The following is a 275431-nucleotide window of genomic DNA, read 5'->3' as shown; positions in this document are numbered from 1 at the left end:
TGGATGTTATTGTACGAGTAAGTTATCTTCATTTTGCAAAATCTTAGCTACCATTTCATCATCACTTCCTTTGTAGACAAAACGGTAAATTTCCACTTATCCATATTATAAAACTAAAAACTGCTACTAATTAGCTTTAACTAAATAAATACTATTATCTTTATCTTATCGTAAGACAAGTATTTTTATCTCGCTGACAAGGAAGAAGTAAGGAGACACAGCATCTTAGACGAGTAGCTATTGAAGAAGCTTTGATCTTCCTGTCCTTTTAATATATCTTAAAATACTCAAGAAATAAATTGTCAAAAAAGACGGCTAAGCCTGAGACGATTCCGAGGCCGAATTGTACCGTACTACCTAAAAGAAAAAAAGACTGTCGTGTGAGAGAAAATTATATTAAATGAATAAACATAAATTTTATTGCGAATGATATGAATGGGGAAGGAATGGGGGTATAAAAATAGATGTTGTCCGATTTTCAAATATACCACAAAAAAAATCATGACAATCGGTTGAGCCGTTTCAGAGGAACTCAATTACGTACACCATGACACGAGAATAAAATATATTTGATTGTTATAGTTTTTTTTTATTTCTTGTAACAATTCTTGAACAGATTAGCAGTTAGAGGAGTCTCAGTAATAAGATCGCGTTTTACATTTTGGGTGCTGAACCCCAAAAACCTTGTTTACTTTTAATTGGTCGTGAGTGAAGAGTCTGTTCTTGACCTACTGGCAAGCCTTTGTGCTAGGTATATACCTAGATATCTGTATGGTCGCGATACCAAACTGCAGTTAAAGAACTTCGTTATGGCTTTAGATTTCTATGGAGATTGCTTTCTGGCTGTTTTTGAAGGTGGGATTATAAAAGACCATGTAAATAAAACTAAAATTCAAAAAGAAACTGCCTACAACATTTTTATTATGTCATCAATATTCAATCTTCTTCTCTGAGAGCTATATTGGTTGGGCTCGCAGTACGTCTAGATTTGATTTTGCATAAATCATTTTTAATGGTGTTAGGACTTTCTGACCTCAATAATATTACCAGAGGAAGCTCATCGGGTTATCTGAGTACTGACAAAAAATATTGCTCTTTTTGTGGATCAAAAATATGTCTCAAACCATCTTTATTTTTATTTATAGAGCTTTAGCTGTCCCGGTAAACTTTGTTTTGCCAAATACATAATATTTATGTGCAGAACAAAACTAAACTACTCTTAAGACAAATAAAAAATCTGTGTTAAGAGTATGAAAAAATTTTATAGTCCTCATAAGTTCTGGGAGTCGGCTATAACCTATCATTTTTCATACTTATCTAATATGAAATAGAATTTTCATTAAAATCAGTCAAGCCGTTTCGTAACTAAGTTGGGTAACAAATTTTTGACTTGAGAAGATTTTCTTTCAAACATCACTATCAGCATATACTCCATCGACATTGCATACATTTTGAATCAGAATTACAGTCAAAGCCGTCGTAGGAACTCAGTCAAAACTAATTCCGCACCAATTTAAGCATTTCCAGCAACATTACTCGTCACTCACACTAACAACACTATAAACTAACTCACACATGCAAACGACCTTCAATTGAACACACACATACTTGTACCTGCCTTGTACGTATACACAGGATTACTCACACAGCTATCGATTTCCTCAGTTCGGTCGTCCGTGGGGCGAATCGTGGGCGTTGCACCACTGAATTTAACTACGATTAAGTTTTTAATTTTTTTTTAATCTTATTTATTTATACTTTATTGCACATAAATACACACAGTTAGACATTATGTTCTTGGAAAGTTCATGTACAAAGGCGAGCTTAACCCTACTTACTGCACGGTATTTAATTTAGTTTTTTTGGTCTTCGTGCTTGTGCTTGCTAGGGCTACCTGTTTAATTGTGCATAATTTGCACCTTCTAATACAATTTGGGATAATTTTTCGTTTCCTCCATAAACTGGTAAGATGGCAGTCTCGACTCGAAATAGACTTAACATCATTTTTCGAGTCTATTCTTTTAACCTTTTCAATCAGAAACAGAACAACCTTCTTACTCAAAACACTGAGGGTTCCATACAAAAAGGACAAAGAAAAATAATCATAATTTGTCACTCATCAATTGTATGATATTAAAAGACGTTACATCACCTAGGTTTTTATTTTGAAGATTTGCTGTTATATAGAGAACAGATGAGTGGCTCTTACTGTTCTTGAGATACAGCCTGGTGACAGGCGGACTCACAGCGGTGTCTTATTTAGGGTTCTTCTCTGCTCTGGGTACGGGAGATAAAAAAAGTTAAACAAAATGTAATGTTCCGGAACTGGTTCAAATTTAAACCGTGGTTTAACCGCAGTCCAAAGCACTCGCCTGGAAGTCTATGAGTATTATCATTATGTATGCCGCTACAAACGCAGTTAGCTTGCCTGTGTGACGTCAGCCTGTCGACTGACGTCACCGGCATGGCGCATAACTACACATCTATCTTGATTATAAATCGGTTCATATGTAGCGGAATCAGTGGAAATTATGCTCTCCTGAAATAAATCTAGGGGATTTAAATGATCTTTTCCATGTCAATATCTTAGCTAGGTATATTGTTAATTTAATGATTTAGTTTATTTATTTATAGTTTTATTTTCGTGGTATACTAACTTTTTTTTGCCGCTTCAACATAAAAAGAACCCAAGTAACGGTTGTTACGGACAAAAATCTGATGGAAGACAAAATTAACCCCTTTTTATGAATCCATGAATTTCGCGGATCATATTTGCAATTGACAGGCTTTTAGTACGTATCATGTAAAGTTGGAACAACGCAAAAATCTCATTGCACTGATTGTATAGTCACTGGGCAGAGACATGATGCTAATGAATTAATTATTCTTATATTGACCTCCTAGCGATGAGCGAATCCAAAGCTGATAATAATCAATACAGCAAGAAAATTTAAACCTTTTACTTCTAATATTCAAGTACACATATCTTGACGACACATTGTGAGGGTACCGACAGATTTACGGGGTCTTCATTGAAATAGTCACGTTCAAGCTATATCGTCTCCTCATTGTGACGCCAAACGCTTGCATATCTCTGTGTTATGGGGATTCTCATGGTGTGACGTCATCTCATTAGAAATTTGTCTCTTAGAAGATATCTGATAACAATGTAATATGGGAATGCTCTTTTAATTTCAATGTTCATTTTTAACCTAAAAGCGATGGAAATAACATTAGCCTACTTAACTGATATTTAAGTATTGAGTCATTTGATTTCTAAATCTTCCTGAACGTCTTTGTGCAAGTGATTTGTATGTTTGCGAAATTACCCGCGGCAGAAGGAATTTCTTAATGTGGGAGTCAATTATTTAAAAATGTCTATAAAACAGGCCATGTGTACTCGATACGCTAAAGTGATTGAATGTGTCTTTAAAAATGCAAACTTGGCAATTAGCTGCCGTTTACACCATTTAATACGTGATCATATTTTCATTAACTATATGTCACAACAGCTGCACTGAAAAAGAAACAAAATTCTTCAGAAACCTTTAAATATTTCACTCAATCAAAGTTCAAAAATAGAACCAAATCTATTTCAAAGAAAGTCTTTATACCTAACCCTGAAACTGTCTCAGGTCAGAGGGCATTACCACAGCCTTACAAATCAAGACGAATCGATTCATTAATGCTTAATAATTTAGCAGGCCGCCCCTCTGCCCCAGTCCGCCATAGCTGACACAATTCATAGAGAATTTATTAATTTATAGAGTAGGGACATAGAGTAAAGACAAATCTACCGACCTAGTTTTGTGTATTATTTATTTATCCCCATCATTGATTTTCGTGGTGATTTTGGGTTGTGATTTCATGTTTCGATAAATTGATCGGGGCTTGGGATACCAGGTGCAGTTCTATATAAAGAAGTTTAGGTCGAGTCCATCCGTGAAGAGGAGAGGAGGAGAAGAGGTCTCTGTTTGTTGGTCAAAGTATTTTCATTCAAAGTGGAATTGTTCCCGGCCCTCAGGCCAAGTTTCTTGCCTTTGACAGAGATGAGGATATATTTTATGAAATACTTAATAACTGTCTTAGTTTATAAAATATACTTTAGATTGACTTGTTTTATACCTGCTGCGTGCACAGTGTCAGTTATCAATCCAAAAAAATAGCTTAGTCCTTCCTTGGCTATAAGCTATCCATTTATACCCAAACTGGTTAACCGGTTCCCCAATATCACGGCCAAAAGTAATATTACCTAATTAAAAACTGTGCTCGTCATTTTTGACAGCAAGACAAGTCACAGTAGCCATTCATTTCACAAGTTACATAATAGGCCAGCGTGTAAACATCAGAACTAAACTTCATCTTCTTCCACACACTTTGTGCGCTGTGTTCTAGTCAATAGCTATCGACAAGTATTGTTCTACTCTACTCGGTGACATCTATCGATTGTTCCATGGGATTTGTTCAGCTGTTTGTCTGGTCTTGTCTTTTGTATCGATTTGACACTAAATCGTACTTGTAACAAGGATTACTCAAAGTAAATGGATGAAGGGGTGATGGTGTTGGCTGGAATTCGGGAAGTGTCTAGGAGTTGATGATTGAACTTGGTGGTGTTACGTGAGAGATGCTACGTCTAGCAGTAGGTCGATGGGCTGATCGTGGCGATGAAGCTATGCAGGTTGATTATACTATGAAGAAAATGGAAAAATTCTGTGGAGAGAATACTACTGAAAGGCAGCTGAACAATTTCAACTTATATCATTTTTAGAAAGGTTTTAACACAACATACAGAGATACACAGAGTATACATATAAAGTTATGATAGGCACAAAGGTACAGCATATTTCTTAAGGATAATAATAGTGAGCTACTAAAAATTAACAGTAAAAACAAATTGTTAACTGAAAGACAGCTACCTAACTGTCTCGTCTCTACTAAGAGCGAAAGAAAAGTCGAATTCCACATTCAAATGTATCGAAAGAAAGAAAAAACGAGCCAGAAAATTGTTAAAAACCTATACACATGGTGACAGTTCTTGAAAAATATGGAAGAATACGTACGTCGTGTAGTACCGTACATGTTTCTTACAAGCCACCCCCAGACACACCCGTAATTGATTTTCACCCCTCGCAGGAATGCGACCCATCCTATGTAATGGGGCGATTCAAAAACTCATCTTCTATACATACTAGGGTGGGGCTAGATAGTTTTTAGTCGATTTTTAGTCTAGATATTTATTATGTTTTTTTTTTGTGATTTTGAATTACAGCAAATTTTCTACAAGTTATTCCTTTTTGTATAAACCCTAGCGTTTAAATAATTATATAGCTGTTGCATTTGTTTTGTAACTAAAAAGTTTTTCAGGAAGGTTAAAAACTTCCGTGAGGTGGATTCATAATTATTTACCCACTTAATAATCCCTATAATAATGGCAATCATTATTATAGGGATAGCTCGACTAGTTTTGGACCAAACCAGAGACCTTAATTATCAGATGAAGCAGCGGTGGGCGAGTCAAACTCTCAACATAGAAATTAATTTTGGATGGACAAACTGAAATATTGTTCCTCTGACAAACCCAAAAAATCTAGATTAAAGATAAGAAACTACAGAACCTGAAAACATTTTATTTTTAGTGAGCTAAAATATACATATAATATATAATATATAAAAAAACAAAACATCTCCCACCCGACAGCTAAAAGGTTTTGACCGGAAAGATTGAAACACGAAAGGTCGAAGAACAATATTAGTTTTCCTTTTAAGGAAAAACATTCAACGAATATTTCGGATACTTCGGATAAAAATTGTCCAACTCTATCTAGTCGGTATAGCGCATCTCTAATACTACCTACTTCTAAAGTTTCAGTAGCTTTCGACAGCTTTCAGGTGTGCAACATTTTTTTCAAATCTGTTTTATGTCTTGACTAAAATAGTTAAGATTTCAGATTTTTTTTATTAAAAGTTATCATTTTTGCAGCTACGTCATCGTGTATAAAACTGTAGACCCTACAAAAGGTACCTGCATGCCTAATTCTACCAAATTTTGTGTAGGCATTCAAGCGTGCAAAAGCAACAAACATTCACAAATTTTTCCTCCGAATTATTAACGTATTAATAAAAATTTACATCTTCAAACGACATTTTTCAAATAGTTTCGGATACTCGCCTCGGATACAAAGTGTTTTTTTATTCACCTTTAGTCGATAATTCATTGCACATCTCTAGTTCTCACATCGCGAGTACAAAACGTTTAGTGATATAATTTCATTTGTAACAACCAGAGGTGTATCTCTATTTTATAGCATTTCACTTTTATTATCAAAAACTCGTTTATCATTTGATGTTGATGTGAATTGTTTTATTGCAGTTTATATTTGTTGATGTGTGTCTTTATGCAGTAAACTGTTATTATGACGTTTAATAAAATAATTAATACGCATGTTTGTCATAAAGCATTTTTTATTAAAATTGTGAATAAGAAATTAATAGAAGCAATAGATTGAACTAAAAAATATTTTAAAGAAGCTTCAGTTGAAAGTAAATTAGAAGAGTTAGAAATGAGGGGGATAAAACTAAGAAGATTAATTTCTAATCCAATTCAACAACCAAATCATGAATTAGAAGAAATAGAAATTAATGCACTAAAAAATAAAACAAATAAAAAAAATATTTTATTAGAATTAATTGTAAAAAAAAATTAAAATAATAAATAAATTTATAAGAAGAATTTTAAGTTCATTAAGTTATATTTTAGTGTAAGATGCACAATAATTTTTGATATTATTAGATATAGTTTAATTCTATAAAATATAATAAAGGTAAAAATAATTTACTTAATTTATCCTATCAGAATAATCCTTTAATCAGGCACTTTATTGTCAATGAATGACATCTAGGTAGAAGGTAAAAGTTTTCCGGTTATCAGTAGAGGATGTCGTGTTTTTGAAGTTCCTTGCACGAGGAGTAAAAATGGAAACATACTAATAAGGTTCTGTTGTCAGCCAAACTATCTGTCAGATACGAGGTCAATTGGTTCGGTCAATGATGGGTGACCAAGATTTCAGCAAATATATTTTTCTAAAGCCTATTTGTACGGAACCCTCAGTATCAGGAGCCCCGGGAGTCTGACTCTCACTTCACCGGTTTTAGATTTTACTATTTTTTTATTTTAGGTGTGTAAGAGAGATGACGCTCTACGTCTTGCAATGCGCTGTCACTTTTCTACAACTTCAATAATAATAATCTAACAGGTCCTAACAACACAGACGGAAATTGAGTATTCCACAACTTTCACACAACGCCATCTAGTCTCAAACTAAGCAAAGCTTGTAAAGCGACTACAAGACAACTGATAAGCATACTTATATACTTCTAAATACATACATATTATTGATAAATTAGACCCAGATATAGAACTGTTATGCGGAGGAATGAAAATCATGTGGTAAGGAAGGCGTTAAGCATGGATGTGGATGGATATAGGGGAAGAGGACGACCAAAGAAACGATGGATGGATTGTGTGAAAGACGATATGGCTGTAAAGTGTGTTTCTTGTGAGATGACGGCCGATAGGAAGGTATGGAAGAAGATGACATGTTGCGCCGACCCCAAATAAAATAATTGGGATAAGGGCAGGGGAATGATGATGGGAATGATGATAGAACAAATGACCGTGCTCATCACACAAATATTTGTCCTGGATGGGAATCGAACCCACGACCTCCGGTGCAGCAGTCACTGTCACTAACCATTAGACCAACACTGGGTCAAATAAACGTTATGACAAATGTCCAAAACTGATCAAATATAATATCTTTACCAACAGACATATCTACATATTCAGTTGGTTACTACCAGCGGCTGTTGACTTACCGTGGTGTGGCGCGGCTAGACGATGCGCACGCGCACGCGTCGAGCACACGTGCGCAACATCTGTGATGTGTAAACATTGATACAGGGGTGGTGAACATTAGGTTGTGTTTGAATTTAAAGATTTGATGACGCATTAAATTTTTCTGTTAAAAGATGGTCATGTCGATATTTTTATTGGTTGCAGGTATTGTTTTGTTACTGCTATTAGTTTTATTATTCTGAAATAATTTCTTACTGTGTTTTTAGTAGTCCAATTTCTTATTGACGATGCTGGAAATTGTAACTCGCTCAAAGAATCACAATTAACCTTTCTTTTTGATATGACTCAAATTACATTAGGAAGCATTTTATTACAATATCAATTATGTTTTTATTACACATAATAGGTATAGCACATAAAATAAAATAAAAAATACAAATCAACCAAAAGTTCTCCACGCCTGTCACCGTCTGTCAGGAATGATAATATAAACAGAGCCACTGATTGTACCCCCTCTCCCCCTCCCTACGGGAAATAGTACATGTTTGCCTATCATCTGGATAGTTTGTTTCAATCCGAAGATGATAGACTAATGACCCATGGAAACAGAAGAAAGTTTTATTAAAATAATATTTGAAACAACAAAGATGGCTGCGGTTATGACAGTGATTTATTGATATTGTGTGAAATGTATTAATATTGGTACTTTTTGTTAGTTGCTACTTGTTAGAGATAGATACCAGTTGCTGGTAATATACCATCATTTATTGGAACCTACTCAATCTTCTCCATAAGAATGTCGCTTTGGAACCGTGCAACTAGAGTAAACTAAAAACTAAAAATTGACGACTTCCGTGGTCGAGTGGCGTACACACCGGTTTCAAGGTGTCGCTAGCTCTGAGGTCCCGGGTTCGATCCCCGGTCGAGTCAATGTAAAAGTTCACATTTCTACATTGTCTCGGGTCTGGGTATTTGTGGCACCGTCGTTGTATCTGAATTCCATAACACAAGTGCTTAAGCAACTTACTTTGGGTTCAGAACAATGTATGTGATGTTGTCCGCATTTATTTATTTAAATCTTTTGATTTTGATTAAAGTGGCATTTATAATAATAATAGTTTTTTGGAATTTTATCCTTGTGTGGTGAGAGGTTCCACAAACATTCAAGTCACATGCACAAAGCTTAGATTCAGGACAAGCGTTCGTGGATCGAGCCCGTGACACGTCGCACTCAGTGTTCATCGTGGTGCAATCAAATTACAAAATCGTTCGTTCCTTATTATTTTATTTTTCATATAATCATGCTTTTGCCAATCCGATGCCAGCTTAAGATGCAGCCATGTACGTATGTTCGCGAAAATCCGGACATGAAACTGATAGTTAAAACTTGGATATGCTGAAGTGTTAGCCCTGCTTAATAGCGGGCCCAGGGGGAGGGGGGGTCTCAACTCCTATACAAACCTCTCAAACTAATTGTAGTAAATCTTAAAGTATATTTTCGACCTACCTTATCAACCGAAATTATCATTATCAAAAAACGTTACATTTCCTTAATTTATCATTCACCAAAGATTGTTATGCGAACATATTAATATGTTCTCACGTATAACAACAAAACACAAAGGGACGGCGCATCACAAAGACAATATACAGACATACATATAGACAATAGTAACATGTGTATATATACAGTATGTGCAGAGATTAGCGGCAATGCAAGGCCGTTTTAATTAGAACTCTAGGGATTATGGAGTCTATTGTTTGGTAAAGTCGGAGGTGGATGGAGCGGTTTGAACGCAGCGTTTAGAAAGCGACGTTTTTCCTCATAAAGTATCGATCAAGTACAAGTAGTCCCTCGCGACACTCCTGACAGACTTGTTCAAATCGGGCAGAGAAAAAATTGGTCACCCATCAAATTGATTATATTTTTTTCTTTAGGCGGGGGAATCCTCATGGTCATGCGCACCCTCGGGGGAGGGCAAAGGTAGTGTTAGTCTCTAACCGACTGAACCTAACCGCCGGATGACTTCAGCTGCGTTTTGATGCCATAACGTGGAAACGCATATCATTGCTACGTATGTCATCAAATTTAAGACCTTTTTTTGGTAACGTAGGGGAATCCTCATGGTCACCCACTCCTTCGGAGAAGGAAATGGGTAGTGACTCTTACTGACTAAACCTGAACCGCCGTGCTGTAAGACCCAACCGACGGTTTATAAACCTTGATTGATACTTTTAGTATGTGTTATTACAGCCCCTTCCTTGCAGCACAGTTTCTCCTTATACCTAGGACTACGAAACCATAAAGATAAATCCTGATTGACTTCACCCGTTTTGGGGAAGGTAATAGGGTACGCCGTACTTCTACCGGAGACTTCTCTGTTCCTTAGGTTCAAAGACAGCTTTGGAAACTACAGTCATAAGTATATTTGTTTGGTTAAACCTGTTTAAACAGCTAAATGAGGCTGCAGCCTAATCGTAAATAGCTACAACTAAAACAATACAATGTTAAGTAACGCATATAATATCAATAGGATCATTATTGTTTCTAGGTATAGGACTAGGTTTCTGTATATAGAACTAATCTATAGATATAGATTTAAGGATAGGCTGGTTTAGCCTAGTTAGTGGTCTGATACTAGTTAGTTGACCAGAATCCAAAAGTTTTGAAAGAGTACTTTTGGAAATTTTACTTTTTTTTTTATTCTACTTAATTCTTAGGCGTGCTGCTTTCTTACGATAATTTTTTCACTGTTTCAGTTATCATCACCTGTTCAAAAGTGATAATAACTTAGCTATACACACATGAATTCGAAAACACATTAGTGCCTGCCGTGATTAAACCTAAGACTCTTGACTTTTCTGTCCAGCAGGAGTCCTTGATTCTCTCATAATTTAATAGCTCTAAATGTTGTTTCCTCATATTTTTTACTACCAGTTTCAAACTCTCCAATTCTCACATAGCAATTGATCTTAACAAGTGTCTAGTCAATGAGGCGATTTAAATTGCCTTTTAATCGCTACTGTCTTTTGTCATACAAACGACCCTTGATTGATAATGACAGATCTTTATCTTAACAATGATGTGTACATTCATACATTAATATATAGGTATACGGCGTCCATTTTGTATGAATATGCAACGAACAGATCCGCATACGGTCAGCAAATTAGATGTTAATGGATTGTATAATATATTTTTTGGTTTATCATTTTCATTTGTGCTGTATTACATTATGGATTTCAGTGCTTTCAGGATACCTAGTTGCTTTATTGGTAGATGAGTGGTTTCGAAAACAAAATAAAATCGCTTTTGAAATTTTTCTTCCTTTATCTTTAGACAATATTCTTTACAAGAAAAGTAAATAAAATAGCACTAAGTTCAATGTCGAAACTCCAAAATTCAAAATCTATGTTGCTCCAATAACAATTAGAGATGTATTAAAAACTTATAAATCAGCTGTGCCATTAAATTTAAAAGCAGACTCCCAATACCCTTTGATCTTCGCCGCAGTCCTGTAAAAAGTCGACCACCAACCAATGCAACTTTAAAACCCAAGTAGAAATAAAAAGTACACAGGATACAAGTTCCAGTTAACATGCTGTCGGTACATTACAACAATGCATCTGCTAACCACCTGTTGAGGAAGGTCGATTAGTCACTCTGGCTACAACCCGCCTTGTGTAATCACTGGGGTAGGTAATACTCCAGGAATTATGAAATAGGTCCTAGGCTGAGTTGATTATATTTCTCCAAGCGCTAACGCTGAAGAACTGATGAGATTTATTATGATTCCTATTTACGGAATGATTTTATGGGTAGAGTCCCTTTAAAAGGAGTGCATGGGGATACAGGTCGAAAATGCAGAGGTCTTGTTGAGACCTTTAATCTAAAATGTGATGGGATGTCTGGCAGGGATTTTTCATCCCCGTTGTGTTGAATTTAAAGTAAAGGCGAAAATATTGCATACTATTTGTGTAAAGTAATTAGGTTATTGTACTTCATGTTGGCTAGTTAAGGCTAAAATCCCCGTAAAGAGTGACTCCCTGGGGTATTCAGGTGCCGCTGTGTCGGTATTCACAAATAACTCGCCATAATCTGTCCTGCGTTAATATTATGATTTCCTAGAATGTATCACTGCTGGGCAGAGGCCTCCTGACTCTTCTTGCCGCTCTAGATGCGAGAATTAAAAAAATGACATCAATAGCAAAATTTTCCAAAATAAGTTCTAAAAGTTTATCTAAATTCTTTTCTACCTGGTCCTTAAAAACATACCTATAAGTCCCAAAAACGATACTTTCGTAACTACTTAAACATGAATGTTAAACCTTTCCAAAAAGTTCTTAATCCCTAAAATCTTAATTTCAAATTAGAAGTATAATTTGCTTACCAGGATAACTCTTAAAAATCATTTTATCCAGTTTCGTTGGAAATTGTAACTTTTGTTCGCTTGCAAACGCCTTTAACTGTGAAAATAGGTGGACTCGGGATTGAATTATTCATTTATCTAATATCAAAGTACAAAATTACTGTGATGTACTGTTTGTTTGTTCGTATATTTTTTTCAGTTGAATATTACTTTGTAGGCTACATTGTGAAGTAAATTTTTAGGACTCTTTGGGATATAAACTTTTGTCAAGTTTTTTTTGGAGAAATGACCTTTGCACACGCTTGATTACAGTAATATGTTAAAAGTGCTTGAAAAGGAGAAATATAAACATAGAGTTTAAGTAGACTTAAATCTTCTAAGTTGTACCTAATCTTTTTAATTTTATAAGCCTTCATTTATTACCTTATCCGATCAGAATTCCTGCAGTAACTTCTGGACAAAAAAGTACATAGTTACAAAAAGTAAGTACATTGGCAATAAGTAAATATGATTAATAACCCATTAATCAATAATAATAAATGCAAAGAAAACCCTGTATTAAAACTACAACCTGTCACTTGGCGTCACAAAGATGGCCGCCATCCCCAACTCGCCGCCATTTGCATTTCGTCAGCTGTTTTAAATATTAATTGTTTCTGCTTTATGGTGGTCGCTTGTTTTATAGATCTAGCAATGATGTCGCCTTAGGACCGAGATTCTGAAATGTTTGTTTGATATAAGTGGACGTTATTTGTGTTATTAGATCTTTAAATGTAACATCGATTTAAGTTTGACAAAGTTATGACATTTGAGCTGTGAAAGGACTTATAAGGATGCGTTTTGAAGTCTAAACTTTATAATTTTATAGACATAGGTTATGGACACAAAAACATTGAAGTTTGGTTTCTTACAGAAGGTCCAAAAGATAACATATCCATCAAAACTAATATGAAAGATCAAATAAAGTAACTCCGTTTCCTGTTTTTAAATATGAACGAAAGCTAATTATAGGTATACACACAGACAATACCATTAATGTTTATTTCGATAATTAAAAGAACATAAGTAATTGTACACAAACACAACAAATGTGGTATTATGATGAATGTATTTAATATTTTATAGCTTATACAATTTTTGGCGAGCCAAATAAATAAAATAAAACAGTGAAACTGCCATGCACCATTTAAAAATAATAAGTAGTTTCCTTTACTTATGTAGTTTAATTTTATTTTGTTGGAATTTTATAATAAACACAGTAGCATTACAGTATTCATTTGTCGATACTAAATTATTCTACCAATTTATACATAATTTTAATGCTGTTCTAGCAAAGTAATGAAGCTAAATTATTCCGTTGCATAAACAACGAATGAAAAACAACAGAATAATGATGTCAAGCGGAAATCCATCTGCATAAGGTGATAATATCTTGGGAACTTAATTCTCTAAAGGTTTGTGTTGAAAATCATTTTGTTTTACCTTCATAAAATACTAGGACTAGCTTATAATGTTTTTAGATACAAATTAATAAATGAAAAATTGCACAAGAATACAGCAATTTTCTAAGTAGGAGCTTGTGGCTAATCTAACCATAATAACGCACAAATTGATCGATTACAGGTCAAGCTACACTTAATACGGTCGGTTCGTAGATGGGTGGCCATCTTTGTCATAACGAGTTCCTCCGTGTTTGGAAGGCACGTTTAATTGTGAGCCGCGGCTGTTAACTTATTTTTGACAGTCGTTAATGTTAGGAACAAGGTCTAACCAAGGGGTATCGTGTTGCCCAGGTGCTAGGACGATGACGATGAGTTCCACGATAGCGTAAACCTTTGCGATATTGTTGTGAAATAACTGTGACATTGCTAACTTTAGATGTCGCGTAGGAATTTTTGAATAAAATCCATGGCAGAGGAATTACATAACTTGTATTCTGAACATTATTTGATGTAAACTAAGGTCCTCAAACGTCTAACAAAGTATTCTAGTCGTAAATATAACAATTAGTATTAAGATTTTGAATTTACAAATTATAACGTATAGTAATAAATGCTTTTTGGTACCTAGTATTTTAAATAAAGGTTCTCATTAAAAAATAAGTTTTGCTCAAACAGCTGTCGACTAAGTGGAAGTAGACCGGATATGTCAGATGAAGTTATGAGCTAAATTAGATGCATCGAGAATGGAAGGGGTGGAGCAGTTTGCAAATTATTTATATTATAGTTAAATACTATTATATTACGTAATTTGTAAATAGTTAGGTTAAAGGCTTTTTGTAACAACGCATTTTTTCTGAGTTGCTAAGTCTTAATTAACCTCTTTCTATTAAATAAAAAATATGTTCGTCGTATTTATTTTGATTTACAGTTTCTTTTAAACTATCGCCAAATGATTATTTTTAATAATGATATTGCATATATTAAAAAAAAAACAACCACTTTTTTTGTACACTTGAATGCAAAACTACAATTAAAAGTCATACTTAACTATTATAAATTTAACAATAACCGTATCAATTCATCAATTGTTAAAAACGATCTCACCCAAAAAAAATGTAAGTATAAAACAAAACTACCGATGAATGAGCGAGCGGTGAGTGGCGCGTGCGCAGGAACAGATGTCCAGAGTTCGATGAACGGTTTCGGTGCGCCCGCGCATCTTTATTGGGGGGCCCAGATACAGGGTGGAGGGAACACTTGGAACATTTATTTAATTAATTTGTTACTAAATTATTTAAGGTTTTGTGTAGTTTTTTTTTTCTTGGAACTAAGGGTAAACACTTGGAATATTTGTGGGTTCAATTAATTGGTAACTAAATTATTTTATTTTTAAGTGTTAATTTTTACTTGGGTTTGAAAGCGGTTTGTTTTCTTTATTTTAATATTTTGTCAACATGTTCTAGAGGATTTGTGCTCAGTCGTTAAAATAATATCAAACAATTGAATCAAATCGTCGAAGTCTGATAACAGATTATTTCTTTCAGGATAATTAATTAGGATTATATCTAGGGACCCTTTGTTAGTGTTCTTCGGTCTTACGATATTTTTCTATATGAAAATGCTTATTTTTTTCCGGTCATGCGCAAAACATTACTCCTATATTATAGCTGACTTTGTCTTTCAAGATTGGAAAAAAGAACAAAATATTTAACACGAAATAACCTATATTGTGTTTTCTATTTGGACAAAGACTTGGGTTTTGAAAGATTGGATAGAATATAATTTGGATGACGGTATTGAACCAACATCTGCTTACCCATTTAAAACACAATCGTAATGATACAAATAAAGGTATGAACAAATGATACGATAAAGGTGATGCTCACAGGGTGTACAACGGGAGACAGTGTGCTGCGCGTGCGCAGAACAGATGTGCGGAGTTCGATGAACGATTTCGATGCGTCGGCGCAGCTAACGCGGGTTTATTGGGGGCCTGAGGGATACAGGATGTTTCTTTTTTGTTTGAAGTAAAATGGTAAATGTAAGAGTGATGAAATTATTTGTATAAACAATTCTGTTTTGAGTTTATGTAGGTAATTAATGTAAATATTTTAGTAAATGTCGTTTGGAAGGCCCTAAAAATATTTAGTTATTACAATCCAAATCATTACGATCAGCTATTAAGTATTTTTTTTACTTACAGTTGATTGATGATAAATTTAATTGCGTTATAAACTAAGATTTTTTTTAACATAGCAAATCACATGCAAACAAAAAGTGGTTTCCAATAGCAAGTATCTTTTAAAATCTTACACACAACTTTCTAAGTGTCCTTAAACACTTGATAATTATACAGTACAGCAACACCTTATTTCCAATGGTGGTAAAAATCCTAAAACTGAAACTTATCTAAAATAACTCGATCCAAACATCAGCTGATAGCAACACAAACGCTCAGACAGATTGTAAACCGATCGACTACAAGTAAGTGCGACCCTTCGGAGGAACCCTTATCCCTCACGTGACCTTTACAAGCATTCACACAGAAATACCCAATCGAGAATAAATATGTTGAATTGAAATGTATATTCTTATGTAACGAGATATTTGCATGTGAAGGGAAACCTCTATATTTGCGTTTTAGTTTAAAAACTAGTGTATTTTAGTATTTAATATTAGTACTGCAATGAAAACACCGTAAAGCATTATATTTTTTTTTTGTTTAAACTGCATAGAAATGTAGTCCAATAGACTTTGTCGATGTTGAATTGCCGACTTTTAGCCAAATAGAATGTGTATAAGTAGGAGTTGTGGTGGGATTCTTAGGCACGGGGAAGCAATATCAAGCCTGAAGTTTTTATATTAGGTAAGCTTGTCTATTACTCCTTATCTTTCAATTTATATGATTTTTAGTGCCAAAGAGTAAAAATAGAAGCCTATTACCGTGGATTCGCTGTCCACCTATCTGTCTATCTGTCACCAGGCTATATCTCATGAAGCGTTACAGCTAAACAGGTGAAATTATCACACATGATGTATCTCTATGACAACGAATACTAAAAATAAAAACCGGGTTAAGTTACGAATCACCAAGTACGAAGTAACACACAGCTATTATACAGTATATCATCGCAATAATATCACAATTTACAACACGGTAACAAGTTCCGTTTATGAAAATTACCTAACAAATCATTAATGGGAGAACATTCGCGAGTTCAAAGTTATAATGGGTCATAAATAATGATGGCTGATTTGTTAATGAGAAGCAAAACTGTTTATTATCACGCCTATTTCCCTTGAGGTGAAACTGTAGCAGTTTTTGACAATTTGACGAGATTGTTTTGTAGTCATTTTAAATGTTGAGATTGTTGTGTGGTCATTTTAAATGGCTACAAAACAATTTCGACAACATGGTTTGAAAAACGCAATAGGAATAGGGTGAACAGCTTTTTTAGAAATTGTAATATCAGATCGTCTCGCAGCGACATAATTTAATTCATATATTTTTGAAATTGTATTTACAAAAGATTTCACCAGTATTGCGCCGCTTTTAATCATTCAAGATAATGTCTTACAATTTTCTAGACCTTCATAGGACTCTTAAGATGGATTGTCATTCGTAAAACAAATCGAAAAATTTTATGTAGGAAATCAAAGTAAAAAAAAACCTCAATACATCATCTCGGTTTAGAAAAAAAAAAATTTTTATTTTTTACTTTCCAGTATAATTATGTCACCATGGTTGACAGTCTCAAATAATTATGACATCTACCAGGTCTCAAACTGATAATAAAACCAGAACTCTAACTATAAGGAAACAGCGCGCTTCTGTAATAATAATATATCCTAATACTTATAAATCTTTTGTGGTTTACGTTGAATGCTAGGGATAAGGGCCCGGGTGAAATGTGTGAGGGTTCGAGAACTTACTTATTTCCAGTCTGGGTGCCATGCAGGGTTTATTACGAGAGAGAGATGGAATATAAAGAGAGAGAAAATATTTAGCGATGTTGTATAGACCTTGAACTGATTATAAGGATTGTTTATTTATTTGGAAATTATCTGGTACATTCTTTCTGACGCAGTCGGGTCGAAAATAAAAAGGAAGGCAGTGTGAATTTTCTTATTAAAGAAATTTTAACTATTGATTCAGCAACTGATAGCCAGTGTTTAAAATAATGATTCTTAATAAGTGAGTTAAGAAAGGTTTCGACCGGGTTTGTTACTCTAAACTTATCCTGTGATTATATAAAGATACATAATAATAACGGCCTTGACATCCTACTCTTCGGCAAAAACGTCTTTTTGCAGAGAAGAAAGTAGCACCTATCAACAATATCTAGGAACGAAACCCTAAAAATGGAAAGAATCTAAAATAAAACTTGACAAAAAAGCATCACCCGATTTTATTACCGATTTTATTTTTACTTTCTTGATGAAGCTAATTCTTTTGTTCTTTGATGTAGCACCGTTTATACAACACATGGCCAGTACTCGATGTAAAAATAAAAAAAACGGTCAAGTGCGAGTCGCACCTGCGATTTGTCTGTCTACATGAAGTCAGGCGGAACTTAAACATTGAGAATGGCTGAAATAATTCGGATTTAGTTCTAGGTGCTTCTTCTCGGAGGAACTTGTGGTAGAGCTATAACTGTGTAAGTGGATCGATCACAGGTAAAGCTACGCTTGACGTGGTTTTTACGTAGATGGGTGACGTAGATCTTTATCATAACGAGTTCCTCCCTGTTTCGGAAGGCACGTTAAATTGTGGGTCCCAGCTGTTATTCATACATCTTTGACAGTCATTACTGGTAGTCAGAATCAGTCTTAAAATCTCTCTCTTCATAAAATCTCAAGTGTACTGGTTTACTACTCTTTGATCTTAGCCAATAGGCCGAGAAGCAACATTGTCCGAAGGTGTTACCGTGGCCCCTCTACACGAAGGGCAAAGGAAGGAACTTGGGTGGATATAAGTCAGTAGAAGTCTGATATTCTAAAGCCTAAGGAGTCATTTAATTTAGTTATTTCTTGCAATTAACAGTGACTTGGAAACGCGCATATGAATTTAAGGAGTAATTGAACGTGCTTCGAACGAGATTCGAACCTGCGATTAGACTTCGCAATACAACGGTCGTACCACTGAACTATCACTGCTAAGCTTCCTTACCAACATATTGTATTAACCGAATCATTGGCATGCAATGCAAATACAAAGTACCAATATCCATTTTGATAATAACTATTACGCTTTCATCGCTGAAATGAGCTAGCAATATGATTCGAAGTTGGTTAACTGAATATATGTGTATATTGTTAGGTGATTTTGTAAAGAAACATGTATCAACAGTCAATCCTACTTATATTATAGGTACCTAAACGTGAAAGTTTGCATATAGGTATGGATGTTTGATCCTTTTTACGCAAAACCCACTAAACTGATTTAGTCCAAACTTGGTACACAGATAGTTTATAACCAGGATTAACAAAGGATAGTTTTAGCCCAATTTAACGTTCCTGTGGGATCACTTTCGAATATACCCCCTTTTTTCGTCAAGGGTTCATCAAATCAGACTCCGTTCTAAAAAGATTTTGAAGCAAGACATCCGTATAGCTTTGTCTCGTTTTCTCTTATTCCAGAGATTAATACGAACCAAAAAAAAATTTTTTTCCAGAGCTTTATTATAATATAGAGTTATACATTTATACACACGTCATCCAAAAAATCATGAGTCCGCATACCGGTATTAAAATAAACAATGATTCAGCGGTCAAACTATTTAATATGAAAACAATTCGCTTGTCTGTCAATTCATTATCGGTACAGTAAGCAACGCAACCGTACTTGAGATTGTTTTGAATATGGGATTTGACAATAAGCTATAAGTTTTGATGTCGGTGCATAGCAATGAAATTCTTTATGAAGCTAATAAAAATAATTACAAAGGTACAATTTAATTGCGGAGCTCAAAAATAAAAGGCGACTGAAAACAAATGTAAAATTGTAAAGATTACCAGATCAAATATAACACAGAAATAAATTTGTCTATCATTTATGAACTTAATATTAATTTGTTCGTTATTATACCAAGACTTAGATTCTCTATTATAAGATTGTACCTTTTTTTAAGTACCTAAAGAAATGGAGTTTTCGATCAACAGATTTCTGTAATTTCCGAATGTCACTTGTCCCTAACGTTTAAACTCCAGTTATCATGGATTTGTGGAGTCCATTAAGGCTGATGCATACCGTTCCAGAGAGATTGTCCGAAAGGGTTACCGTGGTCCCAGTACACAAAGGGCATAGGAAGGAAAAGGGTGGGTTTTAGTCTGTAGAAGTCTGACACTCCCTTCCGCTCAACCCAAAGTATAGAGAATCTTCAAAATACTCAAGCATTATCACCTAATAGGGATGATGACAATTTTTCTTTGCAGTGCCCGTCTTGTAGTTTTTTGTATAATAATGGACACGTATTTTTTAATTTGTCCCGCAAACATAAATTGACCAAATTACAGTGAATGAAACTTACGCGTGACGTCACGATTGACTATAAATTTTACTCTATCGTTACGTCACAAGCCCCCTCTCCTAAACTTTAAAGCAGTTAATCTTTGTCAATTCTAGTTTTTCTGAAAAAGGAAAAAATACGTGTCTCATACTTTTCAATTATCTAACTGAGGGATTACTGAGATTTTTTCTTTTTATACCCAGTCATCATCCCTATTCCCCAAGACGTAGTATTTCACAAGCATATTTTACAATTTCAACAAAGAAACTAAATATGAAATAGGTATACAGTGAAGTTTCCCGAACAAATTTCCATACATTACTGTCCATTAACATAATTTCCAAATTTTATGTACATATCAAAACGTATGAATAATACAAAGGTTTTTCTTTGTTCTCATTGATATATCTTCCCGAATATGTGTCAATATATACAAATGATTTCGGAACTAGGTGCAGGTGAGTGAACTTTAGATACACCTGCACGTCTATAAAGTTTCATAATATTTTTTGATGTTTTTGAGACAGTATTTTGGTAATTATTATTGTTGGTAAAATACTTAAGATTTGTTTTATCGCTCCTTCCTATTTGCTTTTCTTGTCAAAGCGGGACCTCTGATGACGTTATTATAGAAAAAGGAAAGGGGGATGGGGGGGGGGAGGTGATATTATATTGCCTGCAAAATGTGATGCAAAAGAATCATAGTAGGTTTTGAAAACACAATGCCAAATGTAACTGTCTATGAAGTTACTTAAATTAATTAATTTAATTCATTCAATTTCTATGTTACTTCTTGCAAAATTATTACGGTTTTTTAGTCTGACAGCGGAACAAGTATAACATAACTTGTCTCATTTGTAATTAATAGCGATAATTGTATTACTAATGCCGCCTTAGCAATTTATTAGATATCGTATCATACTTATTGCGATACCTAAAATTCACATTTATTTATCACAATTTTAGGCTTTCAATAATAACACGATTTTGGCATTGCTTTTGCTGGATGATAAAATAATATTTTTGCCTTATTCCACACTTAGTCTTACTTAAAGCTGTTAAAATGAAAAACGGATTTCAGGTTTACCTTAATCTACAGAGACTAAATAAATTCACTGTTTTATTTCAATCAATTTAATCTTTGTCTAACTTAATGATTGAATACGACTAATGATCATCTTGCAAATGATTCACGAGTATTTTGCTTATAACAATACGACCGGCCCCTTTCTGGAGGGCCCCTAATAAACTCGGTGTTATGCTAAAACTTAGTAATAAATAACGGTGAAAAACAATAGGCAGTGTATGTTAAACATACGGGATGATATTTGGGACAGGCGCGTTGGGGAAAATTAGTTGAAATATACGTGTATTTCTACTCTAGACTAGTAACTATACAGGCAAATTAAAATGTTTGTATATATTTGATTATTAATTACACTATTTTAAATTCTAGTTTGTTAACAACACTTTGTCATAAAACCTTGATTATATTAGCCATAGCTATTCCAGTGCTTATATTAAATACTTAACAATAGTCAATACTACCTCTTCGCCTCTCCTAAATTTTTGCGTGGACCATATGGACCCAACAGGGTCTATATTGATCTTTATCTGTTATTTTTTTGTACCATCTCTGTAATACATGGAATGCAATAATTGATTGAGTATTGAGTATTAAAGTGCAAGTTCAAAACAATCTCCCGTATATTTCAAACGCAAGGAATCGGCAACTTGGGGTGACTATCGGACCATACAGCGATTTAATCAGCGTCCGAAATGTCGAGACCTAACATTTGCACTGACATTTCATACCCTGCTTTAATACTGACATTCTAAATACAAACGTCAACAGATTTCTTTTTAATTCCATAGGGAAATGTTGACATTACAGGCTGACATTTTAGTATCTTTATTGCAGCAAGAAGGTTGTCTATTGTGGCCAAAAGGGTAACTAGATCATAGAGTTTGTAAGGGATTTTGTAATGTCATGTTAACACATTTGGATGATAAAATGGTGAAAGGGGAGTTTTGATAATGTTTGTGACCTTCAGTTGTTTTCTAATATGCCTGGTTTATTCGTTTTCTGATAAAGTGCTAGTGAGGATACACTGCGAAACATAAGTCTGGTAGGATTTTTTTTTTGGCTTTTTTCACAAGCTAAATATTCTTGAATGGTTTTCCCAGAATTCCTTATTCCTTCCATCCTGCTCTTTAACACTACCTTTACCTTATATTATCTAGTTGTAAATCTTTTAATGATTTTGTTTTTGATACTATCGTTTTCAGCACATTTTAAGAATGGTAACTGAATATTATACAGGGTGTTTGGCAGAACGTTGAACATACGAAAATGGTGGATAGGTGGGGTCATCTGCTACTTACTCAGCCCTAATTTATTTGGCCCTGGCCCGCTTTCACCACTTTCTTAACTTTATAGTGTAATTTTTATTAAAAATGGGTAAAACAGGAAATATTAAGTTATTTTTTAATCTTTTATACTTATACACTTTAAAGTTAAGAAAGTGTTGAAACAAGAAGAAAGAAAAAAAAAATATTTAAAAATATCCAGTGGGCCAGGGCCAAATAAATTAGGGCTGAGTAAGTAGTAGATGACCCCACCTATCCACCATTTTCGTATGTTCAACGTTCTGCCAAACACCCTGTATACATACTAGGGTTTAATGATAGCTAATGACGCAGATCTATACATTGGTTACCTAATACACATTTATCTTAAAAGAAACAAAATATGAATCCTCATTATCCCTCACAAATTCAGAATTATGAATAAAATAATAGGTATTACAGGGAGACCTAAAATATTATTCATTGTATTTTTTAATGAGGCGTAGCGAGGAGTGTTGTGGGGTGACGCGCAAAGGTGCCAAAATTTAGGGGAACGTTTAATTTGACGACTTTCAGAGAATTTCAAATTTGCATGTAAATTCTTTAAGATGTTCGCGCACACACCTTTTCCGGCTTTTGTTTAAGACTAAATTGCTTTAATAAAATTGTTAGCACTAATTTCATGTGCCTTTTGTTCTAATTATTTGTAAAATCTCACTTGAAGTATAAAGCTACTCATTCGAATCGTTCGTTAAACATTTCAGTGTATAAAATCTTCTTGATTCGTTTGCTCCAAATAATGTAATCACATTTCCCCAGAATCGTACCATTTCATCAAGAATTCCCACAAAATTAATAGCCAACAAACAGACTATTAAAAATAACGACTGCGGTCCGCCATTTTCTTCGTTTTCGCGCCCTTTTTGACATCAGACCGCCATCTTGCGATAAAGCGATGCCAACATGGCGGGTTTTATGTGTATCGTAAACCACGCCAAAATTAACAAAAGGTTTGGCAACTGGTCCGATTTTAAATATAAAATTATGATGGGATTGACCGACATCTTGAAGTATTGAAAATCGTGCTATTTATACTTTTAATGCTCCAGTTTTAGACTTCCCTGTTGTGCAATTTGTTGGTTACTCAAACTAGTATTTATTGAAACGGAACTGTTTGAATATTCTAGTTTTATATTTAAATATGTTGAAGAGGCGAATAGTACAACACTAGTGCTGCATTCCTTGAACTAAATAGAAAGTAGAAAGATATATTTTTTTGTGTGGTGAGTACTCAATCTTTTATTGCATTCTATAAAGCATTATAATGGCCTAAAAACAATTACGGACCTTGTTGGACATGACGAAAATGTTGAAGAGGACAAAGCAGTATACTTATATCGTTTATCATTTCTTTGTAGATATTATGTGTTTATGAGTTGAGTATGAGTTGTACTCAGTAAAAAGTAGCAAATAGTAGTAGATTAAGCTTCAGCTACCCAAATACAAAATTTCAGCAAAATCGTCACATCAATTTCGGGCTACATTTATTCCACACATCCACAAACTTACGTTTGTATGTGATTAGTGTAATTTAAAAATTAAATTATTAATAAAAATAAAAGACAGAAAAACCCGTCAAGTGCGAGTCGGATTCGCGAAAGTAAGGGTCCAGTACAAAGAAAAAACACATTCAAGTTGATGATTATTTTAATTATGTATTGTTACTTCGGAGCTTTAGCAACAGGATTTAGTTTCACTTTTTGTCGAGCGGATTTTCAAAAATCCACTTTAAAATCCAAAAACAATAAGCATTGTTCATTCCGAGAAATCTATTAATCAAAACAACCCATAGACAAATCCATACCTTTTATAATAATCATCATTGATATTATAGTTATTACAATCCATGGGTCATAATTGGCGACCAAGCCATTGTATCATTAAATTCTAATTCCCCATTGGTTATGGTATTCGAGAATCCATGTAGACCACCATGAAAGTAAGTGTATACATATATTATCTATACTCTATACTAATATATAAAGATGAAGAGTTTGTTTGTTTGTTTGAACGCGCTAATCTCAGGAACTACAGACCATTCATCGAGGAAGGTTTTAGGCTATAAACCATCACGCTGCGACTAATAGGAGCGAAGATACAATGGAAAATGTGGAAAAAAACAGGGCAGGTATAAATCATAACTTATATCTCCTAACCACGAGGACGAAGTCGCGGGCAACAGCTAGTGTATATTATTATTGTTAGAACACTCTTTGAATTATTTGTTAAAAGTGTGGAATGCATACTAAGTTTGTAATATGTGATGTGTGTGTGCGAATGAATGTGTGATTTTGAATTATATTTATAAGTTGATTTCTTTCATGGCAGTTAATAGTTTAAGTCTAATTTATATAACTCTCGTGTCACGATGTTTCGAAACGGCTTGACCGATTTTTATGAAATTTTATAGGCTTGTTTAGTAGGTCTGAGAATTGGATTGCATTTATTTTTATACCCCTTAGTGATAAAGGCTGTCCTACTTTAAATGAATTCTTTTGTTCCATTTTTGTTACGATATTATTTTTTTTAAAATAGACAATTTAGGCAAAAATATATTTATTTTCCCATACATTATCTTTCTTATTAATACATGCTCTATATAAAAGAAAAAGAAAAAACAGTTTCGAAAAGTTATAACACAAAAACCGCGCGCAAAACGAAGATTGACAAAAATCATTATGTTTAAAGGTCTAAATTGATTCTGTTTTAGCAGACTGCCCGTTATACATCAGAAAGAGGTTACGATATAAATATCTAATAGTACATACAACCACATGACCCCATGGCCGGGCCACCGACCTCACCGCTAGCCATTGTTCGATCTATTTAAACCTTCTATGGTATCCGGTAAATTAAAACAATGCTTTTTGTTTTTCGATACTCTGGACATAAGGTAAGTGAAAGTGGGTTTTTTGGGTTCCGCAGAAACAATATTACTGTTTGTCTGTACGTCTGTCATTAACTTGTATCTTATTGAATGATCCCGAATATGTTACCGAATCTGTTGCTACTATAACAAAAAATATGAAAGTAAATTAATATTGAGGTTAATCATCGTTTGCTACGGTCATGAATATGATGGGTGCTCGATTTTATCTATTTTTTTTCTTTAGTCCCTTTGTACGGAACCCTCATTGTAGATTCGTCTCGCACTTGAACTTTTTTAAAGTCGAAATACTGCAGTCTTCATTTGTAAGTTAGACAATGGGCTTTGTTGTTTTAAAGATTTTTAGCTATAAAAATTGACTTTCTATACTGTATATCGTAATAGGCGATAACCGTTTTTGGTAAAAAATGCAATAGTCGATTCTAAAAACAAACAACATCAGATGTTGATTTTTTTTTGATTATATACTCGCATTATACTTACTTATAAGTGCTCGTGGCTAAGCTATATCCACTAAGTCCAACGCTCACAAGTTAAGCTATGCTTGACGCTTTTGGTCCGTAGATGGGTGACCATCTGTGTCATAGCCAGTACCTCCGTGTTTCGGAAGGCACGTTAAATTGTGGGTCCCGGCTGTTGTTCCTACATCTTTGACAGTCGTTACAGGTAGTCAGAAGCTTGAAAAGTCTGACAACCAGTCTAACCAAGGGGTATCGTGTTGCTCAGGTAACTGGGTTGAGGAGGTCGGATAGGCAGTCGCTCCTTGTAAAACACTGGTACTCAGCTGAAACCGGTTAGACTGATAGCCGTCAATTCTGGCCCTTTAAATATTTTACTTTAATAACCGAGGACTTAAATCTTTTGATCATATAGTTAATTGATATGATTGAATTGTAGTTTCTTTTATTATTATTTAATACATTAATTGTTCTATTTTATTTATAAGTCCCAATGAACCCAATGTCTCAGAACCTAGAACTATAAATAAAAAAAAAACATGCTAGTGTACTTACAAATGGACAAAGAGTAGACAGCTGACTGAAAAGTCGTGAGTTCGAGCCCCGCCCGATGCAATCCTGACGTCTCTCTCAAGATTGACGTAAACCCGCGTTCAGTCTAGACGTAATTACTAGTTTTTTAGATGAACAATCTAGACTAGATTATATGGCTTTTGATCTAGAATGTTTTGTTTCTGGGGTTAGTATTAAATGAGGTGATAGTATTAATTCGTCGACTAACTCAAGGATTTAGGTGTGTGTATCATTTTTTTATAATTCTCAAGCATATCCTTAATAGATTCACGAATTACAAATCATCGTCTATTCTTGAATAACAGGAGTCACACGGAGACAATAAAGATACAATGATTCTATCGAAAACACATAATTTGTCTAAAAAACTTTATCCAAATTCAAAGTCACTGTAATTATTGGAAAGATTACTTTTCGAATACTTTCTTTAAATAATATTGTCCAATATCTATTAATTACTGTATAAGACGACTGTTTGAACAAAGAAGTTTTTAAAATACACAGTTTAATATTCAACTGAATTACATATACAATGACGCCTAAAAGCCCACGTTTAACAATCATTGATCCGACAGAACTCCATGTACTAGCCCCGAGTGGAATGACCCAGTAAACTTGAATCTAGTCGTGAGATCCAAAGCCATATAGTATCAGTAATCAATAACGAACATATAAACGAAATTAAAACCTATAATTGTGACGATAAGGTTGAAAATCTTGTGTCACGTGTCGCACCTCACTCAAAACAATGAGTTCCTTTTGTAATATGCTCTTCTACTCCAATAATACAGGCCTTATTTAAAATATAAGAAAATTTAAATATTCTATTGAAATTTAAACTTTATTCCTTCGAAAAATAATGTACGTTTTTCTTTATTTTTCCTTTTTCTTTACGACGAACGACAGACTTGCAACTGCGATACATGAATATGTACCTTGTTGTAAGAGTTTAAAGTTGTTTTTTCCTTGTGTAGAGGTTGCGGGCTCTCATGTCAAGGGCTTGAATCCCCCAGCCCTAAGCAAAGCTTGTTAAAAATCAGCTTTTTGTTGAAAACGCGAATTACTTTTGCATTTTTTTCTGTTTAAGTAAGAAATACGTTGAACCTGTGAAGTTACCGAGCTAGGCAATTTCTGTTGCGTTTAATTTTCTTTACTGTAGATTTTGAATGTTATTATATTGTAAGGAACTTGGAATTAATGTAGAAGATTTTTCTTTGTATTTTCTAACTAAGATGTTTTTGGGCTCAAATTATGTTGTAATTAGAAAAGAATGGGTACTATAAACGTCATATAGAATAGGCACTATAGATAAAATACTTTGGACTGTGGTGCAATTGCTACTATGGAAAAATATTGTAACAATATAGTCACAACTGTTTTCTATTAGGTGTTTAAAGAAAAAAAAACGTCTTCCTCGCTAAGAAATTGAAATTTTGTTTCACCGGGCGTTTCATAAACATTCCAGTACGATACACTTTTTGATCAAATAAATTAAACTTTCAGCTTAAAGTCAGAACAATACAACCTACAAAATTGTTACTTGTCTAGGACTCAACTGTAAAATAGAGCTATTTCACCATCTACCAGCAAACAACCTCTTACAACATCAAAAGAGAGGAACAACACATAAATGTCGACACAATCACTTCAAAAACTTCCTTTCAAAAACAAATTTATTTACATTTCGCAGCACAAAGAGATTGGGAATCATTACGCGTCCCCTCGAATTTAAATACGTTGCATTACGTAAACCGTCTGGGTTCTAGTCTGAAACACGTGGCCCTGTCCCGTTTTCCCAATCCCACCTACTCTTAAAAAGATGAGTCTTGAATTTATACCTGAAACAGGAATATTTAACACAACAATCAATTTTAAACTTTGAGCACACTAGTTAAGGTTGATTTTGCTTTGGCAGTGTAGTGTCGGTTACGTTGTTTGTGTGAAAGGGGATGTGTGTATAAATCAATCGATTGGTGTGTGAGCGATCGGCGCGTGCGCAGCGCCTGCTGGCGATCAAACGCTGCTATTTCGAGGTATGTGTTAAGGGGGGAACCGTTTTAGAAAGAAATTATTGTATATGGAAATTTTTGGTTTTATGTTAATTGTTTTCGACAAAAGTCGAAAGTTTTAGAACTAAATTGAATATTTTAGGAGACTTTCAAGCCTACGATCATGACTTAAAGTTATATTATAGAATTAGTAGAAGCTTGACAGCGCACGACATAGCGTAGAGGGCGTTTCTTTTCCGTAACTGTAAATGGAGCGCTATATAAGTCGCTAGGTTTGAAAGTAGCTGAAAGTCAGTCGAATATATAATATACTGCGTGAAAACATCAGAAAATGACGTTACCTTGTTAATAGTCAGATAAACCACTTGAATCAGTTCATTTAAATTTATTGAATAAAGGAAAAAGTAAGGAGAATATAAAAAAACAGTTTTGAAATTGTAAATAAGCTTCCTCTTAACTCGGTATTAAGGCTGGCCACTTTACGCTATGGAAAACGGCTGGAATATTTATAAAAATAGCACAAAAAATCATCGCAGACGCCCGTGCGCCTAGCCACCAATATTCGTGAAGAATATAATAAAATGTATGTACATGGAAAGGTACAGTCGATGTATACAGGACAAACCAACAGAACATTTATTTTTTAACAAAATTCAATTTTGCAGTTTCATACGTACTTGTATTCATTGATGTCTTATTTACTTGTGTAGGAGAGTTGTCAGGATCTGGATTCATAAAGTCAGGTCCTATGTTGTAGCTTTGGAAGAGTAGCATGCCCAGAAGTGGACTGTCATTGTGGTGTGTACTGTACTGGGGACTGTATCTTTTGTATAGTCTCCATGGTATTAAGAGTCTTCTAGAGGTACTAAATTCAGCTCTACGCCATTTTGCGTAAACCGCAGAACGACTTTTGGCCGTAAACCAGGTAACTAGGTAAATCCGTAACTGCTCAGTAATTTAATAAGAGACTGGTGCAAGTGTGACTTTTGTAACTAGACAATTGTTACCAATGGGTCTCAATGAATACTTGCAACAGTCATGCATCTGCGGACCTCCCGAGACGATTTTGGCTTGGAGTAAACTATAAGCATCTCCACGATTACATTTTGTTCGCTCTTCTATATCAACATCTTTCAACAATTGCTTCAAGATTTTCCCAAGTAGTATGAAGAGGAACGAGTCTTGACGTCGATTGTACATAGTTTTAGCAAGAATTATTTATATTCAGGGTCAATTGTAATAGGTCACATTTTTGAGGAGTTACATGAGTAAGAATTCATAAATGAAAATAGATTAAAACAGTAACGTGCTGATGCTTTTAGTTATGATTCTATATTTAGATTATCTTCAATTAAATGTCTGCTCTATTCAGATGAACGAAGAAGGAAAAGAGTGTCAGGAACTAGACAATATTTCTACATGAGTTATAGATTAGACCAACTGTTGAAACAGGATGATAAATCTTTACAAATTAAGTCATATCGACACATCATGAAGTGGTATGAGGAAAGAAAGGCATCAGAACATCATTAATTTAAGTAAATAGTATCCAAAAATTTACAATATTGAGCGAAAACAACCAACGTAACAAAACTACGATCCTATATCCTATAACATTATAAACCTGAAACTTTGTCTCAGCAAATCAATGTTTGGAAGTACCTACACAGCTAGTTTACAACCTGGATTAACACATGGAGTATACATTTTTATCCCGATTTTATGGAATCTATCTCTTAAATGGGATCATTTTCGATTCATAGCTGGCCTCATGATAAAATAATCTGTTATCTACATACTTCCTTATAGGAAAGGCAAGAAAACAGATGAAACGACTAACAAAAGTCGTCGTAATTGGAATGTTTGACGCCCGATGGCGTAATTAAGGCCTAATGACTCATGCTCGTTGGAACGACGAACTGGAAGCATTAGGTCAAGGACAGGATATGAGGCAGTAATAGGAAATTATAATGGAGTAACTGAAACTAATCGGGCTTTATGTAACGTACAATAGTGTAAAAATTGTAGGAACCTTCTTTATTTCGGATAGAGTTTGGTAATATAATTATCAGCATGAATTAATATTCATAGGAGGATTCAGAGGATATAAAAAGGACAATTGAGCCGTTAGTGGTAACTCATGGTTGGTCTTCTGCTTTACGTAAAGTTGAAGTACTGGTGTCTGAGTTTTACAAACTAGCCTCTGATGTGCCTTGACTAACTGTTAAAAATATTCGGGGTTGGTAAGAACAATGCATATACGAATACAACTCGAATGCGATGTTCATTTGCTTTAGGTACTTTACGTAAGTTTAAAACTAAGGCAGGAAAGAAAATCGAAACTTTCTAGAAAAGGAAATTCAAAACTCATTTTCCGATTTTCCTATAAAATTAGTTCGTTGACCTTCGAAGTCACTGAGACTCCATATCCCATTACCATTTTATCTTGACCTCCTCTTTTCAACAATTCCTAACACTTAATCCGACTCTTGAGGCAAGAAATGTAAAAGATAGGGGTCTTTGAAAACCAGATACCTTATCCAGCATAAGTTGAACTCCAGCTATAATGAATTCTGTGAACAAGATAGGTCTGGTTATATTGGATTTGAATACAGTTGAAAATACACCGGTTGGGAGAAAGAGGCTTATTCAAAGTAATTTGCACCATTTCAATGAATTGGAGCGAAGTATAGGAAATGCTTGGATTTTCAATACCGTTTGTATGATATTGTGTGAGTTTGATCAGGTATTGGTGGTTTATGTACATTGTCCGATTGAAGAAGATATAGAAAAATATTTTTATTTGAAGAATAATTGGAGAATGTTTTTTAAATTTCATGAAATGATAGGCAACAGAGTAGATATCAGAATAGATAAGGAAACCAGAAAAGCCAATCAAATCAATAGGGATGTTCACCAAAATAATCATTATTCAAATATAAAAACAATTGTTTCCAATAACATTTCTTTGGGATTCGAAGATATGTGGGCGAAACATATGTTCATCTAAAAATACATATTACTAGAAACGTTCGCAATAGTGTTTTTGGACTTGTAACTTTTCAAACAGTACATGTTGAACAACCTTTCAGTAATTAATCACTCGCTCAAGCTATTTAGGAAGTGGAAAATACTAGCTATATAATATATTTCCTATAATTTACTCTGCTTAGTTTGAGACTAGATGGCGTTGTGTCAAATTTATTAGTTCCCAAATAGGTTGAAATAAATATTATTTTGTTCCATATAAATAGGTTAATTAAAACCACATTAAAAAAGGTATTGGTCACACATCAAGTTTTTGAAGGCACGTCAATATTTGAAATACATCGTCTGGGAATTGTGACATCTAAAGTGTAACAAATGATTTCTATTTCTAGCTAATACTAGGTACTTATTTTGCTATGCTTGACGCGGTTGGTCCGTAGATGGGTGACCATCTTTGTCATAACGGGTTCCTCCGTGTTTCGGAAGGCACGTTAAATTGTGGGGCCCGGGCAATTCCTGCATCATTGACAGTCGTTACAGGAAGTCAGAAGCTTGAAAAGTCTGACAACCAGTCTAACCAAGGGGTATCGTGTTGCCCAGGTAACTGGGTTGAGGAGGTCAGATAGGCAGTCGCTCCTTGTAAAACACTGGTACTTAGCTGAAACCGGTTGAACTGGTAGCCGACCTCAACATAGTTGGGAAAAGGCTAGGCCGATGATGACTAGGTACTTATTTTTTTATTTTTTTAGCCCACTGTGGAGCAAAGACCTCTCCATTCTCCTTCCGTCTCATATTAATTTTTGTTCAAATTAACTTTCTACATAAAGCAAAACCTTGTTATTCTAATGACTAGAAAAATATATGTTTACCTCCTCAACCAAGAATACAACTGAAAAATTGTTGAAATTAAGGTTTAAAATAGAGTAAACTGTTGCAACGCTTGTTATACCTAGACTTGTTAAATCCTTTGTCTGGAATCTGTAGACAACCTGAGATTTAGCGTAGGTATAAGAGTGATGTGATTACATTTACAGAGAGACTGAAAAATTTATATGTGTATACTTGTGTGTATATGTTCAAAACACACACACACACACACCTTGTTTACGTAGTTTTTAGCTCGCTTAGAAAGTACACGAGTATTATAGTTTTTTTCCTAAAGTGACTGATTTATGACTTTATGATGGCTTAAGACTTGATTTTACACCGTAGTCATTTAGAAGAAATTCCCGCTTGAAAATAGATTAATAAATGCATTGATTACTAGTCTGACTACATGACGAACACATGTAAAGATTATAATAAAGATTTAGCTCAAGTTTTATGTCTACCTGACGCTGGCACTCTACAGAAATACGGGTCTAGGAGGTGTATGTCCCCTATCATTCCCAAATGAGAATAAAATTGCAGACGTAACATCAAAAATTTATTCAATATCATAATATAAGGTCCGACCTCACAAAATATATAGAATATTTTTCTATCATCCTCGTAACCCAATACTTTTTGCCAACAAGCCATATCCATTTATGCTAGTGTAAATATTTATGTGTGCGTTGACTGATCTTTGTGTGGGTAGTGACGTTCAACAGGTCATATTATCGAACCGTGTTGAGTTTGTGTGAGTGCTGTGCGACCATTGAACTTTGAACTTTGAAATGTAGAGCGCAGGGTTGCAAGTGGTTTGGTAGGGTTATTTCCGTGTGGGATCCCTGCCGATGGAATTTCAACTTTGAGGGATGGAGATTCGGTTTAAATTAGGATGTTTTGTCGCTAGAGAAGCTAGCCTTCGTTTGTCGTGGTCGATAGTGCGACAGTCGCTTACAAATTCAACGTTTTGTAGCCAAGTCTAACCTATTATTTGTGGACTACATATTTTCTTGAAAACAGCAACGGGGCTCCGTTGTGAACAATATTATTCTTTTATAAGAATATGTATTATTGTATGAAAGACACGAGACCAGTGAGTGGAACAGAATGGGGAATATTGCGATTTTAAATTCAGACGAATATTGTATTAAATTTGGCTTGAGTTTGAAGATTCTTTAATATATAGTGAAATGGTTCAGTATATTTACTATCTCAAAGTCTCCGTCAAATTGATTGTTTAACATTTTAACGCTTTTGCCTTTGAGCATTTTAATTTTTGATTCACGTGACTTTTTGACCAGATAACATTGCTCGATGTCATTGTAGGTCCAAAAAATCTTTCGTGAAAACAGTACTTAATCAAAAACAAAAATACTATTGACTTCATTAGTTTTATCCTTAACTTTAAAAATATTTAGTTAAACTTTTTAATGGAGGCAAATGTAAGGACCTAGACATAACATAAAAATGATACTACAGCTACAGATCTTGCCAAAAAAAACTGTGCCTGCAATTTATCATCATTCACAGACTCGAAAAACATAACACTTTTCGTACAGTCGGTTAACAAACCACTTTAGCACACGAGCATACGTGTTCCGTAACGAGGTCATGAAGTACCATCACGGCGACGAGCTCGGGGGTAAGTAGGATACATCCGTCGAGTGCTGTCTTCAGCTGCAGAACGAAATTGTGACGTCATAGTTTTCAACTGCTCATCATTCTTGGTTTCCTTCCAGCTTTTGTGAGAAATTTGGAACATAATAGATTTTCTTTTGTTTGTTTCGGATTTTTTTAAGTATATATTAAAGCATATTTCAAATGCGTGTATTATTACTTTAATGCATGTGAATCAAAGAATTAAACTTCTGATTGCGGAAATAAATATTATTATAATAACACCCTCAAAGACCTTAAACCTATATAATGCAGATTTTAAGCATTCAATATTTCAGAGTATAAGATTTCAGATTTCAATATTTGGAATCCATTATTCCTGACGCTCGACTCTACACTTGCATACAAACGCAACCGCGCGATTTACATTTTCAAAATATAATACAAAATACAATACAAAATCATAATTTTACGCTAACGTCAACAGTTTCCCACTTGCAATATTCCCTGTTTTCCTCATTGCTCTTCTATTTAATGGAGTACGAAGCACCTGACAATCTACTGAGTCATCAACTCGGAAATTAACCCTACATACCCAGATACAATTGTCAACCAACATACAAGTTGTTGAGAAAGTCTAGTCGGTACAGTCAATTAATTTAGTTTACATAAAAGAGAAGAATACTAAATGAAAAAACGAAAATGTCATTGATTTTGGGTTGAATGATAAGTTTTTATTTTGACAACTTCATGAGACTAAAAGGACGTAAATTTTTGTGTGAAGTTTCCTTATTATGACTAGATATTGTTTTAAAAAGTTTATTGATGCAGAAAAGAATTTTATTAATACTGTTGAAAATACAAAATTAATATAGGGTAATGTTGAAAATAAAAATGAAAGACATAGTGAAGTATATTTTAGAATTGATAAATATCAATTTATTTCATAGTAGGTAAATTAAATTTTCCGAAGTTCCAAAGTGAATCTTCTGTAATTTTAATGTGTTGTTGCTATCGAGGTCGCATCATATTTACAAAAGTGACGCGCGTTAAACGGATTAACTCGTCGGTTTAAACCGACTAGTTTTAGGCAAGACCGACCTTTTTGTGACTAAGCTTAACTATTTCAATGCGACCTCCATTTTGAATGTAAATATTGTATCTGTCAAAACGAAATTGGGACAAGTAAACATCCTAGATTATGAAAACATTATTTATTAAATTATTTTGTGAAAGAAGTTCCGATTTTGTTGTGGTTTGAGTAAATCAACCATTTTTTTTCGGAAAATGGAAATTGTAGTTTGTAGACCATTCTAAACTGTGTGACGACTGCTGAGATTACGAACGGTAGGTAGTGATCATGAAAGCAGAAAATTTCCATTGGTTTGACCAACATAAAACTGGGTGGAATAAAGTTTAATATTGTCTATTCTGTATTCTTTGTTCGTTCGGGAAGAGCGAATAGAGCGTCATAGTCAACCTATTTTCCAAATCCGTATTGTTTATATCATATTTTACATTATCTTCCTCTTAACTCCTTCAATTACCAAACTTTAAACATAATTTTAATGCATTTCTAAGATTTTGCATTCTTATCTGACTTCGGCAATCTAAGTGGGAAGATTATATTATTGATTTTGGAAAAGTATCGAGGATGTATGGTGAGTATTATTATGAATTGTATATTTTAGTACACACAACATACAAGAAGACAACACAATACATATTATAAAGGTTTTTGGGACTGGGAGTGTGTTGAGCCGTTTCTTCACTCGCAGGAAAAGCATCAGGAAACATCTGTCCAGTGTAATTTAACCTTCAAAAAGTGTTACTTAGTAGCCTAATTTAAATAAGTGACTTTAAACTTTATAACTACAAAAGATACTGCTTTTTTTCTAAAGAAATTTATATTTCTTGTAACCAAAAAAAGTGATAAAAATAATCCAAGTTTCAACTTTTCTTAGCAGTTTCGTGCTCATCAGTACACCGGTCACGGATCTCATTATAGAGGTCAATTCGAACAATTGTGTGCATCGCCTACAACGAAGTGGTATCTACCACTAAATACTCCTAACAATGTCAATTATTCACGGCTTCAGCCATGACAGGTAACAAGGTTGTTAGACGGACCGAAACGGTCTGGTTTGAGACGTAATTTTATTAAGAAACTTTTTTAAATGTCTTTTGCAAATGGTCTTTGAGGAATTGTTAGTTATTAACAGCCTTTAAAGCATGCTTATTAAAGAGTATTTTTAAGATTTTTTTTGGTTAAGCGAACAAAGACAGAAAAATTTCCTTTAAATAACTGGGGAGTCCAGAATCTTGAGGCTTTTCTATAGTGCTGTAAATAAGGGAAAGCTAAGAAACGATGTCAAGTTGATTTTGAGTAATTCAAGTGATTTTCAATGACAAAATGTGAAATCGATGTGGGTGATATGGCATAAATATAATCAGAACTATTTCATATATTAGGAAGCCCGGAAAACAGGAAAGTTGGAAGTCTTTTTGTAATATATTTAGGTGACACTGATAGCTTTGTAAGTAGAAACAGCAATTTAAATCGTACATGGAGTTAAAATGTATGATCCTTTTGGCCTAACAATCTATACATACATACAAATATATACATCAAATTGGATATGGTCTGTTAGTGATATAAAATAATACTTCATGCAAAAAAATAAAATATACCTGTGGATACACCAAAATTTCATTTTCTTACAATATTGTTTGTCTACTATGCATAATCTCTAAAATGGCTAGACCGATTTAAATGCAACTTTTATTTATAGATAGCTGTAAAATGAGTAATTAATTTTAATTTCTGTTCAGTTATTTTCCACATGAATGAAATAGCAGGTTAAGCCACTGCTAGCCACAATTATATTTCAATGGCTGCTGCAACAAGCTGAACTATTACCACACCAACTTGATCAGGACTCTATGTCTGTGATCCCCTGAGAGCAATATGAAGGCCCGGCCATTGCTGACGCTGCGGGCGTCAAGGGACTCACAGCTATGTTAATAGACACATTAATTTAAGGAATGGTCGCTTTTGGAGTGCTTCTTCTTAATGGTAAAGAAATAAGCTTTATGGAGGCCAGAAGTAAAATGTTTCATTATTGAAATGATGATGAGTAGTTAAACTACCCCGGATTTTTCATGAATGCATATCTCCCATGAATTTTTGGATTTTCGTGCCTGAAAAGTAAAAACGGAGTCCCAGTTCAGGCTCTGATGTCTGTTATTCGTCCGTCTATCACCCGACTTTATCTCATGAACCGTTTAAGCAAGACACATTTAATTTTCACATTTCACGTACCTCTGTTGCTGCTAAAAATGGATGCAATAACATTTATCAGAAACGGAGGTAAAGCTCAAATTTTTTTTCATAGCTGCAAAAATAAAATGGTACCCCATCAGGTAAAAAAAATCTACAGTCTGGATATCAGGGTTTGGGAGATATAGCCTGTAGAAGATGGACGGACACAATGCTATAGTAATAGGGTTCTATTTTTGACCTTTGTTTAATAATTGTAACAAAATCTGTCTTTACAAACAAAACTGAACCTTTTACAGAATTATAATACTTTTAATCTGAAAGCTGCAATCGGTAGTAGTTTCTCATCGCATCAGTATTGCCGCCGGCATCAGTATTACGTTACATAAGACATTTAATCTTCATCCTTAGTTGGATTGCTATTGAAATAAAACCCATATTAGGGTTACGTACTCAAAATTTAAAAACCCCTATTACTTACGCTCCGCTGTCTGTCCGTCTGTCACTAGGCTGAATTATGAACCGTGATATTTAGAGAATTGAATTCTTGAAATTTTTTTTGATGTATTTCTGCACCGTGTTACGAGAAATCAGAAAATCAAAATCTAGTTTAGTACGAGTACAGACGTAAGTGGGTGGCCATAATCTTTGAAAATTTGATTTTTTAAGAAGAACTGTCAGGTTTGAGAATTTCGGTTTGTCAATAACATATCTGTATATAAATATTTTTGTCGCTATAGCTGAGATTTACTTAACTGAATACGCGGACAAAAGGTCGTATAAACTCCACCTGTTCATTTGTTAGACTTTGACTTATAAACTGCTGCACCTATATTAACGAAACTCAGTATTAAAGCAGCTTAATCCGTAGAAAACAAAATAAACTATTTATTTAATCTCGGAAAATAACATTCACGATGTCAGAGCCACAAGCAACCAAGCCTACGTAAAATACTTCCTACGGTCCACCAAGTGGTGGTCAATAAATCGAATAACACAAATAAAAGCCAGCAATTTTTGCAAGTTGTACATCATAATCGCGGGGTATTAGCTCCGGTTATTAGCTTGACTGTGATAGGAGGAAGGAAACCGCTCAGGAAACATTTCCCCTCTGCGTTTGATGGATGAGCAGAGATGGGGCCCGACGAGGTCGATGCTAACTGGAGTTAATGTGGACACGATAATACTATTTGAAGATAGCTAGGTAGATAGGTTAACAGACAATAAGTTAGGAATACAAAATTTAAAAGAGAGAGCTGAGATTTGTCTTTTTTACTCAAATGCCCAAAACAAAGGCAGGTAATTTTGAGGACCATCTTTTTGTTTTTGGTTTTAGGTATGTATCACTAAGATGGTATGGTATGGACTCGCGATCCCACCGCGTCTGCTCATGATTAAGGACTCCGGTTGGGTCCGAAACTATTCGGGCTACCCCGATAAATACGCGTGAGTGCACCGTTACATCATTTAATAATGTATCACTTAGAGTTATGTCAAGACTAAGTATACAGCTAACTTAAAAAAATACATGTAAAAGTGATGACGTGTATCTTATTTTATCATAAATGATTTTATTTCGTTTAATTTCATTACATAGAAATCAATCACGGCATTCAGAAGTTATGTCAGTTTAATGATACTTATAATATGATAACTGAAATGAATGATACTTATGATACTTATACAAACATTCATACAAATCCAGATGAAGGAAAAAGGTTCTAAAAACTACTCTTAATTTTTAGGCTATGGTGCAAAAGGAGATAAAAATTAGGAAAACCATAAAAAAGAAACACATATTTATTTGCATAGAACACAGATGCAGATTTAACAAAGGAGTATAGTCCAAGCTACATTCTGCCTGTTATTAGATATGCGAAGTATCATTTTCTCATGACATTTCGTTATTATTAGATCAAAAGCCACGTCCAAAACCTCAAAGATATATATAAATACAGCCATAAACATTAAAACCTTGTTTCCTCATCGCTGAATCCCTATAAATTACTTTCACCGACTTTTAAACACAAAAATCATCGCAAACATACACCACATCACAAATGCGAGAACAAAAAAGAGAAAAGAAAAAAAATCCGCGATTGCACCCATTCAAACGTAAGTACTGACAAGCTGACACGAGAGAGGGATGGCAATACGAGTTTGTAGGTGTTAGAGAAGGATGGATAGATCGTTACGAAGGCATTGGGGTCATCAGTCGTGGGACAAGGGCAGTCGCTCTTGACCCGATATCAAGGAAGGTTTGAAAGACGTTTCGGTCCGTTCTGGAGTATTTTTGGTTTGTTACATTTGACATGTATATTTTTTTAAGTTATATTTATATATTTCTTTTTGATGTTACGATAACACTACTACTAACTTGATATGAGGTTGCTTTTGTTTAAATATAGGTCGTTCGTTAGTAGCATGAAGGGAAGTATTTTTATTGGGTTCTAAGACATGATCACATTGTTGTATTCTTGCCATAATTTCTTAACTTTAAGTATGCTGTCAAGGCTCGCTGCAAACATTTAAGAGCCGAGGAAGGATTGTCAAATAACTTTGATATGTGCAATTGAAAACCAATATTTGTTTTATAATATGTATATATCATTTTTTATTATGAAAGACTTCAAAATATTTTTAAAAGATGAAATGGTTTTATTTCATTTCAAATAGAAAACATTTCATTAAAAAAAACCACTCACAGGACCTCAAACTGTCCCAAGTATTAAATAACATTGTGTACCTAAAAAACTTAATTTTAAACTCTATTCGCTTGAGATACGGTCAAAATTCAATTGTTTGCGGTCAGCAACGTCAGACGTCCGTTCCCTATGACGACTGTTCTGCAAGTGACATCTGACAGACGCCATATTTGATCGTCTGCGGCAGACAACACGTGACCGTAGACTTTGCTATATTTGTCGACGTGGTTTTGTCTGTAATAATGTAAAATATTTTTGGCGAGTCTTGTTTTTTTAGTTTTTCGTGAAGAGGCTTTTTCTTTCCGGTTAGTTTAAATGTGTTACAAAACGTTCTGAAGATATTTGCCCGCGTGGATGCCAACAACAACACCCTCTTTTACCAAGTCGTATAAATGTCTATTTGTTAATCCAAGGTATCAGTTAACTAGGTATTACCTACTTCTTCAGTGATAACAATTCAAATACAATACAACATATGTTTTGACCTTATCATAAAATTTTAACTGCAAATCCCTATCAAATCAAAAACTAGCTCCAGAATCCAAACAAAGCCTTAAAAAACTAATTTTCCTAAAACTTCCAACCCCTATTTAATTAAACAACAAAACGTGAAAACAAAATCGAATATTCTACTTCTACAGAACAATATCTACCTATCAATAGATATCGCCTATCGCTATAATAGCAACTCTACAATCTACGTATAAAAGCCCCGTTATCACTCTTATCAGTGATCTGATGGTTACTCGACAGAACATTGTTATCTATTCGTTAGGTGCTGGACAGTTTGACATTGTAAGTGGAAACTTAATCCATTAACCGTGTAGTTATTTAATCATTTCAATATGAAAAGGTGATTGTTTTATAACGATATTCACATGTTCCGATATTGCAAACTAGAATTAGAAGTTTTCTGAATTTTCTGATTTGAAATTTTCTGTAGTTTTATCACACCCTGTATTTTAGATTATTTTTGGGCTTTAATAGATGCGCCTGCATATAGTCTAAAATGTTCAGTGAAAATAGGCAGAAATTATTAAATCATAGTCAACAAATATATTCCAGTTTTCAACATTACCACATCTCGTAAATGACTGAACCGATATTGACAATCGATTGCTCGATTCATCAAAAATGTTTCACCTTATCTGATATCTATGTTTAAATAATTCAAAACGAAATCACTAATCAATTCGAATCCTCCCAAAACATCGTTCAAAAAGAAGTGTTATATTCACCCCCTTTGCCCCCTCTCACACCCATAGGGGGTCAGGGGATGGTGCGATAGTCATTTATCACAATTGAGGCGACGTTGGAAGCCCTTCATAACCTAATCTAGCCAATCAGGGGGACGTAATAATTGACATTATGATTCAAGTCCGTTCAAAAAAAGTCGCTTTTATTTTGTGTTTTGTATTGTTTTATTTATATCTCTATTTTTGGTTGTTTATTTGTAGATTTTGGTGAGTGTGGGATATTTTGTAGGACTTCATTGGATTTTGGCTTTCAGAGCGTTTAGAATAGATTAGATGAATTAAAAAATCCTATTCAATACATGCGACTAGAAGTCGTCGTACAAAATACCTACATAATTATATATACATACGTTTTTTCTATCTTGGGGACAGAAAGTTATGGTAAAACAATACGTAATATTTGTTGCTTTGCAGGGTCAGATTGTAGTATGTTTCAGAGTCGAACCTTAACTGTGATTCTGTATTAGCCAATAAAAAAAGAGTAATTCGATTGTGACAAGCGTAGTACAAGAAGAATAAGCTTGGTTTCCCAAAGAATCTAGGTAGACTTATTTACTAGGTAGTATTTTGAACTACTTATGAAGGTACGATTCGTTCTACTGGAGGCTCTCATCTAACTCCCCTTGTTCGGTATTAAGGCCATCCGACGATTATTCTCCAAGGAAATATAAACAGTGCCAGTTTCAGCGGTGACGTATGTGGGTGACGTCATCATTATTACGTCATGCCGCAGTTCCGCATGTGCTTTTGAATTGTTATTGATTTGCTAAGAAGAGACTGAAGAATCGTTGGTTTTGAGGTAATAAGACTGTTTGGTAATCTCGCCTTAAAAGTTTATTCTGTTATTATTGGAGAGAGAGTCTAGTGGTTAATTAATTAGTAGACTCTAGTTTGCCTTGTCAACACTTTAATACCAATCCTTATAATATTGCACGTGAAAGTTTGCTTGAATAGATGGATGTTTGTTCCTCTTTCACGCAAAAAAACTGGACCGATTTTGATAAAGTTTTGGTTAAAAACAAATTTATAAAAGAATCTTGTAAAAAAATTACAAGTTTCTTTTATAGTCTGAATGATGATGAAGTAAATAGAGGTATAAGTTTTTTTTTCATTAATTATACATAAACATTAATTAGATATATTATCATCAACACTATGTCAAGGACGTTGCCGATTGCAATTTTTCTAGACCGGGTCTGAAAAGCAACTCATATTCCGAGAGCTAAAGATGATCACATCACTCAAATTTTGCCAAAAGGAATGCCCATTCCATACACTTGAAGTTTTTCATACGTGACGTCGCTAATAAGATGTTACATTGTCTCGACCCTCGGGTCTCCTTGCATTGTTTTCATTTAACGTTCGTCAGTAATGCTTAAGTACAATTAAAAAAGTACTAACGTAGTAAGAGCCATACAAATGGAAACAGGTCTGGCCACTAAAACTTTAAGTTAAATTGGTTCAGGAAAGCCTTTGTTCTTCGTGACTTTACTGATACTCGGAAACACTTGGGTACACATAAAACTATTCAAGTATTTCGTCACTGGAATGAAAGCAGTCAAGTGTGAATTATGTTTTGAGAAGATTTTCTTTTTTTTTCTGAGGTCTAACCTCTGAAAAATATAATGTATATATGAGATATTTATAGGATGAGAATAAAGTATTTTTTCTAAAATCAGTCAAGTTGGAGTTGGACTCGAACTGGTTATCGTTCAAATAGGCTAAAGAGGTAAAATGCAAATAGGCAAATTGTGTTTGGCAAATGAATTTGTAGTTTGAACACAAGCTACAATCAATTTTTCAAAGTCCTTTGAATATCTTTTGAACTTTGATCTTTATTTTTAATCTTTTTGTTGTAGTGGCAACAGTAATACATCCTCTGTTAAAATATCAACCATCTATCTATCACGGTTCAGGAGATACAGACTGGTGACGAACGGACAGACGAATTCGTCGCACAGCAGAACTTCAGCGATACGGAACTCTAAAAACCACTTAATCTCATCCATCATATTAACATAATGACAAAATGGTCTTCACAAAGAACCCTGAAAATAATTAAAGTCCACGCCATCGCGGGTTCGTCTGGGAGCGCCATAATACATTAAGGTGTGTTCACCGGAAACTAGACGGAAGCACTTTGCATTGTGACTGGTTTGGTTTTCACGCTACGTTTGTGCATTTGTTGTATTGTTGAAGGAAGAGTAAGGAAAAGGATTTTTTTTCGATTTTTTTAACTTGGTATTTTATAAAAGGAGGTATTAAATTAATTAGGAGATCGGGGTAAGGGAAGAAAGAAAGCTAGGCGACTAATAGGCTATATAAAAGCCTTAACAATCGTTGCTTGAATCTGATTTTGATTTTCTATTGTTACAGTGGCTACAGAAATACTAATTTACCTATAATTTACGAGTTAAGGTCATTGATCTGTCGAAAATAAAATATATTTCTTTAAGTTCGAAGTCTTCAGAATTCGCATTAGAATTTAATATTATTTACAAGAGACACGTCGCCTGTCGAAAATTAAATCATTCCTTTAAGTTCGAAGTCTTCTTAATTAATGCTATGTATCATTATTTCACACAATACAGGGTGAAATTATTGTTAAAAACCAATTCACACGATATTTTCACCCTGACACAGAACAAATGATCGTGCTCATCACACACAATTGTCCTGGGTGAGAATCGAACCACGACCTTCGGTACAGCAGTCAGTTCTACTAACCTCCAGATCAAAAGGCCAATCGAATATGACAAGATTACTAAAATTTAAGCCAACTTAAAAATGAAACATGAGAATATTCGCCGCTGTGTGACACGTTTATAAAGTATTTGTAATCGTGAAAGGAAATTAGTAGTTAAACCTACATGCCTATAGGTCATAGCCGATTAATACTAAATTAGCACCGACCACGCAAACTCACGAAATCACGATCGTGTACGATGCAGCAAAGTATGCAATAAATTCTGGAATACTTTTGTACCTAAAGGTTATTGCGGACAAACTAACCTATGTTGAGTTTTAAAAGCTTTGCAAGTAATGTTTTATATTTGACAGACCGTTTTAAAAATTGTGGAGAACATTTTCTTAAAAGTTAGGAGACGGATGTGGGGCAAATGAATTTTAAACGTCACACTGTGTACCTATAATGGTCATTAATGTAAAATTTGCTACTTGGGAATATTTAAAACCAAATTTTAGAGAAGGCTTAGCCCTAAAGTGAAACAGTTCGGGTTATTCAATTGAATAACCCGAAAGTGCCCTGAATTCGCAGAACGAACCCTGATTCAAAGTGGCAAGTGCGAGGGAACGGAATTAGTCACTCATCTTTCTGACCAAAATAATTAAGTTAGTAATAAAGTAACAACCGTTGCTTAACTTCATTATTTTTCTTTAGTATTTGTTTGGATAGCGGCAACAGTAATACAACAACTGTGACAAAAGCAGCTGTCTAGCTATCACGGTTCATGAAGTCCTGGTGACAGACGGTTTGACCGTTTACCAAGATGCACATGGCTTGAAACCACCAATTTCAATATCGACTCTAAATCTCATACGAACAACCAACAAAAATTTAGCTAGCCCACTGTGTCTCACTGCTGGGCAAAGGCCTCCTCCAAATGCTTCCACTATTCTCTATTCTGGGCCGCATGGAACCGCACACTACCTTAACAAAATAATTTTACTTTCCTTCATTTTCTTTCATTAAAACTTAAGCTTAAACCATATATTACGGTGATGGCATTGTAAACACGGTCTAATAGGAAGTGAGGGAGTGGCTCCGGGTGGGGCGACCTATATTCAGGTCTAGATGAACCCGTTTGACCCTGTTAGCTAAACGGTATTAGTTTAACTGAACATCACGCTATAGCTAAGGGGATACGGTAGACAGCTGATGGGAAAAACGATAATGGAGATATGAGGTGGTTTGAAAGGTTGTAATTAAAGTTGTGTTGAAGGATAATGGAAGCAATGAAGAGTTAAATATTATTGCAAGAGAAAACAAGCAAACATGGTTTTTATCTACGAGATTTTTGCCGAAACATAAATCAGTCGCAAACTCTTTTTGAAAAATTTGAACATTTTCGGCTGTCATTTTGAAAATTGATAAATCAATATCACTACGTAAATAAAACTTCATATGCCAAAATGTGTTCAGCATTTACGCTGCAAGGTATACCTTAGAAATGGATATGGATACATTGAGTCGAAAACCAGAATCTGTTTCTGAAGCAGTTTGGAAAGATATATTTTTAAAATGTTCCCTTCTTGTACCATTCGAATGCATGTAACAGAGTTTAAATTACAGCCATTAGTTAGCAACAGAAATTGAGAACAATAGCTATTAAACAAAATCGTGAGTTTACATAAACCTAAGTAAAGTTATTGCCATAACAAATAACATGTGATAACGCGTGGGTGCGGCTGTAGGCGTGACGGGCCTAGATTCGATGCCCGACTCATTAATTTTACGCTTGTCCCCTATCCTACTGTTACTCATGAGTTCTGTTGAATCATTCGAAGTTAATTTGTTACTTAATTATAATTGTTAAAATGTTTAACGAGGTCAGAGTGTAATTTAACTATGTTGCTCTGAAGATGGTTGGAATTACAAGATTCTGTTTCGTAGATGCACTGTTATTGTAATAATATTGAAACTCCAGTATGTTGGTCTAGTTTCTCTCTCCGTCTAGTGTTGGATATTGTGTTACTAGAACTATCATAATATTCTCCTCTATATGAGAAGTCTTTGGTCAGCTGTGAAATATTTTAAAGCTGCTTTCTACATTATTATTATTGTATTAATAAGGGAGCCTAGTGGCCTTTGAAAGTCGAATCCCAAGCATCAATGTTTTCGAAAGTATGTTTCCATTATAAAGCAATTATCACTTGATAAAAAAGTAAAGGAAATCGATGTAAGGAATTCGGCACAAATAAAATATTTCAAGAAAAGTGTGTAAAGCACGTCAGAGGACTAACTAAGGGTGACTTAAAATTTGACAAAATGTGTATCAACAAAAAGATTAGAAATCTATAATCACATGTCCAAATTGATGCCTTCCATCCTATATCTTAGAGGTAGGCCGTTACTAATTTAGCGCTTTCATAAATTTCTATCACCTAGTCCTACTTTGCAAGTTAATTACCTGCCCTTGATACCTTAAAGTTTCTCATTCTCATAAAACCCTCTCCTCCTCGCCTCCCCTGACTCCCCAGCCAAAACTTTCTCGCAATCAAATAATTAAAGTAACCGATAAACTTCCATCATTTATTGGTAATTAAAAGCTGTTCAATTTATTAAGAAAAACCCATTAACAAAGTGTAAAGTCTTACCGAAATCGTTTTGGGAACCTTGTTTGAGGAGTTGAGAAACTTTCGGTATTCTTGTTAAGCATCTTTCCATCCTTTTTCAGTCTTTGCTTGTAAACAAGAATGTCTCCAACGTCGTCTGGGAATGATTAATCTATTTTCCCCCTCCCCACATATTTGCCTTGAGGGTGGGGTACTATTAATTAAAGTATATAGGGTTAGGGGTGATCCATTTGAGCTGAACTGCGTTTATTTTTGGTTTTAACTCGGTTTCTTGTTTAGTTTTGGTAATGGTTGACTATCTGGCTGGGTTGTATTGACCCCTTGTTTGATTGAGTCGTTTATTGGGTGCTTTTAGAGCTTTGGTCAGCTGAGCAAAGTCGTTTTGAAATAAATTTAAATGATTATTAGTAAGCATCGAAAACGAGTTGATGGGTTGACAAGCCGATTATAACATTGATGCTTTTACTTTAGGGTTACTAGTGAAAATTATGAGATAGTCAGAGAGGTAGTCTTTTTGTGTGAAATTCACATAAGTATGGGATATGAAAATACATGTACGGGTAAAGGTAAAGGTACTGCATTTCTATAAGAAACCTCTTCCAACAGACCTGCGAAAGGAGAAAAAAATTAGAAATATAGACATAGCTGCACAAATTTGCAAGAGAGAGGTTTTAGGAATCGCTGGATCATCTCAATCAATAGCTTTGGGCAATATTATTCTGGACAAGCCTTATTGGTCGCCTAGTCTTTATAAATGTCACGAACTTATTCCAGCTTCCTTTATAACAACAGATCTCAACTATTCCAAGACAGCTACCGTTTCCATCACCGGCCGAAAGTTACGAAATAATAACTCAATCATTTTAATATCTCCATCCATACCTTCCAGTTACAACCGTGTCTCCAAGACATTAACCTGGAATGCCCCAGCATCACACGATTCAGCATGTCGATGTAAGTTCCAATCACCCGTGGACGCATCCGCATCGGATCAGGTATGCGTGAAATATGTGCCGAATGTTATATTTAGTTAGTTTACTGCTTTCTGATTCACTATGGGTGTTCGTACTGTGCCTATGAGTAATGGGGCGGTTTGGATTTTTGGAACAGGTTCTTGATTTCGATTGAAAAACGTGTTAGCGTTTTATTTCTGATTTGAGACCATCGTACCTACTGCCCTTCATGTTTTCTCTACAATGGGGTAATGGGTAAATAAAACACCTATAATTCTTTTTACATACTTTTTTTTTAAACACGTCTTCCGTAATAAGTAACTTAATCCATGTATCTATCGCAGGGTGCTTCACAAACATTCAAGTCACATGCACAAAGACACCCAGACTTACTCGTAAAACATGCATTCGAGGATCGTACAAACGCCTGTCCTACCACCTGAACCTGCTATTCGTCACTCACAGTAGATTTGGCATGGCACCATGAACCACTCGCCTATCCATGCAGTCAAAAACATCCCATAACCTGCTACTTCAATGTTGCGTATAAGCGTAAGGTTTATCGTTACATTAAAAGTACCACATTTTGGTGCCCAACTGCCGACACCTATGCGGGTCATAAACAAGTTTAATGATCAATAATATTTTAAGCACGTCCTCGAACAAAAATTCGGCCCAACAACGGTACTAAAATATTCCACTATTAAAATCACGTGTTTATTAAATATCTGTGCCTCAATGCGTAGAATATTTATAGTTTTTTACGTGTGCTTGCGATAATCTTCGGACCAAACATCAGTTATGTTTCAGAATATATCAAGAACTAGCTGTTGCCCGCAACCTTCGTCTCCGTGGGTAGAAGATGTAAGTTATGATTTATACCTGCCCTGTTTTTTTCACATTTTCCATTGTAGCTTCGCTCCTATTAGTCGCAGTGTGATGGTTTATAGCCTAAAGCCTTCCTCGATGCATGGTCTATTCAACACAAAAATAATTTTACAATTTTGACCAGTAGTTTCTGAGATTACCGCGTTCAAACAAACAAACTCTTCAGCTTTATATATTAGTATAGATATAGATTTAATTTTGAACACATATCAGTGAAATTCTGTCACAACCTAGAATAATGAAACAAATTGTTGAAAGGCCAACTTATACCAACTTTTATACTTAATCAGCATTGCACTAATAAGCCAATCTAACTTTGTTTTTCTATAGCATATTTGTACAATAGCCTCAGAGCATCAGTTTCAAAACATAATCTCGGGAAAATCGAAAACGATGGTAACCACAGCACCTCCATTTTATGTCAGCAGTTAGAATTTTATTGTATCATCGTCATTGTTACAGCAGTAACCGCACGTTTACCGCGCGAGTACCGCGCATTTACCGCGCTTACCGCTGTGGGTGGGGGCGTCATTGTATTAATTTATATCGATTTTATTATATGATCTGTTCTTTTATTGTTGTACCTACTTATTGAGATACAAGGTTGATTGTTTAGTTACCCGTGGATTGATATTACTAAATGCATTAATATTGAACAACAGCTCAGTAGGAGCTTGTGGCTAAGCTAGATCTGCATAAGTGTATCGATCACATTTTAAGCTACGCTTGACGCGGTTAGTCCGTATATGCGTGACTATCTTTGTCCTAACGAGTTTCTGGGTGTTTCGGAAGGCACGTTAAATAGGGATCAAACATACGAGTAAATTGACCAAATTACAGTGAATGAAAATTACGCGTGACATCACGATTGAGTATAAATTTTAACATATCGTTGCGTCACAAGCCCCCTCTCCTATACTTTAAAGCAGATAATCCTTGTCAATTCTAGTTTTTCTGAAAAAGGAAAAAATACGTGTCTCATACTTTTCAATTATCTAACTGAGGGACTAATGCGATTTTTTCTTTCTATACCCAGTCATCATCCCTATTGTGGATCCTGGCTGTTCATACATATTTGACGGACGTTACAGGTAGTCAAAAGCTAGAAAGTTAATATATTTAAGGATAACTAACTCTTAAACAGTCATACCTACATTTCATGTACGACTATTTCATAGTCCTATTTGTACCGAACCATCCATGTCCCCAATCTGACTCCCACTTGACCAGTTTTCAATTAATTCATATTTGCGATAAAATAAAACAATTTTTGCTTGCCACACATATAAAAAGCAGTATTCCAGCTACCACATATTTAGATCAAACCGCGTGCTGACTCTACTTCCATCAATCACAGCGTCGTTGACAGGCGGAACAAAAAACGGTACTACCGACCTGATAGTCATTAGCAGTAATTAAACGAAAAGTACAGAAATAGTGTTGCCTCTCACAAAAATGCGAGAGCGCTTTTTGAACTTTATGCTCTCATGTTTATGGGTGAAAATTGTTTTTGTGTTGGCAACACTGTTTTGTAATTTGATAGGGCTGGCGGTTTTGCGTTTTGGAATTGATTTTTATTGCTTGCTATATACAGTGTGTTAAAAATATATATTTGTGTATTAAGCTTATCAGCTTTTGATTTGTCCGAGTTTTATAATATTTTTTTCCGGATTCGGATGCTTTTGATGCATTTAAGCAATATCTATAAAATGACCTGCGCTGTTCTTATAAGTAATAAAGTCGCTGTCATCCCGTAACTGGGATATTATCATAGTTTGGTTCGAATCGCTGAAAAATTGTCCTAACACATGATTCGACTCTTATTCAGACAAATACGAGTAGAAGAATAAAATTCAGGAAAACCGGCTCTATAGACACAAGTAAACCTTAGTAATAAATCTTTACTGAAGTAGTACGAACATTTCATTCATTAGAATTAAATATAGCAAACGAACTTAGATAGATAGAATATTTATTGCACCCATCATAATTACACAATTGGATTCAAAATGGTCTAAAACCATTTTTCAACCGACTCGAAAAAAGGAAGGGGAAATTATATCGCTGACTATCGTAGACCTTACTCAACGGGTAGATATCCCTAAAATATATTTCGTCCTTCAAAGTATCAACTTGTGAAAATAAAATGTTATTTTCTCGAAGAGCTATGATGCTTTTATCTTCTCACAACGGCTACGAAAAAGTAACCCAAACTCATAAATTCTAATAGACTTTGGTTGTTTGCTGGGACTTGAACATGTAGCTCTTAAAAACTTATATACTTACCTACAATATATATATATATATATGTAATAGATATGTAGAGGCATGGGCCATGTCTTGAAATTACATATTAAGTATGTAATTTCTATTGTGGTTGGTTGAAAGAAGAAGCTTTAGGTGACAAGCATGATATTGTCTGGGCGTACTTGTGGTTCTATTTTTTGGATAGATGGATTTGTATGAGAGGTGCAGGTTCGATCTCAAATGCAGGTAGAGTATCTATGAGACGTTTTCAGAGTTTTAATTGTTTTCTTAATTATTGAAAGACAGTGACAGGTTTTGAAGGAAGACATCGTTAGGAAAGCAAATATTGGAGTCTGAAATCAAGATCATCTTCATCTGATAAATATAAAAATGATTTACAGTTGCACCCAGCAAAAACTGCCCTACTACATAAAAGTGTGATATGTATGGCACCCGCAATATATAATAAAATTCCAGAATATATTAAAGAAATCTATCAAACTAAGCTGTTTAAAAAGGAACTTAAAAAGTTCCTGATTGAAAAATGTTTTTATAGTGTTAGAGATTTTTTAATGTAGAACATAAGTATAGTAAGTAGTTATAGAATAATATTTTTAAAATATGTATGTTCAATTAATACCGTTCTAATTTGTTATTTTATTTTAAAAAAGTTATGTTTGTTAAATTTTTGTATGCTAAACTGTGGCAAAACATGTCTGGACTTAAGGGTTATGTCTGTCATTCCCAATTTTTTTCTATGTTATGTTACACATGTTTATACAAATAAATATATCTTTATCTTTATCTTTATCTGATTGTATTTTAAGTAGAACGCATGTATTTAAACTTTGAGGAATAAAAAGGCGTTTCTTTATCGGATTTTTTGCAATTGGATTTCGATTAGCAATAAACAAAGCATTTATAAAATCTAGACAAATAAAAATTCATAAATTTTAACCCTATATTCAATTCATTAATCGGCGCACATATTTATTTAATGACTCAAAAAGTTTCATGCATACCCTATATCCATCATCACATTCAGCCATTGATGCCATCCCTAGCCGCGATACCAACGATCACTCGCCACCCCTGATTGGCCGTCGAGTCCCGCCAAAAACGCTGTCATGATGAATGACAGCTGTCAGCCTAACCTCAACAATTTGTTAGGTGACATGTTTGGAGAGCAAATTATTATTAATATAAGTCGTTTACATTACCCGCGATGTGAAGAATGAATGTTTGCTTAGGATAATATTCTTGGTAATCGCTTTGTTAAAATGTTGCTTGCCTTAGTGGGACTGGAGTGGATTGGATTCTTTTAAACACTTGAATGGTTTGGTCATTGAGATCAGTAGATTTAGATATTAATAAGTAACTTCTTCCGGGCGACTGTAATTGAGACAATTATACATGTTTGCCTGAATAATCACTACGTTAGGTGATATATAAAATATCATCAATCGACAGTTGAACACATGTGAGACAAACCTTTTTGTTTTGTTGTAGGGCCTCGAATAGCTTTCAAAAGTAATGAATTCCTTTTACTACAGCTAACTATGCCAATAGTTCTTCTGTATGGAAAAAATCCTCTGGGGAGAATTTTTAAGTTATACCTCTTGATAAATTCTTGTATTGAGATTGTTTATTGTTCACAAACGTACAAAAATTGAAAAATTATATTTTTGGTTTCAGCACTGTTTGTTGATCAGGCAGCAAGCATTCTTTTGAAACGTTCGTACTGATATTGAAATCAGTTACGTAATCATTTCACAACAGAAACCAACCCCTAAAACTTTAATTACAACATAACCAAATTAAAATTTACGTAACTAGATTGGCGAGATTACGTTAGCAACTTGAAATCGAGAGAAAAGATTATTAGCTAAAATATTTCTCTTAGTTTCACTCATTCACATTTTGCTGAAGGACCATAGTTACGCGCAACTAGAGTCATCATTGTATCGTTTGAAAGTGCCTGGAAAACGGCCTACTTGAAATAAAAACCTTTTGATTTTGATTTTCGTACTCCAAAAATATCTACCCGTCTTAAAAAAAACTTTCGAACAAATTAACAAGCTATACCTACAACATAGTAACATTTCTATTTCTGTCACACCCCGGTACCACGTCATTTTGTTTTTAACATTTCACTATGACGCGATACTGATTACACCATGGGGTGGCTATGGCTTGCTTGTCACGCGTGTTCTATTCAATTAGAAGCCGCTAAGCGATCGAGGCACGAACCAATCAGATGGTACGGGTAGGATGGCTGTGGGTTTCAGTTTTATGGGATTTGTGTCCTGAAAAAATGAAATCTAAATGTATGGACTTCGTCCACGAGGAAAGATATTGTGTAGCGCAGATATTTCTTGGAAGAACCTATGACCACCAGTTAACTAGTAGGCAGTTGAATGCAGTAAAACTGGTAGCTGACCTCCTCCTCATTACATCTTGGGTAAAGTGGTATGAGGACGTAAATAAAGTCATTGAATGAGGCTACACATATTTGTAGGTCGCCTCTTGTGTTGTTAAGCCCTCTTTTGTCCCTATTTTTTGCTCTAGCTCTGCATGTGCTATAAGTCAATGTACGTCATGTGACGCCTTTCTTTTTATCTTTTGCGACACCCTTGAAAACCGTTGGTCAAAGCAAAAGGGAATTAAAAGTTGAAAAAGTCGTGCGTAAATAATTAGGCAATATTCACATAAATAACTTGAATTAAAAATTCCCTAGATATATTCGAAAGTACTTCTAGATCGGAACACGTTATAAGTTTTACCGTATAACTTATATTCAGGTTTTATAGCATAAGCGTACAGAAGGGTGTGCCAAAGACCGAAATAACGACTTCCGAACTAAGAAGTCGGCCTTAAAGTCGTTCAACAACCTCGTTAGCAGTTAGCAACCTTGAGACAGGGGTGGGTTACATAATTATACATTCCAAGTATCCCGACACACAATAGCTATAATCTCATAATCCTCATTATGAATTAGGAAAAGTACATTTTAAAAATGTCATTTGGATTTAATTAAAGAAAGGGGAGTGTTCTAAATGAGGCAATTTCGTGTTGACTGCAAATAAATGGGCTCTGCTATTCCTGTTTACGTAATTTTCTTAAATTCCTTATGGGAGTATGTTGGGTTTGTTTCGATGTAAGTTATTTTTGGGAATGTTTTCGGTTGTGACGATGAAATGAATTGGGCTAATAATTTTGTTGGAAAAATGTGTTGAATATGGATCACTCGATCCTGGTCATTTCGACGAATCAGTTCTAAAGGATTTTGTGACTAATAAAACCAACAAAATTACTATAATCTTATATTTGTATCAATCAAGTTTTTTGTACTTTTAAAGCCCAATGTGCGCGGACTTTTATTTCATCATCATCATAATTATCATCTGCCATTAATAACCCACTGCTGCACACAAGCCTTTCTTTATTTTTATTATTCTCCTCTGTCTCCTACCCTCCGCTTCCATTCCCTCTAGTATCTATCTGTATCGACTGCCCTTCTCTCAGTACACCAGGATGCATCCTCCAATTTTGGTCACTATTCAATTATAAATTGACTCCACTCGCCATATAATCACCTTTTGTTAAGCAGATTAAAGTTTTAATTTTATACAATTAAGCTACAAGTAATTTTCTACATCATAATGGCTTTACAAAAATTACTTCTACTCCATTTTGCCGTGGTGTCAATTTAGCTCTTAGTAGTAAACTTCCAAGATCTCTTCAACAAAGCTAGCCGTACCCACCTTCATCAATCAGGCTGCCCCCAAATCTGATTACGGACATCTTAAATCAAATCTTTTATCTCCGATCTATGAGTTTAAGACCTTAAGTGTTTTCTGATAGGTTATCGTGGCAGAAAAAATGGAAAGGTTATAATTTATAACAGTATTAAGCAAAAATCTAGAGAAGAGGATAGACATATCTTTATTTTGCGAACGATAGAAAATTCAGAAGGGATTTATCAATAAATTGTTTAAAATTAGATACGTTATCAAAATATGGTCACCATTTTTAAATACAAGATAAGGTTTTTTTTTATTCAACCCACTATACTTAACAAATTTCACAAAGCTTATAACCCAATGGCATTTAAACTTCAAATAAATTATAGCAGGAATATCCGAAATTTCCTCAAAACCATGGCCACTACCCACCGTTCGGTACCAATCAAGAAACCCGACAATTTTGACGAATATTAATTCATCAAAGTTGTTTTCGAGTTGAGATTGCATGCTTAATCAATGGACGGACGGACAGACTGGTCTACTTGCTATTGTCTTCCAATCCACGATAGATTGAATCTTTGTTCATACGAAACTCTACCCAATTGGATCACACGTAGAGTTACTTATTGCCTGCCTCATATATAACACATTAATTTCGTTGGCAATCAGAATTGTTTATTGTTTTATTCCCGTAATTAAATTATGTGTTTGTCTAGAATTGTTTCTGTTTATGTATTTCTTGGTTATGTGATTTTTGTTGCCTATTTTTGGAGCGGTTTCTGTGAAATAGGCAGGATGTTTATCGCCTGTTTTCTGCATCACGTAACAGTGTATCTAATTTATCATTATGATTGGCTAATTAGGTCTAATAAGAATACACTAATTGAAAATTACATGTATAACAAAAAGGACGGTTTTTTTCAATCCCTACTAATATTATAAATGCGAAAGTAACTCTGTCTGACTGACTGACTGAACCACTGAACTGATTTTAATGAAATTTGGTAAGAATTGATTTTGAGAAAGAACATAGGATAGTTTTTATCCCGGACTTTTGAAGAGTTTTCTTGGAAACGCGATATAACCGACCTCGACGCGGGCGAAGCCGCGGGCGAAAAGCTAGTTTACTTTAATTTTTGCAACTGCCCAAAAGTAGATGAATCACCAAATATGTACGTGGATTATTCTGAGGTAAGAGTCTTTACATGGTATATCAAAGAGAATTAGTAAAAGCATTCAAGTTACTAAGGTTTAGCATAGTGACGCGAATCCAGTAACACAACAATATTTTCAATTGTCTGTTAGTTTATTAATTTATATAAAAACTAAGTTAGGCAGAACCCAACAGGGATAACAAGTCACTTAATTAAATAACAGTTATATCGGCGATCCCCAATGCGTTAATAATAGATGAATTGCTTTTAAATTGTTTTCGATTGGCTTATCTTTTGTTATTTATGTAATAGAGAACATTAATTAACTTTAGTAATTGATTGGTAGGTGGTAAAAGAAGGTATTGTGATCATTTTTAGAATTCCGTACCAAAAGTGTAAATACAAAACGCTATTACTAAGGATCCTTTAGAACAAGAAATATACGTATCTATTATTTAGAATTTTTGTATCACTGTGTACGAAATTGAACTCCTCTGAAACGGGTCGACCGATTCTCATGAATTTTTTTATGCATTTTGGGTAGGTTTGAGAATTGGCAAGATCTATTTTTCATGGCCCAATTTTTTTTTATTTTAATGCACAACAACTTTTGCTTCGACAGCTAATGAAAAATAGAAAATATAATGCTAAGCAACGATTTGTAAGGTTATAAATTTGACGGGACTCCAATATTTTCCTTTTGAACGGAACTCTCAATGTTGCAAGTCCAATTCGCACTTGATCAGGCTTTTTGCTATTATTTGAGACTGATATAAGGACTAATATAATAACATTTGTGAGGCGAATTTATAATTAATGATTCTTCTAAACGTGTCGATCAAAAGAATTGAATATCATTTATTTTACAGAAGTACTAACGCTGACAGCTTGAGGAGCTCGTGGCTAAGCTATAACCGCATAATTGAATCGATCACTAACCTGAGCTATGCTTGACGCGGTTGGTCTGTAGATGGGTGACCATCTTTGTCATAACGAGTTCCTCCGTGTTTCGGAAGGCACGTTAAATTGTGGGTCCCGGCTGTTATTCCTACATCTTTGTCAGTCGTTACAGGTAGTCAGAAGCTTGAAAAAAGTCTGACAACCAGTCTAACCAAGGGGTATCGTGTTGCCCAGGTAACTGGGTTGAGGAGGTCAGATAGGCAGTCGCTCCTTGTAAAACACTGGTACTTAGCTGAAACCGGTTAGACTGGTAGCCGACCCCAACATAGTTGGGAAAAGGCTAGGCCAATGATGATAATGCTGACAGCTTTTACCTCCTAGGTTGGAGGAATACCATACCTCTTAAGATGAGTTTTTAGGTGTTGTGAAAGAGTGGCGAATCTCTTTCACGGCTAACTAACCCCGACATGTCACGAGTTCGATCCTCGCATAGGATAAGCATAATTTGTGTGATGCAAAAATGTTTTATATGAGTCTGGGTGTCTTCGGCCATGTGACTAGAATATTTCTATAACCCTTCGCACACAGATTAAAATCTTGAATGTGGGCGTCGTTTTCTAAAAGATAATAAAGAAAGTAGAAAATAACACAATGTAAAGCATACCTAATAGAAAAATTACTCACATTCACTATTGCTCTTATAGTATCTTAAAATTATATGACTTGCTGACAAAAACCTCCTTTAACGCATACGGATAAAGTGTAGCCTATACTTATACTTGTACATTAATCCGAGGTATCAGTCGCTTAAATGCCAAATTTCATCGAAACTGATCCAGCTGTTTGAGGGTGAAGAGATAACAAATACATACATACTTTCGGATTTATAATATTAGTTTTGTAGTAACTACTTAGAAGACTAGATGTCCATTTAAAAAAGATTAGCATATGTACACCTTGCTTATATGTACATTGGATATACATTCCTAGGGGAAATTAACAAAATAGTAATTATACCTTAAAAATATATTTAAAACAATAAGCGTATAATGTTCGCAATTAACCAAAACGAATTCCGCGTTCAGTGGATCAAGTTGCGAGTAGAAACTACTAACTAAATTGCCCACATCCAATTAAAAATGAACACTAATTATGAGAGAGAGGAAAACGTATGCATTAACTAATTAAATTTTAATTTTGTAACAAATTTTCGTGTTTTCCTTCGCATGTGAAATGTTGTGTTTTTTTTATTTAAGTGAGTTAATAATTTGGAACATTTTGTTAAGGGATTTGGAAGTTCAGAGCTTATGCCTTTTCTAGGAATCCAATCTTTACTCTTTACGAAGTTTTGTGAAAATCGGTTTAGGAATTTTGCGTGAAGTATTGATAAAAGGGTCTCTGATTTTATCGCGGTTTAATTTTAGATTTTAGTTCCCGACGTTTCGAAACCTTTGCAGGTATCATGGTCACGGGCAGACTGAGATGGCGTTCGTCTTGACAGGAGATGTTGCTCGTTCTACCTTCATATTTTAATTAATTATTTGTGGTCCGACCTACGCAGTATGAGCTCACTGTGTCTTGATGTCTTGCAGCGCTGCTCTTGGGTTTGGCCTTGAGTTTATTTATTATTGGATCCCAAGTAGGTGATATCTTCCAGCCATCTTCTCTATTGAAATTAGGGTGTTTTTTAATCTCAATAGCCTCGCGAAACATCCTAGGTAGGAATTTGGATTCTTTAGCGAGGATCTGTGGTTGGTCAAATCTAATATAATGGCTGGAACCTTCAGCATGTTCGGCGACTGCAGACTTCGTTGAGCGGCGGTGTTTCACGTCAGCTATGTGTTCTTTAACGCGGGTCCCTATGCTTCGTTTGGTTTGACCGATGTAAGAGAGGCCGCAGTCACAATCTAGTTTGTATACTCCTGCATCTTGTAGAGGTATGTGACACTTGACGGATGGTAAGGACTGGCTAATCTTCTTGGGCGGCTTGAAGTATGTTTTAATTGAAGCTCGCTTCAGGATGTAACCAATCTTGTCAGTGACTCCTCTGACGTATGGTAGTACAGCAGGCAAACGATCAACAGTGGCTGGCTTCACTCGGTTTCTGTGACGGGGCCGTGGAACTTGGAGCTTGTTGTCTCGCAGTACTTGCTTGACGTGTTGAAGCTCAGCGGCAAGGTGTCTGTCATCACAGAGTCCGTGTGCTCTCTGAAACAAAGATTTCCCCACGGTAGCTAACTGTTTAGGGTGGTGGTGAGATTCACCGTTTAAGTACCTATCTGTGTGGGTCTTCTTTCGATACACGGTGTGACTTATGGTCTGATCAGGATTTCTTTTAACTAATATGTCTAAGAAGGCAAGAGATTTATTATCCTCTAACTCCATAGTGAATTGAATTTTGTTATTAATGGAGTTGAGATGTTTTAAAACACGGAGCACACGGACTCTGTGATGACAGACACCTTGCCGCTGAGCTTCAACACGTCAAGCAAGTACTGCGAGACAACAAGCTCCAAGTTCCACGGCCCCGTCACAGAAACCGAGTGAAGCCAGCCACTGTTGATCGTTTGCCTGCTGTACTACCATACGTCAGAGGAGTCACTGACAAGATTGGTTACATCCTGAAGCGAGCTTCAATTAAAACATACTTCAAGCCGCCCAAGAAGATTAGCCAGTCCTTACCATCCGTCAAGTGTCACATACCTCTACAAGATGCAGGAGTATACAAACTAGATTGTGACTGCGGCCTCTCTTACATCGGTCAAACCAAACGAAGCATAGGGACCCGCGTTAAAGAACACATAGCTGACGTGAAACACCGCCGCTCAACGAAGTCTGCAGTCGCCGAACATGCTGAAGGTTCCAGCCATTATATTAGATTTGACCAACCACAGATCCTCGCTAAAGAATCCAAATTCCTACCTAGGATGTTTCGCGAGGCTATTGAGATTAAAAAACACCCTAATTTCAATAGAGAAGATGGCTGGAAGATATCACCTACTTGGGATCCAATAATAAATAAACTCAAGGCCAAACCCAAGAGCAGCGCTGCAAGACATCAAGACACAGTGAGCTCATACTGCGTAGGTCGGACCACAAATAATTAATTAAAATATGAAGGTAGAACGAGCAACATCTCCTGTCAAGACGAACGCCATCTCAGTCTGCCCGTGACCATGATACCTGCAAAGGTTTCGAAACGTCGGGAACTAAAATCTAAAATTAAACCGCGATAAAATCCGTAAAAGTAGTTTCATTTCAATGTCTAATATTCGCGTAAACCTAAGAAACCACTAAAAGGGTCTCTTATAACGGCATTTAGTTTTTTTAAGTAAAGATGATAGATATTCAAGCAGACAGTGGTAATTTCAATACCTGTCACTGTTATTAAAAACGCTTTTAATTTTCAAAAATATAAAATATTCCACAGATTTCATACCAGACCAATCTCCCGCGTGACGTCACTTCTTTGTATGAGTTTTGCAAAGTCGTTACGTCACAAACCCTCCTAAACTTTAAAGCAGTTTATAACATATTTTATAACATATCTTGTTTAGATAAAGTCCAATATTTTCCATTATCATTTTTAACGGACTAAAAACAATCACTTTTTATACCCAATCGTCATCCTACATCCCTATTCCATCAACAAAGTACACGAATATAAATAACAGAAAGCCCTGACCTACCTCAACGAACATTTAAAACCGTTACATGTTAAAACACCATAGAATAACAAACTGCATAGATAAGGACTGCGGTAATCACTAAACATGCTGAAGTCTTGCACAATTTACATGAAACCTCTGTTGTGTACATAGACTATATTAAAATAGTATTTTAAAAGGGGAAAGCTATGTCCCGTTGGATGAAGGTGGGAATGAACTGGTCGCGCTGAAGAACATATTATTATGGAGAGGCCTATGTCCAGCAGTGGACTGCTATAGGTTGAGATGATGATTATTAAACGATGTAACGGTTTACTCACGCGTATTTATCGGGGTAGCCCGACTAGTTTCGGACCCAACCGGAGTCGCGATCCCGCCGCGTCTGCTCATGATTAAGGACTCCGGTTGGGTCGGAAACTAGTCGGGCTACCCCGATAAATACGCTTGAGTAAACCGATACATCATTTAATAATGAATCATTCTCACGACAGTTACTATCAAAATATGAGATGATGATGATGATGATGATGATGAAAAGGGGAATTATAAACGACTTGCTCTTAAATAATTCTCCCTTAGTAAATATATCGATTTCGATAAGTTTGTATATGTATGTGTGCTTATAACCACGGTAGGTATAATATATCCTTCTTTAGCGTAAAAATGAGACGAATATTTTTCTTGTGTGTGTTTGTCAAACAGGATTTCTGGAGTCAAACTCTACTTGCGATCCCGATAATTATGTGTAAATACATCTTTTTTAAATAAGTAATTAAAAAAAATAGTATGAAACGAATTCCTTGGCCGCTTCAAGGTATCGTTTCATGTTTTTTTTATCCATAAATGCAATACAAATAGCAAATAACTAATATTATATAAAATTCCCGTGTCACGATGTTAGTTACTATACCGAAACGGCTTAAACGATTTTTACCAAATTTTATATGCGTATTCAGTATGTAGGTCTGAGAATTGACTAACATCTATTTCTCATACCCCTAAGTGATAAGGGTTGCTAACACAAAAAAAAATGTATTTTTTGGGCCAATATTTTTTTTAATATTGTGGCATTAAAAATACATACAACTAGAAAAAAAAATATTCGGCAAAACAACATTTGCTGGGTCAGCTAGTTCCTATATAAAATTACTAGCTGTTGCCCGCGACTTCGTTCCCGTGGGTAGAAGATATAAGTTATGATTTATGCCTGCCCTGTTTTTTCACATTTTCCATTGTATCTGCGCTCCTATTAGTCGCAGCGTGACGGTATATAGCCTAAAACCTTCCTCGATGGATGGTCTATTCAACACAAAATTTCAATTTGCTCCAGTAGTTCCAGAGATAAGCACGTTCAAACAAACGAACTCTTCAGCTTTATATATTAGTATAGAAATATAGATATAGAATATATAGACCATTATATAGTGAACAGTGACGCGGCTAGTTAATGAGGTAAGCAGGTTAGTGGGGTGCCGGTGCCCTGCGACCAACTTCCTCTGGCTGAACAACTTTTGTTGCAAACGCTACATTGTTTAACACAATGGAAAAAAACTTTGTCAATTTACTGGACTCCTATCTATTGAAAGGAAGTTTTATATTTTCAATATACGATAGGAGGGAGAGGAACGATATTGAAATTAAAAAAGGAAGACTGAGAATATGGTAACTGTTTTGAGTGCATCTCAATATTATATATATATACGACGACCTCCGTGGTCGAGTGGCGTACGCACCGGTTTCAAGGTGTCGCTAGCTCTGAGGTCCCGGGTTCGATCCCCGGTCGGGTCAATGTAAAAATTCTTATTTCTACATTTTCTCGGGTCTGGGTGCTTGTGGTACCTTCGTTGTATCTGAATTCCATAATACAAGTGCTTTAGCAACTTACTTTGGGTTCAGATCAATGTATGTGATGTTGTCCGCATTTATTTATTTTATTTATTTTTATTTATAAACTATCAGTTTTAGATTGCACGCATCTTCTCCATATTTTTATAACATATTTCATATTCATATTCATATATTTATTTGCATTCCATAATGTTACACAAGATGTTAAAGAGGCTTAAAGCTAGGTACAGTGTTATGGACCCTGTTAGGGCACAGCAAAAGAAGGCATTACAAATTTATATTACATATTTCAATTGAAATAAAACAGCAACTCACTTCAATTTAGTTTTTCATATATTAGTAAATACTTTTATACATATGTATTACTTATAACATAACAGAAAATATTACTTCCTCTTCAGTTCAACCATCCGTCGCCTTTTCGTTTTTAAAATTAACCAAGTTTTCCCGCGCCGGCAAGTACTAGCTTCCCGCCACGCTAAGTGTTGTCCAACCAAAAAAAATGGCGGGCGTGCGGCAGTAGGATATCGATAACCGAATAGATTAAACATAAAAGTTATTTTATTAAAAAAAAAACGTACTTAAAAATCAAAGCTAATACCTATTATTATTTCAAATAAAATTATAGAAATATATTTTAAAAAAATCATGACACAATAATATTTAAAATATTAATTATATGCTATAAGTTAGTTTTTTTTTATTTATTTCATTTAGAATATTTAAGGATACAGTAATATGAAACTACGCTATGGTTTTATCTTCTAACTACTCATTGACGTTATAGTAATATTTTTCTAAAAGAAGTTTTTTTAGCTTGTTAGTAAATATATGCATCTTTTTTTCATTTCTTAGTGTCTCCGGCAGTTTATAAAAAAAAAAATTATTGACATTACGAGTGGGCTAGTGGCATGTATTTGTAGTCGGGATGACGGTAGGTTTAGGCGTTTTTTGTGTTGAAGTGTGTATGTTGTCTGTATGTCTTCGCGTGTGGTGTTCTTCTTTGTGTGTGTGTGTGAAAATTTACAGATTTCTAATATGTATAAAGAGGGTAGAGTGAGAATGTTTAATTTTATGAAATGTGGTTTGCAACTGTCTGTTTGGTCTATGGTATATTTAATTTATGATCTGCTTCTATTAATCATAACGTTATGGTATACGTGCAATGCCTTACTCAATAACTACCTTTATAAAACTAAAGCCTTTTTCCTAATCGTACCAATAGTTCCTGAGATTAACGTGTTCAAACAAACTTTTCATTAAATATAAATAAATTCATGCATTTAACCCTTAAAATGAATAAAACTTTCACGCGAAAACAAAAACACAGCTTTATTTTTAACCCGTCATCGTTTGTTTAAAAATCAAAGCCCAACGAGATGAAATCCAATCAAAAAGGCCTGTCATTAAAGTAACTTAGTTTACGTGCGAAAGCCTGAAATCACACGTAGCTTGGAAGGTCAAAATTCAATTGGAGGGCCAACTAGCGCCCGAGATAACTACACAAAGGCTTGACTTGGTTCGAGCCAATAACTTGTACAACATTATAGGAATTGTGCTGTGAGTACATTGCCGAGCAGAAAAAAGAAGCACTTGATTAAATATCAAGAGATTTTTTTCCTTAAAAAAACGACTCAAGGAATTTAATTCTTGTGTCGCAGGGGGTTTCACAAACATTCAAGTCACATGCACAAAGACACCCAGATCCTGGACAAGTATTCGTGGATCACACAAAAATGCTTGCCCTACGCGGGGATTAAACCCTAGGCACGTCGCGCTTAGCAGGTTTGGTGTGGTGACCTCAACCATTCGGCTATCCGTGCAGTCCTTATTTGACGAGTCTGTGACAAAAATTTAAACAAGGGCAATATTAAACCATAAAAAGTGAAACAAAACGCTTGATCGACCCAAAACAATATACCCAAATTGACAAATATAATTTATGCAACTCCTACAAAATCTCTGAAATTAGGTAGAAAACTTTATGAATGCCCAGAATAAATCTATCCTGCAAACTTCGAGTTTGCGTTGCAGGCGAGGACTGTTCAAACTTTGCCCAACAATATCGATCAGAAACTGTTGTCCGGGTACAATGGAATATAATGGATGGTAGAGATTATTTTGGATGATCTTCTATAGCAGATGCACTGGAAATTATAGCCAGCCAACTGTATGACAGTTTAGCAGATTTTTTGATGCATTTAAAATGCCGTATCTAAAAGGGTATTTTGAATAAATCCTACTAATATTATAAACGCGAAAGTTTGTATGTATGGATGTACGGATGCATGGATGTTTGTTTCTCGTTCATGTGTCATATTTCATGAGTTATAGCTTAATGACGGACAGACAGACATACTGTTTCATTTTTACCCTTTGGGTGCGAAAGATCAAAAATATGCTCTTTTAAAGGTAAATTTGACTCTAAATGTACTTTTTACACAACGATTTTCAGTGTACCCAAAACATGAGCGTAAATTCATGAAAATATTTTTGGAAAGCGTCCGAAAGTAAACAGTTTTGTCGGAAGTCGGAAAGTTACTTGTACAAGCTCCAGACTGCAAGCGTTATGCTTAGCAGAAGTTACTGCCCAAATATGTTTCGTTTATGAACTGTTATAACTAGCAAAATAAGTTCTTATATTACTATACAGGATACAGTTAATATTCAATAACTAGACAAGTTTAAAGTCCTTGGCAAAATAAGATAAAATTGAAAATATTATGAATCCGCGATTGTAGTATTTTTCAGCTCCAAATCGGCTTGATCATTTTTTTTCAAACATGTGAAACAACACTTGCACACGATTCACTTAAATGTGTATAAAATGATCTAAATTGAAATCGCTCAATCCCTTCAGTATCTATAATGCCATAGACACACAGAGTCACACCAAACTTATAACACTCCTTTTTGCATCCGGGGGTTAATGAAACACGGAGTAACTATTCATGACAAAAATGTTGACCCATTCACAGACCGACTGTATGAAACGTAGCTTAACCCGTAATCTGTCAAATTGTGCAGTTATACTCGTAGCTTAGCTACGATTTCCTTGATCCCCAAGCCTATTTTGAAATGCAATGTTTTTATCTAATATAAAAAAAAAAATTGAATTTCTCCCAAACGACTTGACCGAATGTCATGAAATTTTGTGAGCATATTGGGTAGGTCTGAGAATCGGACAACATCTATTATTACTACAACTTTTTTTCCTAACTTATTTGTATGGCAAAACAACTTTTGCTGGGAAAGCTTATTAAATTATAATACTTTTACTGTATCATTTATTTTGTCCTGTTGTGTAAGGTAGTAGTGGAAAAACTCAGTCTTTCAGTGACTACATCTCGTTCATTGTTATTTGTTAGTAGTTGTCGCCCCTTACTGCTGATTGCGTCTTATTATAGTTTCACGTTGTTATCTTTATGAATATAACTGTATTCAGGTGGATTTATTAACTGTAGAGGAAGTTGGGATATAGGGCACGGGGTAGAAAGGATTTTTAAAGAGATACTCGTGTGAAGGTTTTAATAGCATGTTTTATTGATTTGTCAAGTTGGTAAGTGATGTGTTGAATATCATCAACGATAGTAGGATTCTGAACTGAGTTATTGCCTCGTATACAAAATACTTTTTTTTTAAGAACTTTGCGACAACATGGTTCTATAATGCACACAAAACTTAAAGCTACAATACAAGGAAATAAAAAAAATGACTACTACTTAACACTCTGACCGATATCTTATAGAGATTGGCTTCTTCGGAGAATGGAAAAGCTAAAATACTATTGACAAACCCACACTGAAACCAAAGCTATTTCGCCTGCAGGCTTCACCCCAAAAACATTCCACATTTTTAAATCTGCCGTCACTATAATCACCCATAACTGTCATTATCGTTTATAAGTTACCTCCATAAGTTTCACCATCTTTATTACATTTTGTGTACGTTTTATACTGATTTAATAAAAAAAAACTTATTTTATATTTTAGTCTTTTTTACACGTTTTTTCTAAATTACATTTTCTTTTTTACACATTATTTCTAAATATACGAAAATAGTATATTTAGTTAAAAGCCCTTTTATGATAAAAACCAATGACATATCTATATACCACGAAAGACTAAGGGCTTAAAAAGTCTTTATAGATCGAAGCATTATCATAATTGTTTGAATTAAGATAGCTTATGATTTTAGTACAAGGAAACCACTTTCCTCTAAACCTGTATTATCTTTATTACATCAAATATACACGAAAACTTTCATAAAAGGCCTTTAGCTGAAAAACATTACTGAAAACTGCCAAAAGGTTGGAAAATGTCATATTTTTCACTAAATAGACGAGTTTTCTTTAGAGACTCACGGATGAAAATCGCAATGCATGAGTTTATTTCATTTAACGTCGCTTTTTCATTTTATCTCCCAACTAAATAGGGTTGTGCTAAATGGGTTTGAATGCTTTTCGTATATGTAGCGTTGTGTGATGTAATTCAGAGTTTATTTGTATCTAAGAATAGTTTTTAGTTTTTTTTGTGATCATTAGAAATACTCGGCATTATCAAGATATTCTTAGCTTTATTTCTGCTTCTAAAATTCGGCCTTGCTTATATTGAATTTTAAAATTGAAAAGTTTCTAATTTCCTTGCAAATTGGTTTCTATTATTTTCTCTAATCGAGATGATTAAAGCTTATTTGTATTATTAAGAAGCTTTTGCCCAAAAGTGGGACTTTCATAGGCTGCCATTGATAATCTTCTGATGAAAACATCGGGATCTAAGAAAACACTAAAATGAAACCAAATATAAAGAAAATACGACTTTTAAACATTATATAATTACCGTTTTATAAATTAACAATAAGTCATCCTAACGAAAGTTCAGTATACAATTAAACTTGTTAAACCAGTCACCACACTTTATTCCATCCCACTAACCCACCAATATTATAAAGGCGAAAGTTTGTGAGTGTGTATATTTGTTACTACTTCAAGTCAAAACGAATGGACCGATTTTAATGAAATTTGGTATTTAGTTAGCTGACACCCTGGATAAACACATAGGCTACAATTTATTACGAGAAAATACCTTCTTCCTAACCACGCGGACGAAGTCGCGGGAAACAGCTAGTTTATACTATACTAAAACCGCATTCAAAATCTATAAAAATTAAATCCAAATAAATCAACATTCAAGAACAAAATACACTAAACATCCATTCATTGATACGAAACAATTACAAAACTTTACTACGACTACGAGACGCATTGAATTCACATGAAGTCATGGAACAGCTGACCTTTAGTAAGCGTAGGACGCGATAGGCGATAGTGTGAGCATTCCTTTCTCAGGAACCTCGCGTTGTAGTTTGCGTAATTATTTGTAGATATAGGCAAATTGTTGTTTTGCCCAGATGAGTGTTTGAGTGAGATTAAAAAAGCTTACTATAAAAAATTACGATTTTGGACAAATCATGGCAATAGGGATGACGACAATTTTTTTTTGCAGTGTCCGTCTTGTAGTTTTTTGTATAATAATGGATACGTATTTTTTAATTTGTCCCGCAAACATAAATTGACCGAATTACAGTAAATGAAACCTACGCGTGACGTCACGATTGTGTATATATTTTACCATATCGTTACGTCACAAGCCCCCTCTCCTAGACTTTAAAACAGTTAATCTTTGTCAATTCTAGTTTTTCTGAAAAAGGAAAAAATACGTGCGTACGTACTTTTCAATTATCTAACTGAGGGAATAATGAGATTTTTTCTTTTTATACCCAGTCATCATCCCTATTTTAGGGGTTGGTCTATAATTAAATTATTTTGTTAAATGCCTTCTGTGATTGTAAATAAGGCTATTTATTCAAGGAAACCTTTTATAAAATTAATTAAATTTTCATTCGTGGGAGGGAGAATATCTTTTTCCAGATTGACTATTGCTTTTCAAAAGAAGTGTTCTTAGTTTGACCAAGCCCTTCCTAGCCTACACCGTATATACACCTGGTGTATACAGGTGTACGAGTATATATGGCGTAAACAAACACCACACTCCAAAAACCGTAATTATAAAATACCTGCCTAACATACCATAAACAAAATTGCAAAAAATAAGCTCAAAAAAAGTCCCTAAACACTTCCGAAAACTTCACCTCATAAAAACGGAACGACCATCGAAAAATTTCCCGAAGCAAGAAGTGACGTTACTTTTGACATAAGAAAGCGCGGGAAAGCGGCCATCTTAAATCGATAGCCATTGTTATAGGTATCTCCGCGTTCAATGGAGCGACTAAAAACTTCGACTATGTTATTACTGTACGAAGTTTTTTCGAATTTGCTGGAGTTTTTATCTGTCGATTGCGATTTGGGGACGATTCGTACTTGAAGGGTGAGTTTAGAAACGTTTTTGTGTTATGTGGATGATTATTTAGAGGTTATGTAAGAAGAGAAAGAATAAGTAGTACAATATTTGGAATAACTGTATCATTTAAATTGTTTGATTTTTAAATACTTAGTTTTATTTAAATAAGAAAATATTGTTACTGCTCCAATTGTGGTTTAACTTTACTGTACTGATTTCATTCCAGTTTGGCTATCTGTCTGTCAGTTTTTTCGTCACCGGACTGCATCTCAGGAACAACAATAGAAACAGAAATACAGACAGTTGATATTTTCAAAAATGTTGTGTAACAAAAAGCATCGGTCATAAGTGTGAGTGATCTATGTTTTTTGCAGAATCGTTTTTTGTCTATTTATTAAATATGGTCCAGCCAGTATTAAAATAAATAAATTAAAAAGTGATTGTCTCACGTGGGGACGGAACTCACAGCATGTAACACTCAGTAAATCTTTCCTACGCCATTAAGCTTAGTCCAGATGTTTCAATATAAAAAAGAAACAATGATTTATAATCATTATCCATAACCCGCAGATGAGTTAACGTCAAACTAGAGTTAAAGTTACGACTACCGTCATAGGACATAAAAATTATATTACTATAAATCACATCTGATGATGAAGGGTTTCACCGTCTTTTTGCATCGAATAAAAAGAGAAGAGAGGGTAACTAAAAATATCGTTTCGTTTTTCATAGAGAAAATTTAATAGTGAGAAAGATTCTGCTCTAAGGATTTAGCACCACGTCTTAAAATAATTTTATTATGGTTGTGGGACCGTGGCTATATACAGTAATATTGCTTTCAGATATTGTTTTAAATTATCCTACGTTTTTATGAACTCACTTTTTTTCCTTGTTTGTCGTTCCGGTTGGATTTTGGCAACTCAATTTTGAGGTATTTCCCGATAAGCTAGCAGGCTGATATATTATATCCAGGGTAGCTTAAAAATCGACGACAATGCAATTTACAACTAAAAAACGGCCAGACAGATTTTGATAAAATTTTAATGGAGTGACATTTAAAAACGTGGGTTTTTAGATTTTTTAAATCTATTAATTATTAATAATAATGTTATTATAGATGTGGAAGAGAGATGCCGCTCTACAAAGTGTATATAGCTGTCCCACTCCCACAGCTGCAAAAGTCCTGTTTTAATAAGTGGCGTTAGATCAATATCCATACATAGTGGGCCATCTTCCAATAGGAAAAGTTAGCTTTAAAAGATAGTTTGTAGTCCTCTAGAGATGAATTAAGAGATTGTGTTAAGAGATAACAACAAAATAAGGAAACTGAGTGAAACTTAATATGGGTTTTATGAGAAACATCCCAGCGATGATTTTCTTAAAAAGATTTTAAGAAAAATACTGGTCAAGTGTTCTGTGCAAATAGACCAAAGAAAAACAAATTTGAAACGAAATTGGTCGCAAATCACATTTATGACCGTACCAAACATTGCTTAACCTCATGTTTGTTTTATTATTTGTTGTTATAACGGCATCCGACGAGTCGTCGGATGCAGCAACATAAAATCGTGAAACAAAAAAAAAACGAAATATAAATTTATTCTTCGAAATCGATTGAGTAATAAAATCTCAATAGTATTTTAATACAAAGGGATTTAAACTTTTTTAACTATAACTAAAAAAATCTGATTGCATCCGGATGTTTATATTCCCAAGAAAGTGTTAGTCTAGTCCCACATCAAAAGCGATATCTATAATCCTTAGCTTTAAAAACGCACGAGTTTTTCTAGGTAGAAGTTGCATAACACGTAAATTATCTTTCCGTAAGTAGAATTACTAATTTATCATCCAAGTTTCTGTGAAATAGATTTTTCAAAAGGAACTAACAAAATATCGTTAAAGATTAATTACGAAAAATATGTACACACATTGTGAAATAAATTCTACGGTAGTATACTAGCTATCTTTTTAGGTTTTTGGACCTGTATTGGTTTAAGAGGTTTTAGTAAATAAATAGATATTTTTTTAAACGTTTCTAAACAAATATGATCCTTTATATCATTTTTAAGTAAGCTTTACGTCACTGTGCTTACGTTCTCATTCTGAGAATATTATTTAATTTTTATTTTACTTGTCATAATATCTAAAGTTGTGAACCCTAGCTAATTTATAATACATGCAAAAGAAATAAAGGGAATTAAACCCAAATAAGTAAAAAATCTCTTACTTTCACTTTAAAGACTGAAAATATCCCATAAAAATGATATGTACACCCAAAATCACATTTAATTACGAAAAACTTACAAACCAAAACAGAATCTAAAGCAAAAGAGAAATTAGAAAAAAACAAGTTTTGTTCCATTCAAAATCTATCACTATAATTTTCGTACAGCGCAGAAAACATCCCAAAAAAAACAGTACGAAAATCAAGAATCCACATTTCAAGCAAATCCAAACGTATGGACCCTCACCAGCCATCAGAATCCTTGCCAATCAGATTGTCAATATCCCTGTACATTATATTGTTCACAATGTTACTTGGTAACAGTCCAACGCCTAGTTTTATGGGGCCGTCGGCACTAGCATTAATCAAAGTTTTTTAAACGTTTCCGAGAAATATTTTATGTAAGCCATTCGGAGGAAAAGCAGGAATTTTATGTGTTTTTGTTGAGAGTATACACCTAATAGGTGATTGGGAATCTTGTTGTAAGTGGTGTGAGTGAATAGGCAGGTTTTTTATAAGATCAGGAGTACTATGTTCAACGGCCGTTGCTTTTGGGCATCCAAATCTCTATAAGAGTCAATATCCTTATTCAAAACACTATTTTGATACTAGACTCTGGTAACAAAAGTCAAACCACAGAGTTTCCAAAAATCAGATATTTTTCCTATCAAAACTAGGAGTAATTTAGTACGATAATCTTAAACAATGATCAATAAATCAATAAGCAACAGTTCCCATTATATCCTTACACGTATACAAAAATTTCTGTCAAAAAACCCCTTTTTAATTATGTTAATTTGTAATATATTTATAACATCCCCAAAACTTTACTTGATTGCTTCTCTTTAACCTCTGTCAACTCCCTTTTGTTTAACTTATCACAGTAAAAAAAACAATCAAGAAAATAAAACTTACGAGTATTTCGGAACCAAAATTTAACCAAAAATGTTCTCTTCATTCTCTAACAATATTCTCCTTCCTTTCTGTAATCACTTACAATAGTTGGCTATTTTTTGGTACATTTCCAACAGAATAGACTATTATTTAGTGTAGTGTATCACCGGATGGACGGGAAGGAACGAGCCTAGATTAGCGCAAGTGGTAATGAGGAAGTTACTGGCGTGACTCACCCACGCGAGTCAGCTTGGCTGCTAGGGAAGGTTATGCGAAACGGTAAGCGCTGAATTTGTATTTAAAATTGGGTTTTTTAAAGCAACTATTCGGACTTTTAGTGTATTAGACAAGATTTTTTTACTAGACAACAATAAAAAAACCTTTCTTTCAAAAAACTGTAGATTACTAGGTTATTTTATTACCAAGTCTCGCTACTGCTGCTGCTACAGCTAGTCTGTCAAGTGCACTAAAACAAATATGGTAAAAATGAAAAAATAAGAATTATCCGAGGAATCAATTTATGAGAGATGAAATGGAATCAATATTTAAGGAGTCCACGATATACTAAGCGTATTTATCGGGATTGCCTGACTAGTTTACAATACCGATGAATACGCGTGAGTAAATGTAAAATTCGCTTAGTAATAAATCACCTTTACGAACGTTACTTTTAAAATATAGAAATAATAAAGTCTCAAATCCTTAGAGGAGACTGTCACTTGACATTGCCCACATAATTTGCCCCCACAGCATTGTATTCAATTAATTACCATCTGAATTATAGATCAAATGTTCCACTTAATAATGAATGGTTTCATACCTCGTTATCGTAAGAACTTTCCTAATTCGGTGTTGAGATAATTAGACCTTTTACCGTTTGTTCAGTTTCGAAGGAATCTTGGGATTTCTAATATTTGAAACTGGCTGTCTTTGTCACTGTGACTTGAATATTTGTGAAACCCCCCGCGACACAAGCATTAACTTCCTTAATGCGGAAGTCGTTTCTTTTAAATAAACAAATAAAAAGTGATAAGGGCAAAGGGTTTTTTTGATAATGTGAACAAATAGTTCAGATCATGTGTCGCAAGGCACCAGCTTTTAATAGCACCGACACAGGAGCACTTTCTTCTCTGAATCCCCTCGATGGGACGACAACCCGAAACCGACCGGAGAGAGATCCACATCATAACGTACCTTCCGAAAAAGAAAAACTGTGCACACAACATTTGAAATGCTGGACTTGGCTGTCCTGCGGTCTTACCAGGCTTCCTAGACTATCACAGCTTCTTCGGATTAAATCAACATATCAGAAGACATTGAATGTGAAAATTTTTAAAATCGAAATAGAATCCCAATGGACAGGGGCGTCTAGGCAGACCTTGAGGATGATAAAGAAGACAGGTCGCTTACAAGAAGAAATAACAACTACGAGGAAAGCAGGTATTAGAAGTATACAAATTTTGGTTTCACGCTTTAGCATCAAGTTCTCAATTTGCTCCGGTATCAAATCAGGAAAGTGGCAAAATATCAAAATGGAGATGACTTGCAATTTATCTACACCTAGAGTTGTTCTATGTCATTCTACATAACCTCAAATTGAGATGACACATCAAAAATGTAGCGTAGACTCAAGTCTGGCACAGGTTGGTTCACGGCTATTCTTGTTAAGTGTTGGACTAGACTATTCTGATGCCGGCTTACATTATAAATGCGTTTCCATTTAGCAACAACATGCTTTCGAAAACGTGAGTTGAAATGTACAAATGCAACTCATAAATTGCTTGGACCTATTTATTATAAAAACTGAGGGGTTTCGTTCAGGCTAAAGAATCAATAGCGATTTTTGTTTAACATGGATGGGTATGGCAACGGAAGAAGGAACATCATAAGTGAAAAATACAATGGTCAAGGGTCAAGGTCGAGACATACTGCAGTGACCGTTAGGATCCCTGGTAGATGATCCATCACATTTTAAATTAAAGTTCTCAACAAGGCTTCCGCAAGTTTGACCCGTGTCCTCGTGTACGCTTTTAAAAAGGACCGGGTCTTCCCATGAAGTTATCCTGCAAATGAAATTAGATACAAATAATAAGAATACAGCTTTAAAATGTCCCACTGTTGGGAGTGGGCACAGGCCTCTTTCCATATCAGGAAGGTTGAGCATTAATTACCATGCTAGCTCACTGCAGGTCACATAACTTTTATCAATTATAATGATTACGTTATTATAATTGATACACACGTCATAACATACCTCTATTTAAGATTAAACTAACCAGATTAATCATTATCTAAGCTCGCTTGCCATGACAAATTCTCTGCATACATTGCAAATGTCAAAATGTGCTGAAGTAATAGTATTTAGCATGACAACGACTGTACAACGACTTTGTATACGTATGTATGTTTAAGACATGCGCAAATGCAACATTGCCTGAATAAGACTGGGCGTATGACGCAGCTCCTAAAGTAAGTTATAGGGATGAAGACATTTTGAATATCCTTCAGGTAGTTAAATGAATAATAATGGATACACGGTATATGCGAGCAGCCGAAGAAAGGTCTCGATGGCGTGCAATGGGGAGGCCTATGTCCAGCAGTGGACCAATATGGGCTGATGATGATGATGAGAATGACGACAAGGTACATCTTCTTTTGTCCTGCAATTTGTTTGGCAATTTCGTAAGTTGAGAAATAGAAAAAAATACGTCTCTAATATGTTTTATTCATCCATCGGGCGGACTTGAAGACGAATAGTGTCCAATTTAATTCAATTCCCAGTCATTTATTGGCAATTTTAAATATTGGAATTGGTGAAACTTAACGTAACGTACGAGAGCATTGAAACTTATTCTTTCTTTCATGAATGTCCGCTTTCATATTAGTCTTGTTCGTATTAACTTTATTGGTTGTATTACGATATTTACGACTAATTTAATGTTTCTAAGTGGCTATATGCTCATTATATGGCACACGTAATATCTGCTAAAATGAGGATGTGAAATAACACGCCTATACTTTAGTAGTAATATGATTGTTTTTCAAAACATGTAAGAAGTAAAATTTTTCGTTTTGGATTATGTTATTTCTAATTTTAAGCAGACTATAACGTCGTTGAAGAATTTTGTAACATAAAATAAATAATATAATATTTTTTATTCAATAAATATTCTAGTAAGTTTATGTACTTCTGTTACATTATTATTGACTAAATAATCATAAAAACAACTATGTTTTACAATGCTGAAGTTTTTAAAGCAACGATAAATTCAAAGTTGATACCAACGACAAAAGCCAAGTTTTACAATATGAAACTGTCCCCAACAAGTCTACGCAAGAATTTTCGAAAAAGCCAATACGAGGACGCAGGTTGCACGCGAACCCCTTATTTATGACGTGCCAGACTTATACCGAGCTGCGTAGCAAAGCCGTTTCCAACGCCAGACAACAGATAAGACGGACCTAATCGATTCGTGGAAAACTTAACACAACGAGTAACTCGATACCACGCAATAAGGCCATAAAGCTTCACTACATTCCATAGCACTCCTGAAATGATTAAATAAATAGTGCATTTTTCCAGTAGCGGAAGCTAGGCGCGGTCGGGAGGGGGCGGGGGGCGCGGCGCGGGGCGCGGGGCAACATGGCGCCGGTATTACGTCACTTTCACAGTCGTACGTTTGGAAATTAGATCAGTATACTGCACGCCGCCCTCCGCGCGGCCGCATACACACGCACCCAATTTTTTTTATCTCGAAATCGCGTTGGACGTATCGTTTAGTGCTTTTTTAGTTATGTGTTCGACTTTTTGTTTTTTTTTTTCTTATTGCGCTTTTGCGGACGGAACCCGGATGGCAACGTAAGTCTTTTACTTGTTACTAGTGATCGATTGAAAGCTTTGAGCTTTTGCGGCTACAAGCGGAAGTTTTCGTCGAGGATTTTTATGGGAGCATCGGTTTCCAATAATATTTGACGGGATATTTTTTCGTTAAGTATTAGGTACCTAGGAACGGTATACGTGCAACTAGTCGGTGACTTGTGCGATATATACCTAGTATTGCAGTTTTTGCTTCCCGGTATATCTGTTGGTTTTTTCGAAGCTATTGTTTCGAAGAATTTATTGAACTTTGCGTTGATCGCTTGATTGGATTTCATGGCCTTTTTATTTACGTTGTGGGAATATACAGCTGATTCGATGGAAATAGATTCGTAGATATATTTTTTTTTCTTTTCGAGTACGGTTAAAATTAAGTTAAAGAGATTTAATTAAAACGCTTTTCATGCCTTCTGCGATAGATGTTAGTTAATATAATAGCATTTTTTATTTTACATTGTTGAAGCTACAAAATTAATCTACTAAAAACCCTACTTCCGGTCTTCCAAAAAACTCATCCGAAATAGGATTAAAGAAAAAACAATATGAATTTACTTTCCTCTTATTTTTTTAAAATTACACATTTTTTTTATTAATTACGTAACACTTTCCATCGAAAAAGCTCATTACGCTCCACTTTCCGAACAAAGGAAATATTTAATGGATGTTTCTTTTTTTTTAAAGAAAAACACATTGACTCTTTGTATAGAGAAAATTGCGGCGAATTACTCCTGCCGCGGGGGACATTTGTCATGCCCGGGAATGACACTGTTCACCGTGTTCTGTAGCTGTGTCATTTGACAGTTACAGCGATTTCAACCATTGTTGTATTTGTATGACAGATGGATTTAAACCTTCTTGATTTGTCAAGTTGGGATTGTATGGAGTAACAGATGTTTTTTTTCTTTGGAAACGAGAGTTATAGTATAGTATGTTCTTTGTTTCTAGTCAAATAGGAATATCCGATCTTTTTAAGTAATTAGATTAATTTAACTGCTAACAATTTCGAAAATTCATGTAAAACTGTTCGCAGAAGTAAAAACAATTTAAAAATATTTCCATTTAACGAACATACCATAACTTAACTCCCCACATATTTAACGGCCGAAACTTTTCACACGCGAACCTCGAAAATTCACCGAATTCCAAAATTAAATTTCAAACTTAGAAATTGAAATCGAATTTCAACCGTCATTTATCATCAACGTACAAGTCTGGAACGCATTTTGAATTGAATAAAGAACAACAGAAGAGCGATGTACGAGGTCAAAGCACGTCCAGTTAGCGTTGATCCGTGCCGTGTGCTATACTGGTCTGAGTTTTGATTGTTGATGGGAGGTGGGGTGGGGCAGCTTAGGCTGGTGGTTTGTACAACGTTGGTCATTGTGGGTGTACATGCGACCTACATAGTTTAATTATTGCTGGGATGCGACCGGCAGGCGCCGCGGAGGCCTCAAAGTGGGCGAGGTACCGTCGGACAGAACTGTGGGCTTAATTGCAATTATATTGAAAGACTTGCTCCTAATACTAAAATTATTACTCATTTGAATAACGATTAGGCATTAAATAGAATTTAGTGTCCTTCAGAATAAATAGTTGGTCTTTCGAAGGTGTACTTTATGGAGTTTCTTTGTTTGTGAATGCAAAAACCATATCTCGGAAACCAAACTTTTAATTTTGAAAAATAAATTGATTGATATTTCTATCTACAAAGGTGATAAATTATTTTATTTTAAGTTAACTTACAAACTTTAAGAGAAAAACAAGACGATTGAAACCAGGCTAGACAAAAATGAAAATATACGACTTTTTGGGACACATATATCGTAAGATAAGAACAACAAAGAAACACCAAACGAAATATTTCAAGACAAAGTTTCTTCGGAGGAAGTCAATCAAGATAACGCAATAAAACCCAGTTTCCACGATTCAGCAAATAAAACTCGGCCAAAACATAATTTTAAGAAGCCAAGGAAAATATAATTTGTAGTAAATCGTAAAATTTTTACATCGAGCTATAATGCGGAAAGGGAAGTATAAAGTTAAACCCAAAATTAAACCATCAACAATATTTAAGGAGCTTTGCTTGCGCTGACGCGGATGTTAAATTGTGAGAACTCTCAAATTGAGCTGAGATTTTACCTTGAATAAGTCTAATACCTAACAGGCTCTGATATGGTCCTACAAAAATACCGTTATAGATGTATTTCATAGGTTCAAGAGAATTTCTGCGGTTACGCTTATGGTTAATAAAACCTTTTTCAAAATACAGCAATCAAATTAGCCATGTGCAATTTCGATTGATTCGAAAATTTGGCTAAATTACGTGGCTTAACGAAACGCAATAACATTTTTATACTTTTTGCGTTAATGCTAGCGACTGTTGAATAAAACTTCGATATATTATGGCGTGTTCGCGAATCGTGGTTGGTTGATCAAAAAACTGTCAACTGTTCGGCGTTTGACAGGTGATCAAATATGTTTACAACTGTATTAATCACTGTCCAAAACAGAGTGATGGTTCATACAGATTTAAGTACTAATAGAAAACTGAAGTGCTTTTGAGTTACCAGTTTAAATATTTCTCACGGTTTTCATAAATGCATTTTGCTAAGGTATAGATTGTTTTTTTTTTTAAATCAACATTTATGCTTAAGTCCAAATTTTATCAATAACAATTTACCCATTTAGAGTCATTTTCTTTAAATTTTTTGAACCATTGCACTAAATTTATACAACTGCAATTACTTACCAAGCGACGGCCTTGTTTGTGACAAAAATTCATTGAAAGTCTTTCATGTATCTGACGTTATTTTAACAAAAGTCTTGGTATTCGGAACACGTAGTTTTATTTTCCGAAGCCTTGAAATAAGTTTACGAGACAAGTTTAGGAGATCATTGTTCAAATGTAGATCAGTATTTGTTTGTTCTGCGTTCGAAAAAACATTTGCATTTTAGAATGCTTTTTTGGAGATTTTTTGGTTTTTTATAGTTGGTCCTAACATATTTACAAAGACAAAATGTATTCCACTAATTTTACAGAAATCGTAAAAAAGGACTGTCTAGGTGTGTCTTCAACTGCAGTTAGAATAAACCATTTGATTTTTTCTTATTTGTTTGGATACCCATAGGTATCTATGAAATATAATTTAGACTATTATTCTTTACCGAATTACTTTTAAAGTAATTGTACATGCAGGAGCTAAAAGTATTTCGAAACTACAGCAAAGTTATAAAAAAAACAGATTTTATTACAAATATCCGCTATTGACACATGATTATACAATAATAACGTTTTAGAGGCTGTATTTTAATACAAGTCATTTTGAATTTTAAATTCCTTTGTCACCAACATTCCTAAAAAATAGGTTTTTGAAATAGCGTCCGTACCTGAGTCACCTATTTTGAATCAAGGTTACATTTTTTGATTAAATTTGAATGTATTTTCGATTTTTAGAGTTCCATGTACAAAAGGTAATAACGGAATACTATTACTTAGGCTATGTTGTCTGTCTGTCTGTCACCAGCCTGTACCTCGTTAACCAAAACCGTAGAGGGTTAATATTTTGATAAATTATGTCTATGTTGGCTAACAAGTTATAATGGAAATCAAACTTTATCAACGATTGGTATGGTACTCATCAAATTAATGAGAATTTAATGGGTAACCATTTTTTGTTATTTAGCTTATTATTTGCCCTGTTTTTTTATTCATTTGTTGGTTCTATCCCTAGATTTTTAAAAGGCTGATTAATTCAATCTTTCATCAAATCTAGATAGTGATTGACCAACCATATCAATCATAGGTGTTGTTTTCGTGTCAATGGTTTTCAAATTAAATCGAACTAGATTGAAACTTAGCCATATCGATTACCCATTATAGCCGTGGCGCTATCTGAATATCTAGCATATATTGTTAAATCTTCTGCTTATCAACGCGATACAATTAAAATTTGTCTTCTCAAAATCAGAATTGCATTGCATCACAATTTAGTCACTAAAATGACAGCCACAACGTTCATTTTTCCATAACCGAAATAACATATTCCCTCTAGTCATCTATTCTGTGTTTTTCAACCGTTTCGGAGTTGGAAAAAGATAGTTAATCAATCGTGGGGGGGTTGTGAATGGCATTCGATCTGTACCCGTCGCGATAGTTAATACGTTGAGTAACAGGTGGCTCCATCTATTGGTGAACCGTTTTACTCAATTCAGAGATATTTTTCATTGTAATACTGACAGAATGGAGATACTTTTAAAGTGATTTATTTTGTTATTTTGATAGGGGGCTATTGATATTCGATGTAAGTTGTTAAAGGTGTGTGATTTGAATGATTTATTAATCACGTATTTTAATTTAAATTGATCTTTTAATATAAATGATACCTAGACCTCATAGGTACATGGGAGAATGTTTTATAAAATGACTGCTACATTAAGGAGATTGATCCTTGTGTTGCGGGAGGGTGACAAAATTTAAGAAATATGCACAAGACACCCAGACACAATAGATTTGTTGTGGTGAAATATACCACTCTGCTATCCATAGATTCAAATGGATCTTTAGTTTTTTTATGCGTATATTATGGCTTTAGGCATGGAACTAAAGATAGGACACAAATAGGTTTCGAAATAATTTCTCATTTTTGCAGGCGTAGCCGAAGACAAAAACTAATATAATACAACTAGGTTAACTTAATCCATGACACAATTCATTTATTTAATTTCCACAGAACATTATTAAAGGGAAGTTTAGTAAATTATTTTATATTAGAAGTTCGAAAACAGTGGCTGTAAGTTCCAAGGCCTCGTCGAAGGCTGCCATTAATTAAAACCATTAATAAACTAAAACAATAGCTGATAATCTAAACTGACAGAACTTTGTAGGTGAGCGGGGAATAGATGATATAGGGTGTTGTGGAAATGCGCAGTCAGTTTTGAGTTGCCCTTAAATTCTCGGTAGAGAAAAGTTTCTGCAGGTAATTCTGGGTTTTCAAAATATGTTGGTATATTTATGTTTTGAAGAATATACATAGCATTATAATGCTATGTATATCCATGTTTTTGTATATTTAAAATGGTAATAATAAATAAATAAAAATTGCTATAACTGCTATTCGCTTCGAGAAAATTATATGGAGGTTACACCTTAAATGTTTTACAAGAATTGTCAAAAGAGGTCATAAGAAACCACAAATAGGTTCATTTACCATTGATTTGCTACATGAACGTAATGATTAATTCCCAAAAGAAAGTTCTCCTATTTCATGTATTTCTTAGAATTAATTTATATTATTTCTGCATATTCCTAAATCACTTATTAAGAACTTGAAATTGAAACCCCAATTTTTAACTAGCAATAAATAATTTCCCCAACATTTCCATATTAACAGCCCGGTATAGTATAACAGTATAAATAACTCCTACCTTTAAAACGATTAATATCCTTAAAACAAAACAAAAGAAACGAAAAATGCCAGCAAAAATAAAATGCGACAAAACAAAAAAAAAACATTGAATTATTTTTTATTCACGCCACAAAGTGGGTCAGTAATTAGCATTAGTCGCCATTTTAGGTGTCTGCGAGGTGGGGCAAAGTAGGTTAACCATAAAACATGCCTTAACGAAGATTTATAAGTTACAGTATATTGTACGAAAGCAATTTAGCTCAAGGTTCTTGAGAAGTTTCAATAATTTTGGTACACGTAAAACGGAATTGTAACAATGTTTGCTCGCTTTTAGCTTTCGTGTGTTCGGTTGGAAGAAAGAATATTGGAGTAATTAAACTGGATTAGAAAGAGATGGAATTGGACTAAGGAGCTCTTAGCCCTGCAGCGGGAAAGAAATGGCTAAAAATAATTGAATATACACACAAAATTTTATCATAGACTTAGACTTTAAATAAATCTCTATTTTCTTGGCATAATATTTTTGTATCATCGGGTACATTTGAATATATTTTTTACTTTCCCAAATAACTGTCTTTACCTTATAATAAGTCTAACTAATTAAAATTAAATATGTATTTAAAAAAAATGTAAAAAAATGTTAAAGTTTAATAAAATATATGAATGAACGACTTGTGCAGTGGACTGTACATGCGCGGGCGCATGCATGAGTCAGCGCGCGCGTGTCCTGTTTATCTTGCACATCTGCTGCGATTGGGGTTCCGTATAACATATATATAGCTATAGATTACTTGTTTATATTCTATCCTTGGCCTTTGTCTAGAATTGTGTGACATAGGTTTAGGAACAAAAGATCGTTATCATACTAGCTTTAATAAACAGCCTTTATTCATTTTCTTTATTTTTGGGTTCAATTAGTTGTTTTTAAGCCTGATATACGACTTACTACGGCCAGCAAATATACATGAAATACAAAAATGCATATTTTTCAAAACCCTTATTGAACATTAGTAGATTGAAGTATTAGCAATAGACGATTATCTGCAAAAATAAATTATTGCTCAAACCTTCTCTAGTATGGGAAGGGCCCCGATTCTCCGATTATTTCACAATGGCCGTTGAATGAATGGCAATTGGATTAAATTTGAAATTATTCCTATTCTCTTAAGCATTATGCCAACACTAGCTGTTGCCTGCGACTTCGTCCCCGTGGGTAGAAGATATAAGTTATGATTTATACCTGCCCTGTTTTTTTTTCACATTTTCCATTGTATCTTCGCTCCTATTAGTCGCAGCGTGATGACTTATAGCCTAAAGCCTTCTTTGATGAATGGTCTATTCAACACAAAAAGAATTTTTCATTGTATTGACCTTGATTGTACCGTCCCATACTGAATTTCCAATTTTTGTGTAGGGAAAATGCTTAGGAGATACGAAAAGTGACGTTTTGAGCCAATTTTCATTCATTCATCGGCTATTGTAAATATGGCAGAATTGGGGCCCTGGCTCACCATGGGGATGTCTATATGTTGGAAGTATTTTAAATAGTCTATACACAATTAATTAGGAGTCCCGCACTTAGGCACTCTATCATATCACTTGGTTGGCTAAAAACCATACCGAAATAATACTCTTTCAAGATTAGAGTACCAAAAATACTAATAGGTAATCGATGAAAATTATTTATTGTAATGTAATTGCCGATTTAATTCGTTCCGATGGTAATCGGGTAATCGATTAGTTGTGGTTCGCTCGGATATCGATATAATGTGTAATTATATACTGTTAGTTGATTAACGCTATTTAAGTATCGATCATTGGATTTGGTAGGAAATTTAGAAATTTGTTTGATAGTGAAATTAAACTTGGAAAATATATTGATTTCTAATATTCTTTTTCCTGTTACGCGCGTTCTTTTAAAAGCATACATACATACTTTAACTTTTACGTATTTTGTGTGGGACATGAACTTCCTTTTTTTAGTTAGCCTGCTTAAGATCCCACAGCTGGGAAAATGACTTTTTGATTCTTCTCCCAACCTTCTCCATCTTTTGCAAATTCTGGCCACATTTCTCCTGCATATGTGTCAAGATCCTTCATCAGCTCCTGGAATGACCTTGACGAAGATATCCTTTTCCAGTCTAGAGGGTTCTTTTAATCTTTGCCCATCGTTCAGGTTGTGGTTCCCTATTAAAGTAATAAACTTAATTTAAGTATTTATTTCGTAGTTAGTTCTGCCTGATCGAAGTGTTTATATCATTAATGGATGGAGTAAAATCGATTTAATTTTAAGACAATTTTTTTTTTATATTTTAGTAAAAAAACAAAAAAAATCTACCATTACACATTAGAATTAATGTTGAAAGTAAAAGTAACCAGACTCAAATACAAAAATATTTTATACAAAAAAAAATAGCAATTCGTTTATTAAATTCTACAAAGCTACTATACAAACGTTCTAAATTAAATAAACAAAAATACAAAATACAAGCAAACGACAATCATCTAATCATTTTCAAAGCCACTCACTTGAGAAACCCTTAAATTACACAATTACTCACAAAATTGGTCTCTAAACAGAAAAAAGAAATTTCTAGTTGTAATCAAGCGATGTACTAATCATGCACTTATGCGGGTTCGCTCAATACTGGGGGGTGTTAGAGGGGGATGGGGAGGGGAGTCTTATCACTCGCCTGATAATCACAGGCCTCTAAACCAGACACTTCATAAATGTGTTGACGTAATTGTAGGGTGGCGTTGTTTGTGACTTTCCTGATTATAACGTTCTTTTTTTGGGCTTTTTGATGGTGTCGAGTTGTGCGTCATGTGGGACTATTTTTTTTTTGGTCTTATGATTTGGACTTGTGTAGGTACCTACCTTGTATAGGTAACCTTGATATTTTGTGTAAGATTATTTTACAAATACGAGTATATTTTAGGAAAATCACAAGTAAAATTCGTGCGGTTAAATAATATTGAAAATTCTAAACAAAAATTCTAAAATTCAGGACACAATTTTTCTGGTCTTATTACGAAGCATAGATCAGTTTCAAAACTTCTCACTAAAAAAACACCGATAACCTAACATAAACACTATCCTTAAACCACCAAAAAACCGTGGTTACACTAAAAAGCTGTAATTTTATACGATCGCCTGTAAGAGGCGACTGATTGCCGTCCATACACACCCATACATACACACATACATTTCATACGCGCTCCGTACTGCATCACGTATTGATTTATTGCCGAGCTACACAACGCAACCTATTTCCATGCTCTAGGGTAGGGAGAGATTGTATTGATTTGTATTCACTTATCTGGTTGGTATCACGTATCCCGATAAAGCAATAGTGATTGATAGTGAGAATTGTATGAGTATTGCTTTTAATGTCTATCGCAATTGGGGCATGAATTGTCGTTTTGATAGCAATAATGAGGTGTTTGAATAAATCTATTTATGTCAAATATTGAATACGAGTTTTTCACAGTATTAAAGAGAAATGAAGCTTTAAAGCATTTAAGATGATGAAATCTATGGTAGTGGGGGCTAGAAACGTCACTTGCTATTACAAAGCGTACTGGTAAGTGACGTCACACGAGATTTTAAATAACTGTATCTGTTTCATTTTTAGTTAAGAGATCAAAGAAAAAATACGTATCCGACATTTTTTGGAAAGCTCTCTGATGGACTAAACCGATTTTTTTGTCAATTACTTGGGCATTTTTGCTTTTGCTAGATCTATAATAATTTTATTTTAATAAAATAGTTTCTCGTCGAAGATGTTTTGCAGGTAACAGTAATTTAATGCTTAAAGATGGAGGTCTAAGTTATTTAAAATAAAAATATATTCCTTAAGACGGAAGCAAGGCATTTCTCATTTCCTTGGCGACAGACGGGCGCGCGGGCGGTGCCAATTGAATTGAGGTGATGGAGTTCCACAGAGATTTATATTACATATTTTTTATTTAGAACTTACTGTCTATGAGAATATTACAAGATTATGTAGGTATTTAAAGTTTTTTAATTGAAGACTAAAACAAATGACGGTATATAGGAATAAGAGATTAATGTGATATCCTGCATTGTTTTTATTTTTCCGTACACAGTAAGTTAATAGATACGTTACCGTATGACTTAGACTCCATAAGCTTGTAGGTCCGTTTGTCACCAGTGTCTTTCTCATGAACCGTGAAACCCACTGTTAAAGTTAAAGTAAAATAAAATTGAAAATGTAGTTTTTTGTGTCTGCTTTGTACAAAAACCTTTATATTATTTATAAATTTAAAAAATGTAAACTTTAAGGTAATTTACGTTAATAAATCCATCGTAAATATACTCTTCAATAATAGCAAAACCGTTAGGCAGGTCTAAAATTAGAAATAAACTTAATTATATTTACATAACACTTCAGTTAAGATTGTCGATAACGAAAAAGGTTATCAGTTATACAAAAATAATAACTGAGTTCACTTCCTGCCTTTAATTAACTTCATTTTAATCGGCTTTGCAAAATATAATATTTTTAAATAAGAAAATATTCATTTATTTTGTTCGCGAGTAAAACTTCACTTCATTTAACTCCGAAAGTGCATGGATATGAACGTCAGACATACAATAACTAAAACGCACCTACCCCTCAAAAAGAGAATAAAGAATCGTTTTAATTGATCATTTAATTAAGGAATATTGTTGACATAAAACAGTTTCTTTGTTTAACGACGTAGTTAGTTGTCAAACGATAGTTGAATGAGGTAGTTCTGATAGATGAACCCAACTTAGGTTGAAAGAAAACCGATGAAAATGACAATTACATGTTTTATGAAGCCTGTGTGAAATCCAAATGCTAGGCAAACGCATTTAAACGTCCAAATCTCTCTACATTTCTTAATTAATTAAACATCGACATAAAAACCTTTTTTTAAATCAAACGCAGGTGTAAAATAAAGCAAAAGGTATAGTTACATAATTAGATGGTGCGGCACCGGCCATTCAGATAATTGTGTTTGCATGAGATATAGTTAACAAAAACTAACACGCCTTCATTTAGATAAAGTATACAAACTGTAGATAGTTTATACATGTGTGTTTATACTAGTCCAGATGGAGTATGACTATTTCTAGGTATAAAACACCTATTGTTTATTAGAAACTGATTTCATTAAAATAAATGAAAAACGGATTTTATGGCGCTTAATTGTTTAAAAATGCTTCTGAAAATGAACTCGGATGAAATTTAATCATTCAAAAATGCTTAGGGAAATAAATAATTTAAAAAAGAATATATTATCACTGATTTCTAACTTGTCATGTTTTTTTTCACAATAATGCTGTGGGATCGAATGGCTGTATATAAATTTAGATTCATTATACTAGTAACTAGCTGTTGCCCCTCGACTTCGTCCCCGTGGGTAGAAGATATAAGTTATGATTTATACCTGCCTTGTTTTTTCACATTTTCCATTGTATCTTCGCTCCTATTAGTCGCAGCGTGATGGTTTATAGCCAAAAGCCTTCCTCGATGAATGGTCTATTCAACTCAAAAATAATTTTTCGATCAGTAGTTCCTGAGATTAGCGCGTTCTAACAAACAAACAAACAAACTCTTCAGCTTTATATATTAGTATAGATTCAACACAGAGCAAGAATAGAAACCCAAACTATAAATGCAGGTCCAAGTTTGGAGCTAAAACATCCTATCCATTTTAGCCGAAATTCCCACCCAGATTCGGAATAGCTTTGCCTGAAATAGACCACAATTATCTTGCCCCGCAGGTGTTGAAATGGGGTTATTAGGTAACTATAAAAGCAACAAACGTAATTGAAAATAATAAAATTAAAGTGAAGCTTTCCTTTTCGGTTTTCTAATACGGATACAGAGAAAGCCCAAAATTTACAGCAATTGTTACAAATTATGGAAAAAAAACTATGGCTTTTAAATATATTTTTGTCACTTGTAGGTACTACTTTCGTTGTAATGAATAGGATTTTAATTTTGCTAAACCTTCTTGGGTTTGAACTGAAAAAGGGACATCCGAAAAAATTAAAAGAAACTTACAACTGGACGCTGAAAATATGCAAGAAAATTAGCAACAAAAACATGGCAAAAATACTCATTAACAAAACTGAATTATTCATAGCAAAATTATAATAGACTGCATGCAGGGGAATACTATATATATTTACGCTAAAATATGTAAATAAGTTTCGTAAAAGTATAACAAACGAGTTTCGCTGAAATACCACAAATAGTTTTACTTCCGTCTTCAAACATTTTACTGAATCATTAATATGCCATGTAAAATAATAATAATATGAAATTTCTAAAAATGACGCTCTATAATGGTTTTATATTCATACAACGTTTTTCGCTTTGGAATCAAGAGCTTTATCCATCGTCGATGTTGATTTGACCCCTTCTTCGTTGCTTTTCATGATATTTGAATTATTTATCATTTCACTATTTGGCATTTGAATCTCTCTTCTTACGTCAATGGATTTTTCTAATCCCTCAATCCAAAATATTTTTTTTTGATTGAGGGATGAACTCCCATATTTTATCGACACTCATCTTTCTGGGGCTAAACGAACCTTCATCGATTTCTTCTCTGCTTAACTGCGATCTATCGGAAAAGCAGATTCTCTAACATATATTAGTCTTCCAAATCTGAGATCAAATTGACAATCCCCAGTTTCCCAAAGAAAGCTGAGAACAGTAACAAAATACACGAGAATTCCTTTAATGAGGGTATTTAGTTATATGGAGCGGAATTTCGTAATGAAAATGTTCCTGCCGGGACCATTTCCTGTTCTCCTGTGAAATATCTCCCCTTAACTCTGCTTAACAGTGGAAAAATAAGTTAGTTTATCGTTAAGAGCATTAAGCATTCCTCTTTGGTTTTAAAAGATTGACGAAAATGATAATATAATATTCGGCAACTTTCTCACAACGCCATCTTATTTGAAACCAAGCAAAGCTTATATTATAAATACTAGACAACAGATGATAGACACACATGATACACATGATTAAATTAGATAAAATTATACCTTAATTAAACTGCATTAAGGTATAAATGTCACAAATAAGGATTGAACTATTCAATACTAGTCAATTTTAATGGTTTAACTTTGAGTCAACAGTAAGTTGCTTTGAGATCTGTCATTGAATGTACATAATTTTGCAAAAATGTCACACTAGATTCTAAATTTTCTTTCTTGAAAATAAAATTCAATTTTTCTTTTATCACTTATCAAACTCTTTTTTGCTTCAAATTTCTAACTAAACCCGTTCATCCCACAACAGCTTTTAAAACCAAACAATTAATAGACTAAACCAATAGCAATAACATCTGATACAAAACAGCGGTCAGGGCCGGAACATACGTCATCATGAGTAATGATATCCATTCACGATGACTTCCTTGCACAATATGGTGTTTGCATCGTTCCCACGCAAGACTTTTACCAAGATCCCAATGGACAATAGAACAAGAATGATATGTAATTAAGCACTGACACTCTAGCATTGCATGGTGAAACACTGGACATTAAGCATGACAATATTGAGAATAGACCACCCTGTACCATGAGATCTTTAAAGGAAAACTTCATGGTACAAGTCGTGGAAGCGAGAGAGCATTACATTGCGTCTAGTGACATCTAGCTTTGATAATAGAACGTGAACGTGAACGTGAACCCTAGAACGTGCTCAAAGAGCAATCCTAAAGGTCGCCACTTTTCGTCCTTTCAGGTTTCCTACTCACCAGTTATACAGGGAATGCAAAGTACTTACAGTACGCCAGTTATTTATTCTACATATAGTACGACTCCAGCATACTGAAATTGGTTTCAGCCCGGTACCTTCCGGCAAGAGAAGAAAGGATTTAGTTTGCACTAACCCACAAACGCAACATGCTTTTACTAACAGATTTTATTTATTTCAAGGACCCTATTTATATAACAAATTTAACAGGCTACTAAAGTTATATAGTGTAAGCTTAAATAGGTGTAATAGAATGGTAACAGAATACTTACAGTCCCTCAATTACTCAGATACGGAAAAATTGCTAGAAATATTACAATAAACTGTTTAGCTTAGAAATTATAATAATAAGTACAGGTAATGTAATTAAATAATTCAGGACAGCTTGTCCTGCTTAGTCTTTTATAATACAATTAAGTGATAGAATTACATTAAAATATCCATCAATCATTTTTTTGCACTGATAACCCGAAACACAGGTTTAAAACAAACCTAGTTCGGGTGTCCCTATATTATCTTTAGACCATCCTTCTCGTATATTATTATGTTTTGGTGCAGATTAACTCAACTCCTATGATTATGACTATTAAGATATTTTTACTGGTTTTACATCCGAGTCATTTGTATTCGTACATGTATTTAAGTAATGTGAACTATGTTTTTAATAAATATATTTTAATTTTTTTAATTTAATTTAATAATGGAAATGTTTGTACAAGAGTTTGTTACAGGCACTGGATTTTGCATAATCGTAATCTCCTTGCTTAGATTAGCTACTAATGATTCTTAGGAATGTACTAAATTACTTACAATTATTAAGTTTTCAAAGAAACAGATGTGAAGAGGAGACTCAAGATAAAAGAAGAGAGTCTTACTTGGGATTTTGGTTTCAGTCATTTTGATTCGGGAAATGTTATCAAACTGGGAACTTTGACATATAAATGGATAAAATTTTGGCATTGTACACTGAAACAAGAATTTCATCGCTGTTAGTCCGTATTTTTCCTTCCTAAGGACTTTCAATTACCAAGCTAACTCAACAATCCTGATTAAAAACTAACATAAAAACATGCGTCTGTGGAATTGACTAAATAAATAACGCTACAATAGAGCAGTAGTCGAGTCTTATTGTATCTGGATAATACTGGTGTGAACCAGTTTCTACGGAATTTATCAAGATTTTAGATAAGTACGTGCCTCGCGATGTAATCGGAGCGATATTTTAGCGACCGAACTCTGGACTCCGAGCGTGGAGGGATCCGGAGCGTGCCAATTCCCATTTTGGGCTTATGTTCCGAGAGAAAAGTCAACATTAGTATAGATTTAAGAGTTTACTTACAAAAGCTTTTTGTCAAGGCTTCGCTTACTGCTCCGTGTACTTAATATAGGTATTTTTTTGGGCATTTTAGAACTGATTCTCGTGTTACATGTGTGGTTGGCGTAAACAGAATTTTGATCACATCATTTTAGATATTTTTTATCTTACATCTTCAACTCAGTGATTTACGAGTGACTAAGAAACATTTTTTTTTATTAAATATCGAACAGAACCTTATCATTATCACAAACATTATTCTAAATAAAATTGTCAAACAAAATCTTACCAACAACATTAATGATTTTCCTATTTAACAGTCACATATTCCGTTAATTAAAACTACTGACTATTGAAACTAGGCTAAAACCCTTGAACAACCAAAGCCAAAGGAAACCAAGAAATAAATCCGATCAGAAAACCACAGGAAACAGAAGAAAATACCGTTTAAAAACCCCACCTATCCTCTTTACATAATCTCCTGAAACGCGAAGGTTTATTTACACACAAACCATTAATTTATATGAATATTTCATGAAAATCTCTTAATTAAAATGTTTTCGCTAAATACTATGACGATAATAACTTCGGTTATTGTAAAATGATATTTATCGAGCTCTCGGTTGGATATTTAATGGTCCTCATTAAGAAAATCCATTTAGCTACGAATTACCATGGAGGTTTTAATTTGATTGTATTTTTAAGTTTTGCTATTATTATTTGCATTTACTCAAATCACGGGAAAATATTAAGGCATAAAACCTTTTTAAAGGCCTAGACGTACGTGTGTCTTCTTGTTAAGAAAAAAAATTGAAATAAAATGCCTTCAAATACTAATGTAAAACAACAATAAGGATCACCAAATTAAATACCACTGAAATATATCAGCCATTTATTAGAATTTGATTATTTTTATAGTTAGTAGATGAGCACCTGAGCCCAGTGTAGGCTCTAGGCCCAGTCTAGGTGTACAGAATATAGACCAGGTATTGGTTACTAAAGAATCTGAAGACGAAATTTTATTGTCATTTCATAAATTAAAGTTGGTATATTGTACTTTGTCCAAAGATTAGATTGATGTAGATAATATTGTTGCTATCAGAAATGCATGATTATACCTGGAAAGTCCAAAGTCCTCTTTAGAGTACCGTAAATAAAGAGTAACAAACGGAACAATATTCCAAAAGCCCGTGTGTCACCAGACTGTATCCCATAAACTGTGTTAGCTAGAAAGTTAAAATTTTCAGTGACTATGTGTTTGGTGGCCGCAATAGCTCGAAAATTGTCATAATCAAATAATACGAAAATAAAAATTGAAGTTAAGTATCTACCATTTGGTGGCATCATCAATTTGATGGGTGACCATTATTTTTCTCCAGAACCTTAAGTGTTGTGGCCTGACTCATACTTGACCGTTTATTATTAATTCTTCATTGTCCTTTTAGATTAAAGAACATTTTATCAAAAAATAACCGAAATTCTTCGTCGAATTATAACTAAGTATTTCCTTAATGGAAAAACCTTATCAAAAGTTAACCTGATAATCGAATTAGGACCTCAAGGGTCGAATGCCGCCCTCGTAACTGTTTTGAACGTATTTTTTTTATAAATAGGTTATTTATCTTATATTTCTTTTGTTACAGGAAACCTTGAAAATGAAGGAAGTGAAAATGATGATGATGACGTAAGTAGCTTTAAAATTAATATGAATGATTTCGAAGTAATAAAATTTAACGTGACTATTAAATAATTTCATGAGCCCAAATCCTAAAACACTTTCGACATTCCTGCTTTTTTAATCCAGATATTTGATATTCCAAAGGGTTCCTCTTGTAGGTTAATATCTTAAACATTGACTATTTCTAAATTTACAATACCCTCTATTGTATAGCTCAGAATGCGTGCATTACGCAAATTCTCATAACATTTCAAACCTAAATTCACGACTACAACGAATTTATCATTAGCCGTCGACATTATTAGTCTAAACTTCACGATCTTAAGTCACTGCCTGACCTTTATCAAAGGTTTATACTTTCTAATTTATTGTATTCGTGGCATATCTCGTTCAAGTACCAAACTAGCTGTTGTTTTTGGGTTTATCTGTGTTGGTACTGTTAACGTGCCTTTTTTATTCTTACTTATTCTTACTCCGTTGGCTTTGCGACTAAAATAGTTACCTCTTGTTAAATAAGAAAATAGGGATTTTTATTTATTTACACTTTTTATACAATATTTGTACAATGGCGGACTTAATGCCTGAGGCATTCTCCACCAGTCAACCATAGGGTGATGCGGAGATATCAAGAGGTAGGTGTACCTATAAATAAAAGTCATAATATAATCATGAAAATTATCCTAATATGAAAAAATATAAAATCCTAATTATACATTATACATAAAGTGCAATATGTAGACTTACTTATTAACATACTAAGGAAAATAAGATATATTACATACACATACTTAAATTTAAGAATTAGGAAGATGAAGGTTGTATTTTATTGAATCTTCAGACATCGATGGTATCTACAAACTTTTTTCCAATATTTAATGCGTTAAGTAGTTACCTTTGATAAGAACTATATTTTTTATGAAAAACTTAATTTATTTTACGTTATCGTATAACCTAACTTGCAAAAACAATGATACAATGAATATTTCCCATTATCACTCTCATAATATCCATGGTTTTGTCTTAGGACGATTTCACACTCAAAGAAAATCACCGCTAGAATCTCTATGAGGATAATAATTTTAAATCTTTTCTATGCGAGTAAAAAGTTCAAAGTAATTTGAATTGAAATTTGTTTCCTACCGACTGTGTGCTCAATTATGCCTACAGCCTCTTCGCTGCTGTTATAGGGAGGGTTGACCCTTGGTGCAAAATTCAAACAGTTACCAGCAATTTCTTATGTGTATTTCATTTTCTCTTTTGTTTTAGTTAATTCCTAGTACCAGTTCCTATTCCCATTCATCATCAAAGCACGGATATTCCATCTTGTATCTCTCCTTCTCTCCTTGTTCCTCTTACGGCTCAACATTAAAACGTGTATGTACAGGGTGATGTCGTAACGCGTCATTAACTTAATCTTGATAATCTCGTGATGAATCTACCTGGTATTTACAGCGTCACATCACGTGCTTATAATCTTTATCATGTTCAAACATATTATGGTATGAAGTAATGTTAGTCTTTAGAGTTTAATGTACTTTTTTGGGTGGGTTTTTAAAGCCATATTTTCGTCTTTTGTATATTTTTCCTTCTATATTTTGTAGCAAATGATAGTCTTTATTTTTGGCTAAGTATATTAGCTGATTAAATTTTAAATATTTAGTAAGAATGCAGTTAGTTCGTCCAAAAAATACCTTCGCCCGGGGTTACCGAAAGTAACAGTTGAAAACCTTACATCGACTCAGATAAAGATCTATCTTGTCTCATTAATTTATTAAACAAAACGAACATGTCATTTCCCCTTGGACACCAGTGGAAAATATATAGGTATATGTGTTAAGCATGTTGTATAACAAGTTTATCATAAATCTATTGTTGCATATTTAGGCTGCTCTAGAGCGGGTGGTGATAGTTCAGTGATGGTCATAGAAGCTCGACACTAAGATACCACATCCCAATCGAGTTCAGGATCTGCTTGATTTATCTAACAATCTTGATCCCAAAGCAAGCTAAAAAGGTTTTCATCAATTTTGCTCTTAAAAATAAGCCCGATGAAGAATCAAAATCAGCTTTCAGATACGTAGCACTTTTCTATATTCTGTGGTCCAGGGTAACAGCATAGACCTTAAGAAAAAATAGTCAATTAAATACAAGTTTTTAATGTTAAATGTTCTTCTCTCTCTGAATCATGTTACCTTAAACGTGATTGGTAAATTGTATGCGTTTTATGAGTAATAGAAAAAATAAGCCCAAATATTGCACCGTCATGCTGAGTTTAGTATATTCTGATCTTGGACTCTTTGTTCGTAATTTTATTGAATCGAAATATTAAAAAATATGCTAAGAAATAACTAGTTTTGAACCCAAATGAATTTTATATTAAAATAAAAGAATCAGTCAAGTGCGAGTGAGGCTCGTACGTGGATGATCCCGTACCATTATCAAACGGCAAACATCATGTTTGTGAGCGCCCCTTTTATTTTGTTCTGTGTAGAGGAATAATTTTATTCGTTCTTACAGCATCAAAAAATATAATTATCAGTAAGAAAATAATGAAGCTATCAAATTTTTTGAGATTCAGCCTAATGACCGGCGGGTACACGGACATACGAGTGAATAGGGTCCCGTTTATACGGAACCCTAAAAAAGGAATTACTGAAATTGTAAAGCTTTATAGATAATTTATTAATACCAAGATGATATCATAATTTTACCCTGCATTCAAGGTGTATTTAAAAATAAATTTTTGGGTACATAAATACATTGTAAAATAGCTTATTATTTATAATTAATATAGATTTCATGTAACAAATTCAAGTTAGTAATTACTTTGAATGGTATTTTTTTAAACTACTAATGTTTTCTTTAAGATTTTTTTTTCCTTAAAGTATGATCCTACGCATTTCCTGACACTTTTAAATAATTAAGTAAAAACATTTACAAGGTCACTTCTCACCAGTTCCGTTTCCCAAATTACTTTATTTCCAGGATTAAAAACAATACCTACAGTGCTAACAAAACTCAATGTTCTGTAAATAAATAATTTTCCACAGCAAATCCCCAGGAAGGCTGTATCAAGGCAAGTATCCTCGAAGAATTACTCTGTCCCCAATTAATATCATTATGACGTCACTCTCGTAGCTTCCTCGTCAAGAAAAGGCCTACTGTTGTCAACAAAATTAAATATTCCCCCAAGATATTTCACTTTAATTCCTAATAGCATAGCCATAAGGCCGAAATTTAAATTCGTAACGCCTATTCCGACCGTAAAAGAATTTTGGTGAAGTAGATGTGGGGCATACGGACCAGCCAACGTTGGTCCCTCAAGCCTCTTTGTGTGGGCTCTTTTTGTACTTGTTTAGTTGCAACTGGAGGGGGCAAGCGGGTCATGTTAGAGTGGTAGTCTACTGATTTATTTTTTCTTTGTTTAGGAGGACAATGTTGACATGTCTTTTTTTAAATTTCGGCTGGCGTTAGAATAATTTGTGTCTGGCCAGTGACTTATGGCTTTTGTTATGATATGTAACACGTGTTCCCAAAAATAATGAATAGTTTCTTGTTTAATAGTTTTGTCGCTGTTTTGAAATAGAATACGTAGTCTTAGAACCTTCTTGATTAATTAAAATGAACTCAATTGCAATGACGGTATGAGTCATAATGGTTAATCCGGTGACTATTAACAATTATTGAAATACTTGTAGAGCTATATTGAATGAGTAATGTTTATTACCAGTTGGTGATCAGTTATTGTGGTTACCAATAAAGAAATTTGCTATCAACCTACAATTCACATATTTTCTTTAAATATTTTTTTGGAAATAATATAAAAATTCAACATAATTTAAATCTGTCTGTCTACCTGTCGGTTTTGTTACCAGCGAGTGGACTGTATTTATTGGGTGGTCCGTTGGTCCAATGGATTCGGACCGAGCACTGGCGGGATACAAAGAAGCAGGGGTTCAACGCAGTAAAAGAAATTGTGCAGTACTTACATAGTTCTTTATTCTCCCCAGTATTTCTAGGCTTCCTAGTCTTCCTAGTCTTCCAAGGTTCCTTTCCGGATGCTCACTGGATGTGGAATGCCTAACCGCCGGTAGGGCCCTCTATTTATAGTGACTGCCGACCAATCACGGGGGCGCGTATTTGGCGCCAGCCAATCATGGCGAGCCGCGTTCCCGCGCTGGCCGGCAAGAAACCCTTCCAGAGGCTTATCCCGGCAGTTAGGCGTCCCTTACAAATGTTCTAGACCTTTTTACCCTATTTAACCCTATCCTTATACCTTTATTTACATAAAATAATGTCTTAAAATAAAGATAATTGCAAAAACCCGCACCTTAATCATGACAACAACATGGTGCTGCCCCCTGTGACAGAATCGGTAACTAAAAAGTGAATTTTATGTAGGTACTTTTAAAACTAATCTACGTGCGTCGCCACCTACCGAGAGTTAGTTACAACAAATTCTAAATAATTGCGGGTACTTATGAAACAACTCCTATCAATAATTGTTTCTAAATAAAACCTATTTCTAGGTTTTTCAGGGTTAAATAGTATATGGACATCACTTAGGTAACTAAATCTTAGTTCTTAACCATAGTCTAAGTCCCTAGCACACATCATATAGTCCTAAACATTTGCAAACAAACCTTAACATAACATAAACAATGTTTCAATATATACCTACGTACACCTATAACTGATTGCAAACGTAAACAAACTCATTAACTTTAAGAAACTTGAAACGTTAATCAAACAAAAACTATAACATACTTAATTTAGGTGTACGTAGTTGTCATCGTCGCTAACATTCTCCCCCGCGGTGCGTAGCACGCCGTCCTCTGGATGCGACGATGCTGCTGCAGGCACGAGCACGACGACCCTTCTGGTTGGCCGGCGCAGCACTCCTCCTGATGTCCGCACGTCCAGTACTCTCGTTCTTCCATCTGGCCCGGGGTAGACTTTGATAACTTCACCTCGAGGCCACGAGTTGCGGGGTAGCGCGGCGTCGACTATCAATACGACGTCGCCTTCTTTGGGGTCGACGGTTGTTCGCCCGTCGATTTTCCGCGGCATGAGGAGCGGCAGGTACTCTTTCACCCACCGTCTCCAAAAGTGGTCGGCGAGCCTTTGCGCTGTTCTCCAGGTTGCTTTGCCGACCAGCTCGGTGTCCTTGAACTCTCCCGGCGCCATTGCTCCGCACGATCTCCCCAGCAGGAAGTGATTTGGGGTCAAACTTTCTGCATCGTTGGGGTCCATGCTGACTGGGGTGAGAGGTCTTGAGTTCACGATGTGTTCGACCTCAGTCATCAGCGTGTGGAGCACCTCTTCTGGTGGGCTCCTTTCGTTGAGCACCACCGCCAACGCCGTCTTCACGGTGCGCACGAGCCTCTCCCAGGCGCCTCCCATGTTTGGGCTGCCCGGGGGAATAAACTTCCACTTGATTCCCTTTTTAAGTGCGGCCGCCTCCAATTCTTTGTTCGCCCCGACGAAGTTCGTGCCGTTGTCGCTGAACAACGTTCTTGGAGTCCCTCTTCTTGCCGCCATCCGTCGCAGGGCCATAATCATGGAGCTGGCACTGAGAGATGGCGCCAACTCCAGGTGAACAGCCCTGGTGGTGAGGCAGGTGAACAATGCCACCCACCGCTTCTCGACTCTCCTGCCGATCGTTACTTGCATCGGCCCGAAATAGTCGACTGCCGTACAAGCGAACGGGAACTGATGATGTTGCAGCCGCTCGCTCGGCAGGTCGCCCGCCGGCGGTATGGCGGGTGTACTCTTCCTTAGTTTGCACCATTGGCAGCCGTGTGCTACTGCCTTCAATGTTGCCCTTAAACCGAGAATCCAATACTTCTGTCGGACCTCGTTCATCACGGTCGCTGTGTTACCGTGTAGAAACTTCTCATGATAGCTTCTTATGGCATTCACAGCTTCAGGGTGCGTGATCTTGAAGTCTTCTGCGTTCTTATTCATCACGTATATAGCTGTCGCAGGTGATGACGCTGCTCCAAATATTATCGACGACATCCTGTACTCTTCCGGTTTGCCTGTTCCTCTGCTTCCTCTCCAGAGGAACCTTAAACAATCCCGGTCATCTTCCTTTACTTTGACACGAAGAAACATGTCTTGTATGTCAGCCATGACTGCTACTGGGCCTTCTCTAAAGCGCAGTAGCACCCCAAATAGCGACTGCAGCAAGTCAGGTCCTGCTAGCAATGCGTCGTTGAGGCTTCTTCCTTCATACTTGGCTGCTGCGTCGAAAACAATTCTTGGCTTCCTCTTGACCGGGTGTACGACGGCGAAGTGAGGTAAGTAGAATGTTTTCCCCTTAGTGGTTCTTACGGGGGCCTTCTCTGCGTAACCATTTTCTATTAAAGTCTGGATCTGCTTCTCATAATATTCCTTGACATCTTCTTCACGATCCAGCTTCTTTTCTATGTTGACCAGGCGACGAAACGCTTGATTGTAGTTATTGGGTAGGGTCTCGCCTTCCTTCTTCCACAAGAGGCCTGCTTCAAATTGACCGCTTGGTAGTCGCTTCGTTGTTTTCTCTAAGGTTTCCAATGCTCTTCTATCGCTGTCGTTTGATGGCAGTCGATTTTGAATCCCCAGAGACTCTAACTGAAAATGTTCCCGGACGACTTCTTCAATGTCTTCACCTTCTGACGTTGCCCTGCCGTAGTGCGTGAAGTTGACTACGGCGTTCGATCCGGTTTCACACCCATGTAGCACCCACCCTAAGTGTGTGAGTGAGGCTACGGGTTCAGTTGGCTTGCCCTTCTTCAGTCTTCTTGTGACTATGAGTCCCCAATTATCTTGCCCAATCAACAACTTCGGTCGCTCTGCATCGTAGAGCAACTGCCTTTTAATTGTCTTCAAGTGTAGGCAATTCTTTACAGTGCTCCTGTTGACCCTTTGTTCAGATAGCTTCAGATCGTCGATGGTTCTAACAGTGATAGTCTTCTTATCCCTTCTGTGAACCCCCTTAATCTTCAAGTTTATCTTCTGTGAGCTATCTTTCCTTATGACCTTCCCGCCGACGGTTTCGATTGTGAGTGCTTCGCGGCTTCCCGCAGCTCCAATCTTCTCGGCTATCGACGCGTCTAAGAGAGTGACGGTCGACCCTTCGTCCAACAACGCGAGCACACGAACTTGTCCCTTGGGCCCGTAGAGTTGCACCGGAACAATCTTCAAATATGCTCTGTCTTCATCCTTATTGTTGTGGACTGAGGCGACTTTCTCTTCTGATGCGCCTTCCTTATTGCTTGACTTCTGTACTTCTGGCTTGTCCGAGTGTAAGATAGTGTGATGCCATCTTCGACACTTCCTGCAGACAGGCGCTTTACAGTTGCTTCTTAAGTGCTTGAAGCGAAGACACTTGAAACAAATCTTCGCTTTCTTGATGATGTCCCATTTCTTATCAATCGACGCTTCTTTGAACTTCTTGCACTCTGTTGCAAAATGTTCCTCTTCACAAACGGGACACGACTTCTTAAACTTCTTATCTTGAGACTCTTCTTGTACAGTGTGTACAGGTCTTCTTGAACTCTTCTTATCAGATGGAACTTCAGGCGGGGCAAAGTCCCCACACATGTCGGCTTCAATATCCAGGAATTCTTCAATGAGTATAAGTTCCTGGATGTCTTCATCTCTCCGACCCCTATGATATGCGAACCAACGAAACTTCATGGTAGGTGGCATCTTGTCTACAATAGCCTTCAATGTTTCAGGCGAGCTGAGGTACTGAGGTTTCTTCAATGCCTTGATTGTTTCGATGGCGTTCTTGACTCGACTTGCAAACACGCAGATCTCGCCAGGACTTTCGCTCACTTTCGACAAGTTCTTCAGTTTTTCCAACTCAGCTAAAGCCAGTGCACCAGGTCTTCCAAATCTTGATTCCAATCCCTTGATTACTTCATGTGGCTTCTCAGCGGTAAACAGTAAACTCTGAACTGCTTCTTTCGCTTTCCCCTGAACGGCTCTTCTGAGGCGAGCCAGGTTCTGTGCGGCGCTGAAGGAGGCAGCCGTATCTTCATACGTCCTTCTGAACGCCAACCATTCTTCACAGGCTCCATTGAAGTAAGGAAGTTCGATGTACTTCGGCGCGATGACGTCACGCGAATTCCCTGACAGCTTGCCTATTGCTTCTGCCAGCTTCTGAATGTCGCTCTTCTTATCTTGTGACTCGACCGGCCTCTGTTCCTTGCTTGACTCGGCGCTGGTTTGGATGAACCACTGTTCCACTTCATGAGTTCGCTCGTATATTTCTTCACCAGCTCCATCTTCATCTTCCGACTCAGCGGCGACAAGCTCTAGTTGTGCTTGCGCCACCCTTAGTCGTGCTTCCGCCATTTCTTGCTCCCGTAACGCCACAGTCAATCTTGCTTGCGCTTCTGCTCTCTTCCTATGCGAAGAGCGAGCAGACATTGTGTCCCTGTCCCGGGCCGGGTTCCCAGGATCAGGCTGCTGCAGAGTCCCTTCTCTCGACGACGTCCTGATTCCAACGCTTCGATTTGGATTCTGTAGCGTGGTATGACTGCCTTCTTGACGTTCGGGGTTTGAGTCTTCAACTTCTTTCGCGGCGGCGTGTGTCAGGGGGGCGGGGCGCACCGCCTCTGCTGACGTTGATTCCCTCCTGGCGGCGTCCTTGGACTGGGGTACGGGGGCCCGGCTTCCTTTCGGACTTGTTGTCGGCGTCCTCTTCGTGAGCGTCGACCTACTTGCGATACTCGTAGCGGCGGAGCTTGCAGTATCGCTCGGAGTGTGCATACTCCAGTCCGACGACGAACTATTTCCTGCAGTCTTAAACTGCGTCGAACCCGATCTTGTAGTTGGCATCTTCGTATTATAACCCAATCCGGCTCGACAAAGGACCAAAAATGTAGCCAGCGAGTGGACTGTATTTGTTGGTTGGTCCGTTGGGTTCGGACCGAGCACTGGCGGGATACAAAGAAGCAGGGGTTCAACGCAGTAAAAGATAATTGTGCAGTACTTACAAAGTTCTTTATTCTCCCCAGTATTTCTAGGCTTCCTAGTCTTCCTAGTCTTCCAAGGTTCCTTTCCGGATGCTCACTGAATGTGGAATGCCTAACCGCCGGTAGGGCCCTCTATTTATAGTGACTGCCGACCAATCACGGGGGCGCGTATTTGGCGCCAGCCAATCATGGCGAGCCGCGTTCCCGCGCTGGCCGGCAAGAAACCCTTCCAGAGGCTTATCCCGGCAGTTAGGCGTCCCTTACAAATGTTCTAGACCTTTTTACCCTATTTAACCCTATCCTTATACCTTTATTTACATAAAATAATGTCTTAAAATAAAGATAATTGCAAAAACCCGCACCTTAATCATGACAACAACATGGTGCTGCCCCCTGTGACAGAATCGGTAACTAAAAAGTGAATTTTATGTAGGTACTTTTAAAACTAATCTACGTGCGTCGCCACCTACCGAGAGTTAGTTACAACAAATTCTAAATAATTGCGGGTACTTATGAAACAACTCCTATCAATAATTGTTTCTAAATAAAACCTATTTCTAGGTTTTTCAGGGTTAAATAGTATATGGACATCACTTAGGTAACTAAATCTTAGTTCTTAACCATAGTCTAAGTCCCTAGCACACATCATATAGTCCTAAACATTTGCAAACAAACCTTAACATAACATAAACAATGTTTCAATATATACCTACGTACACCTATAACTGATTGCAAACGTAAACAAACTCATTAACTTTAAGAAACTTGAAACGTTAATCAAACAAAAACTATAACATACTTAATTTAGGTGTACGTAGTTGTCATCGTCGCTAACAGGTTTGTTAAACAATAAAACAACAACAAAAATTCAAACGGCGAGGTACATTTCCATGATTCGACAAAGCCTACTTTTAAGACTAACAAAGGCCAGAAGGTTTATGTAATATATGCTTTTGCCAGCTTTAAAAGTGGATTGTTAAAAAATATTCTGAAATTTAAGTGAAATAAAATCTACTCAGCCAAACTCGATGAAATTTTTAGGAGATGAAAAAAAAGCTATATAATTTTAAATGAAAAAAAAATATCAGATTCAGTCTACTCACACCGAAGATTAGAGGTAACCGACATAATTGGAACATCCTCTTTTTTAAAGTCGGTTAAAAAGAACATAAATCAGAATAACAAAACGCCACACGTCATGTAGTAAACGAGGTGGAAATGTAAAAAAAACCATTTGTTTTATCTTAACGAGATCTTTATTATTTGAATCAGCGGTACGGTAAAATTTCATTCGAATAACATCAAATAAACGTTCAGGTTTTGCCAATTTACCACCCTTTCTTTGGTAATTTATTCGCATCAGCGAGACTTAGAAGATAAAACTAATTTTAAAATTTCTGTAACTTTTATTCCAATGTCAATGTTTTTCATTGTCTCCAAGTATACCCTTTTTGTAGTCTGTTCTTCATCATTATCATCAGCCCTTCTTAGCCCACTGCTGGACATAGGCCTCTCCCATAGCATAACACTGAACTCTATCTTAAGCTCTTCTATTCCTAACTCTAAACGCTACTTTACGATTATCACCGCCCCACCTGGCTACTGTCTATCCTAAACCACTCATTTTGATAATTACTATTATTTTAGGTCTCTATATTAACAAGAAACTAAAATCTAAAGATTCACATTATAATGTCAAAATTAAACTTTGTATATTCAACTTTTGATACCACGAAAATCTGGTTTCTTACTCACACCGATACCATACAGACGTATTGTCTCATGTCCGAGAAGCCTAAAACATGTCATATAAAACATAAGTTAAAACATCAAAGTCTGAACCATTTCAATTTAGTAATCTATACCCGTAGTACACTAGCACATTCATCCATCGGCCTCAAACATCCATATCTATATAATGCTCATTTTGTACCTTTAAAGACTTCATTCAATACAAACGGCCCATTCTTCCCCTCCTTCCCAACAAGAACCACCTCGAACGCAACAGAATAACCCTTAACACAACCACACAAAGTCGATATTCTAATAATTTTCCCGTCCTAAACAGCAAACGTAACTTTGCACCTTCACAAATCAATTTGCGTTCGGAAAAACTTGGAGTAAATCGTATTACCGGCGGATAGGGTTGAGTTTTGAATGGTTTTTAATGTATTGGGTGCATAATGGGGTTTTGAAAGGACACGTGCAGCTCGGCCCAGATGCGTCGAGATACATATGCAAATAGCTTTTGTTGTACACACGGTTGCGTCACCATAACGGTACGTGACTTTAGTACTGCCTTTATAATTTGGACCACATTTGGAGTTCGTTCCTTGGGCGGTAATTTATAAAAATGAGGAGGAAAGGTATAGATTAAGGTTTCCATTAAATTGTTGGATGAAGGTTTAACGATGGGAATTTGGTTGTCTTTGTTTGATTCGAGTTTTAGATCCATTGTTTACGAAGAGGAAGTTAAATAATAATTTTGCCTTCTTCTATGAAATAGAAAAATTGCTTTCGCTATGGGTTCATTAAGACTCTGTACCCAAAACGAAGTCTGCTCCCTGTCCGTTTGTCTATCGCCAGGCTGTATCTCATGACCAGTGATAGCTAGACAGTTTAAGGACGAATAAACAGACAACAGTGCCTTGGTAAAAGATTTTGTTTTTACCCGATGTTGATGCAACTTGTCATAAAATTCTAGTGAAATATAATAAAATTCTTGAAGCAGTAATAATGAACGGAAGTTCCATTGAGTTCACACTCAACACTGAGACAAAAATTAACACTTTTATACTTATTTTTGAGAACTAAGTTTCGCCGACCCTAAATAAAATAATCGGGATAAGGGCAGGCAAATGATGATGATGACTTTTGAGAACCAAGGTTTAACATTGGATTGCTGATTCTAACCATCATCAACGCTTGTAGGAATGCCACTGATCTTGGTATTGTTACTGGTCACCATTCATTTGTTTCAGTCTATACATATATTATGTCTTAAAATACCGGCACGTTATCAATGTAAATAGGTTTAAACTTGTCATAGTGATAAGACATACAAACAGCTGTAATATATGTGTAACATCGGTACAATATTGCTAATCATTACTTTCTCTTATGAAAATAATTACGAAACTTACTAATATTAAAGACGCGTGTAGGTATGGATAGTTTAGCTAATTACTTTTTATCGCAAAAACTGTTAACAGATTTTTAAATGTGACGAAAGGACTGGCGAAGGAATATGTTGAACGTAGTATTTAAATTTAAAAAAACCGGTGTAGTGTGAGTCCAACTCGCAGCTCCGAGGGTTTTGTTTATAAACCAGAACAACAAAATAAACATTTTTCTAAAAGTCATTCTTCTATAATTATATTAAACTAAAATTTTTGGTGAACTATAAACTTTTTCGTAGAAAACCTTCGCAAACTCGACACGTACACAGCCCTCATAAATATTTCTGTTTCATTCCAAAAGCTGGTTTTAAATCAAAAACAAACATTTATGTTTGAAACTTACAATGAAACTGAAAGGCTGGCCACACACCCGACAACTAACGCTAAACTTATTTATGGCGTACACTATCTACTTTCCAAAGTTCCAAATAGATTTTTAGCGGCTATTGTTTATAACATAATTAAATTGAAAACCTGACACAAATAAAATGTGTGTTTGATTTTGCCCGTCAAATCTTATAAATAACTAAACAGTTAGTGATGAAATAAGTTTAAGATCCTTGAGGGTGACATTTTAACGATACGAAAATGCCGAAATCGTCTATCTATTCAAGGGCTTTGTAATTTTGAACACCCTTCTTTTTGCGTTGGAATAAAATACCGGTCAAGTAATACTAGTATCGCAACACCGAGGTTTCAACAAAGCTACCTAAAAGTAAAAAGAAAATAGGCACCTTTCAAATGATAAATGCGACTTATTTTCGTTTTTATCGCGGCAATAGTCAAACCTACATTATTTGTGAAAATTTCAGCAGTCTAGCTATCAGGATCTTGAGATACAGACGGCGTTTTACCCTCTGGATACAGAACCCTAACAATCACACATACAACACAATTGTTGCGTGAAGCATTTATTCTATCTCGTACGAAACCCGCCTAACACTACACTCGCAACAGTTTCAGAATAACAAGCATTTTATTTTCAGAAATATTTTTCTGTTTTCAACATGTTTTAAAATACATTGAAGTAGTTGGGAACAGGCAATTTGTTTTCACACTTAAAACTTGTGAAATGTAATTTTCTAGAACTGTTACAGATGGAAAATAAAATGTATTTTTTAAGAAATTTATGGCTTTGTTCCCGGGGACTACCGTCAGCTTTTTAACAGATTTCAAAAGGAGAATAAAAACTCATTACGTTTGGACATTAATTTCTTTTTATTTGAAGTTGGTTGTAAATTTTAATGGTGAAAAAAATATAATAATGTCACTTATGTCCTGTACGTGTAGTGCGCTGTCACTCTTACACCGAGCTTGATGTGGACCGAGTTCGATTAGGCCCTAATTTATCTCAAATTGTTTTCGTACACAAACATGAAGAAATTTTTAATTTATTTATTAGTTGGTAGATTTTTAAACGTTTGAGTGTCATATATTATCAAATGAGTTCCTATGAAACTTAAATAAAAAGCCATGTCACCGCACGATAGCGAAAATCAGTCAATTAAAATACCTCCCTATATATAAAGCAATAAATTCCATAATGATTTTAATTCAATTTCATTCTAATTGTTTCAAAACTTAACTGTACTATATTTTTATCATTTAAACCAAATTGACAGCAAAAACAGTAAAAAGACCTTAATATTTTTGTAACTAAACATAATATTCAGAAGGTAATCGTAATACTCGCTCGGTACCTTAAATTACTCAAAATTTACACGTGCTGCCTATTGATATTCAAATAGGCCTTATATGAAAAGAAAAGGGGCTTTTCTGTACGTGAGTGAAAGTCTAAAAGAGGTCCAAAGTGTAATGACGAGGCACCAGTAGATGTCGGGTGGACTTTTTGTGTATATGTCGCAGTTTGATTGGGAATCCAGTATGTTTTTCATCTTTCTAGATAATGTACGGTAACTGCTTGCGATAACGTTTCGATGAAAAGGTTTTATACACTGATTTTGAACATGATTGTTGGTGAGTATCCAAGCGTTCGTTATTTTAACGTAAGACAAAATAAAAAAAAACATAAAAAACCTTTTTTCGCTTATTTTTACTATCAATCAAGAATTATTTGGAAAAAAATAGCTGGTACTAGAAAAATAAACAAGTATATTGTAGAAAGTAAAACCGATTGTAAAGGAGCAGCGATACAAGTAAAAATAATTCAAAACATTATTAATTTCGGAAACAAATTATTATTTTAAAAAATTGATGTTTATTTAAATATTCTATTATCTATGTGAATTGAACCTAGAACATTCCCATTTTATGCGATGAATACATCAAACATATATAATCCGTACATTATAAAGGCTTATTGCAATGTAATATTACATTTTGTACCCGTACAGAACTTGCGTGGGGCCATGAAACCAGCGGTCGTAACTAAACAAATCGTGAACTAAGTAAAATAATGTAGAGAATGATGTAAAGTAATACTATTTACCTACCATAAGCTTTAATGCAGCAATTTGATATTTTTTTTTGTTTCGGCATTCAATAATTTCTTTTCAAATAATCATTCAATCTGTGTCCACCGATTTTACCCTTTATAATAATAGCCGATAGCCACAACAGACGACAGATAGGTACAACCTTTTTTATATTTAACACTGATACTCTGTTCTATATTATTTAAGACTACTTAAAGTAATTTTTATCAATAAATCAACGGCAATACGCACAAAAAGTCATAATACTAAAGCAATAATTCCTAAAAGTTTACACTAAACAAAAAAAATATTTTTATTATTTTAGTGCTTGTTGTTATCAATATTCTACTTACCGGGATGTTTTCATTTTTTTTTTCTGTAGCCAGTTTTAGATCCCACTGCTGAACAAAGTTCACATTACGTGACCAAAATAATAGTTACATGTTCCCCGATCGTCTCATGGCCACACAAGATGGGTTCAATCCTATCCATTCAATCCTATCTTACGGAGATTATTTTTAATAGAAAATTTACATGTATGTTGGTCTACATTATAAAACCATGTAATTTGTTCATGTTTCATATCAAACAGAGATTAGAGAAGTAAGACCGTGTTCAGTAGTGTTGTCTCGCTCTTTCTATTGAAATAAGAGTGAGATAGATTGCAGTTTAAATCATTGAACCGAATTTAATGGTCTTTGTTTAGTAAAGTTTTTGAAATTAAGTGATTTATGTTTTCTGGATATTTATTGTAAAGTATAATCGAAAGGCTTGGATAAATAATGGACTAAGGCTTATTATTTATAAATTTCAAGATAAACACAAATGATTGTGAGTTTCGTGTGATTTTTAAAAGGATTTTATATAGTGACAAAGAAGAAATACAAAAAAAAAACATTAAATTTTTAAGTATTTCAACGCATGACGGGTTTTAAATAATATTTATCAAAATGAATAAGAAATTCATTTAATTCCACAACATTTTTTTTTATAACATGTTTTAGAAATAATTGATAACTATAGTAGTATTAAAATTACGAAAAAAGAAAGATATATTTATAATTAGAAGATAGAAGCTTAAAATTCAAAACGAGGCAAGAAATCTTAACTTAGAAATTAAATTAAAACTAAACATATTAAGTGCAATTACAAAATTAAATCACGACTACATTAACCAGTCCAATCTCAATCGATCGATTTACATGTAGGACAGTCACCACCCTTCTCCTTCGAGTAAAGCGAAATCTAGATAAGTTATGTGGTCCACACATTTTGTGATTTGAAAGCAAACTAAACTTTTGGCTTAATTAAAATAGTTAGTGCCAATTATTTCGCTCACGACGTTCGATTTTTGCAATTAAAGAGGCATTTGGTCCATTTACTATCTGTACTATATCTATCTACATATAATATTATAAATTTGAAGTTTGTTTGTACATGTGAACGCGATAATCTAAGGATCTGCTGGTCCGATTTCAAAAATCCTTCCAGTCATTGCTTTTAGATGCTTTAAGCTTTTAAATGCTTGCATCCTATAGGTAAAAAGTAGCTGTAAGTAACATTAAAGATATTTATTTATTATTAAAGATTATCTATTAGAGATACTATAGATAGATACTTTAAATACCAGAAAATAGGGAACGTTAAACCGTTAATATTTACTACCGTGCATCTAAAGAAATTCATTTTTCCAAGCTTACATACATACATTCGCTTCAGCTTCCAATCTTGCCGGACTGAATTATAGATGTTACTAGCTGAACTAGAAAACGTTGTTTTGCCTAATAAATTATTTCTAGTTGTATATAATATTTTTTTAATGCCACATAATAAAAAAATAAAAACAAAAAATTTCGTCAAAAAAAAATGTGTGAGCAACCCTTATCACTAAGGGGTATAAAAAATAGATGTTAGCCGATTATCAGACCTACTGAATGCAGTTAAATTAAGTAAAAATCGGTAAAGCCTTTTCGGAGGACGGGAGGGACGGGAGGGTGACACGGGAATTTTATATAATTAGAAGGTTTCATTTCCAATAGAAAAGCATCTCAAAATTCAATTTTAAGAACTTACGGAAAATACATCCAAAAACAACAACTCAAATCTCCTATAACCAAACCGTTGTTATTCCGTTCCTATTAATGCAGCCTCACCGATGTTTTCGGCCCCACCTAGCCCCGGTATTGGAAACTCACGATCAAATTATTTAGCCAATACAAACAACGGCCGAACTAGGCCGGTATTCACTAATTAAATGACGGGATGGTTCATCTTCTCATTAACGTGTTGATGCGTCAGCTGAATACCTGTGGTTGTTTCGGGCATTTGAAAATGTAGATGTGTTTCTATGGTCGGTTGTAGTGGATATTTCGACTATAAGAATATGTTGCAGTTGAAATGCCTTGGGGTTTCTCTGCCTGACAATTTTTTGATGGTGGAAAAAAAGTTTTCATAAAGTTGTTGGTGCCTATGTATTTTTCTTATGAGGAGTTTTGTAATTATCAGTAAATTAGATAATATCAAAAAATATTATAGAATTCCGAAGAATTACACCATACCTTTAAATTACATAGGTCATACTCTTAAGTTTTGTCGTTAATTTTGGCCTTTCACGAACAGAATTTGAATAAAAGTACAAAAACATATGTTTTGTTTTGATGGTCTTGTGTTTCTATGCATGGATTTTTATACACGGGTGCCAACGTAGCGAAAGTGTTTTCAAAGTACTTTCAAAATTATTCTAAGACACCATTCCAAAACCATTAGAAAAGTTGAAATCTGAAATCGCCAACCCGCAGTGTGCTAGCGATTAATGCTGAAACCTTCCCTTTACAGGAAGAGACCTGTGTCCATTAATGAGACATAAATAGGCTGGGATTATAATACACGTATCAAACATTCCATAACCGAACATATATCTTATTCAACCATTAAATCACACCACAAAACCAATAACTAAATACCCAATACAATCAAAACCATTTCCTGCCTAAACCTAAGCTTTACAAATCCAAATAAGTTTCCAATTCACAAGTCCCTCCTATTTCTAACCATGACGATACATTGACGTACAACCATGGAAACGCACACTACTATTCGTTACTGGTGACTCATTGCCTAATATTGACGGGATATTTTGGTCTGAGGCATAAGCGGTAGCGGTTTATAACATCCTGTTGGTATATGCGGTTTTTTTCCGAAGGGATTTGGAATTATATTGGTTGGTTCAGATACTTGGATTAGAAAATTTACTCGTGATTCATTGATAAATCGATTATATGTCAAAATCATACTACCTGTAATCTTTTGTTAGGTATGTGTTATAAAATCGATTGATGCAGGAGTCCTGTTCAAAAAATAGGATATTATGACTTACATTGCATTTGCTATTTATTTTTGTGTACTATAAGATCAAACACATATATTTTAGTCTTATCAGGACCACCGCTTTGCAATGGCTTTTACACTCAACATGCACTTGCTTTTTTTTAAACGTATTTCGTTTTATATCCCAATATAAATTTACGCAAAAACCGGCAACATAATTTTAACAATAAATTTAGACAACGTAACAAAAATATTGTACCTTTGAAACCAATAAATAACCAAATATTATTAATAATACCAAAAAGACAAAATACCTAAATATCACATCTGAACCCAAAATCAATTACAAAACACACACATTCGTAGCCGACTAACCTAATTACGAACGTAGCTGCCACATCACCCTGTATAATATTCAGGAAAATTTCAGTATTTAACAGCTTTCAGGATATAATTACACGTTGAAAATGACAGAAAGTCAATAATAGGCTTTACTGGCAAATTAAATAGGCATCAGTTCCGAGATACCAGGCAGATTCAGTATAAACCTGAAGTTTAATTAAAATTTGCTGGGATGTGTCAAGTTTATTGAAAAGTCTGACTTTTGACACGTGTATGTAGGATTTTTATTAAAATCGTACGAGAGGATTAGGTAGTAATTGTATAAAAGGGTAAAAACGGTAACATATTACTAAGAGACTGTTGTTAGTACGTGTGTCACCAGGCGGTATCACATGAACTGTAGTTGTTCTGAAAGTTTTACGGATTATGTTGTAGTGTTGCTGAAAAACAACAAATACTTACTAAAAATGAAGATCAAGGTTAAGCATGAATGACAAATGTGATAGGTGTCCAATTTTGATTAAAGGTAAATTGAATGTTTTTGTCCTATTTGTAGGGAACCTTAGTATCGGGAGTCTGAATGGCACTCGATCTGATTTTTCAAGTGATTGTTTGCTATCGAGGAATATATTTATATGTACCTAATCAATTCTGAATAATAGTAATAAGATACTTCATTATAACATAAACGAAAAAGAACTGCTTCGTCACCATCATCAGCCCATATTCGTCCACTGCTGGACATAGGCCTCCCCAATTTCACGCCATCGAAATCTATCTTCGGCTGCTCATATCTAGCGACTACTAGCCAACTTGCGCTGCTTACTTATAAGCATATATTGGTAAAAAAAAACTTTTTTTCATTTACGTTAAATATTCTAAAAATAGTAAAATTGAATTACTAACTATAGTGGTTATCTAATAAGTAATAGTTAATCGCTTAAACCTTGCACCACACACCAACCGAAGTTATTTTAACAAGAGCTGATTGTTTTACTAGCGTTCGGCTCGGGTTCGAGCACCAAATGAAATTATTGTTCGTTTTCAGTGCCGAAACAATTATCCCCCTTTTTTAATCGCGGTTAACTGTATGAGTTAAAGCATCTATTGTTTTATTGTTAAGTAGTGTGGCTATTCATTGTTAGCCACTGATATTTGAGTCGTTAGTTAAAAATAGGTGACTTGAAATAGTTTATGGTGCAGTACTTAAGTTATGGGGTTCTGAGAAAATAATGGCGGGTCTATTTGTGGTTGTTAAGTGGAAAAAGAAGTACTTGAAACATTACAAATTATTATTATATTATTACAACACAAGATAAAAAACAAGAAGATTTAAGAAAAACATCGACATAAATATCTACATAGCGAAACATATTTTAACATTTAATCAATTGTTTTAGTCTACAATAGAGCGTTTAATTCTTTTAATTAAGAAACTGAAAATACTGTTATTCAACGTAATACATAGTAAGTTAACAGTTAATCAACTAATAAACACAAAATGAAAACTAGTAATAACTAATATTGAATAAGAAATAAGGGAAATCACGAGAAAACCGGGCGAACAAGAGATTTGCTAGATTTTTCCTTCTTCTTCTAGTGGTGCCTCTCCAACTGCAATCCGATCAGGTTGCAGTCTGACAGTCAGTAATTGTAGTTTTCTTTATCAGAAGTTCGATGGAACAGATCCATTTCCTGAGAATCCTTAACCAGGACATTTTCCTTCTTTTGGTAACTCGGAGGAATCCTCATGGACATCCGCTTCCTCGTGGGAGATGGGGTAGTGTCAGACTCTTACTGACTAAACCTAAACCGCCGTGCTACGTCATCCGCCTTTTTGTGTCTGTGAATGGCAATGCGTTGCAATCCTTCATACGCCAATTTTATGCTTCTGGGCTGTTCATTTTCCGATTTTCCAAAGTCACACTATGCTATGAAATCATTGTAAAACTTAGTCGGAGAATCACGAATTTCATAAACTCTTACACTATTCGAAAAGAAAAAGAAGAAAACTTAAAGCAACTAGTTTTCAAATGAAACTTAATAAAAACTAAAGTTATTAAGTAAAAACCACGGCTGAAATTTTTCGCCTCTTAATTTAATTCCAATAAAAATGCCATCTAAGTAATTAATCTAGACCCTTAAGTGGTTTTTAAGTTATTCTCTTGGCGAACAAAGAGAAAAATGTTACCGAGTTTTTTTCTTAATTAATTCAATTTGTGTAACACTGTTATTCTTCGAAAGGGTGTGTTTCTACTTTCAGTGGTGTTGTCTGAGTGATAAAAGAATGTTACTGAAAGGAAATGTGAGAATGTTTAAAGGAAAATATTGATGTATAGGTATAATTTGTGATTTCTCTTTATTTTAACTTTTAACTTCTGTCCACTCCCTTCTATTCGTAGTGGCGTAACTTTATTCTAATAACTTAATTATGTTTAAAATAAATATACAATCAATAATACAATCAATTCAGTAGATTACCAATCGGACACCAGAAATAATTTTCGATTTGTATAATTTCAGAGATTTTAAAAATTTTGCTTTACAATATTAGGTATTACAGATATAATCAAGTTTTAAAAACAAAATATAACAAAATATATATTTGTATCAAAAAGGACGAAATGTAATTCTCGGGTTCAGGAATAAACCTTTTTTGAGGATGAACAGAAAAAGGATCAGGGAAACTCGCTACGAAATGGCAAAGTTTTATTTTGAACACAACCCCTGTTTCAATTATTGCGCGTATTAACTCATTTTTAAGCTGTTCTCGCGATGCAAGTATTTTTGGTGGGATATTTTGGAGTGTATAAATTTGGAGGAAAGTGTATTAAATTGGATTCCTGGGAGAATAGTTTGTAATGATAAATGTATTAGTATTTATGTTTTTTTTTTACGTTGCATTGACATAAAAAGAAGTGATAACATTGACTATTGTGGATTCAAAAGAAAATCTATATTTTTTCATCCCTTAATACGCTTCCTTCCAACCGTAGATTGAGGAATATGGGCAATAGAATTTTCAGGCGATACTTTGACAGTTCTTTAAGCGTGAAAATATTGAAAAAATAGCATAAGCCAAGGATTTTTAATAGGCATGATGTGCCTATCGTTAATTTGGTAACGTTCAGACTTTATACAAAGTAATTTGTGTCGGATAAGGAATTTATTTTGACATACCAGAGAAGGTAAACCTAACATATTAAGGCACCTAACTAATAAGAAACTTAAATTAATCTGAGGCAACACCTTGCCCAGAACATTGTAGAACAGAATTTTGCAATTTTGACTCTATATCCAAAGTCGGAAACTAAACTTGTACCCGGCTTTAAGTTTAGCAAATTCAACAGTCAACTTTGGCCGTCCCGACATCAAGTTCCCCAGCAAAGTGCAGAAAGCGCCTGAAAACATGCACGAAATTTCCATTCCAACAAAAGGGAGGTACGAAGGTAGATATAAAAAGCAATTGCATATAATAAAGTTGTATAAAACTGCTAAATAAAGCCATCGAAATAAAAACAGTCCCTATCTATTTACGTAAAAGGTGAAAGCTGTCCACCGCATCCAATATTTAAAAAGGGGTACAAATTGACGCGTCCGCGATAAAATCCAGTATAAAAATAAAATGGTCGACTCCAATTTGTGAGGTCTAATTTTTCTACCCATTCCTGCCTACCTTTGATAAATCAGGGCGTATCGCGATAGCCGCCCGGCCGCACCCTCGGACGACGATAAACAATGGCCCGACATCAACCTATTTCTTCGACATTTGTTCAACGGGGCGCGGCACCTATATAAATGTATTGCGCACTATAATCGGTCAATCCGTCGCATTATTACCCTGCCCGAACTGCCCTTAGCCTGCCCAAATAAGTTACAAAAACGATAAAGACAAGAAATGACCTTAAAATAAACAGATGATCGTCAAACGAGGTGCGGTCTTCACCTGCTATAAAGCCGTGTGTACATAGCCGACGCGCCCTTTCTCTAATGAGGACACTTTATGGGGCGAGCTAGCATTTAGTTTTTATTGTCTGTGCGCGCGCAACCCCTTGTCGATGGTTTAAAAAGAGGGACGTGGAGTGAACACATTCAGTCTTCCACGTGACGGCGACGCGCGCGGTCGTCCCTCAACACTTTGTTAAAGTTAATATGTGTTAATTTGTTTCGATCGTGTTATGTTAAATGAGTGACTCAGTTCTGAGTCGGTCTCGCCCACACCCGATAATTGGACGGCAGGCTAGAACACGAATTAACGAGTTCTATTTGTTCTTTTTCATTCTTCGTAAACATTTGATTTAATAGTGAAATATTTTTGAACAATTAGAGTGAAAAAGTGAAAGCGGTTGCCCAAAATTTCCGGTTTATTCCAAATTCGACTTATTTTTGTCACTGTTTAGGTAACTAAGTTAAACAATAGTCTTCCAGTATCTCGTAACTCAAGTAAAGTTTCTCCGATTCTTCTCCGAGTAAGTAAACGATTCTGAAGTTTCTCTTCGAGAAGAATTGGCTTATTCAAAACAGTTTGGAACTTAAAAACAACTTGAGAACGCTTAAGAGCTGTTTATCATGCAGTATTCCAATTTATACACTCATTTGTATTAAAATTGTTTCGCCTGAGTTTGCGTTGTTTCCTCGAGAGAAAATTTACTGTTCCTATTTTACCGCTGATTTAAAGAATCACACTTTGCCATTATTTCGTAATGGAACGTTGGAACGGCGATTAGCAGTATTTTTTTTGCACTTAGCATTGCCTTGCACAGTTGCCGAATCGAGATGATGTTTTATTTTTTTTGTCGCCATATGAATCATTCATCATGACTGGCGATGACCCCGTTTACTATTGGAATTTGATTGTTACTCTGGCTTAAAGAATGTTGGTAATAATATGCGTAGGTAATACTATTTCCTTGATGAGAGTTTTAATATATTTTTCCTTGTTTTGGCCATTTAAACTTTTGATTTTATAGAAGAATTTAAAAATATTTGGGATTGGTTTCCAGTCTTAAAGCTTCAACTGAATACAGTATTTTAAAAGGCCTACTCCACATCCCATCAGTGGGGTTTAGTTACCCACAGGAAGCAATGTATACAGCAATGTTTTTGTACGAAATCCCAGTTTTCGACGAACCAGGAAATATTTATGGGAACATAAAAGAAACCCTGAGGATATTAACTAAGGCTGAACCTTCTTGAATCCTTTTGCGGGTTACAAGTCCAGAAATCCAATTTCGACTAGGATTTGATTCAAAGACATCGAAATTAAAAGGAAAAAGTGTTCATGAGTGAAGGAAGGTAGAAAGTATAGGTTGTAAAGAATTCCATAAAGAATACTTTTGACGTTTTTATATCCTAGGTAAGATCACAGTCAAAACAATCTATTTTCCTCTACCAAACCTCTCTATCTTGTGCATTTTCTGACCACGTGCGTCCCGCATATTTTAAATTAATTCCATTATTAACTATTAAGTAACAACAACGGTCTCGTATTAATAGCGATATCTTCTAGATATAGCTATTAACATTTCTGCTCTTTTTATTAAAAGTGATACTACTTCTTACTTCAATATGTGTAACCAACCCATATTGAAGTAAATCATTAAAATAAGGAGAAAATCTCATTGTTAAATACCGTACTGCAAAAATGAAGATATCACTTTCCTCATAATGTTTTCCTTCCTCCTAATTATAATAACAAAAGGAGCAAATTCATTCATTTCTACACGTGCTTGTCGATCCTTGGAATTTTATAATTCCCGAATGGTATTGAGGTTAACGTACGTGTTTCACTCCTGTGGGATTCAGGATTAAATTCTGTTTTAACATATTAGAGGCATTAAGTAATTTGCAATAACTATGCGACAATGGAGATTATATTGTCGAATTTGCTGTAAAATAAATAATTTTGAGGCAAATGTCAGCAATAACGCAAGATTTGCATTTGATCGTTAAATAATATCACTGTCTTTTTTACGCATAAGGCTATGTGATCAAATGTTGTCTTACAAGATTCGAGCTACGAGGAAAAATAAAATATTCTCAATTATAAATTGCTCGGACTTTTTTCAAGTGTTTTCTGCGGCTTCCAAGTTTGTCTGGCTCTCGATAAGGAAGTTTTCTAAAGTAAATTACTTTGCAAAGCTAAGAACGGGAGCCAAATATGAGGAACTTGTAATCATTACTTGGTAGCTCCAGTCTTTTCTAAGTTTAGTACCAAGAGTACAGAGAAGGCTGGCTTTTACCGAGTATCTACTGGAAAAGAGTTCAAGAAAAAATTATAAGCAACACCCTTTCAACAAGTATTTCTCTTCTAGTCTTGGTTCTTTCCTTTTTATACCAAACCAGTTTAACCAGCAAGGCTATCTGTTGTTAAATTTATGGATTAATGTATAGAATCTATCCTTTGCAACATGAGACGGATCAAAAACACTTGACTTCCCATTCCTGATCATCCACTGCAGGAAACTGCGAAGCCAAGAGCCAAAAAACTTAATCAAACCAAGAAAGTATGAGCAATGCTACCAACCTTCTGTACCAATAGTCGTGAAGATAAAAGCACAAATAATAATTAAGTCATCATTCAAAAAATAGTTAAACATATATTGCATCATTATCAACTATAATTGTAATAAGTGACGTCATTGTTAAGGAATATCCCTGCATGACGCCGCATGGATTCAATGATGAAATATTGTGAAAATAGAAGAAACAGTAAAAGGTGCGTAAAAGCTTTGTTTTTCAGTACTTTTTCGTGTATCTTTATTATTTTTTAAGAAGACATCAGCTGCTATGCGGATAATACTTGTAATTAAATGGAAATAATACAATGTTTGAAAAATTTCATTCTTTGTATTTAATAGCAAATATATTTCTTTTGTCTTTAGATGCACGTGAAATTTAAAAAAGTTAACAAAAAATCTAAATGAAAATATCACAAACAAAACGGCAAAAAAAGTGCAGTCAAAAATGACTCTACAAATCCAACGTCGATTTTACTAAATAATACCATTAATAATAATACCATTTTTCCATTACAACCCTAAAGCCATTTAAAAAGACAATATCCTATGACAAATTTCTCTATCCACCTGATGTGATGTAACCAGTTTTCTTCGAAACGTTATCCCTCACCTAAAAAGTGGTTTCTCTAAGTGCCTGTTAAACACGCTCGGGTGACTTGGAATCAGGGACCTTTCAAATTGATTTCAGCTATTTAATTGCTCGGAAAGGTTTCAGACCCCCTACCATAAGCTAGGAATGTAATATAATATCGTACAACGCCATCTAGTGTCAAACTTAGCAAAGCTTGTATTATGAGTATTAGACAACTGATAACATACTTGTATATAGAACAAATGATCGTGCTCATCACACAAACATTTGTCTTGGGTAGGAACCGAACCTACGACCATTTGAATAACAGTCACTACCACTAACCACTAGACCAACAGGCCATTGGTGTAACACTGCTGTGGAAGCGAGATGGAGCTCTACACAGCATAGTTGTGTCTCGCTTTCTCAATGCAACAGGCTTGATTTAAGAGGTGGTTAGGGCATAAGACCTTAATGTAGTTTTGAAATATTTCCCAATATTTGACCCTCATAAGTTTCAGTTGTTAATTGGATTGACGGGTTACATCGATTTAGTAATTTAGTTTAATGTCGGAAAACAAAAATAGCTTAAAATATATGTAAATCACGAAAATCAAGTATAGACTCAAAAAGGAAATAAACCATTTCGTAATTGACAACTGTATAATTCAAATTCCACGTAAACTATTAGAAAAAGATAATGTATTTCCGCAAGCATTCTTAAATTAGGTACAGACAACATCAAAAATTTACAACGAAAATTTCCTTAAAGTAATTCAAAGTATGTAAAATAAAAAAATAATAGAGTAAATATAGATATATCTCAATAAAAATGCAACGTCTACTTTCTTAATATACATTTCTTTTAACTGTGAACGAAATATTATAGACATATCAAAGAATAAGGTTATAAATCAAAATGTGTCTTTAAATTGTACCTTAACTTACTTCTTATGTTGACTGTACAAGGAAAATGTCACTAATATTAAAATACTTAATGTTTTTCTGAGCTTTATATTATTTAATAGGTACGATGCTCTGGTGGGTTGATAATGTCAAGCGTGGCCTTAAAACGATTGATGGTTTACGGCGTCGATAATACTGATTTTATGAAATATGGGAGAAACATTTTTTTTTTTGTAAATGAGATAAGAAATCTTATTAAAACGTCGGATGAACGAAACACCTGAGTCCCGATTCTGCTATTAACAATGGCCGATTAATGAATGGCAATTGGATTAATGCAGAAAAGTTCTTAAGAAAATACGAAAATTGACATTTTAAGCCAAATTTAATTAATTCGGTCATTGTAAATAGCAGAATTGGGGCCCTGTTCCCGTGGTTACAGAGTAAATTATGTAAAAAAATGTTTATGTCAGCGCTGATAGAATCGCTTTTTGCCATAATAAAAATCTTTGTTGTAAACTTGAGAAGAATTATTATAAGGAAAGTAACTAAAGACCCACATTATAACACAACAATCTACATAACACAGAACTAAATTTAAAATATACCTCGTTCACAAGCCAACATAAAAATGCACTCACTACATCCAAGAGATGAAATATACCAAAGGAACGAGCAAAAATCCAACGAGACCATCAAAATCGCTGTGTGCCTATTTTCGAGGATGAATGACGTCACCGTCCTTGGGGATCCCTCGCGACTTAGACCGGAATCCAAATGGAATCCTATAGACTTTTACTGGTGTATTACCGCGATCCCACAGGACTGCTGTATGTTAAATCCAAAATTGGGAAACGATGAGCAAAAGGCTGGCTTTTTGATATTTTAGATTTTTGTAGAGTGATAGTCAGAAATTGTGGTATTATAGGTTATTTAACTTTTGCTATAAAGTTTAGATTTAAAGGCAGCAGATCGTATCCCATAGTTTAGTAATTGCTATTATTATAAACCTGTTTAAATTATTGTTGGTACATTGCGTATTTTCTTTTCATCCCTCTCTATTCTCTCCGATCCTTAACATGTAGCCATTCAATCAAACCATCCATCTCTCCTTGGTCCTACTCTCCACATAATATATATCAAGCTTGTATGCACTGAAAAAAAAAGAACCCTATAGGCAGCGTATGTACGTATTAGGTGTTAAGATAGTTCATCGCTATTTGCAGAACTCAAAGATTTTCCTCTTCTACATTTTGGAAGCCGCACGATTCCCAATAAAACTTGGAAAATCTTCAATTTCCACCGTCTGACGTTACGTAAACGAATGCTTATTCCTGTTTCGTATCTCGGGTTTCCAACGCCAACTTTATTGCACCATATTCAGTAGATCTCGTTGCATCGTCGGCTTTCAAATTCGGTCTTGGTTTTATTTTATCGTCAATCGTTTTATTGCTGAAATGCCGCCAAGACGAGATTAATGTCTGTACTAAAAGCTTACATCATCCTATAGGTACCTACTTATACTTTAAGTATTGCTAAGTATAACTATGCTTTCGCCAAAGATTTTATGACTCCATTTGAAGACTAGCTTTTTATTTTTATCTCCGTAGCTGCAGATTGAACCACAAGTAGAACGAGATTTTTCAAGATTTTAAAATGTTTGCCTTACCATGCAGACCAAGTAATCAGAGCTTGTTCTATATAAGGAAGCCTTAGTCTTTCAAAAGCAGATACTAGCAAAAATATCCATTTTATTTATACTCCGGACAGCATAACAAACGACTTGGAATAGAAACCTAAAAATATTGTTCTAGATTCGTCCCGCTTTCCAATACAGCCTGTAAGCCTGCGTCTATCTTACATAATACATCTTCAAAGATTGCTATTCTTCAAAACCCATTTTTATTGTTTTCCTCCACTCTCGAATTGTTTTGTAAGAAAGGCTTTTTTCCGAAATGAGGTCACGCTTTGCCCACGGGAATTATAATTTATAGATTTGCGGTTTAAGAGGCCCTTAATTAAAATATATTTTGTTGTTTTTTATTACTTTAGTGTAGAGATGGGAGTAATTTTGTTTTTTTTTGTAGATTTCGACTTGAGTGGAAGACTTTATTTGGTTTTTGTATTTCTTAATTTTGTTTAGAAATATTTTTTGTTGCTTTATTTTTTTTGATGGATTAGATCGTTTCCTTCGGAGATGATATTTTTTATTTGGAAAACGTGTGAAAAACCTTAAAAAATAAATAAAAAATACTTGCGTTGACTTTGCATACAATTCTTAATATCACCATATTAACGTTATGGGTACTTTCCTTAGCCCTTCAGACATCTTAATCTTATTAATACTAATCCAGATAATCTTGTGTTAAGAACTATGTCCTTAGAACACTTCGTAGTAATCAGGATTTACGTTTTGATATCTATTGCAAAATACGTTGTTGTTCAAATGAATAGATTATTAAGACTATATAGTTATAATTTGAAATAATTTTAACTCATTATTTGTTTATACTCCCATATTTTTGAGATTGAGAAAAAATATTAACTTCTTAATTATCTACTTCACCAACTTGTACTTATTTATTTTTGCACACAACCTTATTTATACGGCCAGTAGGTAAAGTCTTGTATTTAAAAATATTTTTGAAAAAAATCTGCAAAATGAATGTGAATTAGCCTAAAAAAACTCATTCGAATTGGTCCATATGCGTGTGTATACAGTGATATGTACAGTTATAGAATTATGTATGTATAGAATTTTTAACTTGAAAGACACCAACACTGTCACCAAGGGGCGATATTACAAATCAATATCGGGTCATTATACTAGGGTGGCCCTCCAATCTCGTCGATTTCATCTAAAGATCACATACACGGATCCACAGCTAAAACATTCAAAGTCTTGTGTAAACTTTTAACTGGAAACATAGCGTTATTCTAGTATCTATAAACATGTCTATTTTAAAACGTCTGTGTTTGATCAGAGCCAATATCAAAGGATTTCGACCAAACGCTGTTTGCCAATATGGCGTCTCGATAAAAAAGTTGCTTTTAACTGGCAATGTCTTGGAGATTTAGTGTTGCCAGTTAGTCTAAAAATAAAACGATAAATTTGTATGTAGTTTTTGGTTACAGTAAGTTTTATACTAAAATATTAATTTTTTATTTTAACTTTGTTGAAAAATATGTTTTGCAGTGAAAAGTCGATCTTTATCCAGTATTTGATCTTAATAATATTATGTAAAATAATAAAAAAATGAAATTAAAACAAGATTTTTAGACAAAAAACCACAAAAATAAATTAACAAAAGTCACTAATTAAAAAATTGTACACAATTTAGTTTCAAAAAATATATTATAATTTTACTATGCCTATAAGTAACACGATAAATATTTTATAGTTAACTAATAATGAGGTTACATAAGAAATACTCATCTTAACGACAATGCGTCATAAACATACAATATGTTATATCTTAGTATATGGACGTCCTTGTATGATTCATAACGTACAAGTGTGATTATATTTTAAATGAAGTATTGATAGTGCTAAGATACAAATGCATACTATACACGGTGATTTTTTAGTCGTCTTACAAAAGGAGCCCAGTTCATGTACCTGACGTAAAATACCCCTAGGCGCGATTATTATTTTTTTATCATCAACTAAGACAATAAGTACGAAGAAAAATTAAACAAGAGAAATCTGAAATATAAAAATCTCTTAAAAATTATAAAACGCCGCCGCCCGCGCCCCTCACCATTGTTACAAGGCTCGGACCGCGCTCGCAACAGAGCTGTGTTTCTAAAAAACTACGAATTGCATCATAATATTGAATAAAAATTGCATTTTAAATTTATTTAAATCTCATAAATATCTATTTTTTTATCATGAACGTGTTCTAGTCATTGGATACATGAACTGGGCTTCTTTTGTAAGACGACTAAAAAATCACGGTGTATTCAGTACTTAAAAATGGTAATTGGTTTTTAGTCGCCTTTTAAGATATTTCAACAAATACAATATATAAATATGCTGGTATGCTTGCATTTTTTTAAGTTAATTCCTAAGCAGCAGCTACTTTTCATAAATATATAGAGTCAACATCTAGTCTCGCCAAGAGACGCCACCTATCGGGTCTCCTGAAGAGTATCCCGAAAAGTGCACCTAGAGTCAATACTGTAACCTTATAAAAGTGCCTGATTAACGGCCTACTGGAAATAAAAACTTTTGATTTTCATTAAATTGTTTTGATTGAAAAATTATATTGATGCAAAAATGTAATATAAAGTTTTTTAATACCGTTGCTCACTAATTGTTACGATATAAACTTAATATTTTTGACAGAAATCTCAACTCATTTGTAAAAAATGTTGTTTCTAATTAAACATTTTCCATTTTTCCAGGTACTTCACCCAGTCAAAATCTAAGAATCGGAATTTTTGGGATCCCTTCATAAGGTATTGTTTTAATTAAAATATTGAATCGTTATGAAATAATTTATAGAGGATTTTTGGAACTGCTAAATTTTGATGCCGGATTTTGTTGTTCTTTTGGTTTTTGTATTTACTCAATAATATCAGAATTTGAGTATTTTTCCAGCGTTTTTCATATTTTAGGTACACTTACCTATAGCTTGTAAAAGTCGGACACTATACTTCTTCTCGTGAGCAGGTGGATTTCCATTCGGATTCCCTTGACAAAACAAAATAGTCTAAGTGGTAGTCTATATAAATGAAAAATTATAATATTGAATTTTTGAATTCGAAATTAATTCTAACTTTGAGTTTCATTAGATGAAATTAGATTGAAAACTGGTCATTTCTCCAATATTTAATTTAAAATGTTCTCGTATTTTAATTTTTATTGAGTTAATATATGTTAGGATCGTGGCTAAGCTATAACCGGATAAATGAATCGATCACAGGTTAAGCTACGCTTGACGCGGTTGGTCCGTAGATGGGTGACCATATTTGTCATAGCGAGTTGCTCCGTGTTTCGGAAGGCACGTTAAATTGGGAGTCCCGGCTGTTATTCCTACATCTTTGACAGTCGTAACAGGTAGTCAGAAGCTTAAAAAGTCTGACAACCAGTCTAACCAAGGGATATAGTGTTGCTCAGGTAACTGGGTTGAGGAGTCAGATAGGCAGTCGCTCCTTGTAAAACACTGGTACTTAGCTGAATCTGGTTTAACTGGTAGCCGACCCCAACATAGTTGGGAAAAGGCTAGGCCAATGATTGTGTTAATATATAATATGCTTGTTTATTTCTAATGGCGACTCTACTATTGCAGTTTATGTTAATATTAAAATCGTTATGCCTTTAAGCCGTAATATTACGCTATTTATAAAAGGGAAGTAGGTAATTAAATAATAATTACCATTGATATTAGTCTTCAATGCTAACTAATTAAAATCCTGCATTATTTCGTTAGTATATTTCATTTGTACCGACTAGTACGAACAAGGCTAGAAAACGTGTAGGAAATTTTTTCAAAATGATTAATACTTTCTTAAATTATCCCATAGGACCATAACATAGGGATAAAAACTATCCTATGTGTTAATCCTGGTTATAAACTATCTATGTACCAAGTATCGTCTAAATCCGTTTAGTGGTTTTTGCGTGAGAGGAAACCGTACATACAAACAATCGCGTTTATAATATGAGTAGGATAAGACGTGGTAAAGACCATCAACATATGTATACTAACTAACGTTTTGCTTGAAAAGAGTGAGAGAGATGGCCTATGCTTTCGATCTAGCGCTATCTCTTTCCTCATAGTTGATTGGCGCTCAGTTTTCATGACAAGCATATAAATTGTAAAGAGATAAAGATAGACCGAAACTTCGTCCCCTCTCTTTCTTTCGGAGTGCCACAATTCTCATCTTTAAAGCATGACCATTAGTATATGTCAATGGTAGAGACCCACGGCATGAGATTAAGCCGAGCAGTCCTCGAGAGACAGTTAAAACCAAAACACCATCAAATACTTTTTATTTCTCTTTCCCTTTAGCTTTTACTCTCAACCACACCCAACTATTAGATAAATCTATAAACCTCGGTCGGTAACACATAAAACATAAAAAATATAATGATACGCGAATGTCTGGGTATCTTCATTCGTCAGATGGAAACTTTGAGTTTATGCCAAAAAATATTAATCTTACGCTCCCGAAATACATTTAATGTGAGATCGATCGTACACCTTGGTAAAGTACTGAGGAGTCTGAAACGAATTATTATGAAGTTTTTTGTAAAACGTAACATAATTACGGTTTGAAACAGAAAACAGAAAGTTCAAAAGCTAAATGTTTGGAAGGACATGAGTTTAGGTGTTCCATCATTAGGGATAACGATTCAATCCATTTTGGTTCAGGAAAAAGTTAGAATCCTCGCGTCATTGCAAGTGACTCTGACTTTACCTTACGATACAAAATAATGATTCAGATGCTATTGAAGTATGTATACCTATAAACTTTAATTAAAAAAAAAATGACAGATAAGTAATAGAGGTGTAAAGGTATAAAGTAAATTTCTCTTAATATTATTCATTTGAAAAACTCTACCACGATTCACAATATTCATAAGGTTAGTTTGCTTTTCAACTACTCTCGATTACACCGTAAAAATCTAAAACAATCTCCAAAATCTACTAAATCATAAATGAAAAACCTTTTTGTATATAATTAAAAAAGTACAGAGAACACTAACTACAAAGCGGCCGACAAATTCGAGCATATGGTACGTATCCGTCAAGATCGCGTGCGCACGCGCAGCTTGCCGCGATCAAAACAATATGGCGGTGATCGTTCTCTTTGTGATCCGTAAAAGGGTAAAGGATCTCCTTACATGGTTTTTGTGAAGTGATTATATTTGTTTAGTCAAAATTGTTAGTTAAATTAGTGGTATTTAGACATTTTGGGCATATCATGATTAAATTTTTGACTTCATGGAGCCACGTGGTATAGGTCACCGCGCCAAACTCACTAAGCTTGGCTTGTCGCGGGTTCGATCCCCATTTTGTGATACGAATGCTTGATCCGTCTGGTTGTCTTAGAAATGTAACTTAAAGGTTTGTAAACCCCCTTCAAAACGAATTCAATTACTTAGTAAGGTACTCATTTAAAAAACCTCCACAGCAGCCGTTGTCTTTCCATTTACTGTATATTCTTAAAAAGCAATAATTGACCTTCATCCCCAACCTCAAAGTTTATTTTACCAAAAACATCTTTCGTGAAACGTACTACACTTATATCAAGTTACAACTACTGGTATATATCTCAAGGTCACGAGATTCTATTAACATTATTCCAGTGTATTTTGTGTGTGTTATAAGAGCCTTTACAAAATATTTACTCGGTTTATTGTTACGAGTGGCTCGTGTTTTGATTCTTAGTATTTCTTTTTTTCCCTGATCAGTTTTTTGGTCTTTTACGCATTATTTTTTTTACTATTATATCTGGAGTATTTATCAACACCTTTGCGTGATCGGACAGCCATAAAACATTTTTTTTTAAGTGGTGAGATGGTAAGTTTTGGAGTGTCCCTTTGCACTTTCTTCATTACTGCATTGCCCCTGTTAACTACGGCTTGATCATATTATATCCATATAACCTTTCTCAATAAATGGGTTATATAACACTAAAGGAATTAATCAAATCGGACCTGAATTTCTTGAAAATTTACAAAAATGGAATACGATATCAAAAACTAAATGCAATTTTAAGCAACAAAAAGAAAACAATTTTTTTGGGCATCTCAACTAATCCGAATAAATGGATTAATCATATACATTACATACACACAACATAACTGACATCTACCAGATCAATCGACAAAACTTCATATATAGACTGAAATCTCCCATTAACTTGAAAAGAACTGAAAACCCAAGTTATGCGCCAAAACCAACCTTATTGACATAATACCTAACACTGCAATGCAAAATTCCAGAACTTAAAATAATTTTCTTTCTATAAGTTAAACTTGGAACAATTTCATAGTAAGTAGGGCGGAATATTGGCATGACGCCAATAATCGTTTATGTTAACCTATTTTTTTTTAAGTTTCAAGGAATCGGAATAAATTATTTTATAACCGAGAGGTCCGTAATTGGCAAGCTTCCAAGATATTGATTATGATATTCTTGTTGAAGAGTTTTTGGAATCGATGTTTAGTTAATTGATACGATGTTATAGGTACTATGGAAAGCCTTAAAGGAAACTCTTGGTAGTTATAAATTTTTGACTGATAAGAAAGCTATGTGAAAAGGATTTATAATATCTTTACGATTGATTAGAAAGCAGTGAGAGGGTTTTTTTATTCTCCTTTATGTGGTTAATAAATATTTGATCAGGATAAGATTTGTCAAAGTGTTTGTCCTCTGTAGTATATTTCCAGTAGGATGTATATATATTTCTAAATATTCTATTTCCAACTTTATGTACAAGAAAATATTCTATTACAACTTTACCAAGTAATTAAAACCATATAATATTTTATACAAGAAAAATTCTTCTTTAATTTTAAAAGCTCATAGCAACCCACATCGCATTACAGACAAACACAAAATTATAACAAATTACGGGCGGATCCGTGAGTCACACATAGTTCGGACGCCATAGGCCTCGTAAATTGTCTATTAACCTAATTTTTACCATTAACCGTAACACGTACACGTAATGGTTGCTAAACAAGCGTATACAGATACATAAATGTTAGTTTTTATAGGAAGAGATGAATAATGAAAATACCTTAATTTTGTTAGGATTTCGAAAATTATAAAAAAACTGAAATTGTTACTATCAGATTTAGCATAGAACATGCGACAAAACCGCATAAAAAATATCATGTATTAAAAAAACTCCCGCACGGAAGGAATTAAAGTTTCACAAACATTCAAATCACATGTAAAAGATACAAAGACTGGGCACAAACAATTGTGGATCACACAAATACTTTTCCTACGCGAGGATCGAACTCGCGACACGTCGTGAACAGTTTATCTTTCGTATTGACCATTACTCAGCTATCCGTGCACTCGAAATGTATAATATTACTCTAAAATGACGCTTCAAGGACTTTAGGTATATCCAATTTACTCCAAACAGGAAACAAACAGATGCCCAAAGAAGTTATAAGCGGCAAAAAACTTTATCGATCATAGTTAATAAGTGTATCTAGGGCAAAGCAATTAATAGAGAGAAGTGGGTCAATTTTTATTGCTGACACTGTAATACTATACGGGGCTCTTTATTTACGAGTCATTTATTTTATTATTGTTAAGTTCTAAGTTTTCGTTTAGGAGTGTTTTGTAATAATTTCTGTTTTTACGGCTATAGCCGTTATACGTCAGCATCGGCTGGTGCTGAAAATCAGCGCTGGGGCTCTGACTTGTGTAGGGTCTCAGCATTATGCTGAGCATCGGCCGTTTTGTGTTAATATGACGCATATTTTCCCCCTTCTATTTTCTATTTTAATTTATTTGTTTTTGTGTGTATGCGTCACTTTTTTAGCACAAATAAATATATTTTCTTTCTTTCTTCTTTCTTTCTTCTTTCTTTCTTCTTTTTTGATAAGGTGTGATGGTTCTGGTGTTCTTTTATGGCCAATTTTTGATGTCTGTTTTTTTTTAGTGTTACTTAACTTTTGGCTAGTACTTCTTGATTATATTATCGTAAGTCTATTTCATGAAAACCCTGCAAAAAATCGTTAATGTAATGCGAAAATGAAAAATAACTCCAGCTTAAAAGTAAAACTTTATCTAATCTATTATACTGAAACTGTTTGTTAATAAGTAAATTTTTACATCAGTATCAGTTCTATAATAAATGAAATTTAACAAGTTTAGACTTACCTCCCAAAAACAAAATTCATAAAAAACCATCGCAACAATTTTCTTTTCAGTATTAATTAAAAAAGCCAACAAAATTCCAATCAAGCATAAGTAAATAAAAACATGTCATAAAAAAACATATCAATAACTCATAGAATGTAACAATAGAACGATAGCCATCAGCTAAATGGTCTACATTATGTGGATAGCCAGGGGTATCGGCTAATTCAATTACTTGTAGTGCCATCACTTTGGTGGTCACGCGACCTGGGCGCGGTTTTATTAACCTAAATGGGAGAAGCCATGAGGTATTACAGGAATGATTATAGTTCTAGCATTAGGTTGATATCTACCAAGATACCCACCGTATTTTGTTTATTGGAATATTTGTGGTGAATAACAAGTGCTCTTTTTGAAAATTGAGCATTTTTATGTGGTTAACAAGTGAGATGGTAACATTAATTTTGAATGGGCAACGTAAATCTTAGATAAGATACTTTTTTTTCAATTACAATAACATTAGTAGTAGCAGCAGAGTCAGCTTTCTACTTGAATGGCTCCTGTATATATTCAAAAGTATTATGGTACGAATATTTGTCAAATCAAAATCAATTTCAAAATTGAAATGAAACTACTTTTACGGATTTTATCGCGGTTTAATTTTAGATTTTAGTTCCCGACGGTTCGAAACCTTTGCAGGTATCATGCATGCCAATCTCAGTCTGGCCGTGACCATGCAACATTCGCGTAAACCTAAGAAACCACTATCAATTTCAAGTTTTCATTTCAAGTCAGGTGTTTCCCAGGCTCTTATAAAACGGTGCTCTTCTTTTCTTTTACAAGTGTACAAGTGTACTTCTAAAGACCTTTAGTTAGCAGGTTTTTCTAAAAAAATTCCTCCAATACATTTCATACAGGGTAGTGAAAACAATTTTGCCCACTTCATAAAACAATATAAATGATCAATAATCATACAAAAGTGAAATACCATTCCAATTTCTCAAAACTAAATACCAATAGAACTTTACAAGGCTTCTGAATCCCAAGTTACTAATTTCGAACTTGTTTTGACAGCTGAAATTGGTCATATTTCCTTATTTTTACTTGAAATACTCTCCATAGCAACAGGTTAGGCGGGGAATACGCCGTTTTCACGTGATTAACGATGTACGGGTACTACGTTCTACGTTTCGGACGTACTACGTTGTCCGTAACTACGTTTTTGCCAGTTTATTTTGGTAAATGGCTTTTGTTTTGTTTTATGGTCCGAGTTTTTTGGGCCTTTCTACCTAAATTACTGTGGTGTTGAGTGTAGATTTTATTCTTGTGCTAGGCAAGTTTTGGCTATTTTTCTTATGAATAGAGATTTCAATTTTATTGAAATAGAGTCTTACCAGTTTCAGCTTATTAAAATTAAATAATTGAAGTGCCAAATCCTTATGGAAAAGTTATTTGTCGATTTTCACAGCTTTTAAATACAAATAACAGAAACTTTTGAAAGTAGCAGTAGAAATAACTAGGTATCATAACAGACAAAAGAACATTTAATTTATTTACAGCCATTTTCTTTTCCTTTCCGCAGTCAACGATAAAGATCAAACAAAACCCACATCCCATCTTTAAAACACAAACAACAATAAAACAAAAAACTAAAAACAAACATACTACAATTTCTAGAAAATTTACATTCCATAGACAAAACGTTTTCCCATAAACAATCCACAAAGGAGGATAAAATATGATTTTAAATAAACGTCCGTACATAATGTTTATGAGAAAGGTTTGGCAGATATAAGACTATTATTGTTGGCTCAAACTAACTGGATTGATCCTATTTGTATAACATTAGTTTTGGTTCATTGCCTGTACCACGAGATCTTAAAGCAAAACTGTTTGTATTGTGCGAGCGAGACGGCGCGCTACACACTATATAACCGCATCTCGCTTCTGCATTACCAATAGTATTGTGTTACTATCTCGTGGTACAGGGCCAGTTATTTTCTCTAATAAATTCTGTATTGTATTAGATTTTTGGTCTATAATTAAATTTGAGTAAACGTTTAATATTCACAGTTTAGGTCGAACGGTAATCGGAATTTGAAACTGTTGGCGTCTGTTTTGTGTTTTCGAAGAATCGAGATATTATTGTTATATATGAGTTGCAGGGTTTTGTAACCTGTTAATCATATGAGAGTTAAAAAGGTTTCTCAAGCAGAAGGAGTAATAATTCGCTTTATATCAAGTGTGGCCATAATATCAAGACTAACATTGTTTTTCATCATTCCTAGGAGTAATGTATAGTATTCGATACACGGATAGCCGAGTGGTTGAGGTCACCAAGCCAAACCCACTGAGCGCGTCGTGTCGCGGGTTCGATCCCCGCGTAAGACCAGCATTTGTGCGATCCACGAATGCTTGTTCTGAGTCTGGGTGTATTTGTGCATGTGATTTGTATGTTTATGAAACCCCCGCGACACAATGATTAAATTCATTAGTGCGGGAGTCGTCAGAAAATAAAAAAATAGTACTCCAACTACAACTGAAACTTTTGAAAAAGAATTTAGACCATGAATGAATCGTGAATCATTATCAAAATAACGGGACTCATCATAGTGGAAAGAGTATAAAACATATATTATAGTAGTAAGTGTTTTTGGGATTTAACTTACAAGATAGCAGCAGAAAAAGACAAAATAGAGAGTCGACTACAAGATTAACCCTTATCCTTACTAATATTATAAATGTGAAAGTAACTCTGTCTGTCTGTCTGTCTGTTACGCTTTCACGTCTAAACTACTGAACTGATTTTAATGAAATTTAGTACAGAGATAGAATTGACCATGAGACAGAACATAGGATAGTTTTTATCCCGGACTTTTGAAGAGTTCTCTTGGAAACGCGATAAAACCGACCTCGACCAGGGCGAAGCCGCGGGCGAAAAGCTAGTAGTCGGATAAAAACGACAAGTAGTATAAAATATACGAGCTTTTAAAACATAAATTGATCGGCATACCATCCATTAAATAACATATAGATACAATTATATCTACGGGTATGTAAGTATATCCAATTACAGTTTGGGGGTACGCGACCCCGTGGGGATGGGTTATTGATTTTTTTCACCACACCCCGACTATTTTCCATGCTTGTAAAACTTATAGGAAACGTTATAAAAAGGGTTTTTAATGGATCTGGAATCTTTATGGAAAGAAATTCTTGCCTTTTATATGCTGTAGGGTCAGTAGATGGGGATAAAGACATCGTTTTTTTCCTTTTTAATTGTAATATCCCTCCCAAACCTACGGGATTAAAAAAACATGCTTTTCATTTAGACCAAATTCTTCATCAAAATTTATCTAAAAACGTAACTACTAAACTAAATTAATAAATAAAACATTAACTTAATGAAATAACAAATAAAAGTAAACATTAATCCGCCATGTTTTGCACTTCTGGGAAAATAACATTAGTCGTTTGGTTCCCAAGACATTTGCCCTAGTTTCTAACCATGATCTCAAAGATTTATCTCAACCCATATGATTTATTAGTTACGCAAGTAAACAGAAAACATTATGTTGACATATGTTAATCTCAGTCTTTTAATCTACAAAATAAACTTATTATTTTGTGAGATGGAATTTGGTGGAATATGATGAAATGTTTGCTGTTTTTTCTCGTTATGGTTTTTATTTATGCTTGGTACTTTTTTATTTATATAATATAGATGTGTATGTTAATGTATTTTCTATAGGTAGACATAGGAAGCCGTAAAAACAGAATGTCGGGTTTAAGATTCAATGAAGTGTTCATCTTAATGGGAATACTTTTATTTGTTAAATAACTACAAGTTATTTAATTCTACAGAAAAAAAACCTTAATCATAACTCAAATATAACCCCACAAAAGACAAGCAAAACATACTAAATTACCGAAACATAAAAAAAACACACACTCACACATACAAAATCAACATCAAATAAAAAGAAGGTGACCTATTCTCAAAAACAAAACGCACATTCACCAACCAAACATAATTGCAGGGTAAACTAAACGTATTAATACAAGTAGTTTATTTACATCACTAGAGGTGCCCCAAGCAACTAGTGTCAAGTATTTGTAACACTCCTATTATTTTGAAAGTAACAAAATAACGATTGTTACGATACCGATCTACATATCAAGAAATATTTGTTCACAATAAACTTGTGTGTGTCAAGTATTCGAACGCGCCTAATTGACAGGTGTCAAATGTCATTTTCGCGCCATTTTTGCTGTCAGTGTAATGATGTGTAATAGATTTCTTTTTATTGATAATGTCCCCTTTGTTTTTTTGTTTCTTTTGTCTATTGTTAGATTGTATTTTTTTATTGTTGGTTTACAATTTGTAATATTTTCTTATTTTTTGAATCACATCATATAATACCTAGGATCATTTGGGTGTATTAATGAAGTTTTGTTTCAATGTATTTTATATTCAAGTCAATAATATTATTTTTAATTGACAGTAGGTATTACGTAGCTGAACCCTACATTTTAAATGGAGACCAAAAATACACAAAATTCCAACAAAATTAAGCTTTATCAAAAAAACTTGTAATGATCACTTTAAAGTACTAAACACGGACAAACACATTTATTTTCTTATACTTAAATTAAGTTATAATTATTCCTTACAATTTAGGCTATCAATTACAAAAGACATCCAATACTCGAGGTTACCTCTCCGGTCTGCCTTCAAATGACTCACGTCTCAATCTAAAAACCTAGATCCGTTACAATATGTTATTGAATCAGTAATTTATAACACGTTAATTAGAAGCTGACATATCAGTAATTTGACATAAATCAGTAAACGTGGGTGGTTTTAAAAGAATTAAGAAATAATATAAGAAGGAAGACTTGTGATCTATTTGGTGCTCAAAAAAAGTTAGCGATCTTGATGCGACATAAGTAGTTAGAAAAAAAAGTGGCATGGGTGTCTTTGTGCATGTGACTTGAATGTTTATGAAACGATTCAAAGGCTAAATTCTTTCATGCTTTTTTAAAAGAATATAATATGTAATTTAATACATTTATGCTGTACTTGTGAACGTTACCGTAATCCATAGATTTATTATACTAAAAAAAGGGAAAACAAACCCGCCAAAAATGCTAACTTTTAAATAATAACTGCAACAGAAGTAAAGAAGAAGCAAGAACAGAAGATCATCAAAAAGAAGAGAAGAGAAGATAAGAAGAGAGTACGGTACACTGATGGGCCTGAATTGTTGCTCGAACCTGTGTTTTAATCAAGGTGAGCAAACTTTCAGGTGTGTTAGTGCCGACTTTTCTACGAAACAAGAAAAGGGAGAAAATCAGAAGAAGAATGGATGAAGAAAATAAAATTGTTGTTGATTATTTTGTTCTTTGTAAGCATTTGTTACTATGTAAAATTAATGTTAAAAGTAAAAAACCCTGTCGATCTCATATAGCCACTTTTTAGTTCTAGCATAAGATCAGGTCTATGTTATGTCATAATATTTTATTGTTACGCAATATACATATGCTGACAAGATTTCAGCTCAAGTGGATAAAATACCACTTTTAAGATTTGATTTCAGACCTACAGACTGCCAATGGGACAGATGAAACTAAATAAAAAATACTGTAGCAAGATAAATTTTAAATTAAAAAACAAATCCCCTTTTCCACAACCGTTTATTACTAAGAACATTCACGCATGATTCTTTACAATACACTTTTAATAGTAAAAAAACTATATGAAAATCGCTCAATCCGTTCGCGAGTTACGATGCTACAGACAAACAGACCAATAGACAGAAAGATAAAGACGTCATACTAGTAACACCCTTTTTTGCGTCAGGTTAACAAGAGTGACAATAATATTTGATTTGTATAAAACATCAGAAAAAGCAGAGGTAAAAATTAAAAATTCAATTATTCGAAAACCAATGACTAATCACCAATCAAACTGGAACAAACAAACATCATTTACAACTGCTTTGTGAACTAACAATACTCGTAGGACGAACTAATCTCGCTCGGACGCCCATCAAACCCGATAGAAGTAAATAGTTGAGACCAGTTCAAACCGGCCCAACTTATACAATAGTTTGACAAGTTATTGTTGTTTGTTAAGCAATCATTTGATATTGGATTTGTAGAGCTCACGTTTTGATTGACCCTGAGTTTGCAGTAAGAGGTAGATTTCAATGCAAGTGCAACTTTAAGAGACAGCTAGATCTGAGTCTGTTTAGAAATTTCTTCTTAAGATATATAAAAATAACATGTGAATTTAATTAAATCGAAAAAAATCCTTTTTGCATCTAACAACTGAATTATAGAAAATAATTATCTGTACTCAAATATTATCAATTAAAGTGTGAATTTGAAGGTAAAAGAATATACTAACTATTTACTACAAACATAAAAAAATCACGGATAAACACGGGGCTTTGTGAGTTTGTAATATTTAAATCAGTACTAGCTGAACCAGCAAACGTTGTTTGACCGATTTTTTTTTTCCAGTTTTATGTATTTTTAGTGGCAAAGTATAAAAAAAAAATACAAATAATTTCGTCCAAAAAATATTTTTTTTTTTTGTGTGAGCAACCCTTATCACTTAGGGGTATGAAGATTAAATGTTAGTCGATTCTCAGACCTACTAAATACGGAAATAAAATTTGGTAAAAATCGGGTCACGGGAATTTTATATATTAGAAGATGTTCTAAAATGAGGATTATTCATAGGAAAGCTGTCTTTACGAGAAATGAATATCTATTGAAATGGGTACTTTAAAATAGTTTCAATCGGTTTTCTATTCGCAGAAATCGTTTGCCATTTTCCACTGTGAATTCCTAGCATTTTACACAGAAGTCATAACTATAAACTGAGATTTAATTTTCTATTATTAAAATATCTCTAGGAATAGAGATGAAGACTGGGTATGAAAAGTAAAAATCTATTTCCCTCAGTTAGTTCCTAGTTTCCTAAAAAACTAAAATTGACTAAGATAAATTGCATTACAGTTAAGGAGAGATTGTGACGTAACGATTTTGTAACAATTGTGACGTCACGCGTAATTTTACTTCGCTGTAATTTGGCCAATTTATGTTTTCGGAACAAAAGAAAAATAATCCTATTATGTATTAAACTATAAGGTCACTGAAAAATTGTCGTCATGTCTATATAACTTAGGATCTAACTCTATTATTTGAGTGTTAATGAAAAGCAATAAAACGTTTTTTTTTCCTCAAATAGGACAAATGCCATCACTTTTACATTTCAAATGACTTTTTAAGCAAAGGAGGAAAAATCTCGAAACCAAATCAGGGATCATAGCCTAGTTGTAAATCGAAAAAAATGCGGATACAAGTTTTCTTCTACAATAATAGACCAAGAAATAATGCCTTTATTCTTGCTTTAGCTTTTCTTATGTAGTGTATAGCTATCACAATAGCTACAGATCTCGACGATTAAATTCTTGAGAAATGAAATTCGACGACGAAATTTTGAATGTAAGTCATTCTAGCACAACATTTTTACTTGGAAATCAATAAACCTGTAATATTGAAGCTAGAATCATCAAATGACTCCCGCTTTGGGATGCGCGGAATGGAATGTCAGACTCTTACTGACTAAAAACTTACCTACCGATGTAAATCATCATCGGCCTAGCCTTTTCCCAACTATGTTGGGGTCGGCTACCAGTCCAACCGGTTTCAGCTGAGTACCTGTGTTTTACAAGGAGCGACTGCCTATCTGACCTCCTCAACCCAGTTACCTGGGCAACACGACACCCCTTGGTTAGACTGGCTGTCAGACTTTTTCAAGCTACTGACTACCTGTAACGACTGTCAAAGATGTAGGAATAACAGCCGGGACCCACAATTTAACGTGCCTTCCGAAACACGGAGGAACTCGCTATGACAAAGATGGTCACCCATCTACGGACCAACCGCGTCAAGCATAGCTTAACCTGTGATCGAATCACTTACGCGGTTATGGCACAGCCTACCAATGTAAATATTTCACAAAAAACAAATTCACACAAGTATTAAGACTGGAATGTCTAATTACTACAGATTCTCATTTAGAACAAGGCATTGCCTGTTCCCCAATGCATAGTTGTAAAGATTATTATACCGCTTTAGTTTACGACCGCCGTTAAAGGCAAAGATTAAATTTGTGCCGCTTTTAACTGAACAACTGTTGCATGATTTTGAAGTCAGGTTTTTAGAAATGCATTCAAATGTATTAGGTTAAGAGGTTCGTGGTCTTGGTGTTGCTGTTGCTATGAAGAGCGAGGTAGGTTAAAACTGGTAATTCTCTTACTTAAAAGAAGGTACAGGTATATGAAAATAACTTATCTTTATTTTTTTAAACCCTCTGTTGTTTCTCTTTAAAATGAATGTATAATTACAAATTCTGATGAAACTTTCAAAAACCAAAATCAAAAAGTTTTTATTTCAAATAGGCCGTATCTCAGGCACGTTTAAAACGTTAAATTACTGACTCTAGTTGCACGGTTCCAAAGTGTCATTCTTATGGAGAAGAACCGGCAAGAAGCTCCATAAGTTACTCTTTTCAAAATAAAATTTTACAGTAGCATTTTACATTAAAATGAATGTCTGCAAAAAACAGCGTAAATTAGCAAAACAAGTATCAAATAGCAAAATGATTATGATTTTCTATAAAAACTGACCTCCAGAGAAGAAAAAATAAAATAACGTTACAATGAAGTAAGTTTTGCTTCATTTTGTTTCGCCTCATTAATGAATAAATAGTAAGAAAACTAAGTCCTGTATGTCAAACGGCGATATAATTCCATAAACATGACATTTAAAAACTTAATCCGTATCATCATGTATCATCTATCAGCAACAAGCAATTCCAGGAGGAGCAATGATGGGCATGTGTATCAGGCTAACTTATTGCCTATGCATATAAGAATAATCAGAAAATTATATATTAAAACAGTTGCTGGAATTTAGACCTGCAACTATGTGCATAACAATTCAATCTTTGAAACCCTAGTTCACATAAATACTTAGACCTTTGTTTAGTCCTAGCTACCGAATTAGGTTAAGTAACCTGTTATGGTAGATTAGTGTAATAATTAAATAAATAAGTTAAATCTAGATCAGTATAATGCATTGTGTCATCTTACAGGCACTGCAGCAAAACCTTTTTCTGGTTGAGGTGAATCCATGAAACATATATTATTATGTAAAAACACGAAGACATATATCCACGTTTCATATAAATGTGTGTTTGTTACAAATGACGCACACTTTATTGTCCACTAGCCTTATTAAGGCCGAGTACGGCCAGTTCCAAGCGTACCCACAAATAGATGGATGAAAGGCCCCAATTCATGCAAATTGCTTGTTCAAATACTAAAATATACACCATCTTACAACATCACATATGGTCATTCTTCGTAAGTCGTTTACACAAATTCGCCAAACGACACCATTTCAACCTTCTACCTGTGACAGTATTATGAGCTATTTAACAAGGCTGGTGCCATTGTGAGAGCAAGACAGCGCTCTACATTCTCTATAGCACCCTCCTGCTCACACACAGCCGGCAGTCGTACTTCAAGAAGTTATGGTAAGTGCCTTAGTAACATAAAAAATCAACGGTGTGAATGGCACACCCCCAATCATCCCCTAATAGGCAATATACGAAATAATAAGACCCCTATTTTATAGTCTTTGGCGTTTTATGGTACTTTTCTATATTTTTTACCCTTTGCAGTATCGTAAAGGGGTTGAAATTGCCCCATGAAATGCCTAGCTTTTTAATAACAGCCAGTTAAGGGCGGTTTCGAGGGTAGTTTTAGTTTAATGGCCCTGAATTTTGATGTGGCATAACATATTTATATGACTCAAGATTTGAAGCTTCTTGGTGATATGGTATTTCAGAAGTATTAAATTTGGGAATATTGGGAGCAGATGTACTCCTCCAGTTTGTAATAATAGGTTGTCCAAATTTCCATTTGTCTACACTTTGGAATACGTGCAACAGGGACAAAGAGATTCAGATTGATGTGAAATGTTATGAAGAGGAACATGATTTCATAGAATGTTAGATAGGCTTAACTACGGCGCTCTGGTGCGTGTGGTCTAAATCCCTTTAGTAATTTTTGCGTGAAAGAGGAACAAACATCCATACATCCGAACATATAAGTAGAATTACTATCCTTATTTTACTTCTCTCAATATAGAACGAACTCCTTAAACGAAAACTTTTACATCGCCATTCAAATCTTAACCAAAGCAAAATAAATTGAAATCCACGTCCAACCCAATATTGCTTAAAACAAGATTATCAACACAAGTCTTAGAATGTCATTTGAATTTAATCAAGTTCCTAGAATGAACTGAAGGACTTTATCCTGAAACCCGCTGCATTAATTAATCCACTCTCCTGTAAAATAAATGAAAACTCAATTGAAATTCTCACTTACCAACGCGCCCTATTAAAATAGCGCTTCAGTTAAAAATTCATTTCGATTTAAATTCAGTTCGAACCGCCTGAAAATAGTTTGGGCTGAAAAACTATTTTTTAACTGAATCGCCGCTGAAATGTAATAGTGACATTGTTTCAGATTGGGTTTCATAACTTTGTTAAAAGTGTTACTGAGTTTTAAATGGAAAATGTTGAAATTTAGCTGAAATTTAGTTACATAGTGATGTATGTGAACACTTGATTCAAGTTTGATCAGAATATTCTTGAATATATCACTAACAAGTCAGCTTGTGTAGGCAAGGGACATTTTTGCAATCGTCAACTTTATTGAATCAATCGAAAACGACATTTCGTTTGATAAGCCTCGGACCTTTGACCTATGATGAACATACCTATGTTGTTTGTTTTTTAATAAGGAAGAATATTAGAAAATAATCGAACGTACCTTATACATTTTCAAACATTTTCTCTTAAAACTAAAGCATCTTCTTTCACTTTAAAGTCAAATAGGAAACAATAAAAATATCCATCTTTGAATTTATATCAAAATAGAACATCAGCATAACCAAATACAACAATCAAATGATCTCCAATAGATCTTATACCAGACCAACCAATACCTAAATTCCACCATCATTGCATTTGTGGAAAAGAGAGGCCACGCTACTCTGGATAGCGCTGTCCCGCTCCCACAACATTAAGACGTGTATACCCCCAGATGAATTTGTAACTATTGAAACACAAACTACTTACATAATCAGTCTGTCTGTCTGATTCCGATCACGATTGCCATCAGCTGGGTGATGTCATAGTATTGTTACTGACTTGCGTAGTGAGGACGTATGTGGTATGAAGAGATGTGTTTTTGACGTTCTGTGAAACGACTAATATGTTTAAGGAATTGTTGGTAATTTTTATATTAAATTCTTAGTTGTATCTAGAGCAGTTCCCTACTGTCCAGTGTACATATATCATTGTAGGTATGTAAGTATTCGTTCTGAAATAAAAATCAGAACGAAACTTTCAAGAAATTTGGTTCTGATGAAAAACTGACAATTCTATGGAATCATTATTTGTTGTTTGATAAATCACGTGACTTCAATTAATCCCATACATTTTAGCGATTCAATCAGCTATGCAAATAAATAAAACTTAGTGCATGTGACTTGAATGTTTTAAAAACCCTCGCGACACTAGAATTATATTCCTTAGTGAGAGAGTTGAATAAAAAAACAATATCGAACAGTAATAAACAACCTCTTAAAAACATTTTTTCTCGAATCCAAATTTCATGACAACCTACAAATTTACATCAATCGTTAATAGTAAGTCGTCAGATATCAAAATGTCTTATTCACCATTCAACCCGCAACATGGTTAGCCAACAGCACAATGAAACTAGTGTTTTAGATGTTGCTCTATGCAGTCTAGCTTCCCTTTGTTTAGCAGCTATAGACGTACCTACCTTGGGAATCGATGACCGTCTCCTTTTCAAAATTAGTCACACTCAGGTGACTGCAGTATAATGGTTGTGTTTGGCCAATATCTGTGTGATGTACCAATGTTTGATCCAAGGTCTGTAAAGAGTCAGGAATTGGGTTTTTTTTTAATTTTATTTGGAGGTACAGAGTCGCTTAGAAAGCTGTCAGTACACTGCTTCGTAAATGCTTGAATAAATGTAATCGTCTGCGGAAACTGGTCATTGTTCTAAGAAAGCTTTTATTAATTGATGGCTTTTTTCCAGCGGTTCCATCTGCGACAAACCGAAAATGCTCCCACCTAAACAAAATAGGGATAACAACTGTTTATCAAATTTCGACAGAAAAATTTCAAGTGGTTTTAGGTGAAAGAGTTACAAACATCCATCAATCCAAAAAAAATTTCACGTTAATAAAATTATTAGGATAGGCAGAGGATTCATAACAAGTATTATTTCCCTAATTGGCATATTCTTATCACCTACTAATGGCATTCCAAAGTCGAACTTCAGATTTACAAACTTCAAAGAAACAGTCTCGTTCACAAATAAACTGGTATAAGGCCATGTATATTCCGAAATATCACTCCAAAGCCTACTGACCATGAACCGTGTGCACTCGCCTTAACGTGACATTCTTCTAAATGTTACAAACCATATTAATAACTTGTATTTATAGGAAGTGCTCCTACGTAAGTTAGCGAGGACTCTATATTTGGAGCTTAAGGCTTTGACGAATGATAAACTTGAACTCACGTGTAGAAATAATGTTTATGATTTAGAGAATGTAGACATTTTTACTTTTATGCGTAATTTACTTCCATGAAACATCGTATTGAAACGTCATAATTTGTATGGAAAATTAGTGCTCTCTCCACATTGAGAATAATACCCATCCATTTACCTATACATACCTCATACAAAGAGAAGGTTTGAAGATCTGATCAACACGCTGGCTCACCTTGGGTTGGCGATTAGATTTCAGTATTTGGAATCCAGTTTTTCTTAAAATGTAGAGCACCTATCAACTAGACAATATTGGTCTTCTGTGACGCAAAAATACTACCGGTAAACTCATATTTACCAGAATTCCTATCTTCAGATATAATTTTTACTTCATTTCTAAGTGTAGTTATTAATAATAACACTATTGCAACACGAGCAAGTACAGACTCTCCCACGCAACACGAGTAAATCTCCATATATGGTTGCTTGCATTGCAGACTGACGATCGTCACTTTATAAATCAAGTGGACTAAGAATATTACAATTAAGTATAACAAGTATGTAATAACTTGCGTAGTATAATTAAGCAGGTAGTCTAGAAGGATTGTAACGCATTGCCATACACCGACACAAAGACCCGGATGACGTAGCACGGCGGTTCAGGTTTAGTCAGTAAGAGTCTGACACTACCCATTTCCTCCCCCGAGGATCTGGGTGTCGATGAGGATTCCCCCGCGTTAACAAAAAAAAGAAAGGTAGTCTACTATCTGATTAAATGCCTTCACAGATAGTCAAGTGGTTGAGGTCCCCGATCCAAATCTTTTGTGGTGATCGTCGAATGCTTGCCCTGAGTCTGGGTGTCTTTGTGCATGTGATTTGAATGTTGATAAAACCCGTGCGATTCAAGGATAAATTAACTTAGTGAGGGTTTTTTTTAATGAGATTGGAAACAAGTGCACGGCAATGTAATACGGAACTCAGTAAGGATCCTACTTCTTTGAGGCTGTCAATGCGAAAAAAATGTGAATTGTTTAAAAAATTTTAATCTCAAGAGCTGTGATTAGTTTTTAAAAACCTGTTCTAGGTATTAAATATTATTTTACTTCATATACAGGAACTTAAAAGAATTTCCTACCGTATTAATTTTTTTGGGAGAGTTATTTTTTTTTGCTTGTTTTCAACTTTAACCTATAAAGGAAACGGAGGATAAACATTTAGAATAAGCCAATTGATTAAAAAATATTTATAGTAGACGTTTTTCAGTTCAAACCTTCTTTTAATCATGAAAAAGCTTAACAGACAAAATAAATCCCTAAGTCATGCGCAACTCGCCATGAAATGAGTAGGAAAGGCGTAAATAACGAGATGAATGATAGAATGGAATGAACGAATGAATGAAAGCTACGCACAGAGCGACCCCAAATAATTGGGTGCAGGCAGGAAGCTGATAATGATGGGAGCGTTTTGTTAGCCCAGAAACAATTATACATTTTGTAACTGTTCCCAGTGATAACGTAGATCTGGATATTTTTAGGAGTCATATTATGGGATTTGAAAATCTCGACTTTCGATGCGTATGTGTTTTTTGGGGAAAGGTTTTAGGCTTTAGATGAGGTTTTACTGACATACATCTTTTTTGGAAAAAGCTGAAATTTTTTGAGATCTATTCTTGTGCATAAAGTTGACGAGTTAATTTGCTACACGTGTCAAGAGAAGTTTAATTTGTTACCATTGGTATTTGGCCAGATTATAATACCTTCGTCCATATTTTTCTATCCGGTTGAGAGCTAGGACTTTAACAATGTGATCAGTCTATTAATGTCCCGCTTCTGGGCAAATTACTCTTCCCATAATATAATTATTTATTAGTGCCTACTTTCAGTCTAACCGGTTGCAGCTAAGCTATATGGAGCGGCTGCCGTTCTGACTTCCACGACCCTGCCACTCGGTCACCACGTTACCCATTGGCAAGTCTACACCAGTCGATACCATCTTGATAAAGTTTTCAAAAACGATCTTATTCTTATAATAATATAGTTTTCATTATTTATAGAGCAACCGTAACGGTGCTTCCGGTTTTTTTCCTCTGAAGGCCAATATTAGCATAATCGTGTTCTCAAGAGATTTAATTATTCAATCCGTTTGAATTAAACGTTACCGGATCTGGATGATTTCGGAGAATTGATTATTTGGGTTAACTATTGACTTTGAATGCATTGATATCCGAAAAACCATGTATGAATTGCCGCAGGTTCGATCCCCGCGTAGGATATTTTGTGTGACCCACAGATCGGTGTCTGTTTTAAGTCTTTGTGCATATTTGGAAAATGCGGAATACAAATTCTGAGTCAAAAGAATTGATTTCATGACTTTTTTTAACAATTGACAGTTTGAAATTGACGAAATTGACGAAAATCTAAATTACTCGATATTGGGTTTGAATAATTTAAATTCGCTTCACGAAAGCTATTATAATAAGGTACACATGATGTTACATTTTTTTATGGAATTTGCATCACCTTTCCTATATCCTGTTACTTCCAACTCTTTTTATACCATGACTGTCACTTTTCCACACCATACCATGACAAACAAAACAAAAGTCCGCTATTTCAAATTCCGTCAAAAATAAACCAAAAAAAAAAACAAATGAAAACCGGAGTTCTTGCTCTATAGCACAATCATTGCTGGGTCCAAAGGCGGAGGTATTCTCAAAACAGCTTCTTAGCGGTCAATGAACAACGTACAACGTCTTAAGTCCGCAATTTTGGAAGTTAGTCACACTGCCTGGTTGAGGGCACGACCAAATAATTGCTGACTCAGAATGATTCTATATTGTCTAACTTTTTAGATGTGTTTAACGTTTTTGCACTATTATATTATGAGAGATTATTTGCACAGTTCATCGTTTGGAAAATAGGCTTGACAAATTGTTTTGGTTGACAAATTTGGATATTAGGGTTAACAGTTATGAGTATTATGAGATTTGGAGTTATTTCTACGATACCTAATTGTTATTGCCTTTATTAATTTATGCAACATATTAATTCCATGGTTCCATTCCGTGATGTGCCTCGGTTCTAATCACGACACGAACCGTTTTTATTAAATTAATATAACAAAAAATATCGCTTACTAAAACGATGAAGAGATTCGTCGGGAGAAACCAGCAGACATTCGCTATTTTCAATGATGTTAAACCTCATCAAAACCCGACGAGCAATTTAAAATCTCTGACACCAGATTATATATTAACCACACAAAATGTAGAAAACCAAGTCAGCTGACATCCTGCGCTAATCGAGTCAAAAGAATGTCTTTTATAATATTTGTTGCCATAAATTCGAAGTCGTTACCTTGTCATTACCGCACTGACAGTGATGACACGCAGAAACAGCCCCTGCGCTACAGGGGGTCGCGTTAAAAGCATTCAGTTATTACATTGTTCTTGTCAAACTTACCAGGGGTTAAATAAGGACAGAAATGCTATTTTTGTATAACATGTAGGTTTTATTTCTATGAATCTGTTTTTTAGGGTTTTCGTATTAAAAGGTTAGAAACAGAATCCTGTTACAAAGGTTCCGTTATCTGTTCGTCTGTCGTTCGTCCATCACCAGGCTGTGTCTCAGGAACCGTGACAGTTGATAGATGATGTATTTATGTCATCACGCCAAACCCAATGCGCGACATTTTGCAAGTTCGACCCCCGCGTAGGACAAGCGTTTGTGTGATCCACGAATGCGTGTCCTGGGACTAGTCTTTAGCCATGTGACTTTCATGTTTAAATAAATTCCTGAGACCAGGAGTCGGTTTTTTTATCGAAACCCTGGTATAGTGTAAGTTTGATTATTCACCGGGGATACATGGTAAGGGATGTGCATAAAAGAACACGGTCGCTTTTCCTGTCAAACATCCTCTTCATACCAAAAAACTACATAAATTTACTTTATCGACGTGAAAGTTACACTTTTTCCATGTCACAGAATTTTTGAACACAACAATTCAATAAAAAGAAAACATCGTGAGAATTGGTTCATGTTAAACAATACATTTTTAATGCATGTCCTTGTGAATGTTACCAGCTGTTTCGTTTGATGACGGCCGTTGTGGACGTACGGTCAGCAACGAAAGGCGGTTAACATAATTTAAAATTTTAATATCATAATTTGATATGCTTGAAATGCACTTTTTTTTTTAAACAATTTCTTTACGTCTTATGTATTTTATTCTTGTGTCGCGGTTGTTTCACATGTATAAGAATACTCAGAAAATATACCACCAACGTGACTTTGTGATTTTTTTTATTTTCCAGTTAGTCGTTACAAACTTAACATCTCAATTTCCCGCTCAATCTGACCCCCCCCCCCCGTCTTCCTCTCTTTCTTTTTTCATAAGCCCACCGTCGTCACTATGACCAGTGTAATCTTTTAAATCAAGACAAATTATATCAAGAAAATTAATAAAAGCAATAAACTTAAGATTAAAATTAATAAAACCTTACACATAAATTCAGTCACATAAAAAAGGGCACACAGAACCAGGACAAGCGTTTGCACGGGGATCGAACCTACAACACGTCGCCTCAATGGGTTCGTCGTGGCAACCAACACAACTCGGCTATCCTTGCAATCCATTGCATCATTAAATTTGATTAATTGCAGTTGTTTAAAAATATGTACTTATGTTTCTGTTGCTGACTGTACGAGTATCGGTCTACACGAGTTTTGAAATTTCAAAAAGGTTTGCTTTTTGTTTGAATTTTATTGTTCAGTTTTAAAATATTAATGGGTATTTTTTGTGGTATGGTTTTGAAAAAGATTTCGCTAATAGGATTAATTTTAACGTGCGATTTGTTAGTATAACTTTATTTCCTTTAGGGGTAGATTACTACGATGTTTTTTTCATGATCATGTACGTATTCACTTTTGCTTGTCCAGCAACAATATTATTATTTCATTAATTCGTTCTTAAAATTTCAGTACGAAATTTGGATGAAATCTGTAATTAAAACTTGAATTTAAATGTTACTTAAATCAAAACGCTTGTGACCCAGTAACATTTTACCAGACACTTTAATTTATTTTGAAGAAGTAGAACCGGCAAGATTCTTCATAAGTGACTGATTTAAAAATAAAAAAAAAAACAAGAAATACTCAACAATAAAATAATAAGTAATATATTGTATTTAATATTTTAAATAACTTTCGTGAGAATTTATTCATACTTATAAACTTTCGTTCCCAGACCTTATACTAAATACACATATCTTACACTCTACCTATTGCCCGCGACTTTGTCCGCGTGGTAAGAAGATATAAGATAGGAAATTTTTGAACGAAAGCCCTCGAAGATGAATATTTTTCCCTGTTTTGTCCACATTTTCCATTGTATCTTCGCTCCTATTTGTCGTAGCGTGATGGTATATAGCCTAAAACCTTCCTCGATGAATGGTCTATTGAACACCAAAAGATTTTTTCAATTTGAACCAGTAATTCCTGAGATTAGCGCGTTCAAACAATCAAAAAACTCTTCAGCTTTATATATTAGTATAGATTAATCTAACGTGCTTATAACCTCAAATATTAGTATCGATTGTATGCATTTGATTAGCAATTTGTGTTACGTAAAGTGACATAATGATCGTTATCATGCGTCGCACGATCCATGCGACGCATAGTGAATGTTTACCTTGAGTTGGTACAGTCGGACTGATCATTATTGTGCTAGTTTTAAATGGTTGATGACTTTAATTCCTGTGCTGATTTGCTTCTTTATTTTAAAGGTGTGGTTTGGGTGATGATTTGTTTTTAATTATTATTTGGCTTGTGTTTGTGGCTGGCTTCTTTATTTGACTTTAAATGTTTTTATTTATCTTTATCTGTTTTGTTTTTTTTTCCTAGCCCACTGTGTTCCACTGCTGGGCAAAGGCCTCTACCAAATCCTTCCTCAATTCTTTATTCTGGGCCAAATGGAATCAGCCTGCACGGTAAGCGTTCTGAACATTTAATATGATATTTCACAACTTTCACACAGCGCCATCTAGTCTCAAACCAAGCAAACCTAGTATTATGAGTACTGGACAACTGATAGACATACTGATCAAGTTCCAAATTATTACTCATACATTATATTAGATAAAATTGCACAAAAACATTTGCCCTGTCACACTAAACAGTCAAACACGAGAAAAAAACTTCAGATAACCATAGTTTTCTTTACTTTTGTGTCTTATTTTGCAGTCTAACTATTTGGATTAGTCGATTCGCCCGAATCGAGCGAATCTTGGTGTACCGGATTCGCACGTGCAAATTTATCTCATTCGAATCTGCCCCTAAAAAATATTCGAAATTGAAAGTAGTCGATTCGCCCAATTTGGGCGAGTTAAATTCGGACGATTCGACTACTTACCCAGCTATTCGATCCTATAGCTATAAAAGATTCATCTATACATTACACACACACGCAATAAGCATTCCCGATCCCCTCTGAAACACCTCTTGAGACACAAAAGTTTCTCTTGTCGAATTATTTCACACAGCTGTCAAATTACCGCGTGTGTAACGTCGCTTAACGGAGTTAGTTTATTGTCTTAGATGTTTAATTTAAATGTAGGTAAATTATTTAGCTCCTCTGTGTTAATTGGAATTGAAATTGTTATACATTTAACGTGGTATTCATATTGGTTTTCCGTTTAACATCTGCATGAGGAATCGAATACTTTTTGTGTATGCTCAGACCCCAATTGAGACTACAAAAAAGGTTGACAAAGTTTTCTTCGAGTCACCATTATTGCTCGTTACTACAGCTATTTGTCATAAATAGGTTAACATAAAAATAAAGTTCCGACTATAATTATCACTATCATTCTGCATTCATCCAATTATAATTGGAGGTTTGTCTTATGGTGCCTAATCTTGACATTCTCTTCAATAAATTCTCAAATCATATTTTGCACGATCCTACAACATAATTTAATATTTCACCAAGTTTTATTTTAGAATAGTGTGTATGTTTTGCCCACTGCTGGGCAAAAGCCTCTCTTTCTCCTTCTAAACTTCTCTATCTTTGCCTATCGGTCAGGTTACCTTTGCCCAACATAGCCACCCACGCCCATTAAATCTTAGCTTTTTCTTTTTTGTTTTCTTAATCTCCATTTAATTTAAAACAGAAAGTATTATTCTAAATGTGTTCATCTATTTCTGCATTCAACTGTACGAAACAGATCCGTATTCGATGTCAGGATTCAGGATGTGAATGAATTAAACACTATCTTATATTTAATTCATTGTTTTAATTCATTTTTAGACAGCCTAACCAGGCAATCTAGACAGTCTAGTATTCATAATCCAGTCTATTTTGAATACTGTATTTGTATTATAAAATGCGCGTGCAAAATGATAATTTGTTACTCTTTAACGGATAAACCGCTCAAGTGATGTTGGTAAGTTTTGGTCTGAGGATAGCTTGAATTCCATGGAGAGACGTAGCTTACTTTAAAGATTCCGAAACAGAAGGGTAAAACTGAAAGGGAAGACTCTACTGTCTGCCCACCTGGCATCTATCCATCCGTTATTTACCAGGCTTTATTTCATAAACGGCTATAGCTAGACAGTTATAAACATTCACAATTGATATATTTCTGTTGCCTGTATAACAACAGATGATTAAAGAAGTTAGGGCTTAGTAACCGCTGGTAATGTCGTAAATTTGGTACTTTTTAAACTCGATCCCTTTACCATTGACACAAATACATCTCTCATAAAGAGGAGCAGTTCGCACCACGTCCCACATTATACCATTCTGCTAAACCACTACGACCAGAGTCCGAAGTCTAAGCAGTGGACAATCAGTTCATTTTCCACCGATTATTCACTAAGTATAACATAATAACAGCAAAATAATTTTATTTACATTCCTGTTCATACAATCCTTGCAAATCTCGGGCGCTGGGCCTTACTACCCAGGCCCCAGGCCACGATATATAGCCCCCGTATAATGCCGTAATAACGTAAATCACGTTTACGGTACGCGTTAATACTTAATTTGTTAATTTGCCTTCACAATGTAATGAATAGGGCCTAAGTAAAAGATTGCCCTTTTTACGAAGGGTCCCCGTTGCAGCGTCCCTTGTTGAATGTAGAGCCGTGGAGATAAAGGGCTTGGTTGTGGTTGTCGCATGGGACTGCCTATGAGTGTTGGTTTGGCGACAGTATTTTTGTAATTTATTTTAATTTTATGCTTAAAAACACATTGGTTTGTCTATTAATTAGTATTTTTAGATTTTTCTTGCTAAAATATGATTTCATTCAAACGTAAAGAAACAGGAAATTATATAAACAAGCTAGGTAAAAATTAGCGAAAAACATCAATTAATTAATATCCATCCTCATAAAGCTTTTAATACATCCACAAAAATATAAAGTACTTAACTATAAAAAAATAAGTGCAATATTTAAAAAAGTAAAGCTCTGAAAAAAAAGAATAGCCACTATCCACAAAACCCAAACATTACAAACATTATCTTTCAATAACCAATAACAAAATATGGAAAATCAAATACCAACCATATCTCCAAAACCCGCCTCTACATTTTGATCAGTATAATCTAAGATCAAACTTTGAATAACTCATCAAACAGCTCTACAATAGGGCATCAATTCGCAACGCGGCTTGAAAGCTGAAACGGAACCTGCACTGCGAGTATTGCTATAGTCTAATCGTGGAAAAGCAGGTACATATCGCGGCTAAAATAGACGCGCTTCCGTTGTGGTCTGGCCTAAGTAAGGAGAGGTAGCGATGGGTGGAAAAATCCGAGATAAGGGAATAAATGTCAATTTATTATCTACTCGAAAAATCTTCTTTTCAAAACTTCGATTTTTTAATCGAAGATTGATCCAGGGGAATATTAAGTCAGGATAAAAATTGTGTTCCAAGTTTTATCTAAATCCTTTCAATGGATTTTGCGTGAAAGAGTAACAAACCTCCATACATCCATACATACTTACTTTTGCATTTATAATATTAGTAGGATAGTAGGATGAAATGTTTTAGAAAACATTGGACCCGTTTTGTTTTTGATTTAAATTAAGTTTTTGAATGCTATCAGCGTTGATAGGTCTCAACCCAGTATATGTAGTTTCAATTCAGATCGTCGTCACGAATAAGCACTAGAGTAGAGTTTCAAAATACCCATTCGATTGAAACATAACTTGATTTTGGCGGGAGTAATCCTATAGTTGTGAAAGGAGGATGGTGCTTATTAAAAATATGAAGTGGGTTAAAAGAACTGATAACTGCAAACAAACTATGCCGCCAACGAGAGTACGCTATCCACTGCAAACGTCACTTGGATAAAACTTGCTTTTTAAATGTCATGTTCCTGTAAAAAGTGGAGATCAAGAGCTTTATGACAAAGATGGTCAGCCATCGATAGACCGACCGCATCGCACCTGTGATCGGTCAACCAAACCACCTACTAATACCTACCTATATAATATTTGTCTCTAATAAATATATAACCTAGTCTGTCGACCTTGTATAAATTTGCAAACGCTCCCCAGAGGGTTGCCTGGTCGGCCATCACATGGCAGTTGACGGAGGGACCAAAGTTCGCGTGAGTCCTGTCTATTGGTTGTCTCATGACGTACCTAAATTTTTCCACATGTGGTTATTTAAATTATTCGGGGCTAAGGTAATGGTGGTTCTAAGTTTTAAATTCGAAGCAAAGCATGTTAAGTTCATTGCATATTATTTTAAATTCCTTTTTGCTACGGATGCCAAAATCGAAAGTTCACGAATTTCACACGACTTCGAAGAGTTTCTTAAACAGCTTTTTTCTCTAATTTCACTGTACAAATACAAGGATATCATCGTTTAATGTTCAGCTTGAAAATTTATCCTTGGGACGTAGTCAATTTTGTTCAGCTAAATTCCTAATATCTTTCAGAAAGGTTTTTTATTACCACGACAATACTGTTTTTGCTCTGTAACCTAACTAGTAACCCCATGAAAAAAACTAAGTAGTTGCATCCTCCTTCCTCATAGGTATCCAACTGCAGCTACTATGTACTAGCACCTACCTAAATGTTACACATGCCCAACACCTCACCGCCATCAATCGCTCCCGCGGCCTCTCCCCTTGGCACCGCACCCGGCTCCACCCTACAAGGTGCGGCTCCCACACCGCGTAATGGATTACCTATCTTATGGAAAGGTTTGACTAGAAAATTGCATTAGAACAGCTGATACAAGGGACAAAAACTTCACAGTTTATTTGAAAGACAAGGTACAAGTCGGGGCAATTTATTAACTAATTGACGTGTGAGGGTTAAATAGTTTGAAATCTGCTTTTATTATTCTATGACTGTTTTGTTAGATGTTAAATTATTAGAACTGGATTAATCTGAATTAATTATTAAACAAACAAACTATTTAATGTACTGAAATGGTAATTATTCACAAAAATGTAAGAAAAAATCAATGTTATTTTTGTTTTATTTTTTCCAATAATTTTATTACGACTCTTGTCACAATTATTTTAATTCGTATCTTAATTTCAGTTGCAGCGCTCAATTTACAAGTTTGTAAAAAATAACTCCGATATTATAGAGTCTTCCAGGCGTGTATTTCAATATACAATCGTAAGAGTCGGGAAGTTAGATAAAGATAATACATTGCTAAGGAGAAAATGTATTGATTTTTTCTTTTAAAATCTACTTTACTAGTATTTACATCCTTTGCTACATCTTTATCGTTAATGGGTTTTTAAGGTAATCAAGCAAAATCAAATTTAACTGCTAGTTTTTTGGATGTTAACTAAAAAATAGCCCTACATGTAAATTGCTGTACAACCATCTTGCATTATAAAATTCTACTGAACGGTGTCATTTCACTGAATTATTCTTAAAAGGCTGGGCCGATTTAAATGATGACATTTTTTATGCGTTTACGTAGTATCCTAAACGATTACGCATATTCAATCCAAAAAAATCTGCCGAAAGTAACCTCCAAAATTATTCCACTCACCATGTCACCCGCAAACCCGCTGTCGCTCCCCGCTCCCGCTCATGGCTCGCGCCAGCGCCGGCTCCACCCAGCGGCCGCGGTAAGGTGCGGCATGCATACACTGTTACTAATGGATTGCTTTTTGTGTTATTTATCATTGTTAGCTACTGATCGTTACGTCATTCGCGTACAAGAAAGAAAACAACGGTAACGGAAAGTATACACGGATTTTTTGCGGTTTAGACATGTAATTGCATTTTTTTTCCAAAAAAAACACTTTTTTTTCTAATATTAAACAGAATATTTTGGTGAATATTTTTGTTAAAATAATACAAAACATGTCATGTCTGAATAATCTCAAAAAATGTTTGAAATACGCTCTTAAACATATAAAAAGCAAAACCGATTGCCTCACAATTTCTTTGGTAACACTCCGAATTTAAAAGCATACACTTTCCTTCACTTTTTCTAATAGACTAAATTTAACTTCCACCCAATGACGTCAAATCAACGCCAATCTCATCGAATCACGCCAAACGGTTGCCTAGCAACCAAATAACAAGTCTTCATAACCATCAGGCAATATCAGTGGCACAAAATAACCCCCTGGAATACCACGCGTTTGAAAATAGAATCGGAATTCCAGATTTAAAAAAGCCGTTCCGATTACCAATCGAGAAAGTGTTGTTTGAATTTGTTATCGATGAGTCGTGAAGTTAAAAGAATCGATTTCGTTCATGACCTTGTGGCGTATTGATTAGTATTGTTCAGTAAGGTAAGACTTTTATATCTAGGTGTTTAGTGTTAACTAGTTATGTAATAAGGTTTTAATCAGTTTAATAAAAATATAAAACTCTCAAGTTTACTAATTATAGAGCTATGTATTTGCTTGTTTTGGCAAAAATATAAATAAAGTGAATTATTTTACTATCGACTTAAGATAAATATTAAAATTGTAAAGTATTTTTGTCAATTGTGCTATATTTGTTATAAAATAGTTTCCTTTTTTTTCAATATTCCCAGACTGCACAAAAGTAGATTGTTAAAACTTTGTTCAAAAATAATTCCATTTTGCCTTCTTAGAAAAAAAAACTTACCTCCTTATTAAAATAAGTCCCAAATAATGATTCGTAAAAAAAATACACGGAGTTTTAAGTTGGGACAGTTCCTATTAATATAAATAAACACTAGTAGATCCAACAAAAAACATTCAAATCGGTCCAGCCATTTTGGAGGAGTTCAGTGATATGCTCATGTACAGTCGAATTATGTATGTATTACTAGCTGGTGCTCACGGCTTTGATCGCGTATTTGTCGTTTATAGCTGCATAAACATTATTCCCTTTTAACGCAGCCGAATAAACCTACTTATGTATGTGTTTATCCAAACTGACAGCTGCCTGCATACCTAAACTTCATCAAAATTGGTAGACTCGTTTCAGCGTGAAGAGGTAACAAACATACAATACATAGAAACATACTCACATTCTTTTACATTTATAATATAATCATGTTCGTAAATATAGTACCTACCTACCTACCAACCCCTTTAGCAGAAACCGTCTTGATAATACAATAACGTATGTCATTTCGTTATCTTTACATAATCCCGATGAGACTAAGCGATTCATTATTTATCAAAGTTCCATTATAATATTTTATCAGCAGGTAATTATGTAACTCTTGGAAACCATCATACTGTTTATCGTTCAAAACTGATTTTGTGAAATAGGGACTCTGTTGCTATGTAGAATTTATTATGAATTTAGTATAAATGTTCCTTTCTAAGGTATTTTTCGAAATATATGGAAGAAATTACCCGACTCGCACTTGATTTTCGTTATTTTTGTACAACATTTTGTGGAAATTAATACAAGCAAAAATTTAGTAAGGGGAATGGAAAATCTTAATAAATATTAAATATAAACTAATCTGTGTTAATAATATGTACTCATATGAAATGAAATGAAATGAAATCATTTATTCTGTAAGTAGGATATATCATCACTTTTACATGTCTTAGTTTTTGAGAACGCTGGAGTCGACAATAACAAAGTTTCTGTTTTGTCTGACGACCAGTCTGACTAAGGGGTATCGTGTTGCCCAGGAGACTGGGTTGAGGGAGTCAGATAGTCTATCGCTCCTTATTAAACACTGGTACTTAGCAGCATCCGCCTAGACTAGAAGGCGACCTAAAACAGAGCTGGGAAAAAAGGTTGATGATAGCAATTTTGCCAAAATGACCAATTGAATTCCACATCATAAGTTGTAATACATCCAGAATCACAGTACTCAAATTTAACCGACCACAAAATTTACAGCCGTATTACAAGTACAACCGATCAGGTTCAAACGCATCCACAAACATATGTAGAGGCCTATAAAAATCAAACGATCCACAAGTGCACTGCAGGAAGCGAACACCGCAAAATACTAATTTGTAACTCGTAAAATATGACGGGTTTCTACCAACCCATGTTTTACGATGCAAGTCCAAAAGCAACAAAATCTTTATTGACTTTAAATGGCATTTTGGAAGTATCGAAAATAATTTTCGTGCCTACAGCTATGGAGAGAGATGGTCTTTTTGCATATGTAAGACTATAAATAAGAATGTCTTGTAATTGCTCGTAATGCCTATTGTTAAACAAAATGGTCTACTCATTAAAGAAATAACAAATCAGAATCATCATGTTTTTTATGTGAATTTAAACGTTTGACATCATAACCCGTTCTTATTATCCCATATCTCAAGACTCTTCGGTTTTCATCAATGTCATCCACATTCCACCAAGTAGTAAAAGCAATGTGCACTTTCTTCATGCGCTGTCTTATCTTTAAAATCTTCCTTTTCACCGATTAGTCTGGGGATCCCTTAAATAATTGTGGTTGTGCCCCAAGTTCTAGTCAATGCAGCTTTCCTGAGAGCAAGCGGCCTCTGAGCAAGCCTGTACCAAGGCTCGCTCAGAACGATCTGGTACTGTCCTCAAAATCTTAGCCCCGGAAATACTCTCCGTAATTTTACACTTTATGATCGTACTTTAAAAAGATTGTCTGGACTTTAAAAGAGACAGCGAGTCCTGAGTTTTCTTCTCAGGTTAGTCAGATAGGAAATCCCAACTCCAGCAAGAGCCCAAAAAAGGAGATTTAAAGTAGATAATGCATCCTTTACAGAAAAATCATTTATTTCATTTCATAGTATCTTCAACTTCGACAAAAACGTAGATGAAACCAAGTCCAGTGAACTTATAATATTTAAGGAAGGCGAACATAAAACTATGTTGTTTTATTTGCGTCTCTGTACCGGGAACATCTTCACGGCCATTTGGCATTAACGAGAAACAGAAATATATGTGGACGGGTGACAGACAGACTTGGACTAGCATACACTGTATATAAACCAGAATATATGTACCTTCAAGTGGAGAGTACACTTCAAGTAGATACTGTCTAAGAAAATTGGAAAGGAATAGATATATAAAATCAATATACTATATGTAAATTGATTTTTGATCCCAGGATTTTCATTCATGCTTATAAATCTGTTGAGTTTGTTTGCTTAAAAGCGTTATTCTCAGGATGTACGTTTCCGATTTGAAAAAACCTTCTAATTTTAGATAGCCCATTTATTGAGGAAGGGTATATGGGATATTACATATTATCACGCTAAAATCAAAAGGAGCAGAACAGTAATTAAACATATCACTGCCGAACGCTTTTATGCAAAATATGGTCCGTGTAATTTGACGTGGCAATGCTGCCAGCCTTTTGGGCACACTCCCAGCCGGCAGCGATGCCGATGAATTTTTTGATGCTTTAATTTAATAATTTTTTGTTTTTTAACTTGTAAATATTTAACTCTGTAAAATTTGATAAATAATAAAGATATGAACAATACCAAAAATAGCAACAATCTTTGTATTATCAATCATGACAAATCGAAATACCTTGATGGCCACTACACCCAGGTTATCAATAGGTCAGCACAGTAATCAATGGGCACCGCTATCAGCGATGATAACTAAATGAATTAAACTGGACGGGCTGACCGCGTTCAGTGAAACATTGGTTTATCTATAGTGCTACTTTATCTGATGGGGGTGGCGCGCAGATCGATCACCGGGGTTCGAACTGAAGCCATTTATTCACTTATCAATTGTATGGACAGGATAGACTGTATTTTACTATTAAATGGCGTGGACTTTTCATTATTGTTTGTTAATAACTGATTTTGAAAATGAAGGTGATCGGTGTTTTGTTATTTTGTTGTCAAGGGGCACGTTACCAAAATGCTTATTTCCAAAATTCTGTATTTAAAATTGCTTTTGGAAATGCTCCGATGTCTATCCCTTTATTTACAGACTGCAACTCATAAACCAAAATGAATAGCTAGACAATTCTTAAAAATCTTTGATAGAAATAAATTATAAAATTTTAATAAAGATCTAGGTAAAGCAGCTCTTGTTATGATCACATATTTGACGATTTTTTTTCCAAAATGTTTTTTTTAGACAATTTGCACGGACATTTCTTTGCTTGGAAATAAAACATAAAATCTTTTTATTTGAGATACATCTTAACAAGCTTTCTTAACTTTTCTTTACTATACATAGGTACATTCGTTTGGATAAAATTCTGCAACCAAAATAAGAACCTCTTTTTGAAATCAAAGTCATCGACCATCAAACAGATAAACGACATAAAAAAAACAAAATATTAAATCACTCACAAATGCGGAAACACGTAAATTTAGACAAAACAATGGTATCATTATTATAAATAATGGTATTGAATACTACTCAACAAATAAAATAAACAAAATATTTGCTGAAAGGCCTACATTTGTGTACTCAATACAAATTATGGTAACAGGCCAATAATTTCTTCCTGTCATAATAAATTAAACGTTTATTTTCCTACTCTAGCCCGTATTAGATTTGAATAAGGCTATTATTTCCATTAATGCTAGCAGATCACGGAACTTAGGCCCTCAAAGGGCTTCAGTTTGCTGAAAGGATTCGGTTGAAGTGGAGGCTTATCCTGAAGTTTGCCTGAAGGTATTTCATGAAAGGGAGGACGAGTAGTACCAGTAGAGTCTGGATTGCAAGATTGTTAAATGTGATGTGATGTTTTTTGTTAATTTAAGACTGGCATGTTGGTCTAGTTGTTTGATAGCCTGACTGCTGTGATGGAGGTCGTGGGCTCGATTCCCACTCAGGAGTATATTTTGCGTCTTAGCTTGATCATTAGTTCCGTGTCTTGGTGTAATTTATCCCTTATATGAATGTCTTTAGAATTGTATGTTTATGAGTTGTCTAGTTCTTTTAATATAAGCTTTGTTAAGTTTGAAACTAGATGGCGTTGTTGATCAACAATTTTAAGTCTTCTGAAGCCTACCGGTGTTTAATATGGTTAAGAAGTTTCTTTTACCGCTCTAACACTCCTATACTATTACATATAAGACATCTTATGCTAAAGATATTATGTAAAATTCTTATGCCTACCTTACAGTCTTTATTTCAATTGTCTATTAAATAATTTTCAAAAATCAAATCTGATAAGGAGCTTAATGAAGTACATGCATTTGTGTCTTTATTATGAATATCTATCATTAACTTGCAAAAAGCCTTTTTTAAGCAGGTATACAGACTGATATTATAATTTATTCATCATTCCTTCCAGCTCCAACTCCTGAACCATGGATGACCGCACGGTGGACCTGATCTTCAGCGGCTCATTGAAGCTGCTGCCGCCGGTCAGCTCCAAGATCGTGAGAATCTTCACCAGCTCGACCTTCACAGGTAACTAAATATAGTATTATTTGTTTCACAAAAAAGTAATGATTTTGGTAGCAAAACTTGACTTGATGCATATTCAGCATAATCCAAGCCTTTTACAACTATGTTGGGATCAGTTTAAAGTCTAACCGAATGTAACTAAGTATTAGTGTTTGCCTGTCTGACCTTCGCAATCCAGTTAACTGGGCAACATGATACCCTTTAATAAGAGTGGTTGCTCTAGCTTCTAGCTGCAGTAACGACTGAACGTGCCTTCCAAAGGACGGATCAAGTCGTTATGACGTATTTGATCACCCATCCATAGACCGACCTTGTCAAGAAAAGCTTAAGAGATAGCAGAAGATAGAGTCGATTTTCTTTTATTAATTTGCCAGCTCCTCCAAGTACGTCAACAAATCTTTGTTAAAAGCCGTACAAAGATAAAAAAGAGCGATTTTGAGGCAACTTCTCTTAAAATAAAACATAAGAAAGCAGTTTCAATACAAAAAATATTATTCTACGTAACATTCAATTGAAAACGGACTTCTTTCTCAACTATTGCGCAATTGCAACTCCATTCTTATTTTTCATTACCAAACGCGAACACAGTTCAAGGAGTTTTTGATTTTGAAATCTTTGTGTTTTATAATGAGATATTTTGTTTGTTTTTAATTTTCCTGACTGATTATCTTTTCGTTTGTCTTTCTGTTCGTCGTTTCCTCAGATGGTCCTCCATGGTCTGCTCGTTTGTCTGGTTCATGAGATACAGTTTGTCACCAGACTGTAGTTCATTATGACGATGTATATCCGCTGTCGCTGAAAACGATTTAACGTTTATTACGGTCATATTTAATTATGATTGGTGACAAGTTGTTTTTTTCTTTTAGCCTATTTCTACAAAACCAAAACTCAAAATTGTACCCGGTTTTCATCATCATTCAATATTTTATCAAACAGTAAAACCTATTCATTCAACCTTAACAGTTTCATCGAAAGCGGTAAACCTAATATATATTTCTCTAGTTTTAAAATAGCTATGATTTGACGAGCTTCCGTCGACGTCGGTCGTGTTCAAATGCAATTTTAAACACACCCCTCGGGGGTGCGGTGACGTCAATGGCGCAGTTCCGATGTCTACAGTCGCGAACAAAACATACTTGCAACTAGGTATATTTATACTAATATTATAAACGCAAAATTTTGTATGTGTGAATGTATGGATGTTTGTTCCTCTTTCACGTAAAAAGCAACGGATTTAGACTTGATACACGAATAGTTTATAACCAGGATTAACATATCTATCTTGATCCATATATTTTCCTGTCAGATCAATTTCGATTTGTAGCAGGCGGGCCCGCAGATAACAGCTAGTCTTATAAAATACAAGATTGAAAAAATAAAAAACGCTTAGGTTAAAAAAATTGAAATAAAAGATAGACTCGTGTAACTTATAACATCCCTCTTTTTACCTTTAAGTCTAAAAACTCTCGAGTCAAAATGTTACTTACCATAAAGGTAGGAAAAGTTCCTCCGAAAGCCTTGACCGATTTTTATGAAATTGTACACTTATTTACTAGTTACAAAGTCTCTTGTGGAGCAGCTCGTGGCTAAGCTATAACCGCATAAGTGATTCGATCACAGGTTAAGCTATGCTTGACGCGGTTGGTCCGTAGATGGGTGACCATCTTTGTCATAACGAGTTCCTCCGTGTTTCGGAAGGCACGTTAAATTGTGGGTCCCGGCTGTTATTCCTACATCTTTGACAGTCGTTACAGGTAGTTAAAAGCTTGAAAAAGTCTGACAGCCAGTCTAACCAAGAGGTGTCGTGTTGCCCAGGAACTAGGTTGAGGAGGTCAGATAGGCAGTCGCTCCTTGTAAAACACTGGTACTTAGCTGAAACCGGTTGGACTGGTAGCCGACCCCAACATAGTTGGGAAAAGGCTAGGCCAATGAGAGCCTCTTGTGTAAATACATACCTATATACCCAAAACCAAAATTACTAACATACATTAACAATAAACACTGTTATCTGACCAGCTATCGTAATTTCTACTTCATCGCAATATCCTTAGATTGAAACGAAAAAAAAAGAACTCCATTTCCCAAGCTATCCATTCGACAGATTCTCCCTGTAAGCGTGACCAAATGCAATTTCAACCCCACTCTGCGAGGGGTGGGTGGGGGTTGAAATGTACAACTTTTAATTAACGCTATATTATCAGATTGTGGTGATCGGTTTTCGAAAATTTAATTTTGACTGACCTACTTTGGGTGTTTCCGATTTTAAATTTTATTGAGGTGAATCCTATTCCATAGTGGGTATCAGAGTATCAGATTTATTTTCGTGTTATATAGTCTTTTGGCTATCGAAATATTGTTAAATTTGAAAGGTATTCGTAATGTCTAATCTTTACAGAATGTTATAGAAAAGTTGAAACAATCTTGACTTGCATTAGTAGCATGAATTAATATCCATGTATGTTTTTGTTACGAAAGGCTAAAATGTAAGTAAATTATATTTCTTAAGAATCACTTCTTATTTTTACTTTTAAGATTCATTAAATATTTAAATAACGAATTGATACTTTCATAAATGTAACTTCATTCACCTATACCTACTTCAAAAGATTTGAAAATCACCTCATTACATGTTATACTTAAAACCAATAATAATTAAAAAAACAGTATCTGCTCTACATCTAAACGTGTCATTCAGCAATGTTATCCAGGCCAAAGCTAGTTTGCTTCAGCAGCTAACAAACGCAAGAGCACTTTACCGACAATCACACGCTTGGCCTAAAACCCTACCAAAACTTCTCAAAGCAGTACAATTACACAAGTGGGAGAAAGATGGCGCTATTAGTTTTGTAACGCTGTCCCGCTCCCACAACTAGACCTGTGTTATTTTGAGACGTGGTAGGGGGTTTGCACGGCTGTCGTCAAAGGCTTGGAATACAAAGAGTACCGCATAACCTGTAGCTTGTCATCAGATGAGCGCATGCATTCTAATACACACGGTTTTGTTGTACTGTGGATTTTCAATATTCTTTTCATGATTAACGTGCTTATGTTGAAGTTAAATGTAAGATGAAGCCCAACCTCTACTTAATTCTTGTCAAAATAATCATTAACTTATTACAGAGCCATATAAAAGTGTTTTCACAGTTTGTCTGTTTGGATAAATAGGAAAAACTAATTAGTAATCTTTATTGACGATTAATTAATTTAGAAGTATGTAGCCATGCTGCATATTGATAGTTACCAGCGTTAATAGAAAACATTCAAATTTACGGAAATAACATTTCGTTTTTTAAGTCACGTGATTTATAACTGTCATTTTCATACCTTCGAGAGTTTTATATCAACCAATACCATTGTGGAAATGTTGTTTAGCTAAAAAGGACGGCTTCTAATCAAACCGTGAAATACTTAATTTTGATTTTGGTCTGTATATGTCCTATCCTAATTTCAAGCATATATGACTTAATTCAAGTTCCTAAAACGCTATTAAAATGTCTACCATACTTTGAATATCTACATTTAAATTATGATATTAAACTTATTCAAAATCATCTATGCAATATGATATATGTAATTTATTTATAACTAAGAATAACTCGTAAGTCCTATAAATAAATCAATAAACATGGAACATTTATGTTTAGTTTTAAGATGAAGTGTGATAATATCATTCACGTTGTTGATTTCATCAGAGGAAGCACAAAAATAGAATTTTAATAAACAATATCAAAAGAAATAGGAAACGCGTTCACCACTAGCTTGAGAAGTGAGACGGCAATATACGTAATGTATAGCTCGATCTTATTTCCACAATACCGAGAATCCAGCTTTAAAAGTTCGTAGTACAAGCATTCCACGGATATCCGGGACTTTTGATAGTTTACTTCTATACATATAAATAAAATCAGAACGTCTGTTTGTAATATTAATACAACGGTTTTTTTAAACGTGCTTATGAATCATATACGGTACATAATCCAAATAAAAAATTTCAAATTTTTGTCTGTCCGTCTGCTTGTCCCGGGTAATCTCCGAAATGGCACAACCGATTTTGACATGACTTTTATTGCCACGCAGCTGATGAAATAAAAAGTAACTTAGGCTACTTTTATTTTAGAAAAATGAAGAAATCTTTGTTAAATATCAAGCAGACAAAGTCACGGTTACATCTAGTCGAAAATTTAACTGTTTAATATCTCTCGCTTCTTAGAGAAGATATCTTCGTAATTTCTAGGAACAGAGTGACAGTGTGAACGGCGCGTGTTTGTAACCTCATTCCACAGTCAAGTGACTGCATAGGAAAGCACTGCAGCACCTTTGGCAAGCTACTGTATAAAGTAACGAGGAAATGCAACACGCAACGTTATTTAGTTTTTTGAACTATGAGCTGGTACCATAGAAATTGTATTTATGCTGTGCTCGAATTACAATACATTAAAGGAATTTGTTAGTTAATAAAGTTTTCTTTGCAATTCCTTGATTCAGCATTCAGACTTCTTCTGAGTCTGTGATTTGTGACTTCAATGTTTTTAAAAACTTATTTTTTTGGATGGGGAATCATTAAATGAAATCCGCTTGGGATAAAGCGAAAGAGAGTGTTACAGTTTAACTGAATAAAACACACATATTATTACTTTCCTACCCTTGCTCTTTTTTTTTTCAGCCCTTACTTTCCCACTGCAGGGCAAAGGCCTCCCTTAGATTCTTCCACTCTATCCGGTCTATTGCTTTTGCCATCCACTGTTTGTGGTACGCATCCAGTTCGTCGTGCCATCTCATTCTTAATAATAATGATTTCATAATCATGCTCTTAATAATGATTTAATTTATTAACTTTCAGATACCACAATGGAGAGAAACACTTTGATGGCGAAATGCTACCCTCGCATCAAGGATTACTGCCGCGAGAAACATGGCTTGGAGTTTCAGGTGAGACTTGATCTAACTTGTCATAGACAGACCTGCCTTCTTTACTAAAAAGGAGAGCAGGTGTGAAAAAGAGAAAACACTATGCGAAGTGTTATGCGTCTCGCTTCTGGAAACTGACAGTGAACGTGTTTCGTAAAGGGCAAAGGAAGGAGCATGGGTCGGTTTGAGACGGTAAAAGTCTGAACCCAAAGTGATAGAAACCATTCGATGATTTTCTATTAGAGAAAACAAGATAGCAGTTTTATAAATCTATATCATCATAATTAACAATTTCTATGTTATAGTTCCAAACCCACTGTGCGCGACATGTCGCGGGTTCGATCCCTCAATTCAAACCCAATTTAATTAAAAAAGTTCAGATAGTTCTTGCTCGATTTTTTCACTTTTTAATACAAGCAATTTGTTGCTAGCCGCTAACTCCACTATTCATTCCAAATTAGTATTTAAATAACATCGAATGAACGAAAAGAGCATCTATCATAAAAGGAAGTACTATCGGTTTCTTAGAATATCTTAAAACGCTTATTTTCGGAAGATACTATAAAAATTTATGCGTTTCTCCGCAACGTAGTCAAATCTTTCATTATGAGTTAAGGGCAAGCTTCATTTAGGATTTTTAAATGGCGCTCAGAGATTTTCGTGATGATATGGCGAGGGGAGAAATCATAACTTTCTTGGTTTTCAAGTGAAAAAATAATATGAAGTAGGTGCGTAATAAGGGGAAATGGAGAGAAAAAGATGACATCGCTTCGGAAGGAAAGAAACATAATAATGTGTAGAATATAAAAACATTTCGTCACGATATAATTTTTCAAGTATCAATTTTCAACCGCATTTATATTTTTCAAAATCAAGTAGAAACGTCGATGAAAAAAAAACGTTTTGGTCATTTTTTTCTAAATACGAAATGTTTAATTTACGTCGACTCTTTTCCATTTGAAAAAATGTCGAAAAACTAAGCAATTCTGGAAAAAATATATACAAAAGGGTCAATTGATAACCTCTATTTCCGAATTCGGATAATAAAAAAAAACAATGAAAGTAAAGAATACACATTCAACAACGTTCACACAACTTCAGCATCTAGTCTCAAACTAACCAAACCTTATAATATGTCATGTATATTTCTAAACACATACATACAGAAAATCACCGTTTTTAATAAACAGACCATCTTCGATATTACTATTGACAGAGTCCGGTCTCTATGTAAAATTGGGGCGTCCACGTTACACGGCGGTATCGGAAAACGAAGTAAGGTCGGCCTTTTGTGGAAAATAAATCATAAAACCACCCTCGTTCAGTCGCGGCCTTCAATACACGAGTATATATAAGCAGGTAGAAGGTACGTACTTAGTTGTGGAGTTGTATTTTCAGGGATATGTATTCAAGGGGTACTGGAAGGCGAATACTAAACCTCTGTTGTACGGTAGTCTGAAACGAAAAACAGAAAAAAAAATAGATTTAAAAAATAAAAGACCCAGTTTTTAAATGTCATTCCATTCGAATTTTATCAAAATCGGTCCAGCCGTTTAATAGTTGTTAATTTCATTCTCTTTGGGTTTGAAGCTACCCTGAAAAGTTCAGCTTGGTTAACGGGAACTGCCTGAAAATTTGACTTGCAAAAATCAAACCAGAACGACAAACAATCAAGAAAAGTGAGTGTATAAAAACGTGGGAAAATGACGCTGTCTGTCCATCTTAAGCGAGGCTGTATCTCCTGATTCTATATTTCTGTTATGATCTACGAGTATATGGACATAATAATATGACAGTAACACAATAAAAAACTGTCTGGAACCCTCAATGTTGTGATTTGGACTCGCACTTGACCGATCGTTACAATCACGTTTCTGGATTTTAACAGAAGATATTAATGTTATATAATAAAGAGTTTTGTTGTAAACGTAAAACAGATGACAGATAGATGAATAAAGTTACATTCCATAAATTGTTTGGATGTGTGGATGTTTGTTACTCCTTCATGCTAAAACCACTGGACAAATTATGACGAAATTTAGTGCACAGTAAGCTTTAACCAGGATAACACAGGATTTTTATGTTCCCGTAGTATCATTTTCGACTTGTAGCGAGCGGAGCTGTATAATGAAGAATATTTCACAAAATAAACAATTCTATTACAAAAACAGATTCAATTAAATCAGATACATAATTATTTTATATCGATAATAAATACGGCACTCAATAAATCGAGTAATATCGATTTTGGTAATAATCGGAGCGGTTGAAGTCGTGCGCCCGTCTCATACATAATTCATCGGTTCCATGTATATTTAATGCACTTTCAGACTATCCTTGATGGAGGTGTGAAACGCTTTGTCAGACCAAGCTTTCGGAAATGGCTGCGAGTAACATGTTTTGCAGTTTATTTATATATTTATTTTCACCTTTTTACATCTTACTTAACAAAACTATTAATATTATATATTTTTTTAATAATAGTTTACTTATGCTTATTTATCAGTTGCGTGTTCTAATGATTAAAGACTCTGGTTGGATACAAAACTAGTCGGGCGATCCCGACAAATACGCGAGAGTAAAGTTTTATTAATACCAGCCTATATAAGACCCTCTGCTGGACACAGGCAATAGTGAAATAGTTAAAATAACAAAAATAATAAAAACGTATAATAAAACAATACTTATATTGAGACAAATAAAATGATCTGAAAATTTCATATTATTTTGCAGTTAATGTCATGAGACTGGTTATACGTAAAGTATTTTCGAACTTGGTAGTAAATTTGAATCGCTTTAAGTTTACTTCAGATGTTATAAACTGCGTTATAAGTTACATTCTTCCGACTATCGCAAAGGAGCAATGACGTTAAGAAACCGGATAACCGTCCACTGCTGGGCATATGCGTCCCCAATTGCAAGCCATCGAGATCTATCTTCCGATGCTCGCATCCAGCTCCTGCCAGCCATCTTGCGCAGATCATCAAAGGATCATATCTGACTTCAAAAATTTGAGAAGCCCTCCAACTCGACCGTATATTTTCCTTTTACAAATAGGCCTTTGGGATAATTAAAACCCGGTAATAAAACAGATACTTGACCAACTATTCCGTTCAGAAAGATTTAACATATTTCACGACGGCATCTAAACAAGAACCCAATTAATAGTTTAATTTATACCATAATGCAAATAATGAATCATAAATTTTGACTAGTTGACAAGGTTTCAAGCCTTTACTATGCCAGTCTATGTGACAATATAGTTCAACAGCTTAACGAGGTCTCGATAACATGATGGAATTTTAATTTAAAGCAACTGCAGCAAATGGGATTTGTTTTTTTTTTTAGTTTTATGTCAAAAAGAAGCGATTTTATAATCACGTGTCTCTCTATCTGCCTGTGACATCATAGCTCCTGAACGGGGTTAAGCAATTTCAATTCATTTTTATATTTTGACCAGTGATGGTTGTATACACATTTTAGGTTTTTTTTTTTATAAATTTAGTGCTCAACAGTATTTCTCTTTACTTCCTAGGATTTCTTCTCTACACTATCTCTACAGGATACAATTTAAAGGCACTTGTCTTTTTAGACGCCTTTAAGAGACGATAATTGTGCCTCAGTTACCAAAATCGGCTAAACCGAAGGAAAAATCGAAGCATTTCTGTTCTCTTTAATTACTATAACGTCTTCCCTATAATTTAAAAGTGATACTTTTCATTTAAAATAATGTAACGCTTACCCTTAATTGTCCTTTCTTTGATGGTTCTTCCAATAATAATCTCGGTTTCCCAGACACTTTTTTCGTGAAGCAAAATTATTACAAGTTTACTAAATATCTTCGGTTTTGCTCTGAAGACATACTTTAATAGATTCTTGATCCTAGTATTTATAATATATCTGAGGACAGATTATTCCGGTGTGCGGCGGATCCCAATTAAGGTATTTATGTTATGAGGGTGCCTTTTTTAGGACTTTATACCCGTATAGGAACGGTTGGAGTAGGTATTGACCAAGGTAAGCAAATTCAGATTTGAATATTTGGAATCCAGGTTTCCTCATGATATTTCATGAATCGTGTCTTAGAAAAATAAAAATAGAGCATACAACTTTTAAAAAGTCACATATCAGCGTTCGGGATTAAACCTCCTTCCTAGATAAGTCCGTAAAAAATCGCAACACCAAAACGACATAAAATTTTCACTTATTCAATAAGTTTCAGTATATAGGTTTTAAGCAATACATGCGCGACCTAGGTATAAGAGTTTATTAATAAGTTGTCTACCTATTTGATACCTACCAACTATTATTATTTAACCCATAAATATTAAAAGCAAATTATATTTTATTGACACCCTACTAGCATACGCTAAGCAAACAATATTTAATTGTGATAAGTTAACGAATTCATTTATACAGACATTAATACTCGAATATTTAACACATAAATAATTTATTTCTCAATCGTTTATTTACAACCAAATTTAACCATACTTGTCTCAATCTTAAGCAATAACTGGCTACACTAAAATGAATATGCTAAAAGCAATACAGATTAAAATTGATTGAACGAGTCCGTACAAATCATAGACCCCTCCTACTACGACACTGCAAAGCAAGACAGTTGCTATCGTGACAGCTAGATGGCGCTGTACACTCGAAGCGATGCGTCTTGCTCTTACAAAGGCCACGGATTTGTTTCTTTACAACGTGGTAGCAGGTCCCTTGGATTCAGTACAAGCAGTAACGGCTTCGTAAATCACAATTATAGTTCAATGCACGTGTGTTCTCTTCCGTTAACCAAAAATAGCCGGGAGGGTGCCTAGCTCGTTTTTGTAAATGTTTACAATTCCTATGGTCTGTGTTTGTGATTGCTATTTTAGGATTGTTGAAGCATGAGGCCAAAGATTATGGGGTGCAGAATGGGCGTTTCTATAACACAAGGTTTAATAGATTTCAAAAGAAATTAATAGAAATACTCCTTACGAATCAACAATTTTTTAATATTTAGTTCGTAAACTAATGAGTTTGGGTGTTGTACATGTAACTTAAATGTTTTGAAACCCCCTGTTTTGATTCAATTCTTTAAAACGTGTGTCGTTTTTTATTAAGGAAAAAATGATTGTCCTATTGAGTAGTGTTTCCAGTCAATCAAATAAATTAAGGATAAAAACCTCTGGCGAGCAGAATATTACATTTTTAATTGAATCACTTTACCTAGATTGGGCATAGCATCGCCTAGCCTACTGAACAATTTGCTAGCGTAACTTTCCCTATAATATATTTTCATACACTTTTTGTTAGTGGGACATTTCGCCATATTATATCTCCAGGTGGTAGACATGCGATGGGGCGTCCGAGACGAGGCTACCGACGATCATATGACCACGGAACTGTGTATGAGGGAGATCAAGAACTGCCAGCGACTCTCCATGGGACCAAACTTCGTTGTGTTTCTTGGACAGAAATATGGTTATAGGTAGGTCTTTCCCTCTAGTTGGTGAGTATTTGGTCTAGTGGTCTGAGGCCCTGTCTGCTATACCAGAAGCAGTGAGTTCGATTCCCACTCAGCACAAATGTTTGTGTGATGTGCAAGATCTTGTATCCTTTCTTTTTGGGTGTAATTTATCTATAATAATTATATATGTATTCAATATGAAAGTAGGTTTTTAATTATCTTATTATAAGCTTTTGCGTGCTAGATGCATTTTTTTAATTTAAGGCTGATGTTATGCTTTCTCCAGGCCAATCCCAACATACGTGCTATCCTCAGAGCTACAGATGTTGAAGGACGAGTTGGTGGCAGGTGGCGTGGACACCATCCTATTAGACACCTGGTACAAGAAGGACTCGAATGCTGTACCGCCTGTATCGGTGCTGCAACCTATCTCGTCAATATTGATTAATTTTAATAATAAGGTATGATATGATGAAGTGGGGTTTATATTTTTTAAAAGGTACTCGAAGGCTATTTTTCAGGGAAGAAGAGCATGCGGATAAGCATCGTTTTACCCGGCGATCCGTTTGATTGCATGGTTAGCCGAGTGGTTGAGGTCACCACGCCAAACCAACGAAGCTATGTATCTCGGTTTTGATCAAGTAGGACAAGGATTTGTGTGATACAGGATGAATTATCTTGAGTCTTGGTGTGTTCGTGCATGATTTTTTTTAGAAACCACCACGAAACAAGCATTAAATTCATTCAAGCAAAATGTAACATATTTTTGTGTTATACAATCTGATCATACATCCTCATTCCTGCTCCATATATTTGAAATAAATTACAAATCTTCAAGAGGCGTAAGATGACAGAGCAAATAGTTTAATGGTAACAAATATAATCATCGCAACCAGAAATTCATGTAATACAAATTTCACCTTTACGATATCAATTCAAAAAAAAGCTTCCATACATTTTCAGAGGGTACCAAAGCTCCAAGCGGAGGATCAGGCGGTGTGGTGGGACACCCTCGGTAAGATGCAGAAGCTGTTCCGGAAGGCGTCACTACAGCTGTACAACGCTGGCAAGATCGATAAGGACTGTATGCATAACTATTTTATGTCTGGTGAGTTCGAAAGTGGGAACGTAATTTGCGGTACAGTAGCAAAACGACAAAATTTTGGATGTGGTGTATTTGAAGCACTTTTGAATTTTGGGTAATTTTCATAAATCATGTTATCTAAATAACTTAAAATAGTGAAGCATTTTCTTTAAAAAAATGGATACTTAAGAGGCGACATATCAGTACTTAAGTGATCCCCCATGCGTATAATTGATAACTGGTTACCTAAAGCTATACAAAATTTCAGAATCAAAATCCAAATTGCCTAAGAATAAGGGTATCTGTCAAAAATGTCATAGATTGTCATAGACGTTGAACTCCTCAATAGCTAGCCCTACAAAGTCTTAATTAACATTCCAGTAACCGAACGTGAAGTAATAAACGGCGTGCTCAATGTGAAGAACACCAAGAACCACTGCTTAGCCTACGTCCGGTACATCAACAACATCAACCTTCAGAACCTGAAGAAGGCCAGCAACTTCGTAGATATCATCAACAGGAGCTTAGACTCTGAGGCTTCGAAGCTGTTGGCTGATCTCCGGGATGTTCGGCTACCGGATAAGATTGAGACCACTAATATACAGAAGTAAGGAATATTTGTAATTGGTGTCTTGGAAGAAGTTGTGACGAAGACAGTTTATGTAATAGCTTGTTCAGTATACTTGATTCATAAATTCAGTTAGGTGTCTAATAAATTTTAAATGCGTATTTTATTTGTCATCGAAAAGATTTAGTTATAACCGCTGTTGTTATGTCCATAACTGAATACATCAGAATTTTGACTGTCTAGCAGTCCATGAGATACAGCCTGGTGACCGATAGACAGTCAGACAGCGGAGCCTTAGTAATATTGTGCTGGCTTGACTGAAACCCTCAAAATGTATACTGAAAATGATCTTAAGAAGAAATAAACGGAGCTAGGGAAAGAAATCTCTTAATGTGACAGTAAAGCCTTATTGACTGATTTGAACTATGCCTTGTTGTCGTTATCTCACAGACGATGTCGAAATTCGGTATCGTTTCACTACAAAGCGATGTTACTTTGTCTAAGCCCCCAGGGCTTGAAGTGATAGTCCGTTAAAGAAGCCCAGATAAAAACCAATTAAATGACACATCGATCTATTGTGAAATTCCAGGTACACAGTAGAATGGATTGGTCGCGAAGGTCTTGACACGGAGACCCACGGCGAGTACCTCAGCCACTTCATATCTCACTTCTACAAGAATATCGTCAAACTTGTCGACAGGTCAGTACTTCATTTAAAAACCGTTCATTTAACTCCTTCTATGAACTACTAAGCTAGTTGAGCTGTCGGAATTCGAGTTTTTGTCAGTACTTAAATAATACCAATATTTTTTTTAATCACCATAAACATTGAAATGAAACTACTTTTACGGATTTTATCGCGGTTTAATTTTAGATTTTAGTTCCCGACGATTCGAAACCTTTGCAGGTATCATGGTCACGGGCAGACTGAGATGGCGTTCGTCTTGACAGGAGATGTTGCTCGTTCTACCGTCAGAGGAGTCACTGACAAGATTGGTTACATCCTGAAGCGAGCTTCAATTAAAACATACTTCAAGCCGCCCAAGAAGATTAGCCAGTCCTTACCATCCGTCAAGTGTCACATACCTCTACAAGATGCAGGAGTATACAAACTAGATTGTGACTGCGGCCTCTCTTACATCGGTCAAACCAAACGAAGCATAGGGACCCGCGTTAAAGAACACATAGCTGACGTGAAACACCGCCGCTCAACGAAGTCTGCAGTCGCCGAACATGCTGAAGGTTCCAGCCATTATATTAGATTTGACCAACCACAGATCCTCGCTAAAGAATCCAAATTCCTACCTAGGATGTTTCGCGAGGCTATTGAGATTAAAAAACACCCTAATTTCAATAGAGAAGATGTCTGGAAGATATAACCTACTTGGGATCCAATAATAAATAAACTCAAGGCCAAACCCAAGAGCAGCGCTGCAAGACATCAAGACACAGTGAGCTCATACTGCGTAGGTCGGACCACAAATAATTAATTAAAATATGAAGGTAGAACGAGCAACATCTCCTGTCAAGACGAACGCCATCTCAGTCTGCCCGTGACCATGATACCTGCAAAGGTTTCGAAACGTCGGGAACTAAAATCTAAAATTAAACCGCGATAAAATCCGTAAAAGTAGTTTCATTTCAATGTCTAATATTCGCGTAAACCTAAGAAACCACTATGTAACACCATAAACATAATATCTTAAAATAGCATTTTGGTTAAAGTTAATTTTAGTATGATAAAATTTATGAAAATTTTACCACATAAATTATGCTTATTTAAAACTCTTCCGCTTGCATTAAAATACCATTTACTCGTATGATTTACATAGTCAATAGGATCTTTCTCTGGGTGTTTATAAGTTGTGATTATGATTATGATAAGCCCATATAATCTACTGATTACAGAGCAATGCGTAAAGAGGACAGCAGTGCTCAGGGTGTGATTGTGACTGAGATCCTCCAGCATCTTCACGCCTGCAACAACTCTGTGAAGGTGTTCCACGGCAGAGAACCAGACCTCGACTTCATTGAGGATTATATGAAGAACAAATCTGATAAGCCGTTGGTTTTGTATGGAGAAGGTAACTTTTGCTACGCGTGTCATAAAATAATTACAATTGAATTTAATCAGTAGTCGTTTTGGTGAAAGAGAAAGGCGTAAACTATAAAGGGGTTATTTTATTATTTTTAATATTCTTACAGGTGGCTGTGGAAAGACCAGTCTTCTGTCTAAAAGCGCAGCTATGTCCTTAGACACTTGGTTTGCGGATGTCCGTCCTACAAACATCATCAGGTTCCTGGGAACTACTCCTGACTCCAGCGCTCTCACGCCAACGCTCATTTCTATTTGTCAGCAGGTATCTTTTATTTTTGAGACATATAATGTAAAATAAAAAGGCAAAATTCAAAAAGATGGGTAATTTTTACTTTGTACGTTGGTACAAAGTAATCACTCTTAAGACCTGTTTTAGTTTACAAACATGATCCCATAGGATTTATACTGCCTTTTTTCATTTTTTTTTCAAAAAAACCTCCTAATGATAGAAACGAACTAAAGCCTCATAAGTATTACTTACTTTCTAAAAAAAACCGTACAAAATTATTAACTTTAACACAATAAAGCCAGCACAAGAAAAAGCACTTATCAAGAACAACTCCAAATTCCAGATATCCTACAACTTCGCGCTACCTTTCGAGGGTATCCCAGATGACCTGGTGCCATTAACAGCGCACTTCAAGCACCTGCTAACGATGGCGTCACAGCAGCAACCCCTCCTCCTCTTCCTGGACTCGGTGGACCAGCTCACTGGCATCGGCACTGAGAATAACAAGGTGTCCTGGTTGCCAACCAGGCTGCCGGAGCATTGTAAGGTTGGGTTCTTTAAAAGTTCGGTCATTTAATTTATATTGCTTGTTTAAGCAGGGTACTGTTATATACCCCTTAAAGTATGGTTTAATGACAGTTGACACTTTGCAACTCCTTCTGAAGGGTCTCTCGTAGTTGTGCATGTGACACCCTATTTTTCCTTCAATTTGTTAGATGTATTTAATTATTAAACAATGTACCTTTGTATACGATTATATTACAAGAATCGAAAAGAGGTGTACAAAGGTACTGCTTATTGCTATAAGAAATCTCGTTCAGTGGACCAGAGAAACTTGTACTTCCTTCTAAATTCTGACAACAGTTCACTCCTTCACGTTGATCTATCCATTGCCACATGGAATCAGTAACGTTTGCTACTGGTAATTTATTTTATGTTACTGCACAGATCATAGTGACATGTGCGTGTGAGGAAGCAAACCCAGAAGTGTCCAAGGAGTACGACGTGCTCCGGCGCATGATAGACTCAGAAGAGAACTTCCTAGAAGTGAAGGCTCTTGGAGAAGATCTCGCCATGCAGGTTTTGAAGTAAGTTGTAATTCGCATGACATGAAATTATGTGGTTTTTTTAACGACGACTTCTGTAGTTTAGGGATTCTATCCTTCTCGGGGGATTCACAAACATTAAAGTCACATGTATTATGAAACCTAGATTTAGGACAAGCATTCGTGGATCACAGAAACGCTTGAATAACGCCTAGATATCCATGGCTAATAGCGCACGTTCACTCGGTGACCTCATCCACTCGGTTATCCGTGCAAACAACTCATGTGTAGAATTTGTTTTTGTCCACACGGTGGGCAAAAATCAGTCAGTATCAGTTATTCATGACTAACCTTATGATAATTTTGCCTGGTTAAGACTCCATGCTTGATTCACTACATTAAGGTTTGAGAATAAACGGTATCTTAAATTTTCATTTCATCATTGAGAAATTCAGGTTCTACACCTTCCTCATACATTTTTCTTTGACTTCCAGGTTATGGATGGCTTCTGCTGCACGTGATTTATCCAACTACCAGTGGCGTCTGGTATCAAACGCTATAGCATCGTGCTCTCTGCCTATATTCGTCAAACTTGTCTTCGCTGAGGTAAGCCAAAAAGACTAAGACTAGGCTTTTAATATATAATAGCATATATTAACGATTAAGCTATTATGTCTACTTTATCTTGATTAGTTATGGTTATATTTTAGTGTGATTTCAAGGTCTTACTTTAGACTATACTATGCTATACTACTTATTATGTTGTAGGTCTGCAGATGGAGAAGTTACACGAAGCCACAAGATACACACTTAGCGTCAACTGTCATGGACTCCATCATGATGCTGTTCGAAAGAATTGAAAAGCAGGTAACTTGTCCATAACAGCATTCGCTGTAAAAGAATTCCGAAGAGCCGTAGAAAACTGTAGTAACTGTAGAAAACTAGAAAGCAAGATTTAACGTAAAAACAATTAGCCATAAAAAGTATGCAGACACTGTTTTAAAACGTCTGATATGTTTGATTAACTATAATTATGCATTACTCAATAATTTATCAAAAACGGGAATGTTAAACTCATAAAATGGATAGAAGCAGTCAAATACAGTATTTAGCAAGTTCTTTTACATCTGTCATTAAAACTACTTATTACTCTTTTTCTCCAGCACGGACGCCTTCTCGTGTTCCACGCTCTGGCCTACATCACAGCAGCCCGCAGTGGTTTGTCGGAGACCGAACTCGAAGACTTGATCTCCTTGGATGACAAGGTGCTGGACGATGTGTATCAGTACCACTTGCCACCAGTCAGGAGAATCCCACCACTGTTGTGGACTAGGTAAGTACTTGTTCTGTGACATTTTGGGACCCAAGATAAGTTTTATGGAAATTTTGGTACTTTTAATATATTTTTTATGAAACTTTTTAAGAGTTTACGCTGTTTATGTACTAGAGCAGTTACATGATATATGTTTTTGATGATACGTGCTTTGTTTAGTTTTTTTTTTGCAGGTTTTGCATCTTTTTCCCTAGAATACAGCATTTAAGGCTAGAAACACTTTAACTGAAGAATGTTAAAATAAATAGTTTTAATAGGTGGAGACGTTACTCCAGTCAACACCAAACTAATAACATTAACACTTAACAATTTTCAATCTTAAATTCAACTTACCATAGAAAATCTAGACCAAAGCCCCTTTATGAAATGGCTCTAAATATAAGCTATTTGCAGGATTCGCAACGATCTCCCGAACTACCTCTCCGAGCGCGAGGCTGACGGCGTCTCCGTGATGAACTGGTATCACCGACAGTTCCGCGACACAGCCCGGGAGCGGTACTTCAAGAACATGAACATGGCCATGTACTTCCACTCTATGATTGCTGATTATTATCTTGGTAAGCAAGCAAGCTCGATGGTAAAAAAAGACATTGATTTATTGTTACGTTAAATGTCAATAGTGCTAGGACTGAAAATACACAGCTAGTTTTTATCCAGAAAAAAGCATCGTTATAGATTTCAGTCAGGACCAGGACATTACTATATTGGGTTATTTCATAATCCCTAGACATTGTCCTTGGACTAAACTCATCCATAACAATCGAGATTCCCGCCGCATCAGATCACGGATCATGGCTGGGTCCAAAACCTATCAGGCCATCCTAATAAATGATATGAGAAAACCACTCCCCTTTTTAAGTATGAACCAACCTCATGAAAGTTACTATACAAGAGCCTGATAATACATGTTCTAATATCTTCAGGTATCTGGGGAGGAGGTACTCCAAAACCCTTCAAATACACGGAGATCCAGCGCCATCGATTCAACTTGGCTGACCGGGAGGGTGTGGCTGATAGGAAGGTGCCTCTCCAGCCGCTAGTCTTCACGTCCGCTGATGGTGCTAATAAGAGATACAATTTGAGGAAGGTAGTAACTGTGTTTATGCTTGAAGTTCAATACTTTGACTGCTTTGACTACTGAAAGTTACCAAGATAACACTTTGCGCGAAAACACTGTAACAGTCTACGTAACAACTGTACAGGGTTTTATCATCTGTTTTACCAGTTAAGGCTAATATCTCTTTTTAGGTTTTTTGATTGCAAATGCAGCAAGCCTGCGTTAACAAATAAACTTCGTGATTTCAACAATTTACCTCGATGATGACTTCCAAATAGCAAAAGTTGTCAACGTGTCTCTTTCTTCTAAATACTTAACCGTAATTTCCTTTCTTCTTTGCCGTTTTAACATATTTCCAGTTTGGCGAGCTCCCTTTCCATTTGGTCCGGTCGAAACGCTTCACGGACTTGTATGCAGAAGTTCTGTTTAACTATGACTGGCTCCATGCGAAACTCAACTGCTGTCCACTCCAAGCTGTACTAGCTGACTTTGAAGATGCTAAACTGCATGTCAATAAGGATGCAGTCAGGTAAACACTCTCAGCATATCAAGTAATATTTAAAATTAAATTCAACAATGAAATTTGTTTGGACTTGTTCATGAATGTTTCATCTAAGAACCGTGCGATATCGAAGATTACATTAACAAATATTTAAGTACAAATACTAGTACTACTAGTAGGGTAAAACCATCAGCAACTGCCAACTGAAGCACTTTCACCAAGTCACAATTGAATCATGTTAAAAATTACCTACAAATACTTAATTTTGCAATTACGAAAAAACTAATTTTAACGACAATAAAATTTTACGAATGACATCAATGGACCCAGATTGTAAATTTTAGAGAAGCGAGGTAACCAAATCCAATACTTTTTTAATAAAGCAACTAGTTCATGTCTCTTCATATCCTATCATTATACTTATTACAGAGAACTCATGCTGGTAGCAGATGCCTTACGTCTAGGAGGAGCTATCCTCGGCACTTACTCCGATATGCTGGCGCCACAACTAGTCGGCAGGCTGCTACCCGAAGCTCCACACAACCCCGCAATATCCTCTCTGTTGAAGCAGTGCGTACATAACGGGAAGACGCACTGCGCGCTGCTGCCGTCTCATCATTGTTTGCATACTCCTGGTGGGCCGCTTAAGGTAAATATGAACGTTCATAATCATTATACTTGGTTTTCTCTATCTCCTTTAAAAAGGTTTTAACGTAAGGCCAAGGAGTAGAGTGATATGGAAGGGTGTTCATTATTGAGGTATCCGTTTCATCCTGAAAACCACTGACTTTACAGTGGCATATAGCCGAGAACGATGAATGAGGAAAGGGATGACTTAGTCTAGCAGTGGACCAGTACAGGGCTGGTGAATATGGTTTTATAGTAGCTCGGGCTGTACCTATAGTGCAAGTTTCAATGTAGCAAATAAATACAAATACATGTAATACAATGCTTTTTTATTAACTTATAGGACTAACAAAAGTAAAATTATTTTAATTTACAGTATTCTTTAGAAGGTCATCAGTTCGCGGTCTTCGCCTTTAGACTGAGCTCCGACAAGCGCTACGTGGTCTCCATATCCAGCAGGGTCATATCCTGGGACCTGTCCACGTCTGACCTGGCGAGGGATCTATGTCCTCAACTCGAAGGCATAATGCAGAACCTGGAACTGTCTCCAGATAATAAGTGGGCTGCGGCTTCTACTAATAATTCTGTGGTTAGTGTTTTTAAGGATTTCAAAATGTATTAAAACCGTAACGTAAAATTAACGGTACTCAAAGCGCGATAAATAAATAAATAAATGCGGACAACATCACATACATTGTTCTGAACCCAAAGTAAGTTGCTAAAGCACTTGTGTTATGGAATTCAGATACAACGAAGGTACCACAAACACCCAGACCCGAGACAATGTACAAATGTGAATTTTTACATTGACCCGACCGGGGATCGAACCCGGGACCTCAGAGCTAGCGACACCTTGAAACCGGTGCGTACGCCACTCGACCACGGAGGTCGTCACGGCGATGTATCGTGAGTTCGCTCCCCGCGGACAAGCATTTACATATGTGATTCTGAATGCTTGTCCGGAGTCTGGCTGTATTTTTTCTTGTGACTTGAATGATTATGAAACCCAAGCGACATAAAGATTAAATGTCATAAAGCGCGAGTCGTCTTTAGAAAACAAAACACTATATCTGGTGGAAATAATAATGTTTCTTTATTTATTTAACGAGGACTGTATTTTTTTCAGTCGATGCTGCTAAATATGCTGACCAGTGAATACATCACAATTGATAATCCCCTCAATGAAGGTAAGAATCGAATACTTTAATTAGTTTATAAATTGCTGGTTTCCAGAAAAACTAAGTGATTTTTCGTCTGGACTTGGAAAAGACGCACGAATCAAATGTTACTCTTTTTGACCCAGAGGTAATATAATCATTAAGTTTTTCAGTTCCATGCTCAAAGGGTAAAAACGGAAACTTCTTTTCTTCTTTAGCCCATTTGTATGGAACCTTCAGTTTCACGGATCATGTAACTGGCCTGCCGGTATTTTGAAGAAGTTCATGCCATATTTCTGATAAAACCACATAGATTCTGTTTCCTACCACAGCACACATTTCCCAAAACATAAGTCATTTCCTCCTTACACCAATTCTAAAGCTATCTTCCTACCTGTCCAGGGGAGACAGTCCGCGGCGTGGCGGTGCTGAATCACCACATGGTGATCTACGGGCCGCGCTCGTGGGTGCAGTACAGCATGCGTGGCGAGCACGAGCAGACGCTGCCCGCGCCCGACACCGCGCCATATGATGATGTCACTTGGGAGATACTATGTAAGATCATTTCAATAAACTGAGTTTATTACCAGTTATTCAGAGGCATTTAGAGGAGTTTCCAAAAAAGATATTTTACTTGCTATTTCAAGTTAATATGTGAAGTGAATAATGCATAGGAACTAGATCATATGTATTATTGTAGGATTAGGTTGGCTCAGGAATCGAAAATAAAGGAGGCCCATGCCACAGTAGTTCAAAGACAAAGGCTGTGGATGATGAATTGATTTCAATTGAAAAACAACTGCAGAAATTCCTGCACTAAAAGACCCTACCCTTGCCAAAAAAAATCATACTTAACTATTGGAGCGCATAGCAGATTACATTCTTTTGACAGCTATAGAATTCCGTGACCTTGAAAACTTTCTGCTGGTGATGTGGAGCGGTGACCTCGACGAGGACAGACTGCTCGTCCAGTTCAGCAAGGATGGTGAATGGATGCAGCCTCTGAGGTGCAGGGGAGCTCTCGCCATGAACAAGCACTGGACCAGGATATATTGTAGTGATCCTGAGAGGGGCTATCAGGTGTGTACCAAACTTCCGCCATCATTGACTTCCTAAAGATCGAGACACTTTAAGGCTGTCACTCCGAATAATACAGTAGATACTAAAATCAGTGAGAACAGGAGTCACAAATATAAAAAAAACAACCTCTGAAGAACTACCTTCTCCCTTGTTGTTTGTATACAAGAGAGAGACGGATAATATTTGCAATTAAATACAGTGAAAAAATTAGACGGTGCAATGAAAACAAATGCTGGTCAGTGAACTTGGTAGCGTAGTTGGTTGTAGTTTACTGTTGATACAATATTTATTAACCTTACCATTTCAGATAACTATCTTCGAACTGAACGTGGAAGAAAAATGCTGGGTCAAAGTTGAAGAGCTGTATCATCAGGAGACCGACACAGCTGAAGCGATGCTGCAGATCAAACGGGGAAAGAAAGACCGCATGCTGTTTGGTGAAAATCGAAACCTATTTTTTTCCAAAACTAAAGCCATTTATTCGTGCATCGGGTTTGATCCCGCTATGACACTTCCCTACACATTTGGCATCTCTTTTTAGTCGGAGAGGTCTATTTAGTGTATCTAAATTTGGTATTTGTAAAACTCAGGAACCCAGATCTCTTATAAACCTGATGGTCTACCATCACGTGTGAAAACGTGAGAAGACAAAACAAGAAGTTAGAGAGTTATCTCGCTTCTACAGCCACAAAAATATTACTCATTAACGTGGTGGTAGATACTAAAGTCATTTCAAAATGAAAATATGTAAGACTAATACTTACCTTACTTTCTTTTATGTTTGTAATTTTCAGCGACTACCACATACAGCTTCGTGGTTTGGGACTTCGATGTTAAGATACCTCGAATTAAGCCTGAACCGGAGGTGAAAGAAGATGATGACAAAGCAGAAGGAGATGAAGAGGTTAGTATTAAAATAACCTTTTTGACTTCAAATTGGCTCGGCAAGACAAATTTACTTTAAATGTTTTTAAGCTTTTGTGTGAACCACGAAAGCTTGTTCCAAGTCTGGATGTGACTTCAATACATTTTTAAACGCAGAGACAAGAGTATTACATTGTTTATTGCCAGAGTAGTTTCTTTGTATGTATGTATGTAAATAAACAAACTTTGAAAATAAAAAAAAATATTGTAAAAAGAACGACTGCTTTCACAAAATTAGTTAGTCATTGTAGTGTATTATCAATATTAATGGAGACCTATTTATCCCTCTGCCTGTGTTGGAGCTTCTTAAAGACATGATGGCAATGATAATGTTGATATTCTACCATTAAGGAGTCTGGAAGCTGAGATTATCTTAAATACATATAAGGACAATGATGACAATACATTGCTCCATGTAGGAGGAGAAACCCGAAGAGCCAGAGATCGACCACAGCGTGCACGGCATCGTGCTGAAGCTGCCGCACACCATCCGGAACATCTCCACCAAGATGACGCTCTCCAACTCCTTCATGATCAGCAATAACAACACGTATGCTGTTGCTGGAGTCAGGTGCGACGTATAGTAATACGTTTTTAGTTAATATTGCGATTTGTATGTGCCCTAGCCTTGGGAAAAGGCAAGGCCAATGATGATTGCGATTTGTATGTGCAAAGCTAAACCATAAACTACTACTACTACTATTTTAGATAATTCAATCACTAAAAGCTGGCTATAAGTCACTTCTTTGAAAAGCTTGTGCTTATGTTGATTATCAGACATGATTATGATCTTACTTTGCATAAAATCATTTTTTATTTTTGTTGGTCCGTTTTAAAAAATACAGTAATGACTTGAGGCGCACGGTTCCAAAATGTCATTGGTTTAAGGAAATACCGAGCAATCGCACAATCTCCCAATTATTACGCCTTAGCAGAATTCAGCAATTAAAATGCCTGCTTCCCATACCTGCATCTTGCTATCACCTATAATCCAAGTATCAATCTTTGTCAACTCTATTACTTCCTTTCCAGGAAGAATCTCTACGTCTGGAGCTTGGAGACCACGAAGCTCATCAAAGTGTTAGACGCCCACTTCGGCAGGATAGTCCAGCTGGAGCCGTTGACTGTCGGGTCCTGGAACAACGTGATCACATCCTCTATTGATCGAACTGTCAAGATTTGGAACATCGACAATATTTTTGAGCAAGTTCATAAGATTGATCGGCAAGAGTTGCCGATTGATTCTATTAGGTACGCCATTCGGTGTTCCTACAATTTGATTCTGTTGACGTATTTTCTTCATTATTTATCCATTGAGAACAGACAATTTAAATATTTTATTACACTAATAACCGTGTACAACAACGATGCAGAGCAAAAGTTCACCTTTAGCTATCACAGTACCTTTGTTATTGTCAAACGAAATGTAGAGACCTCAGAATGCTGGTATTTACAATAAAGTGGTCACAATAGAATAACTTACGAATACTTGTACAATCTATTTCCACGATTCTTGACATTTTAGAACTTTACTTACCTAAGTCGTTTTTGTTGTCTCAAAAATGTCTTCCTACAAGACCACGCTCTTAGCAACCACCAACTCCTAAACTTCCAGCTTAGCCCGAGACAAACAGCTAGCAGTGACAGTGACCCGCAGCTGCTGGGGTCTCTGGGACACCAGTAATGGGAAGCTCCTCGCTCAACTGGCAGAAGCCCCCCTGGGAGCCATCGTGACCCACGCTGTCATTACCCCCAGTGGTGACAATGTTGTAACTGCAGAGTCCGGGAATGTTATCATCTGGGATATTGTTGAAAGACAGGTAACATGTTAAAAATTTCATTCATTTCTAAAATAATTTGCATAACCAAAGGAATATTTGTTGAGTGCTTCCTCATTTGGTGGAGTTTTTTGAAGTCGCCAATGCAAGTTCCTGGAATCTTACCGGTGGTAAAGAGAGCGCACTTTCGTGTCGCTGCATTTCACCTCCTCAGTAGTCTAGAGGTGGTCTTGGATCCCCTGGTATAAATTAAAGGTGACTTTCGCAATCATCAGTGACGCAACTGAAATTTTCTCAAGTACATAGCTTCATACATAGGCATTTGAAGAACCATACCGAAACATCGGGGAGACTCATATAGAGGCATTTCAATCATCTACTAAAAGTCTTCTAAATCTATTTCAGGCACTATTCAAAGAAGAACAGAAGGTAATAAAGCAAGTTCTTCTGCTTGAAGACGGCACTAAATTCATCACTATATCTATTAAACCTGCTCCGGACAACGTCGAGAACGTTGCGATGGCAAATATTGTTGCTAGGACAATTCCTGGTAAGTGTTCAGAAACTAACAATACCTGTTGTGAAAAGCGTGCTTTCTTAAGAGTAGTAGAACGTAATGAGTAGTCTCTGTTATGTAGCAAATATTTTGTTTACCCGATACAAATCAATCATATCTCAGCTTCTTTCTTTCTTTTCTTCTTAGCTCATTCATCTCTTTTGTATAATTCTACCTCTATTAGAAGAAACATCACATAAATGATTGCTTGAATGCTTTAAGATTCCTTGATCGCACCTTTACATTATGGTATACTAACCTTTACCTGTCAAAGCCTTTTACAAAAGTCATTAAGCATTCTTTAGTATGAAACCTATCAAAAGGTTAAGCCTTGCGAAAGATGGCTCCTAGCGGTAAGGTAACACCGCAGATTATGACAATGTAACTATTTATGTTCGTTAAATCCCTTATAGTGTACAGTAAGGAATATTGTATCTATGAAGTTTTGTCTTAGTACTTTTAAAGCCTATTGTATATTTTTGCTATTATACCAATTATAATTTTAATATTACCCTGCCTTGAACTTTCAGAAGGAGAAAAGATCTACACAGCGGAATACGAGCTTCGAGGCACAGGGTACAAGGACGCCGTGGTGTCCGCTGACGAGCACCACATCGTGGCGCCAGGAGTCGACAAGTCCTCCAGAGACTGTCTTCATGTGTTCCATGCGAGGACCGGGGCAAGGCTGCACAGGTAGTTAAGACTTATTGAGATAAAAGACCTCCATCCATACCATGTGCAGCTTCAGAGGTAACTTTGATAGGTCAGAAGAAAAATAAAACATTTACGATTTAAAAATGGGACTACCTTTACCTTGCATTGTGACATTCCGAGCTAGCAAGTGCCGTTTACACATTTTAACCTGTCACTTTTTCAACCCCGCAATGATGGGCTCTTTTAGCAATAGACCAAGCCACGATATTTTAAATAACACTACAATAGATCTTTAGTTCAGTACCTACTTTATATCTTAGAGAATACTTGATGAAAAAATTAGCATTCCATCTCCAATTTTGTTACCAATAACTTGTCAATATAACCGATTTATTGCAGGATTCCTATAAAGAACAGCGGTATCAAAGACATGCAGTCGATAGTGGCTCTTCCACACAAACCCCTCTGGGTAGCAGTCGTGGGGAACGATAAGGCTGGTATTCTGGATATTAAGTCCAAGAGACACATTAGGTAAGTACATCTCAGATGCAACTTTGACCGACAGGTGACGCATTGGAAATTAATCAAAGCATAAGATTTTTATTTTATTTTAGTTAAGACCTCTAACTAGTAGTAGTTAAAGTAAACGACTATAGAAAATGAATTCCAGTTTCGTTTACTTTAATTGTAGACGTTTAAAGCCTGCTTGAGAATACAATCTTGGAAACATAATCAGAAACAGCCAAAATCATTTTTCTTAGTAATTACTATAGAGTGAACGTTTTATATCGATATTCCGGATTCACGACATTTTACTTGGTTTGGATATCAAACTTAGACTACAATAATATCTAATGAGTATGACCTCATCGATGTTCACTTCGATTCGCTTGGTCGATTTCGGTCTGCTCTTGTTAAGCACATGTCTCAAAGTGAGAAAAAGACGCACTTATGATCTAATTGTAATTGTCATGACTTAAGTTTTTAATATCTTTAGTTTTTATTTATACTTACTGTTAAAAATCTTAGTTAAGTTTGTTTTTGTAATTGTAATATTCAAAATGATTACTTATTTTTAAGATTTCTTTTTTACTTTACTTAGAGCTGTCCGTGTGAATGTTGTATTCGCCTTTAATTATTTGATACACTTGTCTATAATCTGTTTTGTATAGGTATGTATTAATGTATTTAAATGTTGGTGAATCTAATAAATAAATATATAAATAAATAAACTTGTTCCCCAAAGATTCGTTCCTCGTTGGAACGGCGCCTGCACGAAGGATGGTAAGATCGGTCTCTGTGCCCCTTCGCGAGGGGGTCTGGACCTGATAGAGCTGAAGCGAGGAGCCTCAGTCCAGCAGCTGATCTACAGAGCCGCGGAGGGAGTCTTCTCCATCATCACCATGTTTAACTCGACTGATGAGTATGTGTTCTACTACCACAGTGGGAGGAAGACTTTGAGAGTATTCAGGTATGTTTTTGAAAATATAATTTCTTGTACAGGAAATTTTTTGGGCATTCTTGTATTATAAGTTTGTCACTCTCGCGGAAATCACAAAAGATGGAGAGGTTTGGGAGGGAAAGGGCCCAGCAGTGGGATCCGGTACAGACTATATAAAAAAGTTGGTCTCTCAAATGAGGTAAGGACATCTTGCTAGAGAAAAGGTCAGCGAAATATGAAAGCTTGGAAGAAAATTGTGTAAAATTGTGAGGGATTTGCCCTAGTAGATTTTACTTCACTTTTTAGCCATGGTTTTCCACAACACCTAATTAAAAGTGACGTATATCGTAAAGAGGTTCTGAAAAACGAGCCAGTAGAGTTTTTAATTCAGCCTTTTTACTGTTCCCAAATTTTGACAATAATTTACAATTCTAGGACAGTAGATGGTCGTGCCATAGCCGAGTACCGGGCACCAGCTGAAGTGACGGGCGTCGCCAGCGCACACGGTGGGAAGTCAGTAGCTATAGCCTCCCAGGATGGATGCCTGACCATGCTGGATATTGTGGATCCATTTGAGTAGGTTGTCTGCGAATAGGGTATTTGACCAACAAATCCAGTTAGTCCGTAAGACAAGTTTTCCAAAAAACATTTTAAATTGAATACGTATGTTTAATTTATCACATCATTAAAAGGTTAAGATATTAAAAGCATTGAAGAGCAGCAATTTGTCTGATGGACTAAAGATTTGTTTTGTCAAATACCCATAGACAAGACTAGACCCGAATACCGACTGGAAGGAATACCTCGTCTGCCCATACATGGAGTGCTTGAGTTAACCCGCGATTATATTGCTTCGTTGTAACGCTCGAAAACCTTTTGTTTTAAATACGCGGGTTTACACCCGCGTATTTATTGGGCGGCGGCGTTATTACGCCGCCGCGTCTGCTCATGATTAAGGACTCCGGTTGGGTCCGAAACTAGTCGGGCAATCATAAATACGCGTGAGTAAACCGTTATATCATTTAGTAATGAATCAGTCTCACGATAGTTATTATAAAAACCTTTTGTTTTACTGACTGCTAACCGCTATGAGGCCTCTGTGGATGGTCGGAAAAACGAGAACCTTTATTAAATACAGAAGAGTAGCCTGTAAATTGACCAATTACAGCACAGGGAATATTTTTGACGTTTTCTTCATGTAGCCGGAGTGACTTAAAAGGAAAATACGGAAGATGATTAATGACATAAATTTATTTTTGTTTGGATTTCCTCTTTGACTACCTTTGGTTATTATGATTTTGATGATGATGATGATGATGATGTTTTATGTTTTATTAATGATAGGAATCTGTAGGAACGAGGAATGGTTGTGATTGGCTTGCTATGTGGGGTTTGGTGGTAGTTAGACCTTATTAAACAATATTTAATTCATCATTAAGTTACTGATTTAGGAACTCCTGAACGAGCGAAATATTCTAGGAGTTGTGCAGTGTAGCTTTGAGGATTCCATATCAAATTCTGCATTAGCTAAAATTTTAATTTCGATTCGCCCATCTGGAAATGTCAGAAGAAAATTTTCGCTAAGCGCTAAATTAACAAATTTTGAAAGAAAAAATTATTACTTTTAATATTATTTGCTTTGGTTCCATGTCTAGTTACCGCTAACCACACATACTGAGCCGTTTACTCTGTGATAAGTAGGGATGTGACAGAATTAAAGAAGAATGGATCTCAAGTAGTATTGAAGAGTTTCTTAATAATAGTATTATTATTGTTTTAACACGTAGAAGATTTACTATATAGTCAGCACTAGTAGAGAAAGTTAGTTTTAAAAATGGGTAGAATATAGTAGATGAATTAGATTTCGTTCTATTCAATTATTAGTCGAGATAAAGCAATTTCAAAATAACCTAATTACTAATTACGTATTTTCAAATCATTGAAAAGTAGCAAGTGCCTTTGGACCTATACCATAAAATCATAACTAGATTAAAAAAAAACTTCGTAAAAAGTTACTGCAAAACCTACATAAAAAATACATTTTCCGCTCATAGTAGTAAATTCTAATCTTTCCAAAACGCTTTTATAGGCAAAATGTCGAAAGTTACGTAAAATAATACTTAAAATATATATCTGAACGTTGAAAATAATATATTTTTGAACAATAGGAAATAGCAGCTATTATGTACCTAAAGCCGTTTGTACACGAGGCTACATAAGACTATAGTGCTCGACGACTTTTGTCTCAACGGTGTACCTATTTACGCATCTCTTAGTTTAATAATATGACTAACATAATCTCACTGCTTAGTTTAATTGAAATAGGACTACTACAAGGATAGACGAGTGGTTGAGGACACTATGCCAAGCCTACAGAACGCGACGTGTCGCGGGCTCGATCCCTGCGTGTGACAAACTTTTGTGTGATCCACGAAATTCTTTTTGATTTTGGTAGTCTTCGCGCATGCTACTTGAATGTTTTTGAAACGCAAGAATTAAATTCCTAAGCGCGGGAGTCGTTAGACTTTAAACTTGCTCTCCAAATTCTTATTCTAGGCTCGACCTAAGGGCAGCTAGAGACAAGCCGAGTCGAACCACAAGATAAGTGTAAATATTGCTTCTCGTCTGACTGCTAGCCCAAGTGCCCCACCAAAAGAGGTGTGTAATAGGTAAGCTCTTTGAGACTCTAAAAAGTCGTCGTGTATTGAAGACTTTGTCGCTAAGTGTATGAAAGGCTTTATAAACAAAACCGTCTAAACCGTACCTGTCTAATTTATAAGATTTATGTTACTAAGACAAAGTGATGTATAGAAATGTTAATTTAGTCGCTAAAATAAGAGTGAGTCCTGTTATAATTCATAAAAATATATCTTGTTAAACAGATATAGTTGCATTAGTAAAAAATCTTGAATGCATGTTATTAAATAGTATAATTTTAATCGACGCTGAAATTAAAATCCTATTGACAACACAATAAGATTCATATTGTCTTAATAAGTCAACAAATATTAGGTATGTATTTCAAAATGTTTAAAAATGTATGGCTGTCGACAAAGCTCCATTTCTTTACGTAGAGAACAATTATGTTTTTATTTTAATGTAGATTTGGTTGACAAATAATACAAAAACTGTACTTTATCATACTTTATTAGGTTAAGTCTATACAATAATAAATACTACGTATTATACCTATCGTATCATTTATTGTACATTAACATTTATTTCTGATTAACTGCACAAAACAATTTGAAACCCGTACACGTCAGGCCAAAAAAAAAAACCCAAACAAATAATTTTATTTTTATATTAAATCTTTTATCCATTCAGTGCGACTAGCGACCCCGCAGCGTCATCAGCTCATAATTGACGACTCTGGTTGGCTCCTAAACTATTGAAAATCCCCATGATTACTCGTGATCATTAATAAACCAAAAATAATAAATTCGCCGGGGAAAAATAACCTAATTTGTGTAAGGTACTTTTGTAAATAAAGAAGCTAAAAGGTTCAGACATATTTATTTTATGCTGCTAATCAGAAAACACCTAAATATCTGTCTTAAACATTATAAGCACCTTATTCCATACAAATTCTTATATGAAATAATAAAACTACAAATATTATGACGTAGTAATTGTATGGTTATAAAAATAAAAACACGTCGCTAACTAAAACAAAACAATACTGAATTCACAGAATGCAGTTAAAAATACATTTTAAATGGCGAGCAAATTTGTGATGTTTTTTGCGCGCGTAACATGATCTGAGCTAAGGTGGAAGCGAGATGGCACAACCCTGTAAACTCAGGGTCTCGCTTCCACAACAGGCTCTCCAGCGAAAGCAAATTTCTACAATCTTTGACAACGCCAAGCCCTCTGTAAGCGTCGTGTCGCGAGTCCGATCCTCACGTAGGACAAGTATTTGTGTGCTCCACGAATGCTTGTTCTGAGTCTGGGCGTCTGTGCGCTATTTCTATGTTTGTGAAACCTCCCACGATACTTACAATGATTAATCTCATTACTACGGGAGACATTTTAAAACAGAAAAAAAATGACGCTAAATGATCCTCAAATGTGTGAAAATGATATTTCGTTTAAATAAGTCATGTGATCTTGACCTATCAACTTCATACATTGGAGAGTTTTGAAATGTCACTTGGCTGAATGGGCAGCAACAATATCTTTAAAAAGCTCATACTCCAGACACTGTATTTAACCTTTACATAACTTTAAATACCTAAGTCTTTTACCTTAATGTAACACAAATAACAAAGGAAAAAAACCTGTAAATGTAACATAAAAATACTGGTCGATTATTTTTGCTCGCCAATACACGTTTACTTAGAACTCGTATTCAGATACGTATATGAAGAGTTTCGCGATTGCCGTTCCACCAAATTGCTCGTGAGTGTATAGTTCCATAGACATCTCCAATTCTATACTCTGTGGTCCTTCTAATGGTCGTACGAGAGATGTGAGGCCTTCGTTGTTGTTTTGTGTTAATCTGCAAAAAAGATATAAAAGGTAATTTTTTACTAGTTAAGTACAAAACTGGGGACCTGTCATCCAATCTTTTGTTTTATTTTATTTATTTAGTTCACCAACTTAAAACTATCTTTACAGGTAAGTACCACCTAATGCGACAGTTAAAGTAATATTAAAACTATTTAAAAACTTATATCTATACAAATTTTCAACATTATTTTATATCAACTTTAAATCTACTAAAATTAATACTAACTACGTATCAAGTATACGATAATAATAATAATCAATGTAAATAAAATGAAAGTAATAGATACAGTTGTGGAACATAGATGGCGCTGTACACCATCTTGTATTTACCTACTACTTAAACTACGCCTTCTTTCAAGAAACAGTAGTTGTGTCCTAGTGGTTTATAGGATAAACTTTAAGCTACATATCTTCTAGGATTCCTACGATTGTACTCAACCCCTGTAGGTTGAGTACAATTGGTTTAGGGATGAATAGCATGAATTAGTAGTTTTGCAACAGACGCGATGTCGCGATAATTTTTTTTGTGCTAGTAAATCATTTTATTATCAGGCTACTAAGGCCCATAGACATATACCTTACAGACTAACTTAAACGATGTACTTTGGCCCTATCCCTGTTCGCCTCCAAAATAGCCTAATTTATTTCCTATATATTATGGTGCAATAATACTTACAAGAAATCAGAGATATCAGCTTTCCTCTTGATGTTTGGTGGGGCGTTGACGTCCACAATCCGGAGGACGAACCTCATCTTCGCGAAGGGCCAGACTGGGCCACGCATTGTGAATAATTTCAGCTGAAACATGGATTACAAATCAGTATAGTTACTGATAATAAAGATAGTAGAGTTAGGGTAAAAACGGAACCCTGGTACTCTGGCTGCTTTGTCTGTCCTTTCATAAGAACCGTGATAGCTAGACAGTTGCAATTTTAACAGATGATGTATGCTGATATTACAACAAATAGTAATTATAAAGAATAAGCAACGGCTAGTTATTGATTTTTTGCCAATTAGTTTTTTTAAATCGTACCAAACCTTTTTCAATTATAGCGGAACAAAATTTGGTGTCCCAAATTTGACAGCTTATCGTTGACGTTATATACGGTTAAAAACTTGCCCTTACCTTGGAGTCAGGGATATAAAGGTTAGAGACGAATGTGATGAAGTTGTATGAGATGGTGGTCGGCTGCTGCGCGCACTTCCAGTCGCCAGCCTGACAGACACGTTCCACTTTGTTGCAGCGGCTTTGGAAAAAAGGGCACAGGATTAGCCAGAAGTTTAGTCACAGCCATAATATTACTTTATGTCGTGGTGGCAGAACCTTGGGTCTTTAAAAAGCAATAACTTTTCCACCAATAAAATTTATGTCTAAAAAGAATGTGTCAAATAAAAGTGTCGAGCACAAATCACTAGTTTACCAGTTGGGAAAACTATTCCAGAATATTGGCCCAAAATACGGACAATGCTAGTTTAAACTATTTTATCACGACTCAAGCTTGAATTTGTTTTTACGTAGCGGGGCATTTGCGTTACTCTGAGTTTTTAAGAAATTGATGACTGTTGGTAGTATTTTTTATGCAGATATAATAATTTGATTTATATGAACTGACTGCTTATTCTCGAGCTGGTATCCTGGCGGGCAGGCGACCCGCTGGCACCGGTAGCTGCCGCGCGTGTTGACGCACACGTCACTCGCGGTGCGCGACTCGCTCGAGGATGCACACTGCGCCTCGCCGGTCTCGCATTCATCGATATCTGGGATACAGAACAATATAACATAGGTACTTCTGTAGGTTTACGAATGGGTAATTAATGATACTGTAGAGCAGCTGTAATCAAGACAGTTGACTAATTTTTGCTTAGAGTTCAACTGTGGTAGCGTCCCGTGACTCAAAGTTATGATATGGTTTCGACGTTTTGAATTTGGACAGTGTCACTTTTAAAACTTACTCCTTCGCGACAGGTTAGTATAGGTAATAAAACTGTACCAAAATTAAACAATTTATTTAATACGTATTAAATATCTACGATATGACTTGAGCTTTCAGGAAAATTAACAACCCCCTAGAATTTGGGCCTAAGCAATTTGTTCACATTGAATTGAATCAGTTGTAAACTTGCTCTCAGATTTTACATACACTTTAAAGATTCTAGTAATTGCACAAATTCACTTTTAAAAACCAGCAAGTTTTTTATAAGAACTCCTTACCAATACAGCTCCTCTTATCCTCTGAAAGCCGGTAACCCTGCGGGCAGGCGCATCGGTAGCTTCCGGGCTCGTTCAAACATTTGCCAACGCATGGTATCTTAGACTTAAACTCTTCACATTCGTCCACATCAGAGCAAGTGCTGTGAAAATAAAAATATTTGGGTACAGTTTGCAGGTAAAGAAAATTATAATATTTTTATTATTCATGCATACGCAGAAAGCGGTTTACAGCAGATTCTATTTGTAGTTAAATACTTAATCTAAGAATTTTAATCTCACTAAATACGTTATCTTTGGTAGGACTATTTACAGTTGATTTATTTGTCGTGTCAGAAACACTTGATGTTGACGTGATGGGTGGGCGAAACTGGGTGCTGTCCAATGTAACTTGACCTTCAAAAAGTGCTACTTAGTAGCCTAATTTGAATAAATGAATTTTGATTTTGATTTTGATTTTGACTTGATAATACATATTGTAATTTAAAGTTTTGATTCTTGATTTATAACAAAATCAACCAACATTTTTTTCTGGGTTAAACAATCCCTAATATTTTTACGCATTCGTCTAAGAAACATTTAACTAACCTGTTGTCTAAATTGAGGCGGTACCCTCTATGGCAGGAACACCGGTAGGACCCCCAGACATTGTTACATCTGTGCTGGCAGAGAGACCCTGACCGCGACTCCATGCACTCATCCACATCTACACAAACCTGGTAAAAATATAATATTAAAAACTTCTTCATCATAATAGACTTATATGGACTGCTGTTACGTAAGTATTTCAAGCAAATAAAAAATCATTTTTTTTAGTAAAAAGCCTTCCGAACAACGATAGTTCTGATATTAACTTCTAAAACGCAAAAAATCCGTGTGAGCAGGACCTCACTCAAGACCGTTGATTTAACAGTCTTGTAGTATTACCACTAAGCTACCACAGCTTCAAACAGCGTATACTAAATCTATAGATTTTCCAATTATCATTAAAACTGTAGCTGTACCTATAAAATAGATAGTAGGTTAAATTTTAAACTGTATGTAAGTCATACCTTGTCGTTGACAGGTGCTGATCGGAATCCAGTGTGGCACTTGCATTGGTATGATCCTATCGTATTCACACAATCTGCGTTTTGTGAGCAGACAGGCTAAAACAAAGGAACCAAACATAATAAACAAAAACACTTTCCTTGCAATACCGATAGCCGAAAAGCTAAATCTCTTTTACAATTTTGAAAAAAAAACAATCTTGTGGTTATTTCTCATTTAAATTCTGATATTATTCTTTGACTCCAATTAGTCAAACTTAAGATTGCGCACCATTGTCATTCATTAAAAGTCCAACATCTCTATACATCCAGACCTCAGTCTGGCTTGACACGATCTGTTTATAATAACTGTCTGTACTTTAAAAGAGGCAGAGACTACTGACTTTGTTTCAATATTTCTTTTGGGGCCAATCTGATAGACTATTGATATAGATACTGACTGCAGCGAGGTCAACCAAAAATTAAAGGAAAAATTGGTTGTATATCCTAATTGCAGTATAAATAGCTTCAGTTAATTTCAAAATTAATCGTTTGCATCAGAATACATACCACTTTACCAGCGAGGGCACATTCATCAACATCCTCGCATTCATGGTCTCCAATGAGTCGATGTCCGCTGGGACAGTTGCAGGAGTAGCCTCCAGGGAGGTTGGCGCAGATCTGTTGAGGACCGCACTTCGCTTCGCCTGTGATACACTCGTTTACATCTAAAGGGACAAAGAGTTGATCATTAAAATAATTAAAAGTTGTTAACATAAACTAACATATGTGTCCATTTGAACTGTAGTGGGGGCATCCATTGTTAATAAATAAATAAAGACAATTAGAAATAGGCGAAATTCTGTAAAATAATAACAAAAACATCTGATTATGAAATACTAAAACCTTCTTGGTTTAATAAAGCCGGATATCTAACATTTCAATTAACAAGCGGTATTTAATGCTGATTGCATAAATAAATTCTGTAGTCGTTTGTCGTCTTGTAGTCCTAGTCGTCCAATAGCAACAAATTGTCCATATCTCTTGGCCTTTTTTTCTGGTTAATATGCACACTTACATATAAACAGGTCTAAATTCGAAATTGGTTTCATAGTTCCCGAAAATAGGTACTCCCTTCAACAGCACAATCTTATAAAGGTATTTTAATATTATTATAGATTTAAATGTGATTCATACCAACGCAAGTATTATCATCTCCAAGGCTGTATCCTGCTGGGCAACGGAATACAGAGCCTCGATCTTCAATCTGCGTTATTTCAGGATCGAAGGTGATGACTGGTGTGTGGACTACAGGTTTCAGAGGCACAGTAGGATAGGCTGAAATATTAAAATATAATTAATGCTACAAAGACAATATCTCTGTTATAAACTGTGATATGGCTTCAAGGTGTCAAGCCACGCCAGCGGCCTGCGGTTTAAACTTAGTTTAACATAGAGTTCTCGAAAATAAGATGTGATCCTTAAAAAGTAGCTCAGTCTATATTAACTTCAGGCAGGAGTCGAACCCGCCACACCTTCATCATTGCACGGTCATTGCAAGTGCATTGCAAGGTCACCGAGGGTTACAATTTTTCCATTATTATTTGTATTATTTTTGATCGTCTTATATGTTTGTTTGCCCACTCTTTAAGAGGTAGGGGTTTTATAATGCTGTAAGACTTACTGGGCTGGTTTCCGTATCCTGTGGGGAATTTTCCATTGTTCTTTATCCGGACACAGCGATGCCTGACCTCATCGAGCCTCCAGTTCGGAGGGCATTCGCATCGGAAGCCTCCCTCCGTGTTAATACATATCTCAACTGCTGCACAGTTCGCTTGTCCGTTTGTACATTCGTTTACGTCTGGAAACAAAACCAAGCAGTTAAATAAAATAAAAACTAGACTAAAAAAAATATCAAGTTTTGCCATCTTCAGTCAAAAACAAAAAATCGACTCCATTGATATTTGATCATCTACGTAAAATTGTGAGAACCTTAATGTTATCTTTTCAATCTTATATATAAGTAATCTTTGCCCAACAGTAAGGCAATACAGGCTTAAAGAAAGCGTCTCTCTTGTCACTGAGGAATTAAAAAGACATACCTTCACACTGTCCAGTTCTCGCGTTATGATGGTACCCAGCATCACACAAGTTTCGTGGACGGAATGGTCTTGCTGTCACCTTGTATTCAGGGTATCCCCAGAACAGAGATTTGCCTTGAAACATTAAAGACATTTTACTTACACATTATAAGGTTTCAAACTGAGTATGTTTCAACTTTCAACAATTACATATGACACTTAAAAGTGATATCATATATGATTTGAGTCTTTACGAGACCTGGTAAAACAGCTTGGAAACAGAAATATACGAATGAGTGGCATCATCTTCTGTCTACCACAAACATTTGAACCTTGAAGAAACACTTACGAGTGGTCGTAGTTGTGGTGGTAGATGACGTAGTGATGACGTCACAGGCCTTCGTGACCAGGTCCCTTCGGAAGCCGGGCGCGCAGCTGCAGGTGTAGCCGCCGACGGTGTTCCTACAGACTTCCGTTAGACCAGAACAGCTGTGGCGGTTGGTGGCGCATTCGTCGATATCTGGAAGTTATTTTATCTAGTAAAAACGTTGCTTTTAAAAAAGATCAAACGCCTGACTACCGGTTCCGTATTACTGCGAAAGAAGAAGCTTGGAAAAGTGACGTAACACGTTACGTTACGAAGTATTTGTCAATCTCTTGAGAAGAAATTGTCTAGTGCCAATAGTATAAGCTTTGCTTTGTTTGAGACTAGATGGCGTTCTGTTAAATTTGTTGAATGTCATTCAAATACAAAGTAAAAAAGACAGCATGACACTTAAGCGTTAACTTAGTATTATTATCTAATAGCCCTTAAACAAGCCAAAATAAATAATCAAACATATCTTACCAAAGCAAGACCCATATTCATCAGCCTCAAAACCTAACGGACAATCTGAGGGTCGAGTATTGATTTTCGTCCACTGATTCTTCGGAAGAGAGTTCGTGTCGACCACCACAGAGCCATCTGGTTTCTTTTCTCCTTCCACAGTAGCTGTTTCTCTTCCAACATCAACGTTAACTTGATAAGGCGGTGTAGGACTTGGTCTTTCTGAAGAGGTTGGTTCCGAACTATATGTAGTTTCTGGTTGTCTTTCAGGTTGTATGGATTCGTTGGTTGGTTCCGTAGGTGGTGGGTACGTAGGCTCTGGTTGTCGGGGTTCCTCTTCAGGTTGTTTCGGGAGCTCTGCTTCAGGTATGTATTCTGGTGGTTTTGGATTATAAGTTACTTCTGGTTGGCGAGGTTGCGGTTCGGTTGGTAAGGTTACTATTTCTGGTTGTTCCGGTTCGTTGGTTGGCGATGGTTGCGGGTCTGTTGGTGAAGACTCTGTGGGTCTTGGTTGGAACCTTGGGTTTGAGTATGTTACGTCAGGTTGGTTTTTGGGAATGTTTTCCTTTTCTTCCTTGTTTATTTTGACTGTTGTTGGTGGTTCTACGTTATTGTCTTCTGGTTGTGGCTCGGGTTGCTTTGGTTGTTCGGTGGTTGTGCTGGACGTTGTAGGAGTTTCAGGTTTTGGAGTTAATGTTGTTGTGGTTGATGGTTTCTTTGGCGGTGCTGCTACCGTTGTGTTGCCTTCGACCTCTTCCCTGAAAAGAGTTACAAAATATTTTTATTTTCAGCCTAGCGTGAACTTTTACCGCGCCTTTTTTGGTAACCACGTAACGACTTACTTATGCTCGAAATTAGCAGTATCATTTTTCTTGAAATTTGTGCTGTTCGAGTAGTAAAGGCTATCTCAGTCCTTCCAAAAATCCTTCCCATTTACGGCCATTTTATTAAACATTCAGTTATTCCGGTCTGTTTCTAAATAAATTTTAACTAATTTGAATTGTCAATACTTACTCTGAATCGTAGTACTCGTATTCTTCGTAGGCCTCCGGTGGTAACGTCGTTGTAGATGTGGTGGAAGGCTGCTTGCGAACACAACGGAACGATCCCCGGATGTTAATACATTTGTAGTCTTTACCGCAGTAGTTTGCGTCTAGGGCGCACTCGTTGATATCTGGGGAAAGAAGTAATAATATTATAAGCCTTATTGCACCGTGTTAAAAGCTAACTTGACTGTGTGAAGATCCTATCGTGAGAAACATGGTTTACTTTTATGACAGATCCATGCTGTTAGGGCAGGTTTTGATAAGTGTAGCTGGTAATGAGATATTGTTATATTTAGTAAATTATTGTATTGAATGCTTGTCACATCATATTGTTTAATGTAGGAGACTTTAAGAGTTTTCTGTATGGCTCGATATTTGCCCTCTATTCATTTAGATATTTTTGTTACTATAGTAATGATACTATATATTATGTCTGGACACACAACGTAGTAATAGAAAATTTTGTGCAGACTCAAAAGTATCATTAACAAGGTTAGTTATTAGTAGTTAGTCGGTCTAATATACCTTCGCACTTCCCAGTGGAGTGATGCAGGACATATCCTGTGCCGCAAGAGGTGATCCTGACGCAGAGGTAGGAGCCCACGGTGTTGTCGCAGCGCTGGGCTTGTGGGATACACTCGTGCTGGCCTGTAGCGCACTCGTTCACGTCTAGAAAACGAAACATTCATGATTAGGCTTTAGTAATACTTGTGTTCCAGTATTCTCTGATCAATATTTTTATTGGAGAAGATAAATATGACAAGAAACTTTGTTTTTGCTGCTATTTCAAGTACTTATAATGAGGCAAAATAAAATATTGAGTCAAATCATAGATAATATGTGATCTTAATAATATTTTATTTATTTATTTATTAAACTGTTTACATTATACTTATTTACTTTGTGTAAACCCCACAAAACTGTTTGCACAGTTTGTCTTTGGGCGTAATGACTTAATCTTATTAGCCTAACAATATTACAGTTAAACTTATTCTATCTTTAAGATAATAACTAAGATACCTACTAACAATATGGGTTTATTATTCTTCTTCCTAGTACCTAATCATGAGCTGACTCAACGGGGTCACGAGTTTGTTTTCGGACTCCGGTTGGATCCCCCTGAGTAAACAGCTGCATCATTAATATTAAATCATTGTAACGAATTTCTATAAAAATATAGGTATGGACACTAAATATAAATAAACGTTTCTTACCAATGCAGGCTCCTGTCATGGGATCGTGTTCATACCCGAGCTTGCAGTGGCACTCGTAACTGCCGTTCGTGTTCAGGCAGCTCTGGTGCTGGTCGCACAAGTGGGTGCCTTCCACACATTCGTCGATGTCTAATAAAAGAAAATATCTGTTTTAAGACGACTCCTACTCTTGCCTTGTTTTTTCTTTGTAAATACAATCAATAAAGTTTATATAAAGCGAGTTTATGGAGATGACAAGTCTAAGTCACGTGATTAATCAAAGCCAAATGTCATTTCCATACATTTGACCGTTTTATGACATTAACAATAACATAAGTATTTGCCAAAAAGATGTTATTAGACATGGGAGTAATTGAACATGAGAGATGTTATTAAAGATGTTATTAGATGGTGAAAGATATGTCAGAAAAGTTGCTTGACGACAAAAAGTGTGTTAATAAGTTATGACACAAGAGATTTCAACTTATTGTGTAATTTTTTTTGTTCACGAGATCGAAGTTAATGGTAATTTTTTTTTTAAAAAACCATCTGAATAACTTTATAACATTTTTTAAGTCAAAAACTCAATTATAGCCATGTCTCTTGGCTATACGGACTACTACTATTTGACTATTATATAAATTGAAGCCTTACCTTCACAATAAAGATTTCCCGGTTTTTTTCGCATACCATCAGGACAACGAGTTGAACTTACTCTGAAAAATAAGAATTATGCTTTTAAATACATATTACACCACTCAACCAAGTAATAACCTACTAGTTACTTTAAACTTGAATTTAGATTTAAATATTAAGTATCTTTTGTAGCACAATTATTTAACATACGACGAACTATAGAGTAGGTACCGTCATATGGAATGTAAGGAAACTCATGAGATCAGATTAACTTTTTTGGATTTAATTTTTATAATAAATTGTCAACACGTCTAAACACTAGTATAAAAACAGGAAGGTCAATAATTTAGGCCTCCGGATTTAGTTTTAAAATTCACAATGAAAAATATCAAATAATTAAAGAAGAATTTTAAGTTTCCGCTCGAAGTAGTCACGTTTGACGCCAGGACATGTATCCACGATGAAAGCGGATGAGAAACTGACGGGTGACAGCGGTGCGCGCCAATTGTGCAGAAGGTTTTACCCCGGGAGAGCTGATTTCAGACTACGCTTAAATGTGCGATATTATCGCGTCCAGTCCAGTATTTTGTCGCTCGTTCTGCTTGCGAGACGAACGGGGTAGACAGCGCGAAATGCACCAATTTATAGAGTATAGCAAGCCAATAACATATAGTACAGTACAATGAGAACGTGTCCATAGAATTGTATGGAGTGCGATTTTGTTGTGTTATTAGCTATATAGTATATGCTTTTATATTATAGCGTAGTTCGAAATCAGCTTTAAGTTACGTCAACAGGTCTTAGTTATTAACGGGGAATTAGAAATGTGTTAACATTTATTACTGCAAGAAGATTTTTACCTTGGGTCCTCTTTAGTTTTGCAGTCGTACTGTCCCAGTTGATTGACACACACTTGATCGTGCCGACAGAGGTCGCCACCGTCTTCACATTCGTTTATATCTGTTGTCAAATATAAAGATATTAATAATTAGTACATAACAAAGAACTTCTATTATGATTTTTAAGTCGACATTTTCCAATTCAAACATTATTTTTATCCGAGGAAGTATAGCATGTTAATGTATGAAGGAGTAGACAAAGATTCGAGATACTGTTGCCCCAAAAGTCGATCAAAAGATAAGCTTTCCGCATTAAGCAACTTGAAATAACTATCAACTTTTTAAAAGTTGATTTAACCACAAACGAATTGAACAACTGAAAACAAAATGGCGACTACTAAGTATTTACCTTCACATTTATTAGTCGAGATATCGATCTTGAAGCCAGGAGGGCAGTGCTTGGAGGCCTTGTCCTGGCAATAGAAGGATGAATGCGTGTTGATACAGAACTGGGATAAGGGGTTGCAGTCGTGTTGGTGAGCCTCACACTCGTCGACATCTAGAAGTAGATGGTTCATTAATTAATTTTATTAAATGTTTTTTTTTTCAAGCAGTAATGACTAAATTCCTTTCGAGTAGATTTGTGTGTCTTGGGGGTTTCGCAAACATACAAGTCACTAGTACAATGACATCCAGACTCGTGCAGCTCTCGTGGATCACACAAGTACTTGTCCTACGCGAGGATCGAAACCGAGACACGACGCGCAGTTTAGTATGTTTTAGTAACACGTGGGGCATACACTGGCTAGAAAGCGCAAAAAATTTCATCAATCACAAACGTTTTTGTTTGCCGTTTCCGAGATTTCCTTTTGTTATAATACACACTTGGATCACACAAGCACTTGTGCTCCGCGGAGATCAGAGCCGCAACACGTCGCTCGCGGTGGGTCTGGTGTGGTGACCGAAAAACCTCGGGTATTCGTGCAGTTCTTGTAACGGATATTTCAGGTGATTAGTAAGTATTGTTATTTCGTTTTTTTACTTAATGATCCCTTCTTCATAGAATATTTGTCTTCTTAATCACGGTCTTTTAGGACAAACTGTACCATCTAATAAGATTTTGTTTAATAGCTAGTATTTTATTAATTTTACCTTCACAATCTCCATGAACCCCAATTTTGAATCCGGGAGGACATCTATCCTCGATCATAGGTCTGGGGGAGGTGTTCAAGTTGATGGGGTCGCCGGTGACCCCACCGCATTTGTAGCCCCCAATCGTGTTCTCACAGAGGTAGGCCGGGCACGGCGGGTTGGGGAGAAGGCATTCGTTTATGTCTGAAATGAATAAGGTATTGTAAATGTAAACATATTGTGCATATTTTTTCCCTTATAAAACAAAAGTGGTAGGGAACGAATTTTTTATTAGCTCATGGAAATTAGTTTTTTTTTAGTTTCGTAGCCAAAGGGTACAACGGAACCTTATAACAAGCCGCTATCTGCCCTTCTAATCATCCGTTTATTACCAGGCTGCATCACAAGAACCGTGATAGCCAAGCAAGTTGAATTTTCACAGATTATGTATTTCTGATTTTAAATATTCACAGACTGTATATTTTTCTTTTCGCTTAACATTAATTTGATAAATCACCCTTCTTTCAGCTATTTTTTGCTGAAAAATCCTGATACGATTTATTTTCTCTCAAATAAAATAAAACATAAGTACTCACCATCACACGCATGATTGTCAATATTTCTTGAGAATCCTAGAGGGCATTGACCCTTCTCCACATTATGCTTCTTCAACGGTATACACTTGTATGAACCCTGGACATTATGGCACTGAGTCCCTGGTAAGCACACTGGTACTTCTAGTTTGCATTCATCTATATCTAAAAACCAAAAGAAGAGTGTGTTTAAGAACGAAGAATTGACTAGAGAAAAAATAAATCTAATTTTTGTGGGTAGAAATATCGGCATAAACTTTTCAAGATAACAAAATTTAAAAAATGAATCCCTCCCTAAGGAATTTGATCCTTGTGTCGCCGCGGGTTTTGCAAAATTCAAATCACATGCTCAAAGACCCATACCTAGGATAAGCATTCGTAGATCACACATTGTATTTGGCAAATAGAAAAAAAAACTAGTTACTGGTCCAAATCGCCCCAATATGCAGATGGCTTTAGGAAGCTGTCTAGCTATCTCAGCTCCTTTTAGAAGCGCCTTAGCGTTGCGCCATGGCTTTAGGGGATGTCAGCCTAGCCATCCCAACTCCCTCCAGAAGCCCAGAAGTCTCTTTGGATATTCGCAGGCCTTTTTGATAAAGCTCTTTGTATCGAGAAGGATAGATAAAAGAGTTTACTAACCTTGACAGGACTTCCCGTCGGCCATCAGCTCGTATCCTCGCCTGCAGGAGCATGTAACTCTCTTGCCGTCGTCGTTGCACTTGTGTTGGCAGTCATTTCGAGGCTTGCATCGATTTTTTGTCACCTGGTAACAGAGGTAGAAGAGAATTTAGAAAGTGTGATTCAAGAAGTAAAACTTCAATTTTGGGACATAGGTTAGGTATATGGAATTATATATTTCTTTGCAATATAAAGCAAACTCGGAACTCCGCTCAATCGATAACTAACGACTCTGAAAGCACTGATTCCTGATTAAATTTTATTTGTTCCGAAAGTCCCATTTCAGGGCAAAGTAGAGATTTAAAATGAAAGTAAAATAGTTTTGGGACTTAGCCTGAGAGCCAATAATGACAAATTTTAATTACTTAAGCATTGCTCGGACACGTCAAAGTCACTTGACGAAAAGGAATATCAATAACATAGACTTCCAATAAGTACTATATTTTATCTCTATTCTAATGCGTTGTAACGTTGTGAGATGCCTTTTTGTAAGTAAAATGACTTCTCCTTTCAGGCAATAAGTAGACTTTTGCTTAGAGTGATTCAAACAGCGTAGAATAGCTGATTGCCTGCTCCTTTAGGCAAGTGATATTTCTATCTTTGCGTCTATTGACAGTGCTTAAACATCACAACAACAAAACATCTTCACGTGACTTGCAGAAATTAAATGTAATTTCCATAAATTTGAGCGTTTTCGATTAACGTTAACAACTGCATGGTATTTAACACTTAACAATAGATTCAAATGTTCAGCGTGAAATTAAACCCTTAAAAGACAAAGCTTAGTAACCTACCTCCATACAATTTTTCCCATCAGCCATCAGCATAAAGCCAGGGTTACACTTGCACTTATAGGAGCCTGGGACGGGTAGGCAATGATGTGCACACAGTTCATTGGGCGCGTACTCTTCACATAATGACGGGAGAGCTTGAAAGAATATTAATACATGAATAATAATAATACAATACCAATACGTATACGTCCTACAGGTAGGCATTAGATTCCTGAGGCGAGGATGCCGACGCTCTTTACACGTCAGCCTCCACACAACAAAAGAAATGACCCACCGGCTCCCACTACTGGTCATACACCGACATAAAAACCGCGGATGACGTAGCACGGCGGTTCAAGTTTAGTCAGTTAAAGTCTAACACTGAATGGGTATCCATGACGATTGAGGACATGAGGAAAGAAAAAGGCATAGGATTCGCACGATGCAGGGAAGTTTCACTGCGGGTTAGCGGTTTCCGACTTCAATATTGGGAATCCAGGTTTCCTCACGATGTTTTCCCTTACCGGGTTTCAGTGGCGTCTTAGAGCAATTACGAAAGTGCATTGCCTGCGATGGGATCGTAACTGAATATTGTGCTAACAAATACATACATTAAACGTAATCACGAAATTGGAGGCTGATAATTTTGAACATACCAAAAGGGTATTTAATAAGCTCATTAAAAAGGAGTACTTACTGGATAGTGTAATATAATTTGAACTCCTCCGAGGTGAATCGCCCTTCCAGTTTTTAGCAGCTTTCTGCAAAAAAAGTGCATTATTAAATAATATATATATAATTAAATGAAACCCCACACCAGTAACTGTGAACAGTCCATTAAGAAACGTACAGATCGCATAAATGGCGGCCTTGGTCTAGTGGTTATTAACTCTGGCTGCTATATCAAGGGTAGAGGGTTCGATTCCCACTTTGTCTATTATATTTATATGTATTTATGTCTTTACTTTGCAAGAAACGTAATTTAATAACTTAAATAAGGTATTTTACATGTCAGCGTGTAACAAGTCTTTCATATAAGAATAAGTTAGTATAAGACCATTTCATCGTTCCGTTTTTGATAAAAGCCATTATATTATCATTATATTTTTTACCTTACAGCACTCCAAGAAGGCATCATCAGCTAGCAGCTGTTCTGGACTGATCCCTTTCTTGGCTTTCACACAGGCCTCTGGACCCTTAGAGGATCCTAGTTTTGTTCCTTTCGCACATTCATTGCAGCATAACTAAAAAGAATAGAAAATAAACTGGTTCATAAAAATAGTTTTAAATACTAAGTGGTACAGGTCATAATGCCAAACCCACTGTGTGCTAATGCGGGTTCAAGATTAGGACAAGGGAATGTTCCAAGAATACTTATTCGGAATCTGGGTATGTTTGAGCATGTGAATTGAATGTTTGTGAAACCTTCCGCGATAAAAGAATTCAATTCTTGAGAGCCTGTGTCGTATTTGTAAGTTTTTTTTTAGTCTTTCAGAGCTGCAAAACGGTTTCTTCTGGTCATTGTGATAGACTTCCAAAGCAGACAATTGAACATTCCTTGTCACTTTGACACAATAGGTGCATTTATAATCACGATGAAACAATTAAGCACTTAATGCAAATGGAAATAGTTATTTCGAATTGTCATAAACAAATTTTGAGGCAGCATTAGTTTGGGTATACGCTGGCTCTAAGACGGTCTTTTCATTAACACAATTAAAATGAGCAAAGTATGTAATGCAATAATATAGTATCAAAATAAGTCAGTCATTAAGTGGTTCTGCCAGGGTAAATGCCGCTTCTCAGCACAATCGTTTTTAAAAGCAAATATACCTAATGTCAATTTACTTATTAGCAAAAATACAGACACAAAATCAAACAGCATAACTTTATCTATCCTTGAACCACATCCGATTTTTTCACCAGGACCTCTGCTTACCCCACAGGAAATGGTCGTGAATATATCCAAGTATTTCTGTACAAACAAGGAAGAACTAACAGTCACGTTGGCTGTGCAAACATGGATAACATCTGTGTTATCTCTGCGGCTGATAACAAATCCCAATTACCTAGTTACTGGTGTTTGAGTAAAGACTGTGCTGCATAGAAATCATGGGCTGCAGCGGTGATATCTATATCTATACTAATATATAAAGCTGGAGAGTTTGTTTGTTTGTTTGTTTGTTTGTTTGAACGCGATAATCTCAGGAACTACTGGTCCAAATTGAAAAATTCTTTTTGTGTTGAATAGACCATTCATCGAGGAAGGCTTTAGGCTATAAACCATCACGCTGCGACTAATAGGAGCGAAGATACAATGGAAAATGTGAAAAAAAAACAGGGCAGGTATATGTAAATCATAACTTGTCTCTTCTACCCACGGGGACGAAGTCGCGGGCAACAGCTAGTAAATAATAATTACTGTAGAATACGGTTGATGCATATACAGTTGTCTTAATAGTAATCAACTGTAAGAAGATTAAGAGTGTTGGTCGAGTGGTGTATGGCCTTGACAGTCATACCTGAGGTCTTAGGTTCGATTCCCACCCTGGACAAATGTTTTTGTGATGGGCAAGATCATTTGTTCTGTACGTAGGTCTAATTTATCTATGATATGTATGTATTAAGAAATATATAATAATAAATATTTTATCAGCTGTCTTGTACTCATAATACAAGATTTAAAGGACGACGACCTCCGTGGTTGAGTGGCGTACGCACCGGTTTCAAGGTGTCGCTAGCTCTGAGGTCCCGGGTTCGATCCCCGGTCGGGTTAATGTAAAAATTCACATATCTACAGTGTCTCGGGTCTAGGTGTTTGTGGTGCCTTTACCTAAGTGCTTTGGCAACTTACTTTGGGTTTAGAACAATGTACCTATGTGATGTTGTCCGCATATAAAAAAAGGCATCTCCAAGTTATTTAAATAAAATCTCTAGCTCTAGTAGCACTTACTATTATTACCATGTTACATATATTATTATTGGTGTTGTTGAAGTAAGCTCTCACGTGATTCTCACTGTATTTAAATTTTACTAACCATTCTTGAAAATTAATTCATGTTAAGCCCGTGTGATAAAACTATATACACGCACGTTATTGTATTGAAAACAAAATACTCACTACATTATTGTTTGTGATGAGTCTGAGAAACAGTTGTTCATTTATCTTACACCTGATGGTTTTCGGTCTTTCTCGTCTTACAAAAATTTTAACGTCATATTCTTTCTCATGAGAATGTTAACGAAAAGAGTAAAAGATCGACTTGTTTTGACGTTACGAGTGTATTATGCATTTATCTCGGACAGTTTAGAGTAAATTCATATTGAAAAGCAGCGACGGGCAGCGGCTTGATAATGCAAATATTTGCTCATTTGAAGACAAACAATGCGGTGCAAAAGGTTTTCACTTGAAACTACATTTTTAGTGGAGATTGACCCTTACAGTAATTTAATAAACTTAAACTGATGTTCAAATTGGACTGTCTAGCTGATATGTGGAATGCTAAGAGTAATAAGATATAGAACAATTACACGAGACATTATATTAAAAAAAACAATATTATATAATTAATGAAAAAGACATTCCTTTTCAGGAACTTTTCTTTGAATTGTTAGATCGGTTTAAAACTGTTAGTTCTCGAAGAAAAATAGTTGGTCTACAAGCTCATACGAATACGATGTAGCTTCACTTAGCAATCGCAACGCTGTTTGTATGTCAAACTCCTTAAATAAAGTTATGCAGCTGTAAAACGTATTTCAATTGTTCTTTATGTTACATAGTTTAGTTTTGTTACGAGAATTAAAATATTAAGCACTATTTTGATTACCAAATCATTTTATAGTTTTTTTTTCTATGGCAATTTTCATGTGGGTCCAAATAAATAGGTAGTATTTTAATTAGTACCTACTTTACCCATTTTTTGTCTTTTCAATCACGATGCATCAAGGTAATTTGGTATAGTGTCCGTTATGTAATAAATACATTTAATAAATTAAACGTCTAATCCCAATATATATCAAAAACTTCCAAAGCAGAATCAACCATTGTTCTATCCAATCCTTAATCAATAAATTTAACAACAATATAATTAATCTCTATAACAGCAGATAAATTAAAAGCAACTAACCTTACTTTCAGCTTTGGCAGAGTCGCAACTACTCCCGCCCGTTGATATGTCGGCACCAGCTGCACAGTCCACCTGTTTCCTGAAACGAGACAATATATTATAATCACTTAAGTAATAATAATATGATCCAAAAGGCAGGTGCCATAGTTTTCCGGAAAATCTAAGGAACTGGTCCACGTATCATGTATCCTACTACTATTATAAAGGCGAAAGTTTGTAAGTATGGATGTATGGATGTTTGTTACTTTTTCACGTAAAAACTACTGAATGGATTTGAATGAAACTTTACCACAATATAGCTTATATATCAGGATAACACATAGGCTACAATTTTTGAGGATTCTAATGTGAGGTCGTAAAAAACACATTTTTTGCGCTTACATTGCAAACGCTGACTGAATCCTACAAGATAGATAGAAGGCAGATAGATCGATAGAATGCAGGAATAAATTATAACTTATATCTTCTAACCACGCGGACGAAGTCGCGGGCAACAGCTAGTATAATAATATCTACTTGCAATAGATGTGCAAGAAATCTACTTAGAAATATTCTTCATGTCCGTTTTCCCATAGAGCGGAGGTGAATGATCCCTAGTAGAGGCCTCTGCACATGTGCCCATGAATGAACAGAGATATGATCCATAAGTCTTGAATGATCCCGGATAGACGCCCCATCACATTTTCGATTAAAGTTTTCAATAAGGCATTTGCATGTTGGCAATGTTTCACTAAACCCGCCTGTAATATCGACTGGGTCCCTTCTTATGAAGGTAGCTCGTCAAAGAAAACAAACATTGATCCAAATATTTTGAATCCAGTCTATACAGGAATTAAGTTTGTAAGCAACTCGAATATAGCCTTGACCCACTATAAGCTTACTTCGTATTTATCCTGGCAATTAATTAGTTTATTTATCTTACTAAGGCCATGTTTTCCTGCTAAATGGGGTCAAATTATTCAAGGATAGAAATAAAAACCAACATGCTGAGCTTACAGTCGACCACGTTTCGTATAAGCGAAAATGGTCCCTATTCCATTGACATACAGGTGACAAGTCCAACTTGTATGCCAGACGAAGCCTACTAGGTCATTATGATAATATTTTGCCACTATTTGTTGAAAACAATTCTTAGTTGCATTGAACATTGTTGTTAAGTTCTTGTAAGCTATTTATGTGATTCCTAGTAAGTTACGAAGCATGAGGCTATGTTAGAAAAAGATATATTTTTATCATTTTCAGGAATTATTATTTACAAATTAGCAATAAGTTTGAAAGAAAAATTATTTTTACCCTAAATTAGGCATTTGGAGTATTCTAACCCATAATATCAAATTATACCAGTACGGCTACCGGGATAAGCGAAAAATGCCTAAGTTTTCTTGCATTGTGTTAGTCATTCTCTCGAATTGAATTTCCATATTCCATTTTCCCACCAGAAATGTCTCCTTTGGTGTTTATCAAACGTGTTTAAGAACACTCGTACATAATTCTCGTTAAATACAAAACCAAATTAAAATCGGCCAATCCGTTCGGGATCTAAGATGACAGACAGATAGACGGAGAGAGAAGATTATATTTATAACACCCCACTTTTTGCACCGGGGTTAATAAATACTCATATTTCCCTGGAATTATTCGCAAAATTCTGAGAATTCCAGCTTCTACCGCAGCCAAGAAGTTCAGCAAGTTATGCACCTTTGCATATACTTGCTAAGCATTATACCTCTCCCACAGGCCACGACCCAATCTGCCATCCAATATCTGCCTTCTTCCATACATTAGCATGTTACACTTACCGGAAATATTCCTTGCAGCATTGAGCCTTAGCTATGACGCACATGGCTCCGAATTCAGGTGGAACCTCAGGTGGTGTTGAGAGGGATCCCTGGCAGGCTTCCAAGGTATGGTTCCTCGCGAAACCAGCACCTTCGTTGCAGCACAGCTGAATGGCTTCTTTCATATCATCACTTAAGTATCCTGTAAAGATGATACAATTTGGTAGAGTTGTATAGGAGCATAAGAATAAAAAGTTCAGGATACAAATCAACGAATAGCTGCCTTCATTGTGGAAACGTGACAACGTTATTCACAATGTAGAGTAGCATCTGGCTTCCACAATGTTGACCATAGTCCGACCCTACAATTGAAGGGAAAACCCCTTAAAATCGGATGTAATTAAGTCTTGGAACTTTGACAGTTAGTTACATTTATGAGAATTACTCCTCTCGCTTTAGGTTGAGCGGAAGGGAGTGGGAGGGACTGTCAGACCTTTACTAACTAAAACCCACCTATGTTCCTTTTCGCCCTTTGCTACAAGGGCCTCGGTAAACCTTTCGGCAATCCCTCTAGCCCGGCAGGAACTTTATATTCTAAGATTCATTATAATAATCTTCACTATCGTTTAGCGCATTGCTGTACAAAATTACAAATTAAAGACCTAAAGGTTTAATTGAATACCAACGAAAAAATCATTTATTAATTCAGGAGTCAACTATCTTTCCTCATCAAATTGCTTGTCGGCAATGATCTATGGAAGTGTGAGACCAACAAAGCGGATACAGATTAGATAAGTAATGTTATAATTTACGATAAACTTCACTTTCAATGTGAGTTTAACCTTAATTTTCACCTACTTTCACTAGATTGATAACAAAACACCTGAAGGTAGAAATAAATCTTTCTTGTTGTACTTAGAAGCATTTATATTGCCGTATAGTAAGACTGAACGGATGGTCACCTTTCAGTAGGTCGCTATGCCAAACCCATTTAGCGCGACATGTCGCGGGTTCGATCCCCGCGTAGAACAAGTATTTGTGTAAATCACGAAAGTCTGGATGTCATTGTGCATGGGACCTGAATATTAGTGAAACTTCTCGCGTCACAAGACCCTTAAAGCGGCTTAGCTAGCGGCTATCATCCTACCATCACCTATAGACATCATATTGTAATAGAAAGATTTTAATCTCAGCTATTTCCCAAGTTTTGTAAACAAACCTATCCTTTCCTAAAACTCAACCTACATATATTTAAATTATCTAAATTGGTAGAGTGTTTTCTTAGCTACATCACAAGACATACAAACAAGTCACTTTCGTATGTATATTGGCACAATTTGTCCCGCACTTGACCGTATTTTCACACACCATCTGTGCTGCAAAACTGGCCCACTTTAATGAAATATTTGGAACGAAGACGGCATTAATCTTCACGTTTTATTTATTTTGTGTATCATTTAATTCACATTGTCTGTCTCTCGTAAGCTGAAGTTATTCTAAACCCATGGAATTCCAGTTGTTATTAATGTTTTGTATAAATTTATAGGGAACAGCTGGACCGATTTCGTTGAAATAACTGTTTTATTTGTTGGATGTTGGTTTTATTGTTTTAAACCAAGGAAGTTTTAATGTAAACTTTTTTTTCAAGGATTGTTCTTGGGGTGCTTGCTTTTCCTATTTTGCTTATCCCTCCGAAAAAATTACGCTCTTTTAATTAAATCGGAAAAAAGAAGCCTATTTATATCTAGAGTTGAAATCTAAGTTAAAATAAGTACAACCCACGTTTCGATATTATAATGAAAGATTATCACAAAATCGTACTATTTGTATTTATCACTTTCAAAAATAACTAAAAGGCACTATGTTCATGATGTATTAAAGTCTAAGTTAAGAAGTAAAATGTTTAAACGATGAGTTTTAGTCGAAAAAGTCTTGAGTACCCCAAAAATACGTCAATTGACCGAAGAAAATGAATGATTACGTTTCGCGTGCTAGTTTCATAAATAGGAAATAGTCAATCAAACTGCATCAAAGAAGGAATTATACTGAATTTTGAACTTAATAAGCCCACATACGGAGTTGAAGGGACAAATAGTATAGATATAATATTTAATTACTGATTATGTTATTCATAGTGTAATGGAAATTGTTAACTATCTAACCCAGAAATAAGTTTCATTCGGACCAATAGTTCCCGAGATTAGCGCGTTCAATCAAACAAACTAACAAACTCTTCAGCTTTATAATATTAGAGTAGATGAAACCAAAGTACCACAATATACGTTACTGCACAGAGAACACACATAATTTATCTTCTGCCATCCAAAAATAAACCTTTCAGAGATTGATAAAAAGCTCATTATCGAAATGTCATCTTAATTAAAGAGAAACTTCAGTGACCCTTATTAAGGGCAAGTGTTACGATCGGCTTAAAGAAAGTATTTTAAAGATTTATTTATATATGGAAAAGGTTAATTAAAATATTTGCATTATCTTTAAAAGTAACTCCTTAATGTTATAATACCAGCCTATATTCGTCCCACTTCTGGGCACAGGCTTATTCACAGGCGTCTAGGGAAAGTTTGTTTGGATGGCGATTTTAGATTCCAATATTTGGAATGCAAATTTCCTCACAATGTTTTAATTGTGGTGTCTTAGAATAATTAAGACAGTACTTCATATACTTACTTACATTTTAAGTTGTTATTGGTGGTGCATTAGAATCAAAGCTGCTCTTGGTCGCGATATTCACTTTGACAGGTGACATTTAATACATAAATACATGTAAAAAGCTCCTCAAAGTTAGATATACGTACTGTCCTATGATCTTAAAACAAAACCTAAGTTTGTAACTGAGCCTCCAATAACCAACAAAAATGTAAATAAGCCAATTCATATACAGCCAATGACGTCATTTAGACATTGTAATCTTAAGTCTAGCAATCAGACACGATTTAGTGTGTGGGCGACCAGATAGTCTTAGCAAAGCTTACGTTAGACTGGCTATCCTCCGAATACGCTATTTAATTATTATTATTTTGTTCCTTTGATGGACATTTATGGAAATTCGTTAATACGGGAGTACCGTATTAACGAATTTAATCCTTGTGTCGCGGAGGGTTTTTTTAAATATTCAAGTCACATGCACAACGACACCCAGACTCTCGTGGATCACACAAATGCTAGTCCCACCTATACTTGTCGAACCCTCGACACGACGCCTTCAGTTTGTTTGCAGTGACCTCAACCACTGACCAATTGACCATTGTTTATTTTTATTACAACAGAAGAAAATCATTCGTGAAAACTTGAACTGGCTAGCTGTCATGACATGAGATACAGCCTTGTGACAGATAGACTGAAGAACGGCCAGTTAGCGATACTTCAGTAATATTGTTTCGTTTTTACCCTTTGGGGTTAAGCTTACCTTTTAATCAATACTTTTTAAGTTACTCTTGGATTGACCCAGCAAACTATGTATGAATAAACCTTGCCTTGCTTCAAAAGATTATTATGACACAACAAAATGTTATCTAAAATTAAAACCTCTCAATAAACACATTTCATTAACAGCCTACCGAGTCCATTGAATAGTAAAATAAAACAAAATGAACGGACCATTAATCTTAGTTCAAGTAGATGCTGATTGAAACACGGTATGGGATGGGAATATTAACTAGTTTCATCTCGAGGTTCCGCCCGTATAGATACCGGTCAAAAAAAGTAGTTTATTAACACCTTGGCGGAGTGATGGTGTTAGATGATTATAGATATATTATAAATAATGCTAAATCGATCAAGACCCCCGATTTGTGTTAATCTTGGGCATAAACTATCTGTGTACCAAGTTTCGTCTCAATTCGTTCAGACTTCAGTGGTTTTTACGTGAAAGAGGAATAAACATCCATTCATAGAAACTTTCGCGTTTATAATATTTGTAGGATATATAGATTACAGAATAATATTGTATTTTGAAGTCTCGCAAAAAGAAAATTCTATTTAGTCTTCTAATCTCATAAAAAAAAACATTTTTTTAAGACAGTGTCACTTTCCATACAGTAAGTATAGTTAAGCGAATACCTGTGTGTATGTTTGTACATATTGACGCTCAAACGTTGTGACATGTTGATACATGTAACTGACACCGTGAATTATTTATATCGGGTTCAATTTGACAGCGATAACTGACATTCAAGAAGGCCAAACCACAGACAACATCTAGCTTATGGTTAGTTACGGTATAACGATGTGAATAAAATATATTTTGTAAAGAGATTTTGTAATGAAAACAGTATTGCTATAATTAAATTAGTCATCAAAAACTTATGTAGCCAACATAGTTAGGATAAAAGCTAGAATGATGATGAGCCATCAAAAACTTTAAATTTCATTAGTAAAATCAATTAAAACAATAACATAACCCTTCTCTTATTACACGAAATTCGATATCTATATCATAGGTATTAGAATAAAACTATAACTGAGATAGCTTAGTGGTGAGACCGTTGAACTACAAGTCAAAGGTTGAAGGATCGAACCAGGCACTCACCGGTCTTTTCAAATTTGCATATAACAAAATAATCATCATTGCAACGGTGAAGGCTTATCGCGAAGAAACCAGCACATCTGTCAATTTTTGGACGGCGTGTAGAGACCAGTAAATTGCTAAACCAATTTTGACAAACCTCTAATCGACAGACCAACTTATAGGCCTGTTTGGTTCAAAACCGATACAGGCACTCGTAAAGTCAAAGCCTCGTTCTAAATCAATTACACATCGCAAGCAGAGTCACATTCAGCAAGTTATCGCTACTAATATTATAAATGCAAAAGTAACTCTGTCTGTTACGCGTTCACGTCTAAACCACTGAACTGATTTTAATGAAATTCGGTACAGAGATAGAGTTGACCTTGAGAACGAACATAGGATAGTTTTTATCCCGGACTTTTGAAGAGTTCTCTTGAAAACGCGATATAACCGACCTCGACGCGGGCGAAGCCGCGGGCGAGAAGCTAGTAGTTAAAATAAAACTCCATCAATTATGAACGAGCAATCAATGCTAAGTGTTTTTACTTGCTGCTGATACACGGAATGGGCTGGGAATATTTACGATTGCATCATTTATATGAACAGATGATTGAGTTTTAATTTATTGTGGTACTCCGATTAGATGCTACTGACTCAATGGGCTGGTGATAAAAGTGATAGCTGTGAAAGTCCCAGGTTTGATTACGACGTCAGAATAAGAATAATTTATGTTTTTGTTTATACTTGTTTTGTCTGTGGTAAGACACACAAATATGGGAAGAATATACAAAAAAATATTTACAACGGGAAGAGATTATGCCCAGCAGCGGGAAAAGTATACAGGATTTGTCAAAAATATTCAGCTGTAACTATTTTAGTTAAAACGATCCAAAATCTAAATCTGTCTTATCTAAGATGAGTGTTAGAGATTAGATGAGTGGGGGTTTGGTGCATTCTTTGCAAAATTCAATTGATTTAATTGAAAGGCCATTTAGACCACGGTATTCGATCTTAACCAAACTGCTCTACTCTCTACGACTCTTACAGTCATTTTGTTAAGTAACCATTTTTTCCTCTAACCCGTATTTATACAGAACCCTTACCATCGTGATCCCGACTCACGCGTAACCTTAGTTAAGTAAAAATAAAAAAAAAGTAATAAATCTTCAACATGTTCCGGTTTGCACCTGTACATGTTTTTTTTTTTGTTAAATAAGCCCTTTGAACCGGTTCGTACTGGTTTGAGTTACTGCTATCAATGAATGTGAGTTTCATTGACGGGGTTCGGTTACAGGCTGTGAGCTAAGTTATAAGTTGACTACATTCAGTAATGTGAAACATGTGGTCTAAGTTCGTTTAAGGCTAGAGCTAAAATATAGTAGTGTTGTTTTAGAATTTAATTACGAATCTGTGTAATACACACGTGTTGCTTAAAGGTAATTTGTTGGAAGATTTTTTATTTATTTTTAAAGAATTTAATGGGTATGGAAAAATCATAAGAATATTCAGAAAAACAAGAGACTTATTTGATAAACGAATGACGCTAATATATTTTGCCTATGCCTAAAGAAAACCATTTTGCTTCTACTAAAAAGCACTACTACTAAAAGTACTTATTTTATGTGGTCAATAATTTTTTGAAAATCATTATCATTGGGTAATTAAAGCACTGAAATTTATTTTTCAATTTATAAAAATGATTTTACTGAATCATTAAAAACTTTTTAAATTCATATAAACTCTTAAGTTATTTTGAATCGACAATTTCTCAAAACACTTAATCTCTCAAAATGATTAATAAAAGTCTTCATATTTTGCATGTGGGCCAATATTGCACTAACCTCCTGCCCCAATACCCCAAATACATATGACATACAAGCAAAGAATTCGGTAATTTTAACGTACTTACCATAAGTACCTGGACACAAGGTCACAATGAGAAGCATGCACACTGCAAAACACCGCATCTTCACAAAAAAAAACTAACAAACAGACAAACAAACAAGAAATTCAAAATTCCAATTCACTTTCTTTCAAAAAATAATCACGGTCCCATTTCAATTTATAAAACACTAAAAGTTCTTGAAAGGGATTTCTTTTTTGAATTAAGAATGATCCATGGATCCTTGTTTGAACGGCGCGGCGCAGGAGTCCGTAGCGTGCGCGTACGCAACGCGATCTATTTCGGTCGCCTTCGCACGACACCCGTCTCTGTCTTGACATAGATTAATTATGCACAGATGGGATAGTAATCGTTGCCTATTTTTTATGCATTGATAATACTTACATTTTCGTTTTGGTTTTGGTTTGTTAAGTTTAAAATTTGATGAAATTTAATGTGGTGAAGATTCCGGATCCGATGTCATAAAATGACTTTTTTTAGCACAACCATGTTCCTGCCTTTGCCCTTTGTGAACCGGAGCCTCGGTAACCTCCTCGGACCGTCTCGCTGGTAGAAGGGACTCATGCCCAATTTTAAGAATTTATTAAAACTAGAGTATGGTTTTAGACCTTATGTTGTTGCGACCTCCCTCCGAAAGTCGAAACCATTTATTTAAAGAAATATTTTTCATATACTTTCGTGACATCAATTCCCTTTTACACTTACTCACACGTCACCTTGAGGCAACCTCACGTAGGCATAATCCAAACACCGTCTCCTCTGCGCACTGATCTATGCCGTCCCTCCCACCTTAAGCATGTCGGCTTACTTAACGGAATGTCTCAGGACATGTTTCAATGTCCTATTTCAGTCTAAAAACGGGTTTATGAAAACTAGCTTCTGGCTACGGAATTATTTGAAGATTATTCAGTAATATTCAGCTCATTTTAATACTTGCTTTCGAATTAGCATTTGTTTGTTTAAATTAATGTTTATGACTAAAATAGATTTGGTCTGATTTTGAGAATATTTATTTAATTGTACTTGAAACTGTTTAGACAATATTTTTGTATATGTCAAGAAAAATAATTTTGATTCTTTTGTATCTGATATGTGATAAGTAAAGTATGATAATCAAGGGTCGTTCCTTCTCTATATGAGAGCTTTTCTCCCTCAGAAGACCAGACAACCCCTTATTATTTTAAGATAAATAACGTCATAATCGATACTTCGATTTGTAAGTAAGCAATGACTATACCAAGAACTCTTTAAGACCAAAGTCAAAAGATTTTTACGTAAAACGATAATGCATGCATGCGCTGTAGCTTTGTAAACAAATCTCACAAGCTCTTGATATCAATTTTCTTGACATCCCAAATACCTTCACGTCAGCCCAAGATGACGAAATTGCTGTTTGTGGTAATCAAACAAATTAAAGGGCCAATGCTCTACTTCCTAAGTTTTCTGACCCACTCCCTATCTTACCAAAAAGACAGCACTTTGTGTCGGTAAAAGCTAGGCCGATGACAATATTATGATACATTTTTTATTTTCCTACAGCCAGTACTTGCAAACGAGCCATGGTGGTGGTGGGTTTATATATACGGTTAAAGTTAAGTCTTAAAGGTTAAGTCGTACAAGACTATTTTTAGAAACGGATTATATTTGCAATTGACTTCAAAAATATAGAAAAAAACCTTCAACAGAAATCGAACCTGTGACTCCTGGATCGCATCAGTCGCTTTACCAAAGAAGGGTAGGGTCAAGTCTAGCTCTCGACTATCTTGAGGCAAATGTAAAGGCATCTATAACTATTTAATATCCATTAAAATTATATCCAAAGATTATAAAACTTATGTTACATGACGCATCATAACACACCTAGGATATAAGTTACAAAGGCTTTAATTTGCATTTAAAAGTAACTTTTTTACCCAACAATTAAATAATATATAATAATCAGTCATGCTGGTCTCTAAACATTGAGGGTTCCGTACAAATAAAGGCATAACGAAATAAAATCCGTTGGGTGTCTCCAAAAATTTATTTGTCATAGAATAAATTTACGACCGTAAAAAAAACATTAAGTTCGATCTATTTTTTTTCATTGTTATACAGGCAACAGAAATATATAATCTGTATAAAAATCAACTGCCTAGCTATCACGGTTTGTGACAGCTAGTCATCGAAGCGTTAGTAAGCACAATATCAGTGTAAAACAAAAAACGATTCATGAGATACAGTCCGGTGACAGACGGACAGACAACGGTGCCTCAGCAATAGGATTCAGTGATTTACCCTTTAGCTGCTGAACCCTAAAAACAAACCAATTAGACCCAATATCTCAAATTCGAAAACAACAACTCAATTATTGACATAATGACTCCAAAATCCTTCAATCATCAAAACTATCTAATGTGACAAACAAACAGACGAACAACGCAAGTGATAAGTGGTTATTACGTTAGTCCCAACAGTTTTACTGTCATAGTTAAACTTAACTAAATGTTTGCACAAATGTTTCGCTGGTAACGAAAACCGGTCTGGTTATCGCATCGTTAACTATTTGGAGTTCAAAATCTAAATGTGGACTCTATTTTAGATAAGAATATCTTTATATAAAATTAAGATAGACTCGGTGGCGTGCAATTGGGGAGGCGTATGTCCAGCAGTGGACGAATATGGGATGATGATGATGATGATGATGATGATGATGATGATAATGTATACAATGTATACGTATGTACTTATTACCTCTCCACGGCTGGACCGATTTCGATGAAATTTTGTGTGAAGAATTAATAGATAGGTTAACGCTTCTATAAAGGAGAGAAACAGGCTGCTTAAATGAAAGAGAAAATATTTTTTGAAATCAGAACACCAGGTCTTTAGATTAGAGTGCTCTAACAAACTATTATAAGTAACATATTATTATAAGTATAGATAATAATAATTTGTAATAGAGTCGACTATAGCTCAAAGGTCAGTACCCCGCTAGCTGACCACAGCTGAGCTTGCATTTATTTCATTCATTATAACATGCGCACGCGCAAACACAGCTGTGACGTTATCTACGAGTAGCTACGATAGTGCGATGTGGCGGAGAATATGGGTGATATATGTACATATGTATTATTAATTGTCTATTTGTCTGTACATTCGATTTAGCAGTGATAGAGATGGCATTAAACTTAGCGACTTTCAACTCATAAAAACGTTAATTTTCTAGACTTAATTTGTTTCAGTAGTTGTCGTATAGGAAGTATTGTAGCTATCGAAAGAATCTTTGTATTTTCTTCTTTCGACAATCACGTATCAAATAAATAAAATATCTGATACATTTTCAATGGCATATTAAATTTTGATTTCGCAATCTTGATTGTTGATGTAAGTTAGATTTTTAACACAAAATAATTCATAACCTTCAGATAATAATAAGATTAACCAGAATGAATAAAGGTTTATTACCTTCAAAATTGTGCCTGCGAAATCGATGTAATTTATTATGGAAGTTACCAATAGGTATCTTGAATTATTTACGGGCTACTTAAAACCAACTTCGTTGAAGGAGAGTTATGTTTTTGCTGATTTAGACGGGATTGTCCGAAAGGGTTACTGTGACCCCGGTACACGAAAGGTATGGTTAGGTTTTAGTCAATAGGAGTCTGACAATCCCTTAAACTCAATCCAAAATTGAATAAGAGGTATAAGATGGTTGACCATTAAAAAAAAAAAATAGTAAATAATAATAATAAAATAAATAATAAATGCGGACAACATAACATACATTGTTCTGAACCCAAAGTAAGTTGCCAAAGCACTTGTGTTATGGAATTCAGATACAACGAAGGTACCACAAACACCCAGACCCGAGACAATGTAAGAAATAAGAATTTTTACATTGACCCGACCGGGGATCGAACCCGGGACCTCAGAGCTAGCGACACCTTGAAACCGGTGCGTACGCCACTCGACCACGGAGGTCGTCAAATGCAAGTGGAACCACGAGGAACAGCTAGTATCTCAACTAAAGCTTTTGCTCCGTGACCCAAAGTTTCGCAACATCTTAATCCTTCAATCCGTTTACTCGTCTTATTAATTTTTATGTGCATTGACCCACATACGAGAATAATTTAAATGATTTAACGATCGATAAACTGTGATGGGTCCTCGTAATATTAAGGTTTTTTATTGTCATGTTAATCTTTGACGAAATAGTATGAAACAAAAGGTAGGAATGTATATTTGGGTAGGTGTTTGACTATTAAAGGACAATTTACACCGAAAGAGCAGCGTTTGGAAGCGTCTTAATATTTACTGTATTGAAATATTTTGAATCTTATTTACGTGGGAAAAAAGCTCACAGTCATTTGAAGAAAAAGAAGAGCTCATGAGATATTTTTTTACTAAAATCGTAATGCCCTAGCGTCTCCACGTATACACAGTGCTTTAAGATCAATGATAGTGCAATTAAAGTAAGAATCTGATTGTTTTTAAATTATATAGACACTTTTAATCACTCTTACGTTACGCACGGTGTAGTCAAAATATAAGGAAATCTAGATTCTAAATATTGGAATCTGAAATTGCGTTGCGAATAGCGTTGTGGTGAGTTCTCAAGCATTTCCTAAGTTTAAAAAGGCTTCTTCTCAACACTGGGAGATTCATAGGTTGCTAATCTATACTTTCTATACTTAATATATTTAAAAGCTGAAGAGTTTGTTTGTTTGACCGCGCTAATCTCAGGAACTACTGGTCCAAATTGAAAAATTCTTTTTGTGTTGAATAGACCATTCATCGAGGAAGGCTTTAGTCCATAAACCACAATACAATGGAAAATGTGAAAAAAACAGGGTAGGTAAAAATCATAACTTATACAATCCTACCCACGGGGACGAAGTCGCGGGCAACAGCTATTTTTATATACATATAAATTTTATGTATGATTTAAATACTAAAAACGAAAGAAGTAAAGATAAAATTGAAAGAACCATGTGCCACTATTTTTAATATCATATGAGAACTAAAAGTTCCCTTCTAATTTATTCTTCCAAAAATACCCATTGTATAGCATACGGAACGCGTCCCAAACAACAACATCTGACTTCACAATATTATTATTTATGTACACTTTGAAGTTTCTCGGTAACTTGACATGTATGCACAGACAGACAACACTCACTGACATAACTGTTTGTTTGTGTGGTTTGAGTGGGGCCTGTTATGGAAGCCGGGAGTTCTATTACGATAGCTTTCATTTTGAAGTTACTGTGATAACTTTGTGGTGAAACTTCAGGATTGTCAAGACAAATGACTTTTAGACTGCAAGGATAGCCAAATCCACTGTCTGTGTTGTGTCACGGGTCGATCCTCGCGTAGGCGTTTGTGTGATACACGAATCCTTGTTTCGAATCTAGGGGCTTTGTGCATTTGCTTGTTTGTGAAATCCCCGGGACATTTTATAAAAAAAGGATTCATGGTGTAACTCAAGGTAGGTACACGAATTTCGAATGTTTTGCTGTGTATAAGAATAAAAGAATACTGTCCATGAAGTGAATGAATTCGACCGATTTCGGCCGTGGCGACCGCTTCAGCTCCTATTAGGTAAAGTGATAAATGTGTGTCCATTTGTTTGATCTCTCCGTCCTATCTTTGTGAAAACATAATTTTAGTTGATTTTTAGTATGTATTGTCGTGAAAACTGCCTTGCTATCACGGTTCGTGAGATACAGCCTGGTGACGGAGAAGACACCGGACTAGTATGGACCCCTAAAATATTCCTAAAGCCAAACAGATACCTAGATGTGGTAACGTACTAGATGCATATTATGTAAGAGCTGTACTTGCCATACACAAGCGCATTGTCTGTCATTACCTCATAAGACAAAACATCTTCCCATAAGAGAAAGTGCCATGAATAATAGATTAAGTAACTTCCTAGTAAGTAAAAAAGCATGTTAGCGATCTAGTTAAGAAGTTTTTATTAATTGATCATTGCATTTTAAGTATAGTGTAAACCAAGCCGAATCCACTGTAGACTATGTGCCCCAGTTTCCCTCCCTGACAAGCATTTGTGTGATCTAGATTTTATGCTGTTGTTTTTTATCTTGTTTTAAGTAATCATCATCAGTTTAACCCTTTGTTTAAGAGTTCAAGGCTAACCGGATATATTTAAGGAATAGTGTTTTACAAGTAGCGACTGTCTATCTGGCCTCCTCAACCCAGTGTCCTGGGCAACACGATAACCCTTAGTAAGACTGGTTGTCAGACTTTCAAGCTTGAAGTTTCTTCCCCGTAACGATTTCAAAGAGGCATAAATAACAGCCAGGACCCACAAATTAACGTGCTTTCCGAAGCAGAGGAACTCGATCATAGATCACCTAGCCACGGACCGTCCGTATCGACCGTAGCTTAACCCGAGATGGTTATCTTCTAATATATAAAATTCCCGTGTCACGATGTTAGTTACCGTACTCCTCCGAAACGGTTCGACCGATTCTTATGAAATTTTGTACACAGATTGGGTAGGACTGAGAATAGAACAACATCTATTTTTCATACCCCAAGTGACAAGGGTTGCCCACACAAAAATTATTTTTTTAATTTATTGGACGAAATTTTCTGGTTTTATGTTTTATAATGTAGCATTAAAAAATACATACAACTAGAAAAAAATATATTCGGAAAAACAACGTTTGCTGGGTCAGCTAGTAATATAATGTAAAAGTATTCACTACGTACAGATATAGATACTTTTTGTTCATTAATATTAAAGCCTTATAAAGCTTTATTTCTGCCCACAAGGCCACTGGGTACGTGCCTTAAATTTAAAGAAGATGTCTGCTTCAGATGTGATGTACGATAAAGAATTTCGTTTTTTCGTGCATCTTTTAATGATCAGATTTAAGGAGTAATTAAGGGATGTTTCTATGTGATATGTGTGTGATAGTGGTTTCTTAGGTTTACGCGAATGTTAGACATTGAAATGAAACTACTTTTACGGATTTTGTGTGATATGTGTGTGATGTTAAATAATATGGATATAGTGATATTATTTGTTTATGACAAGACTAACGCACAAAATATTAAACCAATGCCTTCCTTAAGTAGAATTTATACTTAGCATTTTTATTTATTTCGTTTATAGTTAGAATGTAGGACCCCATGCCGTATGGACCGATGACCGGAAAGAGGTTGCTGGCTCGTTCTTCGACAAGGTGTGTATCGCAACTTGGGGAGGCCTATGTCCAGCAGTGGACTTTTATAGACCGAATTGAAATTAAATAGGTACTTACAGAGAGTCACTTTCGCTTTCATTCATTCATAAAATTATATCAAGGTACCAACTTTTTCATAAGGAAAGGTAATTTTAAAAGAATATCCAGCAAAGAAGCCTTTTCAAATAAGTATCTATTACATTATCAAACATTGGTAAAAAAAACACAATATTTACGGTACCCGAAAACGGCGACTCTAATAAAATAAGTTGATAACACAACAACGCCTACAATTTCGCCTATTTCATCGCCTAGGCAATAAATAAAACTGTTATTTTGTAACCTAGAGTCCAAGGTTCAAACCCACTCGGTTACATCACTTCACTTATATGGTATCGTCATATTTACAAGCAAGCATTTTCGCATGATATCGATAAATTATTTGATTAATAAATCTGTTGCTATCCAACACTATTTTTGTAGTCAGCTTTCAATGCTAAAAAAAATGATTACTAGGTAACTGGGCCCCAATTCTGCTATTTACAACGGGCGATGAATTAATGTTCGGCTTAAAATGTCAATTTTCGTATTTTTCTACACAATAATTGTAAATTTAGTACGGAACGCTACAATCAAGGTTAATATAATTAACTCCCAATTATTGTATTGGCAAAATGCTTAAAAGAGAATAGGAATAATTTCAAATTTAATCCAATTGCCATTAATTCATCCGCCACTGTGAAATAGCGGAATCGGGGCCCTGTGGCCCGGAACTCCGTTTGCGCAAACTTCATTATTAAAGCTTAAAATCAAAAAGCCAATGTTCACAGATTTCATTAAATATTTTTAAAATCTATACTAATATATAAAGCTGAAGAGTTTGTTTGTTTGTTTGAACGCGCTAATCTCAGGAACTACTGGTCCAAATCTATACTAATATATAAAGCTGAAGAGTTTGTTTGTTTGTTTGAACGCGCTAATCTCAGGAACTACTGGTCCAAATTGAAAAAATATTTTTGTGTTGAATAGATCATTCATCGAGGAAGGCTTTAGGCTATAAACCATCACACTGCGACTAATAGGAACTAAGATACAATGGAAAATGTGAAAAAAACCGGGCAGGTATACCTAAATCATAATTTATATCTTCTACCCACGGGGACGAAGTCGCGGGCAACAGCTAGTATTTCATAAAAAGTTACATATTATAAAATTTAATCCTCCATTACCCAATTTAGAATAGAAATAAAATGAAATACAGGCTGATGACGGATGGACAGACTGTGATGCCCCAAATGTTCCGCTTACACCCTTTGGATACCCTAATAATGAAAGGAAAGAAAATAAAACAGAAGATTAATATCTACTATTTAATTAAATAAATATTCCAACAATTTTATCTACGAGTACATTAAATAAGTTTCAAAACAATTACTTAAAAATAAAAAGATATAAAGTCTCAAATACAACTGATATGTTTCATAAAAGGTAAATGTTTAAATAATAATAATATAATATTGAGTGATTATTTTGTAAATAATTTATATTTCTTAATTATTTGTGTATTTGTTGCACATTTAATTTATGTCGACTCATAAATCTCGTTTTTTATTTTCTAAATTTAAATAAATATATTTGATTATTTTATAAAGTTTGGCAAATGATAGGCGTTTTTCGATTACATTTCGAGTAAATATTTTTAAATTATAATTATAATTTGACACCAGTTCCTGTCATAATATATTTTAGAGAAAACTGTGATTAAATAAGGCTTGTCATAAATAGATACATATTCATCATAATTTTAAGTTATAATATATTTTTTATTAATTATTAATTTTAAATACATGGAAGCACATTTATCTTAGACAACGCAGATTGATAGATAGTGGACACTAAAAATTATAACATTAATCAAAATAATTCAGACGATCTCGAAAGGGTTTTTTATAAAATAAAAAATGCTGATTGAAATTTATGTAAAAAAAAAACAGAAACGAAAATAAATAATTACACCCGTTTCGATTAAAATTTGCGATAAAATAATAATATAAGAAACATGAAAGATGAATTTAGTTTGTGAATCAAATGTAATAACTTCAAGTGTCCAATGTCTACCGAAAAATACATTTTAATATATCGAAAATCTACGAATAATTGTGTTTTTTCTCACTCACACACTTGTAAATCACACTACGTCAAAATCGGGCTACGAGTATCTTATATCCTATAATATAATAATTAAATCACCTAATATATTGGAAAATACATTTTCAAGAAGAAAATAGTAATAAATGTATATGATTATAATTCACTTATAATATTGTCTTAGTTTTATAAAATGTATAGATTTATTTAAATTGGCTACAAACATTTTCTACTGTAGGTAAATATTTTTTTTAAATTGACATTTAAATAGACACATATTTTTGAACACGAGCAGTATAATTGTAGTGTACAAGTTAAAAAAGTTTTTTTTTAATATTTTTAAATAAATATTTCTGTGATTTTGACTTGTACACGGAAAAATCTGAAAGATATTTAGGTAAAAACTATGTAAAAATCTACAGTATAATATTAGAAACTTTTGTTTTTTTTTTATATTCTTTGGTCTCAGTTAGAACACAGAAGTTATGTATAAGGTCGCAGTGACTCTAATAATATTAAGATAAGTAATGATTAAATTAAAAACACAACTAAAAAAAACTTTTAAAGCTGAATAACCAAAAATATATACTTATCATCTCATTCTCAGAAATCTATACAACGAGTAAACAGTCGTTAAAGAAGATAGGCCTAAAAAATCCTCGGAATAACCATCCAAAATTAATTTCCTTGTAATTTATTAATAGACCATTGGCTTAATAATGAAAGGTGTATTTCCACGTAAGGAAGATTGTCATTTTAAACATGATCGGGTTCTGTACAAACAGCATAGACTGTTCACATTTTAAACATTTGCTCATAATAATAATTAACTAACAAATAGGCCGTTAAATATAAGATTAAATGCATTTAAAAATTGATTAACAATAGAATCTTAAATTTGAAGAACACCATTTAGATTCAAAATGACGCGTCCCGTAGCGTTTTTATAAACTCTTTAAACCTAACTTAACAATTAAAACTACTCTTACATATCCTTCGGATAACGTATATTAATTATGACATGATTTTACCATGAATGTACCATTAAAACCAATTATTAAATGTAGACCTTTTAAATATATTCTGTTCGTTGTTATTTTTCTAAAGAAAGACTTTTTTTATAATTATAAATTGACAAATACTTTTATAAGAATTTAAAACGTGATTTTTTTTGTTTTTATTTTATAGGTACACAGTAAAATCTATACGGAAGACAAATATACATTTAAGATTTAATTATAATTTCTACTTAATAATTATATTATAATAATATAATTAACGTATAATTAAACATACATGAACGTGTCGACACACGGCAAACAGAAAGTCATCAAATTATTCTAAAAACTAAATAATATGCGGTTTAATATAATTTAAATACGACTACATTTTACGTATATTCTGTAATTATAATATCATTTATATAATTATAATTTGCGAGTATATGGCACAGTTTATATTTGGCACATAAATGTTTGAGTAATTATAAATTTTGTTGTGCGTTTTTATAATTTTATTTTTTATCGTCATTTATTTTTCCTTTTGATAATTGAAACTTAGAAAGCAAGTTGTTTTTTTAATAATTTCATACGTTTCTAGTATTTTTTTATTTTGATTTATGTAAGCAATTTGTGTATTGAATTAAATCAAATGTGAATCGGTTTTGTAAATCCCATTTGTCTGAGATCTCAATATTAAGTGTTGATGGCTTAGGCCTTGCATCCATGCTTCGCCTGCTCCTCAGCCTGCATCTTGGTCCTCAAAGACGGCACGTCCTCAGGAATGCGAACGATCTTGTTGAATTTCTGCAAAATAAATAAGTAATTTCAGAATGAATCTACGAAAAAAAAATGATATTTTTAGTAAATACAAAAAATCAAAACCATTTAATAGAATGCTATTAATCATTATCTTTAGTACAATGTAACTAAAATCACAGGGCACATGGGCAAGTTTCCCGCCTTTAACAGACAGGGATGAAGATACATTTTGTTACACTTTAGTATATTTCGTTTATATTTTATTAGTAACCAAGTCAAATTCAACATTGTTTATATCCGTAACCCAAAGTACCATGCTAAAGCAAGATGCGATTCAATAGCTTAAACTCGAATGTCTCCTATCAACCCACCTCCTGCCAAGTCCCAGGAGTGACTCTCCACAGGTACACCATGTATCCAGGGATGCACAGCATGGAGGACAGAGCGGTGAACCATCCGAAGGCGTGTGACCACCAGGGGTACTCGTAGTTCATGTATTTAATCGGCTTCCATTGCACCAAGTTGAAGATGAACACGCTCTGAATGGAGAAAAAGTCAAATCAAATCAAATCAAATAAAAATTGTTTAGAGAGTTAAATTTTATGGATTATTCGAGACTGTATTATATGTTGAAATAAAAGGGGTAGAAAAAAAAATACGACTCTTCTCTTTAAGTCCAGGCGAAAGTCCTATAACCCAAAAAGAATTGCTGTTGGAATTGTTTGTCATTCAAATTTCCTGTAAGGAATTATCTGTAATTCTTGTAATCGTATTATAACATTCTAAATGGTACTTAGACATTATCAGTTGGTTCATATCCATAAAACCGTCTCTTTATACTCACAATGCAGATAGCAGGCGTAAATCCGACCCAGCAGAACTTCCACCAGATAGTAGGGTAGTAGCCAATCATCTCCTTGATACCATCGTAGAAGCGGTTCACACCGAACGCCCAGGATATGGAGACGCACTCGAAGAAGATCAGGAACAGCAGACAGAAGCCGGAGACAGCATACGAGTCGAGGATTTGGAAGACGTACATACCACCCTGGAATATGGAGAAGGTATAGTCGAATTTCATGATGGCATCACATTAAAATCCAATTCAATGTCCAGATAATATTATAGGAAACTGATACAAGGACCTAAAAGTAATCTTAACACCATGAACTAAAACTAAATAAATATGTTTTAAAACTCGAACAGACAAAGATTTATTGGATCAAACAGCTTTCCTTTTTTAGTTTAATTAAATGAATATCGTAATAGTTACAACTGAATTTAGGTCATTAATTGATTCTAGTTGATCCATGACTAATTTCCATCCAAATATGTCGTATGTGATAAAAGTAAACCATTTATAGTAAAAAAAACAATCTCACATCAAGCAAAGTGATAACATTTTTCTCGTAGACTTCCTTGCCATGTTTATAATTATAAAGACGAATTTACAGAATACCAAAATGGTGTTTGATATTCATAGGAGACACCGAAACGTAATTGGAATTCAAGAGATCAGCCCGCCAATGTCAAACAAGGAGTTTTGCCTGGTCGGCATGATGTAGCCTTGAAATTGACCTTCAAATTTTTAATGGCATACTTTTTACTGTTCATATGTAAGTTATATCCCACCAAAAACATTAAATGTAAAAAAATGCCAAGTCTCTCGATGCAGTCTTTCCATCGTAAAAAGTTTTGAGATCTCATAGAAGCCAAGTCCTATTCAAAATATTTTGTAGTTATAAATCAACATTTAGTAATTGTATCAATAGTTTTCTTTATATTATAATTATAGTGACTTGGCAATGAGCACAAGAAGAAACAAATAAAACGGCATATTTGTAGGAGTTGAAAGTTACACACACCGCATGCGTAAACATTAATATCACAAAATTAATTTTCTTTTGGTTTATCCGTGTCGTCCCAACCGAATTTCGGCAACGGCAGTCAGTCTTAGTGTACTCTCGATTCATTTACTTTCATAAAGCGATGGCCCGTAAGGTATTCTTAATTATTGTATTGGAGCATGTAGTCGGTAGTGACCATCATGATTCACACATAACAAATAATCTGATCACTGGTCTCGTCAGTAACATTTGCACATAATTCCAGGCATCAAGCAGCTTTTAATTTGTGCTCATTGCCAAGTCACTATAATTATAATATAAAGAAAACTATTGATACAATTACTAAATGTTGATTTATAACTACAAAATATTTTGAATAGGACTTGGCTTCTATGAGATCTCAAAACTTTTTACGATGGAAAGACTGCATCGAGAGACTTGGCATTTTTTTACATTTAATGTTTTTGGTGGGATCTCATTTATTTTTTGTAAGTGTATTTCTTTCTTTTTTTTTAAGTGTCATAATTTCTAGGACTTCAGCTACTGCTTTGCTTAGAACCCATTCTCTATCTCTATCTCTTTTGTTTCTTCTCTGAGACTTCGTTACTTCTAATGTAAGCAAGCTTAAACTTATATATATATGCATATATATATCTACTAACTTAGAAACTATAGCTAAACTAAACTAAATAACACGTAAAGTTCTCCGAATATCAATTATCACTACAATATTTTTTAGTTTCGAAATGGTTTTTCATAGACAGGTGGCGCTATCAAATGAAAATTATCGAATTATTCTGAAGTACTACTTAGACTGCGCTTTGTAACGAAACCATAGCGCGATTCAGACACGTACAACGCCATCTATCGAGCGCGCATACAATATTTATCGCAATACAATGGAGTTTTAGCTTTATTAATTTAATGAATTATGAATTTTATGTATTAATTTGTATTAATGATAGTCTGTGTATTACATTTATATTATTCTTTTCTATTCTATGTATGTATTCATCCAATTGAATAGGTACTTAAACAACGAACAAAGTTAACAATGCAGTCAAAATCCATACATAATGTTCTTGCCAAACCGCAAATATAAAATTGTTTTCTATGGCATATTATTTTTTAATGTTTTTATAATTTTTCCTTTATATGTGGCTAAGGACCTATCTTGGTGCAAAATTTGAAGTTTCTAAGTCTGCTAGAAGTACCTTAGATTTTTGATGATCTGTCAGTGAGTCAGTGAGTCAGTGAGTGACAAAATGGTGTAACTTTGATCGACCGTAACTCCTAAACCATTAATTCAATTGGCATGTAATTTCGAACTTAAGCTTGTTCTAATGCCTACTATTATTCCCCGAAAAGCTAAACTCCTAGCTTTGTCCACGTCGAAGATACAGGGGGGGCGAAACAGCCGCGAATCGCTTCGAGAAAAGATGGTACGGCCGTGCCCGTTTTGCTCGAGACTTGGCAGGGGCACTGCCGTGCCCTCAGATAAGAATTACTGTTATTAGAAGATATTGAATAAGAGAAGGTTTTAAGTGGCTTTTTGTGTTAGCCATGATTTCAAATTGAAAAAATCTCGCTTCAAAAGTTGACACAGATGAACAATCCATGATAAATATTCTTGTGTTAGCTATATTGTCTTTGTTTAAATATTACTTAAAAAATTAAGTTGAGTAATACACATAAAAAAGTTTGGTTCATTTTGTCAATCTCAAAACTGCGTTCTATTTCAGGGTTTTTGTCTCTAATTAAGCACGTGTCATCTTCTAATGAAACAATTTCTACATTACTTACACACACTATAACCAAATCATTTCCTTACCTCAGAAATACACGACAATCCAACCAAATACGAGATGACACAGGTAATAGCGATGAAGATCTCCTTCCTCCTCCTGAGGAGTTTGGGCCACTCGTCAATGACGGCCGTGATGAACCCTTCCATGGTGCAGAACTGGCTGTCCAGACCGATGAGCAGTAACATAAAGAAGAAGAGACATGACCATAACGGAGCGCCTGGAAGCTGGAGAACCGCTGATGGGTATGCCAAGAAGGCTAAACCAGGACCTAGAAGAGAAGGAGTGGTTGATTAAATGGAAGAAGGGAAAAATAAAGATATCTAAAAGCTAAAATAATAGCTATAATAAATTAAAAGCTAACGATTTTAAAGTTTTTATTTTTAATATATAAAAAAAATATTTGTTTAAAAAAGAACTATTATCGAGTTAAAATTTTCAACACTTAAAAATAATTTTCTTTTTAATAGGAATTAAAGAGTTTAATTCCTTAGACTGCTTTAGTAGAAAATTATTTTTAAGTGTTGAAAAATTTTACTTGATAATAGTTCTTTTTGGTAAAAAAAGACTTCAATGTATTTCATTTGCATAATATTTTCCCTGTACTGTATATATTGAGGAGTGTTACCTGAAGCAGCCACTTCAGCAACTGGTCGCTGCTGCTCGTGCGCCATGAACCCGACCACAGAGAATATCACAAAACCGGCGAACATCGAAGTACTTGAGTTTACAGTACACACTATTAAGGCATCCCTGAAACAAACAAGGTTTAAGATTTTTAAGGACCTGTGTCTTTTTAAATTATGATTTTGTTGCAACAGTTCTGCTTCATACCTGGTAGGCCTTTCACATTTTAAATTAAAGTTCTCAATAAGGACTCACGCTCGTTGGGCCTGTGATCCTATGCAAAACTTAAAAGGTCCGAGTCCCTTCCCATTAAGTAATCCAATGAATAAAAAGAAACAAAAAACTAATACTTACTTATACACATTGTTAGTAAACTTGTTGTAGCTTCCCAGAGCGACAAGAGTTCCCAATCCCAGGCCGTATGAGAAGAAGATTTGCGTGACGGCGTCGATCCATACTTCTGACTCCATCAGTTTGGACATGTTCGGCATCACGTAGAACTTGATGCCCTGCATCGCTCCCGGTAACGTGATTCCTGGGTAATAGGAAACAACATTTGGTTATAGCTAGGTAATTTGTTGGACTTTCCCCTGCCATGAGGAAACCACATTTCCATGTCATCTGAACTTATCTCAAAAGTTACAGTTGCTTCGTTTTATATTAACGAAGGATGCAATTTTAATTGTTTCATGATCTTATTTAGTTATTCTAAAAACCACATCAGTATTTTGCCATTTTATATTATATTGGCAAAAAGCTTTTCTTGAAAGAATATATTTAGTCTGATTGGTGCTTAATCGTAGTTAATTTGAAACTAGTCAAGCAGTTCTGGCATCTTTACTTTAAACAATGTTTTTATACATGTCTAAAGTAATACCTAAAGATTCCAAGACTATGCATGTTTAACACATAACAACACAAACCTCGGATCAAAAGCACAGTCAATAAGAAGTATGGGAACAGCGCGGTGAAGTAGACGACCTTGCCGGTCCACCTGACGCCCTTCCAGATGCAGAAGTAGCAGAGAACCCAGACCAACAGCAGGGTCCCGGCCAGCTCCCAGCGGATGTTGCCGATGTGCTCAATGCCGCTTGAGATTTGGAGAGCACGACGCCTATGGACAGAAAGTTGGTTGAAGAGTTACCTGAGTTTATTCGCATACGATTATTTGTCTAATGTTACACAACTTTGACACAGCGCCATCTAGTGACAAACTTAGGAAACCCTGTATAATGAGTACTAGAGAACTAATACACATAGTTACTTAAATATTTCTAAATACAAACATTGTATAGGTAAGTTACACCCAGACACAGAGCAAATGATCGTGTTCATCACACACACAAACATTTGTCCGGTATAGCAGTCAGTGCCACTTACCAGGACAGTCAAGAATGACATTAAGGAACTCAACTCCTCCTCCTATTTTTAACAAGCTATGTAAAGTTGTAATAATCTTGTATAAAACAAGCAAAATACCCGATATTATGACAAAGATCAATGAATAGGTCACTTACTCCCAGAATTCCTTGACAGGGTCTGACAGGACAGCTTTGCTGATGTTCTTTCCGTTGAGGGTGCAGAAGGTGGTCATGTCCATGGTAGACCAACAGGTCAAATTCTTTCGATCGTAGGGGTTCACGCAAGTCGCTGTGTTCCAATAGTTGTCGCAGTTTCGCCATGGCACGTCTGGATGTCAAAGAAGATATTGCTTTAGGTTAATTTGGGCATTTTAATGTTATAGATCTTTCGCAAAAATTTTCAAAATCAAAAAGTTATATTAAGCAGCATGTCTCAATATAGCCGTTTATTTCTGGGTTACCAGGAAGATTTTGCACGTTATTGCTAGATATATGTATGTTATGTATCTAGCCTAATTTGAATTCTTTAGTTACTTCGCAAAAAATCTTACAGGATCTTTAGCAATATTCGCTGCAATCAAATCGTTCCTTATGCAGCATGTCTAAATAAGATCGGTTGGTTACTAGGTCGATTTTGGATAATATCTCTCTAATAAAGCTCTCTAGCTTACGTAATTTTATCTACCTATAATTAACTATGTAGTAAACTTAATCAACATGTCATAAACTATTGATAACTTGTCACGGATATCCAAAAAACAAAACAGTGAGCATAATTGATAAATTGCCTCAGACACGAAAAACCGTTTGGCATACAAAGGCATACTTTCATTTGTTTGATATTATCTACGATTTTGACTCAAACTAATTTGTGTTTAGGTCTATCAAAACTCTTCATGTTCACAACAAACGATTTTAGCCCCGAGTTACCTTAAGAATCAATATTTCTTCCTCATAAGCTTACCTGATCTCATAGACATAAAGAAGTAGAAGATGGCCCACGCTAGGATGACTATGTAGTACACATTCATCCAGCAGGACATCACTGCAGCCGCGTAGCCGATACCTGGAGACAAAAAAATATCATCATCAGCCCTTGAATTCCCTTGAAGTCCTTAAACCCAACAGCATCATTAATAATAGACCTTGAATTCACTTGAATCTACCTAAACCGCTTTTGTCTATCTACCTTATAATTATTACTAGCTCTGAACGGCCCACAACAGAGATGTCTCAATTCTTCTTTTATTTGAGACTCTCATCAACGGTGAGTGATCGGTTCGGTATGAACTAATAAATCTTTCTAAACCTTAAGTATCTGCGTGCAAGTTACAACACCAACCATGGATACTAACATCATTTTGGAATATTTTTCTAAGTGATAGCCTATTTATCCATGCAAAATTTGTATGTTTCAGACATTTTTATTCTATAGTATACTTATGCAAGTTTATATTTGACTGGCATATGAATTAACGCCCATTTATTAGACAAAAGGATCGATAGGTTAAACGTTTCCCCAAAATGATTTAATGGGAACTTTGGTCCTTAAATTTAATTGTCTATTAAAGACAAAGGTTAAAATCATAACGCCCCTTTTCCATTTGGGGTCCAACCATAATTATCCAAGAGAAGACAGTATTGTTCCCGAAGATATCTCTAAAGATTTACTAAATATCATCGTTATGGCAAGCTATAGCCGAGTTATATTTTAACCAATTGCTGCTAGAGATGGGTCTGGTTTTAAGCAGATGTTTGAAAAGAGTTTTGTCGTTTTGATGCAAAAATATTCTAGTTTACAGTTAGCCATAACGTAACTAGAATGTAGTTAAATGCGGAATGAACCGGATTTAGAAGCTATAGAGAATGACAGTACTTTATTGTTTAAATCATTTAAACAATTAGTCTTGTGGGGTTTGAATTTGCTCTATTTTTGCAACTAAAGCCTTACTTCTTCACTGAATTAAACAAAACAATACAAACCTTTGAATATAGGTGCAATCTTAAACACTCCCAATCCACCGATGGTCAGCATCTGTCCCATGGCCAACTCCATGAAGAACATAGGGATACCAGCTAGGAACAGCGTCAGGAAGTAAGGGATGAGGAAGGCGCCACCTCCATTCTTGTAGCAGAGGTAGGGGAAACGCCAGACGTTGCCGAGACCGATGGCTAGACCGATGACGGAGAGGATGAAGTCCAGCTTGCTGCCCCATGAGCCTCTTTCCGGAAGATCTGATTTTGTTGCCACTTCGCTGTGAACAACGGGAATTTGATGAACTGGTCGTAAACGATGTGGCGATGAATAAAGTAAGTAGCATCTGCAATACTTCGAGTTGGTTTATGAGGATGCCTATTAATGGTAGTCAATGTTACTTGTGAAGAACTAAATATTAATTTGCATCACGGTTTTTTATAAACACATTCTAAGTCATAAAACTACCAAAGAAGTTTCGATTGGGCACATAGATCAGGATGGTCCTATGTGCCCAACCATACTTGAATAGATCGTAGATGAAGTCACCGATCAAATCACGATCGCTTATCGTGATCCAGTCAAATCGTAATTGGCTCGGATAAATTAATTAACAACGATCATTATTTATTTACAACTACTAAATACTACACTAAAGTCGTTGTGGCCTTGTGGTAGTACCACAATGGACATGTAAACACATTGATATAGGTTCGATCCCAAAGCAGACAAAGTACCAATGTGACTATTTCACAGTTTAATATACTTTCTTAATGATCAAAGACAACACTGGCAAAAAGGTGAAGGAAATCATCGTGAGTAAACCCGGATTCAATATATTTCAATCCGAAATCGCCGACGCCGTTCTAAAATGTCTGTGCCCGGTAGTGGGACGTATAGGCTGATATTATATTAGCTGTCCCAGTAAACCTTGTTTTCAACGTCAAAAGGGATATGAAAAATACATGTTGTCCGATTCTCAGACCTGCTAAACATGCACAAAAAATTTCACAAGAAGCAGTAGCGCCATTTCGGAAGAGTTCAATTTCGTACTCTGTGATACGAAAATTTTATAAATTACGAGTAAATTATTAAATAATATCTACACTAACTTACCTAGTTTTGTTGCTTGTCCCTTGCGCGCTAAGTTCGATGTCATCCGAACGTCCGTCGTTTTTCGTGTCCATTGTTCTTTTTTATCTTCTTTCTCTTTTCAAATCAAAGTGTTTCAGACTGTTTGTCTCTTTCCCACACTATTCTATGTTCTAGGGGAACTGTAATAACATTTTCGTTGAAGTACGTAGACTAGATAAGGAATGCCGCTTATTTTGTACCTGGAACAATGAAGCAGGAGATTAATGGAATATGTCTTGGGAACCCTATGTGCCGTGATATTTAAACAAGGGGACTACACACTAAAATGAAGGAATGAAGTATTTTTGGTAGGTTTTTTTTTTAAACGACCCCAGCGCTAAAGAATGTCCTCGTTATGTAGCGAGCGTTTTAACAAACATTGAAGTGTGCACAAACTTAACCGAAACCGAACGCAGACTAAGAACAAGCATTCGTGAATCCCACAAATGCTTGTCCTACGCGGGGTTCGAACTCACGAGACGTCGCGCACACTGGGTTTGGCGTGGTCACCTCAACAACCTAAAAAAATAATGTAAGTGCGAAATAGAGTTTACAAGTTTGAAAATTTACTTGCGACACTCTTTTTATAACTACAAATTGCATATAACCAAAAGTATACCAAACTTTGGTTAAAAGAAACAAATTGAACTAGATAATTTACATTCAATTAAACTGCTCAAATATCCAAATCCCAACGCAACATCTCTGACAAAAGGTATTCCCCATCCCATGATAGCTTTACTATAGCCATACATGATCCATCCTCCACAGCTTCACATTTCTCTACGTAGCTACGTAAGCCTGGATCTAAAAGTCATCAACATAAACAAACAGACATTTACATCTTGTATTTGTTTACCGTTTTATTTGCAAAACAAAATAGGATGCCTGCAAGGTTTACTTGTATACGGAGATATTTGGTTGGGTGAAGACGATGTCTTTTGATTTTTGAAGGTTTAATTTACATTAACAATATTTTCGGTTGTTTATTTTAAAAAAAGTGACGCGTGACGACGTCTTTTTCGATTTTTTTTTGGCTATTACAAACAAAACTTTGTAAAGGTCTCGGGTCAAGACTGGAAGAGGGTGGCACAGGACCGTAGAAATTGGCACGAGAAAGGGAGGCCTATGCCCAGCAGTGGGAGGATAAAGGCTGTGGATGATGAGCTATATAAAACCCCCCCGTATCGAGGATCCAACTCAAATTAATACTACTCTCTCTACACGAATATCCTGATACAATCTGTCTATCCACCATTGATGATTTGCTGAAAGGACAGCGGTAGTATTCACAAATGGCTATGTCGTTATTCTATTAATAAAATTGGTCGGATCATGAGGGGATCGCTACAAATAATGCGGTATAAACTATATGCGGAACCGCAACAGGTTGATGTTAATCCGACTCTATTAATAGCGGGCCCTAAAGTGTATGTATGTTTATTGCCTCGCGCATAGGAAACTGCTGAATTATTTGTGTTAGTATGGTGCTGAGAGTTTAAATTTGTGTTTGTTTGTTTGTAACTTTATGACTATATCGGTTTTGACTGCAAAAATGTTACTCTTCTTCTGATGCAATTGGGTAAAAGTAGCCCATGAGTTTAAAAATTGTATTAGCTAGTTCGATATCGCTAATTTGATCAAAATCTTGTGAGTATGGCTCATCAAAATCTTGTGAGTTTCGCCTTTACAATTTTAGTGAGATACTCGTATGTAAGAAAAATAATATCATACCAATTCAAAATTAGACGACTTACACTGAAAATGCGTAAACGGCTAAACAGAATTTCTTAAGAGAGACCAGTTTAACGTAAAAAATAACTTGTCATTATTTCTGTCCTTTACTAGCACTTAGGCAAAACAACAGGCAAAAGATATTAAATAAATAAAACACAAAAATCCACGCAGAAATGTTTGACTGCACGGATAGCCGTGTGAACCACCAAGCGTGACGTGTCGCGGGTTCGATCCCCGCGGAGGACAATCATTTATGTGATCCACCGATGCTTGTTCTGAGTCTGGGTGACTGCACGTGATTTGTATGTTTGTAAAACCCCCCGCGACACGAATCCTTACAGCGAGACTCGTTTTTTTAACAAACAAAAAGAAATTCATTAAAACATTATTCCGATACCTCACTAAGATATCAGGTGTACTTTAATCAATCAGAATAATTAAGTGTTTACTAAGTTAAATGAAAGCACTTCGATACACAGTTACCTGTCCGGTAATCCCTGGATTATCCAGTGACACATCTGTGTTAAATCTATTTATCAAGAATTTAGAATTGAAACTGTACAAGTCAGACAACTGAAGATTCAATGTTGGTTATAATGGTGATAGTACCTTTATACGTTGTGGGGAGAGTAGAAAGTGAAAATAAGTCAAAATGAGGGCAAAGCAAACTCGAATTGAATTAAGTTATAATTTGATCTGTATTTGGCGACCCCTTAACTAGGGTTTTCACGCGAGTTGTGCTTCTAAATATACCTATAAAAGGAAGCATTTTTTGAAATCGGATTACTACTTTCAGAAAGCACATTTCCATATTTCATTATTGCTTTGCTCCTATTAACCTTATCGTAATGGTATAATTCTATAGCCTTCCTGGATAATGGGCTTTCTATCTCTACTGAAAGATTTTTTCAAATCGGACTTGGACTTCCTGAGATTGGCGCGTCAAAACATATAAGCAAACAAAAAAACTCTTGATCTTTATTATATAAGTATAGATCAATCAATTATTGCCTCCTTGTCTACAATAAAAAAAAACCTTTTCTAAAACAATCACCCTTTATTACTTTAACTAAAATCCACAGCATTTTGTCCATTTACTGATTGCCATTAATAAGCTTTCAGTCCAAACTAATTTACTAAATACTCGATACATTTATTTCTTTATTACATATCTTACGTACAGATATCAAAACCCAACACAAAATCCCTTAGTCACAAGAAAGCCAATAACAAATCATCATTGGCCTAGCCTTTTCCCAACTATGTTGGGGTCGGCTACCAGTCCAACCGGTTTCAGCTAAGTACAAGTGTTTTTACAAGGAGCGACTGCCTATCTGACCTCCTCAACCCAGTTACCTGGGCAACACGATACCCCTTGGTTAGACTGGCTGTCAGACTTTTTCAAGCTTCTGACTACCTGTAACGACTGTCAAAGATGTAGGAATAACAGCCGGGACCCACAATTTAACGTGCCTTCCGAAACACGGAGGAACTTGTTATGCGGTTATAGCTTAGCCACGAGCTCTTCCAAGCCAATAACAAATCCAAAACTAAAAAAGACACAAACTTGGCTCTACTTTTTTCATTTCTAAATATCGTACATACTCGTAGTAACAATAGTTTGTGATGCAGTATCGAAGTACGTTTGAAATTAGCGCAGAGTAAGTGGCGGATGTCGGGGCGCGAACATATGCGGGGCTTAACACGATAAACGATATTCTATAAATAGGCTTTTGCTGAATCAATCAGAGTCAATCTGCATGCAATTTGAACTGATGATCCTTTACTATCGGGGCATAAAGTCCTCTGCCTGTACCCTCTTCGTTGTGACTTAGATATTTGTTTGGGTATGGAGAATTAATATGATTTATTCCGTAATACAAAAGAAAAGCTTTTAACCTTTAAGGTAGCAATAATATTTTTGTGTAGTTTCGACCTCTGCCGAGAGATTGCGCTACCAAAACTGAAATAACGTTTATTGTGATTTTGAAAAGCACTTCCTTAACTTTTTAAGCTGACTTTGTTTTTTTTTTAACATAAAAACGCGGCAGCCTGTCTGCTCTTAAAATCGCCATTTAAAGCTAACATTATTTGTTATATTAAACACGTAACAGGCTTTAAAAATCACAATTTAAAAAACGAGAAACAATTAAAAAACTATTTTTTCTGGGAGCAGCGACACTATTGGATTGAAAACAAAAATCGACTACTACTTAATAATATAAAAAAATAACAGCACCACAAAATCACCGCAAATAGAAAATAAAATAAAAAAGGCGAATACTCACACAAACACACAAGTCACAACACAACACGAGAGACACACATGACCCGCCAACGCCTCACAGAACTTATTTAAAAAAAATGGTGGCTGAAGCGTTAGTCCTCAACACATGCTGAAGTGAATATGATCGCTCGAACTGATATGGCACTATACTATACGAGTGAATCTCAAAGCTGTCAGCTTTAGAAAGAATTTATGAGCAGTGTGATAGCCCCACCGGAAAGGGGGACAGGATCGGCCTGATTAGCTGGGGTGCCCAATGTGGTACGATACGTCGTAATGTTGCCCATTTTGAAATTTTCTATGTTCCTGTCGGTTCTACTAGTTCTCATAGTTTTTGACTGGCCTGCTGGTCTAGTGGTTAGTGGTAATGACTGTTGTACCGGAGGTCGTAGGTTCGATTCCCGCTAGGAACAAATGTTTTTGTGTTGAGTTTTATCGTTTGTTCTGTGTCTGGGTGTAATTTTTCTAGATGATGTATGTATTTACAAATATATAAGTATTTTTATCAAATTTCTAGTACTCATGATACAAGATTTGCTTAATTTGAGACTAGATGGCGTTGTGTGAGAATTGTGAATGTGAAATATTATTCCATTGTTTAGAATTCAGAGGAGTTGGTGGGATGGATGCAGAATTCCTAAATTTAATCTGTCAAATAGCTCAGACAATTTTAGTTTACTTGAAGTTTGTCTCTTTTCAAGTTGTGAGATTTTTTTGATCCGAATTGATTTGGGGTATAAAAAGCTTTTAATAGTTCTTATAGATAAGATATAATGAGGTGGACTGGCGAATAATTCGTTGAAAATCTTTGAGACTGAATTTTCGGGATGCTCTCAGGAAACCCGAAAAATCTGTCAACCATGGAATAGGGCACTGAGTTTAAAATCTTTGCGATTCCAAAGTAAAGGACTACTGAAAGAAACCTTCTTTTCTCGGTAGTACAAAAGCAAGAAAATTTCAAAAAGATTTTCCTTACAAATCAGTAGCGCGCTTGTCAATCAACAAAACACTTTTTTCCTGTAATAACAAACACCCTTTACCACATCCTATGTATTCTAGAGAAGAAACAACGCAATAAGGTCCCTTTCAGCACTGTTTTTCCCATTTTACAAAACAAAAGTCCTTTCCAAACCTCCTTTTGTTTTTAACCTAAAATAATTTCTATGGACTATGTTTTAATTTGAGAATATAAAGAACGGCGAAAATTGGACAGGATGAAAGAAAAACTGATCAAGGGCGAGCAGGATTCCCGACACTGGGTTTCGTACAAATAGACTAATGAAAATGAAAATATGGTCACACATCAAATTTATGACTGAAGCAACCGCCCCTTAACCTCGATGATTATCTTGATTCTTTTTAGTTATAACAGTTGCAGAAAAACATCATATTTTTTTAACAAGTTACCTCCCACAGTTAATTAGATAAAGCCTGGTGACAGACTCACAGACCGCGGTTCCTCAGTAATAGCACGTAACAGGGATCCTTATTGACCCATAGAAACCTAGAGTTAGCTAAAGCTAGCGTAAATTAAGCTGCCAAAGCAACTTTCACTGACCAATACTAAACAATATACAGATACATAATATGCATGCATTCACTTGTGATAACACTGAGTGGGTGTATCAAGGAACATGAAACTTATATGCACCGAGCTTAGTTGCGCAGAAATAATGACCAAAGTTAAACTATATGATCTAGAAAGTTAATGAAATCAAATGACTGTTCTAGGAGAAATACTTAATTTGTATCAACATATTAAATCACATCAACAAGGGAAAAGACTCCAAATCCAAACAATACTATTTTTAGTGTCGAATCTGATTGGAATCTTGTAACTAAGGCTCCTTTGTTTATGGGCCTAGCTAGCTAGACAGTCAACATTATCACAACCCACATAAAAGTCAAATGAAACACACTGACTGATACAGTTGGTTTCTTAAAAAAAACGCTTTTATCAGCCTATTTGTACGGACGTTTTGCAAGTGCAAGTCGAACTTTTGTATTCATTTTTATTTTTTGACGACTATTTGGAGCATACGCTTTATCAAAAGAGTGTCTTATAACTTCAAAAACCACTTCTTTTCTAGTCAATCGTATTGAAGAGTACCTAACTAAAAAGTCAGTTTCAGAAACAGATTCGATACATAAATAACCCTGAACTTACTCCCCTAACCACCAATACGTACATTATTCAGAGTCGCTAATCAAAAAACTAAGCACCATCTAAATATGTAGACAAAGCAACATCAAAATACCATATTTCAGCCCCGCCAAAATAAACAAAACAGAATCAAGTCTTCGAACTTGGAAAATTCCATTTCCCAAAACTTTCCACCAATGTTTACAAAACAAACATTTCCTTTCGAAAATGAAGTGGGAAAACTTCTTTAAGCTGTTCAAAAGCACAACAATATTAGAAATTCAAAATTAATAAATACCTAGATCATGAGAAGCCAAAACATAAATATTTAAACATATAACAAAGTTTTCATAAAACCAAATACAAAATAAAAATAGAAAATTACTTAACAAATTATCATCATAATTCTAGTTATATTCCAAACTGTGGTTGGGGTTGACTTCCAGTCTAACCAGATGCAGCTAAGTACCAGAGTTTTAAGCGTAGCATGATCTGTGATCGATCAAGTTATGCAGTTATTAAGCCACGAGCTACTCGAAACTCAATAAATACTTTATAGATAAAGATTGTTTACCCATACCCAATAATGTAATAAAAATAAAATTCACTTGTAAAATATTTCAGAAAATTAAACAGTAAGCTAATTCAGTAGATACCATTAAAACATATGCGTCAAACGTCTCACGCATTCATATGTAACAACACACAAATCAATGCAACAACATCTCTCTCAAAATAATAACACCAACATAATATTCAACCCAATTTCAACCCCTAAACAAAAACTCAACCCCGAAAAAAAAAACGATCCAAATTTCAACCTTAAAAAATATTATTAAAAAATAAGTTTTAAAAAAACTTACCGGTTTGTTGACTTTCTCGAATGTTACTTAAAGTGTCGGGGCGGTTGGTCTGTCTCGCGGAGTCCACCCTTATGAACAAAGGATCATTTTGTGATGCCCCTTCAAGGCGCATGCGTGGGGAACAGGTGGCGTCCTTTAGCCCCTACTAAGTATTCTATTTGTTTCTGTTATTAGAAAATGTGATTTGTGATTTGTTTTATGGAGAGTTGTTTGATTCAGTTAAACTCATGCCCTTTTAAAGAACTGGCGACCCTCGTTCTGAAAAAAATCTATTCGCAAAATATTGAATTATAACAAAGTAAGGCCCGCGAGTGAGAAATAGGCTTTAGAAAAATAAATTTATAAAAATATTTATGTGTTGTTTGCTTGGTTTAGATTTTCTATGGTTGTTAAGTATAATCGCAACATAAATAATATCATACGAGAAAATCTTACGAATAAATACGACAGAGCCTTAGAGTTCCGTTTTTACCTTTTATATTTATATTAAAATCTAAGTTCCTAAAACGCTGTTGTAAGAGCGATTCTTAATAAAGTTTAATATAGAGCTTCCGTTATGTCAAGGTCATTCTTGCACTCGTATGATTTATACAAAAGGTGTAATTTGACCAATTTAATGTTTTAAAAAAACCATTATTTTTTCGTTCGAAATTTCAAAGCATAACTAACATTGAAAAAACAATTGTCATCATCCCTATTACTACCATCGAAAATGTTTCCGTGTATCTTCTCCTTAACACTTTCAGATAATGCCTTCATCTCCTTAAAGTACGTAGAATATCGCAAACCAATAGTAATGCCAGTTTTTACTACGCAAATTCAAAACATTTTGTATCCACACAACGATACATCAACTTTCAACTTTGTGTCACTTGTCTCAACGTTCAAATTTGAATGACTGTTATTAATTTTCAAAGTTTAATGACTCTCTGTTTTACAGGTATTAAAAGTGCATAGTAATTTGGATTGTATGCAAACGTGTTAAAGTAAAATTTTCATTATTTTGTTCAGTTGAATTTCATAGATTATTTCAAAGAGTGCAATTTGCTCGGATGGTATCGCGTTATCTTTTGAATTATGTTAAACATTGTTTTAATTATTAATTTACTTGTAAACTGTATGAACTTTGGTTAAGTTTCACTTACACTATCTCTGAATATTCTCGACTATGTTTTTAATAATTTTGTTTATTTTGTTCATCTTTTCAGTTATAGGGTTTATAGCCGAGAGAAATTGAACAAAAGCAGAGAAGACATGAATACAAGGTTCACTTTTCTTTTACATTTGATACATGTTTCTAACATTTTAATAGTTACCGTTGTGAGACTGATTCATGAGAATGTTTCTAATAGTTCTTACAAAGTGCATTCTGCCATCCTGTATGCTGGCTAAACTTATCTCATTTTTTTTATACAAATTCTGATACGTAGTTTCAGCGTCGTCGTAGTAGGTAGGTAGTACACTTATATCCATTTTTTCAATCCATTTTATTTTAAAGGTGCATCTAAAAACCAGTCAAGTGTGAGACGGACTCTTGACATACAAATAAGTAAAAGAAAAACAATTTTTGTGTCAAAAAATCTTCACCATCATCAAAATCATGACCGTAGCGATCGACAATGGTTGCTTAACCTTGATTGGATTTTTTCTTTTATTTTAATATCAACAACGGAAACACATCATAATATATTTAATGTGAATAGATGCAGCCTGGTGACTGCCTTCAAGTATGAATCCCTAAAAAACTTTCAAAAGCTGTATTTTGACATTGTAATCAAATACTACTATAGATAGGTACATAGCTAAGGTATGACAGCTTCTTATCTACCCTACGCTTGAGTCCTTCAATACCCATCCGACGACCGGAGACAACGACATTACTGTGCAAAGGATCAGTTTCAGGGTCCCGTAAGCAAAGGGTAAAAACGGAACCATTTTACTGAAGGACCGATGTCTCTCCGTCTATTAACAGGCTGCATCTCAATAGCCTTAGTAACTAGATAGGTGAAATTCTTACTCATGATGTATTTCCGTTGTAGGTACTAACTACATATTAAATTCAGCAACGGTTGTTACGGTCATACATTTTTTAGAAGGTCACAAAAATGTCATCATACCGATTTGTTTAACTTTTGCCTAATTGTACGAAAGCCTCAGTGTCGCGAGTCTGACTCGTGCTTGACCATTTTTTATAATCTGTGTTTTTTACACATACCTATTTGTGGAATAATGATAGAGAGGATTTTTCAAAAGAGGTTTTGTTACTTGGCCTCGGATAAGGAGTTACCTCAGAACTTCGAATTTCTTATTCGGGTAATTCATTAAAAATGTGTCTTGAAAATATTTTCATAGTATTTTTAAAAAACTTTATCAGCCGTATTTTCAAATTCTACACTTATTCAAATGTTTCATACTTCTGCCTAAGGAAATAATAATTATATTCGGTCTTAGCGAGTGTGTACTTTTTTTACTTTTTTTAGACTCAAAAACAGAGCCTGACTTTCTAAACGTAATTTCAAAATCTCCATAAGTAACTACACCTTTAACTCTATATTTAGAACTAAATTTTAATCTACCAGAGATGTCAACACGTACAAAGGTTAATATGAATTTAACCCAAACAAAAGACAAAATAAACTTTTTATTTTTCAAATTCTCATGAATGAAAAAACTCTCTATAAAAAATAGACATTAAATCTATTTCACCCTTTCTGTCCAATTCCTATCCATATCACCAAAGATTATGATTATATAGGCCTATAGCCATAAAACCCAGAGTATGGTGTCTTTCAGGGCATACCAACCCCTCTCAAAATGACACTTTAGTAAGTAAGAAAGAGACATCACCACGCTTCTTGTATAGCGCTGTCTTGCTTCCACACTACAGAAGGCTTGCTTTAAGAAGGTTGATGGTGTTTATTGGTAGGGATCTCGAGCCCCAAACTTTCAAGTTCGACCTCTATCGATCCTGTGACCCAGTTTCCACTGCATCCCGGCCATGGGTTAAGGGGAAGTTCTTATGGGGAGCTTTGCCATAAAAACTTATAGTTGACTTCTGTTTAAGTGTTTACACTAGCATGTCAGTTTTGGGAAAAGTTTGGATGGGGAGAAAAAAAATATGTTTCGTTCTGAAACAGTTTGGAATTTGCATGGTAGCTGAATATATGAAAAGACTATGACAAGAAAATGAAATATTCAGATGAGATTCAATGAAGTCAATGAAATTTTTTCCTTCCTTTTTCTGTAACAAGAAATTATTAAAATCGAGGTAATCAGCAGGTTAGTACTGGCATAAATTCAATGGGGCTCAATTTCTTCCCATTTTTTTTACTTTACCCTTTTTGACTGATTTTTTATAATTGAGATCTTTTTTTAATGTACTTACACTGGTACCAAAATTTAAAAAAAGCGAATTTGTTTTTGCTAGCTGGTAATTTAGCTTCACAACCTAACTTTTGACGTCCTATCTTGGCACCCTTAGCAAATAACATCTGAAAAAAAATGCTAATGAATCCTGCTGCCCTTTAACATCACGCCGAATGCTGTAATTTCCCTCGCCTGTAACATCTGTGTACGTACTGCCATACCAAACTTAATAACCTGTTTGCTTGGCTACCCTTTTAGTACGTTCTGAAAAAGGATTTTTTTGGGCAGCGACGCTTCGTGAACTTTTTTTGGGAGTGTGAGTGTGTGTCTTTTTTTTCTTTTTGGACTTATTAAGGGCTGGTTAGTTAAGTAATAAGGTCATTTGCAAAATATTATTGCAAAAACAAAACAGAAAACTTAATGTATTCAATAATTTTGCCATTTAAAGCTTTAAACTACAGTTTTAAAGAGGATAATGTCTGTAGGTTTGTTACAGGTTGAGGTTTGAGGTCTATTTGATGTTATTAGTCGGAAAATTTCATTTATAGCCATCATAATAGCCTATATACAAATAATTAAAAGTATTAACTGAACTCAACCCTTACATGAAGGTTTGACAAGCTGTTGCCCTAAAAAGAGAAAACTTCAGAGAGAACTAATAAACAAATAAAAAACCTTAATATTGAAACGTAGAACATTATTGGCTTCAATGCATCTTCCATAAGTAGTGCCTGCCCGTTTCCTGTCAAACCCAATTAGATTGCGAGAGAGACTGAAAATATACAGTAAAAGCTGAAGAGAAAATGCACTCCGCTTTGATTAGAAGATTGGAAAAGACTGTTTTACTACAGAAGGACATCCGTCAACGACTAAATAAAAAATCTCAGCAATAGAACTCAAAATCCAAAATCCAAACCATGCCCAAAATCCCGTCACCTGTGAAAGGTGAGCGCTACGCTTGTCACGGCGTATAGATGGCGGTGTCGTCGACGAGTCCCACGGGAGCAGGCGCGACATCCGGGGGGGAGCCGCGGATGTGACGACATCCGGTACCGGCACACACTGGGGGTCAAGCGGAGATGTGTCCCGGGATATTTTATGGAAATATCGTACGGGTAAATGATGGTAGTTAACCTAAAAGTGAAAGATTTTTCGGTTTGCGTAGTTTGTTTGCGTCACCAGACAAAATTGACCTATCTTTGCAAGAAACCTTCATCTAGATATCTACTTATTGCTGACCACTAAATTGACAGTGGTCTTTCTATACAATAACATTTAATCTTATTCCTTACTAGTACCTAACTATAATAACAAAAAAAAAACTATAATATAAAAATAACAATTTTCTTTTTGTTTTCAGAAAGTAATACGCTTCAAAGATAGAATTAAATTTATATTTTGTGTAGTAGCCTTTTTAAAAAAATATGTTTTTTTTTCAAAAATGATTTTATAATCGTCCTAGATCAACCACGATCTTTCTGATCTAAACACATACTTTTGCCTAGCTGTGGGAAATAAAGAGAGAGAAAAAATAAATAAGGGGAAACGAATTAGCCTCTTTTTTTCAGAAATATGATTATATTTCAGAAAAAAAGAGGCTAATTAAAATGATTATTTTAGAGCAAATATTGTATCTGCTCAACCTCACAACGTTGAATCCCCCGTTCGATTTAAATGGAGACGAATAAGAAATCATCATACCAACCAACTTAAATTTTACAAAGACAATAACAATCAGAAACATTAACCAATATATACCAAACCAAAAAATCCTGTCCCATATCGTCAGAAACATTTCCACGTACCCTCTCATGTGTGTTCACCATTTTATATACGTACCTAGCAACATTGACACCTCCATAGGAAATTGTTAGTCGCGCCGACTCTGTTAGTCCACACTTCCGCAGTTCCGATGAGGTATTTAGGGCAAAGGGATCCGTGTGCCACTTGCCTAGGATGTAATATGCACTAAAATTATGAACATTCCCATGGGTATTCGTGGCAAACGATACATGTAGCTTTTGAGCCACTTGGAGTACGGAAATTCATGGAGAATTTATGGTGACTCGTGTGCGAGTTCAATCCTTGCATGGAAGTTTATCTTCCTATCCATTGTGTCTAGTAAAGTTACAAAAAAATCCTGAATAAGTATTGTTTTAAGAAATGTTATACAGTCCCACTGTATAACATTTCTTTCAACACTTGGGAATCTGAATGAGGTTAAGCAAGATCAGGCCAGTATCAGGCTTTTGACTTTTCCTTCTGAGACTGCCTAAGTAATGACAATTACAATTTATTGCTATAAAAAATACAGTAAGCCTGTATTTTTGGATATAGGTCGAAAGATAATGATTGTATTTTGGTATTAATTTCCCACAAAGCAATCAAATTGAATCTGCAAAATTCTGTTTAACAATCGGTTTTAAATATAGCTCTTTATTTTAGAACGTCAACTCAATGCTTCAAAGCAAACATTTCTGAAAGTATCAACTGTCAGTGAAATGTAAACTAACCAAAAAAAAGTATTGTTTTGAACATTAAAGTTGAAAGAAAATAAATTCTAAACCTCGCGGGGTAAAGTTCTTCTTCGTTTGTCGTGTGAAATCACAGATAATCTTGGAAACTTCTTATTTCGTCCGTCTTATCTAATGACATTTGAAAAGAGAATCTATTTGCAATTTGCAATACACCAATTGTTTTCTACAGTTTATCTTACGAAATTAATTATTTCTAATGGTTATTAAGTGTAGAAATAAGTGAATAAATATAAAAATGGATGAGAAATGTGGTTCTAGTTTTAATAATATTAGTAAAAAACAGAAATCGGACTTTTCGAAACACTGTTGTTTTGGTTGTTTATGTGATAACAAAGAGGAAAATGTGCAAAAATATTCATTTCAAAGCGGTCCGCTAAGGGAAATATTTCAGGTAATATCTTTGCATTACTAAAGTAACTTTTACTTTTATCTAAATTGATTATTTGTTGAATCTTACACATATTTTTGGTAAAAAACTGAAAGACTGTGCAACCTATGTTGATATTATGATGTTTATTTTTGTGAAATAGGGATTCATACACAGACACTACAGAGTTAAAAAGTTTAATAATTTGCTCCTCAGCCAATCTGCTTCCAGGCTTACCGGGTGTAGCTAGATATGTCTTCTCCTTATATAGTAATCGTATATCACCTTTGCACTCTTTACAAATTATGAAATGAGTTTAATAATGGGCAATAATACTTTATTGGTAGGCCAGTTAATATTTCCGTTCTCTACTTGATCTTTCTTAAAACATCCTAAATTCTCTTAATAACCATAACCTTGAAGTTTCTGTTCAAATGTTGAAATATGGGAATAATAAGGGACAACATCCCTTTACTTGCATGCTTATCATTATTTCACAGTAACTTGGCTTACCTAAGCGCTTTCATAAAAAACCTACACTCTCATACCAGCCAATATTATTTTATTATGCATCCATGTTATCTTCTTGATGTGATATTCTTTGCACCATTAATACAAGTAGTTATACATATCATACAAACTCTAGTGAATACTTATACATATTATGTTTAAAACTAATTCTCTCTATTCACTTTTCAGATGGACTGCATTCTTCTATGTCACTTATGCAAGAAGATGGCGCAGCGCACAGAAATGTTCATACAAAATGTACAAAGTAATCATATCTTACTGGAAAACTTTGAAAGTGTAAGTCGAAAGCCAGGTCAAAAATGTTATTGTGTCTAAATATGTAAAATATCATAAGAAAGTAGTAAAATAATTTGTTTACAACACACATTTATTGAATAACTAGCTGCTGCCCGCAACTTCGTCCCCGTGGGTAGAAAATATAAGTTATGATTTATACCGGCCCTGTATTTTTCACATTTTCCATTGTATCTTCGCTCCTATTAGCTGCAGCGTGATGGTTTATAGCCTAAAGCTTTCCTTGATGAATGGTCTATTCAACACAAAAAATTTTTTTCATTTTGGACCAGTAGTTTCTGAGATTAGCGCGTTCAAACAAACAAACAAACTCTTCAGCTTTATATATTAGTATATATAGATTTATATGAAAAATCTGATTCTCTTCCCATTTCCCAATATTTAGTTTTGTTAGTACATACACAAAAAGAAACTGCCACTCTAAACAATCAAGTTTTATGCATTAGACACCTCAGACTCAAAACAATTATTTATTATGGATCACTGGTTACTGATGGTGGGCTCCATTGTCCGCACATAGGCTCAAAATCACTAGTTGGCAATCAGTTGCTTTGGAAGGCTAGCCATCCCAACTCCCAGGAGCGGAGAAGTCTTCTGGGACTGGGATTTATGGATCATACCAATGCTGATCCTGTGCTGGGTTCAAACCAGCAACACAATGTGCATAGTGGGTTTGGTTTGGCGACCTATGAGCTATCTGTACCCTCAAAATTGCCAAACTATCATTTTTCACTGCAATTCATAATACAATTTACAATTTCAGGTTTTAGATGAAACACTAAGCACAGTACGTTCACAAACGCAGCCACTAGTCAATCTGTCCCAAATCACGTACTCCATAGAGATATCTGAGAATAGCCCAAGTTCTGATGAGGGGTTCTCAGTGGTGTACTCCTCGAATATACGGAAGCAGTTCCAGGTTAAAGTGGAGATGAAGGAAGAGGAATTGTTTGATGATCTAGAGGGAGAGTTTGTTGGGAATGATGGTAAGGAACATTTACCTATAAAGGAGTAAATGCTGTGATAATTTTGGTTGTATGTTATACCTTATGTATGTATGTACAGAGTCGACAAAGATAGAAAAATATGCAGTAGTATGCATTGAGTACTTATTATTATTAAACTCTGGTAAGGAGTGAGATTATGAAAATGGAAATCTTTATTTTATCAGTGTTAAATTGTTGTTGGATTTTTTGGTCACGAATTAAAGACTTGTAAAATATGGCAATCTAGCTAGAAAAAATTTTACTCTGACAAGTAGATTTCTTAAAAAATATTGGATAGATTCATTAAGATTACGAAGTGCATCAAAGGTGTTGAAAAGGGGTTAAGATATAAGTATACTGATAAGTGACGTCACACAAGATTTCAACTTACATTATCACATTTTTTTTAAGTGATATCTTTTCCGTTATTTTTCTGAAATATATCTGATGGATTAACTAGATTTTTATCAAAAACCCAATTAAATTTCACCTTAAGCCTTCCAAATTTTGAACCTGAAACAGAACAAAATGTTACTCTTATGTCGCGTAATCACGACAATAGGCCATAATACTAAATATAGAATTGTCACGGATAAATTTCGGTCCCAATATTATTTAGCAAGAATCCTAATCATCTTTCATAGAAACATTAAATAGTACTGTAATATTTTTGCAATACTGGTCGATATTTTAATAATAATTTTTCATTCCACAGAATTTTCAGAATCATGTGTTAAAGAAGAAGACGAATTTCCTTTAAAAGCTCTACTCAAAGAGGAACTGGAATTAGGTGATATTGACAGTTTGGACCTCATGACTCTTAGTGCTACACTCAAGAAAAATAAACTTAAGAAGAAACATAAAATCAAAGATGAAGATGCCGTTGCAAATGGTAAGTCTTTCATTTCAACACTTCTAAGTCTAGATACAGCTAGACTTATAATAAGTATTAGTATATATTTACATAATATAATTTTGTTTTTATATGAATTTTTCAAAAGTCACTTCAGCTGGGTCCACTTCAGATTCTGCTTATAATGCTTTTTAAAGAATACAAGCTGTCCCAGCAAGCTTTGTTTTACAGTACAAATGAGTTATTGAGTTCGAGGAAAAAAATAACAATGGGTGCATGAAAACTAGATGATTAGATAGATTCTCAGACCTACCCAATAGGCACACAAAAATTCATGGGAATCGGTCGAACCATTTCGGACGAGTTCAATTACGTACTCCGCGATAAGAGAATTTAAATATAATTAATTTTTCATTCACAACACACGGTTAATATCAATAACTGATTCCGATTGTCATGACCAATATATATCATATTATATTTAAAATGTGTCATTTCTTTACAGGTGCACCAAAAGTAAAAATAGTATATTTAACAAAACAACAATGTCTGGACGAGCGGGCGCGATTAGCACAGGACCCTAAGTACTTAGGCTGTGCGTTTAGGTGTGAGAATTGTATCAAAGGGTTTAGTTTTAAAGGAATCTACGATAAGCATATGGAGAGGCATAGTGAGGTAAAATATTAACAATAGTAAAAAATCCCACACTGTGATTCGTTTGGTAGATGTAGTGAATATAAAAGCTTCCCAGTGTTTTGCCTAATATGCCATTTTCCTTTGGTATTCTTTTGATCAGCGCGTCGTATTTAGGCGAATCCGAATGGAATCCCAAATGTTACGTTTTACGAAATATCCGCCCTCCCCCCTATTGACACTCAAATTACAGACACAAAGAATCGAAAAAAGATGTGAAATCTTTCACTGCGACCGAAAATTTGATAAAACTTTTTTTTATATTTACTTTTTAGACGCATATTTTTATATCATCATCATTTTATCTCTTTCGTACGGATGCCGTTTTCATTGACTATGTGATATTTTTATATTGTTACAGTTCATGGGTGACCACGAATGTGATGTATGCAAGCAGAGAATGGATTCCGAAGAAAAACTTATGGGTCATATGAGATATCATTTAGTGTAAGTTTGTTTTTTTTAGTCAAACACCTAAATCAGTTTTTACGCCGTGCACAGTATGTTTTCTATCGGATGGCGAAGAGTTTCTTTGTTACTTGCACGAGCTAAGCTCAGGAACTACTGGTCAGATTTGATAAATGTTAAGTGTTAGATAGCCTATTTCTTAAGCGTCGGTCTCCTAACCTCAGTCTGTTTCAACCCCTACAACATATGTGTCCATGTTCCAGTCGCTACAAGTGTCCAGAGTGTGGTCTGGTCCGCAGTTGCCGCGGCACTATCCTAGACCACTACATGGTGCATCACTGTCAGGGGCTCAACCACAAATGTCCGCACTGTACTAAGACTTTCCCGTAAGTTCCATTCTTTTAACTAGTTTTAATAAGTAACTATGTCAGGACGATGAATAGCTGCCATTTAGTTCATTAACTAACTTAAAAAAGTACCTAGTATTTAGCCTAATAGTTTTTATTTTAATAGCATTTTCTTTATACATTTTTACGTTACCTATATATTGTCTAGATATTAAAACTTCATGTACGTTCCCTTACGCTCTCTTTCTTTCTATTACGCATTTTCCGAAACTGTTACAATCATATTCAAGTTCATCAAATAAATGTTATTTGGGATCAATCTATTTTTTTATAAATTTTGAATCAAAATCAAAATTCATTTATTCAAATTAGGCTACTAAGAAGCACTTTTTGAAGGTCAGATTACATTGGACAGCACCCAGTTTCGCCGAACCCTTCACCACTTTCTAACTGAATCTGTTGTCAAATAGATATTTGCGTAATAAAATTATTTTTTTAATCAAGTTCAATTCCTGAAACTCTTGAAAATACACGTGCTATGTGCAGTCCATTGATCAGTTCAAAAACGTTCATAATCCTCCACACAAACTTTGTTAACGGCGTCGTGTATAAATGACGTTTACAATACTCCATATACTTTGAATATTAATAACGACGTCCATTATGTATTTTTAATGGAAAGACAATGTGCTCCTGGGGTGTTTATTGCTTTCTTTTCTCGCATCAAAAGCGATGATGGGTGGACCAATCTGGCTGCTGTCCCTTGTAATTTGACTGTCAGAAAGTGCAAGTGTTAAAGTGTAGCCTAATTTGATATTTCTTTTTGGACTGTCCCAAAAAGTGTGGCCCGTCATGGCAACTCCTTTAAGCCAGAATCTACATGAAACCAACGAAACCAGCGAAACATCGGTGTGTCCCAGAGGAGACAATTAACTGCCTTGGAACTCACTCCCCTGCATGGAAGCGGGATTGTGTTTTTGTGGAATTATTTTTATATGTGGAATTTTATCGTTTAAGAACCTCCATTATATTATCTAACGCCGTATATCGCCGTATTTGACGATCTCCGTGGTCGAGTGGCGTACGCATCGGTCTCAAGGTGTCGCTAGCTCTGAGGTCCCAGGTTCGATCCCCGGTCGAGTCAATGTAAAAATTGTCATTTCTACATTGTCTCGGGTCTGGGTGTTTGTGGTACCTTCGTTGTACCTGAATTCCGTAGCACAAGTGCATTAGCAACTTACTTTGGGTTCAGAACAATGTATGTGATATATATCCCCGCCTCCAGGCGGCGCGGCTCGCTCCGGCGCCACGTGTCGGCGGCGCACGGGGCGGGCGGGGCGGGGGAGGCGGGCGGGGCGCGCGCGCGCGTGCTGTGCGCGCACTGCCACAAGCGCTACGCCAGCAGCGACGTGCTGCGACAACACATGCTGCTGTACGTAATTATTTAATCATTTTTGTACACACAAAAAATAGAAGAAAAACACAACATTACAAAATAGGATGTACAAGGTTTATTTCTTAAGAAATCTCTACCAGCAGACCCGCGGTAGGAGAAGTGGCTGAATTGGCAATCAACTGTGTGCAATATAATAAAATCATTATGTGTATGGCATAGGAGGAATCTTTAGACAGGACATCTAATGGGGAATATGCATGATTTTTTTATTATTTTTTATATGTTTCTACTAGTTATTACATTACCAAACATACAAATATCACGTCCAAAATATAAACTATTATGCAAAAAATTAAATATTAAAATCGCGATCAATTTAAACGCGGCCATTTTGGCGCGCTTGCTCGTGACGTCACCATTACACGAGTTCGATGTCAACAGCAAAGTGATTGGTTTACAAAATTACCAAAAAATAAATAAAGTGAGTGAATATCGACTTAATTACCATGGATACAATACAATAACAATTATTCCTCCAAAAAGAAACCATACAAATAGCTTGTTGACAGCAGACGTCTCGTGTAAAACTGACGTCACGTTTTGTTCCACAAATAGTGTTGCGTTTCGAAAATTTGCGCGGTAATTTCAAAACAGCCACTTTTTGATGATTAAATTTCATTATTAAATTAAAATAAATTCTAAAAATAATTGTATAGTGTGTTTTCAGTAGCAATAAATATTACAAAAAAAATTATTTTGTCCATATTTAAGTCACGTGCATATTCCCCATTAGGCAAAAGTTTGAAAGATTGATAGATTGAAGAACTACTATGCGCTATTTACAATGGCCGGTGAGTGAAAGGCAATTTGAATAAAATTTCCTATTTCCATTAATTAAATGGCCACTGTAAATAGCAGAATTAGAAACTATATGTAATTTTTTGTTACTTGAAATCGATGAACCTACTTTTTGTCACCGTTTAATCAGTTTTATCACCTGTCTGAAGCTTTTTCTTAAAACAAATGTAATTATAAGACCGAAAAGACGAAACATGTCTGTGTCATTATTAACCATGTCTTAAAACTAACAATACAATTAAAAAAATCAAACTTATCATCAGATATTGTTTGGCAACATCTGACTATGCTCCAGAGAAGTGGCGAAGAGTTAAAATTTCAAATCAAATCTCAAAGCAGACAAATGCAACTTTTTCAAAGTTATGTGTTCCTTTTTAATTGTTCTAAGACACTACTGACTAACGGTTCAACATTTGGACACTATTGGAATCTGAAATCGCCAAACCGCAGTGAGCTAGCGTGTTAATCAATGCTCAAACCTTCCTTATACGAAAAAAAGGCCTTTGCCTAGCCGTGGGACGTATATAGAGTGTCAAGATTCAACCCAAAATAATAGTGTCTCTTATTACAGCAAGCATGCAAAAGAGGTATCAGCAGGAGAGGTCACCAAGAAGTACGTGTGCCAGGAGTGCGGGATGGCCTTCAAGGCACCTTCGCAACTCAGGAACCACAGCATCAAGCATTCAGACAACAGGGACTATTACTGCGTCGAATGTGATAAGTAAGTAAACTACTATGGTCTTACAAAATATAAATATTATATTTGACTGTACTCATTTAGTTCTTTTTTGTTCACGGCTTACTACTACTACTAATAATAAAAATATTCCTGGCCTTAGGATTAATAAAAAGGTCTTCATCAGTCTTTTTCCGAGTCTGTCTCTCAACAATGAGGATTCTGTAGAAGTAGGCTTAAGAATAACTAATGTGTGGCGAAACAATTTGCGTTAAAAACATTTTTTTCCTTTGTCATTCACCAACAAATTGAAGCCCGTAACAATGTTGCATAACTTTAGATCTTTATTTTTAGTATAGTGGTAACAGAAATACATCTCTGAAAATGTAATATTATTTTATTCCTTTTCAGAAGTTTCAAAACGGACGCCATATTGAAGAATCATTTGAAGACTGCTTCGAAACATGTCAATTATTTAGAATTACCGTAAGTATACTGTTATCGTCACATAACTTTATACTATAATAATACTAGCTGTTGCCCGCGACTTCGTCCGCGTGGTTAGAAGAAATTGCGACTATAACTTGAGATTCAAACTATCCTATCTATCAAGTTGGATCGAACTGCACATGGTGTGCGAATTTTATTATAATCGGTTAAGTGGTTTAGGAGTCCATTGAGGACAAACATTGTGACACGAGATTTATATATATTAAGATTCCACAAGTTTTACATAACGCCATCTAGTGTCAAACTAAGCAAAGCTTGCATTATGAGTACTAGACAACTGATACTTATATATTTCTAAATACTTACATATTATGTATGTAATATAATATAACATTTGTCCTGAGTGTTAATCGAACCCACGACCTCCGGGTACCAGCAGTCACGACCACCAACCACTGGACTAATAGGCCAGGCAGCCTGGGTACTTATAAACATTTTCTATAAATAACATTATATTGTTACAGGTTAGGATGCCCACACTGCGACAAACGTTTCTCAATACGAAGAGACTTAGAGCGACATATGAACAGGATGCATCTGAACATCAAGCCGTATTCCTGTGATCGATGTGATAAGGTATACCATTTTACTTATTTTAGTATCTTATTATAAGATAATTATGATTTCAGCCCGATTTTAATACAGGGCAAGGGCTATTAATATGAATTGCATCCTAAAAAAGTCATATTTTCAAATTCACTGTTTTACATGACATACAATTTCTTAAATTTCCATACATAAATATTGATCCAAGTTACATATAAATTGGCATCAAGTGAATAAAAATATTTCGGTTGATCTAAACTTTTGCTCCCCGGATTTTTTTTTATCTATAAAGCACTATTTAACGCATTCATAAAATATCAAAATGTATCCACTCGTTTTTTTTTTCAAACTGAGTCCATAATGTCCCCTGAGCTGGCGCGGCTGAAGAGTCGCGACTACACCGCTGCTATCGTTAAACCTATGTACCACTAAAGTATAAATAACCCTTCCGAAAGTCACAAAAAAGATACCTCATCATCGGCCTAGCCTTTTAACAACTATGTTTTGGTCGGCTCCCAGTATAAACGGATTCAGCTTAGTACCAGTTTTACCAAAAAGATACTTAACGTGTTACAATAATTATCTATACGTATGTTATATTGAATCGCTTCAGGCATACACGAACTCGTGGGGCCTGAAGGACCACCAGCGTCTCGTCCACGAAGGGTACAAGAGGCCCCTTCAGTTCCCCTGCACCATGTGTGATAAAGTGTTTAATGTAAGTGTATATGTTCACTCTGCGATACCTTTTACTACAACGCTCGAATTACTTTAACAGTTTTATAGAGCTTTGGAATTAGAATAGCCGAGAAGTTAAGGTTCCCACGTCAATGCGCGATCTGGCGCGGGTTCGATCACCGCGTAAGACGAAAAGTGTATATATGATCCACGAATGCTTATCGTTAGTCTGGGTGTCCTTGTGCATGTAACTTGAATGGGATAAAATTCATATACCTGTGAAGCTGTTTGAAATATTTAAAATGTCATATTATTAATACCATTTTTAAATCCTTATGTCTGTATTCTGTAACTGTGCCTTTTGTAAATAAATAAATACGTAATTTAGCCTTAATAGTTATATTGCATTCGAGGTTTAATGATTTTTCAAGCATAGTATGTCGGCGTCGTCCTAGCCTTTTTCCAACTATGTTGGGATCGGCTTTCATTCTAATTGGATGTGGAAATATTAAAAAAATATATTCAAATATAACTAATCCTTAAAAACAGACACATCCAAGAATTTTGATAGTAATTGTCGTGAGAATGATTCATTATTAAATGATGTAACGGTTTACTAGGTTTACGAGTAAATACGCGTGAGTAAACCGTAACATCATTTAATAATATCCAAGAATAACCAAATTAATGACATGACAACTTCCCTTCCAGCGCAGTCAAATCCTCAAAAGCCACATTCGTACGCACACTGGCGAGCGCCCGTACCAGTGCAGCAAGTGTCCCGCCAAGTTCAGCCAGGCTAGCATACTGCGGACACACGACAAACTCATACACCTCAAACTGACTAGAGATGGACGGCCGAAGGTTAAATAGCGAATAAAATAGATAAAAAAATCTAAGTGAGTCATGTGAGTTGAGTGAGACGTTAATGTTCAATTTTATCAAATTTTGTCGATTTTATACTGAAAATTTCAACGTGCTAGTTTGTCGGGAAGTGCCTCAAAATTGAGTTGCAAAAATCCAAAAAATCCGGAACGACAATCATACAAACAAACAAACAAGTGAGTTTATAAAACGTGGTAAAACATCTGGTAAAATGTTAAATAAATGCCGAAGAGAAAATGTGTGTAGGACCAATTTGTGCAACATAATTCAATTATGTCGGGTTCGATGACCGGTGGTTTAAAATTTTCCTCTAAGTGTGAAGAGCTTTCTGGCAATTAAAACGTTTGGTGTATGGCTCGAGTCAACCAAAAACATTTGAATTTTGGTTATGATTCATACCTTTATTTTCTTTGTGCTTTTCCGTTTCCCGATATTTTCTTTATTTGTGATCTTCGATTTTTTTCTTCATTTGTGCCAAGTTAAATGAAATTGTAAGTTAATGCTCAGTTTGGTCACCTCAAGCTTCAATTTCTAGCTAACTATGTGACATCAAGTGAAGCAAAACTCGATCCGCTTTGCCCCGATCAGGATCGAGACGCCATAATAATGTTTTTAATTTTAAGTTGTTTTGATAGTGCCATAAAACGGGCCAGTTAAAAATAGTTAAAATAAGGAACTAGAAGAATTTTAATAAATAATTTAGTTACAAAGTTATTTATTGTTTCAATGTCTGTCTAAACTGTTACAAATCTACGCTTTTTACCCACTCCCTCTCTGCTCCCAGCTTTGTTTGACCAATTAGTTATTTTGTAAATATAATAAATAAAATAATATGGCCATGTTTCTTAGACTGTTATTCGCCCGCAGTCTCATGCCCGTTAAAGTATTTAGTAGTTTAACTTGACTATTTCGTGATATTTTCTCCTCTAACACAGAATCATCGCAACAGGATGTAGTTTTTTATTTTTTGACGAATCAAATCTTTATTCTCTGAATAGCATTCGGGATAAATACATTGAACTCCTGTTTCACAAAGGGTAACAGTGGAACCCTAGTATTAAGGCAAATTAATACAATTTAACTACTATTTGTACAATTATAAATTTGACATGTGAATATTTGTACAGTACGAATTCTCTTAACCAGTTTACCATTACTATCTTAACAAAACGCACCACACCAATCAAATAAGAATACTGTCTTCACATATTCTTCAGCTACACCAAATCACACCAACTACCGCAGCCTCTTGACCGAGAAGCCTCTCCAAGTAGGTCGAACGTAAAACTAATGGGACTCCTTATCTGATACAGTCTCCGGCACAAGAGACAGGGACTTGATCCCTATTAGGGCGGTTCATTGACATGCTAGTATTTATAGATCATCCCTTGAGTCAGTGGCAAATTGACTGGCCTGTTGGTCTAGTAGTTAGGGGCCCTGACTGCTATACCGGAGGATTTGGGTTCGATTCCCACTCAGGATGAATGTTTGTGTGATGAACATGATCTTTTGTGGTGTCTAAGTGACTGTTGGTTTGTCTATAATATCTAGGTATGTAGAAGTATATAAGTATGTCTAGTACTCCTAATACTAGCTTTGCTTAGTTTGAAGCTTGATGGCGTTGTGTGGAAGGTGTTAAATATTTATTTAACGATATGATAGTCGACTATTATAATTTTTCGATTAAAAAAATTGTAGTTTCGGCTTTTTAGTGCCTGTCGTACAACCTAAGTAGATCGGACCGATGTCTAGTTAAAATTAGGTGTGTCTGCAAATGCCGCTGTCATACTAGATATTTTAAGGGGTCTATGTATTTTCCAAAAGTATGTATGCATCGTCCTACTTAGCTTTTCGGTCACTTGAATGCTTTTCAAGTACTTATCGATTCTCCGGACGACGTTTTGCCATTTTCTGTAGCTCATCCCTTATGAGATTTCAAAAACTTATTTACAATTTAGAGTCATCTGGAGATTGTTAAAATTTCAGGATATCAATTATCAAATGTCAATTTTTAATAAGTGTTCCTTGCCTAGACAAATATCGATTTAAATCTTCTTGGCCCTGAGGGACAAATAGTAGTGGATTTAAAAGCTAAGGATTTACAGGTATCTACATATAAATATGATAGAAAGAGGACTCTTTTAATTCTTTCAAAAGATTCAAAGGTTCTACGGTTTCTCAGTAAGAAATATGGTAGGTACAATAAAAAAATTATTATTAAAAAAACAAAATACCCGACTGCACACTAAAAAAAGAGTAAAACAAGCCCCACAATAATATTGATCAATCAAATGCTAAAAAATAATTATGTAATACCGTTTAAACAATACCTATATTAAAATACACTACAATATGTGTTCTTAATCGATAGTTAAATAAACAGAAACTTATTTTGAATACAAATTTACTGAATATAATTTATAAATGTTGATGGAAAGCATCGCAGGCGGGGACCAACAGAGGCTTATTTATAGTCATTTCGGTTGTGCACCATTTAGCAGAATTTTCGTTGGTGGCGGTCAAGGTGGTCCCCGCCTGCGATGCTTTTAATATAGGTATTGTTTAAACGGTATTACATAATTAGTTTTTAGCATTTGATTGATCAATATTATTGTGGGGCTTGTTTTACTCTTTTTTTAGTGTGCAGTCGGGTATTTTGTTTTTCTAATAATAATTTTTTTATTTATAACTTTTTAGCTGTTTTTATTTAACGAAAATGTTGTAGATGTAGAAGACTATGTATATGTAAGTACCATTTTAAATTATTTCGACGACATTTGGCTTTAGATTACGGGCGGGCAGTATCGAAAAAATCGCTATTTAGAGACGACCGTCAACGACGTGTGCCCTTATGCGTGTGCCCGCATTCGGGCTGTATACTCGAGCATATCCCCCTCCGCACCGCGCCGCGCGCCGCATGCCAGGCCACGCCCTATCTTTTTGCTTGCTAACGCATGAGTTGCTTTGCGTTGACGCAGAATTAACATGTTCCCGTGGGAATTTTGAGAAAAAACGTATCCTATATTAATTACTCCCGTGATTGAAATGAATCTAATGATACCGCATACATATTTTTTTAAAGGGAAATTTAGAAAAAATATTATTATGTCTTTATCCTGTGGGACTTTTAGGATAAAATGTATCCTATGACACTCCCGTAATCAAGACAAATCTAACGATACCTCATACATCAAAATCCATCAAGCCGTTTAGGCTACAGGAGGTCACAAAGGAAAAGACATACATACATACTTACATACACTCGAAAAACATTACCCTCCTTCTTTGGCAGTCGGGTAAAAACAGAAATGACTCTTTTTCTTCCACGAAAATTGGCAGTTGCTGCATCTAAAATTGCCAAGCGAGGCCTCGGTTATTGTTCCACGTGGTCTGCGGCCCAATGCCGGCTTGAACACGTAGAGCCACTCCTGATGCTGGGGTATAGAGCTGATATTACGATCTTAGTAAATAAAACTCGTAGAAACTGTGATTTAGAAGACCTGTCTTCGATCATAGGTTGAAATTACTCATCGCGCACCGTGCACCGTGCTCTGAAGTTTTCTTCGCTGTTTTCTGTTTCACTGTTGAGCACTTTAAAACCGGTAAAGAGTGGACGAAAAAGTGTTTATTTGAGCGAAATTTGTTCGTTTTTTTTCCTATATCTACAGTCTTACATAGGTATGCATTAAATAATTTCAAACGGTAATCTGTAGTAACAGCAAAGTTAACTACATAACTATTATATTGTACTCCATCTTATAACAAAAAAGGTTCTTTAAAAAAAGTACGCACAAAAGCCTTTGAACGGTTTTACTGAATCGAAAATAGTCTTAATTATAACCCAATTGACCGAAATATTAAGAGGTACGCAAGCCACAAATAGCCCCACTTACTTTAATAAACGACGTCCAAAAATTCAAATAGAATTTCTATTCATACTTATACATAAAATCCTTTTTGGTAATACCAGCTCTTAAGAAATATCGTACAAATACTGGCGAAGCGTTTGACCGCATCGTGCTCAAGAGCTGTCGACCGCCCCCTCCCCCCCCTCAAGGAAACCAGGGTGAAATCGTCAGCAGTGTATTACGTATTAAGTAGGTATTATTGATTTTTAACCACTGAACTAAGATGTTTAGGTACCTACTGGATTATTTGGTTTTTATGATGCCAATATTTAGGAAAAGGAATTTTGGGTGAAATTCTCAATGTACCTTGCTTAGGTTAATATCGAAATGATCATTTGTATTGCTAAGGAATAATAATTATGTAGTATTGTGGAAAATCTCAATATTCTACAATTACAAAATAACTTCGTGTGGTTAAGTGCCTAACAGTTTTGTTATTGCAATTACAACGGTTTAACAGATGTTAACGTTCAATAGCGTGTAAGTAAATTTGGTAGAAGGTACAATGGGTTTGACGTTTCCATACCCCTTAAATATTAATAAAGATTACAAAAAAAAACGGTTCAACATAAGTGCGTTCTAAATTTCATAAAACTTTTTTTGCAATGTATTAAGCATCTAATCTTAACATATTATGTATAAAAGGAACAGGGTTGCCTATTAACTATAAAACATGCGGCATTTAAAAAACATAAAAATAATCTCCGTAACATATTTCAAACAATAAGTAATCATTAATTTTACGCGCCCTACATTGCTAGCTCCAAACGTTATGCAAATCCGACGTGAAGAACATAACCAGCAATGCACATAGCTTGAAGTCTATCAAACATGTAAATCAATGCGCATGTCACAAAATTTAAAACGCATCCCGTTGGTCATTGCGTTATTTTTCCCGGCGACTCCGTCATAACTGTTTCCCGCGCTTTACTCGTCACCTGTCAAAATAATGCGCGCTTTTTTCATCGAGTGACATTAAAGAAAAAATAATCAGTTTTCGATTACAATAAATAAACAATAGATAGTTTAAAAAGCAGTTCTTATTATGCTCTAAAATGTTAAAAACGTATTTAAAATTTAAAAATAAGAAACGGTTTCGGTAATATTCTAAATTATAAAAATAAATAATTTAGTTATAAAATCAATCAACAATTATGTAGACATTAAATTTTTATTTAAATTAATATACAAAAGCAAATATAAAATGTTTTAAAAATCGATATTTTTTAATATCGAATCCAAGATGGCTGCTGAGAAGCTGTTGTGGGTAACAACAGTGCTTCTTCGACTATGGCTTGGAGCTACAGACCTGTGTTATGCTCAGTAAGTATTTAATTTATTTAATAATAATAATGAATACATATATCTTTATGTTTTACAATAATAATAACAAACATTTCCCTTAATTTCAGTACTCATAGGCACGTAGGAATAGTAGTGATTGGCAATCTTACTTGCCGCGGTTGCAGCGAAACGGGTTCGAGTCCCGAAACTAAGTTTATGCATTTTGTTTGTGAAAGAATAGTTGAATGGCATTTACTTATTTTTACATGAAGTTACAAATAAATTTTGATTTTCTGGATTATAGTTTTTCTAGTTACCTATCCTAACCGCGTATCTTGTAAGTTGCTTTAAAATGCAAAAACAATATAATTTAATGCGTAGCGGTTTTTTTGACAGTTACTTCAATCATTTATTTTAAAAAGCTAATTCCCGATTTCTGTTTAATTTTCAAATTGCATTTAAAATAAGATCACAGAAGCAAATAAATCTTCTAAGATCACAGAAATTACACAAAAGAACCGGCCAAGTACGAATAGAACTCGCGAGCGTAGAGTTCCGTAATAAAAGTCCCTGAAATACCTATTTTTGGAACTTTCAGCTGTCACGTAACAAGCAGCGAAGACTTACTAATAGTGTCTCCTTTTACCCATTTGAGTGCGGAACCCAAAAACTAACATATACTCTCACTTTTACAATATTATAAACGCGAAAGTTTATATGCGCAAAAACAAAATCCAATGAACCCATTGAAACGAATCTTAGTACACAGATAGTTTATAACCAGAATTAACACATCTAACCCGATTTTATTTTTCCTTCCGGTCATTTTCGATTTGTATGTAACAGCTACTTGTATGTAAGCAACAGCTAGTAGAAGCCATACATATATTATTTTAGGACGACCTCAACATATATACAAACAAAAAAATATGACATTCAATGTTTTGGTCCAAATTCATCCATTTTTAATAAGCTAAACGTTCGTAAACCAGATGTCAAGCCAGATCTAAATATAGCGAGGGGTCATGAGAATGCCATTGTTTTGTATGAAAAGAAAGAAATATAAAAAGTATGTTTTGAGGGTAAAGAGTATTTTTAGATACGCATTTTGTCCTGTGAAGCACGAAAATTGTTAAGTAATTAGGTATTTTCAATCGTTTCAAAAAGGTGGAGGTTCTCAATTCGTCTGTTTTTTTATATTTTTTTTGTGACCTCAGAATTTCGGGATGTATGAACTGATTTTGTTAATTACGTGAAATAGTCATTCTGTAGGTCAGTAGTTTTAATTTGAAAAATATTTTTGTTACTTGACATAATGACTTTTGGTAAGGCTGATTTTTTTTTCAGTTTTATAGAGAATTTTATACCCATCGGGAGCAAAGGACACTCAGATTTATTTCCAGTTTTACAAACTTCGGCGCCTGGAAGTAGTTTGTAAATGTCTCACTAAAGTGTCTAGTGAAAAAGTCAAACAAAGCCGCCGATTAGGCTAAGTGAAGAGACCACACATAAAGTAAACATAATATAGAAAAAGAAAGAAAAAGCATTGATTCGCGATCTTTTAACGCATATACGAGTAGGTACAGAAAAAAGAACGAATTATAATAAGTACAAATAACAATAAGAAAAAAATTATAGTGAAGGAATAACAGGTATAACTAAATATTCTTCTCTTGAACCAGATCTACTCTCCTGACCTTCCAAGACTTGCTGCCGGAGGACCCTCGGTTGTATGACAAGATGCGGCCGCCGAAGATCAATGAACAGCCGACGATCGTCAACTTTCACGTCACCGTCATGGGCTTAGACTCTATTGATGAAACCTCCATGGTAAGATTCTGAAGTTCCACCTCTCAAACCCACGGTGATTCTCCGAAACAAAATAACACAAGTTAACGTCTTCATCATCTTCACCAACTGGTCTACGTAACTGTAGTGCTTTTTTTTCTCTGTCACGCAGCCCACTGTATCCCACAGCTGGGAAAAGGCCTCCCCCAAATCCTTCCACGATTGCTAAATTAATAGCCATCTAATAATAACTTTACGAACGGATAAAAATATTAAATACTATCTGTTGTTATAGACGTATGCTGCTGATATATTTTTTGCTCAAACCTGGAAGGACCATCGTTTAAGATTACCCGAAAATATGACTACTGAGTACAGGTAACAATTTTTTATATAACTCAAAACTTTTTATGTCAAGTTAAATGTGTTAACAAAGGCAATAGTTGATATAATATATTGCTATAATATAAACTTTGACATTTGACTATGCCTCACTCCTTCATACGGCTGTAAGGAAGCAAAAAGGCAAAACAGTTTTGTAAAAGCTTCGAATTCAAATTATGTAGATTAATATTTTTAACGTCAAATTACAATGGATCACACCAAAATTCTCCGACTCTTCACCTCTTCCTAAGTGCTCCTTCAAGAGAAAAATACGGCACAATAATCTCCCTAGCAGCAAGCTTCCTATACCTACTAACCACCTCACATTACAGGCTTCTAGAAGTCGACTGGCTGAAGCACATGTGGAGACCAGACTCCTTCTTCAAGAACGCCAAGTCGGTCACATTCCAGACGATGACCATCCCCAATCATTACGTGTGGTTGTCCAAGGAGAAGACAATACTTTACATGGTGAAGCTGACGCTGAGGCTGTCCTGTGCGATGAACTTCCTCATCTATCCTCATGATACACAGGAGTGTAAGCTGCAGATGGAGAGCTGTGAGTGTTACTTGAATTTTCTGATTTTGGATTTGAGGTACATTTGTTTGGGAGAGTCCTGAAAAAGTGATGAGAATTGAAAACTTAGTGAAATCACTAGGTGCATAAGAAGTGCGTTCTAGTTAGGAGCGTAACGCCATTTCTAAGAGTAAATATTGTCTCGTTAACTAAAGTTTGTATCATTGAGATTAAAGTTATATGAGCTACGCTAACTATAACACTACATATAACTTTTGTTTTGAAGAAGGAATATTATCTTTGAGGCTCAGAAACATGCAGCTAATATGCACATAGAGAAAGACAAGCATTCGTGGATCACACAAACGCTTGTTCTACGTGGAGATCGATCCCGCAACACGTCGCGCACGGTGGGGTTCGTGTTGACCACAACCACTAGTGCAATCAAAATAGTTACTTTTTTAATACTTGTTATCATTAATTTTAGTGTTATTGATAACCTTGGTATATGCAACGAAATTAATTTGCTACGAATTTCGTAGCAAAAGTCGTAGCTGCCACACTAGTTTTCAAAAGTTTTTTGTTCAAACATCATTACTAAACTCTTTGTTCTCACAAACAACAACTATTCATTTGTTTTCATACAAAAAGTTTATAAATAAATCCATTTGGTTACATGAATCAAACAATTATTGCAGTAACTACACGATGACTACATTGTACAATGCGGACCCAAAAACATTACACTTTTTCTCCACCACCCCACCAATCACTATCAAAACCAAGGTTGATACGATCTAATCCCACATCATGAAGATCAAAGCACCACAGCCTTATACAAAATGTCAAACATAGATTATAATTAGAATAGTAAGTGGCTGTGTCGGCGCGTCCCGAGAGCCGCTCAGGGTATAACGAGACGGCCGAGAGCTCTCGAATATATTTTTATGCTTAGACGGGCTATGTCTATAGATTTTGAACTTGGCTTTTAGAATTGAATAGTTGGCGTTTTGTTCGTTGCTGGGGATAGGTATTGATTTTGGTATGGTAGTTTCTTGGTTTGATAAGCAATTATGTGGTTACACAACAAGTTTTTGTTGTTGTATAATTCGAATTGATTCTTTTCTTTCTTTTATCTTGAACTAATTCTGATGTCGAATGGCTTAACTATTATTTGATTAAATGTATAATGATGATTTGCAATAAGATAAGTTAACCGAATTTGATTGCAGACGCAACAAAATAATTTATTCACATATTTTTTTATTTTAAAAGTCACCAAAGTAAGTATATTGGCAAAGATGATTGCCATCCAAATAATAAAATGATTATATCTTACCAAACAATAGAAAGTTATCTTGCAGTATTACAGCGAAGAGTTCATTGTAAAATAAATTACAATTTAAAACACACCCACTTTCTGTCTCCAATAACAACGGCAAAGCTACTTTCAACAAAACAATATTTAAAAAAGATAAGTTTAAAACGGATCAGAATCACCATCTTCAAAATGTACCCCCCAAATCTCAAAACAACTCAAATACCAAACAATATAAAACCTAAGTAAAGTTTGGCGTGTGCTACAAAAAAATTACAGGCTCAAGAGGCTTCTAAATGTGGGCCAAGTAGACTTGAGGGTCCTCAAGGGTCGTCAACTCAGCTGCTTCTTATCGTGATCAGGGGGGGGGGGCTATAAATAGGCCCGACGGGGAAAGTGGAAAGTGATGCTTCTGTGATGCACTTGAAGCTAGAGTGCGTTTCGTGGAGAACCGTTAAGTTTCGATTTCTTCAGAGATGCGCTTTCGAGGTCAGATTTGGGAGATAGTATAGGTTATTGGGGAATCTCTTAGCTTTAGGAGGTGGGTTAGTAGATACTTTCTTATCTTTTTCGTGTTCGTTGTTATAGGGTTTAATGATTGAATTTTGTATTATATCTGCGATATCGTTCGACATGTACTTCAATGGGACTTCGTACTTGAGGCGACCCATAACGCGTTGCTTTGAATTTGTATGGCGGTAGTCACTCTTGGGTTTCCTCATCGGTAAATTGTCTACTTAAAGAATATTTATCATTATGATTATAACAAGTCTTAACTGTCCCACTGCAGGTCAAAGATCTCCCTTCCCTAATTTCAATTCATACCGGTCTATGGCGAAAAATAGGCCAGTTTTGACAAGAAGTTATCGAGCTCATCCTGCCATATTCTTCTTTCTCTTCTTTCTTTTCATCCTTCCGTCTTAGCAGCTTCTGAAAAAAACAACAACCAGACCAATTACTTTAATTCTCTTTTAATGGAATTTAAACTTTATATTATGCGAGCTAAATGTAATAATTATGTTTTCTACTAAACTACCTATAACAATTTTACCTAGCAACAAGTTACTTTGTCAAAGTCCTGAATTTAATCAGTAACGATAAAACGAGTCGTCAAACGTAGTTACAATTTGAAAGCATTCCTTTCCCACTAATGAAGTAACGCGAAATGTACCGTTCTAATTAACGTTGCTTTGACTTTGTAGACGAGATGGAACGTTTTTCTTGGTTTCGTATTAAGAGAGAATGTTGTAAAGAGTGATATTAGTAGTATTGTTATTGTTTATTGTCTTAATTTGCCCAGAGCTGGGTTAAGAACTCGCGCTCTCCATTATTTTGTCATTCTATTTAGGTTTTCATGCCCAAAGAGTATAAACGGAACCGTACCTACCTATTACTTTGGATGTGCCGTCTGTCCGTCCGTCCGCCACCATGCTGTATCTTATGAATCAAAATTTCGCAGATTATTTGTCGATTATCTGTTGCGCTATAACAACAAATACTTAAATAAAGACACTTTGTTTCGTTTATAAATTTGGTAAGGAATTTCAAATACATTCGATTGTGGGAACCCACAATTTATATGTAGCCCACCGATTTGTTAATTTTCAGCCTTTTTGTATGGAACCCTCAGCGTTCCGAGTCTGACTTGTAATACTTTTTATGATTATGACGTCCACGTTCACGAACGTTATCACGTTCTTATTATGATTCGCGAGAGAGACCTATGTAGTCTTGTTTTAGTTTGAGGATATTCGATGGATTTGCAGATGGTTTTGTGACTATTTAAGTTCATTATCAGTACGTTTGAGTAATAATTTTCTAAACCTTTGTGAAATCTACCAGTACTATTTATCTGTAGATTTATTTCTTTTTCTCTCATCAAAACAGCTACAGTTTCTATAAAAATCATCATCACACCGACCAAAGGACAATCCATCAAATTTCAGACGTTCTCACAAATCTTTCAAGGCTTATCCATAAAACTGAAGGTTCATTAAAACTGCGGACACCGTAAACCCTGATCCCAAGTGCTCGGGTACTAACAACCTGCCTTTGAGGCTTTGACACTTACAAGCACTGCTAATGACGTCACACTCTGAGGCCGCGTTTTGTGAAAGAGCCTCATTTTTTGAGTCCTTCATCTTCAGTTTTAAAGCTTTCTATGTCATTCTGTTTATTTTTTATACAGTTTTTTGGGAAATAATCTTTAATAGCTCAAGGGTAGGTGGTCATTACAAATATCTGTTTCCACTAAAGTTAGAACTAATTGTATCACTTTAAAAACAATTAGGAATATGAAAGTTGTAGAAAAAGGTAGAGTTGTTTGCACCAGAAATTAATAATATGATTTCTTCATGTTCTGGCAGCTTATATTTGTATTTTAAAAGTTGTAAAAAAAACATTTGTCACTAAACTATGTACGGAGTCACATAATCAATCACATGAGAAAATGCACAAATGCATGTTAATAAGGGCAAGGGTTTATTTAATGGTATTTTAAACACGGGCCAAAAACGGTTTGTTTCATTTTATGTAAAGATTAGAAGTAATGATGGCATTTTAAACTCAAAATAGAATTGTCCAAACAGGGGCTTTAACATCACCTCTTGATGCAGGTGATTCTTTGGAAAATAGCACACGTAGGGCAATCCGTTGCAAACGAGAGTTCTTTTTTTCTAAAAGACGACTGCCGCATTGAGTATATTAGTATTTGTGGCGCGGGGGTTTTCACAAACATTCAAGCCACATACACAAAGGCACCCAGATCTGGTACAAGCATTCGAAGGTCACAAATATTTGTCCCTCAAAACGTTGCTTTCAGTGAGATTGGTTTCCTCAGGGTTGAACCTACAGCAACCGTCTAACAATACTCCTCTTCTACCCTCAGTATCGCACACCACCGACGACCTGATCTTCCAGTGGGACCCTGACGTGCCTCTGGTGGTGGACGAGAACATCGAACTGCCCCAACTGGAGCTGGTGCAGAACACCACAGCTGACTGTACGCAGGTGTACTCTACTGGTAAGATTTGAATCATTAGCTTTTCTTGTTTTCGTCTGGGCTGAAATTTTACATTTATTATACTAGATGATAATTTTGTAAAAGGATATTTTTTTCAATAGGCTTTTGACTATCTTTTTCTTAAATACGATCTTTACGGTACGTACCCTCAAGTCACATGCACAGAGACACCTAGACTCAGAATAAGCATTCGTAGACCACACAAATGCACACACGTGTGCTTGTCGTGCACAGTACGTTAGTCATGGTGACTTCTACCACTCGACTCTTTACATCCTACAGCTAAATGACTCCCGCGCTAAGCGCATCCTGAAAAAAGGGGGTTTTGACAGACAGACATACAAGAATGTTAGTTAGTGAGTTAGTTATTTTAGTTCCGTAAATAAAAACATTTATTTATTTAGATTTGTTCTCTGGTACCATGCACATTAAGAACTGTGCTTGGGATGCTTGCTTCGTTACTATAAAATTATATGCGATTGATGATCGATCGTGGATTGAAAAAGGCGTGATAATCGATACTAATGTCAGCTTCAATCCTTTATAAACGCATCGTCAACTATAAGACTATCTGAAACGTCTTCACATAAAAATATGAATTCCTAATATTATAAACGCTAAAGGTGTGTATTGTATGTATATGAACGTATGGATGCTTGTTCCTCTTTTACGCAAATCCACTGAACGGATTTAGATAAAACTTGGTACACATATAGGTTATAACCAGGATTAACACATAGATTAGCTTGTATCCAGATATCATGTTCCCATGGGATTTTTTAGATTCGTAGCAGGCAAATCCGCGGGAAACAACTAGTAACTTAAAAAAAAAATGTTGATTTATGACAGTAGGTATACGTAACAACTATAAAAGGCAGTTTAAGGTCAAATGGATCAAACTATCTCCAAATCCCTCTTAAACCTCATTTGACATTTGAATTTCAGCTCTTGCTAAGCTAGAAGATTATCAAAATGGAACTAGGTTACTTCAGATTAAGGTTATGAGAGACTGTTAGTGTCTATACCATAAAAATTTACTGACGCCTGTTCGTGGGCTAATGGATAGCTTCAGGAATTTTGTAATCTATTGACAAACGGCTTTAAGATTAATGAGTGTCTTAATGTTCTGAAATTTTCAGTTTTTTAAATTCAGAGACAATTAATAGAAAAACGAATCGTACATGCAAATCAGTGAAACAGAAGAAAATCACTAAACATTTAATCATCAAAAATAAAAGTGAATAGTGGTACACTATGATGATAAATAGCCTTTTTGCCTTTGTTTATTTATTTGATACTTAATAGGTTTATAAGAAAAAAATGTAAAAGGGTGTTGCTGGCTCGGTAAGAAATCTTTACCAGCAATCCCGCAATAGAAAAAGGGACGTATTTAGGTGTGGTTTCAGCAAAAGCCATAAAAAATTGTGATTGCTTAACATAGAACATTGTTTAAAAAATAAAACGTCGACTACAAATTAAAAATTACTGAGCTAAAATTCATGTCTTTTTGGAACCAAATGGCAATTATTTCACCTTGAATTAAAAAGGGATCAACAAAATCTGTTCCCATAGTGCTTGGTAACAAACTTAAAATAATACAAACAAATTGATAACCTCCTTCTTTTTAAAGTCGATTTAATGTTAAGGACGAAGGATGAAGGCTTTCTTAAAAGCATCGTAAACTAACTTCTCTTAATATTCTTTCAGGTAACTTCACTTGTTTGGAAGTGATCTTCAAACTGAAGCGGCGTCTCGGGTATCACCTCTTCAACACTTACATACCTACTTGCCTCATTGTCATTATGTCTGTAAGTAAACCGTGTATTATCTTTTAATGAGGGTGATGAAAATTTAGTAGCAAATACTTTTTCCGACGTTGTTTCTAGTGAATATCAATTTAAGTAACGAATTATCTGCTTAATCCTTTGCCCAACTACAACATTTTATATTAGGTTGATAGGTTCTGTATCTTAACAGTTAGTTAAGTACCAGTGTTTGACTAGTCTCAAACTAACTAAAGCTTGTATTTAGATATACATATATAAATATGTACAACTGACATATTTATTTAAATATTTCTAAACACATTTATAATATGGATAATTACACTCAGACAAAGCAAATTAATTTGCTCTTCACATAAACATTATCCCAGAGATTCGAACTCAAGAACTCCGGTATGGCAATCAGGGTCACTAATCACAAGCCCCAATTCTGCTATTTAAAATGGTCGATGAGTGATTGAAATTTGGCTTAAAATGACAATTTTCGTATTCTCTTTAGAATTTTACTACAAAAAATTGGAAATTCAGTACGGGACGGTTCGCTCAAATTCAATACAATTAACTTCCAATTATTATATTCACCAACTGCTTGAGAGAATAGGAATAATTTCAAATTTAATCCGGTTGCCACTCATTCACCGGCCATTGTTAATAGCAGAATCTGCAAGTAGGATAATATACCATAACTTTCACATGGCTTTTTTGAGAATCCTTATTCGACAAGTTAAATTTGCAGTACGTAAAATTGATAGGCTATTTATCCACGCAGTGGGTTTCCTTCTGGATCAAGCCGGACGCGGCGCCGGCGCGCGTGACGCTGGGCGTGACGTCATTGCTGACGCTCTCCACGCAGCACGCCAAGTCGCAGGCGCAGCTGCCGCCCGTGTCCTATCTCAAAGCGGTGGACGCCTTCATGTCAGTCTGTACCGTGTAAGTATGAAACGAAATACGTAACTATTAAAAGAAAAACTGTTTATTAAGTAATTCTAAATAATACATAAGTAGCAAAAATCTACTACATCTAGAATATTGAACTCATCATCATCATAATCATCATCCTAGCCGTTGACTATTTTGGGGTCAGCTTCCAGTCTAACCGGATTCAGCTAAATACCAATGTCTTACAAGGATCGACTGCCTATCTGACTTTCTCAACCCTGGACAACACGATACCGTTGTCAGACTTTTCAAGCTTCTGACTACCGGTAACGACTGTCTAAGAAAAAAAACAAAAATCGTCATCATCATCGTCATAGTCTTTTCCCAACGAAAAAGGTCTCTTTCCACTCTGAAAGTAAAAAAACCCAATTATTTACATTTACGTCTCATTTCCTCGTCACTTGTTGAATGTTTAGGACCATGGATATCACATTCATCAATTAGGAATAATTGATGAATGGATTAAGTTTGAATTTTAATTTTTGGGATATGAATCCCAAAAATTAAAATATGTTACATGTTACATGAGTAACATGTTAAGTTAATGAATCGTCTGTCAAACTTATATGTGTGTTGCTTTGAGTCAATCTATTAATAAACATTAATTTACTGACAATTGACCAATTAAAAATATGTATTAGAGCAAAAAACAGACCAGACTTTGTATGACGGGTGAAAATGACAAAAATCTTACCGAGCTCTATATTAAGAATGCGTGCATCTTTATGACCCGAGCGTTTCAAACCCAAACGGTTCAAAAATATCAATACCAATGAGATTATATTTCCGCTGACAAGCCTTATAGGAGCAGAGAGTAGCTGTGTCGTTAGATGTTTGAATGCCATTTATTTTTATTCAGGTTCGTGTTCATGGCGCTAATGGAGTATTGCCTGGTGAACATTGTTCTAGGTGATGGTACCGGAAAACCTAAGGTAACCAAAGGCATAAACATTTATAGCGTACAAGGTACAATTAAAACATCCCCCGACAGTTAAAGGTTTCACCATCCTAAGAACACTCGCATATAATTTACCTTTTATGAAAAACTGAATAATAAAATTGAAATCGCTTTATTCGTCCTGGAGCTATAATTCCACAGACAGACTGTCACGTCGAACTTATGACACATCTCCTTTTGCGGAAAAGCGGCTAAAAATAGCTTAATTCTAAATTGTAGTAGAAATCTGGCTTATGGCAGGTGGTACTTATAACTTCGCAGAGAATAGCAGTTGGATAAATTTTAAACGTTGATTTTTAGAAGATACTTGTGTTCCCCAGGATGCAGCGGAGGCCGCTCGCGCCAAGACCCGCGCCATCAACATCGACCGTTTCTCACGCGTCTTCTTCCCACTTCTCTTCTCAGTGCTCAACGCCATCTATTGGGCGCACTTCGGACAGTACATCTGATGGATTTGTATAGAACTGTTATATTTTGTTTGTAGTGATATTGTCGATTTTGTTTCTTATTGGTTTTAGATTAAGGTCTAATTTGTAGTTGAACGTATGCAACGAACGAATTATGATTTGAATTAAGAGTTTATTTGCGTTGCATACGTGCGATCTATTTGTCTGTATTTTTATAGTTACATCTTTATTTTTATGGTGACTACGATATTAAACAGCCAATCATTTTTAGTGTAAATAGATACTTTTTTTGTTATACTTCTTGCTTTTCCACGCAATCCTTTGCCAGGCTGTATTTTTTTTTCTTTATTAATCGTCTTTGTGATAGTAAGATTTATCAAATTATAACTACTATGTACCTATTTCAGTATTACTGTATTCTTTTTCATTATTTTCTTTGGAAATGATCACGGTATCAATATTATCTTAATCTAGGATGTTATAAGAATCAAAAAACTTTATCCTTATCGAAAAACTAACTTACGATTCTAAATGATCTGTGTCTTAGTGTATCTATATAGTTTAGTTCAGCCATAATCAACCTTTTCTTGGGCTTACTTATTCAAAGGATATAAACTAAAACCTATTACTAAGGCTTTTTCGTCTGGTCCTCTGTCCGTCCGTCGGTCACAAAGCTTTATATCATAAACCATGACAGCTGGACGGGTAACATTTTACTGATGACATAAATAAAAAAATGAAAATCGTTTGTCACTATTTGACTCGCCCTTGACTAGATGTCGAGGTCTATAAGCAAAACAATATTTAGGGATCCTCGGAAGCGGTTAGCGGGAAAGCAAGAACGAAGCGAAACTTCAATCGTTTTACACTAAATTTGTGTTTGGGAGAGCCAATATTAAAGGCCCAGCCGCAGGTTGAGTATGGCTGGTTTAGTTAGATACTTTACAAGCAATTCAAAACAATTTTATTACTAAGTAACCTCCACATTATTTCATCTTACAAATCGTGCTAGTTTTGAACTCAGTTTCTAAAATTCTGATCAATGAATCTCTTATGAACGACTTCTTGACCAAGTAATTTAATCCTTATGTAGCGGGAGGTTTCACAAAAATTCAGGGTATCTACATGCTCAAAGCCACCTAGAGTCAGGACAAGTGTCTGTGGATACGGTTACGTGGGGTTCAAAAACGCGGCACATGGCGCAAGTTGGGTGTGTCGTGATGACTTTTACCATTTAGCTGGATAGCTGACCTGATTGATTGCATGGTCAAATAATATGAGGGCTTAAGTTTTTTACTTGGTAAATTACCTCGAAATATTGATCAGTCTTTCAAAACTGGGTTTAAATGTGGTAAAAATCAATGAAAAACATTTTTCTTTCCAATTTAACATCATAACATGCATTATCTTTGCCCAGCAATGGGATTGCAGGTCCACAATATAAAACTTATCTAATAACCTGTTATCAATTTTACAAATTTAATTAAATATAAGTATTAGATCATTTAATTGACAATTCGCTAAACATTCTCAAAATGTACATCTACTATGGTAACAAGAAACTAAATTTAAATATTTCGGCTTAAGTATTTGAAAAACCACAGTCATGTCGTTCTTGGAACATTGTCCTTGCAGTCATGCGTATGGTTTTGTTACCACGAGGTCCAAGTTCTATCCCAACACAGGCGTTGATACTTACCACTAAGCCTTTCTCAGAGTTATATGCACTTCCTTAATTATTCTAAGACACCAGTGACAAACGGTGAAAAAGACATAGGATACAAAAACTAAGGTTACAAATATTGAAATCTGAAATCGCCAACCCGCGGTAAACTAGCGTGGTGATCAATGCTCGGATCTATCCAATATAGAAAGAGAACTGTGCTAAACCGTGGAACGTATGCAGACCGGTATTAATATAATTTCTTGTTAAGTGACGTCTTTTTTCTACAATGGCTCATAACCTTAAAAGGCAGCAGAATGTCCTCTGTTTATCAATGCACAAATATATTATTTAGTAATTAGGCTCATTAGATGTATAATTGATGAAGCACAATGTGTATCGTTCGTTTATTTACCCAACGTGACCAAGTAATTAGACGAGGAATACGAAATATAACTAAAATGGGAACAGGGACAGATATGTTAGTCATTTTCCGTAGTTACATAATATCGTATGTAATTGTATGCCTTCTTCTTCTTGCTTGTAGTAAAGTGATGGCAACAGAAAGGGATGGGCATCAAGTATGTCTGAACTGATCACATGATGGTATTAGACGGGCAGATTTCCAAAAAAGTACTGAATACGTTTTTTTTCATTTTATCACATCATAAAAATGTAGGGATAATAAAAAGCACATGATGAAACTTATGGTAGTGGGGGCTGGTAACATCACTTGCTAGTAAAGAGCGTACTGGTAAGTGACGTCACACGATGTTTTAAATCACTGTATCTCATTAGTTTTTGACGAGATGAAATAAAAAAAACTTATCCAATATTTTTTTGGAAATCTAGTCGACGGACTACACAGTTTTATTTTGTATCAAATGATTATGAGAGTAAATAAATGTGTTTTGAGATGTACCTCAATCTCTTCTTTAAATTTCGTTTCTCGGTAATTTTTCTTTCGGTACATTTTGAGAATGTTTAGATAAAACAATTGTATTATTATCATGTACAAATCATAGTTATCGAAGCTAATAAATGTATCATTAATGTTTTATGTGAATAAATATAATATTATTCGTTTTATTGACTTGTTTTTTTATGTCTAAATCAAAGATATTCTGTTGTGCTAGACAACATTAAGTAGATTCTAGTCTTCACGCTGTAACGGGACTTCAGAAAGGGATCCAGAATGAGGTTTTTCTTGCCAAAAAGACAGTTGAA

The 275431-nt window shown here is 35.1% G+C and overlaps 6 protein-coding genes across 8 annotated transcripts; 3 read left to right on the top strand and 3 right to left on the bottom strand.

Moving 5' to 3' along the window:
- Positions 1–96194: 96194 nt before the first annotated feature.
- Positions 96195–100459, bottom strand: LOC113495628. The gene has a single exon (XM_026874453.1). The coding sequence runs from the start codon at positions 100296–100298 to the stop codon at positions 96234–96236; it is 4065 nt and encodes a 1354-aa protein (XP_026730254.1). The 5' UTR covers positions 100299–100459; the 3' UTR covers positions 96195–96233.
- Positions 100460–151595: 51136 nt separating this feature from the next.
- LOC113495984 (NACHT and WD repeat domain-containing protein 2) lies at positions 151596–184322 on the top strand. Of its 2 annotated transcripts, XM_026875014.1 has the most exons (33): positions 151596–152014; positions 156922–157040; positions 161878–161966; positions 167279–167424; positions 167690–167864; positions 168367–168511; positions 168869–169094; positions 169645–169755; positions 170964–171139; positions 171261–171415; positions 171726–171929; positions 172331–172470; positions 172923–173034; positions 173197–173295; positions 173592–173761; positions 174155–174318; positions 174685–174848; positions 175178–175347; positions 175750–175969; positions 176324–176536; positions 177074–177134; positions 177507–177659; positions 177997–178184; positions 178492–178621; positions 178979–179088; positions 179528–179679; positions 180141–180359; positions 180724–180928; positions 181292–181436; positions 181973–182135; positions 182496–182627; positions 183343–183567; positions 183973–184322. In XM_026875014.1, the coding sequence occupies exons 2-33, from the start codon at positions 156938–156940 to the stop codon at positions 184115–184117; spliced, it is 5010 nt and encodes a 1669-aa protein (XP_026730815.1). In that variant the 5' UTR covers positions 151596–152014; positions 156922–156937; the 3' UTR covers positions 184118–184322. The 2 variants fall into 2 exon arrangements, with proteins under 2 accessions (XP_026730815.1, XP_026730817.1); XM_026875016.1 differs by lacking the exon at positions 151596–152014 and having other exon boundaries at positions 156663–157040.
- A 2881-nt stretch (positions 184323–187203) lies between these two features.
- Positions 187204–213697, bottom strand: LOC113495750 (fibrillin-1). Its single transcript, XM_026874662.1, has 28 exons — positions 213425–213697; positions 207009–207189; positions 205210–205288; positions 202195–202326; positions 201780–201843; positions 201104–201237; positions 200271–200394; positions 199635–199796; positions 199060–199242; positions 198317–198466; positions 197929–198028; positions 197087–197148; positions 196454–196582; positions 195765–195908; positions 195208–195367; positions 194215–194951; positions 193717–193887; positions 193389–193502; positions 192971–193147; positions 192484–192624; positions 191857–192014; positions 191311–191406; positions 190847–190974; positions 190262–190401; positions 189663–189807; positions 189176–189296; positions 188726–188847; positions 187204–188038 (listed from the first exon to the last, which is right to left on the bottom strand). The coding sequence occupies exons 1-28, from the start codon at positions 213480–213482 to the stop codon at positions 187876–187878; spliced, it is 4275 nt and encodes a 1424-aa protein (XP_026730463.1). The 5' UTR covers positions 213483–213697; the 3' UTR covers positions 187204–187875.
- Positions 213698–224065: 10368 nt separating this feature from the next.
- On the bottom strand, positions 224066–240905 carry LOC113496240 (sodium- and chloride-dependent GABA transporter 1). Of its 2 annotated transcripts, none has more exons than XM_026875410.1 (12): positions 240302–240905; positions 233254–233471; positions 232146–232417; positions 231127–231228; positions 230319–230490; positions 229725–229915; positions 229156–229336; positions 228803–228927; positions 228201–228445; positions 225367–225570; positions 224894–225061; positions 224066–224567 (listed from the first exon to the last, which is right to left on the bottom strand). In XM_026875410.1, exons 2-12 carry the CDS (start codon positions 233322–233324, stop codon positions 224472–224474), a joined length of 1827 nt encoding a protein of 608 aa, XP_026731211.1. In that variant the 5' UTR covers positions 233325–233471; positions 240302–240905; the 3' UTR covers positions 224066–224471. The 2 variants fall into 2 exon arrangements, with proteins under 2 accessions (XP_026731211.1, XP_026731210.1); XM_026875409.1 differs by lacking the exon at positions 240302–240905 and adding an exon at positions 237297–237540 and having other exon boundaries at positions 224303–224567.
- Positions 240906–246004: 5099 nt separating this feature from the next.
- Positions 246005–256946, top strand: LOC113496244 (zinc finger protein 140-like). Its single transcript, XM_026875414.1, has 13 exons — positions 246005–246595; positions 247271–247378; positions 248160–248382; positions 249098–249274; positions 249741–249910; positions 250290–250375; positions 250600–250722; positions 251969–252115; positions 253509–253658; positions 254025–254099; positions 254588–254699; positions 255283–255387; positions 256059–256946. The coding sequence occupies exons 1-13, from the start codon at positions 246440–246442 to the stop codon at positions 256218–256220; spliced, it is 1794 nt and encodes a 597-aa protein (XP_026731215.1). The 5' UTR covers positions 246005–246439; the 3' UTR covers positions 256221–256946.
- A 4407-nt stretch (positions 256947–261353) lies between these two features.
- LOC113496242 (glycine receptor subunit alpha-2-like) lies at positions 261354–274961 on the top strand. Its single transcript, XM_026875411.1, has 9 exons — positions 261354–261463; positions 263107–263254; positions 263508–263590; positions 263929–264155; positions 268319–268453; positions 270161–270261; positions 271007–271167; positions 272036–272108; positions 272455–274961. The coding sequence occupies exons 1-9, from the start codon at positions 261384–261386 to the stop codon at positions 272581–272583; spliced, it is 1137 nt and encodes a 378-aa protein (XP_026731212.1). The 5' UTR covers positions 261354–261383; the 3' UTR covers positions 272584–274961.
- The last annotated feature ends 470 nt before the right edge of the window (positions 274962–275431 follow it).

Source organism: Trichoplusia ni, chromosome 7 (genome assembly GCF_003590095.1).
Source record: "Trichoplusia ni isolate ovarian cell line Hi5 chromosome 7, tn1, whole genome shotgun sequence".
NCBI lineage: Eukaryota > Metazoa > Arthropoda > Insecta > Lepidoptera > Noctuidae > Trichoplusia > Trichoplusia ni.
This window is presented reverse-complemented; position numbering and strand designations above follow the sequence as displayed.

Bases quoted from the DNA above. Each gene is read 5' to 3' on its own strand.
- LOC113495750 (XM_026874662.1), bottom strand. From the start codon at position 213,482: ATGCGGTGTTTTGCAGTGTGCATGCTTCTCATTGTGACCTTGTGTCCA. The intron at 200,395-201,103 runs GTAGGTTACTAA...CTCTGTTACCAG, and splicing joins ATGGGAAAAATTGTATGGAG to GTGACAAAAAATCGATGCAA. The intron at 193,503-193,716 runs GTAAGTGTTTCT...TAATGTTTCAAG, and splicing joins CACCACAACTACGACCACTC to GCAAATCTCTGTTCTGGGGA.
- LOC113496240 (XM_026875410.1), bottom strand. From the start codon at position 233,324: ATGGACACGAAAAACGACGGACGTTCGGATGACATCGAACTTAGCGCG. The intron at 231,229-232,145 runs GTTTGTATTGTT...TTTTGTCTCCAG, and splicing joins GATTGCACCTATATTCAAAG to GTATCGGCTACGCGGCTGCA. The intron at 229,337-229,724 runs GTTTGTGTTGTT...CCTATTACCCAG, and splicing joins GACTGTGCTTTTGATCCGAG to GAATCACGTTACCGGGAGCG.
- LOC113495628 (XM_026874453.1), bottom strand. From the start codon at position 100,298: ATGCCAACTACAAGATCGGGTTCGACGCAGTTTAAGACTGCAGGAAAT.
- LOC113496242 (XM_026875411.1), top strand. From the start codon at position 261,384: ATGGCTGCTGAGAAGCTGTTGTGGGTAACAACAGTGCTTCTTCGACTA. The intron at 268,454-270,160 runs GTAAGATTTGAA...ATATTCTTTCAG, and splicing joins TACGCAGGTGTACTCTACTG to GTAACTTCACTTGTTTGGAA. The intron at 271,168-272,035 runs GTAAGTATGAAA...ATTTTTATTCAG, and splicing joins TTCATGTCAGTCTGTACCGT to GTTCGTGTTCATGGCGCTAA.
- LOC113495984 (XM_026875014.1), top strand. From the start codon at position 156,938: ATGGATGACCGCACGGTGGACCTGATCTTCAGCGGCTCATTGAAGCTG. The intron at 172,471-172,922 runs GTAAGTTGTAAT...TTTGACTTCCAG, and splicing joins CTCGCCATGCAGGTTTTGAA to GTTATGGATGGCTTCTGCTG. The intron at 182,628-183,342 runs GTAAGTACATCT...TGTTCCCCAAAG, and splicing joins AAGTCCAAGAGACACATTAG to ATTCGTTCCTCGTTGGAACG.
- LOC113496244 (XM_026875414.1), top strand. From the start codon at position 246,440: ATGGATGAGAAATGTGGTTCTAGTTTTAATAATATTAGTAAAAAACAG. The intron at 248,383-249,097 runs GTAAGGAACATT...TTCATTCCACAG, and splicing joins AGAGTTTGTTGGGAATGATG to AATTTTCAGAATCATGTGTT. The intron at 249,275-249,740 runs GTAAGTCTTTCA...ATTTCTTTACAG, and splicing joins TGAAGATGCCGTTGCAAATG to GTGCACCAAAAGTAAAAATA.